At 40.7% G+C, this 286,742-nt stretch overlaps 4 protein-coding genes across 10 annotated transcripts; 3 read left to right on the forward strand and 1 right to left on the reverse strand.

Annotated features, from left to right (window-relative positions):
* The first annotated feature begins 10,726 nt into the window (after nt 1-10,726).
* Nucleotides 10,727-227,682, forward strand: LOC100662395 (6-phosphogluconate dehydrogenase, decarboxylating). 6 transcript variants are annotated; one of them, XM_064281265.1, is made up of 57 exons: nt 10,860-10,904; nt 25,277-25,457; nt 54,059-54,135; nt 56,124-56,303; nt 60,672-60,737; nt 63,853-64,031; nt 64,625-64,736; nt 70,512-70,589; nt 71,347-71,412; nt 75,950-76,025; nt 76,993-77,071; nt 77,779-77,921; nt 81,754-81,887; nt 92,920-92,999; nt 94,269-94,344; nt 97,022-97,101; nt 97,593-97,699; nt 98,521-98,604; nt 98,824-99,004; nt 99,139-99,211; nt 117,718-117,811; nt 118,855-119,003; nt 121,369-121,547; nt 122,115-122,252; nt 128,860-128,978; nt 131,469-131,554; nt 131,914-132,043; nt 132,226-132,388; nt 134,876-134,966; nt 136,750-136,868; nt 137,489-137,544; nt 139,590-139,698; nt 141,319-141,385; nt 142,185-142,269; nt 158,188-158,293; nt 166,272-166,386; nt 167,488-167,621; nt 168,458-168,519; nt 170,278-170,423; nt 170,613-170,852; nt 172,108-172,179; nt 173,182-173,303; nt 175,010-175,159; nt 175,531-175,723; nt 175,918-176,036; nt 209,177-209,252; nt 210,324-210,503; nt 212,619-212,684; nt 213,298-213,416; nt 218,648-218,721; nt 221,409-221,539; nt 223,058-223,247; nt 225,557-225,687; nt 225,915-226,048; nt 226,648-226,747; nt 226,921-227,043; nt 227,141-227,682. In XM_064281265.1, exons 2-57 carry the CDS (start codon nt 25,352-25,354, stop codon nt 227,258-227,260), a joined length of 6,465 nt encoding a protein of 2,154 aa, XP_064137335.1. In that variant the 5' UTR covers nt 10,860-10,904; nt 25,277-25,351; the 3' UTR covers nt 227,261-227,682. The 6 variants fall into 6 exon arrangements, with proteins under 6 accessions (XP_064137332.1, XP_064137330.1, XP_064137333.1 ...); XM_064281262.1 differs by lacking the exons at nt 10,860-10,904; nt 209,177-209,252; nt 210,324-210,503; ... (8 more) ...; nt 226,921-227,043; nt 227,141-227,682 and adding exons at nt 10,727-10,808; nt 176,536-181,007; XM_064281260.1 differs by lacking the exons at nt 209,177-209,252; nt 210,324-210,503; nt 212,619-212,684; ... (7 more) ...; nt 226,921-227,043; nt 227,141-227,682 and adding an exon at nt 176,536-181,007 and having other exon boundaries at nt 10,843-10,904.
* Nucleotides 227,683-240,766: 13,084 nt separating this feature from the next.
* Nucleotides 240,767-251,348, forward strand: CENPS (centromere protein S). Its single transcript, XM_003413474.4, has 5 exons — nt 240,767-240,936; nt 243,884-244,007; nt 244,942-244,975; nt 248,075-248,141; nt 250,905-251,348. The coding sequence occupies exons 1-5, from the start codon at nt 240,889-240,891 to the stop codon at nt 251,043-251,045; spliced, it is 414 nt and encodes a 137-aa protein (XP_003413522.1). The 5' UTR covers nt 240,767-240,888; the 3' UTR covers nt 251,046-251,348.
* A 117-nt stretch (nt 251,349-251,465) lies between these two features.
* On the forward strand, nt 251,466-260,426 carry CORT (cortistatin). The gene is made up of 3 exons (XM_003413476.3): nt 251,466-253,942; nt 257,264-257,457; nt 258,452-260,426. Exons 2-3 carry the CDS (start codon nt 257,362-257,364, stop codon nt 258,668-258,670), a joined length of 315 nt encoding a protein of 104 aa, XP_003413524.1. The 5' UTR covers nt 251,466-253,942; nt 257,264-257,361; the 3' UTR covers nt 258,671-260,426.
* An 8,940-nt stretch (nt 260,427-269,366) lies between these two features.
* DFFA (DNA fragmentation factor subunit alpha) lies at nt 269,367-283,088 on the reverse strand. Of its 2 annotated transcripts, XM_064281267.1 has the most exons (6): nt 282,827-283,065; nt 280,885-281,046; nt 277,503-277,645; nt 271,756-271,945; nt 271,385-271,536; nt 269,367-270,612 (listed from the first exon to the last, which is right to left on the reverse strand). In XM_064281267.1, exons 1-6 carry the CDS (start codon nt 282,960-282,962, stop codon nt 270,400-270,402), a joined length of 996 nt encoding a protein of 331 aa, XP_064137337.1. In that variant the 5' UTR covers nt 282,963-283,065; the 3' UTR covers nt 269,367-270,399. The 2 variants fall into 2 exon arrangements, with proteins under 2 accessions (XP_064137337.1, XP_064137336.1); XM_064281266.1 differs by lacking the exon at nt 280,885-281,046 and having other exon boundaries at nt 282,827-283,088.
* Between the last annotated feature and the right edge of the window lie 3,654 nt (nt 283,089-286,742).

Genomic DNA, 286,742 nt, shown 5'->3' on the forward strand with positions numbered 1-286,742 from the left:
GTCCATCATAACATTTGAGATACTGTGACTCTGCAATCTGTAGATAGGGAAACCCAAAGAAAGGCATAATGTGGGATCCTGAGAGAGAGATAGACACAAAGAGACAAAGAATAAAATTCAGTGAGCTCCAGCCTCTTGCCTTGAAAGAGCCCATGGTTTCATTATTATAATGACAGGTGCACCAGACTTTGTGCTAAGCATTTTACTTTCATGTCTCCATTTAATTCTCACAATGTGAGGAGTGAGGTAAGTATTATCTTCGGTACCCACTTTAGAGATGAGGAAACTGAGGCTTCTGGAGGTTATGCAACCTGCTCAGAACCCAAATCAGAATCTGGACAGTCCGACTGTAAAGACCAGGTGCTCTTAACTCTCTGTATGCCCCCCCCATCCAGCAGATACTTTCTCTGAGCATGAATTATATATTCATCTCAAATAGCTGTGCTCTAAGCAAAAAGGACATAAAGTGCAATTCCCGTGAGAAAATGTCTGAGAGCTGGAGCTTCAGGGCAAGTGATGTCTTCAGGATCGTGTCCTCAGACCAGGGATTTGGGAAGTGGTCGAGATGATGGGGTCACCTGTGATTTCACAACTCTACTGTTCACCTAGCCTCCAACCAGCCTACAATATTCCATTCTTGTGTCCCAGCCTGGTAGAAGGGATCCCTCCTGGCAGCCGACTCTTTCAGGAACTGTAAGGAGCCTCCATCGGCACCGTCTGCTGCCCATGTGTTCCAGGGCCATCTGTCACTGGCACAGCAATGCCCATAAACAACAATTTGGTTTCTTTAATCATGGCTTTAAGACCAAAGTTAATTGATACAAGGTTGTTCCTAATTATCACAAATGCCTGTTACAGAAAAAGGATTCACAAACTGCAATTCAGAAGAGGGGAAACCACGCAGAGTATTCTTATCTGGACGAAATGATAGATCCCCAGTGGTGATCAAGGGAAATGATTACACACTGATTACAGGGCTGACTATGCTGGCCAAGAGCCAATGGCTGACTACAGCAAAATCTTGTATTAATTATTGGGAATTAGGAGGACACTCCAAATTAAAATTCCCCGTTCTTTTAGTCCTTACAAAAACACTGGTGTTCGGTTTTCCATTCATGATTTCTGCTGGGATTATTGGTATTTACTCTGTTGTCATCAGGACCTGAGGAGCTCACTGGTTGTGCTAACTTGCAGTGTGATGCGTATATTACTTGTTATGCTGACGTTCGTTTCAGTATAATTGAACATTCGGTGAAAAGGAAAAAATGACATGAATTTATTTTGCTAATTACTGCCTTTTGGGACTTTAGAAAATTTGTCCAGGCAGAAATTTTTTTTTTTTTTTTTAATTTTCAAGGCTATCCATTTGAAAGACTAGAAACTTCTTTTCAAAGGCTTCACCTTTGCCCTTTGCTCAAGATGCTTTTGAATTATTTTTCTATAATTGTGTTCATATCCTGCAGCGCCATTTTGACTACTGTTTTAGTCATTATCAGACATTTATTTCATGAATTAATTCGATTTTTGAAAACAATCAAAAGTCATTTGGATTTAAATGTTCTCAGAGAGCTATGTTTTTCGAGATATTACATACGCTTTTTGGTTTGTTTGTTTCAATCTTTGTTAGAATAGCCTTACCTTCTTCTAGCATTGCACTGCCCCATTTCCAATTTGTTCCGGCCAATCTTGTTTGCTAAGAATTCAGACAATGGAGCTTGTTAGAATTCATGGTAAAAATATAACTAAAGAAACGTTGAATGCAGCCTGAAGAGCTTTCCAGTGAGTAAGGTGCGTGAGTGTGGGAACATCTATTTTGGCTGATTTTCTTTTCCTTCCTTCTGCATTCTGCGTAGTCAAAGCCACCAAATAAAAGTCAGTTCTCGGCAAGGTACAGACTTGCTGTGTTCATCAGTTTCTTGATGGCTTGGATGAAACAGTTCTAAAATATCTTCCAATTTTGATTCTCTGATTCCAAATAGCCTCAGTTTAAGTGGAGTCACTATTAATTAATATTAATGAGTTAAACCAAATTGCATCCTGTTTGTTAAACCAGAGCATTTATTGATTTGTCTCAAGCTTTGTATTGTCATCACTTCATATGCTGTTATAATTTCTACACGCATACTTACATAAAATAGACATTAATTAATTCATATTTACAAGAACGTCATATAGAAAAAAACAAATATTTTCTCGCCTTAACAGCGTAGCCTCCTAGGTCCAAAAATACAAGCAGTTCCCATTTTTAATGTGCAACATGATCTAAGGCTTTGAGCACATGTGTTATCTGACCTTGGTTAAAATGACCAAAAAAATAATTCTCTTTGTGGGCATGGAAAGTTCTGCAGAGGATCACAGTCTTGATTCTTCCAGAAATAAAAACGGATTCCTCCTAAAGGGAATGGATGACTAATTGCCTCCATGAACAACTGTCTCCTTTGCCATGAGACCAGAAGAACAAAATGTTGTCTGGCTACCATTACTGAATGTTTTGATCAAATATTCTATAAAAGAATCTTGATCAACAGGGGTAAAATGCAGAGCAGAATTTCAAATTATCATGCAGTCCAGACTTTCTGGAGCCATAGAAGCTAAATGAACCCCCAAAACTGTTGCCCTGAGATAATCCTTAACCTTAAAATAAAAATATTCCCTGAAGCCTTCTTTAAACCATACAATAGTTTAGCTTAAAGAATGTCTGTTTTCAACTCCTGAGGGAGCAGGAGAACAATGGGATACAGACCCCAAATTCTCATAAAAAGACCATACCTAATGGTATGACTGCGACTAGAGGAATCCCAGAGACAATGCTCCCCAGAACTTCTGATGGCACAGGACAGGAACCATCCCCGAAGACAACTCATCAGGCATGAAAAGGACTGGTAAGTGGGGGGGAGAGAGATGCTGATGAAGAGTGAGCTGATTAAATCAGGTGGACACTGGAGAGTGTGTTGGCAACTCTTGACTGGAGGGGGGATGGGAAGATAGAGAGAGAGGGAAGATGGCAAAATCGGCACGAAAAGAGAGACTGAAAGGGCTGACTCAATACGGGGAGAGCAAGTGGGAGGAGGGAGTAAGATGTATGTAAACCTACATGTGACAGACTGATTGGAATGGTAAATGTTCACTTGAAGCTAAATAAAAATTAATTAAAAAAAAAAAAAGAATGTCTGTTTTGAGCATAGTGCTCTTTTTTTTTTTATTTTTATTGTGCTTTAAGTGAAAGTTTATAAACCAAGTCAGTCTCTCATACAAAAACTTACACACACCTTGCCATATACTCCTAGTTGCTCTCCCTCTAATGAGACAGCACACTTCTTCCCTCCACTCTCTATTTTCGTGTCCATTCAGCCAGCTTCTGCCCTCGTCTGCCCTCTTATCTCTTCTCCAGACAGGAGCTACCCGCATAGTCTCATGTGTCTACTTCCTCCAAGGACCTCACTCTTCACCAGTATCACTTTCTATCCCATAATCCAGTCCAATACCTGTCTGAAAAGTTGGCTTTGGGAATGGTTCCTGTCTTGGGCTAACATAAGGTCTGGGGACCATGACCTCTGGGGTCCTTCTAGTCTCAGTCAGGCCATTAAGTCTGGTCTTTTTACACAAATTTGGGGTGTGCATCCCACTGCTCTCCTGCTTCCTCAAGGGTTCTCTGTTGTGTTCCCTGTCAGGGCAGTCGTCAGTTGTACCTGAGCACCATCTGGTTCTTCTGGTCTCAGGCTGATACAGTCTCTGCTTTATGTGGCCCTTTCTGTCTCTTGGACTCATAATTACCATGTGTCTCTGGTGTTCTTCATTCTCCTTTGCTCCAGGTGGGTTGAAACCAATTGATGGATCTTAGGTGGCCGCTTACTAGCATTTTAGACCCCGGACGCCACTCTCCAAGGTGGGATGCAGAATGTTTTCTTAATAGATTTTATTATGCCAATTGACTTAGATGTCCCCTGAAACCATGGTCCCCAAACCGCTGCCCCTGCTACCCTGGCCTTTGAAGCATTTATTTTATTCAGGAAACTTACTTTTGGTTTAGTCCAGTTATGCTGACCTCTCCTGTATTGTGTGTTGTCTTTCCCTTCGCCGAAAATAGTTCTTATCTACTATCTAATTAGTGAAAACCCCTCTTCCTCCCTCCCTCCCCACTCTCGTAAACATCAAAGAATATTTTATTCTCTGTTTAAACTATTTCTTGAGTTCTTATAATAGTGGTCTCATACAATATTTGTCCTTTTGCAACTAATTTCACTCAGCATAATGCCTTCCAGATTCCTCCATGTTATAAAATGTTTCACAGCTTCGTCATTGTTGTTTATCAATGTATACTATTCCATCGTGTGAATATACCATAATTTATTTATCCATTCATCCATCGATGGGCACCTTGGTTACTTCCATCTTTTTGCTATTGTAAACACTGCTGCAATGAGCATGAGTGTGCATATATCTGTTTGTGTAAAGGCTCTTATCTCTCTAGGATGTATTCCAAGGAGTTGGATTGCTGGATCATATGGTAGTTCTATTTCTAGCTTTTTAAGGGAGGGCCAAATCGATTTCCAAAGTGGTTGTACCACTTCACATTCCCACCAGCAGTGTGTAAGTGTTCCAGTCTCTCCACAACCTCTCCAACATTTATTATTTTGTGTTTTTTGGATTAATACCAGCCTCGTTGGGGTGAGATGGAATCTCATTGTAGCTTTGATTAGCATTTCTCTAAGGACTAATGATTTTGAGCACTTCCTCATGTATCTGTTAGCTACCTGAATGTCTTCTGTAGTGAAGTGCCTGTTCATATCTTTTGCCCATTTTTTAATTGGGTTATTTGTCTTTTTGCTGTTGAGTTTTTGCAGTATCATGTAGATTTTAGAGATCAGACACTGATCAGAAATGCCATAGCTAAAAACTTTTTCCCAGTATGTAGGTAATCTTTTTACTCTTTTGCTGAAGTCTTTAGATGAAGATAAGTGTCTGATTTTTAGGAGCTCCCAGTTATCTAGTTTCTCTTCTGGTGTTTGTGCATTGTTATTGATGTTTTATATTCTGTTTATGCTATATTTTACGGCTCATAGCATTGTTCCTATTTTTTTCTTCCGTGATCTTTATCGTTTTAGGTTTTATATTTAGGTCTTTGATCCATTTTGAGTTGGTTTTTTTGCATGGAGTGAGGTATGGGTCTTGTTTCATTTTTTTGCAGATGGATATCCAGTTATGCCAGCACCATTTGTTAAAAAAACTGTCTTTTCCCCATTTAACTGTTTTGGGGCCTTTGTCAAATATCAACTGCTCATATGTGGATGGATTTATGTCTGGATTCTCAGTTCTGTTCCATTGGTCTATGTATCTGTTGTCGTACCAGAACCAGGCTGTTTTGACTACTGTGGCGGTATGACAGGTTCTAAAATCAGGTAGAGTGAGGCCTCCCACTTTATCCTTCTTTTTCAGTAATGCTTTACTTATCCAGGGCTTCTTTCCCTTCCATATGAAGTTGGTGATTTTTTTCTCCATTTCATTAAAAAATGTTGTTGGAATTTGGGTCAGAATTGCATTGTATCTATAGATGGCTTTTGGTAGAACAGATATTTTTACAATGTTGAGTCTTTCTATCCATGTGCAAGGTATGTTTTTCCACTTACGTATGTCTCTTTTGGTTTCTTGCAGTGGTGTCTTGTACTTTTCTTTGTTCAGGTGTTTTACATTTCTGGTAAGATTTATTCCTAAGTATTTTATCTTTTGGGGGGCTACTGTAAATGGTATTGCATTGTGCTCTTTTAAAGAACTGTCTGTGTGGGATCAAACTGATAATAGCACCTTGAAAGGTTAGATAGGAAGTTTAGGGGCCAGTGAGTTTATGTTAATGGAGAAGGCACAATTCAGAAAAAGAGAGTGAGAATGGTTGCACAACTTGAAGAATGTAATCCATCTCACTGAATTGTAGGTGTAGAAGTTGTTGAATTGCGGTATGTTCTGCTGTGCTGCTGTGTCTATTTTCAACAACAAAATAAAATAAATTATCTTTTTAAAAAACACTCTCCTGTCAGCACAAGTGGCAGCATGTGGCAGATTAAAGTGGATGTGGATTCAGGGTCAGGAAGGGATTCCTGTCACTCATTTACCAAATGTTTCGTGAAGACATGGTAGCCTTTTACAGTGCAGGCTGTGAGACTAGGACATCTAAAAGCCAGGCCAGAGAGGGGATTATGGTTTACTGCCCCTGCCCCCGCAGCCTCTCATGCTTGACCAAGCTTTCCAAATCTGCCCCCTCCCTCTGATCCAGCTGCTGACCCAGTCTGTACAGGATTACTGGGGGATAAAAGCTGGGATGCCTTTGGAGAAATACTGCTTTTAATGATAAGATAATTTGTAATAGACAATAAATGATTAGAGAGGAGGCAGTGGCGTTTCAGTGGCAGATTACTTCCAGCCAGTATACCTCATTGCGCAGCCACCACCCATCTGTCAATGGAGGCTTGCGTGTTGCTGTGATGCTGAACAGGTTTCAGCAGAGCTTCCAGACTAAGACGGGCTTGGGAGAAAAGCGTGGCGATCTACTTTTGAAAATTAGTTAATGAAAATCCTATGGATCACAAGGGTCCAATCAGCAGCTGGTGATGGGGATGATGCAGGACCAGGCAACGTTCTGCTGTACATGGGGTTGCCATGAGCTGGGGGTGACTGGACAGCAGACGACAACAACAACAACAAAGTATATGGAATAACATAATGGTATCCATCCATGTACCCACCACTCAGTTCTATCAACAATACTATCCTTGTGTCATATTTTTTCAAGAAATAAAATACATATTTATAAATTCTGAATATTTTCCTGGCTAAGTGTGCTGTGAATATATTCATTTAGTCTGTGACTTGTTTGCTTTGTTTATTATATCTTTTGTTGTATGGAAGCATTTTTCTTTTTAATTTATTTAATCAAACTCATCACTCTTCCTTGGGTAGTTAGCGCTTTCTGTCCCTTGCTTAAGATTTCTTTACCCCAATGTCATGAGGATATTTTATATTTTCTACTAATTTTTTTAAAATTTCATTTTTTTTTTTTAGTTGAACTTTAGATGAGGGTTTACAGAACAAACTAACTTCTCTTAAACAGTACACATCTTGCTTTATTCTACTAAAAGTTTTAAAGCTTTGCTTTTCCTATTTAGGTTTTTAATCCACATGAAATTTATTTATTCATTTTTGCAAGGTGTGAGGGAAGGACCAAATTTTTTACCATATAGTTAACCAATTTTTTTCCAGCCCCATTTATTGTTTATCATTTTCCTCTGATTTGTAATGCCAGTGCTGTCATATGTTATATTTCCATGCATGTGCGGGTCTGTTTCTGGGCTCTATTCTGTTCCTTTTATATATTTGTATATTCTTGTGCCAACACAGTCAAATTCTAATTAGTAGTACGAACAAGTCCCCACAACTCATTTTTCAAGGTTGCCTTGGGGATTCGTGGCTCTACTGTATCATATGAATTTTTTAAATGCAGATAGCATAGAATTATCATATGAATTTTTACACTCATCTTCTCATATTCCATGCAAAACTCTCTTGAAATTTTGATTGGAATTTCATTGCTTATAGATTAATTTAGGAAGAACTGAAATCTTTTTATTTTCTTCTTATCCAAAAATAAAAAACACCTCTCCATTTATTTTGGTCTTCTTTAGTGTGTTTCAATACAGTTTATAATTTTTTCCATACTTGTATTGTGTATCTTTTGTTCAATTTATCCTTAAATATTTTAGTTTTTATTGATTTTTGTACTTTTTTCTAAATTTTATTTTTGTTGTGGTTGAGACTATATACAGCAAAACATATACCAATTCAACAATTTCTACATGTACAATTTAGTGACATTGATTACATTTTTCAAGTTTTCTGAGTTGTTCCTCCCTGATTAATATAAACTCACTAAAAAAAAAAAATTTTTTTTTCTCACTGCCCCCCCCAAATCAAAACCAAATCTGTTACCATCAAGTCAATTCTGACTCATATCGACCCTATAGGGCAGAATAGAACTGCCCCATAGGGTTTCCAAGGAGCAGCTGGTGGATTCAAACTGCCAATCTTTTGGTTAGCGGCCAAACTCTTAACCACCACACCACCGGGGCTCCACCAAGCTTTCTGTCTTTTGAGTTGCTGTTACCACTTTGATGCCATATAGGTAGTTCTTAGAAGAGCACAATGTTCAAGACAGGCCTTTTTATACTAGTTAAGCTAAACTATTGTTTGGTTTTAAGAAGATTTCACGGAATGTTTTGGTTTAAGTAGTTTAAGGATTATCTCAGGGCAATAGTTTCAGAAAGTCTGGAGTCCATGAAAATTTCAACTTCTGTTCTGCACTTTCCCCCTTTTGAATAGAATTCTTCTATGACATCTTTGGTCAAAATGTTCAGTAATGGTAGCTGGGCGCCATCTAGTTCTTCTGGTTTCATGGCAAAAGAGGCAGTTGTTCATGGAGGCAATTAGCCACGCATCCCATATCCTCCTTCTGTTCCTGACTCTCCTACTTCCTCTGTCGCTCCAGGTGAAAAGAGACTAATTGTTGTGTTTACTGCTATTCTTAATGGCAACTTTTTAAAAATCACATTTTCTAGTTGGTTATTCCTAACAAAATAGAACACTTTGGATTTTTGTATATTGATCTTATATCCAGAAACCTTATTAGCTCTAGTAGTGTGGCTGTATGGGTCACATTAACAGATCTTCTGATGTTCTCTCCTTGTATTCCAGGGATACATGGCTGAATTCAATTTTCTAGGACTTTATTTAGAATTCTTAAGAGGTGTCTTTGTACAAAATCTGTAATCTGAGGAAATGAAGGGCTGTGCAGTGAATTCATTTGTCAGAGGGGCAAAAGCCTCATGTAGAATAGGCTATTTTGCCCTTGAAACCTAGCCTTATCTGCCTCTATTAACCCACATCCTTTTCTATGTGCTTTTGCTTAATATGTCTAGTGCTGATTGGGTATTACACCACACTCCCTACACTGCTGTCAGATTCTTTTTAGATTGAGCTCCATTGAGACTTCAAACTATTAACTACCATCCAGCTTTTTCTAACTCTCCAAGGTGCTTATCATAGTACTACTTTTGCAAAGAGCTCCAAGCTAGAGAAAAGTTGGTGTCTGCTTATGAATCGAAGACCTTCTGTTTATTAATCCATTGCAGTTTCATCTTTACTTTGTCCTTTAGAATGCTAAAAGTTGAGTTTTGCACTCAGCAGTAGCATATTCCTTTGACTCTAGTTTTTAAAATATTATTAATAATATTAAACTCCCCCTGTTCATACAACCTTTTTTATACAGCCATTTATTGCTTTCTTTTTTTTAAAAAATCATTATCAGTTTTCCTCCTATTTTAATGCTATAAAATGTTATTGCTTGTACATTTTATCATAAACTATGTCACATCATTTTGCAGGTAGGTGGAGTTTAAAATCTAAATAAAATGAGAAATGTTCAACGAAATGTTGACTGGAAGAAGAGTATGAAGACTTTAGTGTGGGTGGAGATTTTCCGGTATCATTAGCTTAGAAAATTAATTTAGATGTTTTAGTGCCTATTTTTATAATAAGGCCTTTTACACCCAACATCACAATATTGAGTTCACAGGGGAAAAATCTGATTTTACTTTCAATTGCTGCTAGTAAATCAACAAGCATTTCACAATCGTATAAAATAATGGTGCTTGGCATGATAATTGCACATATTTTCGTTAAATATTGCTTTATTAAGTACTAAAGTGAACTCTCATTCAACGGTTGTAGGCTTTTCTTTTGAGCTGAACCTAGACCCGATTTTTAAAAAATCGCTTGTGTTTCTCAGGTTTCTGCGTTTGAGTAACCCTCCTTCATGGGCATCTCCCAGAGAGGAGCTCGGGTCGTTACTCGGGCTCTACAAAGCATTTTGTCCCTTATTCAGCCCCTACGTGGTACCCAAAGGAGACAAGCTGAATGCCCACTAAGTCATGCTTTTCTATTACTCATTCCGCCTTTTTTTCCCAAGGTGGCGTGTGGGAGGCGTTGTGATGGGTTCGATAAGAATAGACCAGGAAGCTTCAGCGGGATACACTCATCCCTTTGCGTGTTTCAGTTCCGACTGTGCCCGTTCGGATGGTTGAACCTGAGATGTTTTCCAAACAATGACTCCACACTCAGCCGCCTCCCAAATTAAATCTCGACTCCTCCGCTGGCGTCGGGGACCCTCCACAGTCCCGCCCGCCCTACTTAGCCAATCTTTTGTCACCTTACAAGGCGGATTATCGGCTTGCCCGGGCGCGGCTGTAGTCGGCTAACGCCCTTCGGGGTCACCCAGGAGGGAACTCTGGGCGCCGGTTTCGCGCACTCCGCACCCCTGCGCCAGCTTCTGTGCCACCAGGGGGCGCTCGGGTGTCTCCGCAGCTCCTCGCAGCATCGCCCCTCCCTGGGTCCCCTGCGATTGGTCAGCCGCCCCGAGCTCTGCGTCTCGATTGGCTGCCATCTTTGTCAGTCGCGGGCGCCGGGGCGGGCCGAGGTGACGCGCGGCCGCCGGGCTCGGGGCGGTGTCCGGCACCGGGGGCTGCGGGCGGAGTTACGTGAGGACAGACGCGGGGCAATCAGACGGCGGCGGTCCTGGGAGGCGTCAGCGCGCGGCCGAGCCGCTGCCCGCCCGCCGCGCCGCTACTGCCGGCCGGTCTCCGCGCCCCAACTCCCGCGCTCCCGCCTTTCCCCCCGCCGAGGCCCTCGATGCCGGGCCGGGCCGCTGCGTGATGGGGCTGCGGAGTGGCGCCCTGCGGCTCTCGGTGGCCGCTCCTCGCGCAGAGGTGCGTCGGTGCCGGGCCCCGCGCGCCCCCGCGCGCCGCGGCGCCTACTGACCCGGCCGCCCGCCCACCCGCCCGTCGGTCGGCAGCGCGGCTGAGGTAAGGCGGCGGGGCGGACGGCGGTTGGCGCTGTGGCCGCCAGGTGGGGAGGGGGCCCTTCTGCGAGAGGGAGGGGTGCCCGGGCGGGGTCCAGGGGGGAGTCCCGGGCCGTGACGGGAGCCGTGAGCACTGAGGGCGCCGCCCGCTGGGGCACTGGGTGGGGTGCGGTGGGGTGGGGTGGAGGGGGGAAGGCTCTCGGGGGGGAGGGGGTGCAGGGCGCCTCCCCGGCCGGCAGTGCGCTCTGGGCTTGGGTCCAGCGGCCTGCTGGGTCCCCCGCACCAGCCCTCGGTTTCCCCTGAGTGCCAGGCTTCGGCTCTGCCCAGCGGTCAGCCGATCCGCCTGTCTGCCCGTCCCTTGGGCTTTCTGCGCAGTTTGCAGCTTGATGGGGACAGCGCGGCTCCGTTTGAAGCCGTTCTTTCTTATTTCCCCTCTCCCCTCTCCCCCATTATCTTGCTTGGCATTCGGGGCCGAGGTTGGGAATGTGGTTATGCCCTTTTGCCAGATACAGGTAGGAAAGAGCATCGCCTGGCAGGGGAGAGGCCGATGGCACAAGGACTGCAAAAAGGAGCGCTCTGGGAAGGGAGGGGGCTTGCTGGAGGCTGGCCAGCCGTGGGGAGGGGTGGTGTGGTCTCGGCGTTGAGCAGAGCAGGCTTACTCGGGCAGCCATATTGGGAGGATGATCTGACAATTCCTTTAGGAGCCAAGTCCCGTTGCTGGAAGGCACCGAGTGACAGCCCTGGCAGCTTTAAGGGTGACTGCCCGCACAGAAGCCAAACCGTGGAGGTTGGGAGGCAGCTCGAGCAAGCTAGTCATTGTTCATGAAACACAAAACATTTCTGGCCCTAAAACCAGGATGGAGCTCCCAAATCACTTTTTCTCCTTGGCGAATTGCTCAGTTAGCTTCCAAGGTAAACTGCCTTCAAGATTCCATTCTTGTCGGTGTGAAATGTTGGGTTTCTGAATTCATCTCCTGTGTCCTGTGTACGTAGAAGGCCTGGTGATGCCTTACATGTACATAGGCCTGAGGACTGCTAAGGCCAATTTACCAGTATGGAGGCCTTGAGTCAGTAGGTTGCATTGGATGGATAGATTTTCAGAGTAGCTCAAGATGCAGAGAGTAAGTAAACCAGAATGTTCTGATAGTGACGGAGGCTTGCAGCAATATTTCTTAGGGCAGAGACTGTAATCTTTGTGGAATCTCGAGGTAGCTGAAATTAGATTGTCAACAGATCTCTTGCTCACATATCTCTTATTGCTCTAGGCAGCTGTTATGCCAACACTGAGCATGCTGCTTTGTGTCATAGCTGTGCCTGAGCCCAATGGGAGTGCAGTGATTCCATTTGAATCGGTCTGAAGAAGTGATATCATGGTGGATATTTTATTTAAAGGCTGACATTTTGTCATCTTAGCTTAGTCATAATAAAATCTTAGCTTGTGTGAAGCGGTGCTTTCTAATTAAGCTGGTATGGTTGTTGGATTACAAAGCCAGTAGAGTTATTAATGTACTGATGAAGTATGGGATATGAAGATGGCACACATGTTGGCATTGTCAAGCAGATCTTGAAATGATCAGTAACTGAGTTCAGCTTGAGCCTGTAAAGCTGCCTTTTCTTACATACTAAGCCTGGACAGGACCTGGAGGGATGGAATGCCTGCCACCTTCTTTGTGTCCTTTCTTTTCGTTCATACTGCATTTCTTATTGATTAAATTCCTGTGGTTTTCAAAACTGAACTACTTAAACAATTTCAAGTAGGGGTTTCTAAGGAAAATCTTCACACATTTCATTTATTAAAATTAATTTATCATTAAGCTTTCCTTTTAAAACTTGGTTGAATCAAATATGTCTTTGACAGAAACTAATGTTTTTTGAAATTACATTAATGTGAGAGAAACACAAAATGTCTTTTAAAATTCCATGCCCCAGTTAAGAAATATTTCTATTATTTTACTTTTAAAGTTACTTTATTAGTAAAAAGATCTGAAGAATTGTGATTAAATATAATTTTAACATTTGATAAAATCAGATCTGATCGTACAGCTCTGCTGTGATTTGTACAGCTCTGCTGTGATGGTTTTTCCAAAATTTATCCAATTAAGTACAGCTTCTAAGGCTTAGAGCAGACTGTTTTTCCCTTTCAGGACCAGATATGAATGCAGTTTTCCTTTTTCTCTTGTTACTCCTTCCCACTTTTAAGTTGTGTAGGGAGTAAATGCCCAAGAAGAGTCTGTCAACAGAGTCTCTCCAAGGCTAAAGCATTCTCACCCATTTCTCTGCTATGGTCTTTTCCTGCATACAAAGTAAAGAACAACAATGAGCTGCCTTCTTGTCTGTAAACTCCTTCCCAGGCTGCTAATCCCAACAGGTTTTCTCCGGGAATAAGCCTATCCCTTTGGTCTTGTAAACTGACATGGTTTAATTTCACAAGGCTCTGAAGTTAAATGTGTATCATGTCTACATCATGTAGTTCTCTTTGAAAGATGACCTTGTTTGAACAGATACCGGTGAATTTCTGGAGTCCGTAAAGGAATTGAATAAATATATATAATTTTAGGACTTTTGTTTTGTTTTTGCGCCTCGTAAGGATGGAAGAGAAGTTATACGAATGTGACTTGTGATAGGGAAGACTTCCAGAAGATGCCTTGGATTTGTCTGTGAGTTGGACTTTCTGGCAAGTGGCCCCATGATTCATTGGGGTTCACTTTTGCTATAGTCATTACTAGTTATTTGAGAGTGCACGTAGAACTCTTGTTCTTTACCCTCAAGGAACTTACAGTTTGCCACTTATTAATAGATACGGTGAGATAAGGTTAACCCCAGCTCCTTTCCATTTTGTACAGTTTAGTGGACTACTGCCATGCCATGGTGGTTTTCTAGATTTCCCTGCGAGAGCCTTTTTCCTCTTTGTAATGCCTTATAATACTCATTATCTGATATGCAGTTGGTACTTTTATGGTTTGGTTTGAGGCTGTTTGTGTATGTGTTATAAGTCACAAGACTTAACGGTTGTGTCTGATGGATTTTAAAATGTTCTTATATTTAATATTACATTGTATAGGCCAAAGCATATCATTCAGCTATATTATTCTCTACCCTTCTCTTTTTCCTTGAAGACTTTAATACTTGGCTTAATTTTCTCTTCCATCCATATTTCTGACATCATCCTATATGTCTGTGACTGTGTAGGTAAGCAACAACAAAAACAATAATGATAATAATAACTTTTTCATATTGAGCATTTTATATGTGCCAGGCCTATTTCTAAGCACTTAACTTATATTTACTAATTTAATCCTTGTAACAACCGTATAAAATAGATACTGTTAATATTCCCACTGTACAAATAAAGAAACTGAGACAGAAGCTGTGGGGTAAAGGAGCTAGTTTTACCCTCAGTGAGGTGGCCTTTGTTCTTGGTTCCTGAGAAATAACCCTTGGAGTAATTGGGGTGCTTTGGTCTGGAATTTCCAGGCCACAGTGGAGAATCTGTGCTTGTGAGTAGGAGCTGGCCAGACCAGAAAAGACTCACCTGGGAGGCGGGTATCAACTAGCACCAAGAGGCATGAGTTAGCTTATCGTGCAGACCTGGCCAGGAAAAAAAAAAGCCTGGAACTCTAAGGCTTAGAGAGCTTCCTTCTGTGCAGTTCTTCCTTATGATCACCCTGATTTATATCCTTTTACCATAATGAAACCCATAGTTGTAAGTATAATCTTTTCTGTAAATTCTGTTCCAGGGAAGTAACCCAAAAACAGTGTCCTTTTAGCTTGTGAACTCTGACCTAGCTCTAGGTGGCTAGGGGCTGAGAAACGGGGCCTCTGGTATCAGAAATGATAGAGAAATGGGAAAGCAGAGATACACTTGATCTCTACCTTAGGGGAATCACCGTTATGCTGAGTCTCACCTACAAAGTTATCATTTTAGAGGCTAAGCAACTTTCCCAAGGTCACTAAGAACTAGTAAGTAACCACTATGCTGAACCTCATTTCTAACTACCCTTAACCTTAAGATTCCTTGACTTCATCTCAAGCAGACCTTGGCTTCATTCTGTTCTAGCAGCTCCGATTTGTGGCCACATCTTCCAACGTGTTAATCGCCTTCAGATCTCAAGTTTGCCTCTGGATCTTAAACTGATAATTTACAGCTCTCACTTTCATAGTCTCTTTCCCTGTGTTCTCCCACCTCAAGTCTCTTGAACCTTTCCTTTTCTCCTAATCTATCAGACTTGACTTGTTTTCATTCTTTTTCTATACTGTCTCACCCCTGGAGTACGTTGCTTCAGCTCTTTTCTTGCTAGCACTTGCAGTTTTTGTTCTTCCGTATCTGCAGACCCACTGTGCAGATGGCAGCCTTGCATCACTCCTGCCATCCGTACCCTCCATGCTCTGTCACGGAGAAACATCACATAGTGCTGGGATTTGTGCCACAATTAATGTGCACTCTTAGGTCTCTTCCGAGTTTGTCTTTGGTGTCTGTTGAAGCATTTCTGCTCAGTTCTGTCCCCCATTCTTCACATTCTAAAATCTTTACCACTTGTCCTGGATTGAGTTATGTCCTGCCAAAATATGTGTCAACTTGGTTAGGCCGTGATTCACAGTATTGTGTGGTTGTCCTCCATTTTGTGATTGTAATTTTATGCTAAAGAGGATTTGGGTGGGATTTTAACACCCTTACTGAGGTCCCATCCCTGATCCAGTATAAAGGGAGTTTCTCTGGGGTGTGGCCTGCACCACCTTTTGTCTTACAAGAGATAAAAGGAAAGGGAAGCAAGCAGAGAGTGGGGACCTCATGCCACCAAGAAAGAAGCACTGGGAGCAGAGTGAGTCCTTTGAACCTGGGGGCCCTCTTACTTACTGTCCTTCCTCCTGTCTCAGAGAAAGAGGTTATATTCCCCCACTTCAGCTAATCCGCTGGCCTGACTTCTGGATATCACTGCCTTCTATATCTTTAGAAACTTGCTGTATTGATTACTCCTCTTTTCTTGCCTATATTTTTACCTTTTACCCCTTCACTGACTGTTTCCCACTGTTCTTGAAAACGCCAGACACAGTCCCGCCTTAGAGCTTTTGCCCTGATTCTTTCTTCCACTTGCAACACTCTTCCCCTGAAATCTGCTTGGCTAATTCCTTAGCCTCCTTCAAGTCTGGTTAAATCTCACCACCTCAACAGGCCTCCTCTATCTACCTGTACCTGCCCAGTATACCTCCCCACCACACTCCTGATCTCCCGACCTTGCCCTGATTTATCCCCCTGATAATGCTTCTTATCACCTAACATTTTCTATACCTTATTAATTTTAATGTCTCACCTCTCCCACTAGAATATAAGCTCCTCCATGCCAAGGATGTTTATCTGTTTTGCTCATTGATTTATCCCAGGCACCTGGAACACTACCTCTCATGTAGTGGATACCTAATAAATAACTATCGAATAACTAAAGCATAGGAACCTGCGAATCTCTCCCATTAAAAAAAAGGAGTGGGGGAGGGAAAAAAACCCTGCTGCTTCCCATTCCCTCCTAGCTATCTCTCTCCTGCCCGTACAGCCACGCTCTGGAAGTAGTGTGGATGCCTGCATTTCCACTTCTTCCCTGTCTCCTAATCACTCCCCACCCCATTGCAGGCTGGCTTCAGCTTCCCCTCTCTCCAATCACTGACACTGTTCTCCCTCTTGTTTCCAGACGTTTATTGCTGAGACCAGGGTGTATGGTTCACGCCTTTTGCTGCTTCCTGACTTTGCAGCACTGAAAGTACTGCTTACTTCACTCTCTCCTTCACTGAGCTTTTATCTGCATCTGTGTTGGTGGGGCTGGTTTCAGTCTCGGGTTTATTTTTCTGGCCACCCATGTAGCTATGAAATTCATTGAACACAAATTTTTGAGTACTTGTATCCATTTTAATATTTCTCTTTTGCATAACTTTCAAAGGCTTGCTGAGTTATTTGATTTTAGTTGAAAGGAACTAGAGCTTTTTTTTTTTTTTTGGTGGTAAACATGTATAACAAATCATTTGCCATTTCAACAAGGAACTAGAACTTTGACCACATAAAATTTCTAATCTTAAAATAAGCAGCAGAATAGTTCATTACAGGGAAATTTTATTTATTTATAAATTATACCACTTACTGCTTCTAAAAGGATTTGAGTAGCTTACCACAAATACCACATATATAGTAAGGCTGTTAAAATATAAACAAACAAAAATCGATGTAAGAAGAGGAAAAATAAATACAAATCGCCAAGGCTAATGTGGTTACTGTAATTTAGTTTTGAACCTTTTGGAAGTCAAGGCAAAAAGGGAAAAATAAGTTACACAGTTTTCATTTTGGCAAAAGAAAACCTAATGGTTTGTTGAGAGAAACTTTTCTTTATCATAATAAATTCTAAAAGAAAGGTGTTATAGGCATCCTGCTACAAGGGCTCACATTGTACGCACTGTCATCAACAAGTCTTTAAATAAAACGAAGAAATGTTCTTGAAGAACCTTTTTTTAAAAAAGTAATCTACCTGGTTTCTAAACTGAGACTATAACATTAAAATACAGCTCAATTGTCAAAGGGTGTATTTTCTTCTGTGGAGGATGTAACTAACGTGGCTCAGGTATATAACGTGATATGAAGATGAATCTGAGTATCCTAGCCGAAAACTTAATATTTTACTGTGGTGAGAGCCTGAAATACTTGTATTCTGGGTTGTCATCTAAAAGAAAACATGCATTTTAAACATTGAATACCTGTTTATCATGTGGCAAGATTGACACATTGTTGACAAACTGAAAAGTCTGACCTGCATTCTTACTCAGAGAGTAAGCTACCTCCCAGGAACATCACTGCAAAGGTGTGGTTAGGAGTGAACTTCAGAAGAGCCTCTGGTTGAAGCTTAGTATTTCCACACCATGGCTGAGCTGGGTTCATTTTAGTGCGGGTGACAGTTTCAGGAGCAGCTGTCACTTGTCATTCACTATGACAATAGAAGAGCTTCAGTGGACTGTTGAGATTTGAGTGGCAGAGTTCCTCTGGGTTGGCCAGAGTCTGTAGGATGTACCTTCAGATACTGGAACTAATTGACTTACTGGATAGAATTTAGTACTGACTATTCAAACTTCAGGGAGTCAGCCTCATCCCAAAAGCGGAGGGGCAATGAAAAAAAAAATCACTTTCATTGAGAATAGTTTAAGACATGAGTTGTAGGATCTGTTGTTTCTTGATGCATCTTTTGGTTTCGAGAGTAAAATCATGTCATTAGTGAAAAGGAGGATACTTGATTTCTTAAATTTCAAGTGGACATGTGTCTAATAAATTTAAAAGTTTAATCAGGTTCTTTTAGAGAGAAGTTAAAAGCAAACGGTTGGGGGAGCCTGACCAAGCTTCCTGGTTAGCCACATTTGAGATTGGAAATCTGATCTGTCAGGAGATTCTTCTTGTGCAGTCCCATTCTTGGCATTGGGTTAGAATGCAGAAAGAAACTTCCCTAACATGATCTACGTTGAGCTTGCCCATGGTTGATTTTTGTCCATAGAGTCAAAGGCCAAGAATAGGTTGGTAATTCACATATGTAGAAAAAGAAATTCTTACATTGTTTTTGGGCGTTGTATCACTAAAGCGATGGTCAGTCACACAGTGTTGGATCCTAAAACCTGTTTGGTTCTCACAGGCAGTGTGAGACTAAAAGATACAGAACTGTTATATAAGAAGGAAATTTCCATAGCATCTGAAAATGGGCTCTCTAGCTACATGGATTTACTTGTGGTTGCCTATTCATTCTTTAAAATATAACTCAGTAGAAAAGATTATCTTTTAAAGAGGCTACTTGATATTATAAGTTTGCTGTTACATAGCAGAATGTTGAATTTAAAAGGATGGTATTTCTTGGTTAAAATCTGTTTTTAATTTTAGCAGATGTACTGAATAAAGTGTCAGTGTGTGGAAGCTTTAAGTGAACAACTAACTGCAACATCAGCCAGAGTGAAATAAGTAGAAAAATGAGGAGTCAACAGAGCAATTTAAAGGGGCAAAGAAAAAGAAGATTTAGGAGGATATCAGAGAAGCTGTGACTTAATGCTTCCTGCCACATGGCGATGCTTGACCTTGTCCTTGATAAAGATACGGGCTTGTAATAGGCCAAGAAGGGAAATTAGGCTTCCAGGAATGTGCATGTACTATGTAGTAGGAGGGTGCTGGTGGAGAAGAAGACGTACAGTTGGGCAGTGAAAACTGAGACTGGGAAGTAGGTTGGATTGTGAAGGCTCTTGACGTTTTAGATTATGTTCTGAGGCACTGGGAACCAATGGAAGGTTTTTAAACAGAGGGAATGAATGACATAATATGATCTCTATTTTAGGAATATAATTCTGGCTGTTTTATATAGAAAATGGGATATTGGAAAAACGAACCACAAAACTGGTATTATTTTGCTCTTGTTTTTGTTCACTTTGCTAAAAGATCAGTTTGAGAATTAGTCTTCTTACCAGTAACTAGTTGCTGTTGAGTTGGTTCCAACTCATGTCAACCCCATGTGTGTCAGAGTAGGACTCTGCTCCATAGGGTTTTCAGTGGCTGATTTTTGCTAAGTAAATTGTCAGGCTTTTCTTCTGAGAGTCCTTTCCTTAGACTGCTAATAATCCTGGGTACCTTTGAGAGCACATAAGAATTCCACAAGATCAAAATTAAGCAGTGGGGCAAAAATTAATTATGGAGAAAAACTCAAATGAATTAGACTAAATGTCTTATTATCCTTAAACATTTTATTAAACATTAAAGTGTCAGGGAATGGTTCTAGAATTTTCACTCCATTCTGCTTTTCTAATGCTTCTAATTCTATGTCATAAGAAAGAAAAACTGGCCAGAGGAACAGTCTAGAACTGAGGCTGTGTGAGTGATTTAAGAGTATTTATGGTTGCCTTTCCTAGCTGTCTTTTTCCTCTTGTCTCTTCAAAACTTGGAAAATGTATTTTTATGCCGATTACTAAGAAATATTTCCCTATAACTTCTTAAAAATGCTTTCGGTTGTCTTGTTGAAATTTAAATTTGATTTCAGATTTATATAATCAGTAATTCTTTAATGAAACAGTTTCGAAGTTGTAATTCTTTGCTGGACAGCTGCTATAAGAGAGATACTGTTTATACCAAAAAAAAAAAAAAAAGACCAAACTCATTGCTGTCATTTCCTACTACTGTACTATTCTCGTGATATTCCTACTACTGTATAACATTTTAACTCTTTTGTGGAGATGATTGCAGTTTTAACACAGGACAGAAAAATGTTTAGGTTCAGGATATTTTAAAAAAGTGATTTTAGAATGTATATATCACTTCCAAAAAGAATAGCTTTTTTATTTAGGAAGGAATTTGAGATTAATTTCTATCCTTTTTCCTTTTGACCAAATGATTCATCTCTTTTCTGGAACAATTTATGTTTTTTATTAATACGATTCAAATATTAGTCTTTTGGTACAGCAAACCAAAGAACCCGTTGCTGTCAAGTTGACCCTGACTCATAGTGACCTTATAGGACAGAGTAGATCTGCCCCATATGGTTTCCAAGGAGCAGCTGGTAAATTTGAACTGCTGACCTTTTGGCTAGCAGCTGAGCTGTTAACCACTGCTCTACCAGGGCTCCTGTTGACACACAGTAACTAGGAATTCAACCAAAAAATGTTAACTGTCTACTATATTCAATAACCCTGTGATGTATGGGATTAGAAACATGACTGAGATCCTGCTTCTCTCCTCAGAGAACTTAAAATCTGTAGCAGGACTAAGAAAAGCGGGTAACTTATTCTACCCTGGTAAGGTCAGTAATATAAGAAGTAGTCAATGGAGAAGCAGTTATGTTTGGTTTGGGAAGTTACGAGAATCTGTGACGGGTTTAGAAATAGGCAGCCTATGAGATGGCCCAGCAGAATAAATTTGATTTTGGGAAGAATAGGGGAGGAGAAAGGGCACAGTGGGCAGAGAGAACAGTGGAACCAGAGGCACAGAGACAGAAAAACATGAGATCCATTCAGGAAGCCCTTTAGTGGGTGGTTTAGGAATGGGTGGAAAGTAGGTAGTTTATGTTGCAGTACACCTTGAATGCCAGTGTGGGGAGGTTAGTCATTGCTTGGTAGCCAGTAGAGAAACTTTAAAGATTTTTAAGTGGGGCAGTGATATGAATAGAGTTGTACTCCAGGAGGAGCCCTGGTTGGCACAGTGGTTAAAAGATCTACTGCTAACCAAAAGGTCGGCAGTTTGGATCCACCAGCCACTCCTTGGAAACCCTGTGGAGCAGTTCTAGTCCTATAGGGTCACTGTGAGTTGGAATCAACTCAATGACAACGGGTTTGGTTTTTGTTTTGGTACTTCAGGAAGATGAATCTGGCTTTACTGTGTAGTATGGATGGAGTAGAAACCCTGGTGGCGTAGTGATTAAGTGCTGAGGCTGCTAACCAAAAGGTCCGAAGTTCCAACCCACCAGGCGCTCCTTGGAAACTCTGTGGGGCAGTTCTACTCTGTTCTGTAGGCTGGCTGTGGGCCGGAATCGACTCGATGGCAACAAGTATGGATAGAGTAGGAGGAAGAAAAAGAAAACTGGGTTAGGAAGGTTAGCAGTCTTGGATGAGAAGTGTTGAAGGCGGGATGGTAGTGGTAGAAATGAAAAGAGAGAGATTTTGTAGGTAGAAGCCATGTAATTTGACAAGTGATTAGATGGATATAGGAAGCAAACTTTTGTCTGTGTGGGAACAGGAGAACGGTGGAAACATTAGAAGAAATAGAAGAGAGGCGGAAGTGCTGGCGTTACAGGAGGTGGAGAGAGATTTTGGTTTTGGTTGTGTAGGTCGAAGGAAATGCTGCCAGGAGAGTGGGTAGAGGAGTCAAGCAGTCTATTGAAAAATGTATGTATGGGAGCACTAGGTTTGATGTTAGTGTTTTGGTCCATAATTGCAGATACATAGTACTTTATATCTAAAATCCAGCAAGGAGCTTTCAGCCTTTGTTGTCTTGTTTGTCAGTCAGTATCCAGCTTTCAACACTTTGTTAGGCTCTGGGGAGAACGCAAAAGAAAAAAAATGAATTTAAACACAAACAATATTTAATAATTGTCAGCATTTTGGCAGTCTTGTTTCTTTTATCTTTCTGTAACAAGTGCCTGGATATCTAATACTCAGGCTATGTTAAAATCTGATTATCTAAAAAAAAAAAAAATCTTTGATTAAAAAATCATTGCATTTGGTCGATAAGTACTATGCCTCTTTTATCCCTCCTCAAACCCTCATTATGCCATTATTTAAAGAAACTGTAGATTTTTTCATATTCTGGTTTTGGCTGCCTGTTTCTTTGAGGTGTCATTTAAATAGTTTCCTTGTTCCCTATATGTTCAGTCAACTGATAGTTGATCTAAGGCTTGATTCATTTCATTTTTTTTTTTTAAGGGGAAATACTTATAGGTGGTGCTGTATGTCTCTTATTGAAGGACATCAGGAGGCATATCCCACTTAACGTCCCACTTTTTAGTAATGTTAAAATTGGTCATTTGGTTCAGTTGTCAGCGTAATCCATACACCTTAATGTTCCCCATCTACCTTTCATCTAATGCTTTTTAGCAGCCAGTGGTGATTGTTGTTGAGAGCCTTTATATCAGTAGTCCCACCCACTGCCATCGAGTCGATTCCAGCTCATAGTGACCGTATAGGACAGAGTAGAACTGCCCAGTAGAGTTTCCAAGGAGCGCCTGGCGGATTCAAACTGCCGACCTCTTGGGTAGCAGCCGTTATATCGGTAGGGTTGTGAAATTATGACATTCTACCATTTTTTCTGTATTTATTAGCTGAAATTCTTCTATAAAGAAGAGCCTACCCTCATCGACTATTTGGCTGTTCTGAAATGTAGTTTATACAGGATATTTAGACTGAATGAATGCTCAGTTCTTTTGCTGTATGTTCCAGTTTTCAGAATAATGAGTTTTTTACAAGTATTATGAACTCATGAATTTTTATGTAATGGATGCTTTTCAGTCTGTTTGCAGCCATTAATGTTTTTGATGCTCCAATTATTCCATCTTAGTCAGTGGGAGCCCCTTCAAGTTGGCACTTGTGTCTTTTTACATGATCACATTCCTCTTTAATAGATTTCTTGCTTTTGGACACGCTAAAATGTCCTCGATCATCTTGAAATTTCTTGTCCCAACTTGGAATTAGCTACTCTTTCAAGAGGTCCTAGTTCAAAGATATTTTTGAGAGAACAGAATTGTCATTTTAGAAAGTATTAAAGAACAATACAAGATAGAATGCAGTCATGTAAAATGATAGCAGTGTTCAGGTAACGTGTTTCAGACTGTAAGTACTGTAGGAAATACCACTGATTCCTGGAATGGCTGGGTAAGGGATTTTGGGAAAGGTAAAGCTGGAGCTGGGCCATCAAAAAGAGGAGAAAAGTTAAAATTCATACACCCATTGTAGTCTAGACTCATCTCCTTTTCAAAAGACCCCTGTGTGATTCTGTTTTGTGCAGCCTGTTTAAGGACTATTGAATCAGTGATAAAAAACTCAAAGAACAGCTTGACTCTTGGAAATATTTTAGGTGTGGGGTAGTAGTGATATGGATTAGAGTAGTGGCAAGGGGAAAGAACGGAGAGGTAGGATAATACAAATTCGTGTTTTAAAAGTTTCCATATAGTATTTCATTAATAACGTTAACATGGATAACAAGGATTCAAAGAGAAGGAAACAGCCAAAGATGACGCCAAGATTTATGGCATGGGGTCTGGGAGAAGGATGTTGATAGAGATGGAGAGGTTGGCCAGGATTGCTGGGTTGGAAGAGAAGATACAGGTTTTTCAACATGATGAGTATTGAGATGATGGCCATGTATCAGAGTGAACTCTGGGGAGTTGAGGTGTGTTTTATGTCTTGATTTATTCTGAATTCTTCATTCACTGTCTTTTGGTAGTGAAAAGTACTCAACTAGTGAATATAAGTCATGCAATATGGATTGGGAGAGTTGATAACTGTAAACTTTCATTCGATGAATGTAATTGCAAGAAATGTTTGCTATGTTAAAAAAATAACCATCTGTTCAATGTAAAGTACAATGGAAAAACAGACTGGAAAAACTGCAGCAAATATAAAAATATTAATATTAATAAATATTTTAATCATTTGATACAAAAAAAAAATCAGTCAACAACCAGGCAATGGACTTGAACAGATAATTCTCATAACTGGGAAGCATAATTCAGTAATTCATTCAGCAAACATTTTCTGAGCGCTTACAACAGATGCCGTTCTAAGTGCTAGCAAATGAGAGAGATCTCTGAGCATTCTGGTGGTGGTGAGAGAGATGGACATTGTTCAAATAGTGATAATGCTGTTAAAAAAATAAGAGAATGGTGATATAGAGAGTGACTTTTGGGTTTTTATTTTGTTTTATTCTCATTTATTTTTTGCTCTTTCCCAAGGAAGGCATTGGTAGTTGTTCAGCTGGTGGTTGGCATTTCTTAATCCCTACCTAATTCTGTGGAAAAATGTTGGTCAGATATAAGTTCTCTTGGAACTCCCTAGTGGTTGGAATCGTAAGTACTTTTTTTTTTTTGTAGAATACAGATTTCTTCCCCTGACTAGAGAGATCTCTTGTTTCTTGTGGAAATTACTTATGTGAGCTCTTTTCACAGAATAATATTGGTTTTGTTCTGTTAGGAGGGAGACTATTTCTCTGAAAAATTTCACATTTTTTTCTGGGACTTCATTCAGAAGTGAAATATAGTGATTTGATTCTACCAGGAGTAAGTGGCCCATCTGAGGATAGAACCTGGGTCTCTTGGATCCTTCTTTGCTTATTTCAGGGCAGTTCTGAGGGTCAAATGGATACATGGGCGAGGTTGTTGGCAGTTAAAGGAAATGGTGTGTAGTTAAAAACTGAAGGAACTCTCTGGAACTTATCCTTGTCCTTTATTGTTTAATTAAATATCGTGTACACTGAGTGTTTTAAAAACTTTATAAAAAGATCAGTGCATTTCTTTAAAGAGTCATGAGTGACTTTGCAGGTGGAAAGTTAACTTGTTTAAGGAATTCTCTTTAAATAAGTGTTTTGTGCTACTCATGTATTTTTGAAGATTGAAGCAGGAACATAAAGCAAGATGGCTGTTACTTTGCTGTTGTGTTTTTTATTATTGCATTGTGGGGCTTTTAGGTATGGAAAAGAGATAATGGAGTAGGAAAACAAATTTCAGCCTTAAATTTTCTATTTGAATAATTTTCTGTTGAGAATATAAGATTTGCAGGGGAGAAAAGGGATGAGGTTTTAAGAAATGGAAACAAATAGTATTAAGATAGTAGCTCTGATGTTCAGGTTAGCTTAAAATTCTGACTACTTTGTATGGATTTTTTTTTTTTCTTTTAAAGGAAACTTGAACATAACTTCAGAAGAAGATTTGCTTCTTTATTTCTGGTCTGCATATATATACCAAGGCCATCAGAATGTCGGGAGCCTCAGTGAAGGTGGCTGTTCGGGTGCGGCCCTTCAACTCTCGAGAGACCAGCAAGGAGTCCAAATGCATCATCCAGATGCAAGGCAACTCGACCAGTGAGTGCATGTTGTTTTCTGCTCATTATTCCTCACCTTCCATCTGCCCTCCTGTCCCTTCTTGCTGTGATCATAGAAAATTCACGCTTGGGTATTAACACTTTGAACTTTTCTGTTCTGAATGATCCATTGAATGTTTCCCCCCTGTGATATTTGCAGTAGTGTATTTAAATATGGGCTGTTTATTTTACTCTTTATAATTGAGAAATTCCTGGATAATGAAACTAATTTAAGCTAGTATTAATGTTTTTCCCTCAATTTTGATTCTGTGTGTGTGTGAGAGAGACTAGGTAGGTCATTTACTTACATGGTATAAAATTCAAAAGGTATAAAGAGTGGGCAATACAAAGACTTCCTCACACCCTGTCACACAGTCAACCAGTTCCTCTCCCTAGAGGCAACTTGTGTTAGGCTTCCTTCTAGAGATAGCTTAAGCAGCAGTTGGGGTTATCTTATTCTAACATAGTGTTTTGGTTTTTTTTTTTTTCCCCTTTTTCGTTAGTGATAGGGTGTAATAGCTTACTTTTCAATCTTCATTTTATTTCTATGTTTTAACTAACTGAATAATACAATTCATGTTTATAACTTACAAAAGTTGGGTCCTTTGAGATTTTAGCATGAAAAATATCCATATAAGTTAATAGGGCTTTTTTTTCTAACAAATGTATAGGGGTCTGCTTGACTTTCCAACTTTGCAATTTTTTGATCATCTGGATCAACTTACTAAGAGGTTATTGATGGTTAAGAAAGAAGGCATTTGGTATCATTGTTTCTAAGCTGTACATTTCTCTCTTTGACCATGTTATTTTAATTAAATGGAAAATAATAGAAGTTTAGGAGAAAAAGTAAAATTTTCCAGATACTGTACTCAGTCTGGATGAAGGATTTCAGACAGATGTTATCACTTGTGGAAGAAAGTAAGATTCCTAGTTGAACATCTTTTGAGGATTAAAACACAGATGTCGTGGAGTCGATTCTGACTCCTAGCGACCCGGTAGGACAGAGTAGAACTGCCCCATAGGGTTTCAAGGCTATAATCTTTATGGAAGCAGACTGCCACATCTTTCTCCCACAGAGTGGCTGGTGGGTTTGAACTGCTGACCTTTTGGTTAGCAGCTGAGCGCTTACCCACCGCGCCATCAGGGCTCCTTTCTTGGGCATAAAAACCTGTTGTTATCTAATTGATTCCAACTCATAGAGACCCTATAGGACAGAGTAGAACTGCCCCATACGGTTTCCAAGGAGCAGCTGGTAGATTCAAACTGCCGGCCTTTTGGTTAGCAGCCATAGCTCTTAACCATTGTGCCACCAGGGCTCCTCTCTTGAGGATAGAACCCTATATTTTAGAGTTTGCACGAGCATACGTTCTATATTTACCCATTCTTGCTATCTACCACAGAAATCTCTCCGGAATTATTGAAAGTATTGGTATGTCTTTTGATGAAATATTAAAGAAGAGATCCCTGATTTTTATTAAAAGTCATTAATAATTTGGCTAGAATAGATATAGTTACATTGTACCAGTACCATCAAAACCAATCTGTGAACTACCTTAAGAGCAGTACTGAACAATCAATGGCTTTTCCAACATGTGTTGTCCAAAACTTTTCTAGAGAACAGACTTAGTGGCTCTGCCCTGCCTTGCTATTCCTTTCTTTTCCTTCCTCCCTTTTCAGAGTCTGCTATAATGTGAGTCTGTAGGAATCAGAGTTGTATGTACCATTGTACCCTGCCCTTAAGGAGGTTTTAAAGTCTGTGATAGGAGAGATGAGACATACTGAAATAATATGAGGTAAAAATGATCAAAATGATAATTGTCATAAAAACAGGTTTTAAAAAAGTGCAAGAGTGAATTTGGCAAAGGGCAGACATAAGGCTTCATAGATGATACGGCATTTAAGCTGGATCTTGAGGGGTGAATAAGACAAACTAAACATCCAGGTTAGTGTTTGGGAAAAACTTTGGAATTGTAGCTTATTAGAGCTGAAAGAAACTTTAGACATCATCTAATGCCCCAATTAATGAAGCAGAACCAAAAAGTCCCAAATCTTTTGGGACTTTTTTGCTTTTTTACAGTGGCAATGTTAGGACTCGACATCAGGACTCCTGACCCTCAACTGGAATTCCTTTTCTCCTGCAATACACCACCTTCCTACCGATTAAAACTGTGAGGAGACATTTGTGAATTTTAACTTAATACTGGTCTACCGAAACAAAATCTCATGAGATAAATCAGTCTTGGAAAAATTAGGATTGGTTTCTAGGTAAATACTTTCAAAGTTGATGGCTGCTTTGCCCATGACTCATTGGCTCCCTTGAAAAGTTGTCTATTCTTGGAAAGCTAATTATCTAATCTTAAGAGAAGCTTTTCTTTAGAATTTTTGGCATTTTCTGTTTTTTTACTTCTGCTTTCTGTTTTCAATTTTGTATGACGATTTCTTAGTAATTTTGACTTACATTTAGTGCAAGTAATCTTTTTAACTTTTTTTTGTGGTGTAGGTGGAAGTTTACAGAGCAAATTAGTTTTTCATTAAGCAGTTAACGCACAAATTGTTTTGTGGCACTGGCTGTCAACCCCGCGATGTGTCAACACTCTCCCCTTCTCCACCCCAGGTTCCCTATTTCCATTGGTCCAGAATGCAAATCATTTTTAAGTGCTTGGAGAGGCATTTGGATGAAAGATGCTATGTTTAGAAGGTATTAATGGCTTATTTAAAAAAAAAAAAAAGGGCTTAAGATTGAGAGTGCATGCTTTTTGAACCTAGAATTGGTGCAAAAAAATGAAATGAATTTGCTATAGCCACATGTGTTAGCTGCGTTAGAAGGTTGCTATGTTGGCAGCAGGCCTGGACTGCTGCTCCCAGGGATTACAGCTGATTGCAGATGGAATGCAACAGAATGTTCCTACCATAAGGTCTCTTATGAAAAAGCAGGAGAGGGTGAAGAGTGCTTTAGGGAAAATCTGAGAACTGAGTCGTCACAGTTTTATTTAAGCACTTTCAGGTCTCGGAGCAGGTATTTTCCATGGTGCAGATAAATGTTACTGCCTTGACATTTTGGGATCCCAAGCATATATAAATGGCTTTGTTTAATAATATGCCGTTGTATTCCAAGTTTCTCCCACTTCGGAAACATTTTTATTGTTTAATTACTTTTTAAAAAGGAAATTGGGACAAAGTTAATTATCTAACTGCTCACATTTGTGGAGACATTGAAACTGTAAATTCCTCCAGAAAAGCAGGAGGTGAATAATAAAGCTGCTTCTCCCTCATAATGTGAGATACACTCCTTCTCGTGATTGAGCTGTGACATTTTGCTTTGTCTTTAACCACAGGATTCTGTCTCTTGCCCTGTGGTAAACCTCTTCCATATATTTCTCAATCTTTCTTTGCCCTGAGGTTCTTTTTTTTTTTTTCCAGTGCCCAAGTCTTAGTGGAATAGAAGTAACCCTATATTTTCTTGTTTATGGCCTACATTGTACATTTTTTTAAGGCTTTTTCATTCACATGTATACATTTCTAAACCTAATGTTTCACATCAAAACTGGTAAAAAGAATGACTTCATGTCCAGTGATGAAAATTTGAGATGGAGGAAGGGCAGGGACAGAGTGGAGGTTTAGAAAGGAAGATTTTTGACAGGAATGCTTCTAAATTTCTTTTTTTTTTTTTTTTTCCTAGCATAAGTTAATATAACTATATGAAAAGAGGAGCCCTGGTGGCACAGTGGTTAAGAGCTTAGCTGCTGACCAAAAGGTCGGCAGTTTGAATCCACCAGCCACCCCTTGAAAACCCTGTGGGGCAGTTCTACTCTGTTCTCTAGGGTTGCTCTGAGTTGGAATTGACTCGATGGCAACGGGTTTGGTTTTGGTTTGGTAGGAAAAGAAATGTAAATGTATATAATTTATCTTTAGAAACATCTTGGAAAGTAGAGAAGGGAGGAAAGAAAAATAACCTCTCCTCTTACCTCCTTATCACAGTCTGCTGACAGCATTTAGATGGGCTTTTTTTGTTGTTGTTGTTCCAGTTTGGTTAAATGGTTAAAGTTAGGGTCTTAATGCAATTGTGTATTCTAGTCTTTCCTAGTTAGTCTTTAGTTTTTTCTCTCATTGTTGTCATTCTTCATTGTTGTCTAGATAACTTACGGCGACCGCGTGTGTAACAGAGTAGAACTGCTCTGTAGAGTTTTCTTGACTGTAATCTTAATGGAAGCAGATTGCCAGGGCTTTTCTTCCATGGTGCTGCTAGTGGATGGGTTTGAACCGCCAACCTCTAAGTTAGCAGTTGGATGCAAACCATTTGTGCCACATAGGGATATCTTCTCTCGTTAGGATCAGCTAATTCTCACTTGCATTTTAGTCAGAGTTTCTTATCTTGGGGTCTTTGGATAGACTTCTGAGTTTCTGAGAACCCCTTGAAATTATATGCAAAATGTATGTTGTGTATTTTCCTCAGGAGAGGAACCACTTTCAATACATTTTTAGAGGGATTTGTGTCTCCCAAAAAAAAAAAAAAAAGGTTAAGAGTCACTAGTTTTCCAAAATCTTTTCCAGGATAAGCTAGGATATAATGAGTTAAATCAGAATAAAGTATAAACTCCATAACAGTGTCTTAGTTTCTGAGTGCTGCTGTAACAGAATACCAAAAGTGGTAGCTTTAACAGAGATTTATTTTCTCACAGTTAAGGAGGCCACAAGTCTGAATTCAGGGTGCTGGCTCTAGGACGAGGCTCTCTCTCTGTCCACTGTGAGGGAAAATCCTTGTCTCAGCTTCTCTAGTGTTCTTTTCAGCATTCCTGGTTCCTTGGCAATCTACAAGTGATACCTATCTTTCCAAGGTTTGTGCTTGCTTGTCTGTGTGTCTGATCTGCTCTTTTTGTATTTCAAAAGTGATTAGATTTAAACCACACCCTACACTGACATGGCCTCATTAACATAACAAAGAAGACCCTATTCCCAAATAGGGCCACATCCACAGGTATGGGGGTTAGGATTTCCACACGTATTTCAGGGGACACAATTCAATACATAATGTTCCTCTTTGGCCCCCCAAAATTCTTGTCCTTCACACATGCAGAATCTGTCACATCATCCCAAAAGTCTTAAATCAACTCTTAAGTCCAAAATCTCATCTTCTGAATCATCTAATCAAGTATAGGTGAGACTTTGGGGCATAATTCCTCTCCATCGATGGACCTATGAAACCTAGAAAACAAGTTACATCTTTCTGAAGTACAGTGGTGGATCAAACCCAGGGTAGATACTACAAATGGAAGAAATGAAGTAAAGACTACCATGTGCTTGCTACCATGCAGGCACAGATGGGAGAAAGAATCTGCCATGTGGAGATTCAAGGAACAGAGGAATGCTGAGAAGAATGCTAGAGAAGCAAAGACAAGAATTCCCCCCAGCAGACGGAGAGAACCTTTCACTAGAGCCAGTGCCCTGAGTTTGGAATTCTAGCCACCTAAATTGTGAGAAGGTATATTTCTGTGCATTAAAACCACCGACTGTGGTATTTCTGTAGACACAGGTATTGAGAGTACTTCACGATATTGCTGGAAAAGCAGGATAGGCTCTTTAGCTATTTCTCCACTTCTGTACCCTATGCTGTAACCTTAGAGTTGGATGGAATTTTCACATTTTTTTTTAAGCCCGTTCTTTGTTAGTATTCATTCTGTGACTGCAAATCTCACTCTTGCCCAATCATGTCTCTCTGTAACCTCTACCAATTTATTACATTTCATTGAGAGTCACTAAAACTGCTGAAGATTTGGGCATTTAAACTCCTAATAGCACTATTTTTTCTTATACCAAAAAAAAAAAAAACCCCGGAAATACACCCAGTGTCCATCAGCCACATACCAAACCCGTTGCTGCTGAGTCGATTCCGACTCACAGCGATGCTGTAGGACAGAGTAGGACTGCCGGGGTAGAACTGCACCATAGGGTTTCCAAGGAGCTCCTGGTGGATTCAAACTGCCGACCTTTTGGTTAGCAGCTGTAGCTCTTAACCACTACGGCACCAGGGTTTCCTGTCCATCAGCAGGGGAATGGAAAAATAGATCGTGGTACATTTGCCAATAGAACACGGCAAAGAGGAGAAGGATTACTACACATGCATACAACACAAATCATAAATGAAGTGCAGCTACACACAGATGTTTAGTTAAAAAAAAAAGCAAGTTTCAAAAGAAACTGAATGTATTTTATTTACATAAATTTCAAAAGATGCAAAGCTATTCTCTATATTCTTTATTCCATACAAGCACATGGGCTAAAACTATAAAGTAAGGGCAATAATAAAAAAAAATTGAGGGTAATAGTGCCTCAAAGAGGGGGGATGGTGGGGAAAGAGATGTGGGAGGGTCATGCAGTGGTCCTGCAAAGGTGAGAAAATGTTCTGTTTCATAACTGGTCGGTGGGTACCTGGGTTTTTGTCTTACTGTTATTGCTTTCTCTTTCTATATATTTTGTGTAGCCATGCCTGTCCATATCAGTAAATGGCATATCCTGTCATAGGCACAGGTCCACAAAATTTGCCTCCTGTCCCCAGCCTGCTGTTTCTGAAGGCTTCTAGTCACTTTTTTGCTCCTTTTCCCCCCCAAATTTACCTGTCTGTGTAGATTAAATGACTGTCATTTTAGTCACTCCGAGTGTAAGAAGTTAAGCAACAAGAAGACAAAGTGGCTTATACAGCATAGGGAGTAGGGTTCAGTAAAACAGATTGAAATCAGTGTGGGTGCCAGTGGCATTAAACTTTTTTTTTTTTAATTTTGAAATAAAACACAATCTTGTCTAGTATTTCATGACTTTTTGTGGTAACTTACTAAACTGACATTGTGGAATGTGTTCCCGTATTTCTTATGGTGTTTTTCTTCTACTGGGATAAAGTTTATCGTCATAAAGAAGGTCATTGGATTATACCCTTTTCTAGATGAGAAATCAAGTGTATTTTCTTTTGTTTTCCACTATTTTAAACTTTCATTGCATTGTTTACTTTGAAGTGTCATAGCAAGACTTTTTTATGTGAAAAAAATTGTTTTTGGCAAACTGTAAGCATATCTTTTAAACTTCTCCGCTCTGCCTGTCTGCTTGATTCCAGAACTGAAGATGACTTCCACTATTTTTTAACAGAGGGTTGGCTGGTTATAGGAGCAAAAATTAATGGCCTGTTGGTGTTGAAAACATGATTGTTTGCATATCTTAAAATTTTCCACAAGTGCCAGCTGTGGAGCTTGTATTTATAGTTCTGGGTCTGAGAGCAGCTGAGGATGATGCATCTCCTGGTTGCTGTGATGGACAAAAGAGGATTCTTTACTCTGGACTGTCATTTTGCAGCAGTAGTTGATCCCCGTGTCCTGTCATGGTTTTCTTTATATTAGGAAAATACTGAGGTTGATGTACAGAGAAATTATCTTGGGCTGTTGATATGCATTTTCTAAGCAAATTAGAATAAATAGCATCTTTGTTTCCCCTTTAATCAGTTCTCCTTCCATCTGGCTCTAGGAGTCCTTCATACTGCCTTGTTTTAGGCATGAGCTTGGACAAAACAGGTTTACATAAGACTGATAAGCAGTTTTTCACCTCGTAGGGAAAGTAGTAGTTCCAAGATTGTTTCACATTCCTTGTACCTAACCTAAAGCTGTTCTTGGCACATAATAGGTGTTCAGTCAATTGAATTTTCTTTACCTTTCTCCTGTCATGTGCTGTATATAATTGTTCCTTTGAATTAGTAATTATTTCTTTCAGATATCTTACAGAACAATCATATTTGTCTAAATATGTTTTGAAATATATCAGAGCAAAACGAGGCTTGGAGTTTTGGGAAGCTTTTACTTGTTTGAGAAATCCCAATTATTTGTAGCAAACAGTAACATATTATGATCCTTCCCAGATACTGATAACTTTTCTGACTCTTGAGGATTGATGATTCTGTGGTGTTTTCCCTGGTAGCAGTTTTACTCCATGAATCTTTGTAGTTTAATACTTTTAGTTAGTAAAACATACAAAAGGAAGGTGGTTTGTTAACTGTCACGGATAGCTCAATTTCTACCTACCCTTACCCCAGTTTCAGAATAATTTATTGAACATATTTATTCAGTATATCCGCAAATGATGTGAAGCACTCAGTTCTAATTTAAGGCTAATGTGTAATGCCTTTCATTCTGAAAACAAAAGCAACTGGAAAATACAGAAAGCACAAAGCAGAAAGAAAAATCACTTGTAATCCGGTCACTCGAAAGAACTACCGTTAACATTTTTTCCTTTTTTTTAAATAATATTTTGTTGTGTTTTTGGTGTAATGTGAACATTTGATGCATATTCATCTAATTTTTTCCTTGCACTCTCACACATATTAAATGTGTTATATAATTGGGTTATAATATATGTACCATTTTGTAATTTTGTTTTTGATCTTCTAATCTAATATTTTAAATGTAATTAAGTACACTTACTCCTCACTTATTGAGTATCTCATTATCCAATGTCTTGCATTTATGACAACAGTAAAAAAAAAATCTGCTCTCCAGCTATTTTGCACGTTAATAACATATGTCTGGCAGTAACAAACGCCAAGGTGCAAGGCGAGAATAATGCTGGTTGTGATGGTTAGGGTTATGTGTCAATTTGGCTGGGCCATCATTGTCAGTGGTCTGGCAGTTATGTAACAATGTAATTTGGCAGTTAAGTAATGATGTAGTCACCCTCTATTTTTGCATAATGCCAATTTCACAGAACACCCTGGTCTTCAGAGCGATTTTTAGTGAGTATATGAAATTCTACAATGTGGATATATAGTTACTTAGTTTTTTTATGAGCACTCCAATAACCATCCTCGAAAAGGAATACTTGTGTAAATTTCCTGAGCAAAAATTTTTAGAATAGGAGTTACTTGATCAAAGGTATCTATGTTTTTCAAACTATTTTTTCTAGATAATTTAAGGGGAAAAATATATCTAATAGACTTTTTCATGTTATGGAGAGTATTTTTAGTATAATTACAGATTTTAGTTTTCAGAACAGACATCAGGAAACCTATGTTGTTGTTTGCCATCAAGTCGATTCCATCTCATAGTGACTCTATGGTGACCCTATAGCACAGAGTAGAACTGCTCCATAGGGTTTCCAGGGTGCGGCTGGTGGATTCAAACTGCTGACTTTTTGGTTTTGCATTTTAAACCACACAGTTCTTAACTACGGTGCCACCAGGGCTCCTTCTAAATACTGAACCATTTTTAATACCGTAGTGATCTAGATGCACCATCTCACATGGCACCCAAAGTGCAGGACGGGATTGCATAGAGTTAGATGGCTAGAAAAAGTTATGAGAATTGCCTTAAATATTGTTTTCTTCTTGTGATATATCCATTACTTTTAATAACATATGGTAAATCAGTATAAAAATGGATTGAATGGATTTTGATTTAAGAATTCGTGTGTAGTTCATTCTTACATAGACTATATCATCATGATTGTTAATCCAAAAGCTGACCCTGGTTAAGTCCACTGCTTATTGAGGGACAAATTGAGGTTTAAATTTTTTTTTTTTTTTTTTTTTTAAGAATAGTGTGTTATTCTTTATATTGTCCTTTAACAATAGGAATGATAAATCAAATGAGTGCTTACTTCAGTAATAAATATTCCTTATCATTTTGTTCTAAGTATTCATTGTCTCAATGCATATAACATTTAGAGCTATAGCACGCTTAATTATAATTTCTTGTTTGTCTCTTCCTAATTCATTGTTGTTAGGTGCCACTGAGTTGGTTCCAAATCATAGTGACCCTTCGTGCAACCGAGTGAAACACTGCCTAGTCTTGTGCCATCTTCACAGTCGTTGCTATGTTTGAGCTCATTGTTGCATCCACTGTGTCAGTCTGTCCAATTGAGGGTTTTCCTCTTTTTCGCTGACCCTCTACTTTACCAAGCATAATGTCCTCCAGGGACTCGTTCCTCCTGATAACATATCCGAAGTATGTAGGATGAAGTCTCACTATCCTCACTTAAGGAGCATTCTGGCTATGCTTCTTCCAAGACAGATTTGTTCATTCTTCTGACAGTCCATAGTATATTCAATATTCTTTGTCGACACCACAATTCAAAGACATCAATTCTTGTTTGGTCTTCCTTGTTCGTTGTCCAGCTTTCGCATGCATATGAGGTGATTGAAATTACCATGGCTTGAATCAGGCTCACCTTAGTCCTCAAAGTGACATCTTAACTTTTTAACACTTTAAAGAGGTCTTTTGCAGGCGATTTGCCCAATGCTGTGTGTCATTTGATTTTTTGACTACTGCTTCCGTGGGCGTTGATTGTGGATCCAAGTAAAATGAAATCCTTGACAACTTCAATCTTTTCATTTATCATGATGTTGCTTATTGGTCCAGTTTTGAGGATTTTTTTTTTTTTTTTTATGTTGAGGTGTAATCCATACTGAAAGCTGTGGTCTTTGATTTTCATCAGTAAGTGCTCAAGTCCTCTTCACTTTCAGCAAGCAAGGTTGTGCCATCTGCATATTACAGGTTGTTAATGAGTCTTCCTCCAACCCTGATGCTGCATTCTTTTTCATATAGTACAGCTTCTCGGATTATTTGCTCAGCATACTGTTTGAATGAGTATGATGAAAGGATACAACTTTGATGCATTTTAAACCACACAGTATCTGCTTGTTCTGTTCAGATGACTGCCTTGGTCTGTGTACATGTTTCACATGAGCACAATTAAGTGTTCTGGAATTCCTGTACTTCACAATGTTATCCATAGTTTGTTATGATCCACACAGTTGTGCTTTTGCATAGCCAATAAAACACAGGTAAACATCTTTCTGGTATCCTCTGCTTTCAGCCAAGATCTCTCTTCCTAATAAAACTAATAGAAAAGGTTAATTAACTCTGAGGTAGGACCATATATATCTTATTCTGAGTACCTATCATAGGCCTGTTATTTAATAGGCACTCAGTGAATAAACGGATGAATCAATGAACATAGAGTAAGATCTGAACAAATGAAGGGGAAAAATTATTTTTTTCTGTATCTTTTCCCCTTCATTTGAACACAGTGTTTAGAAATTAAATAAAAAAACCATAATCTTTTGAGCACATACCTAAGTATTCTTACTTCAAGAATATAATTTTAATGGTTGCATAGTATTCTGTTGTATTACAATCATACTTTATTTAGCTAATCACCTATTGCTAGACAACTTGAACCTTAAAACCACAGGACTGCTGTGAAGAAGAATGTAAGCTACATACCGGCAGGAAAAAAGGAAGTGTTTATAGAAGGCAGTTTATGCAGCTATCTCCTTGACATCTTGACCTTTCAGTAGGTACTTCAAACTCAGCGTGTTCGAAACTGAGTTCCTGATATATCCTATTCCAGCCCTGCTCCCCTGTATTCCCCTCAACTCAATTAATGGCAGCTCTTACCTTTGTAATTGCTGAGGGCAAAAACTATGGCATCATCCTTGACTTCTCTCTCTCACCCTCCAATTCATCAGATGTCTTGTGGGCTCTGCCTCAGAATGTATTCGGAATCTGACCACTTTTCATGACCACCTGCTGTAACCTCCTAACTTGTCCCCCAGCAGTCAGGTCTCAACAGAGCAACTAGAGTGATCCTTTTAGAACGGAAGTCACATTATGTCATGTTTTCCATCAAAACCTGGAAATGGTTCCCTTTTCACTCACAGTAAAAGCTGAAGTCTGAGCAGTGACCTCCTCTCTCTTGCTGTCAAACCATTGCAGCTTCTTGTTCTTTTACCTAATAGTATATTGGGTTCATTTCCCCATGTCTTAAGTGCTTGTCATGATCCAAATTTTATTGACTATGTAATATTCTGTTCTCTTAATTGAAGTAAAATTCATACAAAATTAACCATTTAAAATGCGAAATTCAGTGACAGTTTATTCACAATGTTGTACAATCACCACCTCTATCTAGTGTCAAGCTTTTCATCACCCCAAAGGAATACCCCATATCCATAAAGTAATCACTCATCATGCCCCCATTCCATCCCCTGGCAACCACTAATCTGTTTCCGTCTCTGTGGATTTGCCTGTTCTGGATATTTCATATAAAAGGAATCATACAATATGTGACCTTTTGTGTCTGACTTTCTTCACTTAGCATAATGTTTATCCAAATTGTAGCACGTACCAGTACTTCATCACTTTTTATGACTGAATAGTATCCTATCATATGTATATTCCACAGTATGTTTATCTGTTCGTCCACTGAGAGACATTTGAGTTGTTTCCTTTTTTGGCTTTTGAGAATAATGCTCTAAGCATTCATCTACAAGTTTGTGTGGACGTTTGTTTTCATTTCTCTTGGCTGTATCCCTAGGAGTGGAATTGCTAGGTCACATGGTAATTCTAAGGCGCCCTGGTGGCATAATGGTTTTAAGTTTTCAGCTACTAAGAGTCAGGGATTCAGACCCACCAGTGGTTCAGCGGGAGAAAAGACCTGGCGATCTGCTCCTGTGAAATTTACAGCTTAGGCAACCCCATGAGGCAGTTCTGTTGTGTCCAGTAGGGTTGCTATGAATAGGAATCAATTTGACGGCACACAATAACAACAACATGGTAATTCTATGTTGAACTTTTTGAGGAACCATCAAACTGTTTTCCTCAGTGGCCGCAGCATTTTACATTCCTGCCAGCAATGCATGAGGCTTCCTGTTTCTTCACATCCTTGCCAGCACTTATTTATTTATTTATAGCTATCATATACGTATTCTGTGGTACTTAATGAGCTGTACATTTTTTAGCTAATTCTCCATTATCAAGACACTTGAGCCTTAGGTTCTTCAATTATTAAATGGAGATGTTGCTGATGCCTACTCAGCCTAATATCTCAGGGTCATTGTGAGGATCGAATGAAATCTCGGGTTGTCTAAAACTAGAGAGCACCATTCCATATAGGATGGTATATTAAAAATTATTTCTTAAATTTCTTTTTGTGGTTGGTTTTGGTACCTTAATTATTTTCAGTGATAATGTAAGTTTAAAGGCAGAAATAATTGAACCAATTACCAAGTTAGTTGGAGGAGTTCCTTGCAGTTGTATATTTGGAGCAGCTTTTTATTATATTATTATATTTATAACATAATTTGAACTAGTTTATTACTGAAATAAATGATTCTCATGTCTAGATTCCAAAACAACGAAGTGAGATGACTAGAGAAAATCTTTCTGTAGAAAACCTAGTTATCTTTTCTTGCTATTTTGCATTTTATTGTCCTAGTCTTTTTGACGTTGCCTTAATTAAAAACTAAACTGTATTTCATGCAGCCTTTGTGAGTGCATTCATTGGTTTCTCATAGGAGAAAGCGACCATACCCAGTTTTGTTTTAATGCCTTTTTTCAGTTCTCAAGAGCTGTTTTGGGTTCATTTTAAAAGTCTGTGTCAATAACGTGATGCTGGTTGTTTTTGGTAGTTGCCCAGTGGAGTGTGAAGTGCTGTAATGGGAGCTAGCAGACTCTGGAATCCAGTTAGACCGTGAAAGGGGCCATAATTCCCATCAGACACTACGCCAAGTAGGCATTCCTAGGTTTACTTTTCTGTAGTGTATCAAGAAATGTGATTATTTTATACATAGAAAAGTTTTTTTAGTGGGCTAAAGTTAATATTAGATTGTTTAGGGATGAATGTGGTAGGAATAAGAAGTATGAAATGAAGTTGTTGAGAGTGTCTATAGGAAATTAGGTTTTTGTTATTCAGCAAGCATAAGCCCGGAAGCCACCAAGCTCTCAGGGCTTTTTGTCTTGTCTTAGATGGAGATAAATAATGAAAGCAGTGTGGTGACTGTTACGAAAGCACTGAGGAGGAGGGCCATCTACATAGTTGAGAGTTAGGATGGAGAAAGGTAGGGAATGTCTGGGAAGCCCTTTCTGTTTTGGCAGAACAGAAAACTCTACCACTAGAATTAGCAGAAGCAGCACAAATGAGGAAATGATTTAACAACACGTATTGTTTCCCCGTGACATTGTTCTGGCCTGATACCAGAGAGTTCCTTTTGTAATTGTGAATAAACTTGAAGAGGCAAAATGGGTGAAGGGAAAACAAAACACAGGCTTTCCTTTTTTTAGTGTTTTATTGTGTTTTGGGTAAAAGCTTACACAGCGAATTAGGTTCCCATTGAACGATTTTTATGCACATTGTTCCGTAACATTGGCTATAGTTTTCACGGTGTGTTGGCATCCTCATTATTTCCATTCTGTGTGTTCTGTTTCCGTTGATCTCGCTTCCCTTCTCCTCCTTGCCTTCTCATCTTTGCTTTGGGGTAAATGTCGACTGTTTGGTCTCATATAATTGATTGTTTAAAGGAACACATGACTCATGGTTAAAGGTGATCTCCGGAAATAGCTTCAGTCCCAAGTTCAAATGGTATCTTAGGGCGATAGACTTGGGGGTTCCTCTGGTCTCTATATTCATGGGTGTAATAAACCAGTCTATTGTTTGGCTGAAGGGTGACCTCCGGAAATAGCTTCAGTCCCAAGTTCAAAGGATATCTTAGGGCAATAGACTTGAGGGTTCCTCTAGTCTCTATCTGTCTGGTCGGCCTGGCCTTTTTTAGGAATTTGAATTTTGTTCTACATTTTTCTCCCATTCTATCTGAGACCTTCTTCTATTGTGTCCCTAGTCTGAATGGTCAGTAGTGGCAGAGTTTACTTTTTAAATTGCCTGTTAGTGGTGGTGGGGAGGAAACTATGATTAATTATTGACAAAAAAAGCAGCAGCAACAACAGTCATCACAGATTGAGCACCTAAGATGTGCCAGGCACAATTAGGCACTCACAGATTTTAATTCATTTAACCTTTGCAATAATCAGATACTCTTATTTTCCCTGTTTCACAGATGAGTAGACTGAGGCAAAGAATTATTAGCTAACTTGCCTAGGGCACGTATTTAGGAATTGGGAGAACTAGAAAATGAACGTGGGTTGTCTGGCTCTTGAGAGCCCTGACTCTTAACCGCTGTACTATGTGCATCGCCTTTCAAAATATTTATTGTTTTACTATTCTGTGCAGTAATATTAAATGTCTGTGTCTAATTTGAACTTAACTGTTAGGTTAAATTTTATTTGCCTCTTGATGCAGGAAAGCTTGGAAAAAAGGGGGGCATTATTAGCAGTTAAGACATCTCTGGGTCACTTAAATTGAATGAGATCTAGGCCTTTCAAATCATTGCTCTTCAGAATCATTCAGACTTTGTTTACGAAGAGCAGAATTGTTCACTGAGATTCAGTTTAATGTTTGTTATAGCTAGTTTGTTTGTTTTTTATCAGATGGGTGACACTGTGACACTACAGAGTTTTAGTTTTGTTTTGTTTCCCTATCGTGTATTTATTTTTTAATACTCCGGGATGTTTATATAGTGAATACATATAGTGTGCTTATACCTGTTTTATAAAAGATTTGGAGTTTATTTTAAATGATTATGGAACTTTATCATTGTAGGCCTTTTGCTCAAATCTTCTTTCTGGCAATATGTTTTATACCATCTTCTAGAAATATATGATGCGGGGAAGGGGCTGCCTATAGGTTTTGGTTTTGGACTATGTATGGTGTACAAAATACTTTGTGTGCCATTTTTCTTAATTTTGGATATTGGAACCTCTTGGAAGAAGAAGGTTGTGCTGACGATGTCACTAGATTTTTAACAAACCCAAAACATTCTTTGTTAGAAAAGTTAATATAAAGTTACTGTGTTGCCACGATGATGTGTTAATTACAGTTGCAGGCAAAATCTTTAGTAGTTTGCCAACAACAGTATAATTGCAGCACAGAGACTTTGAGATATTAGGTAAACAAATTTATTCTGAAGAATAAGAAGGCTTTTAAGTACAAATCTTGTTTTGACTGCTTATTTTCTAGGGCTCAGTAATTAAAACATTATTTCTGCATCATAGTTGGAAAGAAGGCATAGGAAAAAGGGAGGTAAAATTGAGGGATTTAACAGACTTTGTAAGGCCAGTTTTGACTTGAAGGTGCTCCAAGAGAGAAAAGGTCGATTGTGATTCATCAGTGAACCTTTAAAACATTTTGTGATAGTCATTTTGAAGGTATTTATCTATTTATCTTAGATATGGTTCTTTAGGAAGCCTTTACATAAAAGATACTGTCTTGCTCTTCTGTATCTCTCCTAAATAATCAATGTCAGCTACAACCCAAAGAATAAAAAGTTTGACGACAGAAGGGAAAAGGTGTGAAAGTTGTATGTTCTTGTTGTCGTTAGGTGTCATTGAGTTGCTTCCAACTCATAGCGACCTTATGTACAACAAAACAAAACACTGCCCCATCCTGCGCCATCCTCACAATCATCACCATGCTTAAGCCCATTGTTGCAGCCACTGTGTCAATCCATCTCGTTGAGGGTCTTCCTCTTTTTTTGCTGACCCTCTGCTTTACCAAGCATGATGTCCTTCTTCAGGAACTGATCCCTCCCGATCACATGTCCAAAGTATGTGAGATGCACTTTTCCCTGTGCTTGCTTCTGAGGAGCATTCTGGTCATACTTCTTCCAAGACAGATTTGTTCATTCTTTCAGCAGTCCATGGGCTATTCAATATTCTTCTCCAGCACAGTAATTCAAAAGTGTCAATTCTTCTTCAGTCTTCCTTATTCATTGTCCAGCTTTTGCATGCATATGAGGCTTCTGAAAACATCATGGCTTGGGTCAGGTGCACCTTAGTTTTCAAGGAGACATCTTTGCTTTTTAACACTTTAAAGAGGCTTTTTGTAGCAGATTTGCCAAATGCAATGCGCTTTTTGATTTCTTGACTGCTGCTTGCGTGCGTGTTGATTGTGGATCCAAGTAAAATGAAATCCTCGACAACATCGATCTTTTCTCCATTTATCATGATGTTGCTTATTGGTCCAGTTGTGAGGATTTTTGTTTTCTTTATGTTGAAGTATAATCCATACTGAAGGCTGTGGTCTTTGATCTTCATCAGTAGGTGCTTCAAGTCCTCTTCACTTTCAGCAAGCAAGGTTGTATCATCTGCATTACACAGGTTGTTAATGAGTCTTACTACAATCCTGATGCCCTGTTCTACTTCATCTAGTGCAGCTGCTCGGATTATTTGCTCAGCATACAGATTTAATGGTGTTGTTGTTAGGTGCCATTGAGTCGCTTCTGACTCATAGCGACCCTCTGCACAACAGAATGAAACACTGCCCGGTCCTGCAGCATCCTTACAATCGTTGTTATGCTTGAGCTCATAGTTGCAGCCACTGTGTAAGTCCACCTTGTTGAGGATCTTCCTCTTTTCTGCTGACCCTGTACTCTGCCAAGCATGATGTCCTTCTCCAGGGACTGATCCCTCCTGACAACATGTCCAAAGTATGTAAGACGCAGTCTTGCCATCCTTGCCTCTAAGGGGCATTCTGGCCACACTTCTTCCAAGACAGATTTGTTCGTTCTTTTGGTGGTCCATGGTATATTCAATATTCTTCGCCGGCACCACAATTCAAAGGCGTCAACTCTTCTTCGGTCTTCCTTATTCGTTGTCCAGCTTTCACATGTAACAGATTTAATAGGTATGGTAAAAGGATACAACCCTGACGCACACCTTTCCTGACTTTAAACCACACAGTATGCAATTGTTCTGTTCGAATGACCGCCTTTTGATCTGTGTACAGGTTCCTCATGATCACAATTAAGTGTTCTGGAATTCCCGTTCTTCACAATGTTATCCATAATTTTTTATGATTCACACAGTCAAGTGCCTTTGCATAGTTCAGTAAAATACAGGTAAACATCTTTCTGGTATTCTTTGCTTTCAGCCAGGATCCATCTGACATCAGCTGTGCTATCCCTGGTTCTGCGTCCTCTTCTGTATCTGGCTTGAATTTCTGGCAGCTCCCTGTGGATACACTGCTGCAGCCTCTTTTGAATGATCTTCAGCAAAATTTCGTTAGTGTGTGATATTAATGATATTGTTCAGTAATTTCCGCATTCATTCAGGTCACCTTTCTTGGTAATAGGCATAAATATGAATCTCTTCCAGTCGGTTAGCCAGGTAGCTGTCTTCCAAATTTCTTGACACAGACGAGTGAGCACTTCAGCACTGCATCTGTTTGTTGAAACATCTCAATTGGTATTTCATCAATTTCTGTAGCCTTGTTTTTCCCCTAATGCCTGCAGTGCAGCTTGGACTTCTTCCTTCAGTACTTTTTCAGTGCTTTTGAACATCAACCAGTTCTTTTGATATCATGACTCTGTGTATTCCTTTCATCTTCTTTTGATGCTTCCTGCATTGTTTAGTATTTTCCCTGTAGAATCCTTCAATATTGCAACTCGAGGCTTGACTTTTTTTCTTCAATTCTGTTGGCTTGAGAAATTCCCAGTGTGTTCTTGCCTTTCGGTTTTCGTCTCCATGTCTTTGCACATGTCATTATAATACTTTGTCTCATTGAGCTACCTTTTGAAATCTTCTGTTCAGCTCTTTTATGTTATCATTTCTTCCGTTCAGTTTAGCTACTTGATGTACAAGAGCAAGTTTCAGAGTCTCTTCTGACATTCATTTTGGTCTTTTCTTTCTTTCCTGTCTTTTTAATGACCTCTTGAGTTCTTTATGTATGATGTCCTTGCTGTCATTCCATGACTCGTCAGGTCTTCAGTCATTAGTGACCAAGGCATCAGATCTGTTCTTGAGATGGTCTCTCAATCCAGGTGGTATGGTGAGGATAAATTCAGGATCATCTACATGTTGCACTTGGGAAAAGATACAGCCAGGTCTTAGTTTCTGCTGCTGCTGTCAGGAAATCAGCCTTGAAACCAGGAGGGATTTGGATGTGATGGTGAGCCAAGCGCCAGAGGTGAGGGTGAGCAAAGGGATTTATTTGAGCTGTCAGAAGATAGCCTAAACAAAGACTCTAGGGGAGTCCAGAATATGGTTATGATAACAGCCATTGTAATAATAGTAGCTTAGTTTGACTTCCTCCTTGAAACATTTTCCTTTCAGCTCTCAGAACCCATGCTGTTCCCATTGCCTTTTTCCCCTTGGCCATTCTCAGTTCTTCCTTACCTTCTTATGTTAAAAGTACAGCAGGGCTTTGTCTACAGATCTCGTCTCCACCTGTCTACAGAGAACACAGACTCCCTAGGTGATTTCATCCTCTTCTAAGGCTTTCAATGTCGCCGAGATGATGGTGACTCCCAAATTTATTTCTCCAGCCTGGACTACTCTCTAGAACTCTAAACTGACACATTCAACTGTAACTTAACTCTGCTCTTAAGTCAAGGTCTTAAACTTAACATGTCCTGAACAGAACTGTTGTTTTTTCCACCCAAAGTGGCTCCTCCTCAATCTTACTCATTATTCTAGTTGCTGTGACCAAAAATATTAGAGTCATTCTTGCCACATGCAGTCCAACAGTAAGTCTGTTATCTCTGCCTTCACAGTCTACCCTGAATCCAATTACTTTTTACCATTTCTACTCTAATCAAATATTCCAATAGCCTCCTGTTTCTCTGCTTCCCCTCTTGCTCCCATGCAGTAACCAGAGTCATATTTTTAAAATGTAAATCAGATCATGTCACCCCTTTTGCTTAAACTCCTTCATTGGTTTCCTGTCACTTTTAGAATAAAATTTAAAATCCTCACCTTGGCCACAAGGCCCTACAGAATCTGGCCTCTGGCTAGCTATCTGATTCCACATCTTATAATTTTTTACTCTGCTGTGGCTACACTGGTGGTCTTGCTGTTCCTTAAACTTTGCTCAGGTACTTGCTCAAATATCACCTCCTTAGAGGTGGCATCCTGCTCACTGTCATCTAAAATAGACATCCCTACCGCCTCTACCTTTTATCACTGAACCCTGCTTTATTTTTCTTTGGAACATAATATTATCTCTATTTGTTAATTATCTACTCACCCTTTAGAATGTAAGCTCCCTGAGGATAGAGGCTTGTTTTCACAGATATCCTCAGGCCTGGGGCATGGTGCCAGTACCAGTTGCTGTTGAGTTGATTCCAACTCATGGCAGCCCCACCTGTTACTGGGTAGAACTGTACCCCATAGAGTTTTCAATGGGAAGTAGATTGCCAGACTTTTCTTCCAAGGTGTTTTTGGCTGGATTCGAACCACCCATCTTTTGGTTGGTAGCCAAATTCTTAACGATTTGTGCCACCCAGGGATTCCATACCCAGTTGCCGTCAGCTCTATTCCAACTTATAGCATGGTAAAAAACAAACCAAGCCTATTGCCATCAAGTTGACTCCAACTCATAGTGACCCTATAGCACAGAGTAGAACTGCCCCATGGCATTTTCAAGGAGCGCCTGGTAGATTCAAACTGCTGACCTTTTGGTTAGCAGCCATAGCACTTAACCACTATACCACCAGGGTTTCCCATGGCATGGTAGACATGCAAATATTTGTTAAAGGAAAGAATTTTTTTAACATTTCCTTCGTACTAGTCCCTGAGCTAAACTCTTGACATGGATTAGTCATAATTCCTCACTACAGTTCTATGAAGGAAGGCATTATTATTGTACCCATTTTATAAATAAGAAAATTGAGGCTTACAGAGTTTGTTTCTTGCCCAAGTTATAGATGGAGCTGGCATAATATGAGATAACTTAGGGTGGGGTCAGATTAAAGCCTCTACCGTATTCTACTTTTTTCACTGGTAAAATCCTTGAAAATGTATTCTAGAAATATTTTCTAGGACAGCTCACCTTTTGATTATTGAATGTTGGGCCAAATTATAAGACAAAACTTAGTTTTGGATCAAGAAACAATGCTTTTGATGTAGGAATGGATCCCTTCTCTCAGCCTACCCCCACAAACACAACATCTTGAAACTCATGGGTTTCTCATGCCAAATATGGTTCTCATGGGAGTCATTGGGAGTCATGGCTGCCATACTTTCACTCATGCCTCCTGCCAATCCATTTTCCACATTGTAGCCTGTAAATGTAATCATTCCCATGGCTTCTCATGGCTCAGGGTTCACTGATCCCTTGAGGTCCATGCATGGTTCATCCTTGAGATTTTAGTGCATTTCTCTCCTTTGCTGCTCACTGCACTGGAACCACACTAGCCTTCTACCAGTACCTGGATGGCACATACTTTTCTTTGCCCTGGGGCTTCCTAATGCAGTTGCCTCAACCTGGAATACATGTTGCCTTGTGGTCCAGAGCTCTGGAGCCAGATGGCCCGTGTTTGAATCTAGGCTCTGGCATTGGGCAGGCTCCTTTCTCTCTTTGTCTCAGGTGCTCCATCTGTAAAATGAAGATACTAATAGTGAGGATTAAACTGCTGGTTACACGTGCCTGGTACATGGTAAGCCTTCAGTAAGTGTTAGCTATTATTATTATTACTCCCCCACTTTGCCTAGTTAATTCCTACTTAACCTTTACCCAAAGGAGCCCTGGTGGCATAGTATTTAAATGCTCAGCTGCTAACTGAAAGGCCGGTGATTCAAACCCACCAGCTGTTCTGTGGGAGAAAGTTGTGGCATTCAGCTCCCATAATTACAGCCTTGGAAACCCTATGGGGCCGTTCCACTCTGTCTTGTAAGGTCACTGTGAGTCGGAATCAACTCAGTGGCAATAGGTTTGGTCTTTGGATCTTTTAGCCCAGCCTTCTCTGTCTTCCCAGACCAGAGTTTACTTGCTCAGAAATCCCCTATTTTGTATGTTTTCTTTAATACAGCCCTCTTCATGTGCCTTAGTGTGCCTTTTATAATTTCAAAGTATGTATTTATTTGGTGTGATTATGTATCTGTCTCCTCCATTGGCTATAAAAACTTTAGAAGGGTAGAAATAACTCTTGCTTTCCATCTCATCCCCAGCGCAGTATATATAGTACATAGTTTGTGCTCGATAAATGAAAGTGCTGTTTAACTTTTCCTTTCTTAAAATAGAATTTTAGGATCTACCTTTCCTTTGAGAAAGTTTAAGTTAGCATGGAAGTTAGCATTATATCAGACTTGGGAGATTGGAGAGCTGAGTCCATTGGGTAAAAGTGCACAGGAACTACTGGAAGGCAGGGCAGAAAGATCAGGAAAATGAACTTGGGGCCAGATGGATGCAGTGGCAGTGAAATATTTTTATTGAAGATCTTTGAGTGGATACACCATCTTGGATGTAGTTATGAGATTCAACAATGACTCAGCCAATGCTTATTGAGACCCTGCTATGTGTTGGACATTGAGCTAGGCTTTGAGCACCTCATCCTCCTAAATGAATGTATATCTCAGAGAAACAACTTGGGAAGTTGAGTACCGAGAACATCAGCATTTTTTTATGTCGTTTGATGTACCTTTTGGTACCTTTTGGGTGTGTGTATTGTGGGTGAGGTCAAGAATCTGTTTCACACCTACACAAGAATTCTCATGCAAGGCAAGCTTGTTTTTATCTAGAACACCGAAGAAAATTTTGGAGCAACAAATTCTAATGGTAAGATAGCTCTATCTGCCATGAGATTCCATATTTTCTGTGAAACATAAGCTTAAGAGACAATTCTAAAGATCTAGAGAAGAAGAGGGATTTTCAATACTTATTCCACTTTCCTGCCTCCACTTTTTATATCCTTACCCTGCCTGGTGGTCTACCAGCACGTAGTCTTCTGTATACAGTATTTAAAATCAGGTCATCTTTCCTCCTGCCTCTTGTTTACCTGTTATAGCTCTTTCCTAAAAGTTGCATCTTTACTCTAGACTGGAATTTAGAGTCTCTGTCCCTCTAGAAGGAAACACTGGTGGCGTAGCGGTTAAGCGCTACAGCTGCTAACCAAAGGTTCGGCAGTTCGAATCTCCCAGGCGCTCCTTGGAAACTCTATGGGGCAGTTCTACTCTGCCCTATAGAGTCGCTATGAGTCGGAATCGACTTGATGGCACTGGGTTTGGTTTTTGGTTTTGGTCCGTCTAGAAATTAGTGTTTCTTGCCAGACGCTGAATAAGTTGGCTACTCAGGAGAAAAGACTCAAGAAGCAAAGTCGTGTCCAGGAAGCTACATTCCAATTCACAAATAAGAGTTGCCTGCTTCTGAAGCCAGCACTGCGGGTGTGTTATAGGTTAAGTTGTGCACCCCCCCCCCCCCCCAATATGTGTCAATTTGGTTAGGCTAAGATTCCCAGTATTATGTGGTTGTCCTCCGTTTTGTGATTTTCCTGTGTGGTATAAATCATAATCTCTGCCTGTGGTTAAAGAGGATTAGTGTGGGACATAACACCCTTGCTCAGATCACATCCCTGATCCAACGTAAAGGGAGTTTCCCTGGAGTGTGGCTTGTACCACCTTTTATCTTACAAGAGATAAAAGGAAAGGGAAGCAAGCAGAGAGTTGGGGACCTCATACTACCAAGAAAGCAGTGTTGGAAGCAGAACATGTCTTTTGGACCTGGGGTTTCTGTGCAGAGAAGCTCCTGGTCCAGGGGAAGATTTATGACAAGGACCTTCCTCCAGAGCTGACAGAGAGGAAGCCTTCCCCTGGAGCTCACACCTTAAATTTGGACTTCTAGCCTACTAGACTGTGAGAAAATAAATTTTTCTTTGTTAAAGTCATCCACTTGTGGTATTTATGTTACAGCAGTACTAGATGACTAAGACACAGGGTAATATAGGAAGAGAGGGGTCATGGTTTGTATCCTCAAACAAGTGACAATCTGTGAGGAAAGCTAACACTAACATAGTCATTTATTCTTCAGGTATTTATTGGGTATCCGGTGTGTGCCCAGGCACTGTTCTGAGAGCTGGGGGCATAGCAGTGAATGCAGCAGAAGTTACTGGTGTCGTGGAGCCTACATTCTAGTGACCCATGTGATAAACCAGGGAGTCAGAAGTGCTGTGAAGGAAAATAAATCAGGGTAAGAAGATGGAGAATAACAGTGGGTGCAGGTTTTAAACAGGATGGTCAGGAAGGGGCCTTCTGAAAAGATGATGATTGAACAGAACCAGAATTAAGTTTGGGAATGGGCTGTTCAGTTTTCCAGGAGAAGAGCATTCCTGGTACCGTAGCAACTTTAAAGGCCCTGAAATGAGAGTGTGTATTTAATAAGAAGGCCAGTAGGGCTGTGGTGGAGAGAGGGTGAGTCTTTGGGGATGAAGTCAGAGAGGGAGCGAGGGATGGGACAGATTATAAAACCTCATGGGATTTTGTTCAGCATGTAATGGGAAGCCATTGGAAGATTTTCAAAAGAGGCATGACATGGACATGATATGGCTTACATTTCAAAAGGATCACTGCCTGTGGTGCAGAGAGTAGACTCTTCAGGAGCCAAGTTGGGGGAGGGGGAGAAGCAGGGAGACCAGTTCAGACGTATTGCAGTAATCTCGGTAAGAGAGATGGTAGCTTGAACTAGGGTGGTAATGAACGCTTAAAATAGAGTGATGTTCTGACCTCAGTACTCAAAAAAAATGCCCGAGTCCATTTCTTATAGAAAAAGTGGCGATTTGTCATAGACAAAACTAGCACGCTGATGACATGTGACCCTGGTGTTTTATGTTGGTGAAAATATGGCTTATGTATTGAATATATTTATTAATTACTTTAATTCCACTCAGCCTGTGTGCATGCTGCCTGAGAAACAAATCAAAAGTCATACATACTGTGTTTTAACTCAGTTGACCGTGACATAAAAACCATTGTGTTAAATATTTATTGCCCAATTTTTCAGTAATACAATTCTTTCTATATTCTTTCTGTGAAAGCTGATAAAATCTGACATTTTATGTATATATTGTACATGCATGCCTTGTTTTGGTTTTCTTTTCATGCTGCTTAAAATTGTATAGGATTTAATAAAATTAAAATTGTATATGATGTGTGTGGAAGACGTTCATCTGAGTGCCTATTTGGTGTAGGGCAGCACAGAGGATCCATGAGACATGGTCCATGTACATAAGTCATTCATAGTATTGTAGGGGCACTAGAGGTTTGATAGCACAGCATTGTAACACTTTCACTCTTGCCAAGAAATAAAATTTAGATTTAACTTTAGCTTACGTTAGCAATTAGTGACCTTTTCTTGCTTTGGCTTAAAGACTATGGAATACCTATTTTTAAAAATTTAACATCTGTGTAGTAGCTTACTATTTTATGCTGTGAACTAGGTATTACCTTAGTTTTAGAGAAGCCACCAAACCAAAAACCCAAACCCGTTGCTGGCGAGTCGATTCCGACTCAGAGCGACCCTATAGGACATAGAACTGCCCCATAGGGCCTCCAAGGCTATGATGTTTATGGAAGCAGACAGCCACATCTTTCTCCCATGAAGTAGCGAGTGGGTTGGAACAGCCAACTTTTCAGTTAGCAGCCTAGTGCTTAACCACTGTATCACCAGTGCTCCAGAGAGGCCACAAAAGCTCAGGAATACGCAAAGTCACAGAAGAAATCTAAATATAGTATTTCTTAATTGTTCTTCATATGTTTTGAATATTAAAAGGTGTAGGTGCTGATGCAGGTCCTTTGATTCTGAATCCTATACCCTTTCTCTTACATGTTCTGGGCTTCTCCCCCTCTTTTTTTTTAGTAGTTTGACGCATCCTGTTTCCTAGTTGGGTGAAAGGATATGAGTTAGATTTCAACCATTAATTCAGAAAGAAAAATCTTTTGGTGCATTTGAAAACACTATATTTATTGTCCATAGATGAATAGTGGAGTTCATGGGCTTTAGAGGGTTCTGATGAGCGCAAATGGTGTCATTAATATTTTATCTTTATAAAAATCTTTTTATTTGCAGAGTTCAAGCAGTTTAAAGTTTTTGATTATGAAATATTTCATATCTTCTAGATACTCCATATATATGTAAATATAAAGAATAAAATTAAACAAGCTACCCTATAACTACTACCTAACAATATAATGAATTTTGCATTGTTCTGAGTTGTCTTTTATCTACACACACACACAACACACATACACACGCACGTATACACGCATGTACACACACACGCACACATACACGCACACACACCTCTCATTTGGAAATTGAAATCTTTTTAATATTGTGCATAAATTTAATCTTGTTTGGCTAAACTAATATATAAATAGCTTTTTAAAATTGTATTTTTATTTACTTTTTATATTAAAAAGGTTTTTGTTGTTGACTAGAGGCAGTTATTTAAAAAAGAACTTGGTTTTTAAGCTGGAAGTTAGGAAAGCTTAATAGTTTCATAAGCTTGAAAGATCTGGAAGAGGGGAGTATTGAGGAAGAGGAAAAGGGTTCCATGTGAATCAAAGAAGTTACTAGTGTAGTTTTTACTTCTTTTTCTTTCCTAGGGAAGAGAGAACAAAGGGATAGGATCTGAGAACTGGCCCTTTCTTAAGTTCTTAGCAGAATTGGTGCCACCAGTCAGTATCTAAAAGGGTGAATGAAAACTGGTTTAAAGGATTTATGACAGCACATTTTCTAGCAGTTGAAAGTGTTCATTTTAACCATGTTTTTGAGTGGTGAAGACTACTTTTAGAGGTTACACCCTGCATCTCATCATTGTTCTTATTGTTGATCAGCTAAAACCTAGAACCTGGCTCACACAGTATGACTTTAATTTCCATTTTCTTGGTAGAGGTTGTGTGTGTGTGTTTTATGTGGTCTTTCATCTTTTAGCAACTATAATCTTCATAGTTCCCAGTTTTAAATGGTAAAGAGAGTTTTAAACAGTGTTGGTGGTATAATCGCAGGGGAGTGATAATACATATCAAATCAAACCAAACCCATTGCCATCAAGAAGCAGCTGGTGGATTTCAACTGCCAGCCTTTTTGTTAGTGACCAAACGCTTAATCACTGCGCCACCAGGGCTCCTGATAGTACGTATACATATAAAAAGCCTCACTTGTTTGCTTTGGGAATTACTGCATGTAGGGAATAAGCATTTAAACGATGGGTGTCTTGACTAAGAGTCAGGGCTCTGGGGCCAAACTCTCCAAATTCATATCCTGGCTCTGCCACTAGCTCTATAGCCTTGGGTAAGTTATTTAATTTCTCTGTGATGGTTTCTTTTATCTGTAAGAGGGGATAATAAAACATCTGCCTTATTACGTAGTTGGGAGTATTAAATAAGTTAGTACACAGAAAGCGCCTATAGCTCTAAGTTAGTGCTTCCTCCATGTTGGCTGTTATTTAAATCTTGTGTGTAGTGTCTTTGGTTAGAAGCACATTTTGTTGCTTAGATTACCATTTGTGTTTGGAAAGATGTTCTTTCAAGAACATGTCTCTGTGTCACATGATTATGTGCAATGTGAGCCTTATTAATACTCTGTCAGCATTTGAGGTTGGAACATCAGTGTGTGGCCATACCCAGCTATCCAGCAAGAGAACTAAGCACAATAGCAACTGTTGCTGTTTGTGTCCTGAGCAGCAGCTGTCACAGACAGATTTATTTTTTAATCTTGATCTCACTGATAGCCTGGGACGTGGCCCTGCCTTAGAGAAGTAGATTGGTTGCGATGTCCAGTCTTTGAGATTTCCTGACCACATGTTATAAAGGGTGCTGTTCCATGTGAAGTATAAAGAGCTCGAGTTTTGTATGTATGGGAAGAGAAGAGAAGTTAAGCCTCAGCATTCTAAGTCAGTCCTTGAAATGTAGTGTGACTGGGTTACTTACGTGAGAAATCACTTTTAATGTGGGCACTGAGAGTTCATGCTTTTTAGGCAAAACTTAATTTTCCTGTTTATAATACTCTACAGATGAATTAGTAGTCTGTGATCCCATATATATTCACACACACACGCACACATATATATATAATAATTCTGTAATAGTTATTATCAGCTGTGGATTTCAGAAATAGGACTATCTTTCCAGTGCCTGCTTCATTCATTACAAAATGCTTTTCTGAAGTAGATAAAATCTTTGAAAAGAGTTCGTTTCACAACTTTTAAGCCTTGAACTAAAACTATCCCATGAATGCATCTTTAAAAACTAAACAACAATTTGGCTCATTTAATAAAAAATGTTCGCCCTGAGCAGTTGCACTCTTTTAAAGAATTATCTATATGAGATTAAACGGACAACAGTAACTCTGAAACACAGAACTTTAAGGGGCAAAGAATCTAACAGCAGTGAAACAGTGTGGGTAGATATATAGGAAGAATGGTGACACAATGTGAAGCATGTAACCATTGTCAATGAACTGTACAGGTAAAAAATTATTGAATGGGTGTATATTTTGTTGTATATATTTTCACTAAAAGAGTTTGTTTTAAAGAGTGGAGTAATTCAGTAATTTTCTAGTTTTTTATTTCTGATGTGCTGAAATTATTTCGAAGCCTTATAAGGGACCTTGAAACAGTAACCTGCCCCATCTCCAAATTTTGACCACCTACTTAAAAAAAAAATTATTATTTTTTATTTACCTAGGGAGGATGAAACATTCAGTTGCAAAATATTTATGGAGCACCTACTATGCACCAGGCTCTGTTCTGAGTCCTGGTGATGCCCAGTAAATGTTGTTGGTCTGATTTTTTTCTAAGCTCCAAATAAAGATCATTTCTTAAGAATGTGATTACTTTTGTTTTTTGTTTGCCCTTTATCAGATTCAATATATGAATTTACTGATTGGGATGTTTTGAACATATAACATCCAGGTTGAAGTAAAGAATATGTACCTGAATGACATAAAATTAAACATTTTATCCTCTAGGTATTATTAACCCAAAGAACCCGAAGGAAGCTCCAAAGTCCTTCAGCTTTGACTACTCCTACTGGTCTCATACCTCGGTAAGTATACTCATGGTGCAGCCTCCCGTCAGCAGTCTCCAGTGTCAGACCTCCTGCCTCCTCTTTGCTTTTTGTCTGTTCTGTTACCAGAGCAGATCCGATTCTTGTTTTGTAAATGTGGTCTGTTGTGGTTCATTTTTTAATAACGGTGAATGCTTTCTGAAGTATTTTCCTTAATAGAGTATTTTGGTTGCTGGAAAGTTACATATACATAAACATACATATGTACGTATATGTAAAACTGATTCAACATAGAAATTATTGTACTGGTGAATGTTTTGGTATGTATATTTTTACCAAAATTTTTTTAAAACTGACTTAGTTTATACTGAATTTTTACTGGACCTAATTTAGTCTGTGACTTAGATATCCCTTCAGGATTTATTTATCAATATTTCAGGATTCTTGTTATGAACATTATTATACTTATAAAAAAATAGATCTTAAAAAAATAAATAAATAAAAGATCTTAGGAATTGCCAAATTAAAGATTGCTTAGTATATATTGTTAATTGTAAGTTAAATTTTGAGGGAATAGAGAGTACAAGTATAGAGAATATGGCTGGCAAGATTGGGGTGACCGTAGTGAAATGATTTGTTCATTTAAATGGTGGTAGAATGGCACGGTTTTCAAAGATTTTGAAAGGCCCTGCAGGTTCTCGAGGAAGACAAAAGTTAACAAAAGTTGGGAGAATGGAGAGTAAGGCCCTTCATGATTCCTTTACTCAACATAGAACCCCAAATCTTACTGGCTTCCAGAGATTGTTCTAAACTAGAGTTTAGTTGCACTCTCCCTAATGAGACAGCACACTCCTTCTCTCCACTCTATTTTCGTGTCCATTCGGCCAGCCTCTGTCGCCCTCTGCCCTCTCATCTCTTCTCCAGACAGGAGCTGCCCACATAGTCTTATGTGTCTACTTGATCCAAAAAGCTCACTCCTCACCAGTATCATTTTCTATCCCGTAGTCCAGTCCAATCCCTGTCTGAAGAGTTGGCTTTGGGAATGGTTCCTGTCTTGGGCTAACAAAAGGTCTGGGGACCATGACCTCCTGGGTCCTTCGAGTCTCAGTCAGACTATTAAGTCTGGTCTTTTTATGAGAATTTGAGGTCTGCATCCCACTGCTCTCCTGCTCTCTCAGGGGTTCTCGGTTGTGTTCCCTGTCAGGGCAGTCATCAGTTGTACCTGAGCACCATCTAGTTCTTCTGGTCTCAGGCTGATGCAGTCTCTGGTTTATGTGGCCCTTTCTGTCTCTTGGGCTCATAATTACCTTGTGTCTTTGGTGTTCTTCATTCTCCTTTGATCTAGGTGGATTGAGACCAATTGATGCATCTTAGATGGCCGCTTGCTAGCGTTTAAGACCCCAGATGCCACTCTCCAAAGTGGGATGCAGAGTGTTTTCTTAATAGATTTTATTATGCTAGTTGACATAGATGGGAGAGGAGATGTTTTAAACTAGCAACAAAACCTAATTGCCAAGGGAAGGGCCTGTGTAAGGGATTGGAAACATCCCTTACTGAGAACTGAGTTTACTGAGAAGTAGTCACACTACCTGGAGCAAGTTCAAAGAGGTATTGTTACATGTAGACTTGACTTTTGATCTTTTTAAGTAGAAAGACTCTTGACTTTCCACGTAAGAAAATCTTCTTGGAGCTCCCAAGAAGAGTGAATGGAAGAGTGATACTTTTAAAGTTATAGAAAATAAAGTGTAATCTTGCCAGATAATTTCATGTGGATATTTTCATGTATGTATGGCTGCCGTGGATGGCTTTAACAGTGCTTGTGCGTGTGTGTGTGCGTGCACGTGAGAGAGAGAATTTGTGTTTAATGAGAAAAATAAACTATGTAGAAGGGATTTAAAAATTTTCTAGTATGTTTTAAGTGAAATACTCTAGTTCCAAATGCTGTTGGTTTATTATGTAGGCTACCAGCTAAGTACAGGGAAGGATTTGAATTAAAACGTGATTTACTTGTCCCTTTAACCTTACAGCCCGAAGATCCCTGTTTTGCATCTCAAAACCGTGTGTACAATGACATTGGGAAGGAAATGCTCTTGCACGCCTTTGAGGGATACAACGTCTGTATTTTTGCCTATGGACAGACTGGTGCTGGAAAATCTTATACAATGATGGGTAAACAAGAAGAAAGCCAAGCTGGCATCATTCCACAGGTAAAAAAGACAAAACAGCAGAAAAACTCTTCTGTTCATCATTACTCTTAATCTTAAATTACTTTAACAGTTATTTTTTATAGCAAACGTTTATTCAGGGACTATTAGTATGCAAGACACAAAGCTGAATAATGTCTCCCTTTCTCTCAGAGGAGCTTAGAGTCTAGTGGGAGAGAAGGACATGTGTACAGCTGTCTGTAAAGGCAGGAAAATTAACGCTTTGTAAAGATGGTGCGGTATACCCAGTGTCACATTATTTTATTTTTTTTAAAGTGTTACCAGCTTCTGAGTCTATGAAACATGTCTGTGATAGTCACTAAATAGTAAAAGTTTAATCTCCTGAAACATTTATAAAAAAGTTAACTTATTAAAGAGAGTTAAACATTTGAGACATGTAATATGCATATGTCTTTCAGTGATACTTTTCTGTTATCTTATTAGCTTAATATTAACTTTTACTAACTTAATACTATGACTTTAAACTTTATACAGCCTGAGAGTTCTTTTTTTAAGAGCAGTTGGTATTATTTCTTCTGTTCTTGTATTCTTTCTGAATGAAGAAGAGTTCTGACATGAGTATTTAGGAGGAACTTCTTTTGTTAAAAACAGGAATATAGTTTACTCATATTAACTATATTTACAGTGAATGTTAAAGTGTTTTCTTTTTACATAGGCATAATGCCACTATCTCTGTATTCTGAGAATAAAATGCATAAGGGGACAATACCAGCTTTTTCTAATGGGCTATTGGATTATAATCTTAAATTCAGCTATATAATTTAAATGCTTAATTATTAATAAACACTAGGAAATTTTCAGAAAAACATTTGCATAAACTTTTGTTGTTGTTAGGTGCCATTGAGTTGGTTCTGACTCAGAGCGACCCTATGTACAACAGCACCAAATACTGCCTGATCCTGCACCATCCCCACAATCATTGTTATGCTTGAGCTCATTCTTAACAGCCACTGTGTCAGTCCATCTCATTAAGGGTCTCCCACTTTTTCATTGTCCCTCTACTTTACAAACCATGATGTCTTCCTTCAGGGCCTGATCCCTCTTGATAACATGTCCAAAGTATGTGAGACAGCGTCTCGCCATCCTTGCTTCCAAGGAGCATTCTGGTTGTACTTCTTCCCGGGTAGGTTTGTTTGTTCTCCAGCACCACAATTCAAAGGCATTAATTCTTCTTCAGTCTTCCTTATTCATCATTCAGCTTTCACATGCATAGGAGGCGATTGAAAACACCATGGCTTGGGTCAGGTGCACCTGAGTCCTCAAGGTGACATCTTTCTTTTCAACCATTTAAAGAGGTCTTTTGCAGCAGATTTGCCCAATGCAACGCATCTTTTGACTTCCTGACTGCTGCTGCCATGGGTGCTGATTGTGGATCCAAGTAAAATGAAATCCTTGACAACTTCAATCTTTTCCTCATCTATCGTAATGTTGCTTATTGGTCCAGTTGTGAGGGTTTTTGTTTTCTTTATGTTGAAGTATAGGCCATACTGATGGCTGTGGTCTTTGATGTTCATCAGTAAGTGCTTCAAGTCCTCTTTACCTTCAGCAAGCAAGGTTGTATCATCTGTATAACGCAGGTTGTTAACGAATCTCCCTCCAATCCAGATGCCCCGTTCTTCATCTAGTCCAGCATCTCGGATTATTTGCTCAGCATACAGACTACATAGGTATGGTGAAAGGATACAGCCCTGACGCACACCTTTCTGGAGTTTAAACCACACAGTATCCCCTTGTTCTGTTTGAACGACTGTCTCTTGATCTATTTACAGGTTCCTCAGGAGCACAACTAAGTGTTCTGGAATTTCCATTCTTTGCAATGTTATCCATAATTTGTTACGATCCACACAGTCGAATGCCTTTGCATAGTCAGTAAAACACAGGTAAACGTCTTTCTGGTATTCTCTGCTTTCAGCCAGGATCCACCTGACATCAGCAGTGATATCCCTGGTTCCACATCCTCTTCTGAATCCTACTTGAATTTCTGGAGGTTCCCTGTCAATATACTGCTGCAGCCACTTTTAAATGATCTTTAGCAAAATTTTACTTGTGTGTGATACTAGTGATATTGTTCGATAATTTCCACATTCAGTGGGATCACCTTTCTTGGAAATAGGCATAAATATCGATCTCTTCCAGTTGATTGGCCAGGTAGCTGTCTTCCAGATTTTTTGGCATAGGTGAGTGAGTACTTCCAGCACTGCATCTGTTTGTTGAAACATCTCGATTGATATTTTGTCAATTCCTGGAGCCTTGTTTTTCGCCTGTGCCTTCAGTACAGCTTGGACTTCTTCAGTACCATTGGTTCCTGTTCATATGGTACCTCCTGAAGTGGTAGAATGTTGTCAACCAGCTCTTTTTGGTACTGTGTATTCCTTCCATCTTCTTTTGATGCTTCCTGAGTTGTTTAGTATTTTTCCCCATAGAATCCTTCAGTATTGCAACTCAAGGCTTGAATTTTTTCTTTAGTTCTTTCAGCTTGAGAAATGCTGAGCGTGTTCTTCCCTTTTGATTTTCTATCTCCAGTTCTTTGCATATGTCATTTTAATACTTTGTCTTCTCGAGCTGCTCTTTGAAATCTTCTGTTCAGTTCCTTTACTTCATCATTTCTTCCATTTGCTTTAGCTACTTGATATTCAAGAGCAAGTTTCAGAGTCTCTTCTGACATCCATTTTGGTCTTTTCTTTCTTTCCTGTCTTTTTCGTGACCTCTTGCTTTCTTCGTGTATGATGTCCTTGATATCATTCCACAGCTCGTCTGATCTTCGGTCATTAGTGTTCAGCGCATCAAATCTATTCTTGAGATGGTCTCTAAATTCAGGTGGGATATACTCAAGGTCGTACTTTGGCTCTCGTGGACTTGCTGCTCTGATTTTAATTTTCTTCAGTTTCAGCTTGAACTTGCGTATGAGCAATTGATGATCTGTTCTGCAGTTGGGCCCTGGCCTTGCTCTGACTGATGATATTGCACATACTAGTATACATTTTTTCCTGTAATTGAATTGTTCAAGACATTTTGGCAATTGTCCTTTGTATATAGTAATAAGAGCTATAATACTATTCAGAGAAAACATTATGTAGCACTCACTATGTGCCAAGCACAGGTTTAAGTGCTTTGCAAATATTAGTTCATCTAATCCCCTAAGAGGTAGGTGCTATGTTTACCCCTGTTTTACAGATGAAAAAACTGAGGCACAGGTTGTGTCACTTACCCAAGTAGGCGCAGAGCCAGAATCCAAACGTAGATAAGGTCATTCTGGAGTCTTTACTCTCTGCTACTATGCAGCAGTTCGTCAGCAATAAAACAATTAATTTTAGCAGATTATACTAAGTTACCTTATTTGTTTTATCCTGTTACCACACTTAGTCTCTCCTTCCTTTCCCCTTAATTTTGTTTTGTTATTGGAGTTCTTGAGGATTACATATACATCTCTTTTCAAGTAGAACTTTGTAGTACTTTATTTTAGTGCAAGAGCATGGTTTCTCAAAAAGATGATTATTATTCAGAAAATTTATTTGTAACAAATTTTAAATTCTATTTTTCTAGAGAATCATGAACATATAGTTCATTTTCAAAATGTATATTGATTGCCTTAATCCTATAGGTGTAGCAAATGAAAACTCAGGAGATTTTTATTTAAATATTACATACTTTAAATAAGTTCAGGGGATAGGGAGCATGCCATGTCATAATTTTTCTGATCTAGAACAATTAATGTTTTGTGTTAGAAATGTCACTGTGTAGTGGTGTAGCATCTCATATAGAGGCTGGAATCTAAAGATAGTGGTAAAAGCAGTATTTTATAGAGTCAAAATTATTCTTGAAAAATTCCTTCCGTTCTTCTGCCCAAATTTATAATGTATATAGTAACTGACAGTGTATAATAATAGATCTTATATAGCATGATAAATATATGTTTGTGTGCAAAGCATGGTTTAATAGTAGTTTTACTGTACAATTATAATACTGATAGCCGAGTCACAGTTACCCTAGTATAGTATGAAAGATTGAATCCACATACATTTTTTAGTATGAATGATTGAATCCACATACATTTAAATGTGCCAATGTCATAACTCTCCTATTAAGAGACATCATTCCCCCTCTTTCCTCAAATGTGTCTTTCCTTCTCTGAGGAAACAATATTGAGAAGTACTGTTGCTGAGGGAGAATAAAGATTAGATGAGAGGAATGTATTCACAGTTTTCCTTTTATTTTGTTTGAAGCATACCTTGGTGTTGATGCTATTAATATTTTGAGACGGGGGCTCTTGCTAAGTTACTTAGCACTCATGGGTAACTTAGTACTTCTCTGATTTGTGATATTCACGCCTCTCTCATTCTGCTTCTGTAGTTATGTGAAGAACTATTTGAGAAAATCAATGACAACTGTAATGAAGAAATGTCTTACTCTGTCGAGGTGAGTACAACTCAGGGTTGAAATCAGAGGTTTTTGCACTCCATTCCCTTAAGCATTACTTGTAAATGGTGTCAGATTCGACTGCTACAGATCACTTAACCATTCCCCCAATTTTGTGCATTTAGGCTATTTCTAAATTATGGTTTTAATGAATCATATTGCAATTAAATCCTTGTTCATAAGTCTTTGCCTTTATTTTCGGTTATTTCCTTTGCCTGTATCCTGGTTGTCAAACAATACGTTTGGATTGCCAAGTCGCCTTTTAGAAAGAAAGGCTGTACTGATTTTCAGTCCCACCAGGAGGGTGTAAGCACCCATTGTACTCTTGCCAACATGTAGTATTATCATTTTTTAATCTTTACCAATTTGAAAATTTCTCACTCTTAAATTTTCATTTCTTGGATTATTAGTGTGATTGAACATCTTTTAAATTACACGTATGCATTTTCATGTTTTCAGTGCTCAATGTTTTTATTCGTTTGTCTGAACTCTTTCCCTTTAATATTGTTAATAATTTTTCTGACAGGCCTAGGTTCTTAAAAATTTATGTAATCAATCCCTTCTCCCCCCTTATAATTGCTTAGAAACTTGAGAAGTTATTTTCCATCCAGTGTGTTTACCTTGTCTTTTTCAATAAGATGTCTATAGAATTGCTTATATATGTTAGTTTGTTTCATAAACATTTTATCTTTTTGTGTGTGTGTTTTATGAAGCTGTCATCTCAGCCCCCCCTTCTTGTATTCAATTGCATAGTAACTAAAATTATTAGTAACTGAAATTCTGTCAGCACAAGCCTCTTCTGAGAAATTCAGCTGTCTTTTAAGCAAGCTCTAGATTATTTATTTTGGAGTGTATGTATGGTGAATTGTTAATAGAACTTGCACAGTTCCTTAGCTGCTTTGGGGCTTTTTCTTTCCCTATAAAAAATATTACATAAGTTTATAAGTTTTAAAGAATTCTGCCTTGCCGCGTCATGTATCAAGGGGAGAACGTGCTGCTCTAAGGATATTTTGTGTTAAAACGAATTCTCTAAATAGCTTGTCTTATCCTGTCACAGTTTTTTAAAAATCCCATGAGTTCTTATGGGTAGTAAAAGAAGATGCCGTTTTCTTTCATGTTAGACTTCACAGGCTTGTTTGAATTTCAGCGCAGATCCCTTGTGGGGCCTCCCTCACCTGCTTTTCTCCCCTTATTTACTCTGCTCCAGCCACAGTGGCTTTCTTTCTCAAATACACCACGAACATCCCTGCCTCAGGCTTTTGCAATTACTGTTTCCTCTGCCTGAAACTTTCTTCCCCTGGAGAGCTACTTTACTAAGTTTCTAACCTCTGTCAAGTCCTTGCCCATATTCTCACTCTGTCAGTGAGGCTTACCTTGACCACCTTGTTTAATACTGCAACTTGCCCTCCATCCCAGCGCTCCTGATCTCTCTTGTCTTGTTCTATTTTTCTTTTTTCCATAGCACTCATCACATTGTAATATAATATATGGTTTAATTTTTTTTTATGTTTATCGTTTATTGTCAGTCTCACTTGCTAGAATCGTAAGGTCCCTAGGGAAGGGAGCTGTGTCTGTTTTCTATGTTGGTGTATGCCAAGTGCCTGGAAGATATCAGTGGTCAGTGAACTGATTTGGCCAAAGAGGAGCTATAACGATTGGTTCAGAGGTAAAAGAAATAGTGATCGCTCTGGTTGGTTAATGGAGCATATCAGCCTTTAGCCTCTTTAGTCTTGCAACTTATGTGAAAAGGGGCACGTTTTCTAAGAAGATACAGTATCTTTCTGGGATTTAGGAATGTAAGTTTAAGTTTAAATGCATAAGAATGATTGAAGTAAAACCTCACCTAGGATGACCTGTTGTTGGAAAGAACATTTAAGAATATTTGTTGTCCTGTTGTTTTACTCTTGTAGTGATTCTTCCAGGGTTCACAAAAAAAATTTTTTTTTTTTTTACTGATTTTAAAGTATAGTATAAAAATATATTTCATCAAATAGATCAGAGACTGAGTGAAAAGGCAAAAAAAAAAAAAAATGGAGATAGGATTCCATCTCTGATCCTCTGAAAACGTGTCTATAGAAATTTAAAATTGAAAAATGTAGAAATTACACAGTGTGCTTGAATAGCTCCGTGATACAGAAGGGTATAACTGCTGTGGTCAGTTTACCTCAGTTCACAGCCTTGCTTGCTTAAGGTCTGATTTTATAGCTACACTGCGAACAGAACCACCCTTCAAAGTCAGTCTCTTGAGGGAAGCTCATTTGACTGATGTGATGACACCAGAGTGCTGGTTTGTTAACTTTTCACAAGGCACAGACCAGAGCACTCACATTAGTAAATGAGTGTAGTCTCTTCCTGTGGGCAGGCCTATGTAAGAACCCTGTTGGCTGTTGGGTACGCATGGAATTAGAGGGAGGGGAGCTGATTAGGGGAATTAAATGTTTAATTACCTCAGGTTAGAAATGATAGCCTAGTGTATTCATCCTTATGATAGGAATGGTCCTCCTGATAGGAGAAGAATTCCTGAAGTATATTACCTGAGACTTCCTCTCCTCCCCAAGGCTTGGATAGGTCTTGCCAAAATCACCTTCCATGCTGATCAACCCTCATCCCTTCTAGTGGAGACATTGTCCACATTCAGTCACATTGTGGTCATTCTGAAAGTATCAGTCACTGGTTTCTTTTGTCTTTCCTGCTTTGGAATATTGATCTTGTTCTTCAGTTTTAATTTTGATAAAAGTCTTATTTCTAAGCTCTTCGGGAAATCTCACTGTAATCCCCAGGTACTGAAAACAGTGTGCAGTTTTACAAACATACTGATGGTTGATAAGTTGCTATGAAAAATGATATTTTTCTGCCTAAGACAGTAACCACTATGTGTCAGAGATAGCCTGTTTACCTCCTTTTCCTCCCTGAGAAAATCAGAGGATTGGCTCTAGCCTACACAGTGTGGTATCTGTGCTTATATAATAAAAGGAGCTAGGACTAGGACCTTTCTCTTGGTAAAGGTTGCCACTCTCTAATTGTACAAATTTTTAAAAAAGCTTTTAAAAATCTTTTTAATGTATGGGATTTCTTTTTCTAAGTCCTCTAATTCACTTTTTTAATTTCTTCCTAGGTGAGCTACATGGAAATTTACTGTGAGAGAGTACGAGATTTGCTGAATCCAAAAAACAAGGGTAATTTGCGTGTGCGTGAACATCCACTTCTCGGACCGTATGTGGAGGATCTGTCAAAGCTGGCGGTCACTTCCTACACAGACATCGCTGACCTCATGGATGCTGGGAACAAAGCCAGGTGTGGTAGGAAATAGACTAAAGACTAAGGTCCTCGGCACCATTTGAGGCCCTTTGTTCCCTGTTAGGGGTTTGAGACCACATGTATAGCTATGAAGGTTCCTTTAATTATGGGGTCCTCTGATCCTTTGGCTATGCTAGAGGGGTGAAGCCTTCATTATATTAAATATCTTTCTTCTCATCAAAACAGTGTGTTACTGAAACCCATTAGAACTTTGGTTAAGTTTCATTCTTAGGTTCTGATCAATTCACAGTAAGACGTTAGTTGTCATGTCTGTATGTGACTATTGCAGTAATCGATGCTAGAATAAATGAGCAGCTAATAAAGAATCAAAATTAAAGGCTTCGGTGGTTCCTAAAGGGACAGCTTAAGTGTGAAGTGGGATTCAGAGGGGGCGCCTTTGGAATCCAAGAGGAGCTTCACCAGCTCACAGACAAGGCAGTATTAAGAGAAGTAGTGTGACGATCTTGCGATCTGTGAATAAGTTTAAAGCTGTTGCTGCGATCGTCATGCTTATAATGTGGAGCGCACTATCCATTTTAACCTTCATCAAAGAATTCCATTGTCACATGGCCACCTTTATGTTTATTTAGGACAGTGGCAGCTACCAACATGAATGAAACAAGTAGCCGCTCACATGCTGTGTTTACCATTGTTTTCACCCAGAAGAAACAGGACAGTGAGACCAACCTTTCCACCGAGAAGGTAGGAGAATTTCAGTCCTTGGGCTTGAGTTGTAAGGGATGGGAATTTTCAGAAGTCCCTCTTGCTGCCCTCTGCATTTTGTGGAAGGGAGGAAGGTTGCTGTTCTACTTAATGGAGGGTGTTCTATAGCCTCTGCTTATCGCTTTTTTTTTTTTTTAACCTTAAACCAATTTTGAATAGGAGTCCTGATGTGAAATTACAAGATAGAAAATAGACTTAAGAAAAAACAATCCAAGATCTTGGGTCTCAAAACTACTCTGTGCAAGAGGTTGATGAGCAGTTCTTTAGCAATAACTTCCTGTCCTTCTTCTTGACTGGAGCCTCTTAATTATTACCTTATTAACCTTGTTAAAAAGACAGGAAAGAAAAGATCAAAATGGATGTCAGAAGAGACTCAGAAACTTGCTCTTGAACATCAAGTAGCTAAAGCAAATGGAAGAAATGATAAAGTAAAAGAGCTGAACAGAAGATTTCAAAGGGCAGCTCAACAAGACACAAGTATTATAATGACATGTGCAAAGACATGGAGTTAGACAACCAAAAGGGAAGAACACACTTGGCATTTCTCAAGCTGAAAGAACTGAAGAAAAAATTCAAGCCTCGAGCTGCAATACTGAAGAATTCTATGGGCAAAGTACTGAACGAGACGCAGGAAACATCAAAAAAGGATGGAAGGAATACACAGAGTCATTGTACCAAAAAGAATTGGCAGATGTTCATTCATTTCAGGAGGTGACATATGATGAAAAACTGATGGTACTGAAGGAAGAAGTCCAAGCTGCACAGGAGGCACTGGTGAAAAACAAGTCTCCAGGAATTGATGGAATACCAATTGAGATATTTTAACAAACAGATGCGGTGCTGGAAGTACTCACTTGTGTGTGCCAAGAAATTTGGAAGACAGCCACTTGGCCAACCGACTGGAAGAGATCTATATTTATGCCTATTACGAAGAAAGGTGATCTAACCGAATGGGGAAATTATCAAACAATATCATTAACGTCACAGGCAAGTAAAATTTTGCTGAAGATCATTCAAAAGTGGTTGCAGCAGTACATCCACAGGAAACTACCAGAAATTCAAGCTGAACTCAGAAGAGGACATCGAAGGAGGGATATCATTGCTGATGTCAGGTAGATCCTGGCTGAAAGCAGAGAATACCAGAGAGATGTTTACCTGTGTTTTATTGACTATGCAAAGGCATTCGACTGTGTGGATCGTAACAAATTATGGATAACATTGCAAAGAATGGAAATCCGGAACACTTAACTGTGCCCCTGAGGAACCTGTACATAGATCAAGAGGCAGTTGTTTGAACAGAACAAGGGGATACTGTGTGGTTTAAAGTCAGGAAAGGTGTGCGTCAGGGTTGTATCCTTTCACCACACTTAGTCTGTATGCTGAGCGAATAATCCGAGAAGCTGGACTATAAAGAAGAATGCAACATCAGGATTGGAGGAAGACTTCGTTAACAACCTGCGATATGCAGATGATACAACCTTGCTTGCTGAAAGTGAAGAGGACTTGAAGCACTTACTGATGAAGATCAAAGACCACAGCCTTCGGTATGGATTATACCTCAGCATAAAGAAAAGAAAAATCCTCGCAACTGGACCAATAAACAGCATCACAGTAAATGGAGGAAGGATTGAAGTTGTCATGGATTTCATTTTACATGGATCCACAATCAACTCCTTTGGAAGCAGCAGTCAAAAAAATCAGACGATGTATTGCATTGGGCAAATCTATTGCAGAAGACATCTTTAAAGTGTTAAAAAGCAAAGATATCACTTTACGGACTAAGGTGCACCTGACCCAGGCCATGGTATTTTCGGTCTCCTCATATGCATCAGAAAGCTGGACAATAAGTAAGGAAGACCGAAGAAGAACTGATGCCTTTGAATTACGGTTTGGTGAAGAATACTGAATATACCAAGGACTGCCAAAAAAACGAACAGATCTGTCTTGGAAGAAGTACAGCCAGAATGCTCCTTAGAAGTGAGGATGGCAAGACTTTGTCTCACATACTTTGGACATGTTATCAGGAGGGATCAGTCCCTGGAGGACATCATGCTTGGTAAAGTAGAGAGTGAGTGAAAAAGAGGAAGACCCTCAATGAGATGGATTGACACAGTGACTGCAATAGTTGACTCAAGCATAAGAAGGATTGTGAGGATGGTGCAGGGCCAGGCAGTGTTTAGTTCTGTTGTACACAGAGTTGCTATGAGTTAAAATCCACTCAACAGCACCTAACAACAAGCCTTGTTTGCTGTGTGTAACTTATTTTTTTGAGGTATGATAATGTAACTGTGGGATTAAGCAGGCATATGATGTGTTTTATTCCTGGAAAATAAATAAGTGCACAGTATTTCTGGTGCTCTTCAAATTTGCTTCTTGATTTCTCATTTTCTGGTTAAATATTGTTGACTTTGGAATTAGACTACTTGCTTTAAATCCCAGCTCTGCTACTTTTTGGTGATCTTACCTTGGGCAAGTTACTTAACATCTTTGTACTTTCTTTTCCCCACCTGTAACAACCTCAAAACCAGAAAATTAAACCAGTTGCCCTCGAGTCAGCTCTAACTCATGGCGATCCCATGTGTGTCAGAGTAGAACTGTGCTCTATACGGTTTTCAGTGACTGATTTTTTGGAAGTTGATCTCCATGCCTTTTTTCCAAGGCATCTCTGTGTGCACTTGAACTTCCAACTTCTTAAGATTGTTAAAAGGATCAAATATTATTATAAATTAAGTGCATATAATAGTGCTGCCACAGAGTAACCACTCAGTAAATGTCAGTTTTACTGTTATTGTTTATAATAAATTTATGTTGAGTTCTACTCTGCCTACTTTACTAATTAGCATGCAGCTAGATTTTTAAATCTGAAGATAGATTTCTTATACTGGTAGTTACAGAAGACCCTTTGAGTACTTTATGACACTGATGTCACAAAGAACTAGAATCACCTCTTTCTTGATGACTTTTTTGTTTGTCTTTAATTGAAAATTATTTTAAAAATATGTGTTTCACGGGATGTAGAGCAACAGGAGCTCCCATTCACTGTTAGTAGGAATGCAAAATGGTGGAGCCGCTTTGGAAAACAGTCTGACAGTTTCTTACAAAGCTAAACATAGGCTTACCATATAATCCAGCATTTGTCCTGGATAAAAATGTATGTCTCCATAAATACTTACACAAGAACATTTAGAGCTACTTTATTCATAACCGCCCAAACTTGGAAGTACGAAGATATCCTCCAAAAGGTGAATGGATAAACGAACTGTGGTACATCCATACAACGGAGTATTATACAGAGATAAAAAATAAATGAGCCATCAAGCCACGAAAAGACACAGAGAAACCTTAAGTGCATATTGCTAAGTGAAAGAAGCCAGTCTGAAAAAGCTACATACTGTATGATTCCAGATATATGACATTCTAGAAAAGGCAAAACTATAGAGGTGGTAAAAAGATAAGTGGTTACTAGGGGCTCAGGAGGAATGATGAATAGATGGAGCACAGGGCATTTTTAGGGCAGTGAAGCTATTCTGTATGACACTGTAATGGTGGATACATGACATACATTTGTCAAAACCCATAGGACTGTACAACACAGAGCAAACCCTAATGTAAACTATGGACTTGAGTTAAAAATAATGCATCAGTATTTGTTCATAAGGAGCCCTGGCAGCACAGTGGTTAAGCACTGAACTGGTAACAAAAGGTTGATGGTTCAAACCCACCAGCTAGCTGCTCCTAGGGAGAAAGATGTGACAGTGTGCTTCCGTAAAGATTACAGCCTTGGAAACCCTATGGGACAGTTCTGCTCTGTCTTATAGGGTCAGTATAAGTTGAAGTCAACTCCAGGGCGACAGGTGTTGGTTCATCAGTTGTAACAAATGTACCATATGAATCCGGGATGTTAATGATAGGACCGTGTGCAGGGGGAGAAGGGTATACGGGAACTGTCTGCACTTTCTGCCCAGTTTTTCTGTAAAAGCTAAAACTGCTCTAAAAAACAAAGTTATTAAAATTGGGGAAAAATATACTCCTTATTAGGTGGTCAGATAACTTGGCACTGCTTAGTTAGAGGTTACAATATGAATGCTGTTTAGTAGTCAGCATTCTTTGTGTGAGGGCCATCAAGGAACAGTCTTTGTGAGAGCATTTTTGCTTCTCTCCCATAATGTTAAACCTGGAAAATTAAAGATGTTAATCCTGTAGCCCTAGTTTCCTTGATAACCCATTATGGATAATTTTGTTGATATTTTTCTAAAGTTTTATTTTTTAATAACTTTATTGAGATATTATTGAAATACAATAATCTACACATACTAGAAGTGCAAAATTCGGTCAGTTTGACATCTGTATGCACCTGCGAAACCAGTATCACAATCAAGATAATGAGTATTTCCAGAACCCTGAAAAATTGCCTCATGCCAGTTTGCAATCTACCTATCCGTCCTCCCACCCCAACCCCCAGGCTGTGACTGATCTGCTTTTTGTCATTATAGATTATTTTACATGTCCTAGAATTTTATATAAATGGAATCATATAGTATCCAGTATTAACCTGGCATCTTTCACTCAGCATAATGATTTCGAGATTCATATGTGGTGGTGTGTGTATCAATAGTTCCTTCCTTTTATGAAATACTTGCTGACTAGTATTCCGTTGTATAGATATACCACAGTTTATCAGTTCACCTTTTGATGGACACTTGAATTGTTTCCAGTTTTTGATTATTGGAAATGAAGCTTCATTGAAAATTTGTATACAAGTCTTTATGTGGATAAATGTTTTCGTATTCTCTTGGTGTAAACCTTGGAGTAGGATGGTTAGTCATATGGTAGGTGTATGTTATGTTTACCTTCTTAAGAACTGCCAGACTAGTTATCCAGAGTGGTTGTGTACCATTTTACAATCCTACCAGCAGTCTTTGGGAGTTCAGTTACTTGAAGCTTAAGTTTTAATCTATCATTTAATGGGTTGATGAGTTTTATATATTTTTATAACATACTGTAAGGAGCCTTGGTGGTGCAAACATTTAAGCACTTGGCCGCTAACCTAAAGGTTGGCAGTTCAAACCTACCCAGCAGCTCCACAGGAGAAAGGCCTGTTGATCTGCTTCCAAAAAGATTACAGCCAAGAAAACCCTATGAGGCAGTTCTGTTCTGTCACATGGGATCGTTATAGGTAGAAGGATGACTCAACAGCGTGCTGCAACAACATAATGTACTGTAGTAAAGTACATCATGTTTATCCTAAAATTAGTTTGGCTTCTAACCAAAAAGTCAGCAGCTTGAATCCACCAACCACTCCTTGGAAGCCCTTTGGGACAGTTCTGTCTGTCCTGTAGGTTCACTGTGAGGCAGAATTGACTCAATGGCAGTGGGTTTGGTTTGATTTTTGAACCAAGATATTGGTGTGTACTTTGTGCATACTCTTTAAACTGACGAGAGTATATCTTGCTTTTGTCTTCCTATGCCATATTGGGAGCCCTGGTGGTGCAGTGATTAAGCATTCGGTTGATAACCAAAAGGTTGGTAGTTCAGATCCACCAGCCGCTCCCTGGAAACCCTGTAGAGCAGTTCTTCTCTGTCCTGTAGGGCTGCTGTGATTTGGAATTGACTCGACGGCAATGGGTTTATGCCATATTTAAAAGCTCTAACTTTTTTTAGTCCTCTCAATAGCTTAATCTTTTAATTTCCTGCCTTTTCTACTTCTACCTTGCTTATTTTCTAATTGTCCCAAATGTTACTGTTCCTTACCAGGTCAGTAAAGTCAGCTTGGTGGATCTAGCGGGAAGTGAACGGGCTGATTCAACTGGTGCGAAAGGGACTCGATTAAAGGTATTAATTTTACCAAGTAAATGGCCTAGTCAATAAATGTTCTGTAACAGGGGTCAGCAAACTACAGCCTGTGGGCCAAGTCTAGCCTCCCACCTGTTTTTGTAAATAAAATGTTACTGGGACACAGCTACACCCGTTAGTTTTTGTATTGTCTGTGGCTGCTTTTATGCTAAAATGGCAGAGTTCAGTAGTTACAGCAGAAACCGTATGGCCTGCAAAACCTAAAATATTTGCTTTCTGGCCCTCTATGGAAAAAATTTTGCTGATTTCTGGTCTGTAACTTCAGTGAAAGGGTAAGTTATATAACAGAATAGTTAGAGAGGCCTTCATGGAAAAGGTGAGAATTGAATTGGATTTGCAGAAGAGGCAGAAGTTGGCTAGATGGAAGTTAGAGACAGTAATGGAAACAGGATACAAAAGATCCAGATGTGAGGACAAGCACAGGCTTTTCTAGAGATAATTGCTTAACAAAAGCAGAAATTGTATGTTGCTGAGTTGTGAGAGAAGGTTGCATCTGTAAGTTTTTGGAGCACAAACATCTTGAAGATACTCTAGGACTGTGAGTTAGGTATGTGGTCCTTGCATGTCATCAAGTGGAGGGGAAAGATGGAGTATTCAAGGAGTTTCTTAGGAACTTGTGGTCATAATTAACAAATAATGCTAGCCTATGACTAATTGTGTTTTATGTATTATATATGATGTGGAAATAGTAGAATTTCTTCATCATAATACTTTCATGTTTGGTTTTTGTTTTTAGGAAGGAGCAAATATTAATAAGTCTCTTACGACTTTGGGCAAAGTCATTTCAGCCTTGGCAGAGGTGGTAAGTTTTATAGCACATTATGAGAGAAATTGTGTCTGTTCAGCAAATATACTTGATATTTTAGGTTAGTTTATGGAGGCTGTCCTTTTTCAACCCTTTTTATATAATCTTGCCTTTCTCCTTTTAGAACTTCTCAGATAAGATACTAGACATAACATACTTTGACTTTGTACTAAAAGTAAAAGAGATTAAAGAGAGTGAAAGTAAATATAGATCTGAAAAGGAGAGAGCCAAGACCTAAGATCTGACTACTTTTTTTGAGCCTTTTTTCATATCTCTACAAAAACCTAACAACAGCAACACAAAGACCAAGTGTATTCATTGTATGAGTCCCTGGGTGGCACACACAGCTAAGCGCTTGACTACTAGCAGAAAAGCTGGTGGTTCAGACTCACCCAGAAGTGCCTCAGAAGACAGACGGGATGATCTGCTTCTGGAAGGTCACAGCCTTGAAAACCTTACGGAACAGTTCTCCTTTGCATACATGGAGTTGCTGTGAGTCAGAATCAACTCAACAACAAAATTCATTGCATATTCTTTTCCTGTAGTGGTCTTTTCTAAGCAGGATGCATACCTTTGGAGTATTTGAGCAATTTGACTTGGGTGAATGCTGTTAATTTTGGGGGCCAAAATTTTAGAAATAATAAAAAAACTAGTCTGTTGTTTCCTTCTGTTCCTTAATGGTGGGACAGTAAAGCTGAAACAATTTTTGTATAAAGAGCTTCATTATTAGTTTAGAAACTGAGGAAGTTTCAGTCGTTGTGTGCTCTGATTTAGTTAAATACCTCATTTGAGTCCCTAAAAAGAATTGAATGCTCTCTTGGTTATCTCTGAAAAGTCATACTCAACTATGACTTAAATCTAAGCAAAATATTATTTTCTGTTTGGAGGCTTATTCTGTTTTCTTGTTCTCTCCTGTAAATGCTTTCATCTGTAGGATAACTGCACCAGCAAGGTATGGTGGAGATTAGTAGAAATGGACTAGCTATAGGATGAACTGTTACGGTTATAAATCCTCACCAGGATGTATGGAGGCATGGAACCTTCAAAAAAAAACCTTTTGTTTTTTGACTCTGGAATTTAGAATGGCTGTTTAAGGGTGACCATGAATCATGAGACTCCACACCAAAGTCATTTTAGGAAACATGATATGCTTTGGAGAAGGAATTCAGAATAAAGGAACAAAAATTCGAGGAACTTCTATGTTGTGTTATGATATTTCCCCTAGTGATCCAGGAGATCTCCTAGATCTTGAAGAAGTTCCTTATAAAGCATTCCAAAGAGCAATTAAAGAGATCACTTAAGAGTACCATTCTAGAACAGATCTGGCTTCTTGAAATTATTACTAGTTTTTTTTTTTTTTTAACTTCTTTGTATTGTCTGTGTTTCCTACCATGAAAAGTAATGGATAATTTAAAATATTTTTTAAAAATTTCTACTCTTTGATTATATATATTGTAGATAATCTGAAAGCTGTAGAGTCAAGTTAAAATTCCAACTGTATCTAGGAAACATGTTACCTGTATCCTTTTTTAACCCGAATTCTACTGATTTTTTCTCTTCCAAGTATTTTCCTATACAAATACTCTAAAATTTATTAATACTTAACAAATAATATTTTGAGTGCCTAACAGTTTATTCTGAATCACATGAGTAAAATAGAGGATATAGGCAGTAATTTGTATTGAAATATTTTATAGTCATGTTTTCAGATAACAGAGTTTGTCTATGTTGTCTGCTTCTACAAAAATAGCAAGTAATGGCCTTTTTCTGTTTTTCTCAGCTTGTTGGAGAGAGCTGCCTTAGATTCAGAAATCTTTCTGCTATTTGGTGTTATACATGTGTAAACATTCTTTAAATATCTAATCCGGGTCCCAGAACCCTCACGAAGACTGACTTGCCCTGTCACACTTGTTCTTCTTTTAACACTCATTTCAACCACAGGAAAAGTTTACAGAGTATTTATATATTTCTCATATTGCTCTATGCCATAATAATTCACAACTGATTTTTTATAATTAGTTTCGTAAAATGTAGTTTAGTACTTTGCATTTATGTCATAACTCTAACCAATCAGAAATAAATTTTAGTTTTTGGTAACAAGCATGGGCATAATTTTGGTGAATTAAGATATATTGTTATTTCCATTGGGGAGAGAAACTGGATTATTACCATCCACACTTAACAGTCTTTCTTTTTAGAGAGGTAAATGATCTAAGTAAAGCTTTTTATGTAACTGCTGAAGTTTTTATTTTCAAAAAATGTATGGATGTGAGAACAGATGAAACTGAGTCCATAGGAGAGCAAATGGGAAAGAAATGGCTGTTACCCTGGAGTATTTTCAGATGGAAAGTGTTGAAGTTCTATTTATGTTCCTTCACTTAGCTACTCCTTCATAGTTTAGTCTAATTGACAGAAATGATAACAACATTTTGGCAAACCCACATTGCTTATTTTTATAGTACTATTTGCAGTCGGAAATCCTGGTGGTATAGTAGTTAAGTGCTGTGGCTGCTAACCAAAGAGTCAGCAGTTCAAATCCACCAGGTGCTCCTTGGAAACTCTGTGGGACAGTTCTACCTTGTCCTGTAGGGTCGCTATGAGTCGGACTCGACTCGATGGCAACGGGTTTGGGTTGGTGTTTGCAGTCATTGTAACTGCCACGCTTTAATTCTTTCCGTATCTTCAGTGCTAACAAAGGGCAAACTGAGGTCCCAGGCCTCAAGGATTTTGTAGTGGAATGAAAGTTAGTCCCACTAAGATGTGAATGACTGATACGCTTAATTCTCCCTAGAGGTCTGTGCAATTTAAAAATAGAACCCGCTATTGGAAATGACTTTCTAATTGGTGGTACTTGTGTGTTGGATGGGGGGAACGTGTAATGGGATGGAGGGGATATTTTTCATGAAAGATGGAATTAAAGTGCCACTTGCCCACTCCGTCACTATCTCCTCCTCAATAAACCAGACATCAATCACTTATCACTCCTTTTTGGAATGCCTGTATTTTTCTAAGAAGTAGGTCATCTTTAGTTTAGCCTTAGATTTTGCCAGGAATGTGTTATAAAACTGCTGAATGCTGAGGAGCTGTTTATCAGTGAGCCCTGGCTTTCCCTTAGTGATTTCTTTTTTTCCATTATTGTGAAAATACATACACTAAAATGTTTGCCAATACAACGGTTTCTACATTGACAATGCAATGACATTGATTACATTCTTTATGTTGTACGGCCGTATCGCTATCCTTTTCCAACTTAGTGGCTTCTTAAAGCATCACAACACAGCAGTCAGCAAACAGGTTTTTCAGCATGGCGTAGTGGTTAAGAGCTACAGCTGCTAACCAAGAGGTCAGCAGTTCGAATCCCCCAGGTGCTCCTTGGAAACCATATGGGGCAGTTCTACTCTGTCCTATAGGGTCACTATGAGTCAGAATCAACTTGACAGCAGTGGGTTTGGCTTTTTTTTTTTTTTTTTTCTTTGATCTGCAAAGCATTTGCAGTTTTACTTTTAGAGAATATTATTTTATCCATCCCAGCACTGACTTTGCATTAAGTGCTTTTTGCTTGATACTCTGGTAATGAGAAAGGTTACGGAGAAAACAGTACAAATAGACCCTTGATGTATACAGAAAATTTGTCTTGGAATCTTTACAAATCTCCAGATTAGCAAATCATATCACTTTCTTAGACCTTCTCACTTTTAGCCCTAATTCTAATGGTTGGATTTATTTTGGGCATAATTTATTTTCAAAGAAAACTAGCGCATTACTGAACAAGAGTTACTAAATGCGCAACAACCCACTTGCTGATTTGGGGATTTGGCCAAGTAAATTTATTAGCTGACTTGCTCCTATGTACCTAATGTGGAATCCACAGGAAATTTGTCCCTCTGCAAAAATGAAAATTATTGTTTGAAGGACTGGATATTAGATGATATTAAGGAATTAGTGTTAATTTTGTTAAGTATATAAGGTCTTGTGATTTTGGTTTTTTTTTTTTTTAAGTCCTCCTCCGTTAGAAAAATATTTATAGGCGAAATGTTGGATTTGCTTTAAATCACTAACAGTTATAAAAGACATTATAAGGACAGGATAATATTGTACTGATAAAAATTTCCTGAATTTGGTCATTGCACTGTGACTCTGTAAGAGAAAGCCCTATCTGTTGAAATGTTTAGGAGTAATAGAACATTATGTTTACATTTTATTTCAAAATGGTTCAGGAAGAAAAAAGTATAAAAAAGTGGGGGATAATGGAAAGATAATTGGCAAAACATAATGGTTAAGGCTACGTGATGAGTGTGTGATAGCTCATTATACCACTCTCAGCTGTTATAGATGTTATAAATTTTTCAAAATAAAATGTTAAAAAATTTATTTCATGAGCTTTGGGTATTGTGAAGAATTGAAACTGTGAATGTTAAATTGAACATTGACAGGGTCTACTGTAATTTGATTTGCTTGGGAATTTTAGACTTGTTTGCCTTTCATGTGAACCCCCCCCCCAAAAAAGCTAAGGCCATTTCTTTCTCTTTCATAGAGTAAGAAGAAGAAGAAAACTGATTTTATTCCATACAGGGATTCTGTACTTACTTGGCTCCTTCGGGAAAATCTAGGTATGTTTGTTTGATCTAACCACTGGTAAAAATTCACTTTGTAGTTATCTTTTAAAGCTGTTTACCATTATCTTCTGTGGTTAGTTTTGTATATCTCATTTGGAAAAGACTGATCTCTAGATCCTTGTTATTAGTTTGAGTGTTTCCTATTTTCCTTTTTACTCTTGATTTAAACTAGTCGCTCACCTTTATATCAGGGTTTTCTCCCATATCTTCTCTACTTTAGGACATGTGGTGTAGGCTAGCTATCTTCCTCATTCCCCACGCCTGCTCTTTCCTCTTTCAAAACCCCATGCTCCTTTGAAGTGCACATGATCAGACATCACTAACCCTTAACTCCTTGGAGCCTTGGCAGCACAGTAATTAAGAGCTCAGCTGCTAACCAAAAGGTTGGCAGTTCAGATCTGCCAGCCGCTTCTGGGAACCCTATGGGGCAGTTCTACTCTGCCCTACAGGGTTACTGAGTTAGAATCAACTCGACAGCAGCGGGCTTGGTTTTGTTTTGGTTTACTCCTTCTTACATGTGTTCAGACCTTCATATCACTGCCTTTCATTTATTATTCCTTGAGCCTCTTTTTCTGCTTCTCATCAAGAAGAAGGGAGGGAGCGATTAGCTGTGTCAAATAATTACCAGTCTGATCCTCACTGATGGAAGAGGCCAAGAATGGACTATAGGGCTTATTAACACCACCAGTGACTTTCTAAGAGCATTTTTGGTGGAGTGGAGGGGCTGAAATCTTGATTGGAATAGATTTAAGAGAGGGTGGGAGGTGAAGAATTGGGCACAGTAGATCTAGACACTAGGATTTGAGTAGAACAGCACTTGGCATGAGGACATTCAAGAAATTTATTGACTTTTGAATAAATCTTAGATCTGAGATTGTTTGTGCTGTCAAATTTGACACATTCAATAAGATTGTAATTTCTAAAGTGAGTGATTTGAGGTCATTGTGATTCATGTTTTCAGGTGGCAATTCCCGGACTGCAATGGTTGCTGCTCTGAGCCCAGCAGATATCAACTATGATGAAACTTTGAGCACTCTAAGGTACTCTTTGTTGATCTTGATAGGTAAATAGGACACCGTGCCATCATATATCATTTGGTTAACCATGGCTTTTCTTATGCTGTATGGATAGTTGTTTATGTAAATAATGATTGATCTCTCTCATAAGAGGGAAAATGTGAGAAAAAAGGGATTCTTATAATAGAATTTGTTTGTGGTCTTCAGTTTCATTGGGAAAGGCAGAAACTTTTTTATAGAAAATGTTAGAATTGCTCAAGTAAGATTTTTGGATAACTTTTAGAATGAAGTTTCCTGTCATAGTCATTTGTATAAAACATCTCCCCTTCTTGTACTGTTTGTCGTTATAGAAATGCTCAAGTAGTAAAAAGTAATACAATTATGACTACATGTAGCATTAAAAGAAATATTACTTGCAGAATGTTCATTAATCAAAGATTTCTATATATGAGTGGATTCCGTTACTTTAATCTGGAACTTTCTACCCTTCTCCCATTAAAGGTGCTTTTGATATAGTGGGTTTGAATGATCTTGGGCAAATGACTTAAATTCGTCTGAGCCTCTTTCCTCCTTCTTTATAAGGTACTTTACAGCTTTTGACAAATATATTGTTATCCAGGCTCATAAGACATGTAAATGCTCAGGATGTTTGATTTATAATTTAATGGTATGTTACTTAGGAATGGAGAGTATGAGGAATGGCAAAAAGGAAATTTTCTTTTTGAATCTAGATATGCTGATCGTGCAAAACAAATTAAATGCAATGCTGTTATCAACGAGGACCCCAATGCCAAACTGGTTCGTGAATTAAAGGAGGAGGTGACACGACTGAAGGACCTTCTTCGTGCTCAGGGGCTGGGAGATATTATTGATAGTAAGTGGATTAGCATCAACAGAAAATCTAATCCTTTCCTCTTCCGAGTTCTTACATTTAAAAGAAACTTGAGAAATTTTGGGACCCAATGAAGCTAGATGGTAGTGAAAAGTTCCTTTTCTTAAAAAACCCGGTGAAAATTATCTTAGAATTCCTTTATGTAGTATCTGCCAAGCTACTCATTGAAATCATGAAATGAGTTTTTAAAATATGAATATATCACTACTTGGAGCTTTGTTAGAAACCTCTTTTAGATCACCAGTGATGTTTATTTGGAATGTTAAACTTATTCTCACTGAGAAATTAATCACTTATAAAAATATCACCTGAAATTTTCGATTTTGTGTCATGGGTTTCTCTGGATTAGAATAGTAGCAGTACAATACGTGTAACAAACCCCTCATTTGATTCTACTTTCAGATAAGATTCACCTTTGAATAGCCCCTCTCCCACAAAATGATTGGATGCCCCCTCCTCTGTAAGCATATAAAGGGGAAAAAATCCAGTTCCTATCAAGTTCAAGAATTAGACTTCCAGAGAGTGTTGTTTTAGAACATTGTGTGAAAATGCATTTTTAACCTCAGTGATCTGCATGCATAATGTTTAATCAAAAGTTCTCAAGTGAGTAAAATAGATTATTCAGGCAGAATTGAATGTGGTAGAATATGGATTTATTTAATAAAGCATTTTTTTATTTTTTGAGTATAAAATTAAGATTATATTCTTTGAACTCATAAGATTTTTAAGACCCTCTTCTAGTTTAATTGTTCTTCCTTACTAGTTCCAGAGTTTATGTAAATACAATTTGTAAAAATGAAAATATGTTCAAGTGTGAATTTTTTCATCTTTCTCCCAATGCCAAATACTGCTCTGTTCCCTATCTGTATCGCTGCTGAACCTGAACTTTGACCCTTCTTGTATTTTCCCCCCTGCTTACCTTCAGTTGATCCATTGATCGATGATTACTCTGGAAGTGGAGGCAAATGTGTGTATTCCGTGTATTGGTCATCCCCAGTACTCTGACTTGCTAATCTGCCTCTGCTGGATCAGCCTTAAAATGAGCTTTGCATGCCAGCAATCCTTACAGGGAAATCCCAGACGGAGCATACAGTAGAATCAGAAATGATCCTATTTTTGCCTTTCTCCATTTAGCAAAGCAGTCTGCTGAGTTTTGGTTTGTGGCTTGAATAAAGTCAAGACACTTAAGAATTTCTTGCTCTTTCTACTCCAGTTTTCCTCCCATGTGATTAAACTAAATCCAAAGTCGCAGATGATAATGATAATGATGACGGCAGTGATGACAGTGATGATAGCAGCTAGCATTTATTGAGCATTTACAATGTACCAGGCTGTTTCTAGACACCTTAAATACATTATCTCATTTAATCCTTTCAGTGACTCTGAAAAAGTTTCTATTATGGCATTTTACCAATGAGGACATTGTGGCCAGGAGTGATTAGATTGCCTAAGATCCCAGGGTTTCTGTGTGGTTGGGTTAGGAAGTTCAACTCAGAGCCCTTGCTTTGAATCCTTTCTACACTAACACTTTTTTGGCTCGAGTTGCTCCCTTCAGGGACTAATTACTTAATAGAAAAATTCTTTTAATTTAGCCTTGGTGGGTGTATATAGTTAAAAGCAATCAATTTTAAGCCTGCCAAACTACGTATGATGTAGCTTTGTACTTGTTGGGTTGGCACCCACCTGTGCTTTGCTAAGTTGGATTCTTCCATATCTTGGACCTCAGCTTATTCAATGGTTAAATAAACATTTTTTTTCCTTTTCATAAATTATAAACCAGATTTTTAAAGTTTGTTATCCAGATGTGTGCATGAAATTGGGCATATTTTATAAAGGATCATACATTATTATTCTTTTCATCTGTATCATTAAGTTGGTGAGAAAATAATTTCTTGCCCTTTTAAAACAACTTGTTAGGTTATTATGAAGCAACTATTAGAAGAAATGAAGAATCTTGAAATTGTTGTTAATTTTTAGATTTCTGTTTATTTCTACAGTAGGGCATATAATGAGGCTTGGCAGACAATGAGGCAATGCATAGGGGAAGCCAAACATAGACCTGGGTGCTGTGATGAGGGTAAGCCCTGATGGCAGTATAATGTCCTAATACAGAAATGGCTCTTGGACTGGAACAGCTCTGTCTGAGATTTCCAAAGCTGAACAATACTGGTGTGGAAAAGATGCCATCTTATTCTTGCTTTTGTGCTCAAAGTGTTGCTACCAGCTTGTTGCCTAACTCTTTTGAGCAGCCATGGCATCTCCCAAACAACCATGCATGATTCAGTTTTAATTCTGCAGGAAAGCAGCCCTGACTAGTTCTGAATATCTGTGTCTGTCTACTACTCTTAATTCTTATTAGGGCTTGCATGTGTCCACTGGACCTTTTAATTGCCATCTATTCTATTCTTCCCCACCTTGCTGCCATCTCCTGGTGGCTTATTTTTTGCTCCAGACCCTAGCCCCTTTTAAAACACACCTCTTTGCTTGTTTTCCTATGTTCTGTATTTGCAGATGGTAGTTTTCAAACTGTCTTGAAGCAACCACTGGTTTTAAGGGGCTTCAGGAATTGGCTTTGATTAAATAGTACAGATGAGTAGACTCAGAGAGAGCTAACAATATTTTATTGCCTCCGTTTGTATCGGTTCATATTATATCCCTTAAGGAAAACGTAGTTTTGATATGAATTTTAAGCAGTGTAGGTTTTTCTCAAATTTAAAAATGAGCTAATTTTAAAATAGTAACACACCAATACCTATGGTTTTCCTCTGGTGCCAATTTGTGAAGGATGACCTGTGAAGGCAAGTATAAGCAGCAAGTTAATGAGATTTGTTTGTTTGTGGTTCTTTTACCAAAACTAATTCTAAAAGCAAAATTTACAGTTCCAGTAGAGACTTTATTCCATGCAAGTCTATCCCTAGAACTTACATTTTATAGTGGAGAGCCAGGCTTATTAATGACTCTTGGTCATACTGTTAGGCTTAAAGAATCAGCTGTAAATGTTGCTTGTTTTGATAGATGAATGTAAATTACACCAAAATTCATTAGTTTGCTTCCCTGTTGAAGAAATCAGTTGGCCCTGAGGTTTTAATCAGGACTTATACAAAAATTCTATCACGTCTACAAATATCTCTCCTTTTTATTGAAGGCGTGCTTAAAACATTCTTCTTGGCATGTTGAAATGTTGCAGTACAGTGGACACTGTACTAAGTGCTCAGAATTTTGTTTTAATACTAGTGTTTTCTTGGAAATTTTTGCTGAATACCATAAAACACCGGGCCTGGCTGATAGGGATTATTATTGATTTTAAGAAGTGATCACCTTTTTTTCCTTACTGTTACAAACCATTGGAATGTAAGACTAGTGTAAATCTGAAGACCCCATAGACGTGGAGCAATAGAAGGAATGTAGTATGGCTTTTTTTAGATGGCTGTTTAGGAAGAATGCCTAAAGACTATCCTTGGAGGCTCCAGCTATCACCATGTTAACCTACACTGGAATTTTTTAGTTTCTAAATTCAGAAGTGGTTCTTAACCTCTAGAATACAGTATTAAAGACAGACATGTTTCAGAACTGCCATCTTGAACAATTATACCTTGTCTTTGTGTTATAACATGTCTTTGTCTTAGCGCTTTAATGCTATTCTTTCTTACACTGGTGTTCCTTCCTGTCTTTTTTTATCCCTCTGCTCCTTTCCCCCTTTTCCACTTCTTCTGCCTTCCCTTCTTCTATCTCCCAGATCTGAAAGATTTTCAGAACAATAAACATAGGTATTTGCTAGCCTCTGAGAATCAACGCCCTGGCAATTTTTCCACAGCATCCATCGGGTCGCTTACTTCATCTCCATCTTCCTGCTCACTCAATAGTCAGGTGGGCTTAACATCTGTGACCAGTATTCAGGAGAGGATCATGTCTACACCTGGAGGAGAGGAAGCCATCGAGCGCTTAAAGGTAAGTGATCGCTCAGATTGGATGCAAGGTGTTCTATTAGCTCCAGAAGGCAGAACTAGGATTGAAAATCACTGAGATTTGGCTCAGCATATGGAAGAATTTTCTGACTCTTAGAATTGTCCTGAAAATGGAATTTGCCACCCTGTAAGATAATTTTTTTTTTTTTTTTTAGTTAAGATAATTACTTTTTTCTAAGATAATTAATTTCTTTTCACAAGAATGCTTAACATCTGACGTGCCCAGGCAGCGATGGGGGAGTTGCATGAACAAGTTATAGGTTAGTTATGCAAAGTAACTGATGAGTAGATAAACCCCTTAGTTCTGGAGTAGTTTATAGGTCACAGCGAAATTGTTTAGTTGGAGATTTAGTTGGAAGCTAAATAATTAGTTGGAAACATTTAGTTTTATTTGAAGATGGAATTCTTTATAGACCCATGCTTCTGTTATTAAAATAAATACACCTCCTCACTTACCGACTATCTCATTTTCTGACATTTTGCATTTACGACAATAGTTAAAAACCTGCTATCTGACTGTTTTGCACATGAACGCTGAAGTGCAAGGCTAGAGTAATGCTGGCTGTGATGGTTAAGGTTATGTGTGAACTTCGCTGGGCCATGATTCTCAGTGGTTTGGCAGTTATGTAATAATGTAATTTGGCCATTATATGTTACAGTAATCCTCCATTTTGTGATCTGATGTGATCACCCTCCATTTTCACATAACGCCAGTTTCACATAAAAACCTGGTCTTTGGAACCTAACCTAACAATAAGTGAGGACAGGGTGTAGTTAAAAGAAAGCTTGAACATTTGACAGGCTGTATCAGGTTTATTCAGATACACCTGCAATTTTATCTCTGGAAGTTCATAGGAAGCCTTGAAGCCCTACGATTCTTGCAGTGAAAGGACTGTCTCCTCTGCCGATGCTAATGGGGCCACTGGGTCATTGTGCTGTGCTGTGAGTGTGACGCTTGCTCATGTGCAGGTCACCTGCTCAGGGCACTTGGCTTTGCTGCTTGAGGTTTTTTCCATCCGGTTCCTGGCTCTGTCAGGTACTACCTTGTCTCTTCTCCATGAATATGAAATTTAGGTGGAGCAAAGCTTTCAGACCCATAGGCTCTTCCTTCCCCCTCAATACTGCAAAGAGAGCAAACACTTTTCACCTGCGGTGCAGAGACAAGCTGCACTGGAATCCTGCCATTCATCAGATGACTGTGACAGCATCAGCTGCTTTGAAGCAAATAATTTTTTCTTTGCCTACTTGGCACTTCCAGGAAGATACTTTGATTCATACCTTTGGCTTTTGTGTCCAAGAGTGCTACAGTAGGGGAAGCAGGAGACAAAGATACTTTGCAAGGAGCTGAGAAGTTATAGTCATGGTCTCAGCTATTGGTCTTCTTCACACTGCAATCAGCATTCCCCACTCAAGGATGATGGAGAACAGTGACACACTTTGACAAATTAATAATTGAAAAGGCACGCTGAGCCTTTTCACCACTGAAAGTGAATTAAACTTGATAATTGAAGATGTCAGATGCTTTCATTTTAGTTTTCAAGTGAAGCCAAAAAAGATTTTATATGAAAAATGGGCCTCTGCTTTTTCTGTCTTAACTTTTACCTTCCCTTCCATCAGCCTACCTTTTTCTTTGACATTTTGTTCACTTCTAAAATGATATGCTTTGTTGTTGTTGTTAGGTGCCATCAAGTTGGTTCCGACTCATAACGACCCTGTGTACAGCAGAATGAAACACTGCCTGGTCTTGGGCCATCCTCACAATCATTGTTATGCTTGAGCACATCGTTGCAGCCACTGTATCAGTCCATCTCATTGAAGGTCTTCCTGTTTTTCACTGACCCTCTCCTTTACCAAGTATGTTGTCCTTCTCCGGGGACTGGTCCCTCCTGATAACATGTCCAAAGTACGTGAGATGAAGTCTTGCCATCCTCACTTCTGCTTGTACTTCTCCTGAGACATAATTGTTCATTCTTCTGGCAGTCCATAGTATATTCAGTATTCTTTGCCAACACTGTAATTCAAAGGCATCAGTTCTTCAGTCTCCTTTATTCACTGTCCAGCTTTTGCATGCACATGAGGCAACTGAAAATTCCATGGCTTGGGTCAGCTTCTCCTTAGTCCTCAAAGTAACATTGTTGCTTTTTAACACTTTAAAGAGGTCTTTTTTTTTTTTTGGTTTTTTTTTTAGCAGATTTGCACAATGCAGTAAGTCTGATTTCTTGACTGCTGCGTCCATGGGTGTTGATGGTGGATCCAAATAAAATGAAATTCTTGACAACTTCAGTCTTTTCTCTATTTATCATGATGTTGCTTATTGGTCCAGTTGGGAGGATTTTTGTTTTATGTTGAGGTATACTCCCTACTGTAGGCTGTAGTCTTTGATCTTCATCAGTAAGTACTTCAAGTCCTCTTCACTTTCAGCAAGCAAGGTTGTGTGCTTATAATTTTATTTCCTCCTTCAGACCACATTAGTGGGAAGTGGATGAAGTTCTTAGAAGGGAAAGGGAGAGGGAGTGAAATATATTTTCATTAAAAGCTGCAAACTGAAATGTAATTTCTGCTGTTGGTAAAGTTGACCTTGAAATTTTATTTCTTAGTGAAGCCCTATGCTATAGGGCTTTATTTTTATTTATATTATGATTTGCATCAATGATAAAGTTGCCATGCAGGTTTGTATTCAGAGTCAGTATAGGGATATTGGGGCTCTGTGGAAGAAAAAGTAAGGTCTTCCACTTACTGAGAATTTAGTATAAAATGTTCTTTTTGTTTGGGGATTTTGAATCTTACTATTTGATTCTTCTTCTTATTATTATTATTTTTTACTGTACAGATAAGATTAAACTTCCCTTTGACGTACATCTTGGTGTAAAGGAGAAAATTCTTCCTAACTGCCAAATGAGACCAGCTGAAAATAATATGGAGTGCTAGGAGTCAAGACATTAAGCAGACTTTCTTAAGAATTAGGTCGCTCAGTGTCTTCCAAATAGTTTCCAGGGAATAACTCTCTCATTATTCAGGGAACCCTCCCCCTGGTTCCCTTTAATCTTCCTACTACCCACCCCCCCCCAAAAAACTGTATCGTTTTAATTAGAAAATAAATTCCTCTGTTTTAATTCCCCTTTAAGCAACATAAATTAAATCTTCCATTTTCCGTAGTTTTGTTATAGAGAGAAAACAGCTTCTTCATATTTTGTACTGCATCTTGAGTTCTTAATGCAGCACAGTGGTTCACTGAGGCGTAAGTGCCTTAGTTCTATGCTTATTTTGTGAATGGTGAGAATTCCATTCGGGCAGACCTCCTCCATTTTAATGCTGCTGGCAGATAACGACTTGCTGCCACAGTGCAAGGCAGTGGTTGTCCAATAGAAGTGTTTGAGAATTTCTAATCTTTGGACTGTTTTTTCATTGCTGAGAGTGAAGGAGTTGCATTCCTGAGACCTCATTGCAAGAGAAAAATGTAATGGAAAACAGCAATAGAGGAGGTTAATTAATTTTCCTGACCTTTTAGTTCCCTTTGCTTCTCTATTTTTGACTTAAAAAAAAAAGACTATCAGTAGGTAGAAGACTACTTTTTTACACAGGGTATTGCTGCTAAATAGACTATTTCCATACGTAAGAGACCCATGTTACCACGTCATAAATATTTTAAGCCCCCTACAGACCTCTCGGTTTTTAGCCACAGCTCAAACTGAGATGAAATAAATGTCTAATCCCTTGATTTTGTATTCCTGTCTGATAAGGTGTTAAATTTGCAGCTACAGCTGCTGTGTAGTGGCTCTGGGGTTTGTTTATTAGTCTGGCATCAAAGTCAGTACTGTGAGTGCCACTGCTTAGGCTTAGACTATAAATACCCCCACATCTCCATTACAGAAGCAGGCAAGGGCAAGTGCTGTACTAGGCAGCCCAAGTGTACCACACTTGGAACTCACTTACGAAGCGTGCTGTGTTCAGTACAGTAAAACCTTGGCTATCCTGATGGCTTCAGGAATGTTCTATGTAGTAAGCACCTAACCTTTTAAGTATCATAACTTAAACTGTATTTGTTTCCATGAAAATATTTCTGACTTGTGGATTTCTCTGCCTCCTTGACTGAATAATCGAGAAGAGATTTACTAGTTAGAGCAGCAAGATGAGAAAAGGAAGTAAAGTGCACCCAGATTGGTAAGGAAGAAGTAAAACTATCACTATCCGCAGATGATATGATACTATACATAGAGAATCCACAAGAAAGCTACTGGAACTAATAGATTAAGCAATGTGGCGGGGTACAATGTCAACATACAAAAATCAGTTGGATTCCTCTGCGCTAACAAAGAGAACTCTGAAAAGGAAATAGGAAAACATTACCATTTATAGTAGCTCCCCAAAAGATAAAATATTTAGAAATGAACCTAACTAGGGACGTAAAAGACTTACTCAAAGAAGACAATAAAACACTATTGCAAGAAACCAAAAAAGATCTTCATAAATGGAAAAACATACCGTGCTCATGGATAGAAAGACTTAACATTGCGAAAATGTCAATACTACCGAAAGCAATCTATAGATACAATGCAATCTCGATCCAAGTTCCAACAACATCTTTTAATGAGACTGAGAAACCAATCACCAACTTTATATGGAAAGGAAAGAACCCCTGGATAAGTAAAACATTACTGAAAAGGAAGAACAAAGTGGGAGGCCTCATACTACCGGAACAGCCTGGTACTGGTACAACGACAGGCACACAAACAAATGGACACCTTATCTTCAATAAAGTGTCAAAGTCCATTAAATGGGGAAGAGATAGTCTCTTCGGCAAATGGTGCTGGCAAAACTGGATATATCCATTTGCAGAAAAATGAAACAGGAAAAATGAAACCTTACCCCATACACACAGATTTAAACCTAGCTGGATCAAAGACCTAAGTATAACGCTTAAAACTATGAAGTTCATGAAAGAAAACAGAGGGACAATGCTAGGGGCCATAGTTTATGGCATAAATAGAGTACCAAGCATAGCTGAAAATGCACAAACTCCAGAAGATAAACTAGATAACTGGAACCCCCTAAAAATTAAATATAGGCTCATCAAAAGACTTTTCCAAGAGAGTAAAAAGAGAACCTACAGACTGGGAAAAAATCTTTGGTGAAGACATACCTGATAAAGGTTTAATCTTTAAGATACACAGAAAACTTCAACAACTCAACAATAAAAAGACAAGGAACCCAGTCACAAAGCGGGCAAAGGACATGAACAGATTCTTCACCAAAGAGGACATTCAGGCAGCCAACAAATACATGAAAAGATACTCGCGATAATTAGCCATTAAACAAAAAGAAAAACCAAACCCATTGCCATCGAGTATTCTAAATCATAGGGACCCTATAGGATGGAGTAGAACTGCCCCATAGGTAAGGTTTCCAAGGAGCAGCTGGTGGATTTGAACTGCCGACCTCTTGGTTAGCAGCTGAAAGCTTATCCACTGTGCTACTGGGGCTCCCATTAGCCATTAGAGAGATGGCAAATCAAAATCACAATGAGATACCATCTCACCCCGGCAAGAATGGCACTGAGCCAAAATTCAGAAAACAAATGCTGACGAGGTTGTGGGGAGATTGGAACTCTTGTAACACTGCTTGTGGGAATGTAAAATGGTATAACCACTATGGAAAACGATAACGGTGTTTCTTTAAAAAGCCACAAATAGAAATACTGTATGATCCAGCAATCCACTCCTAGGAATATATCCTAGAGAAATAAGAGGCATCACACAGACAGACATACATACTCATGTTCATTGCAGCATTATTCACAGTAGCAAAAAGATGGAAACAACCTAAGTGCCCATCAGGAAATGAATGGATAAACAAATTATGGTACTTACATACAACGGATTACGATGCAACGATAAAGAACAGTGCAAATCCTTGAAACATCTCACAACATGGATGAACCTGAAGGGCATCATGCTGAGTAAAATAAGTCAATCACAAAAGAACAAATATTGTATGAGACCACTATTATAGAAACCCCAAGAAAAGATTTACACACAGAAAGAAGCAATCTTCGATGGTTGCAAGGAAGGTGAGGGGAAATCACTACTAACTAGACAGTAGACAAGTGTTAACTTTGGTGAAGGGAAAGACAATACACAGTATAGGGGAAGTCAGCATGAATTGACCAAGGCAAAGGAAAACACTTAGAGGAACATAAGGAAAAAAAAAAGAGGCAGCCACAGTAAATACTGTAGCATATACAACCTTATAACAACAGTAAAAACAAAAAATAACTTAGAAGCAGATACATATGCTGGACAAGGGAAGGAGGGTATATAGAAGTATACCCAGGTACGTATACAGGTCAGACTATGAACATTTTTAACACACATACTATGTACAGCGTGTACATAATACATTCAAATATATAATAGAGTGCAAAGTGGGCACAGTCTTAGAAGCTTCTTAGACACATCCAAACACCTTGAGGGCCTGAGTTACTGGGGCGGGGGGCTGGGGACCATGGTTCTTGAGGAGCATCTAGGTCAACTGACAACGTAGTTCATAAAAGGAAATTTCTACATCCTATGTTAATGAGTAGTGTCTGGGATTTTAAAAGCTTACGAACAACCATCTAAGATACTTCCGTTGGTCCCGTATAGCCTGGAGCAAAGAAGAATGAAGGAAGCCAAAGACACAAGGAGAATATTAGTCCGAAGGGCTAATGGACCACAGGAACCACAGCCTCTACCAGTCTGAGCCCAGAAGAACTAGATGTTGCCTGGCTACCACCACTGACTTGCTCTGATAGGGATCACAATAGAGGGTCCCAGACAGAGTACGAGAAAAATGTAGAACAAAATTCAAATTTGCAAAAAAAACCAGACTTAATAGGCTGACAGAGACTGGAGGAACCCCCAAGACTGTGGTCCCCAGGATACCCTGCTAACCCAGAACTGAAGCCACTCCCAAAGTCAGCCTTTCAGCCAAAGATTAGGCCTATAAAACAATAACACATGTAAGGAATGTGCTTCTTAATTCAGTCAAGCATACGAGATCAAATGGGCAACACCTGCCCAAAAACAAAGACAAGAAGGCAAGAAGGGACAGGAAAAATGGACACAGGGAACCTGGGGAGAAAAGGGAGAGGGCTGATACATTGTGGGGATTGAAACCAATGTAATGAAACAATTTGTGTATAAATTTTGGGGAGTGAGAAACTAATTTGTTCTATAAACTTTCACCTTAAAGCACAGTTTAAAAAAATATTTAATTGTGTTTAATCACGTGAACATAATTAATTAACCAGAGCTGTACATACAGCTAGAGATGGAGACATACATGATATGAGACCAAAGGGTGAATGATGACTGACGCAGCATTTCGTGGAGCTTAAAAAAAAATTCTCAATATCACTCTTTTTTGGATTTTTTTTTTTTTAAGTGTAGTTTTTTGTTGTTGTTTTTATGTGTAGATGCTTGAATCCCCATTTCAGTATAATCTTATGTTGTTAGGCTTCTAGAGTGGGTTGGGTGCAGTGTTATAACCTTGGGACATCAGCATGCCACACCTGCCTGCACCTCTGTTTTATTTCTACTAAATTTGTTATTCCTGCTTGAAGAAAGAATATCCTTCACATTTTCGTTATTTATGGTGAGCTGTGGCCTGTTAGATTCTTCCTTATTTGAAGAAAGAACACTGCACTAAGAGTCAGGAAACCCAGTTCTAGAACTGGCTTAGGGAGTAGTGTGGCCTCAGGTTAATTGGTTAGCTTCTCTAGTCCTCAGTTTCCTTATCTCTAGAATGATTCTGGAATAAGTAGTCTTCTAGGTTTCTGCTAGCACTGAAATTTTACTGTGACATTCAATTATCATTTTCTCTGGATTTTCCTCAGGGTTTTCTTAAATAGCTTTCTAGACAACATAAAAATTGCACCTTGAAGCTCTAATGAATAGTAAAAGTCTGCTGTAGTACGTTAGTCAACTTACTCAGTAAATCTCTTTTCCCCAGAGTTCATATTCTGATTTACCCTCTAGGTTGTCAGTAAAATTAGACAGGTCACATTAGAGTTGGCAGCAGAATGGTAAGAGGATTCCTCTAGTTACTGTCTACAGTAACTTCGCTTCCTTAGAGCAAGTTTTGCAGATGCCCCATGTGGCCAGATAAGCCTTTGCTCCTAAATGAACTTTTCTTTGCTCCTAAATGAGCTTTTTCTGAAGGTAGCCAGGAAAAAAAAGTATTTTAAGTGTCTCAGGTTGGTTTGTACTCCGTAAGTAACGGGTTTGTGGGCCACACTGAATCAGCACTAGTCCAGGAGATCATGCTTGGTCCGGTGCATCCTATTGTCCTGTTCCTTTGCATTGACAGCAGAGCTTCGAACTGGTTCATTTAGTTCAAACCCCTGCTGAAAATTTACATTTCTAGCAAGTTCCCAGGCGATGCTAATGCTGCTGGTTAGAGGCCAATTCTGAGAACCACTAGTGGAGCAGTGGTTCTCAAAATGTGTTATACATAAGAATTGCCTGGGAGTCTTGTTAAAATGTAGATTCTGATTCAAAATATCTGGGGTGGAAATGCCACCAGTTCAAAGCCCTGTTTCAACATCATCAGTCTGAGATTGTAAAGGGTGCTACCTAGCTGTTTTTAATGAGTCTTCAACCATGTAGGTTATGCTGTCAGCTTTGTCTTACAGTTACTCTTTTAAGGTCACATGCAGGAGCATGTAATACTGCTGAGTTACCGTTGGTACATGACTGCTGTGGTACTTTATAGATACACTGTTGCACACCACTTGGCACCAGGAGCACTTACTTTCCCAGCCTTCAAACTCCTTGCCAAAGTTGTTTGGATTATCGTGGTTGCTGCCCTTTAACATGGCAGTTAGCTTTGGAATGGCATGTACAGTTGCATACTAATCACTTCTCTCTGAGGATTCCTACTGTGCAGAGGTACCAGTCAGGTAGCTGTTTCAGCCTGTGTGTGCTGAGGACCAATTTAAGTGTTTTTTGTCCTCCTTCCCATGCCCACGGTGGACTTGTTCTAGCTCTTCCCACTTTGTAACTGGCTCTTTTCTTTTATGAGAGTGTCTTGTATGTGGCCACCTTGACATCTCTACCCACCTTACCAGTGTCCATGCCATTCCTAACTTTTATCAGTTTTGCTGTTTGTGTGACTTTGCTAGTTCTTCTTTTTTTTCCTTTTCTTTTTCTATCTTACTTTACTCTTTTTCTCCTGCCCTGCACTCCTTTGCTTTTATAGCTGCTGCCTTTTGAGTCTTTATTCTTGGCTTTTTAAAATGCTCTCTTGCCTCTGGTGTGTTTTTTTGAATTTTGTTTTTAGGTGATATCCAATTATAGAATTGTTCTGAAACCCCAAGAGTTCCAGAAAACTAAATGCCAGACACCTTAGGCTTTATTGTATTACATTATTCACATTTTTTTCCATGTCTATAATTGTTTTGGAATCACAGAGGCTTTTTATAGTAGTAGCCTCTTGAATGAAACATACATGAAAATATTTTGTGAATGTAAGACTTTTCATCGTTAATCACTACTAATACCACCACCACTATCATCTTCATCATCATCACCATCATCTGACTTTCTAATTTTGTCTCCATGACTAGCATTTTCTCCTGCCTTGGCCTTTGCTCATCCCCTTTGTGGTACTCCCTTCTCCTCCGGTCTGTACCTATTCAGCTCCTACTTGCCCTTCATTCATTTCTGTGGACATCACTTACTCTGGGTAGCCCTCCCTGGCTCACCCATCTTCTAGCCACCTGTGACTGTGTTGCTTCAGGCACTTAGCACATTGTTCCGTTGTCATCTCCTGCCACACTCATTCATGATCCTCCAACACACTGTGCTGGTCACTCTGGTGTTCCTGGAAACTGCCAGGCACTTTCCTGCCTGTTTTCCCCATACCCTCATGGCAGCTCTCACTCTTCCTTTGTCTCTGCTCGCATATAACCTTGCCATTGAGGTCAGTCCTAACAATCCCTCTTCAGTCTGTTCCCTCACCTCCCCCTCCACCTGTACTGTATCTCCCCCTCCTTGCTTTGTTTTCTCCAGAGTACTTAATCACTGTCTGACATTCTGTGTACTTGACTTACTGACTGAAATGGACTATCTTGGTCTCTTTCCTAAAATACAAGTTTTATGAAAGCAAGAATTTTGTTCCCTGACACACCTGTAGTTGCCTAGAATAAGGCTTGTCATGTAATGGGGTCATATATAATTATTGAACAAGTGAGTCATCAGTTACTTCTCTCTATCCCAAATACAGAGAAGCATGTTTGCATTCTTAAATTTCTGACATATGCATTCAGCAAGTGATTTGTAATTTGTCACTTCAGTGACTGCCTTTGGATGAGATCTAATACTAAACCTTTCAACGTTGGGTATTGGGCTGTGTTTAGGAGGATGTAGTGTTATGGTGAAATTATAGTGAAACAAAAGCAATGAATACCTTTGGGGATTTTATTCTGTTGTAGAAGTGATTTGCATGGCGCAGTGGTTAAGTGCTACAGCTGCTAACCCAAGGGTCGGCAGTTCAAATCTGCCAGGCGCTCCTTGGAAACTCTACGGGGCAGTTATACTCTGCCCTATAGGGTCGCTGTGAGTCGGAATCGACTCGATGGCACTGGGTTTAGAAGTGATTTGCAGAAGAAGTACCTTGCATGGGATGTTGATATATTATCCTTCCCCCTACACATACATATTACCCTTTCCCCTACGCATACCCTATGCACACACATATACACACACACTTGGTAGTGCACACAGTCACTATTAAGGTATTTTGATTAGTATTTAAAGGATTTATATGTACCAGTAGTCTGGGGCTGATTTAGTTTTGGGCCTAGTCATTTGTGATTCTTACTTTATATATTGAAAAGGGAAAAAAAAGCTTCTTCCCGTTAGATTCTGCCTCATATCCTCAAAGGGCAAAACTGGCTTCCTTGCTGTCCTTTCTAGGCATGGTATGTTAAATTGTAAGACTCTTTGCCACTCTGACTGTGGATTTTCCTTCCTTAGGAATCAGAGAAGATCATTGCTGAGTTGAATGAAACTTGGGAAGAGAAGCTGCGTAAAACAGAGGCCATCAGAATGGAGAGGTCAGAAGTTTAAAATCTGGGAATGTTCCTAAGCTTTCTAAGGAATATAAAAATATAGATGACTTTTATTCTAAGAAAAGATGCAACAAAAGTTAAAAACAACTTCCCCTCCCAAAAACAAAAAATAAACCTGGCTGGGGACATACAGCCAGCAGAATTTGCACTTTAAAATGAAATTCACCAGTTTAAATCTTCTCTAGGGAGTCATATACTTAAACAGTTAACCCTAGTACATATTGCTAGGGGTTCATGTAAAAATGGAAGATACTGAGGAATAGGGTTTTCATCTGCAAAAAGTAGCCACTGCCTTTGAATAATGGCCCAAATCCAAAGGGCTGATCTGATTATCGCCTTTCAGAGTTAGTTACCTTCCCTAGAACCTCTTTGGTAAGAGGTGTAGTAGTTTGGGTTGCAAACCTCTACCAGTTCTCTACTCTGAAGGTGGGCATCACCCAAAATAATACGTTCACTGTTACAATAAATCTACATTTAAAAAGCGTCAGTTCCTGCCTTCTGCTTTCTTGGAAGATGCGGCAGATGTGAGGTCTTATGTATTGATACAATAAATGTATCTAACAATTTTCTTATTATATATATTTTAAGCTAGAACTATTGAAGCAGAATGCTGGTGGGCATGGGAACATTTGAGAAAATCATATTTGTAGACCACAGTCCATAAACCAAAGCTGCTTTCTTAGATTCTGAAGAAATAGTTCTTTGATTTGAATGTATAGCCTTGAGGAATCTCCCCTTATGTTAATAGACATAATATTGTTTATGAATTGTCTACTTCCAGAGTCAAATTAGACAGAGTCCTTATTTGAGTGAGTGAATATAACTTTACCTAATGCAGGAGCATAACTTAATTAATTTTGAAAGTGATATTTCTCTAGAAAATAATTTCTCATTAATGATGGAGTAAGTGGATTATTCTATATTTGCATTACTGGCTTTAAATTGTTTTTCCTTTGCATGTTTTGTTTTCAATTCATATTAGACGACTTAATTGAAATTTTGGTAATAGTATGCTGATGGAGTCTCTGGGTGGTACAAGTAGTTAAGTGCTGGACTAGCTAACCAAAAAGTTGGTGGTTCAGACTCACCCAGAGGTACCTTATAAGTAAAGCCTAGCAATCTGCTTCCAAAATGTTACAGCCTTCAAAACGCTGTGGAGCATAGTTGTACTTTCCCACATGGGGTTGCCATGAGTCAGAATTGAATCAAAGGCAACTAACAACAACATGCTGATGTACTTGTCATTTTTTCTAGGGAGGCCTTGTTGGCTGAGATGGGAGTTGCCATTCGGGAAGATGGAGGAACCCTGGGGGTCTTCTCACCTAAAAAGGTAGGAGACAGTGTTGTTGTGAAATTCAGCCAAATGGAAACACTTTTTGTTTGTCTTAGTGACAGAGGTGCTTTGTATGTTTCAGGGCTGCAGGTCCCACCACCTCTCCCCCCTTTTTTTATCTTGAGATTTATCTTAATTTCTGATTTCATCTTAGAATATGACCTTATATTACAAGGGCAGCCTATTTTGAAAATGTCTGTCATGTTTAGTCTTTACAAAATAAAAACTCGGGGCAGTCAACCTGTTAGCTTTGGGCCATGTTCAGTGTGTTTCATCATCTTCATTGTTGGTTTGCCGTAAGTTCCCAACCTAGCCTAGCATACCTTGCTTCAGCTTTGGCTACTCTTTCTGTGTCGCTTTTCCCACAGAGGCTATCAACCCAGTTTAATAAGTCTTTGGAAGTAATTTCAGCTATTCAGGTTTGTGTAGAAAAATATTACTTTAGTTTGTACTTGTTTTGTAGACAACCAGTGTACAGAGTAAAGCAATTCTTTTCTCCTCCTTCTAGCCTCCCTGCTCCTTTCTCAGTTTTATCTTTTAATGATTCCAGTAGATACCTTCCCACTTACATAATCCTAGTTATAAAGTAGTAGCTACCCATTAGCTAATTAGAATAGTATTTTTTACTAAGTTGTTAGTTAATTATTGTTGGACATTGGCAACTGTTATAAAATGATTATTGTGTCTGTATATTTACATGACAATAATAGAATCGGTATAACTAATAAATGGTTTTTAGTTCAGATAATCTTGAATTGACCATTGGACATTTAAACATCTTCATGTATAGGGTCTAGTGACGACCTCTTTAGATTAGCATAGAAGGGGTAGGGAGTTTTGAACTGGTATTTTTGTTTTATGTGGTATAAAATATCCCTATGGTTTTTGCCTAGGATTCTTTTGGTTAGGTGTTTCTATCAAGGTCTCGTAACTTTTTTACAAATTCCAGTGTGTTATTTTCAACAGAGAAGGTACATTTAAAGACATTTTAGACAGATATTGTGTCTAAGTATTTTAGTAAGTATTTTATGCATTTATATTGCCAAAAGTCAGTAGTTTTCCACAGTTTAATAGTTTTTCCTACCCTAAGAGAGCTATAGTACCTGTGATGGTAGAGATATTAGCAGTTATAGGTTTGATAGAATTTCTGTTCTGTCTTTGCATATATCTAAAAGTATTTTATGACATCTTTGAGTATTAAAAACTGTGGGAAAAATTGTTCTAGCAACTTATGAGAACATTATGACAGTTAATGTCTGTCTAAATACTTGAACAAGGAGCCCTGGAGACTCAGTGATTAAGCGCTCAGCTGTTAAGCGAAAGGTCAGGAATTTGAACTCACCAGTCACTCCATGGAAACCCTGGCAGCATAGTGGTTAAGAGCTATGGCTGCTAACCAAAAGGTTGGCAGTTCGAATCCACCAGGTGCTCCTTGGAAACCTTATGGGGCAGTTCTACTCTGTCCTATAGGGTCACTATGAGTCGAAATCGACTTGATGGCAACGGGTTTGGTTTTTCAGTCACCCCGTGGGAGAAAGATGTGGCAGTCTGCTTCCATAAAGATTACAACCTTGGAAACCCTATGAGGCAGTTCTGCCCTGTCCTATAGGATCGCTATGAGTTGGAATCAACTTGACAGCAGTGGGTAAACACTTGAACAAGTGTTTAGATGATACAGACAGCATAGAATACCAAATTGCGATCCATGTTTCCTAAGCTTCATCTTGCTTTGATTTTACCCATCTGGCCTTAACTTTCTGGACTTGCTAGGAAGGGAGGGGGTATTCCACTGGCTATATCCAAACGCAATTTTAGAACCTATTTTTGGGATTCCTCTCTTTTTTGGCCAGTGTCATGATAGGTTTTAAAGAATGCTGCCCACAGAGTACTTTGGCTTTCTGAAACCAGAAAGCTCTGAAACTACAGACGTATATATTTTTTGAGGAGATGTAGAGGTTTTTCTAATTTTCTTTTTAATCATCTTTTACAGTCCTTTTTCTTAACCCCCTGATCTGACTCTTCTTTCATTTTTCCACATTTGCTGGCATTATCTTGAGTAGATTTTGACCCCAAGACCAAGTGACTTATTTATGGATTCCCATGGGGTGTTTTCACCAAAGAAGGTTGGTTTTTAAAAGATTTTAGAAGTATTGGAATTAGATAAAGAAGATTTTTAGAAGATGTTTATATTATTGGATATCAGTAATTTAAATTTCTTCTTAAGGTAAAGACTGGTAAACTAAAAGACAATAACTGGGACCATGAATGTAGAAGATGAAAATTACAGAGGGAAATTGGCAGGGTTGGGAGGATGCTTTTATAAATAAAAAACTAAATATTTCTTGAGATTTTTGCCCAGGTGTTTGATTAACCCAAAGAGAATTGGTCTGCCTTGATTTTCTTTTGTACTCTCTATGCTCTTTTTTATGCTCTGTCCCTATCGAGAACTTGGTCTTGTTCTGTATCCCAGAACTCATGTTTTTAAATAGAATTCATTAGTGCAACTTGAGAAGAGGAGCATTTTCTCTTTATTATGGGATTGCAAGCAGCAATAAAACAGAAGCCCTCTTCTAGGGATCGAAGAAGCTGTCAGCCTCCTGCAGGCCTGTGTTGTTATTGTCACAGCCCTGTCATGACACCCTGCTCCCAGTTGATAATCTGTAACGTGTTTCAGACCCCACATCTTGTTAACCTCAATGAAGACCCACTGATGTCCGAATGCCTGCTTTATTACATCAAAGATGGAATTACAAGGTATATTTGTTTCTTGTTTTGGTCAGTCAGTGTTTTCTTTTCTCTTAGATGATTGAATAACTAAAGGGAAGTTATTTGTTGAAAAATGTAATGATTTCCTGTTTTCCCTGTATGAAGTCGTTATAAGCTATCTTCTCTTCCCTTACCAAATTATGTTAAGTGTTTTAGCCAGCCCAGCTGATTAGCATGTTTTTCTTGGAGACCCTAAAAAAATTTTTCTGTCTAACATCTTCTACAAATTCTTTAGGGGTTTAGTGTCTTTTTGTAATGCTGTGTGAGTTAAATTGTTGTATCCTTGCTCCTTAGTTTCTTATTCTGATGTAGGGAGGTTGGTCATATATAAGAATAGAATTTGCAATTGAAAGCTTCTGATACAAAAAGGCAATACCTTTTTTGTATCTATTAAAGCATATTCTTTGGAAGAAAGAGGTTCATTGTTCATAATGCTTTTTGTGTCTCAACTTCCCTGGGAAACTTTCTGTCGTGTTCAGGGTTGGCCAAGCAGATGCTGAGCGGCGCCAGGACATAGTGCTGAGTGGGGCGCACATTAAAGAAGAGCATTGTATCTTCCGGAGTGAGAGAAACAACAGTGGTGAAGGTGAGAGTCCTTGGCTTGAGCATCTCCGGCAATTTTTCCTTCTGTCGTATGAGAAATCCACAAGACTTGGTATTCTCTGTGTCTTTCAGTGGAACTTTCTTGGAGGTCTAATATTGAAATTGGAGAAACCTGGGCTGCGTATAAATGCAAGGACACACACAGCTACTTTCCATGAAAAAGGCCTCTACAAAAGGAGCCCTTTTGTTACTGCCAAAGAACCAAGCAGGACGTAGGCAATTAGGCTTGGTCTTGAATGTTAATTACTTAATAGAAAAGTAAGACAGGAACAAATATCCAGGGCAATAGGGGATTTGCAGGACCTCCATTCCTCATCCAGTAGAATTTATTTTTATGTCATCTAAAAGGGAAGACAAAGTCTATCCTCAGATTATTAATAAAACAACAATCCAGTGATTTTTCAGTGCTATATAATTCACTCTCTCCTAATCAGAATGTTAGTTTTTAATCATAAGTTTTTGGTCATTAGCTGCATCTCGTACTTAAGACTCCTTTTGGTTTTAAATTTTATCGACTGCACTACCCTCAGATATCAGCGAAACTGATATTTTCTGTCTTATTCTGAGGTTCGTCAAGATCCTTAATTCCAACTCAGTTAAATGATCCTATGTTAGCCACAGCCCCAAATAGCCTCTTAAACTAGACTGACTCTGGTTCCCTGAAATGAACCGATACATAGGTGCTTCAACCACTTGGTTGGTTGCAGGAGTCTATTCTGGTTACCATGAATCCTGATAGTCACTGCTTTCCATTATTTGCTTCCAGTGGTTTGTGATCCTAACATTAATTTGTGTTCCTCTTAGTTATTGTGACACTAGAGCCCTGCGAACGCTCAGAAACCTATGTAAATGGCAAGAGGGTGGCTCAGCCTGTCCAGCTGCGCTCAGGTGAGACTTGGGAGAGTGTGAGGTCTTCAGCAATGCACACATGACTGGTGTGAGCAACTGTGTTTGACTTTTTGTTTAAAGGCTGAAGTGATAGCACTAAGACGTCTGCTCCCCTAGAGCCCCAAAAGCTGCCTTTTTGCACTAGGGAGAGCAAGGTTGTTAACCTAGATGCTATACATTTAAAGATGATTTCTTAACCCTGTTTTTGCTTTGTACTAGGAAACCGTATCATCATGGGTAAAAACCATGTTTTTCGCTTTAACCACCCGGAGCAAGCACGGGCTGAGCGGGAGAAGACTCCTTCTGCCGAGACCCCCTCCGAGCCTGTGGACTGGACGTTTGCCCAGAGAGAGCTTCTGGAAAAGCAAGGCATTGATATGAAACAGGAGATGGAGAAAAGGTAATGCACAGATATTATGCCACCCATATGACTGTCACGTTCTTAAAATATGTAATACTATTCACTAAACAGCTCAGTGATTTCAGAATTTATTCTTTCCTGTCTTTTTTTTCTTTCTTTCTTTCTTCTTCTAGGCTACAGGAAATGGAGATCCTGTACAAAAAGGAGAAAGAAGAAGCAGATCTTCTCTTGGAGCAGCAGAGACTGGTAGGAGTCCATCCTGAATCTGCTAACTTTTAGGAAAAGGGCAGCTTGCTTTCATACTTTCCCTCTTCCACAGATAAGCGCTTGCCCAGTGCTTATCTGGGCTCTCATTGATCCCACACACTATTCTTTAATTTCCTAAATGGAGGATGAACTCACATCCCCTGGTACCCTTAACCTGAAAAACTGCCCATAAAGGTACTGTTTTGTGCCTTTTAAGTCTCAAAGTAAAGTCTTTACTTCTAGCAAAACCAAGTGCTTTTTGAGGAAATAGTGGGAGCTTCTCTGATAGCCTTTGCCTCATGATAGTGGTTTTTGAATTTGCATCAGTGGTGGTTCTTTTAATGATAAAACCCCATTGCCTTGGAGTCAATTCTGACTCCTAGTGACCCTATTTTGGAGTGACCCTATAGGACAGAGTAGAACTGCCCCATAGGGTTTCCAAGGCTGTAATCTTTATGGAAGCAGACTGCCATATCTTTCTCCTTTGGAGCAGCTGGTGGGTTCAAACCACCAACCTTCCAGTTAGTAGCCAAGTGCTTAACCACTGCGCCACCAGGGCTCCTTCTTTTAATGAGAATTATTCTGAATATTGAATTTGGTGGGTGTTTGCCTTGGTTTTGTTTCTGATCACCTGATAGTACTAATTCTCTGCTCTTGGGCTGACTTGGGGATTGTTCTTGTGCTAGGTGGGTTTTTTTTCGTTTTAGTTTTTCTTTTTGTTTTTTAAGTTAAACTGTGTCTGAAAGTGTTGCTGCACAGTTGCATGTGTTAACCCTTTTCTATCCCCCTGCATGGAGTCTGAATTCTCAATAAGGTTCTTAGTGGCATGTATGGTGACTGGGGGAGCTTGGGCCAGATAACCAGTTCAGATATGAGAGGGAGTTCTGGTTTCTCTGAGTTGAGAAGGAATTTGGATGAGCAGTTAAAAAGTCAGTTTAAGGTCACAGCTATGATATCAATGGCTTTAGCATTTTATGATGTTTAACTGATTTTTCAGGTTTGATAGAAACTAAATCTCATGAATAAATACGTTGATCCATTAGTTAGATTTTTAAAGCCAACCAATTTTGGCTAACTAAGACCTAAGACCTGGTTATAAGAAGCTTTTTAGTGTTCATTTGATGTGTAAGAAAAGTTTAACCTTTGATACAGTGGGTACAGTTTTTTAAGATTCGTGGTCTTCTTTTTAGATAGGGGGTATTAAGGAGGAAGCTGGGGCACTGTCTTCTGCCCTTAGCATAAAATATAGCATGTGAACTACAGCCTTACAGCCATACTGTATGCTTTGGAGAAGAGGGGCTATTGCTAAACGGGCCAGAAAAGCAAAAGACTGAGAAAAGCAGCCTTTTTGAGGGCAACTTGGTTCTCAGATTTGACAGTTAAACCAGTGGTTTGTTATCTTGGCAATTATAGTAAAGCCAAAAAAGGAATGAATTGTAAGAATAAATCAAGTATTTGGGGCAAGATAATGTCAGTGTTGTTGATACCTTAGGAGGCCCAGTTTTGCATTTAGTTTGTAATGAAAACAGAAAGATGATTTGGCTACAATGTGATTAGAGGTTTGAAAGGTTTGTGAGCCCTGATGTAGCCTTTTATCTTAATAATACAGCATAATAGCATGCCTCTCATGGTCTGTGAGAGATCAAACAAGGACAGGGGTAATGAAGCTGTTTTTATTATTAACAGCAGTGCCTTGTATTTGTGCAGTGCTTTTGTAAGTTACAAAGAGCTTTAACATCCATCACTGTTTTTGATCCCTGAAACAACTGTCTTTTGTGGGTAGGTATATAAGTAAAATGAGGAATATTACCTCCAGTTTTTAACTGACAAAACTAAGGCTAAAAATGTTGTCTTACCTACCCTTAAACACCTGATAAGTCATGGATCTGAGGCGTAAACTTGGATTTTCTGACTTGCTTTGGTGTTCCGCCTGTGAGAGTAGTGCTTTTCAATCACCTGGGAATCTTTTTTAAAATGCAGATTTGGATTCAGCAGGTCTTGGGTGGGGCCTGAGCTTCTGCATTTCTAACAAGCTCTCAGGTGATGCCAATGCTGCTCGTCCTGGACCACACTTTGGGTAATGATGTGAAAAAAGAGTGATGCCTAATGCTCTCCATAACCAAGAGCTAGTGACCATTCTCTGCCCTTAAATAAATAGAGACAGTAAAGACTCTAAGACATACTTAAGTTTCTAGGGAACATACTTAGTCTACAAATAATTAGGTTCTTGCTGTCATTTGCTCCGAGTATCTGAAAGCAAGTTAGGATTTCAAGAGCAACTCCTTGAAGCAAAGAAGTTGCTTTCCTCCCGTAAGTTTAGCTGTCTGTCATGCTTAAATGCCTTGTCCTCAGGAGGAACTGATACTTCTAATACTGTAGCCTGAATGGAAAATGTATTTAATGACCTTATAATGGTCAACCAACAAATATGCTTCCAAATATACCTTGTGAGTAAACATTAAAAGGATACAAAGAAATTATTATTAAGTAAATGTATACTTAATGTTTATTACTTGTAATCATTTTTGGCTAATGAACACCATTAATAAAATGGAATTCAGGCCCGTAAGTTTTGTATTATGATAGTTCCCCAAATGTGTCACATTGTGAGGTTGCTGAATATTCCCTTGTACTTAATACTCTGTTATACACCTGGTCCTTCCTGGGCTTGCTTTTTTTACACAGGTGTTTTGGGTGTCTTGTCTTTTATTTGCATGAGCTCCTTGTAGAGTCTCTTCAGGAGGCCCACTTTGCTTTTGGTATTTAATGAAAACAGAAGGATCATTTAGTAGTATTTGAATTGGCCAGACCTGTGATAAATAATCTATCTTAAAATCTTTTTTTTTTTTTAAATATGAGATAAGATTTGCATCTTGGCATGTAAAATTTGCATACAGAATTTTTAGTATCTTGGTCAGTATGGATAGGGCGAAGTGCTTGACTTGTAAGAACAGTCAATATAGGCAGTATTTTTAAAAAGAGAGAAAAGCATAGCTACTTTATTTACTTTGAGTTCTTCTCTCATTTATACATGTTTTGTTTTAGAGTTTAAATGTGTAACTTGTGTCCCTCAAGCATGATAGTAAAGCAATAATTAGAATATTTTTCATTTCTTAAATTAATGTTCTTTTCATCCTTGAGCAATTTTAAGAACAACAGAAAAGAAGCTAGGAAAAAGAAGTCATAGCTGCCAGTTGTGTGGGGAGAATCAGAGAGAGTTTGTGTTCTATAAAACTAAGTTTATAAGTATTTGCAAGAAAACCTTTTCAGGAGCTGTACATACTTCTTTCTCTAATGTAATTTTTTAATCACTTAATATTAAACATGATATTTTTAACTAAAAATGAAAAGAAAAAAATAGTGTAGTCTATAAGCTTTTTTTTTTTTTTTTAATAAGCTTAGCTTTATCTACTTTTTATTGTTAAGTTTTCAAATAGATAGGTTATGGGATTAGCACCCATTTATAGGCCACTATGAGAGAGAAATCTGTCACCCTGCTAGAAACATCGTCAAATTCAGAGGCCAAATTATCATCATCATTGCTAAAGGTTATTTTTTTGTTCCCTAGAAAGTAACTGTACATACAGATCTTTGGTCTAGAAACCAAGATATGATTTATCAGTTTCAATTCCTTTTTTTTTTTTTTAAATCCTAGAGGTACTAGAAATACTTTTGATAATGATAACCAAGTAAAAGAGACTATTGAGTAGCGGTATTTCCACTTACTAGACTATCTTGAACTACTCATCTAGTGAGTAGTTTCTTTTCCCAAGAACATTTATTTCCTGAATAGAAATTCTTCCATAATCACATCTATTATATGGAATTCTAAATCAGACATTGCTTTCATTTAGATCCATGTTATCAAGATTTGCTTGTGTTAATTAAGAACAATTGGTTATTATCAATAGCCCTTACTTCTTCTGAAGTCAGGCTGCTGTTTTAGGCCTTAAGTAAAGTTAATTGAAAAGTGGGTAATTGTGCAGACATAGGTAGTTGGTAAGACAGAGTTAAAGATGCATTTTGAGATGGATCCATTTTACATAAGCAAAATATCATCTTTGAATTTCATATGTTGATTGCAAGGTTGTCGCTTCAAGTGATATTCCTCAAAAAGCTAGAAATGCTATGGATTTCCATAAATAGAAAGCATCTCTAAGTTGTATTTAGTAAAATATTACTTGGGGAATTTCAAACAATCTTGTATGAAAGTATATTTGCCTAGTTTAAGTTTTGTTTTGGTAATTTATTTGTTAAAACTTTGTGGGTGAGGTATTTATTGGTTTAAGTGTGTGGAAAACAAAAACCAGACCCACTATAAGGATCCTTTTTTATGCTTCCTTGTTCTCTGGATAACAAACTTCAATTGTACAAATAAAAAGGATCCGTTTGACATGACACAAGAAAATAGGGAATTCAATACATGTCCTGGAAAGACTAGTTTCAAACCCCTTTTGTCTTGTAGAAAAAGATATATTGGTTGATAAGAGCCTCATGTGGTCTCTCAGTAGGGATTCTTAGCACTTTTAACATCATACTTGTTGACTGCTTCTTTTTCTACTTTCTCATCTCTTAACTTTTTTCTAGGGCTGCTCTTTTTAGTAAAGCTAAACAAAACCTTGGCGTCCTACAGCCTTACTAACCTTTGTTAATCTGCCTGCTCGTCACATTTTTGTATGGCATCTGTGCTCACTCATGGGGAAAGAGTTTCTGGAAGAAGCAACAGCAATAACCAAGGCAAATATGGGAAAGTGGCTGCATGGGTTTTTTAGCATGTCTGGGTCATAGGTTTTATCAAATCTCCCAAAATATTTGATTGGAGATTTTATCACATCAATAAAACTTTCCAGAAAGTGGAAATTTGGGTTAGGGATACTAAACAAATAACCAAACAAGTCTGTATATAAATAGTAATCTACATATGCATATGTCTTAATAGACTTCCACATCTTTTAGGGTTTTGGTTTTTGTTTTGGGGTTTGTTTTGTTTTTAGGTTTTTTGTTTTGTTTTTAAATTTGGTTAAGCTTTTTTGCTTGCTTTTTCTTCAATTTGATTTTCCTTTTTTACATTTTAATTTTGGTTATTTTGGGGCCATTTTTTGATTTTGTTTTTCCAAAGGACGCGGATTCTGATAGCGGGGACGATTCTGACAAGAGGTCGTGTGAAGAGAGCTGGAAACTGATTACTTCCCTGAGAGAAAAGCTACCTCCCAGCAAGTTGCAAACCATTGTTAAAAAATGTGGCCTCCCCAGCAGTGGGAAGAAGCGAGAACCAATTAAAATGTATCAGATCCCCCAAAGAAGGCGCCTGAGTAAAGATTCCAAGTGGGTCACCATCTCAGATCTTAAGATTCAGGCTGTAAAAGAGATTTGCTATGAGGTTGCCCTCAACGATTTTAGGCACAGTCGGCAGGAGATTGAAGCCTTGGCCATTGTTAAGATGAAGGAGCTTTGTGCCATGTATGGGAAGAAGGATCCCAATGAGCGGGACTCCTGGCGGGCAGTGGCCAGGGATGTCTGGGACACTGTTGGTGTTGGGGATGAGAAAATTGAAGACGTGATGGCCAGTGGTAAAGGCGGAACTGATGTAGATGACCTCAAAGTTCACATAGACAAGCTGGAAGATATTTTGCAAGAAGTCAAAAAGCAAAATAACATGAAAGATGAGGAGATAAAAGTCTTAAGAAATAAAATGCTAAAAATGGAGAAAGTCCTGCCACTAATTGGATCTCAGGAACAGAAAACCCAAGGAAACCACAAAGCAAAGGAACCTGCCTGTGCTGCTGTCAGTAACAAGTCTGAGAATGACAGAATCAAAGGAGAACTTGAGAAAGAAGAACGTGTTTCCCAGCTGATGAATGGGGACCCAGCTTTTAGACGTGGACGGCTGCGCTGGATGAGACAAGAGCAAATCCGGTTTAAGAACCTCCAACAGCAGGAGATAACTAAGCAGCTTCGTCGGCAGAATGTACCCCATAGGTTCATCCCTCCTGAAAACCGGAAGCCCCGATTCCCGTTTAAGAGCAACCCCAAACACAGAAATTCTTGGAGTCCTGGGACGCATATCATCATAACAGAAGATGAGGTTATAGAACTTAGAATTCCAAAAGATGAAGAAGGCAGGAAAGGAAATAAAGAGGAGAACCAAGAAAAAGGGGTCAGAGCAACTTCTAAGGATCCCCAATTACCATCAGGGTCCCAGGTCATAAGAAGTCAAGATCACATCCATGTTAGCAAGCAGCATGTTAATAATCAACAACAGCCACCTCAGCTACGCTGGAGAAGCAATTCTCTCAATAATGGCCAACCGAAGAGTACGCGCTGTCAGGCAGCTGCCTCATCAGAATCATTAAACTCCCACAGTGGCCACCCTACCGCTGATCTGCAAACTTTCCAGGCAAAGCGCCATATTCATCAGCACCGTCAGCCTTACTGTAATTATAACACTGGAGGTCAGTTAGAGGGCAATGTAGCCAATTCCTTTCAGAAACAGACTGATAGACCCAACCACTGTAACCAGTTTGTGACACCTCCCCGGATGAGGCGACAGTTCTCAGCACCCAATCTCAAAACTGGTCGAGAAACCACAGTATAAATTACTGGACAAGCTTGAAATCTTGATGGAGGAAATGGGCAATGTTAGCTTACAATTTGAGTTGGTTCTACCCTTGGCCTTGAGTTGCTACTATTTACGTTATGATTTTAATGTTGTGTTCCTCCCAGTGTTAACTGGTCTTAATACTGTTAAAACATAAAACATTGGTAAACGTTTCAACACGTCCCTTTTGCTTGTTATAAGGTAAATGGGTAGTTTTTGGAATTAGGGATAAAAAAATTGAGACCTCATTTTTCTGAGACTTTTTTCTTGGTGCCTAGATAATTAATATCCTTACTTACACAGACTTGTCTTGTTTTTGTGTAAGCCGTTTTTTAAATGCCTATAAATTGATCTGTTATCCAGAAAGACCTACATCTTAGTTCATGCAGACATTCAAAAGGGGGATGTGATATGTGGAATAAATGTCTGCTTTTTCCCCATAACTGTTAAACATTGGTTTAAGAAATAGTAACATGCAGCTGTTTGGACGCAGGTTTGGATTTCTCATCCATGTCTGTTCCTGTCTTTAAATATCATTGGAATTTTCATAAGCCAAAACTAAATGTCTGCAGACATATCTTATAGTACACAGCTTTGAATCTTCCACAAAACTTCTACATTATCTTATCCTTCTGTATTTTACATAGAACCGATTCAGTAGTTTTTGTTTTCGTTTTTTTAATGTATCAGTATATGTATGAAATTTGTGGTAGTACCAAAATCTTAAATTGGCATTGTGTCTGAGTCTCTGTGGATTTCATTTTGAAGTTCAGCATATTATCTCACACACCCTCACACACACATACACCATGAACTAGTCACCAAAATCATGCCAAAAGAAATACCAACAAGATATTTGTGTGTTTTAGGCAGTATATATAAGTTTGTAGGGAGGTTATTTGCTGAAGAGAGGGTAGAGGTGGGGCATGGAAGAAGACTACAGCCAATGGCTGTGTGCTGCTTTCTTTCAGTAAATGATGAAATAACTGGTTGGGTTTGGAATAAAGGAGAAGATGTATACTAAACTATTCTTTGGATTAACAGTAGTATGCTCACAGATACGCAAGCAAGGAAAGAGATGCCCTGATGAACATTTACTGTATCAATACCTCATTTTACTGTGTCATGGTCTCAGTTTGCCTCACTGAAGAACCTACTAAAAAAGTTGGACTTTAATGGAAAGAGAAGAGTAGTTTTCTACATCCGTCCCCATCTCTTGAACTTGTCAGAAACTTTTTAAAGAGGCAATATGAAGAGTGCAAATGTCTGAGATTGCCTGACTTCACACTGTGGAAGATTCCTAAGTCACACTAAATCATCTATAAAACACATGTCTTCCAGATGGTGTGAAAAATTGCAGCCAGCGTAGCAATTAGCATTCAAGGAAGCCTTAAAGATTGTGATTATGTGGTTATGTTTTTTCCTTTGAGTGTGGGCACTATGCTTTATTAGGACACATTATTTTTAATTATAGTATTTGTTTCCTTGCTTCTAAGTAAATGCTTTCTTAATGCACAGAAAATTGCTTCCAATTAACTTTTTTTTTTTCCTTAAAAAAGAGAAGCATTGGGGGGATACTTTTGCTTTCATAGCTAGAACAGTCCTAGTCTTCAACTGAGGTTTTATGGCCGATTAGACATGAGTGAGTGATATTTGTATGGGTTGAGATGACAATCTCCTGTGCCATGTGGTTTGAATGTACAGTAAGTCCCCAGGTTAAGAACGTCTGACTTATAGACAACTTGTACGTAAGAATGGATTGCCATAAAGCCTATTATATTAAAAATTCGACTTGAATACAATGGTTCGTAATAACGAATGCACACACTACTTTGTGATGCTCATGAAAATATTGCACGATTTGCAAGTGTTTCATAAGTGTTTTATGTGCATAGAAAGGTAAAATATATACTATGTACTAGACAAACATTTGACTAACTGGCGCTAAATAAGAACCGTATGTACCTATTCCGACTTAACCTACAAGTTCGACTTAAAGACAGACTTAGGAACGGATCTTGTTCATAACCCCGGGGACTGCCTGTATGTGGTAGGCTACTTCACATCAGTCACTTCAGTGTGTTCTTGTGTAAACCCCAGTTGTTGTCCTTTATTCCTCTTTAGACATAGATACGCTAACTATTCCTTTCCTGCAAAAAAAAAAAAAAAAAAAATTCATTTTCTGATATTACTAATAATAATAACTCAGCCTTCCACTCCGTAGTAGAAGTGATCTCTCATTTCCCTAACATGGGATAATAAAAAAAAACCAAACCCACTGCCGTTGAGTCGACTCCAACTCATAGCGACCCTATAGGACAGAGTAGAACTGCCCCATAGAGTTTCCAAGGAGCACCTGGCGGATTTGAACTGCCGACCTCTTGGTTAGCAGCTGTAGCACTTAACCACGCGCCACCAGGGTTTCCAAACATGGAATAATAGGATGCAAAAGCCAAACCCGTTACCATTGAGTCAGTTCCAACGGAATGATAGAATAGGCCCATATATTTTCATTTTTATGGTGGCCTTTTAATTTTGTGATAAACAGGTGCCTACCTTTCCCACTAAACAATGGAGTGAGTTACTTTCTACTAGCGATCAGGTAGGATGAAGTTATAATATTTTCATTTACAAATGTGGGGTGTCATAACAACTGCATCCACAGTGATATTCCAAAGATTTAGGTATGTACTCGTGCTTCTGCTGATCCAGGTGCCCTCATATTGCTGAAGTGTTTAGATAGAAAAAGGAGCCCTGTATTTCTTAGATAACCAGGAAGAAATGAACCAAGATTTGATTGATTGCCACATACGTTCCTTCATAGCAGATGTTTATCTTAGCAAATAACTTCGTGTGAATAAAATGGTCTAATTGTCGCTGATAGTGAATAAGCAGTGCGATGCTTTTTTTGAGCTTAGGTAATAGCCTATATTGGCTTTCTTTGTTTTATTTTGAAGGTATCTCTCCCTAAACCTAAATTCTACAAGACCTAAGAGAAATGGGCATTATTAAACCATTATTAGGTTATTGAAGTATTCCTAGCTATTATCATAGAAAAATGGAAAAAAAATGTGAAATTATATACTGATCTAATAATAATGGGAGTGTAGAGGAGTCCTAGCTCATTGGCACAGCTTTACAAACCAAAATGGTATTCCTTGGAGAATTAAAGACATTCAGTTTATCTAATAAGTCTAAACCAAAGGGCTTCCTTTATCCTTGCTTCTAATCCTTACTAGCACTATGGATTGTTTCTCCTTTCACTAGTTAATGCAATGAATGGGAATTGTTTATTACATTGAAGTGACTTGAAGTGACCTTGCATGCTTTAGGTGCAGGTTGGTGCTGAAAAAACAAAACACTGAATTTGTCACTCTGCTGTCTGCATTAAAGGCTGTCAGACTACAAGAAGTTGCATAGACTTCCTCTGGTCAGCTGCTGTACCCCTGTGCCTTACTGGTCATTTGTAGACTTGCCTTAATGATTTGTACAAAAGACTGGGCGGAGGGGCAGCTGCCTGTGTCCTAGTGTGCCTTAATGAAGAAGCCTTAGGAACAATGCGAACCAAGAATTTGTTCTATAATGTGAGAGCCAGATTCTTCATTATGAGCAGTTTCCATAAATGTCCGTTTTATGTCATCTTTCCAGATTTTAAAATCTGCTCTAGATACTTAATTTAAACCACTTTAGATTGTGAAATGTATTTGGTTTTCCTCCCGTTATTACTGTAAAAAGAACTTGTGAATCTTCTTGTTAACAAACTGTGGGTTTTTCCATTTTCCCCCCCAATTTCTTTAAAAAAAAGAAAAAAAAAATGCTTGAAGATTGCCCTTGAGTGTAAAATCTGCCTTTTCAGAAAGGGGAGAGTTAGTTTGTAATGTTCGAAAATAAAGTCCTTCAATAAAAGCTGGAGTCATATTTGAAGAGTGTGGTTTCTCTCTGATGTGGGAGGAGGGAGAAGTGAGGTGGTGATGCTGACTAAACCCGGTCTTGGACTTTTATTTATTGCTTTTTTCATCAAAAGATGGTTACAAACCAAATCTTTTTTACCCGAAGTTGATTAGTTAAAGCTTTTGCCTTTCCTACCCTTTTCTATTTAATAAAATCGCCTTAAAATGGGCTCTTTAAGCCCTACTTTATACTACATTTCATTCAAATAAAAACTTTGTAGTACAAGATGAAGTTTTCATTTTCTGATACCTTTGAGTTTACCTTCAACTGTGTTTTCAACATTTTTGTTACAGTCTTGATTTGAAGCTCTTTTACATAAAATTATATACTTCCCTTCAATATGAATAGAAACTAAATTTCTAAAAATCTTTGAATAGGTCTATATAGCTTATCTTTTCTCCTTTGACCTCTGTTTTTCTCTACCCAGAGTATTGGTAGTGTGCTAGGGCGGAAACAAGATAAAGTAGAATATTTTTCTGGAGTAGACCATCAGCCTTATTTTAAATTGGGACATAACATTTTTTTATATTGAAAAACAACACAATCATGCATTGTGAGCAAAATGTAAAATCTGCATAGTTTTTAATCTGAAACATGAAATTTCACAGAAATTTTATGCTTGGATTCATCTGCATCAAACTTCATACCCTTTCCCTTCAGGCACTTCTTTGTGTTTCTCTGCTGTTGGAGAAACTGGTAGAAAAGTTGCCAAGAGATCATGTTTATCGAGTGACACAGACAATCACAATATAGTGCTAATCATACAGTGATAGTTGTAAGCACAGGAGGAGAGTCATTCATATCCTAAATGGAGTGTGGGAGGGGTTTTTGAAGGAGGAAGCCCTGAGCCAAGAGCAGAGTCCTAAAGTATAACTGAGAATTTATCCAAGTGAAAAATGACAAGGGGAGGGAGGAAGCATGTCAGTAAAAGGGAAATAGCAGGTAATTAGCCTCGAGGTAGAAGGTAGCAAGCATGAAACATTGGCCAGGGAACAGTGAGTAATCTGAGGTGGTCAGAACACCAGTTGAGTGTGCAGATAGGGTGAGAAACCAGAGGGATCAAGAGGCAGGACATGATCATAGCATGCTAACGGGTTGCGATTTTTATCTTGAGCGTGATGGGATGCTACTAAAAATAATTTTAAACAGGGAGATTGCATTATTAGAAAGTTCATTCTATCAGAGAATAGAGGATGGACACAAGGGAGGCAAGTTCAGAACCAAGTGCAGCAGTTGGGAAGTTGCTGTACTGGCCAAATGAGAAACGATGCTTTTCCAAACTGAGGCAGGGAGAAAGAGGAGAGAGGCAATGACCAGGATACATTATTCATAGGTAGAACCAACAGATCCGTTTGTAGGGGGACAAACCCTGTGTATATATGACCTACAGGCTGATGAAGGTGATTGCTTGGATCAGGCTTGGAAAGTAAACGAAACCAAGAGAGGACTGAGAGACTGGGAGAAAGTGGGAGCTGTTAGGGTCTAAGAATAGGTGGTGTGGGACCCCTGAAGGGATAAGATTGAAGGCTGTGGCCACACAGTGGTGAGGAGCAAGTTCAGGTGTTGACAAAAACTGGGTTGTTGTTTGGGTGTGGATATCTCCCTTCTGGCTATTGCTTGCTATAATTATAATCTGTAATTAAAAGAGGAAGAGCAATATTAGCCAAAGGAGCCAAGCCTTTAATGTCAAAAACAGCCTAACCAGAAAACCCAGAATGGTGACCCTAATTTTACCTGAAATACCACCTCCTCAGAGATGCCCTGTCAAGTTGTGCCACCATCACCTCTCACCTAGAGCACTGCAGCAGCGTCCTAACTTGTCTCTTCACTTTTGTCCTTGAGCACTGTAATCCACTGTCCACACAGCAACCAGCAGCATCTTTTAAAAACATCAGATCCTATCAGTGGCCTCCAGCGCCTTCCCAGTGCACTTAAAAATCCAAACTTCTCACCATGGCCCATGAGGCTTTATGTGTCTGGCACCTCACTTGCCTCTCTGACTTCGTCTCTTAGGTACTCCCATGCTGCAAGCACGCTGGCCTTTGGTTCCATGAGTGTGCCAAGTTTGCTCCCACCTCAGGGCTTTTGTACTTTCCTTAAGATTGGAATCCTTTTCTATCATGCTTAGCTTCTTCAGATTATGAGCTCACAGGCTACTTTTCCTGCCCGGTCTGCCTTCTCAAGGACTTAGTGTGCATTTACCCCTTCTTTTTTACGACATCACTTTCTCTGTTTCTGGATTACTCGTGTCAGCACACAAGCATGGCTTCATTTTACCAATTTCAAAAAAGTCTTTGCTGGGCCCCATGTGCCCTGCCAGATACTAACCTGTTTCTCTCTCCTCTTTGTTATAGAAATACTCGATAGACTTTTCTGTACTTAATTGTTTTCCACTTTGCCCACCTGCCAGTCTTTTTAATTTGTCCTCACCCCATTCTTCTTTGAACTCACTCTAGTCAGACTTTTGCTATCACCTCACCACTGAAGTCTCTCTGATCAGGGTCATCAAAGATCTCCATGGTGAAAAATCCAGTGGTGTTTTCTCAGTTCCATCTGACTAAATCTCCCAGAAGCATCTGACACAGTTGCCTACTCTTTACTTTTTGAAACACTTAATTCTCCTGGCTGCCATGACTCTGTACTTTTCTGACTTTCCTCCTGCCTCACTGGCTGCTCCTTCATGGTCTCCTGTGGCTCTAGACCTTGGACTACTTCTATACCTGTAACCATTCCCCTGAGGAATTTCATATTTATCCATCTTTACCTTAAATTTTTACAGTGATAGGGATGAAGACTGATAACTCATGTATACTGAGCATTAACTGTGTACCAATAAACCTTTTACACGTAACTCATTGAATTCTCACAACACCCCTTTTGTGAGGCAGGTATTATTATTCCCATTTTACGTATGAGGGTGGTGAGGTACAAAGAAGTTAATAACTTTCACAGAGTCACCCAGCTAGTAAGTGGGGGAGCCAGGTCTAGTCTTAGGTCATCTATCTGTAAACAACTGCCTGGCCTGGGCCTCTGCCCTGAGTGCTAGCCATAGACATACAACTATGACCTGACATCCAAGTAGGCATCTCATATTTAAACTGCCTGAACTGGAATTCTTAATTCTGCCTCCCCCCAACATTTTTTCCTTGTTATTACATGACACCACTATCTATCTGGTTGCTCAAGCCAAAAATCCAGGAATCACCCTCAGTTTCTCCCTCATACCCTACAATCAGATCATGTATAGATCCCATTTCCTCTGCCTGCAAAACATATCCCAACTCTATCTTTTTTATCTGTCTTTGCTGTGACACTTGATCTAGGCTACCCTCTCCCTTCCATATTGCTGCAGCAGCCTATAACTATGCTCCTTGCTGCTTCCACAGTTCTCCCAAACCCTCCAGCTATTCTCCAGAAAGAGTGGTATTTTTAAATCTTATACTAGACTATATTACTCCCCACCTCTAAACCCTCCAGTGTCTTCCCATAGAATAAAACCCACAGTCCTTACCATATCCATCCCCTGCCTTGTTATCTCTCAGTGCATCTCCTACCATTCTTCTCCACTCCACTACACGGGGTTCCTGCTTTTCCTTAAACACCAGGCTTCCTTTCATCTCAGAACCATTGCATTTGCCATTTGCTTTAGTTGTACTTTGTTAGGATTACCCCTCTCCCCCAAATAGTGTGTTTTGCTCCGATTTATGATTAAATGTTACTTCTCCAGAGAGGCTTTCCCTGACCATTTTATCTAAAAGTCTTCCTCTCGTGCCCCTCTTTTCTCCATTAGCCTTCAATGCCTATGTCTCTTTATCTTTCTTTACAGTACATCTCTGTTGGCCATAGTGTATACCATGTTTATTTGTTTACTGTTTATCTTCTCTCTTTTCCTCACCGTTGGGAACTTTGTCTTATTGACTGTCCGGCGCAGAGTAAGAGGCAAAAGGGTGTTTGTTGAATGAATGAATGGAAAATGGTTAAAAAATATGCTCTGGAGTTCGACTGCCTAAGTTCAAATCCCATTTCTACCATTTGTTGGCTCTGTGGCCTTTGGAAACTTACTTAATTTCTTTAAGCCTGTTCCTTCCTTTTTAACATGAGGATAACAATAGTACCATCATCATAGGGTTTTTGGAAAAATTGGGATAATCCATGTTAAACATTAAGCATAGTTCCTGGCACCAGGTAAGCTTAAAAACAAGGGTAAGTGAGTGAGAGAGAGCATTCTAGAAAAGGGAACAGCCCATGCTGTGCCTTGTAAGTATGGGGTATACTTTGAACTAATGGAGACTTTTTAGAAACACAAAAGGCTGCTGATGAATATATTCTTTTTGCTGTGCTTTCCATAATTATCCTAGTTTCACAGAAAACTGCATTTCACTAGGAAATAAATAGAATAATAGTAATAATTTCTGGACCTCTATATCCATTTATTGTAGGAAAATCCAATACTTGGAACTTTCCTGGTGACATACAAGTTATCCTTGTCGGAAGCTCATAAGCAGGCTGTTTTGGGGGAGGGGAGCCAGTGGAAGAAACGGTGTTGATATTTGAGCTAGTCATGCTGACAGACGTTTGTCCCTGTTCAAGATGCAGCTAAAAGTTTCTAGGTAACACAGGGTTTCAGGAAATCTTTTTATGTCAGTTTTACTGCCTCTAAAGCACACCAAAACCTTTGGGATTTTATTTTCATTATTAGTTTCACCAGCCTCTATACCTGTTCTTGAGGGAACCCTCAAGATCAAATATGATGTTTTCTCCCACCTAATGCTCACAGTCTTTCTCTTTTTGCTAAAATTATTTCATACAGTATGTAGCTTTTTAGAAAAATTAAGATTTCTCTCAACTTTTTATTTTAAAACTTTTCAAAACTGCAAAGAAGCTGAAAAAAATAGTGAATCCCTGTACACCCATATTTATGCATTTCTGAATCATTTGAAAGGAGGTTGCAGACATGATAGTTTACTCCTAAATACTTCCATGGTACTGCCTAAGATCTAGGATATTAATACCATTATCTCATTCAAGAAATTTAATACTGATTCAGTATTATGTAATATACAGTTAATTTTCAAATCTCTCTAATTGCCTCAAAAATATAAATGTTAGAGCAGTGGGTCTGTGTGTGAATACAATCAAGGTTTATCTATTGCGTTCAATTTTGCTGTTTCTTGTATCATTCATCATTCATGACATTGATATTTTTGCAGCCTAGGCCACATTCTGAATCTGTCTGATTGTTTCCTCAAGATTAGATTTAGGTTAAACATTTTTTGACAAGAGTACAGTAAAGGTGGTATTGTATACTCCCCATTGCATTACATCAGTAGGCACAAAATGTTAATTTGTTATCAGTAATGTTATATTTAATAATTTGGTTAATGTGATATTTCCCAGCTCTCTCCATTGTAGAGATACTATTTCCCCTTCTTATTAAGAGGTAATTTGGGGGTTAGTACTTTGAGATTGTGTGTTTCCCATCCATCTCTCAGTTGTTTCAGCACTTCTTCGTAACCCTTGCCTGATTCCATTACAACTTCAGGGTTACGAGGTTTTCTAATTTCCATGCCTTTTGCATTTACTAGCGCCTTTTTTTTTTTTTTTTTCCTGTAAAGAAGCACTTTCCCTTTTTCTCTCAGTATCACTGTGGACTCATGGATTATTTTTATATTCAGCGTTATATTCTTTTTCTGTTATTATTCTTACTTATTGGCCAACAGGATCCTGTGTCCATTTGAAATAACCCCATCTGTCTTTAAGCACTTCCTTACTTCCTGGCACAAGATATTCCAGGCTTACATTGTGCTCTTGCGCTCCAAACCCAGAGCCATTTTCCCAAAGAGCCCTGATTCTTTTTAGTGGGGAATGGCACTTAGAAACCACAATCTGAATTCTAGATATACTTTAAAAATAGACCTTTTTAAGTATTTGTATGTGTTCTTAAATGGCTAATCAGTTGATCTTTCCAGCAGTCCCATGTCGTAGGCAGATAAAATACTAAAAACTTCATTTTAAATATGACAGAAGTGAGATTTAGAGACATTAAACTTTCCCAGGGTTATAAGGCTAGTAAGAGCAGGTGCCAGGGCCAAACCCCACGTCTTTTACCTACTAGTTTAATTTTCTTCTTTTTGCCACAGTACATAGTCTCCTAAAAAGCGTGTTTAGATTTTTAACAAAGCTGTGTGGTAGGCTCTTGGTCACTGCCAGCCCCACTACAGAGAGAAAGCTTCCTTTGTGAGATTAAAGGACCAGAGCCTCAGAGAATATTTGCATCCTTCTCACCACTGCTTTTGGGAGCTCCTTTTGTGATGGAGTTTGCTACGGAGGCTTTCAATGGTGCTTGTTAACGCATAAAATATTTGATTTGTGACTTGGAGGGCTCTGCTTGAAAATAGAATACATGGTCATACCTCAACCCTCTGTTTCATGACAGCCCGTAATTGGGTCACTCCTTAGGAACCAAAGAAAGCAGAAAATCCAGGCAGTATATTTTAAAATGCTGTGTTTATGCTGTGATTTGGTATTCATTATGTGAAGTTCTCTTTTCTTACTCCTACTTGTTTTATTTTCATTAAAATTCATTAAATGATTCTTCCCTCAGAACATGTTGACATTTATTCTAAGAAAAAGATTAATGTAAATCTGGTTCAACGTTCATTTTCTTACATACATTATCAAGTTGAATAAATTAAGCAACTATTCCCAGCCTCTCTCCAGACTTGTGTCTATTAAGATGTATTCATTTCTACATTATTTTAGGTTATGTATGTTGTTTTTTTCTTATATGTAAATCATACATATTTAAATAGAAATATAAATACAGTTAACATGCTTATATTTAGACCATTCACTATGGAAAATGACCTAATTTTCTTTTTTTTTTTAAAGGAGATAGTTGCGCTTTGGACAATTTTTTAAATTCTTCCTTCATTTCCCCTCTATTCTAAGAAAGCTCTTTAAGAGTTTTCTGATTACTTTCTTTTTTTACTCAACTTCTCAAAATTGAATACATGACAGTGCAGTGTCTTAAATTCCACTAGAGTAGATCAGCGTTTCTCAACTTTCTTATCAACCCACCATACCCAGGAATCCTTTCAGACATATTTTCCTAATCTTCCCGCACCATGAAATTTTAATACCACAGCTATACTATGTATCTGTTTACATACCATATGTATATCTGTGTTTTATACATAAAAAGAGTAAGATTTTTTTTTCATCCTCCAAAAACCATTTTTTGGCCCCCTTGGGGGGTGATAATGCCTTCAAGGAGAATGTATGGAGTAGATTGAAAAGTGAAGGATAAATCTGATTCGTATTATTATTTTATATTTTGTATTATAATAGCATGTTTTAAAATAAGGTATCTTTATTGAATAACTAGATGTAATCTATAAATTATTTTAATGCTAATACTATTGTGAGCTTTCAGTTACCTGAAGGCTAAAGTCTTGTAGCTGCAAAAATAGTGCTTTTTCACCCATAGAAAGTTTTAATATTTAAAATCCTGATTTTTTCCATCAAGACAGTTAGATAATTGGGACTGTTGGCGATACTGGTGAACTTCATCTTTTCCAGTATTATTTTTCTGTTGAATACCCTGATGTGTAAGCTATTTGCCTAAGTATGTTTTAGCATTTAAGGGGCACATGTGTTTTTCACCTCAAAATTCCCCCTTTCTTCTACCCCAGTTCCAAATAAAGAACTTTTTTGTGTTTTTAAGGAAGTAGAAGGAGAGAAACTGCAGTTAGATTTTTAGTGTTTCCCTTTATAGACTATCTTGTGTGCTTTGTGGTTTTTTTCCAAAGCATTTCTCTACATTTCTGTGCCTTTATTACTGTTTCCCACCCCTGTCTCTCCTCTTTCCTTTGCTTTTTTTACTTCTCCCAATATTCTTTTTCTTCCCTCTCACTTCCTGTCTCTCCTACATGTTGTCTCCTTTCTTTTCATCCAGGATTATGAGAGTAAATTGCAGGCCTTGCAGAAGCAAGTTGAGACTCGATCCCTCACTGCAGAAACAACTGAAGAGGAAGAAGAGGAGGAGGAAGGTGAACTCTAGAGACTAAAACTTTGCTGTGTATACCTTTAGAATCTGCATTATTAAATTAGTCCTTTGTGATCAAACCTGGATTCCTCATAGTTGGCTCTACCATTTATTGATATTTTACCAAGTCAATTTAAAGATTATTTGAAAGATGCTCAATGCTGAGAACACAGGCTCTGTTCTATGAGGTGGGGGTGGTGTTGATAGTATTTCAACTCCAAGGATGAGCACAAGCTCCATCCTTATAAACATCACTATAAATCTCTTGGACAGTTTACTTATACTGCCACAGATTACCATATGTATGAATTTCACATATCTGTTACAGATAAACGTAGAGTTTAATCTTTGTTAAGACCTTCTTCTTTCTGGGTTATGGTCTATGTCAGGGATTTCCCAACTAGGACTTTGGGGTATTTCAGTGTACTTTGAAGCCATCTCTAGCAGATTTCTAATCACATTGTTGTTCAGTCATGCCTGCATGCCTTAAGTTTTCCAGAATTTCTCAGCTGAATAAGGGTTTTCATTGTTAGTTACTGATGCATAATAGAGTATTGAACATTCGTCCTACCTCCACTCATACTCTTAGTCACTTCAAGGTTTTGTGTTAACTTTGAAAGACCTCTTAATTTAGTAAATTCTTTATTTTTAAATACCTAAGTGAAATATGACTCCTTTTCCGTTAGCCTCTTTTCCCCCTTTAGTAGAAAGAAAAAAGTATGAAGTTATACAACATACCAGGAATATTTTCTTTATTATAAGCCACATTAGAAATATATCTTTAAAAAAAAAAGGGAAGCGAAATCTATTTCCTTGATGTATTGTTTTAAATAGTTTTTTTTTTTTTTTTTAGTTTTCCTGAAATGTGTAAACTGCTTTCATAATATCAAAAGAATTTAGTAAGCTTTTAAAAAGAAAACAACAGCAAAAGCAGCTGAATGGAAAAAAATCGGAAAATAATTTGATAGGAGAGAGAAGGTAGAGGAAGAGTGTAGTTTCTGCATAGTTGTGAGATCACCATTAAATGTGCTTCCTTTGCTCTTTCAGTTCCTTGGACACAGCATGAATTTGAGTTGGCCCAGTGGGCCTTCCGGAAATGGAAGTCTCACCAGTTCACTTCATTAAGGGACTTACTCTGGGGCAATGCTGTTTATCTGAAGGAGGCCAGTGCCATCAGTGTGGAATTGAAGAAGAAGGTATGGAGGGTAGTGAGAACACAGACAATCTAGAGGCGAAGCTGAGCCCAATGTGGGTTCATCTTGGACTAACTTGTCCCTTGGGTGAACACAGCTGCGTTACGCTGTGAAACAGATTTATATGTGCCTTTACTTAAAACATGTGCCTGAAACATGTTGTTAGATGCTGTTGAATCGATTCTGACTCATAGTGACCCCATGTGACAGAGTACAACTGCCTCATAGGGTTTTCTAGGCTATAATCTTTACAGGAGCAGATCGGCAGGTCTTTTCCCATGAAGCTGCTAAGTGGGTTCGAAGCACCAACCTTTCAGTTAGCAGCCGAGTGCTGAACTGTTGCACCATCAGGGCTCCTTGCCTGGAACATACCAGAAACTAAACCCATTGCCAATGGGTTGATTCTGACTCATAGTGGCCCTACAGGGCAGAGTAGAACTGCCCTGTAGGGTTTCCAAGGAGCAGCTGGTAGATTCGAACTGCTAACCATTTGGTTAGCAGCTGAGCTCTTAACCACTGCACCACCAGCGCCACACCTGGAACATGGTAGGTACTAATTAAATTTTTTCTTGAATGAAATAAAAAATAGCAGATGTTTTCTTATTTTATAAATGAGGAGACTATTACTGACAAGTGCTAGAGAAACATATCAGTAGAAAAATGCTTGGCTTGGGTTTCTGAAAAACCTCGATTTTCTTTTAGTTTTCTACCTTAAGTTTGTATCTCTAAGCCCTGTGTGCCCTTCTCCCATGAGTCTTACTCCTCTTCTAGATGCTGAGAGACAGTATCGTTTAGTGCACAGGCACATAAGCTCTGCCCCCAAACTGACCAAGTTCCAATCCCGGCTTTATTAGACATGCTGGCCCCAAAACCCCTAAGCCTCTGTTCCTTGATCTACAAAATGGGGGTGATGGCAGCACCTACTACCCTGGGGTTTGATGAACAGTAAAAGAGTTGATACATGTCAGGCACTTAAGATAGTGCCTGCTGGTGGTAGTATGTGCAATCAAGTCAATTCTGACTCTTAGCGACCCTATAGGACAGAGTAGAACTGTCCCATAGGGTTACCCAGGCTGTGATCTTTATGGAAACAGATTGCCTGGTCTTTTCTCCTGCGGAGCCACTTGTGGGTTCGAACCACTGACCTTTCACTTAGTAGTTAAGTGTTTAACCATTGCACCACCAGAGCTCCTTAAAATAGTGCCTAGACATGGTAAAAGGCAATAAATGTTATCTTTCTGTGTAATTATTATCAAGATTTCACACAGAATTTTAGATTCTTCTGGAACAGTCTCTTGAATACTGAGATTGTAGCAGGAGGCAATATTATGTACTAGGTAAGAGCACAGAAAATTCATTATCTTCTCTAGTGCTGTGTATTCCATTTCTTTAAAATGACGATGTCTTCTTTATTGGTAGCTTCTCTACTCTAAATAGATCTCCCCAAGTCATTGTTATTGTTGTTAGTTGCCATTGAGTTGATTCTGACTCACGGTGAGCCCATGTGAGCAGCATTGAACTGCTCCATAGGGTTTTCAAAGCTTTGACTTTTCTGAAGCAGACCACCAGGACTGTCTTCCAAGGCACCACTGGGTGGGTTCGAACCACCAACTTCTCGGTTATTCTCTCGGATTCGAACTGCGGACCCTTTGGTTAGCAGCTGTAGCACTTAACCATTATGCCACCAGGGTTTCCAGTTATTCCCTAGGAAGCTCTATATTCATAACTTTGGTAGCCCTTCTCATTTTGTAATTATTTATTAGCTGCACCCATCCTTGTGTAGACTAAATGAAGGCAGAGAGTATGTCTTTTTTTTTTTTTTTCTTCCTAACTGCTGTACCCATCCTTTAATTATTATTTGTTGGTGAAAATTTAGGGTATAGCAAGAAATAAATGACATGATTTATGCAAGGCGCTTACCATAAAGTAAACAGCCTTAAGGGTAGTTGTTGTAGTCCTCTGAATTTAGAATTGAAAATCTTGACACTTTTCCATCCTCTCTTGTTAGTGAGGAACTAGAGATGCACTCTTGAGTCCATCTTCTGGTTTCTTGGATACGTTCTGTGAAAGTCCTCATTCAGCAAACCAAAATATAATGGTTGAAATTTTAGTCTATGCCATAACATTGTGTTGGGCTGGGAATAAAAGGCTGTAAGTAGCATGGTTTAAAATTAGAATTATTCCCTGTGATTAATATGCAAGTGGCCCTTTTTTTTTTTCTTCACTTAGTCGTATACTATTTGTTGAGTACATACTTTGTGTTTTACTTCTTCCTCACTGAGCACGATTATATCGCCTTATCTCTGAGGCCTTTTTGCTGTAAACAAAAAGACCATTTTTTGATTGGTGGTTTATTTTTTCCATTTAGGTACAGTTTCAGTTTGTTCTGTTGACCGACACACTGTACTCCCCGTTGCCTCCTGAGTTACTTCCCACTGAGGTGGAGAAAACTCTTGAAGATAGACCTTTCCCTCGTACGGTGGTAGCAGTAGAGGTCCAGGATCTGAAGAACGGAGCAACACATTATTGGTCTCTGGAGAAACTCAAGTATGAGAATGTTATTCATGCTTACTAATGAATCGCTCAAATGACTTCCCTCAAACTCTCCTCTTTGAAGACACCGTTGCTTTTCTTTGCTTTCTAAATGTTTGTTTCTGGCCAATGATATTACTATCCATCTATTTTCTTTTAATGTTCCTATTTCATGATACCCATTTCTAAGATCTAGTAATTAGTCATCTTTTCTGACCAGGATCTCGTGATGACCAGTAATAAACAGGAAAGTTACGCTCCAGCTTCCTTTGCATTTAGCGTGATGAGATTTTTTTTTCTGCTATTTCAGTATATTCGAGAGGTCATACACGATTGAACTGCATTTCTCTTTCTATTCAAAAGAGGTTAGGTGGCTATTCTTGACTTTTGGTGACTTGTTTCTACACTCAGACACTTTGAATACTGAGTGTTTTGGTCTCTGCACTTTCTGCCTTCATTCTTCTTTAATAACATTAAATGGTAGGAGCAAGTTTTTTGTTTTTTTAATCTTGCATGGAAGATGCTTCCAAAGCATAATTTTAATGCAGTCTCATATTAATCCATTGCTTTATGTTTATACAGGCAGAGGCTGGATTTGATGCGAGAGATGTATGACAGGGCAGGGGAGATGGCCTCCAATGCCCAAGATGAGAGTGAAACCCCTATGACTGGCAATGATCCATTTTATGATCGGTTCCATTGGTTCAAACTTGTAGGAAGGTATGTGATGATTTTCTCTCTGTTTTCTTTTTAAAATAATGACTAGTGTAATTTTAATTGTTTAAAACCCCAGCAGACATTATAGAAAAAATTTGTTTTAAAAAAAGAGTGTAAAAAACCCCCTCTGTCATCTTAACCACTCGTATACAACCACTGTGTTGTTCAGTTTATTTCCCTTCAGTTCTGTTCAACATGCATATTTGTTTTGAGTATCAAACTTTCAACCAAAGTACTTGACAGTCTTCCTGCCTCTCAGCTCATACATGAAATGTCTTGCAGTTGAACAAGATACATTTACAAAGAAAAAGAAAAGCTGGGTCTGTATTCTGTGCCGTTTAAAACCATAGTATGACTTACCAGACTGCGGTCTGCCTGTGATCTGATTTGTCCTCACTTTTTTTTTAAGCAATTGATCTCACTTTAGTCTTTGCCACAGATGAATTAACTGTACACCTTGGTAGTCCGTTTGAACCTCTTTTGTGTATACATTATTTTCAGTATTTAATGAAGACAAATAGTGCCTATGTGAGTCTTTATTGAATCAAGTTCTTAGAGATTTAGAATTATAAAAGCAGGGAAATATAAAGTTTAGAGCTTAATGATTTCAGAATTTGAATTGTTTTTCAATCACAAAAGCTCTCTGAGAGTTTTTAAATGAATTAGGTAAAAAGGAGGAGCTGAAGTTATATACTTCATTTCTTAGAAATGAAGTATCTCCTCCTTCCTTCTCCCCCTGGTAGTAGAGTAGCTTTTAAAGAAGTGAATTGGCCAAACTTGTCTTACCCAAGCAAGGGGTGTACCTGCTTTGGGATATCATTTCATCCATTTGGTTTTCTGCTCCAGGATGATTTGAGAATTTAAGAAAAGATTTTAAATCCTTGTCGTTTCTCCTTTGTGTCGAGTGGCTCCTTTGAGGCCTGGATGCTGATCTTTTGTGTGGTCTGGAGAATATAAACATTTTGCAGCACAATATTTACTTGAAATATTCTACTTACGTGTTTCCTTTGCTTTTCTTATTCTAAGGATCAGTCCTTGCATAACTTGATCAGCCTGCCCTTGTTTCTTTTCACCTGATCCAGATGATTTATGCTGATTTTATCCTTTTGCTTTTCCACTTGCTTTTATTGTGTTGATTCCTCAGTGGGTTCTGTCCTGTTGGCACCCATAGCTTCTGTTTAACCAACTATTCCTCTCTCCCTGGCTGTGTGACTCGTCATCGTGTTACCTGGTGTCTAGCTCCCCCATTTTCCACGGCTGTGTGAATGAGCGCCTTGCCGACCGCACACCCTCCCCCACTTTTTCCACGGCCGATTCCGACATCACTGAGCTGGCTGACGAGCAGCAAGATGAGGTGGAGGACTTTGACGATGAGGCATTCGTGGATGACACCGGCTCTGACGCAGGGACGGAGGAGGGATCAGACCTCTTCAGTGACGGGCACGACCCGTTTTACGACCGATCCCCCTGGTTCATTTTAGTGGGAAGGTTGGTGAGGTTATTGTGAGAAAGGCGAAAAGGGACCAGCTCTTGCTGTAAAGGCCTCTTTGTGCAATTTTGGGTAATCTTGGTTTAGCCAATTCAGTTTGTGAACACTCAGTCCAATGAGTCACGCTCTATAAATGCTGCTCTGGCTGGAGAGAGACCTCAGTCTACTCAGTACAGCTTGCAGCAACATAGCACAACTTCACTACAGTGGAGGACCCCTTGTGTTAAGTTGTCCAGTAATTTTGTTCTGAGGGAAGAACCTCAAAGGAGAAATTAATTAAATCTTAGAGTAAAGCGTAATGGGTCCAAAGAATGGCATTGTGATCTAGGTGTTTTCTCTTTAGAGGAGTGTGAGTAAGGAAGCATACGGGGTGAAAAAGAGCAGAGCAAGGCTAGGGCTGGGATGAGGATTCATGGCATTAGTAGGAATCAAGAGGACAGAAGTGGAATCAGGATTAGGGTTGGGTTTATTTTTTTGCTTAGTCTACTGATTCCTAAAAAAAATCAGGAAGGTCAGGTTTCACCTTTGACTAAATGGATTCCTTTCTTTGGCCAGTTTCACTGAACCTATCTACAGGTCTTTGGCTTCTGTGAACATACTACCTACAGGCTTTAGAATGATGAATCACAGAAAAGTATCTATTGACACTTTGAACAATGGATATTTGTTTAGCACTACATGAAACTGCTTTGTGTTGAGTTTAGCTCACCAAACTGAAGCATTGTCTCTGGCTCTCAGTTTGTGCATCCATCTGTCAGTGAGCCAGAACTCTCTATGCACATGTTCCTAATGCTGGTGTCTTTGTCTACATCCAGTCTTCATGCCGAAGTAGTTTTAGTTACAAGTTCAACAGTACAGCACTCACTGCGTTAACTGAAAAGTTTGTCCGGGTTCTAAGGTATTACCCTTAATTTTAATGGTATATTAGAACACATGTGGTTGAACTCTTTAAAAATAAGGGAATATGTCAGTGTTAAATGGACAAGCACCAGTTGTCTAAAAATAAAGTGCAGTGAGACTTCTGACCTGGCCGAGGTTTAAGGTTTAAAATTTAGCTCCTAGTGTGGTGTTGGTCACCTGGTTGGAACTTAATAATGTAGGAGATGATCACTTAAATGGAAAGGGAAAGAAGAAAAGCTTCTTGATAGAAAAACAAGCCTCAATTACAATTATGGGTCATAGTATTAGACAGTCTCTGGATTTTACAGTGGCAAAGGGGCTTTTATAATTCAGTTTTTCCCTGAATAAGCATAAAGGGATTATATAGCCATGAGTATTTTTTCTGTTGGCGTATCACCAGGAGTAGATGCTTAGAATCAATTTGCTTGTGGATTTTTTTTAATATTAATTGAGGAAAGTAGTTCTCTGCACACATGTATGGGACAATAATACCTTCTTTATTTTATGACCTCAGCACATTTCCATCCTATTCTTCTGGCCATAATCTGCTTTGTCATGGTGCCAGTTACACAGCTTCTAAAGCTTCTTATTTGTGTCCTACACCGTCACACACTGAGGAGCTGGTAGCTTCATCTTACATAGTATGATGCAGAGAACGTTGACCTCATTGTCAGGAGGAGCCTCGATTCCTAGGCTTTGTTGTAGCATGTCAGAATGTTGTTACTGACTTAGGACAAGCAACTTAAACTGGGGCCTCTTGGCTTCTTAAGTGTAAAATGCAGAGTTACATAGAGGAAAAAAAAGAGCCTTAAAGATTTCTTTCATCTTTCAGATTCTGTTGTCTATACTGGCAAAAAGAACACCCTGGTTTAGGCTTCTATTCAGAAGCGTTTATATTGAGTCAGTTGTACGGAAAACTTAAAATCTCACTTACTGAGGAAATTCACTGGCTCTTAAGATCTATGTACTGTTTTTCTTCTAGTTTAAATTTTCTGGCTGTATTCATTTTGATCATATTAGAGCTAAGTAAGTTTAGGTGTAATGCAATAACTTTGATTTTTAGATAAAATACTTTTGGAGCTCTGGCTCATGAATTGACCTTTTCCATTAGTTCAGGTTCCCAGATTCTGGAACTAACTCTGCCTTGCAAGAAAGAGCTTGGGGGAAGAAGTGAAGTCACAGCACTCAGTAAAGTGAAGGACAGCTCTCCCTTCCGCATTTTTGCCCTTGATACATTTCTCGTGTACAAACAAAATTCCTAATAACAGTGCAACATCACCCGGTTGTGTGGTAGTCATAATGTGTGTAAAAGGAGTAAATTTTTTCCTGCCTTTTTGATTCACAGGATTGGATTTCCCCTATTGGCACATAACTGCGAATCTAATTCACTTGTAAAATTTCCCAGTTTCTTGTGAAATTCGATTTGTACGTTCTGGTTTTGGGCCTTGGCTGCCTCTGGTGAATCTTTTTATGAAAAATAAAAGAGCTTGTCCCTTTAGCTATTCTCTTATGGCATGCTGGGATGTTCTGAACCATCCATCATAATTTGGGAAGAAATGTTAACTTTAATCTACTCTTATGGGTTAAAACGGGCAAAAAAAAAGGTTATTTTGTGACCTCTATAAGCACCTGATGAACTGACACTTTCTGTAACTATCACCATAATTATGCTGATTTTTCTTCTCTTTATGTTGATAAAATTTGTTTCCCTTTTTGATGTAACTTCACAGACTTAGGCCTTTCTGCTAATACATCTTTTGCATTTTCTCTTCTCATCCCTGTTCTCCTTCAGTCTGCTAGGCCAAGACATGAGGACTCTCAGGAGTCTTCCAGTTTAAAAAGCTTTGGAAGGATATCTTTATACAGCATGGGTTGGGGCTACGGACTATATTCTGATAATAAGACTAGCAACTGCCTCGTGATTGTGCAATTGTGTAGTCACAGTGCTAGTCAGTGGGCCCTGCTGCTACCATAGGATTGCAGAATTCTCTTTTCTAAAAAGAGAAATCTACAAGAATACACTGTGTCAGATTCTGTACTTTCACATTTGGATTTGCCATTGCCATCAGCAGAAAGGAGATTCTCGTCTATAATGTGTGCTTAAACAGCACTTTATTATAATGTGTATGTGTGAATCATGATGCTCAGTACCTTTAAGTAGCAAACATTCTTAAAAAAACAATGGTTACTGTTTTTGAAGAGCTATTTTTAAGGTAACATATTAAGTGTACTTAGGAATCGAAGCAAGTTCCATATAGTTAATATTCATCACAAGTGTCGTTTTGAAAAATGTAGTGCAAGGTTGGATGGCTTTGATTCTGGGCCTCTGGTGTAACCCGTTTTTCTGGAAAATCTTCCTTGTCTTCCTAAAGACAGAGGACAAATCATTTTCCTGTTTCCTTATGGATGTGTGTGTTCAGTCACTCACCAGATACCTTCTGAGTATATCTACCATACGCCAAGCCTTCTGTAGACAGTGGCAAGCAAAACCAGACACTGTTTCTCTCCTTAAACTTACATACAGATATAAATTAAATAATCGCACAAGTAAATGTAAATTATAGCAATGATGAGAGAGTCACGTGTATTGCTGGGAACATACAACACTGGTATTTGAAATGAGAGCTGAAGATGTGGGCAGTAGAGTGCAAGAAGAACTCTAGGCTGGGACAAGCATGTGCGGTGGCTTTGTAGTCACCAAGGTACTGAAAATGGCAAGTCTGGCTGGAGTGTCCTAAGAGATGTGGGAGTCTTTGTGTGTATCAACTTTGGAAGTGAAATTATCTGTTTGGTACCTTATGCCAAATTCTTAGTCTTTTAACCTCTGTGACAGAAATCGACGTTTGATATTTGATAGTCTTCTTTGTAATCCTTTTTAGAAGGTGCTTTATTTCCTTATTTTTGTACCACAAAGTTTTAACCCTCCGTTTCTTAGCATTGCCCACCCTTTGGAGCAGACTGAAAGGGAAGTAGACATCATTTTTTCTGCTTTAATGTTCACTTGCTGTTTTTTTTTTTTGTACTTTTCATTCATATTTCATTTATGCTTTTAAAGTTTTATTAACATCTGTTTTTTTCTGCGATGTGTTTTGCCTATTTTCAGAATTGTTTTCATTACTTGGAGTTAAAATCCCAAATACAGATTTCAGAGCAGGAAAAGCAACAGACAGGCATGTGTGTCACGTTAAGTTACGTGTGAGTTCTTGATGCCAGTGTTTGTTCTTTGTCTTTTGTCTTGTGTTCAAAGATCAGCATATACCAAGTGGGGAGACAGGAGTAACAGTGGGAACTAGATCCCATTTCCCATCTACTGATTATAATGAACAGTCTTAAGCTTTGCAGTCACCAGTTTTTATTGTTTTTTTTTTTTTAAATCAATAGCTACAAAATAGAGAAGGAAAAACGTGCAAATGTGATAGGAAGGACACTGATAGTTCATTTGAAATATAAAATGTTAGATCTGTAACTTATGTTTTAGTTTTGTATTTCTGAACTAGGTTTGGGCCTCTAGGGGCAAAAGCAAACCCTTTAGAGAACAGCTCTCTTTTCCCTTAGCATTTATCTGCATGCTGTTTCAGTCTCCTCTAAACTCGCTACTCGGCAATTTCTGGCTGCTTAGCCCCTCTGCCCATATGTGTCTGTTTTCCTTACCATGTCAGTCACCCTGCCTGAAGCTAATAGTCATTTCTTAGAGTAAAAATAAAGACTCATAATGCTGTGGCATGTAATCTGTTTTAGAGTTGTTAACTGTATTCCAGTTATAGTTCCCTGTATTTTTTGTCTCGTGACTTCTGTTTTATCTGTTGGGGAAAAAACAAAACAAATCAGAACCTCTTTATAATTCCTTACCTTAAATGGTTAAGTTCTTTAGTAGATTCCCTTTCTCCCTTCCCTCCCCTCCACCAGCAGTCTTTTTAAAGCAGTATCTTGAAAGTCTACTTCCAATTGTTACTCTTCTACCTAAAGTAGTAATTTTTATAGAGAGTAATTTGGTGTAAGTTGGTCTTTGTCAACTGCTTTGTCAGGCATTGGCATTTGTTTACGTATTATCTGTCCTGAAGAAGTAAGTTGAGGCAACCTGAGAGTGCAGAACAGAGAGGATATCTTAAGACAAAGCCCAGGAGCCAGCCCACAGTTTCATGAAGATATTCTCAGTGAACCTGAAAGCCAGCTTCTCTATGTAGGATGCTCTGATGTTTGTCTCCCGGATTCTATCTCCAGGGCATTTGTTTACCTGAGCAATCTGCTGTATCCAGTGCCCCTGATCCACAGGGTGGCCATTGTCAGTGAGAAGGGTGAAGTGCGGGGATTTCTGCGTGTGGCTGTACAGGCCATTGCAGGTAGGTGACCCTCTTCAGAAACCAGAGCTGTGGATCCTTTGCCTAGAGACAAAGCAGGCCAGTTCTGAATGAGCTTCACTCATTACAGGTACAAACTGTGGGGGGTTTTGTATCTTGGAAAAAGCTTTTATTGCGTCCTTTCCAGCTGTTATTCCCAGGTATCATAAATAGACTGTAGTCCAGGCTACTGCTCTTTTGGAATACTAGGATAGAGGGATTTTCTTTAACACAAAGCAAGAACAACCCCTGTATCAATTTTGTAAAAGTCACTTGCATTTTGTGTAATGACTCTTAACAGCTTTAGAAGTAACAAAGGATTTTCAGGGCGTTTTCTTGCCTAATTTCTGACAAGGTACTTCGAGTAGACATTTTTATTCTTCGACTGCTATTTTGTAACACGTGATCAAGGTACTGATATTTGGTAAGGGTCTAACCTCTAAAATCTACAAGATACTGTAACACCTCGACAACAAAAAAGACAAATAATCCAGTTAAAAAATGGGCAAAGGATATGAACAGACACTTCACCAAAGAAGACATCGAGGTGGCTAACAGACATCTGAGGAAATGCTCACGATCATTAGCTGTTAGAGAAATGCACATCAAAATTACAGTGAGATACCATCTCATCCCAACACGGCTGGCACTAATCCAAAAAACACAAAATAACAAATGTTGGAGAGGTTGTGGGGAGATTGGAACTCTTATGCACTGCTGGTGGGAATGTAAAATGGTACAACCACTTTGGAAAACGATTTGTTGCTTCCTGAAAAACCAGAAATAGAACTACCGTAAGATCCAGCAACCCCACTCCTAGGAACATACCTGAGAGAAATAAGAGCCATCACACGAATAGACATATACACACCTGTGTTCATTGCAGCATTATTCACAATAGCAAAAAGATGGAAACAACCCAAATGCCCATCAACAGATGAACGGAAAAAAAATTGTTACGTACACACAATGGAATACTAGGCAAAGATAAAGAACAATGATGAACCCTCGAAACATCTCACAACATAGATGAATCCGGAGGGCATTGTGCTGAGTGCAATTAGTTACAAAAAGGACAAATATTATATGAGACCACTATTGTAAGAACTCAAGAAAAGGGTTAAACACAGAAAAAAACATTCTTTGATGGTTATGAGGGTGGGGAGGGGAGGGAAGGGAAAGGGAAATCACTAGAGAGAAGTAGGGATCAGCTTTAGTGAAAGGAAGGACAGCACGTAATACGGAGGAAGTCAGCACAGCTGAACTAAAGCAAAAGCCAAGACGTTTCCTGGATACATCCAAATACTTTGAAGGGCACAGTAGCTGGGGCTGGGGTCTGGGGACCATAGTTTCGAGAGATATCTAAGTCAATTAGCATAACAAAGTTTATTAAGAGAATGTTCTACATCCCACTTTGGTGAGTGGAGTCTGGGGTCCTAAAAGCTTCTAAGTGGCCATCTAAGATACATCAGTTAGTCCCATCCTACTTGGAGCAAAGGAGAACGAAGAGAACAAAGACACAAGGAAAATATTAGCCCAAAGGACTAACCAAAACTAAATCCGTTGCCGGCGAGTCGATTCCAACTTACAGCAACCCTACAGGACAGAGTAGAACTGCACCATAGGGTTCAGAGAACTAAAGGACCACATAAACCAGCCTGAGACCAGAAGAACTAGATGGTGCCCGGTTACCAATGACCACCCTGACAGGGAACACAACAGAGTGTCCCAGTCAGAGCAGGAGAAAAATGTAGAACAGAGTTCAAATTCAGGTAAAAAGATCAGATTTAGCAGTCTGACAAAGACTGGAGAAAACTCCGAAACTATGTCCCTTGGACACAGTGTTCACGCAGAACTGAAACCATTCCCAAAGCCTGGTCTTCAAAGATTAGACAGGACTATATATGTGAGGGACACGCTTCTTAGTTGAGTCAGATATACAAGACCAAATGGGCAGCTCACGTTCAAAAGCAGGGTGAGAAGGTGGGAAGGGACAGTAACCGGTCGAATGGATGCAGGGAACCTGGGGTGGAAAGGGGGAGTGTGGGATTGCAGCCAATGTCACAAAACAATACGTGTATAAGTTTTTGTATGAGAAATTAACTTGAGCTGTAAACTGTCACCTAAGGCACAATTAAAGGCAGAACGTTCTTAGTACTGTGGAAGAAGTGAAGACCTGCACGCTAAATTTAGCAATGGTTTGAGATTGGGACAACCTCAGAAACAAAACTGATTCTTTACTAACCAGTCTTATTTGAGCAAAGGAGGTTGGTAAATGTAAATGAGCTGGAAGCAGCATCATGTAATTTTACTACATAGGTCCATTCTTTCTTTCTTATGCAGAAGATCTTGTTCTCTAGTGTCTCATCTCATTTTTAAAGTTCTCAAACAGTACAGTTCCAACATTTTGCTGTTTATTTTATAATACAGTAACAGTTATTCCCGTTCTCCCCGTATATAGTCTCATTCAGTCCTTATATTTTTTCTATTTAGCGGATGAAGAAGCTCCTGATTATGGCTCTGGAATTCGACAGTCAGGAACAGCTAAGATATCTTTTGATAACGAGTACTTTAATCAGGTGAGACACCTTCCAGGAAAAAGAAGAACCTTGTGGAAGAATAAAGTAGGTGGGCTTATTAGGAGAATTGTCACTATTGGAGACCAATTCCTGTACTTAGAACTAAGAAATAATGTGGTGGTAAACCACAGTCAGAGTTGTGTATTAGAATATGGGACATCGTTAACAATTACAAAGATAAAGACTTGTCATTATAAAAGATGAAGACCAACATTTGTGTTTTATTGTATCACTTTTTCTCAGACAACTTTTAATCCACATGATCTTCCAGTCACTATTATTTGTTGGGCAAATAAACAGAAGTGGGGAAAATGTTGTTACACTACTTTATCATATGTCTGCCCCTGCCTTGTTTTCAGAGTGATTTTTCTTCAGTTGCAATGACTCGTTCTGGTCTTTCCTTGGAGGAGCTGAGAATTGTGGAAGGACAAGGTCAGAGTTCTGACGTCATCACTCCCCCAGAAGAAATCAATCGAATGAATGACTTGGGTACGTAGACAGAATGTACCTTGAGTGTGGACATTTTCACAGAGGGGAAAACATGGACCCTTGCGAAAGGAAAAGTAGTCACTTTCATCAGCTAGTCATGGAAAGAATGCCCAACTTCCTTCTCTTTGCAAGGTAGTATGTACATTATCGAACCATATGTGTGTTCATTTGACCCTCTTTAGATTTGAAGTCAAGCACTTTGCTGGATGGTAAGATGGTCATGGAAGGGTTTTCTGAAGAGATTGGCAATCACCTGAAACTGGGCAGTGCCTTCACTTTCCGTGTAACGGTGTTGCAGGCCAGTGGAATCCTCCCAGAGTATGCAGACATCTTTTGCCAGTTCAAGTAAGCCGTCCCTTTGCTCTGTCTACCTACCTGTTAACCTAGATGACGTACGTTCAGGTCCTTTGTGTGGTATATGGTGCTTGACAGTTGTGAGATATTAGCACTCCCGAGAGGTAAAAGCCTACCAGCTTCTGAAGTAAAATACTTTTTTCATTCAAGTTTGGAACAAGAAGAGGAAGCCTATGACAGAATGAAACAGGGCTTATTTAATGTGGGAGAGGAGCGCGTCCCACATTCTGCCAGAGGGGTTCCCGTGTGGACTGTCCTCCTATGTCAGAATGGGACCTGATCCCAAGAAGGCTATTAATCTATTCAGAGCTCTTCATGCTGAAATGTCTTATTCGTGGCACCTTTGGAATGCTAGTGTTTTAAGTGGCTGTGAAGTCAGTTGCTACTTACAGCGACCCCATGTGTGTCAGAGTAGAACCACTCTCCATAGGGTTTTTAAGACTGTGACCTTTTGGAAGCACATCACCAGGCCTGTCTTCTGAGACACCTCGGGAAAATACTTTTTTGAGAATCTTTAATTTTATTGCCTCTAAAGATCAATATATTCTTTCATTACCTGGAAAGGAAGGCAGTACAAGAGAATGAAGTCTGACCTATCCCATACCTAAAGCCCAGTTTGCCACTTGTGCCACCAAAATGTACCCTGGACTCCCTAGGGGTCCTAATGCAGTTTATAAAGCATTGTTTTTATTTAAAGGTTTTAACCAAGTCCTGAATTAAATGTGATTACTATACAATAAGTCACTAATTTTCTGTAACTTGTAAGTATTGTTGAAATATTACCCATCCAGTATTGATTTCAACCATTTAAGGTGTTTTGACTATCAGCTCCAAAGTAAGGGTAGGGTGGAATTGGCTAGATGAGTCATTTTTTTAGAATACTCTTTTTCTAATCTGGCAACTGATATATTTTATGGGAAAGACCTGTTCGGTAACTGATATCAGAAGTGATAATAATGGTATGTCGGCCTTTCTCCTAAAATCTAAAAAAGAGGGCAGCACCTCCAGCTGGAGGAAGGGTCAAGATGTGTGAGACCTAAAGCCTTGGGTTTTTATAAACTATAAACTCTGTACAGGGAAGATACAGCTGTAGAGCAGTGTGACTGATTTTACATGTCCCCCGTGAAATCACTATATTTGTACCTCCTACTTTTTTTTTTTTTTTTTTTACAGTGGCAGAGTTTAGTAGAGTGTAGATCAGAGGTCGACAAATGCCCATGGGTGCCTCTGGCAGGTAGAGTGTATTGTTGGGGGGTGGGTAAGATGAGGGGAAGGAGAGAGAGAAGGAGGAGAAAGAAGCTAGGGAAGGGACACGTGGTACAGAGCGCCAGAGGGCCTGCCGAGTGGCATCAGTGGTGCGCAGTGCCTGGGAAGAGTACACCCCCTGTGCTTCCATTCAGTGAGTTCGTTTGGAAGGCAAGGAGGCCATAACCTTGATTCCTTACCTCCCTCTCCAGAGTTTCTTTTTCCTTTTTCCTTTGGTGGTGGGGAGGGGGGTGTCCTTCTGATGAATATTTCTATCTGGGGGTAAATCTTTGTGTTGGGTATTCTTTAATTTCCTACTTATTTTTATCTAAAACTAACAAAATCTCACTATCCGTGAGAATAAATAAACATAGCTCATTGACACAAAAAACATTTCTATAGTATCTTCTGTGTGTCAAGCCCTGTGCCAGAGGACAGGCATGTAACGATAATAGTACAAATAATAAACTCATTGCTGTTGGAGAAATGCGTTCTTAGTGCTGTAGGAACACCACTCATTTTAGAAACAAAACCTAAAATGTGGAGTGATACACAAAATGTTCTTGACCAAAAAAAAAGCAAACCCACTGCCGTTGAGTCGAAGCTGACTCATAGTGACCCTACAGGACAGAGTAGAACTGCCCCATAGGGTTTCCAAGGCTGTAAATCTTTATGGAAGCAGACTGCCACATCTTTCATCCACAGAGTGGCTGGTAGGTTTGAGCTGCCAACGTCTTGGTTGGTAACCAAGCACTTTAACCACTGCATCACCAGTGCTGGATATATAAAAACACTTAGCTCAATTAAAGAATCTGCGTAAGTAGGATGCTTCTGTCCATAGGATCCATATTGGACTCTTAAAACAGAGACCTTGTAAAGATCAGCCAAAGATTAGAAAGGCCCGTAAAACAAACCCAGTACCCAGTGCCGTCAGTCGATTCCGACTCATAGCGACCCATAAAACAACATGAATCTAAGTGGGCACACCAGCCAAGGGGCAAGGATGAGAAGGCAAGAGGGGACAGGGAAGCTGGTAGTGGGGAACCCCAGATCGAGAAGGGGAGAGTGTTGATATGTTGTGGGGTCGGCAACCAGTGTCACAAAACAATATGTGTATTAACTGTTTAATGAGAAATTAATTTGCTCTGTAAGCCTTCATTTAAAGTATAATAAAAAGAAAGATCATGATGAAACTGTTTAATGCATAATTCACATGTTTTTTTTTTTATTAAGCTTTTTACATCGTCATGACGAAGCGTTTTCCACCGAACCCCTCAAAAACAATGGCAGAGGAAGTCCTCTGGGGTTTTATCATGTGCAGAATGTAAGTGACACACACATTTTCTGCCAAATGCATTGAGGGTTTTACGAGGCCTTGTGGTACCGTGAAGTGGCTGGTGTGAGGAAGCGCAGGCTTGTGTGGACTCCTTTCAGAAGATAATCTGAGGGGTGCAGCTCTGCTCAGGGGCTGAGTGGAGAGAATAGACAATAGAGGGCGTGGCCAGAGCAGTGAGGTAATCCCCAGTGGACAGCAGCCGGCTGCCTTTATCTGAACTACAATGGGCCCAGTGAGTAGTGTGGGGTTGGTCAGCCTGTAGAATCTTCCATCAGTTTGAATGTAGTGAGTTGTTTTTAATGTTTCCACCCTAGAAAAATTAGCATGTTTAATATAAGAGTTTTGTTAAAGTTAACATGTTGCCCTTTAAACCCTAAAATACTAACATTGTTCAACTGCAAATAATGTAGGAAAAACGTAGAAAATACTTTTTGTAGTTAAATTAAAATTCAGAATTCTGTTTTCCTTGCAGCTTGTACTATAATCTGTTAATACCCTTTTCAATTCTCTCATACATGGAGTAAGAAAACAGAACTCCCATCTCTCACTGGGAATTTCACTCCAAGACTATTCAAAAGTCATCATCATCACAATAGCTAGCATTCACTCAAAGATTACTTTCCCAGTCACTGTTCTGTGTGCTTTTGCTGTGTCTTAACTCATTTAATCCTCACTATTACATCATCTACTATAATAATCCCCATTTTACAGCTGAGATAACTTAGGCACCAGGCAGTCTAAAGTAACTCACCAAGGTTACAAAGCTAAGGAGTGACAGAGATGGGATTTGAACCCAGTGAAATCTCTAGTGTCCAGGATCTTCTCCACTACATGAACCTATCTTTCATTTTCTTGTCAACCATATCCAGTCTATAAAGAGAGAAAAGGACAACTCCAACAATGGGACAAGCAGACACAAAATGCAGTATTTTCTTATTTATGTTTATAAATATGTGCATGTGTATATCTGATAAATATTGATTGACAAGGACTGTATATCTCATAAATATTGATTGACAGGGACTGTATATCTCATAAATATTGATTGACAAGGGAACGCACAGCTGAATCACAGGTAGTTATGCCCTGAGGAGCTTAGAATTCTGAGAGGGGAAACAAAATGCATACATAAATACCGGATTTAAAGGCATTAGAAAGGTATTGATAAAATGGAGCGAGAATAGACAGAAGGGAAAGTTATGCCTTTAATGGAAAGATACTTTACTTTTTTTATTGGGGAGGAATGGTTGGTTGGAGAAAGGATGGGGGGAAACTTCTTAAAGGATGTAGTCGGACTTGGCAGTGTACCTGGCACATTGTCCGCAGGTAATAGGTGCTTTTCTTCCTACTTGTAGCTGTTTGAGCTGGGCCTTGAAGTATAGTAATGACTTGGATGTGTAGCGGTTGGGGAAGGGCCCTCCAGGCAGGCTGCGGCCCGGGCCAGTCCTCAGGCACACCAGAGAGAGAGCAGGTGCGCACCCAGACAAGAGCTGGTGGAAGGGGCAGAGGTGCATGCAGTTGAACCCAGTTAGTGTGTGACCTGAGGTCATCGGGGAAAGTTGTAGAGGGTTTTGAATGTTGAAACTTGGTAAAGTTCCTTTAGGATGAAAACCAGAGAGGAGCCCCCAACTTTTGGCGTGGGAGGCCTGTGTAGTAAACACTGAGCACATACTGGGCACTCAAAAGTGCCAAAGTTTCCGAATGCAACAGAATATGTATTTCCTTATAATAAATGTTTCCCCTAATCTTGCTTGGCTTTATTCCTTAATAGATTGCAGTGGAGGTCACAGAATCGTTTGTTGAGTACATCAAAAGCAAGCCCATCGTCTTTGAGGTCTTTGGGCATTATCAGCAGCATCCCCTTCACCTGCAGGGACAGGAGCTTAACAGGTTTGGACCAAATGAGCAAAGATTTCTGTTGTTGTGATGTTTTTGTTTTTTTAGTTCTTCATTTTCTGGAAAGGAAGAACTCTTTTGAGGGATTAAGATAACTAATAATTTTATACATTATGTTTCAGCTTTAGAAACTTCACCACCTTTTTTCTAGCTACCTAATCACCGATTTTAGGTAGAGCAAATTGACTTTTGCCCAGGTGACCTTGAATACCATCTTTTTGTAGGAGACTTTGAATCAGGTAGAAAGTTGAGATAATAGGGAGCTTTCATGAAAATTGTGTGCACTTGTTCCTAATGACTCAGAACCTGATGAAGCGTAAGCTCTAAGTAGCGTCATCCAAATCAGTGAGGAGGTCAGTGGCTGGGACTGTGATGATGGCAGAGTGTCAGTGTTCACAGAAAAATTTTCTATTAGTTAGCTAAGATTTAGAAGAAGATTTAGATTAAAATGTCCTAGCCTTTTAAGGCTAAGGGGGGTTATGTGGGATTATGTCTGGTGCCTGGAATTATGCCACAGTTGAACATGCAAAAGATTTGTTTCTAAAGGGACGTTAATATGCCATTAATGTCAACACCAGGCTATCGTTTCCGTCTCTGTCTTCCTTTCTTTGCAGTCCACCTCAGCCATCTCGAAGGTTCTTCCCTCCACCCATGCCACTCTCCAAACCAGGTGAGCAGGAGCTGTACTAATTGTCTGCATCATGTTCTCTGTGTGACTGTATCTCTTATTCTGAATAACTTTGCAGGTGAAAGTCAGGTTCAAATTCCTGCTCCTCTTCTGCATATTCTTAGCAGCTCTGACTAGAATTCTTGGTACCTGATTTAGGCTTAGAAGAAATGATAGGGTCCTATCGCTGCCAACCCTCTGGTCTTTATTTGCTTCTTTAACCTGTGGCAGATTTTGGTATCTCCCTGTACTTGAATCTTTCTGTAACTCCCCCGTAACTCGGGAGACTGAGCATTTCTTTGCATTTAATATTTACTCTGCATGTTCAGTTATCTTGTGTTGATTTTTCTTTCTGTTTATTTTCATCCTTTTTCCTCATTGCCCACGTGCCTAATTCCCACCCACCTTGTGCTCATCCTCCATCCTTTTTACTCCTATTCGCCATCCTGTCTTCAGACCATGAGAGAAAGATTGAGCTGATTCGGTTTCTCATGTCTGGCTATGTGACTGTGCATGTGCTGGACACGTTTTCTGAGCACGCCAACAAGCTTGCATCCTCCGCTGTTGCCACCTTCCGGGATGGGGCTGACCCGTTGCCGCCTTTTCTCTTTCTGCCAATTCCCAGCTGCCAGAGCGAGAGGGTACCCAGACGAGATGGTTAGTAGCTAAATCAGCTCTGCCTTAGATGTAGACATCCTCAGGTGCTTGTCCTAAAGCCTGGCTCTCGGGGTGTGAGACCTCCTGGAGTTCAGCACATCAAGATCATATCACATTTCCTTCAGAGAGATCTTAGGAAGCACCTTCTCTACTTGTGCATCTTTTCACATCACCTAGGGGGCAGGGGCATTATTCTTTTGGATTCTTTGTGATAGTATTTGTAATTTTAGAGATTTTTACTAATAGATTTTTTTCTAATACTTCTTGCGTTTGCGTTTTGGCTCTTAGATGATTGCCAGAATCAGCAACCCAATTTTCTCCTTGATTAGCATCACCAACTGATGTGGCATCCACCTGGGGTGAACGGTAGTGATAGGCTACACACTTGAACATTACCATATGATTCATAAACCCCATTATACGTATTGTGTATGTGTATCTTTGCAATACCTTTTTGAAATAGAAGCCTAAATACTATCATCCATATTTTATAGATGAGGAGATAGACTCACAGAGGTTTAGCAACTTATCTTAAGATACACATGGCCAGTGAATGGTTGAGCAATAATTACATCCCAAGTCATTGGACGCTCACTCCAGTGCTCACAGATTCTGGGCAGAAAACCCTGTTTGTATTGCAAGGCTTTAGGATTCTCATATAGTCTTTCAGGAATCTGAAATTCTTGGAAATACCAGAGTTTTGGCTAATTTATTTCATCACTACAGTTAAGAATATGGAATTTAAATCTGAAGAAAATGTGTAGCTAAAGATCACTTATAGAATCCTGTGTTTACAAACAGATTCGACCAGTGGTTCCCAAACTTGGCTGCACACTGGAATCACCTGGGGAGCATCACCAATCACTTGTACCCAAGTCCCACCCCAGCGATTGTGATTTAGTCGGTTTGGTGTGGCCCAGGCTTTGCAACCTTTAAGATCCCCAGGTGATTGCCATGTGTAGGCAGGTTGGAGGATGGTCTGTACTCTGCCACACTAGCTGTCATTGAGCCCCTGTGAAGCAGGAGGCACTACCCCAGTGCTTTCCAAGCATCATCATCATTTCTCATTATCTGCATGCCACAAAATGTGAGATTCTAGAGTGGGAAGGTTTTTAATGGTTTTGTGAGCACGTTTATTCTCCACTAAACCTGTCTTCTCATCTTTGGAGACAGTTTGTTGAGGGGGAGGAAGCTGTTGACTCTCCATTTTCCATGTTCTTTGAATTTAGAGGTACTAACGTAGTTGACGTTGAAGTTTCTCTGAGCTCTCTGCATTTAAATTTATCTCTTGACTCTTGCCGCCTTTCCCATGTGTGCGCTTGAAGACTGACATGCTTTTGCTGAGTACTCTTGAACCAGATTTTGACATTTTCTAAAAAATTTTTTTGAAGTTCCAGCCACCAAGTTAAACACCATGAGCAAAACCAGCCTTGGCCAGAGCATGAGCAAATATGACCTTCTGGTTTGGTTTGAGATCAGTGAACTGGAGCCTACAGGAGAGTAAGTCCGACTCCCTAAATTTTTAAGTAAGGCAAAGTGTTTCAAAATTAGGAAATGTGATTTTGAGCTTCCTTGTATTCAGGTTCTTGAGTCACTGTCACTGTCAAATTCCAGTTTTGAATTGAATTTTGGTGGTCTTGATATTGTCCTTTGAAACAAATCTTTGTTAGACAACTGAGTATCCAGTCTAATAATTAGCCTTGTTAGAAGCAGCAGCAACATCACAGCAGTGGAACTTAGCAGTAATCATGGAGACATACACTGTTAATGTAGGGAAGACAATATACACAGTGGGTTTTATCAGCAGCAAAGCTGTTAAAAATGGAGGCAGGAGCATATTTCACATAATATGATCAAGATTTATATTAATAATCTCAGCGAGGGGCCAGGGGAGACAGGGTGTTTCCCTAGGTCAGGGCTTCCCAGCCTCGGCACTATTTTGTGGGGGACTATTTGTGGGGGACTTTTTTTTATTTGTGGGGGACTATCTTGTACACAAACCCTGGTGGCGTAGTGGCTAAGTGCTATGACTGCTAACCAAAGGGTCAGCAGTTCGAATCCACCAGGCGCTCCTTGGAAACTATGAGGAAGTTCTACTCTGTCCTATAGGGTCGCTATGCATCGGAATCGACTCAGCGGCACTGGGTTTGGGGTTTTTTTTTGTTATCTTGTACACTTTTTTTTTTTGTACACTGTAAGATGTTTAGCAGCGTCCCTGGTCTCCATCCATGAGATGCCGGTAGCACCTCCCCCTAGTGGTGACAACGAAGAATGTCTGCAAATAATGCCAGATGTCCCCTAGAGAGCAAAATCGCCCCTGGTTGAGAACCACTTTCCTAGATCAAAATGATCAACATCAGCTTATTTTATATAAGCTGTTTTAGGGTAAGTGGTGAATCTAATTATGGTTTTTAGTTGTCTCTAAAATATCTTTGGGAAAAAAAAAAAAAAGAGGGATCCTATTCCTGAAACAGAGGGGCTATATGAATGAGTTAATGTAAAGGATGATGAAGGGATAAATGTTATTGTAATGTTCCTCACCAGGATACATTTATTGGGTTCTCACTATTTGTAGGACACTGTGTTAGGTATGGCTGTATCAGTCCTGTAACTAGTTGTCAGTACTGACATCGCATTGAGGAATTGGGCTTTCCAGAGACAAACCTATAATGTTATTACAACTCGCGTTATGAGTGAGAAATCGTTACAGTAATAGTTGCTACTGAGGTAATTGCTTTCTGGATTTTTAAAAAGTGTCTAGAATCCGAAATTATCTCTCTTTTCTATCTCCTGTCCGTTGTCCTTGTATTTATACATTATTTATTGAATACCTATGATGCAAGCAGCTGGGATGAAGCCAAAAGATGTTACTGTCTTCGATCACTTCAGTCTCATAAGGATGTTGAGTCATAGATACGTGAAAAGGTTTAATTGATGCAAATCATCATTTAATTAAATGCCAAAATGGGTGGGAAAAGAAAAAAGACACAGAATCAGATTTTAGAAAAGAAAAGACCACCAGGGGCTATAGCAACCAGGGAAGACCTTGTAAATGAAGTAGAACTTGATTAGCAATAATCATTCTGTCTAATAACTTCTCGTGCATTTTTGCTTTTATAGGTATATCCCAGCTGTGGTTGACCATACCGCAGGCCTGCCCTGCCAGGGGACGTTTTTGCTTCACCAGGTATTAATCAGGCAGCAAAAGAGGGCCTAGGAGGGAACACCAGAGAGTTTAGAATAAGAACTGTGCTCTTTCTGTTTCTCTTTCAGTTCTCCCTGCTCTCTGGGGTTTGTCACTGTTAGACATTGCTCCGACTGCATCCTGTCCTTTCATGCTTCTCCTCTCCTTGCTGCAGAGGTGGGGGAGTGGGAGGGGCCTTGTCCTGTTGGCCTGTCTTTTTTTTCTTTTTTTGTGTGTTTGTGTTTTGATGTTTCTTCCTCAGCCCATGCCCATATGTATTGTATATAAATGTTCTAGAAGAGCTGTTTGGAAAACGTTTGTTGGATTCAGCGGCTGTGACTTGTCCAGCGTCTACGCCGTTTCGTACAGTTTTTATGTCATGATGTTTAGAGGTTCTGTGCTTTCACAGCCAGAAGTTCTTAATGGGGACAGAAGGTGAAGATTTCAGTGGGCTGAAACTGTGGCTCTGAAATGTAGATCCCCTGCTGGTATATCAAAGTAGATTCAGTCAGTGCCTAAAAAAGGCTTACGGTCCAGGTAGACATGGGAGTTGGGGCCCCATACCCGGGAACATACAGCCTGGGCATCTGGTCTCAAAGCCACTTCAGAACTTGGCTGTTCCTCAGTCCCTGCCTTACTTCCCTTTGTTCAGAATAACAATGTGGACAGTATTTCCCATCTCTCTCCATACTTTTCTTTCTTGCCCATTCCACAATCTCCACACCAGAAAATTCCAAACACAACAAACGAGAGGAAGTAACAGATAGCCACAACTAAATTGCAACCCTGCTCCATTACCTAGGGCATCCAGCGAAGGATCACAGTGACCATCATCCATGAGAAGGGGAGTGAGCTCCACTGGAAAGATGTTCGTGAGCTGGTGGTCGGTGAGTACCTTCTGTTGGCTTGTGTAGGAGCATAGAGATGTCATTGTTCTGTCTTTGGGGCACTGGAAGTGTGTGGAAGACTGCACTGGAAAACATGGACTGTGGAGAATATGGGGGCTTTGGGTTTGAAAATGCCTTTTTTTTTTTTTTTTTCAGCTCCCACTACTGTAGTTATGTTATTCAACCAACCACTGCTTTATTCAGCTAGGTTGATCTGACTCTCTGTAAGAGGTTGTGAGAGGGCATAAAAGAAGTCCCTCCCCATTGTGTATTTACCACGTAGCTGGGGAGATAGCTTATATGTGCAAAACGATTTGATGATGTTACACTGAACGATTAAGTACTGTCTTAGTTTGGATTCTCTTGTCATTGTTAGGTACCATCGAGTCAGTTCAAACTCATATCAACGCTGTGTACAACAGCAGGAAACACTCCTGCGCCATTCTCACAGTAATTGTTATGCTTAAGCCCATGGTTGCAGCCACTGTGTCAATCCATCTCACTGAGGGTCTTCCTCTTCTTTGCTGACCCTCTGTTTTACCGAGCATGATGGTCCTCCACGGACTGATCCCTCCTGACAACATGTCCAAAGTATGTGAGATATAGTCTCGCCATCCTTGCTTCTAAGGAGCATTCTGGTTGTACTTCTTCCAAGACAGATTTGTTCGCTCTTTTGGCAGTCCATGGTATAGTCAGTATTTTTCAGCACCACCACAATTCAAAGGTGTCAGTTCTTCAGTTTTCCTTATTCATCGTCCAGCTTTCACATGCATAGGAGGCGATTGAAATGCCATGGCTTGGGTCAGGCGCACCTTAGTCTCCAAGGTGACATCTTTGCTTTTCAACACTTCAGAGAGGTCTGTTGCAGCATATTTGCCCGGTGCAACGCATCTTTTGATTTCTTGACTGCTGCTTCCATGGCTGTTGGTTGTGGATGCAAGCAAAGTGGAATCCTTGACAACTTCAATCTTTTCCCATTTATCATGATGTTGCTCATTGGTCCAGTTGTGAGGATTTTTATTTTCTTTATCTTGAGGCGTAATCCATACTGAAGGCTGTGGTCTTTGATCCTCATTAGTAAGTGCTTCAAGTCCTCTTCACTTTCAGCAAGCAAGTTTGTGTCATCTGCATAACACAGGTTGTTAATGAGTCTTCCTCCAATCCTGATACTCCGTTCTTCATATAGTCCAGCTTCTTGGATTATTTGCTCAGCATACAGATTGAATAGGTATGGTGAAAGGATACAACCCTGACGCACACCTTTTCTGACTTTAAACCACACAGTATCCCCTTGGGCTGTTTCAATGACTGCCTCTTGATCTATATCCAGGTTCCTCAGGAGCACAATTAAGCGTTCTGAAATTCCCGTTCTTTGCAACCTTATCCATAATTTGCTATGATCCACACAGTCGAATGCCTTTGCATAGTCAGTAAAACACAGGTAAACATCCTTCTGGTATTCTCTGCTTTCAGCCAGGATCCATCCAACATCAGCAATGATATCCCTAGTTCCGTGTCCTCCTGTGAATCCAGCTTGAATTTCCGGCAGTTCCCTGTCAACGTACTGCTGCAGCTGCTTTTGAATGATCTTCAGCAAAATTTTACTTGTGTGTGATACTAATGATATTGTTCAATAATTTCCACTTTCAGTGAGATCACCTTTCTCGGGAACAGGCATAAATATAGATCTCTTCTGGTCGGTTGGCCAGGTAGCTGTCTTCCACATTTCTTGGCATGGACAAGTGAGTACTTCCAGTGCTGCATCCGTTTGTTGAAACATCTCAGTTGGTGTTCCATCAGTTCTTAGAGCCTGGTTTTGCACCAGTGCCTTCAGAGCAGCTTGGACTTCTTCCTTCAGTACCATTGGTTCCTGCTTATATGGTACCTCCTGAAATGGTTGAACATCGACCATTTCTTTTCATTATAGTGACTCTGTGAATTCCTTCCATCATCTGGATTCTCTAGAAGAATAAAAAGCCAGTGAGATACACGTATAGAGAGAGAGAGAAAAATTTACTTCAAGGGATTGGCTCCTGCAATTGTGGCACTGGCAGGTCCAAAATCTGTACGTTAGGCAGCCAGCCAGCAACTTCTGCAAGTTTACATCCCAAGACCCACAAGTCAGGCAATGAGAAAGCGTACAGGGTCGAGAGAGAGAGAGCTCTGCCAGAATATCCACTTATATTCTGGAGGCAAGCCACAACCCTGAGGAAACTCCCCTTTAAACTGATTAGTAGATCACATCATGGAAAGTCATTACACTACACTACACTACACTACGCTGACGCCACAATACACTACACTACACTATATTACATCACACTGCGCTACATTATACTACACTACACGACATAACAGCAACCAGTCCAGTAAACCACTGAGAATCATAGCCTAGCCAAGCTGACACACAAAATTAACTATCACAAGTACCAAAATGAGGACAAGTGAAAAAGAGTTCTGCTAAGAGAATAACAAAGAAGGTGACCAGGAAGGACTGGATTAGCTTTGTGGAAAGGATTTTAATAGATTCAGGAGAAATTAGAGGGTTTTTGTTGGTTTTGTTTAGTTTTGTTGCTTTGTAGATGTGAAATCATTTTGAGCAAAAGAATCAGGACTGTGTCTAAGATGTAAATGGCTAAGAACCCTTGGACAGAGTGGGGAAATCAAGGCAGAGCGAGAGCAACAGTTGGCTAAACATTACAAGTTTTAGAATGATAGTCTAAGGCAGGATTCCTGACCTGTCTTGTGCCATGGACCCCACTGACAGTGGTGAACCCTGTATACCCTTTCTCTGAATCAGGCTTTTCAATGTAGAAAATATTTAGTACTACAGTAGTAAGGAAATTATGATATTGAAATGTAACTTTTAAAACATTAAACTTGTAATATAAGCACTTCTTTATTGGGTCATAAATAACAAGATATAGCAGCGGGTATAATTACTGTAATTTCAAAGTGGTGATGAATGTAAAGATATTTTATACTAATGTTATATGAATATACCTGTGATTTCTACTGGAGACAGAATCAAGTGTCTGTCAGTTTGTCGTACTGTGGGGGCTTGTGTGTTGCTGTGATGCTGGAAGCTATGCCACCGGGTCACCCATGGAGGACAGATTTCAGCTGAGCTTCCAGACTAAGACTAGGAATAAGAACCCGGCAGTCTACTTCTGAAAAGCATTAGCCAGTGAAAACCTTATGAATAGCAGCGGAACATTGTCTGATATAGTGCTGGAAGATAAGCCCCCCAGGTTGGAAAGCACTCAGAAGGTGACTGGGGAAGAGCTGCCTCTTCAAAGCAGAGTCGACCTTAATGATGTGGATGGACTAAAGCTTTCGGGACCTTCATTTGCTGATGTGGCACGACTCAAAAAGAGAAGAAACAGCTGCAAACATCCATTGATAATCAGAACCTGGAATGTACGAAGTATGAATCTAGGAAAATTGGAAATCGTCAAAAATGGAACGCATAAACATCGATATCCTAGGCATTAGTGAGGTGAAATGGACTGGTATTGGCCATTTTGAATCAGACAATCATATAGTTTACTATGCTGGGAATGACAACTCGAAGAGGAATGGCGTTGCATTCATTGTCAAAAAGAATGTTTCAAGATCTATCCTAAAGTACAACGCTGTCAGTGATAGGATAATATCCATACGCCTACAAGGAAGACCAGTTAATAAGACTATTATTCAAATTTAATGCACCAACCACTAGGGCCAAAGATGAAGAAATAGAAGATCTTTATCAGCTGCTCCAATCTGAAATTGATTGAACATGCAATCAAGATGCATTGATTACTGGCGATTAGAATACAAAAGTTGGAAAGAAAGAAGAAGGATCAGTAGCTGGAAAATATGGCCTTGGTGATAGAAACAATGCCAGAGATTGAATGATAGAATTTTGCAAGATCAATGACTTCATTGCAAATACCTTCTTTCACCAACATAAATGGCGATGATACACATGGACCTCACCAGATGGAACACACAGAAATCAAATTGACTACATCTGTGGAAAGAGATGATGGAAAAGCTCAATATCATCAGTCAGAACAAGGCCAGGGGCCGACTGTGGAACAGACCATCAACTGCTCACATGCAAGTTCAAGCTGAAACTGAAGAAAATCAGAGCAAGTCCACAAGAGCCAAAGTATATTCCACCTGAATTTAGAAACCGTCTCAAGAACAGATTTGACGCATTGAACACTAATGACTGAAGACCAGACGAGTTGTGGAATGACATCAAGGACATCATCCATGAAGAAAGCAAGAGGTCACTGAAAAGTCAGGAAAGAAAGAAAAGACCAAGATGGATGTCAGAGGAGACTCTAAACTTGCTATTGAGCATCGAGCAGCTAAAGCAAAAGGAAGAATTGATAAAGTAAAAGAACTGAACAGAAAATTTCAAAGGGCTTCTTAAGAAGACAAAGTAAAGTATTATAACGACACGTGCAAAGAGCTGGAGATGGAAAACCAAAAGGGAAGAACACACTTGGCATTTCTCAAGCGGAAAGAACTGAAGAAAAAATTCAAGCCCTGAGTTGCAATAGTGAAGGATTCCATGGGGAAAATATTAAACGATGCAGGGAGCATCAAAAGAAGATGGAAGGACATGAAAGGGACTGGTCAGCGGGTGGGAGAGAGACACTGATGAAGAGTGAGCTAATTATATCAGGTGGACACTTGAGATTGTGTTGGCAACTCTTGTCTGGAGGGGGGGTGGGAGGATAGAGAGGGAGGGAAGCTGGCAAAATTGTCACGAAAGGAGAGACTGAAAGGGCTGACTCAAGAGGGGGAGAGCAAGTGGGAGTAGGGAGTGAGATGTATGTAAACTTACATGTGACAGACTGATTGGATTTGTAAATATTCACTTGAAGCTTAATAAAAGTTAATAAAAAAAAAAAAAACAGATGGAAGGAATACACAGAGTCATTATACCAAAAAGAATTAGTTAATGTTCAACCATTTCAAGAGGTGGAATACGATCAGGAACTGACGGTACTGAAGGAAGAAGTCCAAGCTGCTCTGAAGGCATTGGCGAAAAACAAGGCTCCAAGAATTGATGGAATATCAATTGAGATGTTTCAAAAAACAGACGCAGAGCTGGAGGTGCTCACTCATCTGTGCCCAGAAATATGGAAGACAGCTTCCTGGCCAACTGACTGGAAGAGATCCATATTTATGCCTATTCCCAAGAAAGGTGATCCAACCGAATGTGGAAATTATGGAACAATATCATTAATATCACACACAAGCAAAATTTTCCTGAAGATTATTCAAAAACGGCTGCAGCAGTATATTGACAGGGAACTGCCGAAAATTCAGGCCGGTTTCAGAAGAGGACGTGGAACCAGGGATATCATTGCTGATGTCAGATGGATCCTGGCTGAAAGCAGAGAATACCAGAAGGATGTATACCTGTGTTTTATTGACTATGCAAAAGACATTCGACTGTGTGGATCATAACAAACTATGGATAACATTGGGAAGTATGGGAATTCCAGAACACTTAATTGTGCTCATGAGGAACCTTTACATAGATCAAGAGGCAGTTTGGACAGAACAAGGGGATACTGTGTGGTTTAAAGTCAGGAAAGGTGTACGTCAGGGTTGTATCCTTTCACCATACCTATTTAATCTGTTTGCTGAACAGATAATCTGAGAAGCTGGACTATATGAAGAAGAACGGAGTATCAGGATTGGAGGAAGACTCGTTAACAACCTGTGTTACGCAGATGGCACAACCTTGCTTGCTGAAAGTGAAGAGGACTTGAAGCACTTACTAATGAAGGTCAAAGACCACAGCCTTCAGTATGGATTGCACCTCAACATAAAGAAAGCAAAATCCTCACAACTGGACCAATGAGCAACATCATGATAAACGGAGAAAAGATTGAAGTTGTCAAGGATTCCACTTTACTTGGATCCACAATCAACAGCCATGGAAGCAGCAGTCAAGAAATCAAAAGATGCATTGCACTGGGCAAATCTGCTGCGAAGGACCTCTTCAAAGTGTTGAAGAGCAAAGATGTCACCCTGAAGACTAAGGTGTGCCTGACCCAAGCCATGGTATTTTCAATCACATCATATGCATGTGAAAGCTGGACAATGAATAAGGAAGACCGAAGAAGAGCTGACGCCTTTGAATTGTGGTGTTGGCAAAGAATATTGAATATACCATGGACTGGCAAAAGAACCCTGTATGAGTCGGAATCGACATGATGGCACTGGGTTTGGTTTTTTTTGGGGGGAGGGGGGCGCAAAAGAATGAACAAATCTGTCTTGGAAGAAGTGGGGCCAGAATGCTCCTCAGAGGCAAATACGGCGAGACTGCGTCTTACATACTTTGGACACATTGTCAGGAGGGATCAGTCCCTGGAGAAGGACATCATGCTTGGCAGAGTACAGGGTCAGCGGAAAAGAGGAAGACCCTCAATGAGGTGGATTGACACAGTGGCTGCAACAATGAGCTCAAGCATAACAATTGTAAGGATGGTGCAGGACCGGGCAATGTTTCGTTCTGTTGTGCATAGGGTCGCTATGAGTCGGAACCGACTCGATAGCACCTAACGACAACAAAAACTGTGGTTTGTTGCTTCCCTTCATAATGAAGGCAATGCCGAATTTCAGTTAGAGGTTCATGAAAATAAAGATGTAATTACTCTTCTTTCCCATCCAAATTCACAGACCCCCTGGATTCTATCCACAGACCCTTTAGGGATCTGTGGAACAGATTAAGAATCCCTGGAAGGGACAATATACTCTCTCTGGGGTAGTGGTTTTCAGGGTTTTTTTTATTCAAGTTGTAGGGATAATTCTTTGATTTTGGTCCTTTCTTTTTGTATATGTGCATTTATTGATATAAATTGACCTCTGAGCACTGCTTTCGCTGTGTCCCAAAGGTTCTGATAGAAAGTGTTTTCATTCTCATTGGATTCTATCAATTTCTTTATTCCATCCTTAATGTCTTCTAAAACCCAGTCTTTTTTGAGCAGGGTATTGTTCAGTTTCCAGGTATTTGATTTCTTTTCCCTGGTTTTTCTGTTATTGATTTCTACTTTTATGGCATTATGGTCAGAGAAAATGCTTTGTAATATTTCAATGTTTTGTATTCTGCAAAGGCTTGCTTTATGACCTAATATGTGGTCTATTCTAGAGAATGTTCGACATGCACTAGAAAAGAAGGTATACTTGGCTGCTGTTGGGTGGAGTGTTCTGTATATGTCTGTGAGGTCAAGTTGGTTGATTGTGGCATTTAGATCTTCTGTGTCTTTATTGAGCTTCTTACTGGATGTCCTATCCTTCACCGAAAGTGGCATGTTGAAGCCTCCTACTATACTTGTGAAGCTGTCTCACTTTTCAGTGCTGTTAGAGTTTGTTCCATGTATCTTGCAGCCCTGTCATTGGGTGCATAAATATTTAGTATGGCTATATCTTCCCGGTAAATTGTCCCTTTGATCATTATATAGAGTCCTTCCTTATCCTTTGTGGTGGATTTAACTTTAAAGTCTATTTTGTCAGAAGTTAATATTGCCGCTCCTGCTCATTTTTGATTGTTTGCTTGATACTTTTTTTTCCCTCCTTTGAGTTTTAGTTTGTGTCTCTAAGTCTAAGGTGTGTCTCTTGTAGGCAGCATATAGCCGGATTATGTTTTTTCTATCCCATCTGTAACTCTCTGTCTCTTTATTAGTGCATTTAGTCCCTTTACGTTCAGTGTAATTATAGATAGGTATGAGTTTAGTGCTGTCATTTTGATGCCTTTTTTTGTGTGTTGTTGACAGTTTCATTTTTCCACTTACTTTTTTGTGCTGAGAAGTTTTTCTTTGTAAATTGTGTGTTCCTCTTTTTCATTGTAGTTGAATTTGTTTTTGCTGAGTCTTTATGGTTGTTTTCTTTTAATTTTTATTGTGTTTTAAGTGAAGCTTTACAAATCAAGTCAGCCTGTCATATGAAAATTTGTATACACTTGCTATATACTCCTGATTACTCTCCCCTTAATGAGACACCCCACTCCTTCCCTCCACTCTCTCTTTTCGTGTCCATTCTGCCAGCTTCTGACCCCCTCTGCCCTTTCATATCCCCTCCAGATAGGAGTTGCCAACATAGTCTCAAGTGTCTACTTCATCCAAGAAGCTTACTCTTCACCAGCGTCTTTTTCTATCCCATTGTCCAATCTATCCCTGTCTGAAGAGTTGGCTTTGGGAGTGGTTCCTGTCTTGGGCTAACAGAAGGTCTGGGGGCCATGACCACCGGGGTCCCTCTAGTCTCAGTCGGACCGTTAAGTCAGGTCTTTTTACACTGCTCTCCTGCTTCCTCAGGGGTTCTCTGTTGTGTTCCCTCTCAGGGCACTCATCGGTTGTAGCTGTGCACCATCTAGTTATTCTGGTCTCAGGCTGATGTAGTCTCTGGTTTCTGTGGCCCTTTCTGCCTCTTGGGCTCATAAGTACCTTGTATCCTTGGTGTTTTCATTCTCCTTTGCTCCAGGTGGGTTGAGACCAATTGATGCATCTTAGATGGCCACTTGCTAGCATTTAAGGCCCAAGACGCCACTCTTCAAAGTGTGATGCAGAATGTTTTCTTAATAGATTTTATTATGCCAATTGATTTAGATGTCCCCTGAAACCATGGTCTGCAAACCCCCGCCTCTGCTACTGGAGAAATAGCTTACACAGAGAGGAAAAGAGTCTCTGTTTTTTTAAACTATTTCTCCAGTTCTTATAATAGTGGTCTTATACAATATTTGTCCTTTTGCAGCTGACTTATTTCAGTCAGCATAATGCCTTCCAGGCTCCTCCATGTTATGAAATGTTTCACAGGTTCATCACTGTTCTTTATCGATGCATAGTATTCCATTTAGTGAATCTAAGGTAATTTATTTATCCATTCATCCGTTGATGGGCACCTTGGTTGCCTCCATCTTTTTGCTATTGTAAACAGTGCTGCAGTGAACACGGGTGTGCCTGTATCTGTTCGTGTAAAAGGTCTTATTCCAAGGAGTGAGATTGCTGGATTCTATGGTAGTTCTATTTCTAGCTTTGTAAGGAAGTGCCAAATTGATTTCCAAAGTGGTTGTACCTTTTTACATTCCCACCAGCAGTATATAAGTGTTCTAGTCTCTCCACAACCTCTCCAACATTTATTAGTTTGTGTTTTTTGGATTAATGCCAGCCTTGTTGGAGTGAGATGGAATCTCATTGTAGTTTTGATTTGCATTTCTCTAATGGCTGATGACTGTGAGCATTTCCTCATGTATCTGTTAGCTACCTGAATGTCTTCTTTAGTGAAGTGTCTGTTCATATTTTCTGCCCATTTTTTAATTGGGTTATTTGTCTTTTTGTAGTTGAGTTTTTGCAGTATCATGTAGATTTTAGAGATGAGGCGCTTACCAGAAAGGTCATGGCTAAGAATTTTTTCCCAGTCTGTAGGTAACCTTTTTGCTCTTTTGGTGAAGTCTTTGGATGAGCATAGGTGTTTGATTTTTAGGAGCTCCCAGTTGTCTAGTTTTTCTTCTGCATTGTTAGGAAAGTTTTTTGTACTGTTTATGCCATGTATTAGGGTTCCTAACATTGTCTGTATTTTTTTTTCCATGATCTTTATCATTTTAGATTTTATATCTAGGTCTTTGATCCATTTTGAGTTAGTTTTTGTGCATGGTGTGAGGTATGGGTCTTGTTTCATTTTTTTTACAGATGGATATGCCAGCACCATTTGTTAAAAAGACTGTCTTTTCCCCATTTAACTGATTTGGTGCCTTTATCAAATATCAACTGCTCATATGGTTGGATTTATGTCTGGATTCTCAGTTTTGTTCCATTGGTCTATGTATCTGTTGTTGTACCAGTACCAGGCTGTTTTGACTACTGTGGCTATGTAATAGGTTCTAAAATCAGTAGAGTGAGGCCTCCCACTTTGTTCTTTTTCAGTAATGCTTTACTTATCTGGGGCCTCTTCCTCTTCTGTGTAAAGTTGGTGATTTGTTTCTCCATCTCATTAAAGAATGTCGTTGGAATTTGGATCGGAATTGCTTTAAATCTATAGATTGCTTTTGGTAGAGTAGACATTTTTACAATGTTAAGTTTTCCTATCCATGAGCAAGGTATGTTTTTCCACTTAATGTAGGTCTCTTTTGGTTTCTTGCAGAAGTGTACTGTAGTTTTCTTTGTGTAAGTCTTTTACAGCTCTGATAAGATTTATTCCTAAGTATTTTATCTTCTTGGGGTCTACTGTAAATGGTATTGATTTGGTGATTTCCTCTTTGATGTTCTTTTTGTTGGTGTAGAGGGATCCAACTGACTTTTGTATGTTCATCTTGTAGTCTCATACTCTGCTGAACTCTTCTATTAGTTTCAGTAGTTTTCTTGAGGATTCCTTAGTGTTTTCTGTGTATAAGATCATGTCATCTGCAAATAGAGATACTTTTACTTCTTCCTTACCAATCTGGATGCCCTTTATATCTTTATCTAGCCTAATTGCTCTGGCTAGGACCTCCAGCACAGTGTTGAGTAAGAGTGGTGATAAAGGGCGTCCTTGCCTGGTCCCAATATCAAGGGGAATGCTTTCATGGTTTTTATTGTGAAGTATGGGATTGTTAGTCTCTGTGGTTACCTTAATATTTACCCGTTTTTCTAGGTATAAACCTAACTTGTATCTCCCTGTATCGCCTTGATTTCCTATCCATACAGAATATCTGTGCCTACTTTACTTAGTCTCTCTTTATTGATTACTGTCATCTTTTACATAATGATATCAGTGATTCCCTGTTTTGAATATATTTTTTTTTAATCTTATTTTTGTGAGTTCTCTCTCTGAGTTGATATCAGGATGCCCTGTTCTGTGTCCTAGTGTTGTGTTGATATCTGATATTATTGATTTTCTAACCAGAGAATTCCCTTTAGTGTTTCTTGTAGTTTTGGTTTGGCTTTTGCAAATTCCTTAAGCTTGTGTTTATCTGTAAATGACTTAATTTCACTTTCATATTTGAGAGACAGTTTTATTGGATATATGATTCTTGGCTGGCAGTTTTTCTCCTTCAGTGCTGTATATATATGTCATCCCATTGCCTTCTTGCCTGTATGTTCTGCCGAGTAGTCCGAATTTATTGATTCTCCTTTGTAGGTGACTTTTTGCTTATCCTTGGCTGCTCTTAGAATTTTCTCTTTATTTTTGATTTTGGCAAATTTGATGATAATATGTCTTGGTGACTTTCTTTTGGGATCTACCTTGTATGGGGTTCAGTGAGCATCTGGGATAGATATCTTTTCATCTTTCACGATGTCAGGGAAGTTTTCTGCCAACAGTTCTCTCTGTATTTTCTGTTATCCCTCCCTGTTCTGGTATTCCAGTCACTTGCAAGTTTTTTTTCTTGATAGAGTCCCACATGATTCTTAGGGTTTCTTCATTTTTTTTTAGTTCTTTTATCTGATTTTTCTTCAAATGTATTGGTGCCAAATACCTTATCCTCCACCCCCCCAATTCTGCATTCCAGTTCCTCAGTTCTGCCCCTCTTACTTGCTATTGAGTTGTCTAATTCTGTAATCTTAGTGTTAAAATCTTTTGACTTTCTGAATGTTGTCTCTCTATGGATTCTTGCAGCTTATTAAATTTTTCGTTATGTTCTTGAATAATCTTTTTAATCTTCAACTGCTTTATCTGTGTGTTCCTTGGCTTTTTCTGTACATTGCCTGATTTCGTTCTGATGTCATTCCTGATGTCTTGAAGCGTTCTGTATATTAGTCTTTTGTATTCTACATCTGGCAATTCCAGGAATAAATCTTCATCTGGGAGAGTCCTTGATTCTCTGTTCTGGGAGTTTGTAGAAGCAGTCATGGTCTGCTTCTTTATGTGATTTGATATTGACTGCTGTCTCCAAGCCATCTATAAGTTATTGTAATAATTTATTTTATGTTTGCTCACTGTGTCCTATCTTATTGCTTTATTTTGTTTCGGTATACCCAGATAGGCTACTAGAGTGTGCTAACTTGATTATTGGTGCCTTTGAAGCACTAATGCCCTGTTATCAGATGGCTAGAGCTGTTACCAGGTATATGAGCCTATGAGTCCATTCACTAATCTTAAATAGAATTAGCTCAGGTGTCCTTATAGTCAGCCACCTAGTGTGTGGTGTAGGCTCTCACCCACTCTCTTAGAGAAGTAGTGGTGATGGTTGTATGCACTGGTTTCTGGTAGCAGCAGGGGGTCACACTCTGAGGAGGGCAGGGTGCTGACAGCCTTCCCCCAAGTGTCAGTGAGGAAGGAGCATCTCTGTTCTGTAGAGCGCTCTGGCAGGTGGGCTCTGCAGCTGTACCTTAGGCACCCAATGCTTATACCTGTAAAGACCGGTAGGCACCACTATCCTCGGACCCTTTTCATGGGTGGCTAGGTGGCGTGGATGGAGCCTCACCCCTCAGGTCGCTGCTGTGGGTAGGTGAGGGCTCTGTTTAATAGGTTGAGCAGTATCAGACCTCCAAAACCTGCATCTCCACCACACAGCTGAAACAACTACAGTAAGACCTCTAACAGATTTGCCTTTGCATTATAATAGCCACCTGGTTCCATGTGAGGGTGAAAGCAAAAGTCTGTGGATCATTTATGCCTGGACTGGAGCCGCTTCTGCTCTGAGCTACCAGTTTACGGGAGTCGGGAAAGTATTTTTCCCGTTTGTTAATTTGTTCCTTCTCCCAGGCCAGGAGAATGGGTCAGAGAGAACGCAACACTTTCTGTCTCAGGCCCAGGGAATTCAAATGTTAATGAAGCCAGCTGGGGCAGAGTGGGGAGGGATCAGATAGACAGGAGAGAGTGCTTTCGGAAGAAGGAGCTATTAGATCCACGCGGTAAATTAGACAAAATCACTTACCTTGTGTCGAGAGTGCTGTCTCATTCCCGAGGTGTATGTAGCCTGTGTGTGCTGGCTGGGTCCCTGCTGAGGTTGCCCCAGGAGGTTAGGGCTGCGGCCTGCACTTGCTTTCTTTCAGTGAAGCAGCTTTGTCCTAAACCCCACAGCCAGACCCAGAGCTGTCACACCAGGGGGCTGGGGTGCCGGCACTTCGTTTGCCTTTTTTCACTGAAGCAGCCACTTCCTAAACTCCACGGGCAGCCCCAGTGAAGACACGCCACAGGATCAGGGGTGCGCCACTTAGCTTTCCTTCTTTCGGTCAGTCTGCCGTGACTCAGGAAGCTACCTTCAGCTCTGGCGCATTCGTGCCAAAGAACAGCACCAAGGAATCGGAGCTGAGGCGCAGCGTGGGCTCGGGAACTCGGTGGTGCTTCTGCATGGTCTCTCGCTCCCGTCACACAGCTCGATTCCTGAGTTCTGTGTTGATGCTCAGGGTTTGTAGATTGTCATGTATGTAATTGATTCACTTGTTTTTTTGGGTCTTTGTTGGAAGAGGGTTCAGCAGAAGCTTCTGACTAGTTAGCCATCTTACCCCGCTCTGAGTTTTTTTTTTTTTAAGTCAATATTCATATGGATCCAAAGGCCACCAAAGTCACTGCCATCAAATCAGTTCTAACTGATAGCAACCCTATAGGACAGAACAGAACTGTCGCCATGGGGTTTCCAAGGCTATAATCTTTACAGAAGCAGACTGCCACATCTTTGTCCCACACAGTCGCTGGCGGATTAGAACTGCCATCCTTCCGGTTTGCAGCAGAGTGCTTAACCACTGCACCACTAGGGTTCCTTCATATGGAACACTGATATGTGAAACAGAAGAGATGCTTTCTGAACAGAAAGGATAGCATAAGATGTGAAGGCAGCAGTTACCAGGGCTTCTCTGAAAAAACTCTTTGATTTATTTACTTACTTAACAAACACTTCTTTGGTGCTTGCTGTGTGCCAGGTGCTTTTCTAAATGCTCTAAAAGTATTATTTAATCTTCCTAGCAGTCATATAAAAGAAGAATTGTTATTCCCACTTCACATATGAAGAAACTGAGGCTCAAAGAGGTTGAGCATTTTGCCCAAGGTCTTCCAGCTAGTAAATGTTGGAGCTGAGATTTGAACCCAGGCAGTTTAGCTGTAGAGACTGTGCTCGTAACCTCTATGCAATGCTGCATCCCCTAGTATTAATTTGAAAACAGAGCTGAGGGATTTTGAGCAAGAAAGTGGTATAATGAAATCCGTGGATACGCTGCTGGTGGGAATGTAAAACGGTACAACCACTTTGGAAATCTGTCTGGTGTTTCCTTAAAAAGTTAGAAATAGAACTACCATACAACCCAGAAATCCCACTCCTCGGAATATACCCTAGAGAAATAAGAGCCTTCACACAAACAGATATATGCACACCCATGTTTATTGCAGCACTGTTTACAATAGCAAAAAGCTGGAAGCAACCAAGGTGTCCATCAACGGATGAATGGATAAATAAATGATGGTATATTCACACAATGGAATACTACGCATCGATAAAGAACAGTGATGAATCTGTGAAACATTTCATAATATGGAGGAACCTGGAAGGCATTATGCTGAGTGAAATTAGTCAGCTGCAAAAGGACAAATATTGTATAAGACCACTATTATAAGAACTTGAGAAATAGTATAAACTGAGAAGAACACATTGTTTTGTGGTGATGAGAAGGGGGGAGGGAGGGAGTGTGGGAGAGGACTATTTACTGATTAGATAGTAGATAAGAACACTTTAGGTGAAGGGAAGGACAATACTCAATACAGGGAAGGTAAGCTCAACTGGACCAAAAGCAAAGAAGTTTCCAGGATAAACTGAATGCCTCGAAGGTCAGCGGAGCAAGGGCGGGGGTTTGGGGACTATGGCTTCGGGGGACATCTAAGTCAGTTGTCAAAATAAATTCTATTAAGAAAACATTCTGCATCCCACTTTGAAGTGTGGCGTCTGGGGTCTTAAATGTTAACAAGTGGCCATCTAAGATGCATCAATTGGTCTCAACCCACCTGGATCAAAGGAGAATGAAGAACACCAAGGTCACAAGATAATTATGAGTCCAAGGGACAGAAAGGGCCACATGAAGTAGAGACTTACATCATCCTGAGACCAGAAGAACTAGATGGTGCCTGGCCACAACCGATGACTGCCCTGACAGGGAGCACAACAGAGAACCCCTGAGGAAGCAGGAGATCAGTGGGATGCAGACCCCAAATTCTCATAAAAAGACCAGACTTAATGGCCTGACTGAGACTAGAAGAATCCCGGCTGTCATGGTCCCCAAACCTTCTGTTGGCCCAGGATAGGAACCATTCCTGAAGACAACTCATCAGACATGGAAGGGACTGGACAATGGGTTGGAGAGAGATGCGGATGAGGAGTGAGCTACTTGTATCAGGTGGACACTTGAGACTGTGTTGGCATCTCCTGTCTGGAGGGGAGATGGGAGGGTAGAGAGGGTTAGAAACTGGCAAACTGGTCACGAAAGGAGAGACTGGAAGGAGGGAGCAGGCTGAGTCATTAGGGGGAGAGTAAATACGAGTATGTAGTAAGGTGTATATAAGTGTATGTGTGAGAGACTGACTTGATTTGTAAACTTTCACTTAAAGCACAATAAAAACCATTTAAATTAAAAAAAAAAGTGAGCACAGGATGGTTTGGAAAGAGGGAGATGCGAACAGCAGAAAGAACAGTTAAATGATGATTGCCATGTTCCAAATTGGAGGTCGTGATGCTTTTGTTAGCAGGGCAGTGATATTGGAAATAAAAGTTGGGATGAATACGAGGAACTCTTTGAACAAAGAATCAATAGAGTTTTACAGTTGACTAAATATGAGAAGTAAAGGGGGAACAGAATATGGAGAAGAATGGGGGACCCTGTAGTCAACCAAATGACCCTTCCAGTACTTGGGGTTACACCCAGATTTAAAAGTCTATTTTTTGGCTTTATAAATTTATGTTTTGTTTTTAAACCTGCCTGTATTCTGATTTTTTTTAATCCATTCTTTTAGGCCGGATTAGGAATAAGCCTGAGGTGGATGAAGCTGCAGTTGATGCCATCCTCTCCCTAAATATTATCTCTGCCAAGTCCCTGAAGTCATCCCACAACTCTAGCAGGTGAGGCCCCCTAAGCAGTGTGATGAGTCAGCCGCCATGTGGTTGACTGGTATACCATTAGATTCCCTATTCACTAGTGACTCCTGGTTTGGATGAAGAAACTAATTCCCTTCTCACTTCAGAATGCCCTATTTCCTCCCTTGCCCACCCTGCTCTCCAGAAATAAATAAATGATTGGACTAGGTTTATAATTGTGACCAGTTACCCTTATTGGATGGAAATGTTTGTCCTATATAGAGTTTGAGTAGCTGTGAACAGGGCTTCAAACCAGTTCTTCCCAGTTCAGCCATGGCCGAGGAAGTGACGACAGAACAGACCCGAATTGTTACAGTTTGGGTGACCCAAAATGATAACCAGAATGGGAAAAATTACAGGTTGAAGCTTTGCTAGAAATTTAATCTCCCTCTTAGAAAACAAGAGCAGTATACGTGTTGCACAGCAACCAAATCTCTTTCTTATCAGATTTTGAGCAGAGTCAAAACAGCGGTGCCACGCTCAAAGAGGATGGCCAATCACACTGCTTTGAATGTATGTCGCTTTCCACAGTCCTGCCACCAATCTGGTTTCAAGCATCAGGCTCCTAAAAGTGCTCAGTATGCCTCTTCCAAGTCTCCCATTCCAGGGGTTTGACCCTTAATTTTTCCCATTCCAGTTATCATCCCAGATCACCCAAATTGTAACAATTTGGTTCTGTTTGGGTTTCGAGCCATCGGTCATGACTGAATTGGTTCAAAGCAGTTTGAAGCCCTGGCTGTAACACAGTGATAAGGAGAAAGCGGATAAAGAAAACTAAGCATAATGCTACCCAAAGGTTTAAAAGTACAAATAAGTTATTACTGAAACTAAATGTTTTCCTGTGACATGGTTGCTGTGGAGAAAGGCTATCACACACTTGAGTATCCTAGAAACGTGCCCTCCGAGGTATAATGAAACCTCTTGTGTCTAGTCATTACTGCTGCTAGTATAGGCTCACTTATCCTCAGTATTGGCTTTTTATTTTCATTTATGCATAAAGATGATAGATTAAACTCTTCTAAGACTGGCTGCTCTAAATAACTAATTTTATTTTTAATTTTAAAGTAGTTTGCCTTAAAACTTCCTTTTATAATCAGGTTGATGAGAGACAATGCATAAAGTAACATTCTACTTTCCCATGTTAGACTGGGGCCCTTGACCAGAAAAGGAGTTGAGTTAGGTGTGCATGCAGACTCAATTCCTTTACATGATACGGGCTGGGAAACAGGAACGGCTGTGCATTCTCATGGGGGCTTAGAATACTACCTTCATCTAACAGCATCTTCCTGTGCTCCTGTCTGCTCCTGAAAAACTGGCTCACAATGGGAAGAGGCAGAGGAAAAATAAGACAATGGACAGAAGCAATTAAAGGAAAGTTTTGGACCAGGATTAATTTCTTTCCTTGTGTCACAATTTTGCCTTCTGTTTGCTTTTTTCATGCAAGAAGAGCTGACAGGGACTATGGGGAGAGATGGAAGAAGTGTGAGAGGGTATGTGTGTATGGGAAGCAGGAGGAGTGGCAGAGATAAAGAAGAGGGCTTTGACCCTCCCTGAACTATACTTGGGGAGAATCTTGAACAGTGCCATTTCTCTGAGGTCATCAGTAACTCCATCCAACTCTTCCCTCTCTGCCAGACATTTTCTAGCAATGTTCTGCTGGCATTCACCACTGCATTTTCTTTGCAACTATGAGAAATGTATCTTAAGTTTCCCTAGGGTCCTTAGCAAAACACACAGGCAAAGATGGTGTTTGGTTGAAGTGCTAATTTTGCTACCTTTGCCTATGTTAGTGTAACCTTGAAAAGTCCTTTAACAAACGTTTTTGTTTTAATTTGGGCTGTATAAATGTACATTGATTTGTCAAGCTCTTGTGTAAAGCCAAGGCCTTTTCTTTATTATAGGCTCATTTATTGGACTTTTCACTGTTTTACTTGCAAAACTACACGCGTAGTTTCTCATGTATGATTTTCAGTTTGGTGGAGCAAGATCTAGAAACCTATGAAGAAAATCTAAGTGCAGAAATCTTTAAGCTTTTTACAGTCTTTCCCTTTCTTTCACATTTATCTCACCCAATCTTAATTTAACAGCTGTTTTTTAAACAATTCACGATTATTAAATCTTTTGGAAACATTTAATTTCCACAAAAACAAGGATTCTTTTTGCCCTCATATTTCATCAATTTTCCTAATTTTTAATTAGATAATTATAAATAACAAGTATAACTGGCATAAACAGGTCTGGGACCAAATACAGCTGACACAGGATGTGCACGCAACTCGACTGTTTATAGAGTGAACAGTCTGGGCATCCAAGAAAATAGTCCAGCAGTCCTCTTGTTTAGCATGCCTAATGAGAAACAGACGTCAGTCATTATCTTTCAGGGGTGTGGAGAGCATAGGTCAGTGTGGTAAGTTGCTAAATGGAGTTTGGTTAAAAGAGCTTCTGTTCTGCTTGTGTGAGGTTTAACGGTAAAAGTTGAACTCACAGAACTCCAGTTTGGGTGCATTATATTTGTATATTCCCAAAGGCCTTGTGGCGAAGTGGATAAGAGCTCAGGCTGCTAACCAAGAAGGTCAGCAGTTCGAATCCACCTGCCATTCCTTGGAAACCCTATGGGGCAGTTCTGTCTATCCTATAGTGTCACTATGAATTGGAATTGACTCGAAGGCACACAACAACAATGTATGTATATTAGAGGTTTTTTCTGATAGACTGTTATTGTTAGGTGCTATATTAATGTTAACAACTGACTTCGTTTCCCCTTAACTCCACAGCAACATCCTACCATTCCCAATACTATGTCACTTCTGAAAAGGGATGTTATGGGTAGTCTCCGCAGTCCCCTCTATGCCCAGCATTTTCCTTAATTGAACGTCTTGAGAGAGGGACCAGTGCCATCGTCTGCCCTGTATCAGACTGCCCATGGTATTCTCTGTCTGTTAATTGTCCATTTGAATTCACTTTGCTTATGAGCTAATTTGTCTTTTTTATTATGTTTTCTCCTCAGCTTTTCTTTCTTCCTTTTTTTTTTTTTTTTTTTGCTGCACTAACAAAAGCCGTTTCTGTTTTTGCAGACTCTTTCTTGATAAGGATATTGCTAGGTATTTACTGTTTGCTTTTTTGCACCTAGAGATTCTAGTTTATCACACTGCTTTATGTCTTATGTTGCTTTGAGTGCCATTTTAACTTAGTGCTTTTTCCCCATGCAAACCTAAGCTTACCTAGGATAGAGCAATACCTTATGTCACCATAAGACACTTCTCCTTTGTGCCCTGGGTCTTTCTGATTATGTACAGTTTAACATTTAGCTTCTTAAATTATTTATACAGTCCTGAATTATTTTCTCATTCCATTTAATAAACTTGCCCATTTTATTCTTATGCCCTCCCACCCCCCTGCCCCCTGTTTTCCTTATCTACTTTACAAAGTAGAGTGTTTCTCCCTTCATTTCATATCATATTTCAGGCTTTGTTTTCTGTCCTTTCTCTGCCAAAAGCTTCAAAGATTTGTTGTCCTGTAGCTTTGCATAATTGTTTACTTTTTACTTTCTTTTGTCCTGCCAGGTAGTAGAGATCAGTTTAGTTATTTGGGTACCTGAGTCAGTGAGAAACATTTTGTTTATTTTTGAAAGATTTCTCTTTGTGTTTTGCTTACTCTCTTCTTCTGGAATAGAAAAAAAGAAGTCTGCTTATGAATGAAGGAACTTGTTTCCTACCTCTCATCTTCTGATTTAGGAAAGAAAACTGAAGAAAGTCATACATGACATATAGTTTAAAATGTTAAAAAATGCATATGGTTAGTAAAACTGACTTGACTTTTGACTGATATCATTGATATAATGAGTTTATATTTTATCTGGACTCCATTCCAACTACATTTCAGAGGTTCCCCTAATGAACTCTCTTTAGAAGGTCCATCAGGTATGACTGTTAATGTAAGAAGTTGTTTTTAAAATTTTTCAGCATTAACAAATTCAAGGGAGTATATCCTACAAGGTTAGCCTCGAAAGCTGTTTCTCTACTGATGCTGCTGCTGTTCAGAACGTCTTAGATATCCATTCGGAATCACCTCCTGACCACCTAAGGAGCCATAGAGGACTCAGCCCTATTTTTAACCCTAAATTCTATTGCCAAACTTGATTCAGTCAACATTTATCACCAGTTTTAGTTCTGTTTCTTAAAACCACCTCTCAAGAGTTGCTGTCTTTTGAGAGATTCTAAAAGAATGTGCTGCACCAACTAAAAAAATTTTTTCCAGTGTAGGAACATTTTAGTGGAGTCAAAAATTCACGTCATCTTCCTTTATGTTGGCAAAGTTTTTATCAGTGCACTTTTCTTTTTGACATCAGTGTGAAAATTTAACCTGAAAACAGAAATGTGAAGGGGTACTCATGTACAACTTCAGAACATTTGCTTCAGATCAAAGAACCAGAATCATGTAACCTAAGTAGTGGCACGAGGAGGTGCTAAGTGATGGTTTGGAACTTAGTGAATCACAAATTACAGGCAGCTGTGATAAGAATGTGTACCAAGCATCTTCGAAGTAAAAAATGTCCACCCTCCTGGAAGCGGGGTTCCCAGGACAGACTTCCATTGTCCTTCATTATAGCTGCTCTTTGGGCCTCTTGAGTGCTCTTTGTCTTCTCAGTTGTCTCTCTTCCTTTGGTGTCTTTATAGGTTTCTTTACCCACACTTGCTGCCTCAAAAGCCAGACTTATGCAAAAAAAAAAATGAAACAAGACCCATACCTCACCCCATCCACGGAAACTAACTCAAAATGGATCAAAGACCTAAATATAAAATCTAAAACGATAAAGATCATGGAAGAAAAATAGGGACAATGCTAGGAGCCGTCATACATGCAATAAACAGTATACAGAACATTACTAACAATGCAAAAGAGAAACCAGATAACTGGGAGCTCCTAAAAACCAAACACCTATACTCATCCATAGGGTTGCTATGAGTTGGAATTAACTCGACGGCAGTGGGTTTGGTTTTTGGTTTATGCTCATCCAAAGACTTCACCAAAAGAGTAAAAAGGTTACCTACAGACTGGGAAAAAGTTTTTAGCTATGACATTTCCCATCAGCACCTGATCTCTAAAATCTATATGATACTGCAAAAACTCAACTACAAAAAGAAAAATAACCCAATTAAAAAATGGGCAAAAAATATGAACAGACACTTTACTAAAGAAGACATCCAGGTAGCTAACAGATAAATGAGGAAATGCTTACGATCATTAGCCATTAGAGAAATGCAAATCAAAACTACAATGAGATTCCATCTCCAACAAGGCTGGCATTAATCCAAAAAACACAAAATAATAAATGTTGGAGGGGTTGTGGAGAGACTGGAACACTTATATACTGCTGGTGGGAATGTAAAATGGTACAACCACTTTGGAAATCGATTTGGCACTTCTTAAAAAACTAGAAATAGAGCTACCAACCGATCTTGCAGTCCCATTCCTTGAAATATATCCTAGAGAAATAAGAGCCTTTACACGAACAGATATATGCACACCCATGTTCATTGCAGCACTGTTTACAATAGCAAAAAGATGGAAGCAACCAAGGTGCCCGTCAATGGATGAATGGATAAATAAATTATGATATATTCACACAATGGAATATTACGCATCGATAAAGAACAGTGATGAATCTGTGAAACGTTTCATAACATGGAGTAATCTGGAAGGCATTATGATGAGTGAAATAAGTCAGCTGCAAAAGGACAAATATTGTATAAGACCACTATTATAAGACCTGGAGAAATAGTTTAAACAGAGAAGAAAATATTCTTTGATGGTTGCGAGAGGGGGAGGAACGGAGAGGGGTTTTCACTAATTAGATAGTAGATAAGAACTATTTTAGGTGAAGGAAAGACAACACACAGGACAGGAGAGGTCAGCAAACTGGACTAAACCAAAAGCAAAGAAGTTTCCTGAATAAACTGAACACTTAGAAGGCCAGCATAGCAGGGGCGGGGGTTTGGGGACCATGGTTTCAGGGGACAGCTAAGTCAATTGGCATAACAAAATCTATTAAGAAAACGTTCTGCATCCCACTTTGGAGAGTGGTGTCTGGAGTTTTAAATGCTAGCAAGCAGCCGTCTAAGATGCATCAATTCGTCTCAACCTACCTGGAGCAAAGGAGAATGAAGAACACCAAAGACACAAGGTAATTATGAGCCCAAGAGGCAGAAAGGACCACGTAAAGCAGAGACTACATTAGCCTGAGACCAGAAGAACTAGATGGTGCCCGGCCACAACTGATGACTGCCCTGACAGGGAACACAACAGAGAACCCCTGAGGGAGCAGGAGAGTAATGGGATGCAGACCCCAAATTCTCGTAAAAAGACCAGACTTAATGGTCTGAAACTGGAAGGACCCCGGAGGCCATGGTCCCCAGACCTTCTGTTGGCCCAAGACAGGAACCATTCCCAAAGCCAACTCTTCAGACAAGGATTGGACTGGAGTATGGGATAGACAATGATACTGGTGAAGAATGAGCTTCTTGAATCAAGTAGACACATGAGACTATGTTGGCATCTCCTGTCTGGAGGGGAGATGAGAGGGTAGAGGGGGTCAGAAGCTGGCTAAGTGGACACGAAAAGAGAGAATGGAGGGAAGGGTGTGCTGTCTCATTAGGGTGAGAGCAATTAGGAGTATATAACAAGGTGTTTATAAATTTTTGTGTGAGAGTCTGACTTGATTTATAAACTTTCACTTAAAACACTACAAAAATTAAAAAAAAAAAAAAAGGCCAGACTTAGCTCCTGAAGCAGCTACAAAATGAAATGACCAGGCTTCACACACTGGTACTTGGAAAATGAAATGTGATCAAGGAGTTCACTTTTAAAAATTGATAAATTTTTTCTGTGGTAGCGTCTGGTGGAAGATAATGGAAATGTTTTGAGAGAAAGGATATGCCAGCCATTTGTTGTAGGAAATCTAGAAAAGGCAGCATAGTGAGGTTACCATTTTAGAAGAGTAAGGAGGAACGTATTGAGCAGGGAACCAAGTGTGCAAAAACTCAAGTTGAATCAGGTGAGCTGTATAACATCTGCAGGGAGCTAGTTGTGATGGAAAATCCACCCTGCTGGGGTGTCCATGGTGTTGTCCCAACACTGAGAAGGGATCTGAGAGGGAGAATGTTGGGCAGAGTTGGAGCTGATCTGTATAATGCTGCTTTTGAACTCAGTTCAGTAATTCAGATGCGACTTCAGGAACTGGAAGTTATAATGTCAACTAGGGGTTGTGGTTTTTTACCAGCAGGAAAAACAGGTATCAAAACAACTTTAAAAAAGAGTTTATGGGTGTCTATTAAATTAAGCATCTGGTTGTTATTTAAATGTAAAGATTTATTTTCAGATGGAATTTTGGAAAACTAACAAACGGTAGGATTGTCTGGCTTTGGTGTTAAAAATCGTTCACTTTTACTGGAACATCCACTAGGGATAACCCTTTGTTCTATTTAAAATAAGGCTCTCCCAGATATGTTTGTGACTTTCCTGAGGCTCAACAGAAATAGATTTTATGCAGTTTAGATCTCTTTTAATGTGAAGACTGAAGCTTACAAATTACTACGCGTTTGCTTCCTGCTCCCATCATTGACTGACAGGACAGCTTACTTAGTCTTTCTTTTTTCTTTCAGTTTCTATCCATACTCATTTATCCCTTTCATCTTAAACCGTTTGATTGATCTCACTATTTTTATAGGCTGAGGCAGTATTGTCAAAAGCTAGCACAGCTGAGTGCTCTTTGGTGATGGTGGGGGCAGAAGAAAGGAGGGACCTACCTTTTCTTCCTGGGAGATGAGTTCTCTGTCATTAGAATTTGATAAATTTAAAGTGTTGGTTTATGTAAGAGCCTGTGTCATTACTGACAATGACAATACCTGGACCAAGGTAACTTTAGCTTCTTTTGAACGATTCCCTCTTATCTTTCCAACCTTAGGACCTTTTACCGTTTTGAGGCCGTGTGGGACAGCTCCCTACATAACTCCCTCCTCCTCAACCGAGTGACACCTTATGGAGAAAAGATCTACATGACTTTGTCGGCCTACCTAGAGGTGAGGAGCCTCAGGGCTTCAGTTGCTGCAAAATGGTCAGCCTTGATCAGAGGGCAAGTTACAGCAGAAAATGGTCAGGAGGATTTGACTTTGTTGTCCTCTTTTCTTCCTCCACATCCTTAAATCACTTACTTTTATTACACTTTGCTGACTGTTCTGATTCTGGTAGATCTGTTCCTATTCTCTATTTTGAGTCACAAGACTTTTATTAAAGCTTCAGCTTTTGAAGCCTAGTCACTATTCTTCAAAGAATGTATGATTTTTAAAGACATTGTCACCTCTTGTTTTCATAAGTTGTGGACAGAGGTTGGTAGTGATTAACAGCACAGACCATGCAACTAGCCTGTCTGAGTTCAAATCTGTGTCTGCCAGTTACTGCCAGTGTATCCTTGGACAAGGTATGTCATCTCTCTGTGTCTCAGTTTCCTCATCTATTAAACGGGGTGGTTAATAGCATTTATCTTAGAAAGCTGTTGAGAGGTCATATAAGAGTTTAGAACAGTGCTTGGCATATAATAAATAACCCGCTCCTCACTGATCGACTGTCTCTTTATCTAACATTTCACATTATGACAGTAGTAAAAAAATCCACTGACCATTTTTCACATTAATGACATAAGTCTGGCAGTAATGAACACTGAGGTGCAAGATGACAGTAACGCTGGCTGTAATGGTTATGTGTCTACTTGGCTGGGCCATGATTTTCAGTGGTTAGGCAGTTATGTAATGATGAGATTTGGCAGTTATGCAATGACATAATCATCCTCCATTTTTGTGATCTGATGTGGTCATCCTCCATTTTCACGTGCCAATTATCACATAACAGCCTGGTCTTTGGAACCTAACCATGTTGTCAAGTGAGGAGTGGGTGTTCTCAATAAGTATTAGCTATTATTACTACAGAAAAATAAATGCATCTGCAAGGGATACCACCTAGCCTTGCACATAGTTATCCATGGAGTTGCTGTTTAACTGATGAGTAGATCTGAAGTCCTCCAGCCCCCACATCTCAGACCAGCTTTCCAGATATGGCAGTGCAAGGGCTGATCATATGTGCACTACCTGCCTGTTCATCGGGGCACATTTCCTATCTGCTTTCAGCTGGATCACTGCATTCAGCCAGCTGTCATTACCAAGGATGTCTGCATGGTCTTCTACTCCCGAGACGCCAAGATCTCACCACCACGCTCTCTGCGCAGCCTCTTTGGCAGTGGCTACTCGAAGTCCCCTGACTCGTAAGTGTTTGAGACAAGTTTAGTTTCCAGTTTGCTCTTCCAGTATAGAGTCAGCACCCCTCCAGGTACCCTGGCTTGCTATTTCATGGTTAGTTTACTATCTATAAACCATTTTGGTAACTGACACCTAGAGTGCAGTGACTTGTATGTTGGGATTTAATAAAATGTTGATGGGTGGATGAATTAATGAATAAAGGAAGGAATGTTACATTGTGAACATTGCCAAAGCAATTTTGTAGGAACTAAATGTTCTTTTACATGTCATTATTGTTATCTCTAACAGATTATAACTGATATTGTCTTCTTTTTAAGATTTGTTATTCATATTTAAAATATATAAAAGTATATCAAGAATAATACAGTGAATACCTGTGCACTGCCGCCTACCTTAAAAAAATAAAATATATATTAGTGTACAATCAGAGATTCTTAAGTACCCCTTCCTGTAACTTACACCTCCCCAGAATTTGATGTTTGTCATTTCATTATAGTCTAGACTTTCTTTCCCTCAGACCTTCTCTCTTATAGTAAGAAAAGGCAAATGTTTAGTTTTCACATTTGTGTTACAAAGTTCCTAGCTTGTCATTCTATTTTATTCATCCTGTTGAAATAGAAGTGTTCAAAAGATTGAGATGAAACCTGGCTCCTTCTAGAAGCTACACTTATTAATTCAGAATAGGAAAAGAACAGTGACTTTTAAGAAATGTCTGTAGTTATATTGAAGGTAGATTATAGACCCTACAGAGGACACAGTGTTTTAGGTAGAGAGAATTGAGATTTTTCAGTTTTTGTGCTGTAAGAAATTATACAATTGTTCTATTTTTTTCTTCAAATAGCAATCGAGTCACTGGAATTTATGAACTCAGTTTATGCAAGATGGCAGACACGGGTAGTCCAGGTAAGCTCTTATGGATCCAAGAGGTGAGAGTTACCATTGCATATGTTCAGGGTATATTGTGTTGAAAAATTGGAGGGTCTGTCCATTTAGGATAGATACAAAATCTTTTAGAAATCATGTACATTTTATGAGCTAGTTTGTTAGTGGTATTGATGGTGGGAGCTACCTTTTTTAGAGGTGCAGTATGGTTTAGTTTATGACGTGCAATACAGGTATAAAAACTAAATTGAACAAGTATTGCTGGGCTATGGAATATTATTAAAAATTTGAGTGAATTAGAATTGTCTTAGAAAATTTCATAAACATTTCTCTCCCCATCTTTGCCCCAAAGATAACTTGGCATGTAACTTCACAGGTGCTGTGAAACTAGAATTTGAACCTCCAGTGCTGCAGAAGGACAAATTATTGAGTCGGAGTGGTTTTGTGACCTTTTTAATCTCTATTTGGACTGCTTTTGTTCCTCTAGCTCTGTGGATTGTAGCAGCATTTTGTATTTCTCTGCTTGTAGAACATGAGTAAGAATCTGGAGTTTAGTTTTAAACATTTGATTAGTGTGAGTTTGAGTCATTTTAGGAAATACATAGGGAAAAGAGGTCAGGTTCCCACAAGTAAGATTTAAATAAAAAAGAAGACTTTGAGTATGCATCCAAGTCCCAATAGCAGCTAATTATAGTGTCAAGATAGTTCCTTGTGGAATTCTTAAATTAACATAAATTCGTATGTTTTATGTGTAACCACTGTAATATTTAAAAAACACATGGGAAATGAAGGGGCAAAGGGCATCTGTGATCTGCTGTCCCAACCGAACTACTGCGTGTGTGTGTGTTCCTTTCCCACTGTTTTTGTATGGGTGTATTTTTATCTATTTCGAATCATAGTGTACCGAGTATTTAATTTATGTATATTTTCACCTAACATAATACCATAAGCATTTTCTCAAGTTGCATTGAAGTCTTTGTAATTATTAAAGTTCAGAGAATTGCTTTTGAGGAAAAGGGATGAACTTTTTTTTTTTTAATTGGAACAGTATCAATAAGTATTAGATTGTCATAATTTTTTTTTGTTGTGCTTTAGGTGAAAGTTTACAGAGCAAATGGTTTCTCATTAAACAGTTAATACACAAACTGTTCTGTGACATTGGTTGCCAACCCCACAATGTGTCAACACTCTCCCCTTCTCCACCCCAGGTTTCTTATTTCCGTTTGTCCAGGTTTCCTGTCCCTTCCTGCCTTCTCATCTTTGCTTTTGGGCTGATGTACCTGTAACTACGAAACATGTTCCTCATGTGTGTTATTGTTTGCCCTATAAACCCAGTCAATTCCGACTCATAGCGACCCTATAGGACAGTAGAACTGCCCCACAGAGTTTCCAAGGAGCGCCTGGCAGATTCGAACTGCTGACCCTTTGGTTAGCAGCTGTAACACTTAACCACTACACCACCAGGGTTTCCACTGTTTGTCCTGTAGACCCCTCTAATCTTTGGTTGAAGGGTGAGCCTTGGAAGTGACTTTAGTACTGAGTTAAAAGGCATCCAGGGGCCATAACTCTTGAGGTTTCTCCAGTCTCTGTCAGACCAGCAAATCTGTTCTGTTTTTTTTTTTTAAAAAAGGGGTGAAGTTTTAATTAATAAACAAAATCCCATGTATTTTGAGACCAGATTGTCTTAGCTTGCCACGTATATGACTTATTAATACATCTTGAGCTAAAATTTGAATTAGATTTTTCTCTGGAAAAAGAAATTACTTCCTCTTGTTTTAGGCATGCAAAGGAGGAGGAGGAAAATCTTGGATACATCAGTGGCATACGTGCGGGGAGAAGAGAACCTAGCGGGGTGGCGGCCCCGCGGAGACAGCCTCATCCTTGAGCATCAGTGGGAGTTAGAAAAGCTGGAGCTCCTCCATGAGGTATCCCAGGGCAGGAATGCTCAAATGCAAGCACGTTCAGGCAGGAGTCCCAAATTATCAGGCTTAAATCCCTCTTCTCCACATGATCCTGGCTTTTTAGTTTTCAGTCACAATGGGGGCATGATATTTTGTTTCTTAAGGCCTTACCGAGGTTTTTGTTTGCTGAAGAATTAGTGTTAATCTTCTCAGGTGGAGAAAACTCGGCACTTCCTTCTACTGCGTGAGCGACTTGGTGACAGCATCCCCAAATCCCTGAGTGATTCGCTCTCTCCCAGCCTCAGCAGTGGGACCCTCAGCACCTCCACCAGCATCTCCTCTCAGATCTCAACCACCACCTTTGAAAGTGCCATCACACCCAGTGAGAGCAGTGGCTATGACTCAGCAGACATTGAAAGCCTAGTGGACCGAGAGAAAGAGCTGGCAACCAAGGTGAGAATCTGTTCCTCCTTGTTGAGTGTTTTCCTGTCGTCAGGCTCTGTGAGCGAGACTTTCAGTTTTTTCATTCTCAACACCTTTCTTTGAGGGTCTCTGTTTCAAAGCATCTGTTCACACCCTGGACATAGAATTAAATAAGACACATTTCTTACCTTTAGTAAGTGCATAGACTAGTGGGACAAAGCTTAGACTGGTGGGTGACAAGAATGCGATAGGGGGTGGATAGAACGCACTGGGGGCCCGAGGAGAGACCTCCCACAGGATGCAATAGAGGGGTGGATAGAATGCAGTGGGGGCCCGAGGAGAGACCTCCCACAGAAGGTGATAGAGGGGTGGATAGAACACGCTGGGGGCCGGGCCTGAGGAGAGACCTCCCACAGAGTGCAACTTGAAACCTGACCTTTGGGGGGGGGGTGGGCAGCCAGTGGTCTCCTGTCTGACCGTGTTAGGGAGCTCATGGGGGGAGGGCCATGCGATGGAGTGGACAGATAGGCAAGGGCCAGATCATGAGGGGCCTGTGTACTGTACTGCAGAGGTTAGATTGCATCCTGGGAGTGATGTGAAACTACTGAATACTTGAAACAGGTGTTGTAGTTTAGAGATCTTGCTAATCTGTCTGAAAATCTGAAGCAGCAATCCACAGGGTGGGTTAGTGTTAAAGAAATAGACCAAAGGCAGGGAGAACTCTTTATTGCAGTAATCCAGATGAGAAATAATAAAGGTTTTTTAGCCTAAGGCAGTGATATGTGGGGTGAAGAGCAAGGGGGATCACATAGGAGACATTCAGAAGGTAGAATCCACACTCTTTGAGTAGATATAGCAGGAGTCGGCAGAGGTGCGTTGAGGGCGACTCCCAGGTGTATGATTTCTGGGCTTCTGACTGAAAAGCAACTAGAGACGTGAGAGGGTTTTCTGTGTTTTTGTTTTGCTTTCTTTTAGTAATTGAAGGGCTTCTAGTTTATTTAGGAAGTGGTGTCATACAGAACTCACAGAGATCAACGTCCTTTTTAGTACCAGGGTGAATGGAGAATTAAAGGGATGCTCCTGCATTCTTAAGCACTTTCCTAAACTATGGTTTTTATTAAGCATATGCCAGACTTCCTTGCTATATGCTTAGTGAACGGTTGTTTAGGCAACGCACAACCTCTGTCGTGGATCTCAGTGCTGTTCTCTTCCCCCTTCCCTGCCACACATTCGTTTAGCCATTGAAAGTGTATGTTCAGTTTGCACTTTTCTTTCTCTTCCCTAGTGCCTGCAACTTCTCACCCACACTTTCAACCGAGAATTCAACCAGGTGCACGGCAGCATCAGTGATGGCAAGGTGAGTGCGTTGACTCTGGTTTTCAGCCAGCATGTTGGTGACTGGTTTCTTCAGAGCCGCTCTGATCTCCTTTCCCCAGATGGTGTGGCTTTTAGGTGGCTGAAGGTGGGCAGATCATCGTATTGGAGAATTTATGACATGTCTACCGTTGTACTTATTCTAATTTTTCAGAGTCAGGACACTGGCTTCCAGAGATAAAAGTACTCATATGAATCTCTCAGGGTGATTGTCAAGTGGAAACATTTTAGCATTCCCCTGAATCCCTTGGAGAAGAATATCTTAGGAGGTAGGAAGGTGATATGTCATTGTATGACAGGTCCAAGGACTGTCTCAGGTTCTTGGTGGCATAAAATTTTGTTGCCTTCAACAAAGTCAGGTGAACAGTTTTAAGAACTTCCGAGTCATTCACTATATTCTAGTCACCTTGACCTTTTTTGCTGTTCTTCAGTCTCTGCAAGTTTATTCCTACCTCTCTGCGCAGTTGTGCCTTTGCCGGGAATGGTCTTTTTCCAGATATTCCCATGATTGATGCTCAAATATGACTGCTTTAGAGCAGCTTTCCTTAACTACCGTATGTAAATCCAGTAACTCTCTGACATTCTAATCCCATCCTGGCTTTATTTTTTTCATAGCATTTACCATTGTCTGACGTGTTTTAAAGCGCTTGTCTACCATCCCCACTAAAATACAAGCTCTGGGGGGCAAGTTCTCTGCCGTATTGTTAGGACAGAGCCTGGCACCTAGTAGGTGCTCAGCATGTTGAGGATCATTTCACTGATGCACAAAGCCAGTAGCAATATAAAAAGCCAGCCTTCACTCTTTTGTAAATGTCTTGATTCCTAATGTGGCACTCAGGCCATAAATTATTTTAAGCTTATTTTCTTGAATGACCTTCTGAAGCATATTTATAAATAAAGCAAGGTCATTTGTTGTTAAAGCCCCTTATTGCAAAGGCAGCTTGCTTCACCTGAATCTCGCATGCTGTATTCCTTTTGTTTCCAGTTGTCTGATATCTCTCCAATTGGACGGGATCCCTCTGAGTCTAGTTTCAGCAGTGCTACCCTCACTCCCTCATCCACCTGCCCCTCTCTGGTTGACTTGAGGAGCAACTCCTCAGATCAGAAGTAAGTACCCAGATTTCACTGCGAGAAGCTGATCTAAGAATCAAGGAAGATGTCAGCCTTCCTCCAACTCAGTGGTTCTCGTCGGGGGAGACAAAGCACCCTCCTCCTAGGCAGCATTGAGAAATGCGAGGGAGCCGTTTTTTTGATGTGACAGTGACTGGGTAGAGGGTGGGACCAGGGCTGCTAAAAGTTTTGCAATTCAAGGGAAGGCCCCACACAGAAGACTTACCCACCCAAAATGCCACCAGCACTGCCTTGAGAAACCAGAGGGACACAGTAGCTGGGATTCATGTCTGCCTCTTAAGCCATACCTTATTCTCTTTTGGTGTCAAGTCATTGATGACTCCTCTTCTTACCCCTTTCCACTCATTTGTCCTTCCACACCCACGCCTGCTTGTCCCCGAATCATATTATCAGACATTTCCCATCTTAGGAAAAATATTTTGATGATAACCACACACAAAAAATCTATAGAAAGAAAATTAAAGATAACAAAGCACATGGTTCATCATTATAGTCACTACCCAATTCATCATGCCCCTGTCTCCATTCGTTACGTTTACCTGGCAAAACCCACCTGGTTATCACCCAACTCTCTTACTACACCAACACTGACAGTCAGATTTGGCTGGAAAGAAATACACAGCCAGGTAATTTCATTAAATTTAAGATGCCATTGCCCATAAGACATTATTTTATGTGCCACTAAGAAAGAAGAGGAGCCCTGGTGGCACAGTGGTTAAGGGCTGCGGCTGCTAACTAGAAGGTCAGCAATTTGAATCCACCAGCCGATCCTTGGAAACCCTATGGGGTAGTTCTGCTCTGTCCTACAGGGTCACAATGAGTCGGAATCAACTTGACAGCAACAGATTTGGTTTGGCTTTTTTGGGCAAGAAAGAAAAAAAACATTGCCAACTAAAATGTGATATGCCATCGCTTGTAAGATGCATCCCAATCCCAGAGAATCAGGGAAATACAATTCCTTAGGCTAAGCTGCTCTACAAAGATACCTAATAGCACAGAGTATAGGGATTGATTTCTCACCCACAGAGCAGTCCTCATCATCTCGCAGGTCGTGGTGCAGCTCTGCTTTACATGGTCATTCAGGAGCCAGGCCTTCCGCCTTGTCTGCTCTGCCCACCATTCCCTAGGCCCATTGGTCCTCACATTTTCGCAGCATCATAATCACCTGGAAGGTGTGTGAAAGCACATACGGCTGGGCCCCACCCAGGGTTTCTGATTCACCAGATCTGAGTTGGGGCTTGAGAATTTTAGTATCTGGCTAGTTCCCAGGTGGATCTGATGCTGCTGGACCAGCGACCATACTTTGAGAACCATGGCCCTAGGTGTGGCCACATGACTAATGAGAAACAGAAAGAAATAGGGCGTTCATGATCAGGCACTTTTCTTCAGAGAGCTTCAGAACAGAATGAGAGACTGCGAGACTGTGACTTCGTGGTCATCAGTTGTCAGTTTCCTTTTTTAGCTTTGAAAGGATGACACCAGTTGAATGTGGAATTAACTTCGTGAAACCAGCTTGTATCCTGTGCTGAGCTCTCTGAAACCAGTGTTTGCAAGGCCCGTGGTGTTCAGGGTGAGGCATTGTGTGCCTCCTGGTGGGATGGCTCAATACATTATGCATTGACCTTAACTGAGCCGCCTCTTATTATTACCCCTTGCTTCCTCCTAACCTCTCTCTTTTAAAGGACACTAGAAGCCAATTCCCGAGCCTCTAGTCCCTGCCTGGAATTTGAACAGTTTCAGATTGTCCCAACTGTGGAAACACCCTATTTGGCCCGAGCGGGAAAAAATGAATTTCTCAATCTTGTTCCAGATATTGAAGAAATTAGACCTGGGTGAGTACTGTGGTGACCAAGGATGTGAGGTATAAAAAAGATAAATCGGCAAGAAGAATTTACTTTCAGCTTTTCTACAAGAGGTCATTATTATAGTCTAACGCCAATTGAATTTGAGGCAAAAGAGCTGGGGGGCTTTCTGCTCCAGTTGTAACAGAATGCCTTCTGCACCCTGGCATAGCATGTTGCTGGGGCACTTTGTGGTCCTTTGCAGCATTACTTTGGCAGGGAAGATTATAGGCCTAATAGATCATTCACCTGTTTTGTTGACTCCAGGGGCTTAGCCTAGGCCAGACATAGTTTGATGGTCATTAGCTCATGACCATTTTGTTTTGTGAGAAACTAACTTCTTTTGTTCCTGTCCTTCTCAGCTCAGTGGTCTCTAAGAAAGGATACCTGAATTTCAAGGAGCCACATTCCAGCAACTGGGCTAAACATTTTGTTGTGGTCCGTCGCCCATACGTCTTCATCTATAACAGTGACAAAGACCCAGTGGAGCGTGGAATCATTAACCTGTCCACAGCACAGGTGGAATACAGCGAGGACCAGCAGGCCATGGTGAAGGTCAGTCCTGGCTGTCCCTTGCCACGTGCGCCCTCCCCTTTTGAGAGAACCCTGTTGAGTAATGCAGAATCGATCCTTCATAATCTGGTCTCTGAGCCTTCAGTTCGAAGGGCTGAATGCCCCATGAATATGGCAGGTAGTCCACATTGCTCAGTATCTGTAGTAATTTTCTCATCTACCTGTGTCTCTTTCAGACACCTAACACTTTTGCCGTGTGCACAAAGCACCGTGGGGTCCTCCTGCAGGCTCTCAATGACAAGGACATGAACGACTGGTTATATGCCTTTAACCCACTCCTTGCTGGCACGATACGGTAAGAGCTGTTGCAGTGTTTCTCTCTTTGGCTTTTGGTTTCAGGGACATCAGCATAAATAGGAAAGGAATTATTCCTCTAAACAGGTTTAAAATAGAGGAAGGACAGGAGTGTAAGTGTGGTTGTAGGGTGGTAATGGGGCCTCTGCTTCTCCTAAGGTGTCATCTTGTGTCCCGAACCATTAAGGAGACTGGGCACACTTACACCTTTTCATTCTTAAGGGGCAGTAGCTGGGTCTGGGGGTCTAAGTGGAGGGAAGATCATGAATACCCTAATGATTTCCTAATATCCAACTGCAAGAGATCCTCCGAGGGCCTTGTGTCACAGAGTCCCCAGGGTGGAGGAGACCACAGCCTATCAGCACACCCAGAGGCCTGGGGCTGCAGGGTGGACTAGGAAGAAGCAGTTAAAGGATGGAGCCACAGTGGAAAAAGACCCGTGAGGAGAATAATACCTGAGTCCAGTTTTCTGATCCTGCCATCTCATTTATCTCCCACAGGTCAAAACTCTCCCGCAGACGCACGAGCCAGCTGAAATACTGACTCTGCTGCGGCCCTCAGTCGCCTTCCGAGACATAAAGAAAGTGTTACCTCTCATTGTTTTTGTGATTCGTGACAGTTGCTCTTGTATGTAACCCTGTGGCTGAACTACTCTCCCTCCTCGTCCAGCACTTTTTCTAGCTCTCCTGTCCCCCATCTCCATTGCTCTGTACTCCTTTCTTTTTTCCTGTGGTGAGAATCTTGTTAGTAGCATGTGGCCTAACCAAAAAAAAAAAAAAAAACAGAAGGGGATCCAGTGAATCTTCAAATTACTTTGGTGTATTTTGACTTCCTTTTGTATGATAGGTCCCCATTATAACCACCTCTGGTGTCTGTACTGCTGTCTTGGGATATCTTTGTCTGTCTTTTAAAGACAACTACATAATAATCTTTTTCTTTTCTCTTGTTTGTGATGGTGATTTCATTTTAATTTTCCTTGGGTGGCTTAGAGACGAAAGGAGGAGACATCTGACCTTTTTAGAAACTGAGAGGAAAAAAAACCCTCTGTCCCTTTTTGTCCTGGCTAATCCCTGCATTTCCTTTCAGGGAAAAGCTGTGCTGAGCTTAGAAATGGGACAGTTATCTTCTCTGAGCTGAAATTCGGGCTCATTTAGAACGTGGTTATGGAATTTTCATTTAGTGCAAGTGAGAGGCGAAGACCTCTTAGTGCCTGGGAACAGTGGCTGTTCTTGACCCTGTAAGATGGGAAGAGCCAAGAGCATTGCTGGTTATTTCAAAAGGACCACAGAATTTGGCACTGAGGCATGAGGGCAGGCAGTTAGTAGGATGCTTACAGTTCATCACAGATTCCTCTAAACTGTGTCTCTCTCGTCTCTGTATTCAGAGGGAGGCTCTTTTAACGGAGTTTCTAAATTCTGCCCTCAGCATTCGGGATGGTGGTCGTGGTTTGAAATTGGTGCAGTGTCATACACGAATATCCCACAAGAGGGCAGTGTTTCACTTGCTGGTGATGAACTTAATGGTCATTGTCTTAATTATATAATGCTGAGTAGGGACTTTGTGATTGTTGGAGCTCACTAAGATCAAAGAAGCATAGCTTTCAAGTATAAACTTGGAAGTCTCACTCGGAATCCAGTGGTCAGTGATGCTTGTCAAAGGACAATAAGCAGTCTCCCTGTACTCATAAATAAACATGGTAGGCAGGCTCTGCTTTATGGATCTCAGAAATAAAGCCAACCCCCTACAACCACTTTAAAAAAAAAGGAAAGCATCTGGAGGCACAGAAGAGGCCCACCTGAGCCCTGGCCCTGGTATCAGGTGTTTAGTTTCTGCTTGCACCCCTCCTGTCTCTCCTGCGTTACCCTTCTCCTCTCCATGAGTGTGGAAGTATTGCCAGAAGAGAAAGGAAGAAGCTCACTGCTGACAGTGTCTTCTTCTCTGACAGGCCAGGTCATCTGGCTTCCAGAGGCCACTGGGGAAGATACTTTTTCTCTCAGCTGCCAGTAAATTCTACAGGAAGGACATAGAGGAGAGGCCTTCAGGTTCTTCAGTTACTTTGCCAGCCTTTACCTCCCTTGTTTATACCATCCTTTACCTTCCTTAACTGGGTTTGGTTTACCTTCCTTGCTCGAACCTCTCTGTTTCACCATCCTTTAGACATTTAGGAAAGTACCCATGTGCCCACTTAGTGGAGGACCAGGGCTTCTCAGCCTTGAGGCTACTGACTCTCAGGTGATGGGAAACGGGATGATTTTCCACTCAGGCAGCAGAGGCCATGGGCGTGTGCCCTGCAGAGTAGCTGCTAGGGAAGCTCCTCACCACCCAGACCCTAGCTTCTAACCTCCTGGTGGGCTAGTCTCTGCAGAACAGGTCTCCCAGCTTCACTCCTTATGACCGCCTTGCAAAGAAGAGAAAAAGTGAATCACGGAGAGCTTAGCAACAGAAAGGGTAGATGCCACATGCTGACCTGATGGGAAAGTAATGAGTAAAAACTCTGTGGGGAATTTTTTTTTAACTTTCTTCCTTTCTTTAAATTATAGGTCACTAATTTTTTTTTTTTTAACTGTAATATTATTTGTTTTCCAAGCAGTGTGAGATTTTTAATGTAGTTAGAGGGTTCTTCATTGTCTAATGGACACAATATGCTCTTCTGGTGTATATCAAACCAGGATCTGTCGGTGCTTAGAGACAGCTTCCTGGGCTGAATTAAATCTAATTTCAGGGAAATGAAGATGAAATTGGAAGGTTACTTTTCAAATGAAATGACAGATGCTGCTGCTGTTATGAAGTCTAGTAGAAGGATACGTGTCTGTGGCAAGGGGAGCTGGAGAAGGCTGAGAGAGTAAAACCATGTGATACACTGAAATGATTTTGGGTTTGTCTTCTAACTCAATACTGGCTTAGAAAGTCTTTGCTTTGAAGGTGTCGGATATTAGAACGAGCCAGACTGAACTGTCTGTAATGTGCCCGGAGAAGGCTTGTTACAAAGCAGAGGTGGCGGCAGGACATGAGTGTCCCACAGGGGCACTGGGACAGGTATGAGCAATCTCTGTGCAGCAGACAGGTACAAACAGCCCCTGTTGGCGCCCCTCGTCCTTTAGGGGCCCGTTTTTAGACTGAAGTTGAAACAGTTTCAGAATTGATGTGGCGTCTCTATGCCAGGCCATTCCCACTTTGAAGCTGTCAGAGAGGGTCTGTGGCAGGAAGTTTAGCTGTGGCCATAGACTAGGCAGGAAAGTTAAATTTCCTTTAAAGGTGGTTTCATATTTATTTGTGCCTAAAACGGGGAAAATATTAAAAAGCAGGAAAGAAAACTCTCACATAAATTAAGAGGAAAGAGTGTTAGCTATAAAACTTCATCCCTTTCTCCCTTGAATTCCCCCAGCCCTCCTTTCTCCTGCCCAAGAACAGCAGGGCTTTATACCACAGCCTCCTGTCTCTGTGCACCAGCCTGGGAGTCAGTCAGCCCTCAGGCCAGGACTGTGCGTGGGGCCAGCCAGCCCACACACACAGTCAGGCACACAGTCAGGCACGGGGACGCCCGCTCTGGCAGCTGGCCGGGCCCCAGATGTCAATGCTCTTTTACGAGTGGTTTCCCAACCAAGAAATCAGTGTCATTTTTGGGTTTTTTTTGCTTGTTTTTTGTTTTTTCCTTTAGCTACATAGAACTTACATAACTACTCATGTTTTACATGGATTCTTCAGCTCTTTTTAGATTACAGAATAAATTAAATCATTACGAAAAGTCTTGTTGGTTTTAAAAGTATGATGACTTTTCCTGGCACATATTTCAAAGCAAAGACTTTGTCGAGTGCTGCTTGTCACCTAACTTACAGGGATATTTAATTTTGTAAGGTGTATGTATATTTATACAGCTATAATTAATTGCACATTGGACTGGAAAAGACAGGATTCTTTTGTGTGTAACCCCTGTCGGTACTCTGCATTTCCCTCAGGCTGTATTCCACTCAGGCTCTCCTGTACGGTATCAGGGGCCATTTGTCTGTCTGTCTGATTTGGGTCCTTCATTTTTCTTTTCAGTTCCATTTTAAAAAAGTGATCGTTAACCTGCTCCTTAAAAAGAAAAGACTAATTCTGCTGCTGCTCTCAGCAGGTTTGCTGAATGTCTGTTAAATAGAACTCTAACATGTGTGCACTGCAGCTGTCCACTGTGGCTGATGGGATCCACCGGAGGATGTGGCCAGCCCGTGACTATATGTAGCAGGAACGTCTTCCTTAGTGCTTCCTTAGTAAATTGAAATATCAGCCGAGAGATTATTTGTTGTTCAAAAGGCCATTTATGAATTAGTACTTGAGCCCTATGAAATTGGAGGAAAGCTTTCAATCATGTAAAGAGGAGATTATAATTGGTGTAAAATTCATGTTAAAAACCCACAGCCACGTGGCTGTGCTCAGATGGAAAGTCCGAGCTGAGGTTGGTCTCTTGCCAAACTCTGGCTGTCGTGTGTTGTTTTTCATGTCTCAGAGATCTTTTTTTTTTCTTTTTTTCATGCTGTGTATTCTGGCATCATTGACTGAGGAACCCACAGCCTTCTCACATTTAGGGTGTTGTCTTAGACTCTGTGGCTCTAAAGTACTTGTTCGTTGAGTCACGTCTCTTGTTGCCATCCTCATACACTACAACAAAACCCATGACGCATAAGTGGCCTTTTTGAACCAAGACTTTGCAAACTGATCTCTCCCCCAGTGAAGGAGGTGAGCACATTAGCAACAATGTACACTATTAATTTTGGATTTTCATTTTCATGTTTTATTTTGTAAATATCTGATGTTTGGAGCTTGAGTATACAGAATGTAAATATAGTTCTTGTATTTGTACTAATTCTGGTTCTTTTGCTGTATAGCCTTAGGTGTGCAATGCAGACATTATCTAACTGTGTATGGTAACCTAGCATCACAGAACTGTTAGTGAACGAGGTAAAAACAATAAAGGTACAGCCAGTGCATCCAAGGGCTCTCAGTGTACATTTATTCTTGCACCCTTTGAAAGGTATTTACACAAGGAATTTTTTTTCTTGCAAAGATATTAAATTCCAAGCAGAAGTCATGGTGCCATGTTCCTTTCTGATGTGCAAAACAGTGGTTATTGTATAATCAGGAAAGCTGATATGGTGCCATTTCTTTGGGGATGAAAGTGCCTCCCTCCCAAATCTGGAAGTGACTGTTTTAATTGGGAGATTTGTCTTCTTTCTCCTGAAGCCTCTCTTTACGTACCTACCAACGATTCTGGAGTATTCTTTGGGGGGTTGAAAATTCACCGTTTCAGCTTAATAAGTACCTGTTGTGGCAGAGCGGCAGCAAGGACTACTGGCCTGGGTACCTGGGGGGAAACAGAAGGTGGGAGGGAGAAGCAGCATTCAGGCAGAAAGCAACAATTTGCTTAACAACCTTTGAGTGTCCACCACTGACAAGACCTCCCATTCTAGTGGAGGAGGACATTCATGAAACACAGTTACAATATTACATGGTAAGTCTTGCAGAGAAAAGTAAAGCTGGAGAAAAGATTACAGAGGGATGAGAAGGGAGCTCCTTTTCAGACTGAGGTTAGGGAAGGCCTGTCCTAGAAGATGACAGCTGGGCAAACTCCTGAATCAGAGGACGTAGGACAAGTGAGACAGAGCCCTGGACAAAGAGTGCTCCAGGCAAAGAAATTAAGCCCTGAAGGCAGGAGTGTCCTCCGTAGATTCCAGAAATAGCAAGGCAAGGCCAGTGTGGAGTGAGGGGGGAGGGGCAATAGAAGACATCAAAAATAGGGGGACCAAGTGTTTAGAGCTTAGGTAAGGACTTCGGGCTTTATTAGAGTGAAGTGGGCACCCAGTGAAGGTTTTTGAGAAGTAACATGATCCTTTTGTGTTTTTAAGAGACCACTTTGGCAATCAGTGGGATGGGGAACCAGAGTAGACAAAGGGAGAAGAAATAGGTTATTACCCATTAATCCAAGGGAGAGGTGGTGGTAGCTTGGACTAAGGCAGGAGCAGCAGAGGTGATAAGAAATGGGCAGGTTCAGGACACCTTTTGAAGTTAAGAGCTACCACAGTTTGCTGAGAGAATGTAGAGTTGGAGAGAAAGGAAATGAGGGTGATTCAGAGGATTTGGGCTTGAGCAAAAAGAAAAGGGTTGCAGTTTCCGAAGATGAAGTAGATTGGTAAAATAGCACTTAAGGGATGGTACTGAATTGATTTTGGTCATGTTCAGTTTGAGATATCCGTGTTTCCACCTGACTGTGTAGTCGATGGGGCAGTTGGATGTACTGGTTGGCTTCAGGGGAGAGGTTGTGGCCGGAGACATACATTCGGGAATTATCAGCACGAAGATGACATGTAAAGCCATGAGTCTGGATGAGGACGCCTGGGCAGTGAGTGTAGCTGGAGAGCATGAAGGGCTATGTCTTGGAGCACCCCAACACTCAGAGGTCAGGAAGAGAGGAAGGTCCAGCCAAGAGGAGTAGTGACCCATGGGAGTGATTCATGACAACCAAGTGAGGGAAGTATTTGAAGACAGAGGAAGTGATTACTGTGTCCAGTGCAGTTAGTAGGTTAAAATAAGGACTGAGCAATGACAACAAGGAGGTCTAGGGAGTTTGAGGAAGCCAGTGAGTACCAACACTTTTTCCCAATTTCAGAACCAATTGAGAAATAAAAGAGTAAGGCAGATGGGAAACCAGAATGTCACCTTTATTACTGATAAAGCTGGTATAGGCATCCCCCACTTTTTGAAAGTTCACTTTACGCCACTTGACTTACGAAAGACCTACTTTGAGTACCTGTTTTCGTTAACTGAAAGAAATCCGAAAATTTTCACTTTTACAAAAAAAAAAAAGGTGAAAAGCGGAAATGGCGTTCAGCATTTGTCTTGCAGCAGGCCACTAAAGAGGCAGCAGGCACCCTGAGGAGTGATTGGCATCACCAGGCTTCTTCCCCAGGAGCTACACTCAGCATCTCAGCATTAGGCCACCATGGCTTTGTTAGTGTTGCTTTAGGTGTTATGTGTTATTTGGTATGATTTGGTAGATATTTTTTTTGTGTCTGGGAATGCTCAAAAAGATTTCTCATATAAATCAAATTAGTGGTAATTGCCTCCCTTTACACCATTTCAGCTTACAAAAAGTTTCATAGAACGCTGCATTTTCAGATAGCAGGGGAAACCTGTAATGGAGAATGACGCTTACATCTGTGGGCACAAGCAGATTCTCTGATACTGAACCTCCAAGTTTGAGGGTTTGGGGCAGGGCTTCTTGAGCTTTAATGTGCACCAGAATCACCTGGGGATCTTACGGGTTCTGACTGAGTCGGTCTGGGGTGGGGACTGAGGTTCTGCATTTCTAATAAGCTTCCAAGTAATGTAGTTACTGCTGTTGCAGGAACCACACTTTGAGTAGGAAAAGTATAGAGAAACAGCAATGTTCCCTGAAGGCAGCCTGGGTTCTTCTAAAAGAGGGGAAAGAAGCAGCTGGCTATCCATGCCTAGGGGCTCCTTCCAAACTCACAAGATTGTCACTCCTCAGAAGCCAGGAATGTTCCAGCAGTGGAGCTCATGTCACATGAAGGAGCCTTCGGGAGCAGTTGTACCCTAGAAGGCCTTTGGTGGCGGGAGCATTGTCATGGAACAGTACAGAAGAAAGCCTCACTGGAGCAGGTTCAAAGGAAAATGGGAGGAGAGGAGGTTGAGACAGAATAAAATTGTCGGTCAGTGGGGTCTAGGAGAGGCTTGTTCTTTAAAACAAAGAGCATGCATGCATGTTTGTCTGCTGACTGAAATGAATGAACTGGAAGGGAAGGTCGATGATGCAGAAGAGAATGGCTGCAGTGATACCCTTGAATATGCCCAAGAGTGAGAGCCAGAGCTGTCTCTGACGGGAGGGTACACAGGTGGTTTATATCCCTAACACTGGGAGGCAAGGCCATACAGAGAGAGGGTAGGTGGAGTTGGTGATAGGCTCCTAGCGTGTACAAGAGCTCCTCCAGTTGCTTCTGTTTTCTCAGTGGGACTTGTCAGTCTTAAAAGGTAGGTTTATTCTCAGTTTACCCTAGGCCACGTCTTCCTTCAACGCCACTGGATTTTCGGTTTAGCCTGAATGATCATCTCTGAGTTTTTTATGAAGCTGGTTTTTCCCTATAACCAGACCTCGCCCAGGTTTAGCCCCCTATGAGATCGCTCTCTGTGGGCTGCCACATCTCACAAACCTGAGGGCACAGAAAACAGGATAGCCCCCATGAACACTGTTCATGTTGAACGTGTTGCTTTTCTCTGTTGTATGTGTGTGTGTATATTTTCCATTCCCCTTTCAGTCGGGTAAGGAGATTTTTCTATTTTCCCTTAGGAAAATTTGGACTCTAGCTACTCTAAGTACATCGCACTCTTAATCCTCTGGCTTTTGAGTATCACTCTCGTTTGTTTCAAAATTGTACTTTCTACTTAGCATATGTTGAAGCCATTTGTGTTCAGTTACTAGAATTATACAGCAAGTGAGTGACAGAGCGGGGATTTTCAGATCTGTCCCAGCTAGTATGTTGCTTACACACCCTCTTATGTAAGTCAAAGGGGTCCGTGCCCTGGGAATTTGGCACAGAAGGGCTCTTTTTGTAGAATTCATGCCCATGCTTTGATTTGGGAGTTGTGGAGTTAGGGCAAGTCAGAAAGTTACTAAGGTGAAGAGTAACATGGGTTGACTTTCTGAAGCATTATAAGCCAAGCACTTGAGGATTTCCTAGAAACTGAAGGTCAGCGTGATGCTGTAGCTCTAGCAAGTCCTGGCTTTAATCTCCAAGGGGACACCAGCCTTTGTCCCACCTCTGCTGTCCTGAGCCAGTTTGCTGTGGTTCTCCAGCAGTGTTCGGAAGCAGTACTTTTCGCTTCTGTAAAAGGGTAAATCCACCACCACCAGTTGACAAGTCAGCTCCAACTCATGGAGACCTCGTGGGTATCAAAGTAGAACTATGCTCCAGAGGGTTTTTAATGGCTGATTTTGGGGAAGTAGAGCACCAGGCCTTTCTTCTATGGTGCCTCCGAGTGAACTCGAACCTCCAACCTTTTGGGTAGCAGCCAAGGACATTAACCATGTGTACCACCCAGGGACTCCAGAAGGCTAATAAAAATCTAAAAGAAGAAAAAATATCCATTCTCCCTGATGCAGGAGGGGAAGGAGACTCTCCCTCTTCCCTCATAATTGTACCTTTTTTTTTTTTTGCCCATTTTGAGGATGCCTCTTGAAAGGCTACATAAGCCTCTTGCCAGTTTTACAACTGAGGGATGTTTCCTCAAGGACCTGGAAACCATCTCTTTAAAACACAGTCAGTAAGGAAGACAGCTCCCCTGTCTCTCAGCTTCTGTGGGAGGATAAAAGCCTAACTTCAGTGGGCTCCAAGCTGTAAAGCTACCTCGCTTGTGATAAAGGTGTGAGAAGTTAATTCTTCCTTTGAATAAAAGCATTTAACAAACACTGGTGGCTATCCCAATAGCCAGGTGAGTATAGGATAAACAGTGTGACAAATGTCCTCTTATTTGAGGACAAGTGATCTATTGGAAATTCTGGTGGCATAGTGGTTAAGTGCTACCGCTGCTAACCAAAAGATCAGCAGTTCGAATCCACAAGGTGCTCCTTGGAAACTGGGGCAGTTCTCTGTCCTATACGGTCACTATGAGTCAGAATCGACTCGAGGGCAATGGGTTTAGAAGTGATCTATTACCCTGAGAACATGTATTAAATGGGTTGCATCCACTTGGCTATGTAAAGGGGAGATTTCTTTCTGTCTTTGCAGTCTCTCTAGCAGATTGCCAGTGATGCGCCATATTGTGTTTTAATTCTTATTCAATAATAAAATTGTTTCGTTCTCTTCTACCTTGTGGAAAGGTTTTCTGGGTTAGGAGCAGATTTTGATGTTAATTATATTTCCCCAACACTACCTCTAGCACCTTAGCATAAAAATGACAAGTCTTTGTAGCATGTAACATTAGTAAAAGAAGAAAGGGTGGACTTTTTGATTAAGTATTTAAACATCTTTGCATAAAATGATGGTTGTTCAGTAGTAACTTGAGTGAGTCCAGATGTTTAGTCACATTGACTCAGCATAATTTCTCCCTTGCCAAATCTCAGACCAGAGCAATCAATTTGTCCCTGCAACAAGACCTGGTGGCAGTCTTTCCTTGTAAGGGAGCGCCACAGAAAGAGGAAGTAGTTGCAACAAAGTTGAAAGGTATGTATGTGGCCAAGGTTCTCTTAAAGAGAGCCATTGTGTAAACTTGTAAGATTTCTGCAAGTGGTGTTTGTTCTCCAAACTAGTCATTCATTGCAAGTTCCTTTCAACTCAGCTTTCCATTTAAAGTAAATGCAACAACTCTAATGTGCAGATATACCCAATTTCACTGGGAAAATATGTCTGTGAGTGTGCTAATCCTATTACAAAAGAGTACTGGTTTTGGCACTAGTAGACTTGGTAAAAGTTCATTCAGTTCTGCCAATAACTAGCTGGGAGAATCAGCTTCCCTGAGCCAAGTTTATTTGTAGAACTAGATAATATTAATAATGTCATCTTGAAATTATAGAGCAACTCAAAGTTGACATGGAGCATTCCTAGCCATTCGTTAATACAACACCCACCCTGGGGACAGGAGGTGGGATCCCTGAAGTCAGGTAAGAACTGTCGTGAGCCTCCAGAGAATGGCAGGAGTTTGGAGAGGTGCCCAATCCTTCTGTCCTCCTTTGTGAAGCTGCTTATGGCTTCTGATTTTGCATGTCTGTCCTTATTTGCTATGAGGCTGAAGTACTGAACTGAAGCAGAGAGAGAGGAAGGCCAGAGGAGGCAGCACCCAGGACAGGATCTCCTTCAGTTGTGCCATTATCACTGCCTTCGTTAGAGACCCCCAGACCCTGACACTCCCCTCTGGGTGCAAGATGAAGGCCTTAGCTGCAGACAAAAGGACAGTGTCATGGAGGGACTGCTGGCTACGGCCAGGAGGATGGTGCATGCCCTTCGCAAAAAAACATAAAATTGAACAAAATTGTAAAAAAAAAAAAATTTCACAGCTCAGGAAGTTGACCAGAGATAGACAAATTAAGAAGCACTTATTCTTAGGAAAAAATCTCTAGAGCTTTGGGTAAGAGCAACAGGAGGCTACAGCCTTCTTGCCTGGGACTCTTCCACCTATTGCCGCCCCTCCTTCAAGCTCCCTGGGTAAGGATAGTAGTTCTACCTGTACAGAGGATTGCTCCGAAGCCTGAAGCGGCAAACTTGACCGAGTGGGGTGGGGGCTACAGCTTTTTTATCAGCTAAAAGTGGTGAACTTGGTAGGAAATGACTAGGAAAACCGCAGCTTGCCAGCCTGAGGCTGTGGTCTCAGTTGGGTAAGCAGTGAACCAGCCAACAACTTCAACAGGGAGACCCTGGAAATAGGAGCTACGGGAGGGCTAGGTAAGTGTTCCACAGTCCCTGGCTGACTGGGAAACAACTAGCAGCACAAGGGAAACTCCGGAAGCCCTGGACAAAATAAAAGCCAAGGGAGACTTGAGAATGAGGAGAGCTGTGAATGAACTCTCCAGCCCACACACAGAATGACAGGGAGTGGAAGCCTTATAGGCTTGGGTGTCTGAGGACAACCTCTGCCTAAATCATCAGCCACTAAGCTGTGGAGACACAGGGTAAGCTTCAGGAACCAAAACTAAAAAACAAGAATTTCAACAATGAACACAGTGTACCAACATGTGAAATGGGGTTCTAGAAGGAGAAGAGAGAAAGGAGTAGAAAAAAACTTTTGAAGAATTAATATCTGAAAACTTCCTGAATCCATTGAAAAACATAGATTTACCAATCTAAGAAGCTCAATGAACCCAAGTAGGAGAACCACAAAGATAGCCACACTTAGACACATCTTAGTTAAACTACTGAAAGCCAATTAAAGAAAAAAAAAATTTTTTAATAGCAGGAGAAAAACAACCCATCGTGTCCAGGGGAATGACAATACATCAGGAGGATATAACTATTAAAAGTGTATATGCATCTAACATCAGAGTCTCAAAATACATGAAGCAAAAACTGACAGAATCGAAAGAAGAAATAGACAATTGAACATCTGTAGTTGGAGATTTCCATCCTTCTCTCCCAGTAACTGAAATAACTAGATAGAATGTATCCGTGAGGATATAAAGGACCTAAGCAGCACTATCAACCAAGGTGACCTGACACCTATTAGAACACTCAGCCAAAATTCACATTCTTTTCAAGTGCACATGGAACATTCTTGAGGATAGACAGACCCATATGGTAGGGCATAAAACAAATCTCAACATATTTAAAAGAATCATCATACAAAGTATGTTCTCTAATCACATCAGAATCAAATTAGAAAACAACAGAGGGAAATTTGGGAAATGCCCAACTCTTTGGAACTTAATAAACTTGTAAATAAGCCATGGGTTAAAGAAGAAATCAGGAGAATTTAGAAAATATCCTGAACTGGACAAAAATGAAAACACAATATATCAGAACATACAAGATAAAATAAAGCAGTGCTTAGAGGGAAATTTGTACCTGTAATGCTCGTATCAGAAAAGAAGTAAGATCTAAAATCAATCTAAATCTCTACCTTAAGAAACTAGTGTAAAAAGAGGAGCAAATCAAACCTAAAGGAAGGAAATAAGAAAGATCAGAGCAAAAAATTAATGAAATAGAGAACAGAAAAACAATAGAGATAAATTAATGAAACCAAAAGTAGGTTCTTTGGGAAGGTCAACAAAACCGATAAGCCTTTAGCTAGACTGACAAAAAAAGAAGACACAAATTACCAGAATTAAGAATGAAAGAACATCAATACAGATCCTCCAGAAATGAAAAGGATTATAAGGGAATATTAATGAGCAATGTTGTTAGGTGCCATCAAGTCGGTTCTGACTCATAGTGACCCTGTATACAACAGAACAAAATACTGCCTGGTGCTGCGCCATCCTCAATTTTTATGCTTGAGCACATTGTTGCAACCACTGTGCCAATCCATCTCCTGGAGGGTCTTCCTCTTTTTCACTGACCCTCTACCAAGCATGATGTCCTTCTCCAGGGAATGATCCCTCCTGGTGACATGTCCAGAGAATGTGAGACATGGTCTCACCATCCTTGCTTCTCAGGCGCATTCTGGCTGTACAATGTTATGCCAACAAATCAGACAACTTTGATGAAGTAGACAAATTCCTAGAAAGACACACACTGTAAAACTGCCTCAGAAAGAAATAGAAAATCCAAATAGGCCTATATTAAGTAAATAGCATGTGGATAAATCTCAAATATAATCCCATGTCCACTTTTCACTTCTCTGTTCAGGTGCACAGGCAGCACTTCTTTCTCTGCCCCTCGCTGCCCAGAGCTCGGTCAGATCTCACAGGTTAAAGGACACCATCCTTCCAACTGCCAAGTCAGTCCAAGACTTCACATGCTGGCCATGAATTTGGGAGTTCACACAACACCTTCACTTCTGACCTGCTAGCTACAAATTTAGAGTTTTCCGATACCCCTTCAAGATGCCAGCCACAAGCTTGGGCTCCCCGCGGCCCCAACATTCTCCCTCACTTCTGACCTGCTGGCTACAAATTCAGAGGTTCCCTCTTACCCCCCCTCCCCCAGGCTACTAGCCATAAGCTCAGGGGTTCCCAGGACCCCTCAATTCAGACCTGCTGGCTCCCACTACTCCTTTGGATTCAGTAATTTGCTGGAACAACTTACAGAACTCACAGCGCTATGCTTAACTATTACAGTTTTATTGTAGGAAAAAACGAAGAGACACACAGGGTGAGTTCTGAGAGACTTCCCATTGTGGAGCTTTCATGTCCCAAAAAGGGATGCACCACTGCCCCACGTGCATGGCTTCACCAACCAGGAAGTCCATGGAGCTTCAGTGTCCACAGCTTTTATTGCGGCGGGGGTGGGGGGTCTCATAATGCGAACACCAGCCCCCTCCCTGAGGTCGGTTGGTATCAGGAGATGATTAACAAGGTATTATATGGTGAGTATTTCTGGCCTGGCCAACCCCCACCCCGAGTGGCCTCCTTACCTTACCTAACCTGTTAATTAGTTGTGATTTGGAGTCCTTATCAAAGACACTCAAATTCCAAGGTTTTTTTTTTTTTTTTAAAGGAGGTTATCTCTCATGACCCAAGGGCAAAGACCAAATTCTTTGGGTAAAGTTAATGTAAACCCCACAATTCGTAATTAAAAATATCTCCACAAAGGAAGTTCAGGTCCAAGTGGCTTCACTGGTGAATTCTATCAAACACTGAAGGAATAAATAATACCAATCCTATACAGATTCTTTGAAAAAAGAGAGGAGGAGAAAACACTTTCCAACTCATGAGGCAGGGATATCACAAGAAAAGAAAAATACAGACCTCTATCTCTCATAAGCACAGATGCAAAAGTCCATAACAAGGTATTAACAAATGGAATCTGGCAACATATAAAAAGGATTACACACCATGGAAGTTTGGTTTATCATCCCCAAATCAATTAATACTCCATATAATAAATGGAAACCCTGGTGGCGTAGTAGTTAAGTGCTATGGCTGCTAACCAAAGGGTCGGCAGTTTGAATCCACTAGGTGGTCCTTGGAAACTCTGTGGGGCAGTTCTACTCTGTCCTATAGGGTCACTATGAGTCGGAATTGACTCAACAGCACTGAGTTTAGTTTTTTTTTTTTATAATGAAGGACAAAAACCACACGATAATCTGAATACACACATAAATAGCGTTTAACAAACCCAATTCCAACTCATGATTTTTTTTAAAAAAAACTCTTAAAAAATTAGGAATAAAAGAAAAAACCCTCAGCTTTATTAGACATCTAAAAAAAAAAAAATTAGACATCTGAAAAGCCTAAAACTAACATCATACTTCATGGTGAAAAATTGCTTTCCCCTTAAGATCAGGAAGAAAGTATGTCTCCTTTCACCACCTTAACACTGTACTGGAAATTGTAGCGACTGCAATGGGCAAGGGAAAAAAAAAGGCATACAGATTAGAAATGAAGAAGTAAAACTGTTTATTTGCAGGTGACAGGATCGCAGACGACAAGGTCTCAGGATACAAATCGATCAATAGCCAAAATTGTATTTCTTTGTACCAATAATGAACAATCTGAAAATGAAATAAAGAAAATTCTAATCACAATAGCACCAAACGGAATAAGATATTTAGAAATTTAACAGAAGTGCAAAGCCTGTGCACTGAAAACTACAAAACATTGCTGAAGCAAATTAAAGAAGATCTAAATAAATGGAGAGATTGTAACATGTCTATGGATTGGAAGACATTATCATTAAGATCACAGTTCTCTCCCAAATCAATCTATAGATTCACATACTCCCTATTTTTTGTAGAAATAGACAAACTGATCCTAAAATTTACATAGAAATGGCAAAGCAACTAGAATAGCCAAAGCAGTTCTGAAAAAGAACAAAGTTGCAGAAATTACATTCCATGATATTAAAACCTACTCTTACCAGTGATGAAGTCAGTACAGTATTGGTATAAGGTGAGTGATATAAAATAGAGAACCCAGAAATAAGCACATTTGTTGTCATCTGATTTTTGACAAAGGTGTCAAGGCAATTCAATGGAGTCTTTTCAACAAGTGTTGCTTGAACAACTGGATATTCATGTGCACAAATATGAACTTACATGTTACACAAAAACTAACTCAAAATGGATCATAGACCTAAATGTAAGAGCTAAAACAAAAAAACTTCTAGAAGAAAGTATAAGAGAAAATCCTTGTGACCTTGGCTTGGGCAAAAATTTTTTAGATATGTTGCCAAAAACGTGATAAACTTGACTTCATCAAAATTAAAAACTTTTGCTCTTCAAAAGACACCATGAAGAAAATGAAAAACAAGGCACAAACTGGGAGGAAAAAATGAAGTACTTGTATTTAGAATGTATAAAGAACACACACAACTCAATAAGAAAAGAAGCAAACCTATTTAAACAATCAAAAGTAGCTGTGCTTAGTAAATGGCTTCTGAAGAATAAAGTATGGAAAGGAGGGAAATGTTACTTCACAGTGGAGAAAACTGACAAACACTACTTTGGCCAGGTGACCAAGGTTAACATCGTCATTGTTGATAGTGTGTACCTCTGTTATGATGTGATGAGAATGGCACTTCACCTGTGTGGTCTTTTTCCCAAAACCCCATAACCCTAGTCTATAACCATGAGAAAAAAAAAAAAAAAACGAAACCAAATTGAAGACATTGTACAAAATACCCAACCAGTGCTCCTCAAACTGTTAAGGTTATGAAAAATAAGGAAAGATCACAGACCAGAGGAACTAAGACATGACAACCACATAGTATGTACTATCCTGGACTGAACTGGAACAGAAAAAGTACATTGGTGGAGAAAACTGGTCAAGTTCTAATAAAGTCTGGATTTTAAGAGTATTATACCAATGTTGGTTTCTTAGCTGCGACAAATGTACTATGGTAGTATAAGATGTTAACAATAGGTGAAAAAGGCCGGAAAATGTGGAACAGAATTTCAGATTCTCATGTAACTCAGACTTTCTGGAGCCACTGAGGCTGGATGAACCCCTGAAATTATTGCCCTGAGATAATCTTTAAATCTTAAAATTTAACCCAAAATATCTCCTGAATTCTTCTTTAAACAAAAACCCATTGTTTTAGGTGCCATTGAGTTGGTTCTGACTCATAATGACCATATGTACAACAGAACAAAGCACTGCCCAGTCCTGTGCCATCCCCACATTCCTTGCTGTACTTGAGCCCATCATTGCAGTCACTATGTCAGTCCATCTCATTGTGGATCTTCCTCTTTGTTGCTGACCCTCTGCTTGAACAAACATGATGTTTTTCTCCAGGGACTGGTCCCTCCTGATAACATGTTCAAAGTACGTGAGACGAAGTCTCACCATCCTTGCTTCTAAGGAACATTCTGGCTGTACTTCTTCCAAGACAGATTTGTTCATTCTTCTGGCAGTCCACGGTATATTCAATATTCTTCTCAAACACCATAATTCAAAGACATCAATTCTTCTCCTGTCTTCCTTATTCGTTGTCCAGTTTCTGCATGCATATGAGGCAACTGAAAATACCATGGCTTGTGTCAGGTGCATCTTAGTCCTTAAAGTGACATCTTTTTAACACGTTAAAGAGGTCTTTTGCAGCAGATTTTCCCAATGCAATTTGTCATTTGACTTCTTGACTGCTGCTTCCATAGGAGTTGATTGTGGATCCAAGTAAAATGAAATCCTTAACAACTTCAATCTTTTCTCCGTTTATCATGATGTTGCTTATTGGTCCAGTTGTGAGGATTTCTGTTTTCTGTATATTGAGGAGTAATCCATACTGAAAGCTGTGGTCTTTGATCTTCATCAGTAAGTACTTCAAGTCCTCTTCCCTTTCAGCAAGCAAGGTAGTGTCATCTGCATATCGCAGGTTGTTAATGTGTCTTCCTCCAATCCTGATGCCACAGTCTTCTTCATATAGTCCAGCTTCTGGGATTATTTGCTCAGCATATAGATTGAACAAGTGTGATGAAAGGATACAACCTTGACACATACTTTTCCTAATTTTAAACCCTGCAGTATCCCCTTGTTCTGTTCAAATGACTGCCTCTTGGTCTAAGTACAGGTTCCTCATGAGCACAATTAGTGTTCTCGAATTCCCGTTCTTTGCAATGTTATCCATAATTTGTTATGATCCACACAGTCAAATGCCTTTGCATAATCAATAAAATACAGGTAAACATCTTTCTGGTATTCTCTGCTTTCAATCAAGATCCATCTGACATAGTAATGATATCCCTCCTTCCAAGTCCTCTTCTGAATCCAGCTTGAATTTCTGGCAGTTCCCTGTTGATGTACTGCTGCAACTGCTTTTGAATATCTTCAACAAAATTTTACTTGTGTGTGATATTAATGATAAAAAAATGATATTGTCCAATAACTTCCACATTCGGTTGGATCATGTTTCTTGGAAATAGGCATAAATATGGATCTCTTCCAATTGGTTGGCCAGGTAGCTGTCTTCCAAATCTCCTGGCATAGATGAATGAGCACCTCCAGCGCTGCATCCGTTTGTTGAAACATCTCAAGTGGTATTCTATCAATTTCTGGAGCCTTGTTTTTCACCAGTGCCTTCGGTGCAGCTTGGATGTCCTCCTTCAATACCATTGGTTCTTGATCATATATATGCTACCTCCTGAAATAGTTGAACATTGACCAATTCTTTTTGGTATGGTGACTCTGTGTATGCATTCGTTCCATTTTTTTTTTTTTTTGATGCTTCCTGCATTGTTCAATATTTTGAATATTGAACTTCAATATTGCAACTCGAGACTTCAATTTTTTCTTCAGTTCTTTCAGTTTTAAGAGTGCCAAATGTGTCCTTCCCTTTTGATTTTCTAACTCCAGGTATTTTCACATGTCATTATAATGCTTTGTTTTCTTCAGCCGCCCTTTGAAATCTTCTACTGGGCTCTTTCACTACATCATTTTTCCCATTCGCTTTAGCTGCTCTACATTCAAAGTAGGGTGCCAATATAATTTGTCATCCAAGCCAAAACAATTTTTAGAGTGAAAAGGGTTGTTATCAATAACTACAAAAGAAGACAGGTGTGAACTAGGACTCTTCTGGACCACCTCAAATGAGCAGCGTCCCCCACTTTTTAAGACATGTATAAACCAATTATTTGACAGCAATGGTTATTGGCCACTTGCTATGTGCCAGGCATATAGAGCGTGATAGAAATGTACTTATGAACAAGATGGGACATTGATAATGTTGAGTTTTACCTGAGCCCTCTAATACTGGGAAACAGCAATGATTAAAGAAGTCCCCCTACCTTTTGTGTTAAGGAAAACAGCTCAGTGCAAATAACCACCCTTCCCATATGACTTAGGAGCTCTGGTGATGCAATGGTTAAGCACTCGGCTGCTAACCAAAAGGTTGGTGGTTCGAACCCAATAGTTGCTCTACAGGAGAAAGATATGTCAGTCTACTTCTGTAAAGATTACTGCCTGGAAAACCCTGTAAGGCACTTCTACCCTGTCCTAGGGGGTCGCTATGAATCAGATTCGACTTGACGGCAACGATATGGGTCCCATATGACTTAGATAAGACTCACAGATGCTCCCTTGTTTACCTAGGACGAGGCCAAAGACCATTCTTTGCCTCATAAATGACTAACTAAATTGCTTGTCCCCACTGATCAATCAGAAACAAAGTACTTGTTAACCAAACTTTGGTTAAGCTTCTCTCCTTACCCTGAACTCTGGCTCAACCTCAGCCCGAGCCAATGTACTACCTCTCTGTAAAGGCCCGTCCAAGAGAATAGGCTGGCTTCAGTGGAAAACATTCGGATATACTATCTGATGATACCATCCTTTTATCCTACTTCACACCTGGGTTTTTTCTAGCCTCGTTTAATCTCCAAAAAAAACCTAAATCAAACCCATTGCCATCAAGTTGATTCTGACTCATAGTGACCCTATAGGATAGACTAGAACTGCTCCATAGGGTTTCTTAGGCTGCGATCTTTACAGGAGCAGATTGCCAGGTCTTTTCTCTCGTGGAGCTGCTGATGGGTTCAAACTGCCAACTTTTTGGTTAGCATCCAAGCACTTAACCACTGTGCCACCAGTCTCAATAAAATAAAATATTTTTTCCGTAACTTTTTGAGACACTTGCAGATCTTAAAGCCCTTTCAAGACCCTATTATTTTCTGCTTTGATTTTTTTTTTTTTTGATACTATGTGTTTTCATTAACAGAAACATGCTGAGTCATGGAGTGTTTAAATTGTGGTTGGTAAAATGGATTTTGAGAAATATTATTTGGGAATACATGGGTCCCATAAACCTCGGTGGGTTCTCAGGCACCAGGATTGGTAGGTGCCTGTCTCTCCCACCAGTTAGGGGAGACAGGGTTTATTGCAACACACACACACAAAAAACCCAAACCCGCCATCTAAAAAAACCCCCATTGCCATTGAGTCGATTTTTACTTATAGCAACACCATAGGACAGCGTAGAACTCCTCCATAGGGTTTCCAAGGAGCAGGTGGTGGATTCAAACTGCTGACCTTTTGGTTAACAGCCGTAGCACTTAACCACTGTGCCACCAGGGCTCCACAGGGCTCTGTAACTATCACAAAAAGAAACCATAAATATGACTACAAGGCTTAGCTAGCTGTACAAAACCCAAAAAAGACAAAATTTTGGGAGGGCGGAGCCAAGATGACGGACTAGGCAGACGCTACCTCGGATCCCTCTTACAACAAAGACACGGAAAAACAAGTGAATCGATTACATACATAACAATCTACGAACCCTGAACAACAAACACAGATTTAGAGACGGAGAACGAACTAATACGGGGAAGCAGCGATTGTTTCCAGAGCCTGGAGCCAGCGTACCAGTCAGGTACGGCACAAGCACAGAGAGCTGCTCCACCCCCCTGAACTAACCCCGGGAGGGGGACCAGCCGGTTCCACGGGCGGCGTGGGACGCAGCCGGTAGGAGAAGTCCCCGGGAGGCAGTGACTGGTCTTGGAGCAGAAAGAGCAGCGTCCGAGCCGGGGAACCGTCCCGCAGGGATTTGGACTGGACACAGGTACGGCATAAACACGGAGAGTTGCTCCACCCCCCTGAACTAACCCCGGGAAGGAGACCAGCCGGGTCGCGCGGGTGGCGTGGGACGCAGCTGGTAGGAGAAGTCCCCGGGAGGCAGCGACTGATATTGGAGCGGGGAGAACAGCGTCCCAGCCGGGACACTCGGTCACGGCACAAGCACGGGGAGCTGCTCCACCCATCTGAACTAACCCCGGGAGGAGGCCCAACTGGCTCTCGGGTGTGGCACGGCCACGCGGCTGAAGGGAGGAGAAGTCCCCGGGAGGCAGTGACTGATTTTGGAGTCGAGAGTGCACCGTCCCAGTAGGGGAGCCTTGATGCTGGGCGTGGGGCTGGAAGCGGAGGATCTGACCGTGACTCCAGCGGGCCAGACCCCCCGGGGGCAATCTCCACACAGCCAGCACACATAGGCGACGCGCCCCGCGGGAATCTCAGATGTAATAGTCATTCCAAGCAAGACAAGCAACTCTGGCTATATTCTGAGGTGCTACTCTCCTATCTCTCTGTTCCCTCCCCCACCCTCCCCAGGCGGCTTCATTAACATCTGAATAGCCTGAGCCAGAGGGAGAACTCTGATAGGGATCTGACTGCATTTTTTTTTTAGCGGATTTTCTGGAAAAACTAGTTTCCCAGTGATGGCTCGGAGACAACAATCCATATCAAACCACCTAAAGAAGCAGACCATGACAGCTTCTCCAACCCCCCAAACAAAAGAATCAAAATCTTTCCCAAATGAAGATACAATCTTGGAATTATCAGATACAGAATATAAAAAACTAATTTACAGAATGCTTAATGATATCACAAATGAAATTAGGATAACTGCAGAAAAAGCCAAGGAACACACTGATAAAACTGTTGAAGAACTCAAAAAGATTATTCAAGAACATACTGGAAAAATTAATAAGTTGCAAGAATCCATAGAGAGACAACATGTAGAAATCCAAAAGATTAACAATAAAATAACAGAATTAGACAACGCACTAGGAAGTCAGAGGAGCAGACTCGAGCAATTAGAATGCAGACTGGGACATCTGGAGGACCAGGGAATCAACACCAACATAGCTGAAAAAAAATCAGAGAAAAGAATTTAAAAAAATGAAGAAACCCTAAGAATTATGTGGGACTCTATCAAGAAGGATAACCTGCGGGTGATTGGAGTCCCAGAACAGAGAGGGGGGACAGAAAACACAGAGAAAATAGTTGAAGAACTCCTGACAGAACACTTCCCTGACATCATGAAAGACGAAAGGATATCTATCCAAGATGCTCATCGAACCCCGTTTAAGATTGATACAAAAAGAAAAACACCAAGACACATTATCATCAAACTCACCAAAACCAAAGATAAACAGAAAATTTTAAAAGCAGCCAGGGAGAAAAGAAAGGTTTCCTTCAAGGGAGAATCAATAAGAATAAGTTCAGACTACTCAGCAGAAACCATGCAGGCAAGAAGGGAATGGGATGACATATACAGAACACTGAAGGAGAAAAACTGCCAGCCAAGGATCATATATCCAGCAAAACTCTCTCTGAAATATGAAGGCGAAATTAAGATATTTACAAACACAAGTTTAGAGAATTTGCAAAAACCAAACCAAAGCTACAAGAAATACTAAAGGATATTGTTTGGTCAGAGAACCAATAATATCAGATATCAGCACAACACAAGGTCACAAAACAGAACGTCCTGATATCAACTCAAATAGGGAAATCACAAAAACAAACAAATTAAGATTAATTAAAAAAAAATAATAAATACACATAACAGGGAATCATGGAAGTCAATAGGTAAAAGATCACAAGAATCAAAAAGAGGGACTAAATACAGGAGGCATTGAACTGCCATATGGAGAGTGATACAAGGCGATATAGAAGGATACAAGTTAGGTTTTTACTTAGAAAAATAGGGGTAAATAAGGTAACCACAAAAAGGTATAACAACTCTATAACTCAAGATAAAAACCAAGAAAAACATAACGACTCAACTAACATAAAGTCAAACACTATGAAAATGAGGATATCACAATTTACTAAGAAAAACGCCTCAGCACAAAAAAGTATGTGGAAAAATGAAGTTGTCAACAACACACATAAAAAGGCATCAAAATGACAGCACTAAAAACTTATTTATCTATAATTACCCTGAATGTAAATGGACTAAATGCACCAATAAAGAGACAGAGAGTCACAGACTGGATAAAGAAACACGATCCATCTATATGCTGCCTACAAGAGACACACCTTAGACTTAGAGACACAAACAAACTAAAACTCAAAGGATGGAAAAAAGTATATCAAGCAAACAATAAGCAAAAAAGAAGAGGAGTAGCGATATTAATTTCTGACAAAATAGACTTTAGACTTAAATCCACCACAAAGGATAAAGAAGGACACTATATAATGATAAAAGGGACAATTGATCAGGAAGACATAACCATATTAAATATTTATGCACCCAATGACAGGGCTGCAAGATACATAAATCAAATTTTAACAGAATTGAAAAGCGAGATAGATACCTCCACGATTATAGTAGGAGACTTCAACACACCACTTTCGGAGAAGGACAGGACATCCAGTAAGAAGCTCAACAGAGACACGGAAGATCTAATTACAACAATCAACCAACTTGACCTCATTGACTTATACAGAACTCTCCACCCAACTGCTGCAAAGTATACTTTTTTTTCTAGCGCACATGGAACATTCTCTAGAATAGACCACATATTAGGTCATAAAACAAACCTTTGCAGAGTCCAAAACATCGAAATATTACAAAGCATCTTCTCAGACCACAAGGCAATAAAACTAGAGATCAATAACAGAAAAACTAGGGAAAAGAAATCAAATACTTGGAAAATGAACAACACCCTCCCGAAAAAAGACTGGGTTATAGAAGACATCAAGGAGGGAATAAGGAAATTCATAGAAAGCAACGAGAATGAAAATACTTCCTATCAAAACCTCTGGGACACAGCAAAAGCAGTGCTCAGAGGCCAATTTATATCAATAAATGCACACATACAAAAAGAAGAAAGAGCCAAAATCAGAGAACTGTCCCGACAACTTGAACAAATAGAAACTGAGCAACAAAAGAATCCATCAGGCACCAGAAGAAAACAAATAATAAAAATTAGAGCTGAACTAAATGAATTAGAGAACAGAAAAACAATGGAAAGAATTAACAAAGCCAAAAGCTGGTTCTTTGAAAAAATTAACAAAATTGATAAACCATTGGCTAGACTGACTAAAGAAATACAGGAAAGAAAACAAATAACCCGAATAGGAAATGAGAAGGACCACATCACAACAGAACCAAATGAAATTAAAAGAATCATTTCAGATTATTATGAAAAATTGTACTCTAACAAATTTGAAACCTAGAAGAAATGGATGAATTCCTGGAAAAACACTACCTACCTAAACTAACACATTCAGAAGTAGAACAACTAAATAGACCCATAACGAAAAAAGAGATTGAAACGGTAATCAAAAAACTCCCAACAAAAAAAAGCCCTGGCCCGGACAGCTTCACTGCAGAGTTCTAACAAACTTTCAGAGAAGAGTTAACACCACTACTACTAAAGGTATTCCAAAGCATAGAAAATGACGGAATACTACCCAACTCATTCTATGAAGCCACCATCTCCCTGATACCAAAACCAGGTAAAGACATTACAAAAAAAAGAAAATTATAGACCTATATCCCTCATGAACATTGATGCAAAAATCCTCAAGAAAATTCTAGCCAATAGAATCCAACAACACATCAAAAAAATAATTCACCATGATCAAGTGGGATTTATACCAGGTATGCAAGGCTGGTTTAATATCAGAAAAACCATTAATGTAATCCACCACATAAATAAAACAAAAGACAAAAACCACATGATCTTATCGATTGATGCAGAAAAGGCATTTGACAAAGTCCAACACCCATTCATGATAAAAACTCTTACCAAAATAGGAATTGAAGGAAAATTCCTCAACATAATAAAGGGCATCTATGCAAAGCCAACAGCCAATATCACTCTAAATGGAGAGAACCTGAAAGCATTTCCCTTGAGAATGGGAACCAGACAAGGATGCCCTTTATCACCGCTCTTATTCAACATCGTGTTGGAAGTCTTAGCCAGGGCAATTAGGCTAGACAAAGAAATAAAAGGTATCCGGATTGGCAAGGAAGAAGTAAAGTTATCACTATTTGCAGATGACATGATTATATACACAGAAAACCCTAAGGAATCCTCCAGAAAACTACTGAAACTAATAGAAGAGTTTGGCAGAGTCTCAGGTTATAAAATAAACATACAAAAATCACTTGGATTCCTCTACATCAACAAAAAGAACACCGAAGAGTAAATAACCAAACCAATACCATTCACAGTAGCCCCCAAGAAGATAAGATACTTAGGAATAAATCTTACCAAGGATGTAAAAGACCTATACAAAGAAAACTACAAAGCTCTACTACAAGAAATTCAAAAGGACATACTTAAGTGGAAAAACATACCCTGCTCATGGATAGGAAGACTTAACATAGTAAAAATGTCTATTCTACCAAAAGCCATCTATACATTTAACGCACTTCCGATCCAAATTCCAATGTCATATTTTAAGGGGATAGAGAAACAAATCACCAATTTCATATGGAAGGGAAAGAACCCCCGGATAAGCAAAGCACTACTGAAAAATAAGAAGGAAGTGGGAGGCCTCACCTTACCTGACTTCAGAACCTATTATACAGCCACAGTAGTCAAAACAGCCTGGTATTGGTACAACAACAGACACATAGACCAATGGAACAGAATTGAGAACCCAGACATAGATCCATCCATGTATGAGCAGCTGATATTTGACAAAGGACCAGTGTCAATTAACTGGGGAAAAGATAGCCTTTTTAACAAATGGTGCTGGCATAACTGGATATCCCTTTGCAAAAAAATGAAACAGGACCCATACCTCACACCATGCACAAAAACTAACTCCAAGTGGATCAAAGACCTAAACATAAAGACTAAAACGATAAAGATCATGGAAGAAAAAATTGGGACAACGTTAGGAGCCCTAATACAAGGCATAAACAGAATACAAAACATTACCAAAAATGACAAAGAGAAACCAGATAACTGGGAGCTCCTAAAAATCAAACACCTATGCTCATCTAGAGACTTCTCCAAAAGAGTAAAAAGACCACCTACAGACTGGGAAAGAATTTTCAGCTATGACATCTCAGACCAGCGCCTGATCTCTAAAATCTACATGATTCTGTCAAAACTCAACCACAAAAAGACAAACAACCCAATCAAGAAGTGGGCAAAGGATATGAACACACATTTCACTAAAGAAGATATTCAGGCAGCCAACAGATACATGAGAAAATGCTCTCGATCATTAGCCATTAGAGAAATGCAAATTAAAACTACGATGAGATTCCATCTCACACCAGAAAGGCTGGCATTAATCCAAAAAACACAAAATAATAAATGTTGGAGAGGCTGCGGAGAGATTGGAACTCTCATACACTGCTGGTGGGAATGTAAAATGGTACAACCACTTTGGAAATCTATCTGGCATTATCTTAAACAGTTATAAATAGAACTACCATAGAACCCAGAAATCCCACTCCTAGGAATATACCCTAGACATACAAGAGCCTTCATACAAACAGATATATGCACACCCATGTTTATTGCAGCTCTGTTTACAATAGCAAAAAGCTGGAAGCAACCAAGGTGTCCATCAATGGATGAATGGGTAAATAAATTGTGGTATATTCACACAATGGAATACTACGCTTCGATAAAGAACAGTGACGAATCTCTGAAACATTTCATAACATGGAGGAACCTGGAAGGCATTATGCTGAGCGAAATTAGTCAGAGGCAAAAGGACAAATATTGTATAAGACCACTATTATAAGATCTTGAGAAATAGTAAACCTGAGAAGAACACATACTTTTGTGGTTACGAGGGGGGGAGGGAGGGAGGGAGGGAGAGGGTTTTTTATTGATTAATCAGTAGATAAGAACTGCTTTAGGTGAAGGGAAAGACAACACTCAATACATGGAAGGTCAGCTCAATTGGACTGGACCAAAAGCAAAGAAGTTTCCGGGATAAAATGAATGCTTCAAAGGTCAGCGGAGCAAGTGCGGGGGTCTGGGGAACATGGTTTGCGGGGACTTCTAAGTCAATTGGCAAAATAATTCTATTATGAAATCATTCTGCATCCCACTTTGAAATGTGGCGTCTGGGGTCTTAAATGCTAACAAGCGGCCATCTAAGATGCATCAATTGGTCTCAACCCACCTGGAGCAAAGGAAAATGAAGAACACCAAGGCCACACGACAACTAAGAGCCCAAGAGACAGAAAGGGCCACATGAACCAGAGACCTACATCATCCTGAGACCAGAAGAACTAGTTGGTGCCCGGCCACAATCGATGACTGCCCTGACAGGGAGCACAGCAGAGGACCCCTGAGGGAGCAGGAGATCAGTGGGATACAGACCCCAAATTCTCATAAAAAGACCAAACTTAATGGTCTGACTGAGACTGGAGGAATCCCAGTGGCCATGCTCCCCAGACCTTCAGTTGACACAGGACAGGAACCATCCCCGAAGACAACTCATCAGAAATGAAAGGGACTGGTCAGCGGGTGGGAGAGAGACGCTGATGAAGAGTGAGCTAATTATATTAGGTGGACACTTGAGATTGTGTTGGCAACTCTTGTCTGGAGGGGGGATGGGAAGATAGAGAGAGAGGGAAGCCGGCAAAATTGTCAAGAAAGGAGAGACTGAAAGGGCTGACTCAAGAGGGGGAGAGCAAGTGGGAGTAGGGAGTGAGATGTATGTAAACTTATATGTGACAGACTGATTGTATTTGTAAACGTTCAGTTGAAGCTTAATAAAAGTTATTAAAAAAAAAAAAAAAAAGACAAAATTTTTACCCAACCACACATCCTGGATATACTACCTCACATTTAAGGCTGATACCCCAGCTATTTTTCTTCAATGAACATTTCTTTCACCTTTCACCATTACATAAGTACCCATAGTTTTAGTGGGAAAAGTACAGTCCCAAGAAACCTGAGAGCCAGAAAAAGTGGGTACCCTGTATGTCCACAGTGGGAGTATTCTCTCTATTGTAGCAGTCTCCCTCCCCCATTATTACAATAGTCACTTTCACTCTTTTCTTTTGGAATAAAGCCTCTCCCTATCAAAGCTACAGTTTTTTTTTTTTTTGGACAACGTGGTCCCTATCCTCTCAGACTTAATAGTCTAATAAGGGAGGTAAGAACAAGAGCAGGCAGTGACCAGCTTAGTGCTCAGGACACATTGGGAGGGACCTAAACCAGCCTGGGAAAATAGGGGAAGCTTCTTGGAGGAAGTGACTAAGCCAAGACTGCAAGATGGTAGGATTTAGCTGGGTGAGGAGCAGGCAAAATAGCATCACCTGCCTTAATCTAGAACCACAAAATAATTCAGTGTCTCAGAACACAGTGTGCTGGTGTTGTGGGGACTGGAGGGATGAGAGGTAAGAGACTGCAGTGCTTGTCTTTCAAAGTAAATGGTATCAGCTGGGCTGGGCACCTAGCAGAGGAAGTGCTGTTTCTCTACCTCTAAGTCTAATTGGTCAGCCCCTTGGACCCAAGCTCAGGCCACAAGGCCTGTGTTCCTAGACACTGTACAGGTAGTCCTCAACTTACAGTGGAGTTCCATTCCAATGACTCTGTCCTAAGTATGTTCTGATGTAAGTCAGATACCTCTGTTTTGTTTTTTAGTTTTCATCATTGCCTGCTATATGGCATTGTTTTGAACAGTAAATCAAACATCAAACATCTGTAAGTGAACATTTGAGAATAATATCAGCAAATTATGCGCTGCAACATTGTATGTAGTATACACTAATGATAAGATGTACAAAAAAAAAGAGTTATAAGTGCAGTTTGGGATGCTCTGGCAAAAAAAGAACATTACTAATAGGATGTGCTGGAGCACCGTATTCCCAAAGGCATATAGGACAGAGGTAACAACTTTGGGGAAGAGGATAAGACATTGGGATAAGGAGCCTGTGTGTGTGTGTGTGTGCGTTTAGGTTCCTGTGTGTGCAAACATTTTGTGCTTGGCTGCAAATGGTTAGCTGTTTCTTTTAAGGCAGAATTTAAGATTTGCATAACTGTCAATACTGCTGTCTCAGTGAATTTATTTTTGTTTTGAGAAATCATTTTAAAATATGTTTCAATTTTTAAAATGGTAAATATCGATACAGATAACTCACATAAACAAAAGCTTTCTGGGGTCCTCAATAATTTTGAAGATTATAAAGGAGTCTGTTCGAACTCACTCAGAGGTTGGGTTGGCTGTTCAAAAGGCTGGCTGTTCGAACCCACCCAGAGGCACCTGAAAGGACACAGCCTGGCAATCTGCTTCCTAAAAACCCTATGGAGCAGTTCTACTCTGCCCACATGGGGTTGCCATGAGTCAGAATCAACTCAACAACAACTAACTGACAGGTTGGCAGTTCGAATCCACCCAGCAGTGCCACAGAAGAAAGGCCTGGCAGTTTACTTTCAAAAGGTCACTGCCATGGAAAATCCTATGAAGTACAGTTCTACTCTGACACACATGGTGTTGCCATGAGTCAGAATTGTCTCAATAGCAGTGGGTTTTGTGTGTGTGTGTGGATCAGGAAGGTATTGCCAAATCCAGAGACCACCTGCAATGACATAGGTATGTCATTGCCTGGTGGGAATTTTTTCTATAGCAAACAATTTAAGTTTTGGACCAGTATATCACCACTGAGTTTGAAACAAAAGAACTGAAACTTGAGGAACCACTTGGGAACGTTTCAGGAAGCTGCAAAGTTGCTTTTCTACCACTCTATCCAGAAGGTTTCACAAAGAAGCCTTAGAGGGAAATTTTTGATTCAGTCCATTATTTCCATTGCAGTTTATGTCCCTTCTTTCTGTGTTCTTTCCATGAAAAAAAAAAGAAAAAACTATAGACCGATACCAAGTGTCAGACACAAATACCCATTTTTTCGTTTAACCCTATAGCTACCCTGTGGGATTTTGTCATCCCTGTTTTACAGATGAGGAAACTATGTGAGATCCAATAACTTGCCCCAAATTCGCACAGTTAGAAAGAAATGGAAGCAGAGTGAGCACTGAAACCTATTCTTCCCCCCCCCATGAGGCAGCAGCCAAGAAGGAGGTTCCAGAACATTCCAGAAGCCCTCTGATCTGACCTCTGCAATAATGTGTACTGTCCCACCACTAATGGATCTCAGATTTTATGGAAGGAGACCTCGGAGAGCATATGGTTGGTCCCCTGGGGGCAGTTCTAGTGTTGGCGCTATCACTGTGTGACTCAGCAAGTCTCCCTGGCTCACGGAGCCCCGATTTCCTCATCTCTAAACTAGGGGTTGGGCTCAGTCAGCAGTGGTGTCAGGGCTCCTTTACGCTCTTTGAAATTATTGAGGACCACAAGCTTTTGTTTACGTGAGTTATCGCTATACATATTTACCATTTAAAAATTGAAACAGACATTTTAAAATAATTTTCCAAAACAAAAAAAAAAATTCAGTGAGACAATAGAATCGTTTGACAATTTAGCAAATCTTTTGAATTCTGCCTTACTAGAAGACAGCTAAATTCTCAGACCGGCCTCTGCATTTCATCTGTTCCGTATCACACATCATACCCTCTGGAAAATTCCACTCTTCAATCATGAGAGCATGAGAGTGAAACAGGCAAGTAATGCCTTACTGTTATGGTGAAAAGAGTTTTGTCCTGGCAGATCTCCTGAGAGGGCCTCAGGGAGCCCCGGGGGTCCTGGACCACACTTTCAGAACTGCAGGTTCTCAAAAAACAAAAACAAAACAGTTGCCTCAATTCCAATCCAACTCATAGGAAGAAAAGCCTAGTGATCTACCACTGAAAACCCTGCAGAGCACAGTTCTACTCTTGACACACATGGGATCATCAAAGGGTGGTCCGTAAACCACCTGCAATCAGAATAGCCTGTAGGTCCTGGTAAAATATGTATTTCCTGGCCTATCCCAGACCCTTGGAGTCAGAATTCACATTTAACAAGCTTCCCACAGGATTCCTTGCACTTATGAGTTTGGGAACACTGGGTTGGGAGAGCTCCAAGATTCCCCCCAGCCTAGTTCATGAAAAGTTACAAAGTCACCTGCTTCAGCAGAGCTGGGATTAGAACCCTGGTCTCAGTCAAGGGCTTTTGCCAGCGCAGTCACCGGATCGGCCTCACTCTCTCCAACTTTCCTGGCTATATCATTGCCATCTCCCCATTCCCTCTTTCTCCCATCCAGGGCAGAGCTGAGGGATATGGGGAACATGCAGGCCCCTTGCTCTGCTGCTAACCAGAGCAGAAAGATGTGGCAGTCTGCTTCCAAAAAGATTACAGCCTTGGGAACCCTATGGGGCAGTTCTACCCCGACCTGTAGAGTCCCTATGAGTTGGAATAGACTCCATGGCAATGGGCTTTTCTTTTGGTTTGAGAGTTCTATATATGTTTAATGTATACACAACTTCCAATTGGGAAATATTGCTATAGTAGGACATTAACTAACAGAAAATATTATAACAAAAAAAATTATAACAGTATCTGTTAAAGTCTATACTGTAAACTGTGCAAACGGTGTGATGGAGACAGTGCTGGCCTGAGTTATGTGACCTAGGGTTTAATCAGTCCGTCATAGCTGGGCCACTGAGTAGCTGTGTGACTCTTGTAATTAAACAAAATTTTCACGAGAAAGACACTGTGTTGGATGATACGAAGCATTCTCAGAAAACAAAAAAATCTTAAAACGTAGAATTTAAGCCGTGTTCACAAGCAACCGTTGACCGGTGGCAGACAGCGTTCAGCTCTTCAAGTGTCAAGATACCTCGGGAAAACCTAGAGGAATTTTGAGAGCTGCGTGTATTGAATGGCCCCATCACACTTCAACAAATACACTTACTGCTCGCTCGCTCTCTGCGCCACACAGGGTCGTTGTGAGGGTCAGCGTTTCCTGGCACCCATTACATGTGCCTACATACCAGAATGAGTTAACTTGGTCCCTGCCCCGGAATCAAAGGACGCGGACACATGAACCCATAGAGCTTGGGAGGGATGGAAGGAAGGAGTGATGGAGACAGACGGGCAAAAGCCTGAACGTGCGTGGTACACTGTAAACGGTGACACAACGTGAGTTCCCATCATTATGGCTGCGCCAACGCGGGGGTCCCGCGAGTCAAGGCGCACTTGTGGACCAGACGCAACAGGTAGCCAAGTCCACACGCTCCCGTGGCCCCTCGGCGCCCCGGAGCAGAGCCCTGTGCGCGGGCAGGGAGCCCAGGAGTCACGCACGTCCTCTGTTCGCTGCAGGGCCACGCCGAGCCCGCCTCGGTGTGCCGGACTGCCGCGCCCCAAGTCCGCGCTGGGCGAGGTCCTCGATGCGCTCGGCGCTCTACTGATCCGGCCCCGGGGGTGGGCGGGCCCGCTTGCCCTCAGGTGGTCTAACAGGCGCTGGAGACGACCAATGTCTTGGCTGCAGCCCTCCTGCCTTTCCTCCTGATTGGCCGGCAGAGAAAAGCCGGGCGGGGGGCGGCCACAGCCTCCTGGTGCGAGCAGGAGCTGCTCTCAGAGCTTCCGTCGCCCGCGAGCTGCAAGCCGTCGGCCCTTAGGTTGCGCTCTGTCTGCCGCCGCCGCCGCCATGGCCGAGTGAGTGACGCGCCCGCGAGGGCCGGGGCGGGGAGCTGGCGCGGGCGGACTCTCGGCCCGCGGGAACTTTCTGAGGCTGGGCTCTGGCACGTTTTCTGCGGCCCCGAGGACGGACCCGCTCTCCGGCGTCCTTTCCGTCCCTCGGGGTCCCTGAGGCCGGCCTGGTGGCCCCGAAGCCCGCACCTCCAGGGCTCAGCTTTCTCGGCCCCAGTCCACGGAAGCCCCGGTCCCGAGCCCAGCCCCTGCCCCTGTCGGCGAGGCCCTGGGCGGGTCCCCCTGCCTGGGAAGGGCTAGGCGAGGGAAGCGGGGAGGCGCTGCCGAGGAAACCCAGACGGAGCCGGCCTCCACCCTCTCACCCCTCCGAGGAGGAGCTGGGGCCGGCCTCTCCGTCTGCAGGACAAGCCCGGCGGCCGGAGCGGAGTCGCCAACAATAACGCTGCCCCGCCATGGGGGAGACGGGGACATCTGCCGTAAAAAATAATGACCAGATAGACCACAAGAAGAGACGACACACTATGAGTGGCTTTCTAAGTGCAGGTTCAGTTCCTTGCAGTAGCGCTTCGAGTTCCTGGAAGTGGCAGAGTGTGGGGTTGTTCATAGTTTCATGGAAGGGTGCATTACCTGGGTTCTAAGTTGTATCAGGGAGTAGGGGCGCAGAAGAAAACTTAAGAAAAATGATTCCAGGTATCGAGCTAGCACGTTCTGAGTTCCTGAGTTGGACTGGCCAAGTGGTACTGACACATTTCCTTTTTCTCCCCGTCCTTCAGAGCTGATATTGCACTGATTGGGTTGGCTGTCATGGGCCAGAATCTAATTTTGAACATGAATGACCACGGCTTTGTGGTAAGTCCTGGGGACAGTGTCTCCTCTTATGGGTTCTCGGTGTGCAGTAGCTGGAGCGTGGGTGGTTCAGCTGGCTTCAGAGATCCCATGTCACACGGAACGGCTTCTCTTTGCATGTGCCCTGTTACTGCTTAGCGGGGTTTTGTAAAGGAAGGAGAAACACTTTCCATGTGGGAGGGCCAGCTCTGCAATTCTGAGGAAGAAGCGGCCTGCTGAATGTGTCTGTCACTTCTGGAAGGTTTGCAGCCTATATAAAGCGAGTGTGTCTTAAGTAGAGGAAGGAGCACTAGTGGCTCTGTGGTTAAGTGCTCAGCTGCTAACCACAGGGTTGGTGGTTTGAACCCACCAGCTGCTCCACGGAAGAAGGATGTGGCAGTCCGCTTCCATAAAGATTGCAACCTTGGAAACCCTATGGGGCAGTCCTACTCTGTCCTATAGGGTTGCATGAGTCAGAATTGACTCGGGCAGTGGGTTTGATTTTTCTGGTCTTGCTGTTGTTAGGTGCCGTCGAGTCAGTTCTGACTCATAGCGACCCTATGCACAACAGAACGAAACACTGCCCGGTCCTGCATCATCCTTACAGTCGTTGTTATGCTTGAGCTCTGGTTTTAAGTAGAGATAAATGGTGAAGGAGAAGAGATCCTGCTGGGTCTGCAAAACTTTGAACTTTATAGTCTAGAGAGATAAGAGGAATGTGAAATCGTTTTGTGTAAATACTAGATTAGTTTAGATACCAGCCTATCAGTGACGAGTGAAAGAAGACAGAGCTCCTTGTGGAACTGGCTGGCTTCTAGGTCAGATTCTGAATCCCAGTTAGTAAGGGACTCTAGTCTGATATGCCAAGGGCAGTTAACCTTTGCTTTATATTCCATTTCCTGCCGTTTCATCCTACTGAAGTGGCTTTATAGTGCTCATGGGAACTTAAACAGGTTTGGTAACAAGGAAGAGAGAGAAAGCAGGGTTTGACCTTCCCCAAACCTTGGGCCAAATGGAAATTTCATTTTGACTTGGTCCACAGTCTTATGGTCTTCTATGACCTAGATCCCCTAATTACGCCTCTTGTCTTTTTAGGTTTGTGCTTTTAACAGGACAGTCTCCAAAGTTGATGATTTCTTGGCCAATGAGGCAAAGGGAACCAAAGTGGTTGGCGCTCACTCCTTGAAGGAGATGGTCTTCAAGCTGAAGAAGCCTCGGAGGATCATACTTCTTGTGAAGGCTGGTCAAGCTGTTGATGATTTCATTGAAAAACTGGTGAGGCCACCTCTGCTCCCCACTACTGCTAGCATGACAGAGCTTTTCTCTTTCCTTGCTTTAGCTTTTTCCCCTCTTTTACTTCAGAGATCTTTTCCCCCACTTCTGGAACTGAGGAAACCCTGGTGGCGCAGTGTTAAGTGCTGCGGCTGCTAACCAAAGGTCAGCAGTTCAAATCCACCAGGCACTCTTTGGAAACCCTATGGGGCAGTTCTGCTCTATCCTGCAGGGTTGCTATGAGTTGGAATTGACTCAATGGCAACGGGTTTATGGGTCCTCAGAATATTATATATGAGGAATTATTACTACTTAAGAATATGGTGTTACTTAGTGCCAATCAAGTTAAGCAACATGGAGACATTTAAACAATCGTTTTGCTGAATTGAGCAGTTCACTTCCAGAAAACAAAAAAACCAAACTTGCTGTTGCTTCCGACTCATAGTGACCCTATAGGACAGAGTAGAACTGCCCCGTAGGGTTTCCAAGGAGTGCCTAATAGATTTGAACTGTCGACCTTTTGGTTAGTAGCCAAACTCTTAACCACTGATCCACCAGGGTTTCCATCATGAGGACTTCAGGAGAAATTTGCATAAGAATTCATTAAGAATAAGAACAATGGTAATCATATGAGTTCTTTACCTTTGTTATTCGAAAGATCTTACAGCTTTGATCGTATATTCATTTATGAATGTTTAGTGATACCCACTAACAAATCTTAGTGTCCAAGTTTGGAAATACCCAATAGATTTTGTTTTTTCTCAGTATTCCTATAAAGCAACAATTCTCAAACAGTTGTGTAACTTAAGGGACAAATCCCCTTAGAGAATCCTGGGAACTACAAACTGAGGGGTACTTCTTTTTATACCAATTTGTTTGCTTTAAGAAGTATATCTTTTTGGTGAAAAAAAAAAATGCGTACATGGACAAAGAATGACCAGTGGAGATTACTTAGATATTCAAAAAGAATTCTACGTTAGCAGCTCCAAAAAAAAAAAAAAAATCAAGGCAGTGCCAGTTTGGAAGAAATGTTTCGTGGTAAGAAATGTAGTGATAATAAACAAAGGAAAGAGTAGTGTTAACAGTGGGGTCGTTTCTTCTGGGAGAGGAATTTGTAACCAGTATTCTACCATTTTTTAAGTAAACAACCTAAAAAGGAAAGACATGGTGATAAAAGGACATACTGAGAGTTTTGGATAGTGAGATTCCAGGCTGTCCCTGATTGGCGTCAGACAAAATGGACTGAAAAACGGTAGATTATTTTTCAGTGTAGGAGAATATTAAGCAATGTCAACTGGTAATGGAACTGATAATGTAGAAATTTTTTTGAATATATAAATAAATTATTTCCACTGGTTTCCTTCTATCCATACACATATTTCTTGGAGGGGGAAAGATCAAATAATAAAGCCAGCCTGATTGGTGAGTTGAGGTATGATATTCAAGGTTCAGTCTCTTCCTGCTATTTCCGAACAGTGGTGATCAAAAGCATTCATTCATACACTTACCATTTTATATGTCTTTACAGGATCCCTACTCTGTTCCATTGTTGTTAGGTGCTGTCAAGTTGATTCTAACTCATAGCGACCCAAGATCACAGAGCAGGACTGCCCCATAGGGTTTTCTAGGCTGTAAATCTGTATGGAAGCAGATCTCCAAGTCTTTCTCCCACAAAGCCACTGGGTGGGTTTGAACTAACAACCTTTCAACTAACAGCCAACTGCTTTAACCGTTGCACCACCAGGACTCCTTACTCTGTTCTAGGTACACGTTATAGGAAGTGATGTAATCTTTTGGAGTTAGTCCTAACCCTGGTGGTACACATTCAAAATACGAAATTTTCCAAGTGTATAAAAGTAAGTTTTGTTTGTTGTAAAATCTTTAAGTAGTTAAAGGGAATTAGCCACGGAGGGTTCCAACTGGATTTGCTAGCCCTAAGCTTTTAAATAGGGAGCTAAGGATCTAGTGCTAGCCACAGAGGAGATTAGTAAAGATTAAATAATATATGCCGTTAGACTGGATTTACTTGGGATGCATTCTCATATCTGTTTTAATTAGCCAAGGTATGTTTTGTCTTTTATTTCTTTGGTCCACCTTAATGCTGGTGTTTGGTTTTAGGTACCATTGTTGGATGCTGGTGACATCATCATTGATGGGGGAAATTCTGAATACAGGGATACCACAGTAAGTGTTCTCTTCTGTGATCCAAATTCTTCCAGGTTCCAAGAACATTCTAGAAAAAATATTGGCATGGGTGGACTGTCCTGTGGTGTTGATTCTTTGGAGATTGGTACTGATGTCTAATAGCACTTGGTTGGTTTGCTACGATACACTTGGTGGATGACATACACATCAGTCACACAGACAACTCAAGAGAATGAGGCTTGGACTTTATGTGTAACTTGTCCTCTCTCTCCCACTGCATAACGTGGTTGAGAACCACTGCACTAATGGTCTCATATGCTCAGGGAAAGTCTCTGTACACTCTGAAGTGCTGAATGGCAGTAAGTCTCACATGTGTTAAATCAACTCTTAAGTAACTGAGTCTTACTATACAAGGTCTTTTCCAGTAAAATGAGAATATATGTCTGGCTTTATTAGTTCTCTTTTGGAACAGGCTAGGTATCTTGAATTTAAATAGTTTTTTTCTTAAACTCTCAAATTCCTTGAATAATCAGGTTATTCTTGGGTCATTGAGTGTCAAATGTGGGATTTCTGTACTTGTTTTTTACATTCTCACTCACTGGAAGAAACTTATTTTTTGGAAGCATAATGAAACTATTTATCTTTTACATAGAGACGATGTCAAGACCTCAAGGCCAAGGGAATCTTGTTTGTGGGGAGTGGAGTTAGTGGTGGAGAGGAAGGGGCCCGGCATGGCCCATCGCTTATGCCAGGAGGGAACAAAGAAGCTTGGTGAGTACCATCAACGCCACCTCCATTTCAGCAGGAGGGAGCTTGAACTTTGGGAATGAGTGAGCTATGGACAGTTCTGGTGGTGTGATTCTCCCCTGTGGTACGTTGAGTGTTGGGGATAGGAGATGATGGAAATATTTCCCTTTTCTTTTATCTCTGTATTTTGTTTCTTTGATGTAATATATGTGCATATTCTTCCTTCTGCCTTTTTTCTTCTTTGTTGCTCCCTCCAAGACTGATACTAGAAGTTCTGAATTGGCTTAAGGGTTTCAGAGACCTTAGGAAGCAGTTCAGATGATGCCCTGAGCACTGTCTGAGTTATGAGTAAGATCTGCCTCTTTTAGCTGGTTTATGGTCTTCAAATAACTGACTCCTTAATAACTGTGAGTAAAGGAAAAATCTGGCTGAGGCTTTTCTGTCTCTGGGAACTAGGTGGAAATGTTTTATTTGACTTAGGAGTAAACAAATTTTATACTGTTCCATATGCTAGATGTTCCCTATGCTCGATTTTCCTTTTGCTAGATACATATAAGAGGAAGAGTTAGCCATTGAAGAGGAGGAGGTGCTTGAGTGATGTGAAAAAAAGAATGTATAAGACAAGGGGGTGGGGTGACCGGGATGGAGAGTCAAAATGGAAAGATGCAAGTAATTATATAAAACTTAGTCTGAGGGGAAAGACCACTGATGAGACTGCGGAAAAAGAGAAAGCCAGATAGAGGAAGACAGAAAGACGGAAGAGAAGAGAAAGAAATAGCAAGGGAAGCATCCTTTATGAGGGAGACATGGAAAGGTAACATTCTTTTCTGAATGAGTTTGATTTCCAAATATTCTAGAATTATATTAGGCATTAAAGTACAGGAGTGATTCAGCCTGTCCCCCAAAGTGAAGGGATTATTGAGAAAAATTATTCTTTCAATTACCTTTCTAATATCTAAGTCTGGGGATTCTCTTTGGTATGTTGAAATCCAGGAGTAGAGAGATCTTCCTGCCTCTCAGAAGCTTAAAAATACCTATCTCGGACAAAATTCTAGCCAATAGAATTCAACAATATATCAAAAAAATAATCCACCATGACCAAGTGGGATTTATACCAGGTATGCAAGGCTGGTTTAATATTAGAAAAACCATTAATGTAATCCACCATATAAATAAAACAAAAGACAAAAACCACATGATCTTACCAGTTGATGCAGAAAAGGCATTTCACAAAGTCCAACACCCATTTATGATAAAAACTCTCAGCAAAATAGGTATTGAAGGAAAATTCCTCAACATAATAAAGGGCATCTATACAAAGCCAACAGCCAACATCACTCTAAATGGAGAGAGCCTGAAAGCATTCCCTTGAGAACGGGAACCAGACAAGGATGCCCTTTATCACTGCTCTTATTCAACATTGTGCTAGAGGTCCTAGCCAGAGCAGTTAGGCTAGACAAAGAAATAAAGGGCATCTGGATTGGCAAGGAGGAAGTAAAATTATCTCTATTTGCAGATGACATGATCTTATACACAGAAAACCCTAAGGAATCCTCCAGAAAACTACTGAAACTAAGGTTCTAAGATTAAACATACAAAAATCACTTGGATTCCTCTACATCAACAAAAAGAACATTGAAGAGGAAATCACCAAATCAATACCATTCACAGTAGCCCCCAAGAAGATAAAATACTTAGGAATAATTCTTACCAAAGATGTAAAAGACCTATACGAAGAAAACTACAAAGTACTACTGCAAGAAACTAAAAAGGACCTACTTAGGTGGAAAAACATACCTTGCTCATGGATGGGAAGACTTAACATAGTAAAAATGTCTATTCTACTAAAAGCCATCTATACATACAGTGCACTTCCGATCCAAATTCCAATGTCATTTTTTAATGTGATGGAGAAACAAATCACCAACTTCATATGGAAGGGAAAGAAGCCTCGGATAAGTAAAGCATTACTGAAAAAGAAGAAGAAAGTGGGAGGCCTCACTCCACCTGATTTCAGAACCTGTTATACAGCCACAGTAGTCAAAACAGCCTGGTACTGGTACAACAACAGGCACATAAACCAATGGAACAGAATTGAGAACCCACATATAAATCCATCCACATATGAGCAGCTGATATTTGACAAAGGCCCAGTGTCAGTTAATTGGGGAAAAGATAGTCTTTTTAACAAATGGTGCTGGCATAACTGGATATCCGTTTGCAAAAAAATGAAACAGGACCCATACCTCACACCATGCACAAAAACTAACTCCAAGTGGATCAAAGACCTAAACATAAAGACTAAAACGATAAAGATCATGGAAGAAAAAATTGGGACAACGTTAGGAGCCCTAATACAAGGCATAAACAGAATACAAAACATTACCAAAAATGACAAAGAGAAACCAGATAACTGGGAGCTCCTAAAAATCAAACACCTATGCTCATCTAACGACTTCACCAAAAGAGTAAAAAGACCACCTACAGACTGGGAAAGAATTTTCAGCTATGACATCTCCAACCAATGCCTGATCTCTAAAATCTATATGATTCTGTCAAAACTCAACCACAAAAAGACAAACAACCCAATCAAGAAGTGGGCAAAGGATATGAACACGCACTTCACTAAAGAAGATATTCAGGCAGCTAACATATACGTGAGAAAATGCTCTCGATCATTAGCCATTAGAGAAATGTGAATTAAAACTACGATGAGATTCCATCTCACTCCAACAAGGCTGGCATTAATCCAAAAAAACACAAAATAATAAATGCTGGAGAGGCTGCGGAGAGATTGGAACTCTTATACACTGCTGGTGGGAATGTAAAATGGTACAACCACTTTGGAAATCTATCTGGCGTTTTCTTAAATAGTTAGAAATAGAACTACCATACAACCCAGAAATCCCACTCCTCGGAATATACCCTAGAGAAATAAGAGCCTTCACACGAACAGAAATATGCACACCCATGTTTATTGCAGCTCTGTTTACAGTAGCAAAAAGCTGGAAGCAACCAAGGTGTCCATCAACGGATGAATGGGTAAATAAATTGTGGTATATTCACAAAATGGAATACTACGCTTCGATAAAGAACAGTGACGAATCTGTGAAACATTTCATAACATGGAGGAACCTGGAAGGCATTATGCTGAGCGAAATTAGTCAGAGGCAAGAGGACAAATATTGTATAAGACCACTATTATAAGATCTTGAGAAATAGTATAAACTGAGAAGAACACATACTTTTGGGGTTACGAGGGGGGGAGGGAGGGAGGGAGGGCGGGAGAGGGTTTTTTACTGATTAGTTAGTAGATGAGAACTACTTTAGGTGAAGGGAAGGACAATACTCAATACCTGGAAGGTCAGCTTAACTGGACTGGACCAAAAGCAGAGAAGTTTCCGGGATAAACTGAATGCTTCAAAGGACAGCAGAGCAAGGGCGGGGGTTTGGGGACCATGGTTTAAGGGGACTTCTAAGTCAATTGGCAAAATAATTCTATTATGAAAACATTCTGCATCCCACTCTGAAATGTGGCGTCTGGGGTCTTAAATGCTAACAAGTGGCCATCTAAGATGCATCAATTGGTCTCAACCCACCTGGATCAAAGGAAAATGAAGAACACAAAGGTCACATGATAACTGTGAGCCCAAGAGACAGAAAGGGCCATAGGAACCAGAGACTTACATCATCCTGAGACCAGAAGAACTAGTTGGTGCCCAGCCACAACCAATGACTGCCCTGAGAGGGAGCACAACAGAGAACCCCTGAGGGAACAGGAGATCAGTGGGATGCAGACCCCAAATTCTCACAAAAAGACCATACTTAATGGTCTGAGACTAGAGAAATCCCGGCGGTCATGGTCCCCAAACCTTCTGTGGGCCCAGGACAGGAACCATTCCTGAAGACAACTCATCAGACATGGAAGGGACTGGACAGTGGGTAGGAGAGAGATGATGAAGAGTGAGCTACTTGTTTCAGGTGAACACTTGAGACTGTGTTGGCATCTCCTGTCTGGAGGGGGGATGGGAGGGTAGAGAGGGTTGGAAGCTGGCAAAGTTATCACGAAAGGAGAGACTGGAAGGGCTGACTCATTAGGGGGAGAGCAAGTGGGAGTATGGAGTAAGGTGTATATAAACTTATATGTGACAGACTAACTTGATTTGTAAACGTTCACTTGAAGCTCAATAAAAATTACAAAAAAAAAAAGAATACCTATCTCGGGCCACCTGGCCAGTGGGCTATTAGGAATGCAGACAGTCACAGGAAAATATTTCACACATGTGGTGGTGCTCTGATTGCTCACGTTAGCTCACGTTTCTCACACTGGTCTAGTAGAAGTTGAAATGGCACTTTTCCTTGAAACTGTAAAAGTTCAGTCAAGTTCTGAAGCTTAAGGTGTAGCAGTCTTAACCCTCTGCTCTTAAGTGTTAACTCTGTAACTCTTATTAGATTTTGTGTTTATACCAAAAACTTTTTGTAAAGAAGCCTGTGTTGGTCAACAGTGACTATAAAGCACAGATGAGAAGATAAGGGGTCAGGGAAACTATGTATGTACTAGAAAAGGAGTAACTAGAACGCAGTTAGAGAGAGTGTTGACACATTGTGAAAATGTAGTTCATGTAGCTGAACAGTTGGTGTAGAAATTGTCAAATGGGAACATAATTTGCTGTATAAACCTTTACTGAAAACACGATATTTAAAAAAAAATAGTAGGACAATAAGGAAAAAGTCTCTGGAGTTAATATGTCTTCCTAATGGGGGTGGGAGGGATGAAGAACAGCTACTTCTCTGAATAATAATAAATGTATCTCTTGGAAATATTGCAGGGTTCTGTCTGTCCTTACCCTTGACCCAACTGTCCAGAACCGTGCCGTGCCTGATAACGTACATCCAGGCTAATGAAGAGGCTCTGTAAAGGAACTTCTGTATCGCTTGCTCTTTAGAATCACAGCTGCTTTTTTGATTCTGCAATGGAAATTTCTGGGGTCTTGATGCTGTTTCTTCCCAGCCTTTTTGTCTGTGGTCTCCAATTAGACAGTCTACAGCCGCTGCTTTGGTGCCCACCAGAATCTGGGGAGCAGGCAGGTCAGCACAGATCCAAGTTTACCTGGAGGACTTGGCCTCATTCATTATTTTTAAGTGGGTACCTCTGCTTTGCATTAGAAAGAAAAATGTGAGGGGTGGTCCTTGAGTATTTCATTGCGGTGTCAGCCCGTCTTCTCCGCAGCTGAACTATACTGTTCTCTTCACAGGCCCCACATCAAGACGATCTTCCAAGGCATTGCTGCAAAAGTAGGAACTGGAGAACCCTGCTGTGACTGGGCAAGTTCCAGGCTACTCTTAAAAGGCATTTGGCAACATGGGCGTGTCTGAGTGACTACAGGGACAGAGCACAGGACCACCTGGGTCCCAGCAGTCAGCTTTGTGACATAAGCTTCTCAATCTTTAAGTTGTTAGCATAGCTGATGCCTAAAATGCATGCCTACTGTACATGTCCTCAAGTCTTAATTGAGTTAGGGCTTGAACATCCACAGCCTTGAGCTGACAGGAAAAAGCAGCCCTCCTCAATTCATCGTTTAGGAACAGGAAGGATAAGGCAGAGTAAGATGTTTCTAACTATGTTACTGTATGGTGAAAGAAAGAATGTCAAAATCAAAAGTGGGCTTTGCTTACCTGGTTGGAAGGAAGAGGACTGAATAGACTATTGCTGTGTCAGATGTCCTGGCCATGAACATGGAAAAATCGTTTTCCTCATAGCTTGGAATTTAGATATTCTCTGCTTGAATAGAATAAGCTGTAGACTTTTGCCCTCAATCAACGTGAAGGAGACTAGGCTAATTCACAGATACCTCCTACCTGCTATTTTGTGTTGCTGTTGAAATAAATTTTATCCCTATTGCAGCCTCAATCCATATCATGGATAGAAAACTACTAGGCTTGTAAGACCTGAGTTCTAATTCTGGCTCTCCATTAACTAATTGTTTGACATTATGCAAGTTATTTCCCCGATATGGGCTTCTGTTTCCTTGTCTGTAAAATATAGGGGTTAGACTAGATGATCTCCAAGGTCCTGTTAGCTCCTGCCACCATCACCAGTTGTTAAGTCAATTCTGACTCGTGGCAAACTCGCGTGTCAGAGTAGAACTGTGCTACACGAGGTTTTCAGCAGCTGCTTTTTTGGGAGTAGATTGCCAGGCCTTTCTTCTGAGGCACCTTTGGGTAGACTTGAACCTCCCACTTTTTGGTTAGCAGCCAAGCATTTTAACTGTTTGCGCCACCCAGGAACTCCGTTTAACTCTTAACCCCCTTTAAGTTTTATCAGCAACTTCATACGCTAATTTTATTATACTTTTGTTTTACATGAGATAACAGGAAGACATGAAGCAAGGATTAAGGCATATGAGGACTGAAGGAAGCCCTCCTTCCTGGGCTGATCCTTACATTTTAACCAGTGGTCAGCCATTGAGTGCCGTGAAAATCCGCTGAGGGCAGATGGAGTCTGCTGCTGTGATTTAAAAGGTTGAGTGATTTTGTCGGAAGTATGAAGCATTAGAAAGAGAATCTTTGTTTCTTGATAATAGATTACTGTACCAGAAATGCAGTGACAGTAACTTTCTCCCTTTAGACACACTTAGGACAAAGTCACGGAGCCCTGGTGGCACAGTGGTTAAGTGCTTGCCTGCTAACTGAAAGGTTGGCTATTTGAACCCACCCAGCAGCTCCGCAGGAAAAAGATGTGGCGATCTGCTTCCATAAAGATTACAGTCTAGGAGACCCTATGTGCATTTCTACTCTGTCCCGTGGGGTCACTATGAGTCAAAATCAACTGGATGGCACCTGACAACAACAATTAGACAAAGTCATGAGGAAGAAAACAGTACATGTATTTTCATATCTTCATCAAGTCGGGTTGACTTTTTGAAGTCTCAAGGCTTATTCTCAAGTCATTAAAAAAAAAGCGGGGGAGGGGGGTATAGGTACTAAAAGCAGGTACTCCTTCATTTTTAAACCAAAGAGGAAGGATGAGGTGAAGTAAGATGTTATTAGCCATGTTAGTTCATGGCCAAAGAAAGTGTCAAAACCAGAAGGAGATAGGTCAGCAATGGAAACAGAAAAGGGAAGTATCTGATGTAACTGGTGATAGTATCAGTCTAAGCAGTGACCACCCAGGTCAGCCAGGCATCTGACCCCCTGGGCCGGTGTGTATCCCTGTCACAGAGATGGCTGCATGTGAGTGCACAGCCTGGTGCCATTAATATCTGACCCTCAGCTCTCACTTTGTTCTGATTCCTTGCCCACTAAATAATTTTCAGATAATTTGGCTTCTCAAGTAGCTTGTCAGTAGGGACAGAATATGTTCATCAGACTAATGCTTGTAACTACTAAGATCCACAGTTAAATTGCTCATCATAGATTCATCAATTGCTATTCAGATTTTATGTATTTTGCAAGCTTTTGTACTATAAATTAATACCAGCTGTAGGACCCTGGCAAGCACACATTTTTGGGCTTATACGGTTGAGGACCAGGGCTTGGATCCAAGGTCATTCGACCTCTCAGTAACCATTAAAAACAACTGCAATACATTTATATATATTTTTAAAAGTACAATGATTTAATTAGCCAATTTATTCTAATGTCCAGTTGCTAGAAAAGTGGTAACTTCAGGAAAAAGACTTCGTTTACGTATGGGTGGGGGCTGGAGAGTGGGGAGTTGCTTTTAATAATAAGGAGGAGTGGAAAATTTAGGCTAAAGAGGTACAGGTACTTACGAGTGAATTTTGGGATTCTGAAAAATCCTCAAGGGAATTAATCTGAAACTGTTTAAAATAACATACTGGACTGAGGCTTGTGGTAAATTGTTATATAACGATTCCTGTTTCAAAAATACTCTGAGTATTTGCTTCATCTTTGTTATTTTTTGTATGAGGAGGGAGTCGGGCCAAGGAATTTGACCTCAAGACTGATGTGGCTTTTCTGGTACACCATCTGCCTTATCCCCCTGGCAGGTAGGAGATGAGGGAGCAGGCCACTTTGTGAAGATGGTGCACAATGGGATCGAGTACGGCGACATGCAGCTCATCTGTGAGGCTTACCACTTGATGAAGGATGTGCTGGGCATGGAACACAACGAGATGGCAAAGGTGTGTCCCCGGCACCACCACCCCCACCTCTTAAGACCAGAAGGGATTTGTTCATGACAGTGAATCTTTCCTCATTCTTCTTCTCCTGGCCCTTCTGGTGGCCTGGATGGACTTAGCCTCATTTAAGGGAAGCAATCAGTAATAGGATTATAAAATAAGATATTAAGCAAAACATTCTCCAAGAATCCAGATGGTAACTGTTGCCGCCATTTAGTGAGCCCGGAATGTATCAGGTCTGTGCCACTTTACACCCTGACTCACTCAACCCTGTGATTGGCCCGTGTGGGAGGCGTAGCAGAAGATTCTTTCTCATCAAGTTGGGACTGGCTTTTGGAGTTAATCAGAAAAGTTAGTCAAAGTAGGGAAGCATAAAGCAGACCTTAAAACATTTCCCCCAATGTTTTATTCTGAAATTTTTCAAACGTACAGCAAAGTTGAAAGAGCTTCACAGCATGTGTGTACCCACCACCTAGAGTCTACCATTAACATTTTACTGCTCTTGCTTCCTCATATCTGTCTGTCCCTCTATCAGTTTCATCTTATTTTTTGATACATTCAGAGTAACTACAGGCATCTTTACTTTCTTTCTAAATACTTCTGCATTGTTAACTAGATAAACATGTTAATTTAAAGCACAGAAAGGTATGTTCATTCATCCCTCACTGTCTGTAAGACCAAGGTCTCTTCTTTAGGTATGGTTCTGCTGTTCAGCACTGCAGTAATTTTTCTTGTCATCCAGCATTTCCAGTTTCAGTTATTTCAAGTGAACACAATTGAAAGATGCTTGGAAGGCACTCAGTGCAGAATCCTTCCAGCCAAAAGTTTTTTCCCCTCATTTCTTATTTGTCTCATCCCCACTTATTTATGACTAGCTAGTTTCACTGACTTGCCGCTATCTTTCTTTCCAAAACATTCAGCTTAGCTTTCATAGAACTGGTGGTTTCTTTTTATGTTCGTATTTACTTGACTGATGGAATATTTAGTATATTAATGCAACAGATATATAGGAGTGCTTTACTATGTGCTGGACCTGTTACAAATGCTGGGGATATAACAGTGAAGAAAACAAAGTCCCCGTCCTCACGGAGCCAGAAGACAGAAAATAATCATGAGACATATAATATTAGATAGTAATAACTATTATAAAGAAAAGTAAACAGGGGTGAGGGGTAGATTTGAGATGGGGGAATCCAAAAAGACCTCTGAGGAGGTGACAGTGAACAGAGACCTAAAGAAGTGAGGGAGCGCTTGGCTCCAAGGAAAGAAGTTCTAAGAAAATCAGCATAACCAGATGGAGACCAGAGAGTTGACTCTTGGTTAGCAGAAACTCCACTGGTGGGAGCAGAAATGTACAACCCTACTTGAGAAGAGCCCGTTCGCCTCAAACGTTCAACAGATTGTAAGCACCGCTCAGCATTTACATAGGATGAGGATGAGTCCATTAAGTAGAGGTCAGGTAGGGGAGTCCCATGTAATCCTCGTTTCCCTCACACTGTTTTCTTTATGTTCTGCACGTAGGCATTTGAGGAATGGAATAAGACAGAGCTAGACTCCTTCCTGATTGAAATCACAGCCAATATCCTCAAGTTCCAAGATACCAACGGTAAACACCTGCTGCCAAAGATCAGGGACAGTGCGGGGCAGAAGGGCACTGGGAAGTGGACAGCCATCTCAGCCCTGGAGTATGGTGTTCCTGTCACCCTCATCGGTAAAGTTCCGCTTTTCAAATGAGCACTCTCGCCCCACCGTTCTGATCTTGATGTCCTTCTGACATACTGATAAAGACTGGCAACTATGAGCCAGGTCTTTTAGAGCTTCTGTTCAGCCCTAGTCAGCTTTCAGAGCACTTTCTGCTATTTCTGCATCTGAAATAACTGACAGTGTGAGAGGCTGGAACCGCTTTTGAATCGCTTATAATCCTTCTCTGATTTATATGAGTTTTGAGACAACAAAGTCAAAAGTTGCTTTCTTTCTTACCTGATTTTACCTTTGGAGTAGTTTTGCGTTAGTAATGTAATTGCAGTAAATGACCTAAGATCTTTATAATGGGGAACATAACTAATGAATTTTTCATGGAAAACCTTATAGAATAACAAAACATACTCATATTCTCAGAATTTGTTAATATTTTGCTGGAGTTTTTTCCCTCAGATTTTTAAAAAGATAAAACATTACCTATACATTTGAAGTCCTTTAGTAGTGTTTTCCTATGTTCCCTCCCCTTCCTCTCTCCTCAGAAGAAAACCACTATCCTGACATTTGTGTGCATTCTTCCATCCATGTTTATATATTTTACTAATGTGCTAAGCATCAAACTCCAAAAGATATAGAAAGGAAATAATAAAAAACAAAAATAAAAAAGAGATAATTAAAAAAACAAAAGCCGGTTTTTTAAAGAATAAAATAGATATACTTCTGGCAAGATCAAAAAAGAAGCCCAGCGTGTTTAATGAAAGGTTATCTTTGCTGCTGACAGTTTCTCCCTGTAATAAAACAGATTTCCTTATTTGCTGTTGCGGATATAAATTGCCTTTCCCTCCCTTCTTTTGATTTCCTGAGTAATTATGCCTCCTTCTATTTACAGTGAACTGTGGTTGTAAGGCATAGTGAGGAGGGAAGTAGGGTGTGTAGTCCAGCTCTACATAGAAGGAAGTTGGCTGCTTTCTAGCTAGTTTCAGTGATACCATGGGCAGGGGTGGAAGGGCAATAGCTGGGAACACTTTATTCATTATTCATTTAAATGTATATGAGAGTATTAGTCTTAAAAAGAACTCTTTCCACTTGTTTTAGAGACTTTGTTCCCTTTCTACAAATCAAAGTCAGGTTAGACTTAATCGCTGGGTTGGCGCCATTTTTGTTTGCTGAACTAATGGGGAAGTAAGGCTTCTAGCTAACCCTTACGTAACTCCGAAGGGTTTACCACATTTGCCTTATTGCCCCAGTTGTCTTACAGAGCTTCCTTCCACAATCTGCTAAGTCATCATGTGTGTGCACTGCAGTGGAAAAGAAAGAATTGGGCAAGGATAGAAAGACATCTGCTTTTGGTGTGGTTCAAGTTTGGTTAGTGTTCTCAAGTTTATGGCTAGTACCCTTTCCTCAAAAATAAAGTCCCCTGTTAGTGTCAAGAGGTTACACTTCTGGGAGATTTTACTTCTTTTTGTCTATAATGGGAAAAATGGTTAAAGAGTAATTTATTCTAATTATGTAGATTGACAACCGAGCAACTAGTCTTTTATGGGGAGTAATCTTTGAAGACACTGCAGTGGGTTAATGTCCTTAATATTAAAATACTTTAGTAAGAAGATTTTTATTCCGTGAATTAAAATTGTGAAACTTTAATGGTGATTATGGATATAATGGAGCCCTCGTGGCACAGTGGTTGAGTTTGGCTGGTAACTAAAAGGTTGGCAGTTCAAATCCACCTGCCACTCCTTGGAAACCCCATGGGGCAGTTCTACTGTGTCCTATAGGGTCACTATGAGTCGGAATCAACTTGACAGCAATGGGCGGGATGTAATGAAAATGATAAAATGTAAGAATTACAAAATGGAGTTTTTTTGAGGGGTGACTCTGTGTGACTTCCTCAATATACTAGTTGTTTCAGAACTGATGGGTAGTAAGTGCTTCAAAAGAGTCTTTGGTGAGCATTTAAAAATTAAAGTCCTCTAAATTGAAAGTGAGATTTTACCCATAGACCAGCACTGGGTAAACCAGTGGTTTTAACTCTTATTTCCTGGAAACTCCTTCACATTGATCTTTGTGGTTGAACACCTGTATTTATGTTGAAAGACTGACTTGGAGTTTTAGTTATCAAATTAAGTGTTTTTTATAAATGTTCTTTCTGCCCCAGGTTGTATTTTCTGGTCTAAGGTAGTTGAGACTTTCAGTTCTTCGGAAAACTAAATTTTCTGCTCCAGCTCTGTTTTTCCACATCTTCTGGCCTTTTCGGTCTCTTTCCTCTGGTTTTATGTGTGAGTTTCCTAATATATTGCTTTTTCCCCCAATGCCTCCGTGTAGGAGAAGCTGTCTTTGCTCGATGCTTATCATCACTGAAGGACGAGAGGATACAAGCTAGCAAAAAACTGAAGGGACCCCAGAAGATCCAGTTTGCAGGAGATAAGAAATCATTCCTAGAGGACATTCGGAAGGTGGGGCAGAGTCCCTGGCAATAGTTTGTCCTTTGGAAGGTGGTGGGAGGTAGGGGCTAGGGGAGAACACACTGAAGCTACAGGCGGCAAGTAGAACAGCCCAGCCTTCACCTTTGATCTGATTTATAGCTTTTCCTATTCCATTGTCTTCTCTAGGGTCTGCTCAGTAGATGTGAGGTGGTTCCTCTGCTCACTGCAATTCTAGTAAGTCTTGTGTCATTCTTTAGGCCCTCTATGCTTCCAAGATCATCTCTTATGCTCAAGGCTTCATGCTGCTACGACAGGCAGCCACTGAATTTGGCTGGACCCTCAACTATGGTGGCATTGCCCTGATGTGGAGAGGGGGTTGCATCATCAGAAGGTAAGTGGAAGGCAGCCGTGGGACTAATGGGCAGGATGCCCCAGCCCCACGCTTACTACTGGCCTCCTTGCACAGACCAGTGATCTGAGGCACTTGCTTGAACAGTTTCACTGTTACTGGTGCAGTTAGCCCTGTCACTGAAAACTGGCAACAAGGCAGATTTAGATTGTCACTTCTCACTTTTTTTCTGTACATCAATGGCTCTTAATAGATTGTCTGTACCACACCTTTTGCTCCATGTTTTCATTGACCATGCGTTGACCTTAAAGCTAGCTTTAAGGGATGAGAAATGTAACTTTATACCTCTCTAGGGTGTATTTCAAGGAAACCCTGGTGGTGTAGTGGTTAAGTGCTACAGCTGCTAACCAAAGGGTAGGCAGTTCGAATCCACCAGGCACTCTTTGGAAACTCTATGGGGAAGTTCTACTCTGTCCTATAGGGTCGCTATGAGTCAGAATCGACTCGACAGCACTGGGTGGTGGTAGTGTGGTGGTAGGGTGTATTTCAGCTTCCAACTTACTTCCTCTGTTTCCTGCCAGGTATTCATTCAGCTTGCTATAGTTAGCATTCATTGACTTCCTCCCTCTCCATTATTTCAGTGTATTCCTAGGGAAGATAAAGGATGCGTTTGATCGAAACCCAGAACTTCAGAATCTACTGCTAGATGACTTCTTTAAGTCTGCTGTCGAAAACTGCCAGGTAAGTGGCCTAGAGCTTGGCAGTATGTGAATTCTCTCTGAGTGGGTTTCATGCAGGGGGTATCTGTTTTTCATTTACCAGCACTGGTACGAATGGCAATCTGTCATTTAGAATGGAACCAGTTATGTTTTCTTTGTGGGAATCACTCATCTTGTGTTGGTTTTGTTGCCCAGGACTCCTGGCGACGGGCCATCAGTACGGGTGTCCAGACAGGCATCCCCATGCCCTGCTTCACCACTGCACTTTCCTTCTACGATGGGTACAGACACGAGATGCTGCCAGCCAACCTAATTCAGGTAAACTTCTGGAGTAGCTGGTAAGCATTAGCCTGGCTGGTACCTGACGGTCACGTGCCTACATATTATCCTAACCAACCTCATTTCTTCCTTCTAGGCTCAGCGAGATTACTTTGGGGCTCATACCTATGAACTCTTAGCCAAACCAGGACAGTTCATCCACACTAACTGGACAGGCCACGGTGGGAGTGTGTCGTCCTCTTCATACAATGCCTAACTGGACTGTTTCTGTCACCCACCACAATTCCATAAACTGGGACATTCCATTTGCCACACAATACTGCTTACATGGCCCTCTGCCCTACTCTCTGCTCAGATCTTAATAAAGTGTTGTAAGAGCCTCCTCTGAAAGAATGAAATAGAATTTATATGTAGTTTTTAAGAACTGTCATGCCCTCTCCCCTTGCCTCTTGGGGCTGTGCAGGAACTGATCATGTGCGTGACAGCTGTGAAGCAGCTCCTTGAAGCGGTCCTTTCCACGTGCCCTCTGTGGACTAGAGAGGCCTTGTAAGTCGCCCTGGTGGGGACAGCAGCTCCTACCACAGAGATTGAGTTTTGTGGAATTTGATCTAACTGGAAGCTTTGTATCATGCAGCTGAATTGTTTTCCCTCTCCTTAATAAAAGCTACATCATATTTATGCTTTTTCTCCAGACTCTTCAATATTTTCACCTCAGCGACACTAAGCCATTTTCTCCATTTAGCAGAAAGATTTGCAACCAGTTTCATTACATTTGAATCAGTTTGTTTCCTTCCAGCCTTGTTAAATTTTCCTCTGTTTAAAAAAAAAAAAAAAAGACTCAGAGAAACATCAAAATTCAGGGTAATGATTAACTCTGGGAGAAAGGTGAGGATGCAGGAGGGACCGTGATGTACTGATTGTTTTATTTCTTGAGTAATGGGTATGTGGATGCCCATCGTAACATTGTTTATGCCCTTTTTTATGTCAAATATAGAGAATCACATTTAAATGATGGGCTCAGCTTGGTGTAAATCGCTGCTTTTCCCATGCCTGTCCCTCACTTCGTCCCCAAGTCAGGCCCTCAGATTTGGTGTGGGGTTTTAGCAACCTCACCTGATTCTTGACCTGCCTGCATTTAATTGTCACATGGCCTGGGGACAGTGTTAACTGGTTTACTCAGTTTTACTCCAGGATGATTTTTGTGGAATGCTTCAGAAAGTTCCTAAAAGTAGCTTCAGAAGAGTGAGAGCAAACAGCTTCCTTGTTTTAACAGCTGGTTTCCTATAATTTGACCTCTGACCTCCATCTCAGAACATAGCAGGGGCAGAGCTGACATGGAAGAGCAAACCTTTTCATTAAATGATTGACTTTAACTCAGATGTGAGTACTTGGCTAAACCTCGCCCCACGCCTCTCTACTCGCCCCTTCCAGCCCCCTTACAAATTTAAGAAGCACTTGAGTCACTGCTCATGGGGGATTTTTTTTTTAAGGGTTGTGAACTAGCAAGTGTGGTATTTCTTGGAGGGTGATCTAGAGACCACTTGTTCTTAGGCAGATGTCTCCTTATAGAATGGAGAGTGTTTTTGTTGTTGTTATTAATAACTAAAGAGGAACAATAGAGATTTGAGGCTAAATGTCAAAAACCAAACCCACTGCCATCAAGTCCATTTCAACTCAGCAACCCTATGGGACAGAGTAGAACTGCCCCAGTGGGTTTCTAAGGCTGTAATCTTCACAGAACCAGACCGCCACATCTGTTTCCTGCAGAGCTGGTGGGTTCGAACCAGCAACCAGTCAGTTAGCAGTTGAGCACTTAAAATGAACTAGATTGCCCAAAAGAGGATTTGACGTACTAACGATACTTTTCAAGAAGCTACATGTACGGCGGTGTTTGACTTCAAATCCAGGCTCCTCTACTTACTGTATGACTTTGGGCAAATTCGTATCTCTGGTCTCAGTTTTCTTGTTTGTAAAACAGGGATGATAGTAGTACGTACCTCCTTAAGGCTATTTTGAGGATTCACTGAGTAAAAATAAAACAGCGCTTGGCATATATTAAGCGCTTTATGTTGTTGTTAGGTGCCATTAAGTCAGTTCCAACTCATAGTGACCTTAGGTATAACAGAATGAAACACTGCCTGGTCCTGCACCATCCTCACAATCATTGTTATGCTTGAGCCCACTGTTGTAGTCACTGTGTCAATCTTGCTCTGTTGAGGGTCTTCCTCTTTCTAACTATTTTATCAAGCATGATGTCCTTCTCCAGGGACTGATTCCTCCCGATAACATGTCCAGAGTATGTGAGACATAGTCTTGACATCCTTGCCTCTAAGAAGAATTCTGGTTGTATTTCTTTCAAGACACATTTGTTCATCCTTTTGACAGTCCACAGTATGTTCAATATTCTTCGCCAACACCATATTCAAAGGCATCGGTTCTTCTTCGGTCTTCCTTATTCATTGTCCAGCTTTTGCATGCATATGAGATGAATGAAAACACCATGGCTTGGGTCAGGCGCACCTTAGCCCTCAAAGTGATGACTTTGCTTTTAACTCTTTTTAGCACTTTGCAGCAAATCTGCCCGATGTAATGTGTTGTTTGATTTCTTGACTGCTGCCTCCATGGGCACTGATTGTGGATCCAACAAAATGAAATCCTTGATAACCTATTTTCTCCATTTACCATGATGTTGCTTATTGGTCCAGTTGTGAGGATTTTTGTTTTCTTCATGTTCAGGTATAATCCATATTGAAGGCTGTGGTCTTTGATCTTCATCAGTAAGTGCTTTAATGAGTCTTCCTCAGATCCTGATGGTGCACTCTTCTTCATGCAGTCCAGTGTCTCAGATTATTTGTTCAACATACAGATTGAATACGTATGGTGAAAGGATACAACCCTGACACATAGCTTTCCTAACTTTAAACCATGCAGTATGCCCTTGTTCTATTCGAACTATATAAATGGTAGTTATTATTACCAAGTCCCTGGGTGGTACAAATGATTAAGCGCCTAACTAGTAATCAAAAGGCTGGTGGTTCCATCCCACCCAGACGTGCCTCGGAAGGAAGGCCTGGAAATCTGCTTTCAAAAGGTCAACCTTAAAACCCTTTGGAGCAGTTATACTCTGACACACATGGGATCACCATGAGTAAGAATTAACTTGATGCCAACTGGTTTGGTTTATTATCACTTCGGGGTAGCCTGTTCCTGTTTCTACTGAGAGTTAAAAATCAAACGTCACTTCTCAGCACCCAGTGGTGAATTCACTTTGGACACCAATTCTTAAAGGTTACTAGTGGGACTTTATATGCAGTATTGTAGGTTTGTGGGCAAAAAAGAACAGATCTTAAAGACAGCTAATAGTGCTCATCAAACTAACGTGTATAACTGTCCTGGGGAGCTTGTTAAAATACAGATTCTGACTCAGTAAGTCTGGGGTAGGCCTGAGATTTTACATTTCTAACAAGGTCCCAGGTGATGCTGACACTGCTGGTCAGGAGGCCACACTCTGAGTAGCAGGTGCTGGAGCACATAATGGAATGAGCTTTAGAACACAGAATTTCAGAGTTAGATAGATCTGGGTTCAAATCCTAACCCTACTATCTACTAGTATTGTCATCTTGGACATGTTACTCAGGCCTTGTGAGTTCCCATTTCATCATCAGTGAAATGGAGCTAAGGACTACTTCCCTAGGTTATTGTGATGATAAATTAGGTCATGTAAGTACTGTGCAGAGCATCTGTGTAAGGCCATAATAAATAAAAACCAAACAAACAAACAAACAAACCTGCTGCCATCAAGTTGATTCCGAGTCATAGCAACCTCATAGGAAAGAGTAGAACTGCCCCATAGAGTTCCCAAGGAGGGCGGGGTGGATCTGAACTGCTGACCTTTTGGATAGCAGCCATAGTACTTTACCACTATACCACCAGGGTTTCCAGTAAATAGAAGCTATTTCTATTGTTATAAGAATAAAACAGTCCTTTGCCTATGTCATTGACAGGGAGATCTTTTATTATATATGCTTTTATGCCTTTTGAATTTTACATCCCATGACTTATTTTTGAACTATATCAATAAACAACACTGTGTTCGCTATAGCAAAGGCAGTCCAGCCTGTGGTTAGGAGCCTGGCTTTGGAGCCGCTCTGCCTGGGCTGTGATCTTGGCTCCACCACTAATTTACTATGTTATTTCATAAAATACTTAACCTCTGTATGTCTGCGTTTTCTTGTCAAAGGATGATAATAGTACCTACCTCCCAGAGCTGTTTTGAGGATTAAATGTAAAGCACTTAGAACAGTGCCTGCCACAGAGTGAGCAGTGTTGAGTGCTACCTGAACCCTATGATACTAGGAAACAGAGATGGTTAGAGAAATCCCCCCACCCTTTGTGTTCAGGAAAATGGCTCACTGCAAACCACCACCCTTCTCATATGACTCAGATGAGCCTCACTGATGCCCCCTTGTTTACCTGTGTATGTAAGGCCAGACACCAAAACCAAACCCAAGTCTATTCCTACTCAAAGTGACCCTGTAGGACAGAGTAGAACTGTCCCATAGGGTTTCCAAGACTGTATACTTTACAGGAAAAGACTGCCATTTCTTTCTCCCTCAGAGCAGCTGATGGGTTCAAACCACTGACCGTTTGGTAAGCAGCTGAGCACTTACACAGACCCTCCAAGTTCCCATTTCCTTACCTCAGAATGAGTAACTATTGTCCTCACTGATCAGTCAGAAACTGCGTATTAACCAAAACTTTGGTTAACCTCCTTTCCTCCCCCCAAGGCTCTGAACTCTGGCGCACCTTCAGCCTGAGCCCCTCCTAGAGAACAGGCTGGCCTCAGTGTAAAACATTCTGATTTACTCCCTGATGATGGCATTCTTTCACTTCCCCATACCTGGGCTTTTCTAGCCTTGTTTACTCTGTCTCAATAAAAGAAAATGCTTTTTTCCCCAACTCTTGAGTCATTGCAGAGCTTGTGATTGGAGTGTTCATTGTAGCAGTCTCCGCCCCGCCCCCACCCCGGCCCTCCCCCACTATTGTAAGAGTCCCTTTCCCCCTTTCCTTTCTGAGTAAGGCCTCTCCCTACCAAATCTGGATTTTGTTTTTCACTTGACGTCACTATCTAAGGGCTTATTGAAAACCCTGGTGGCATACTGGTTAAAAGCTACGGCTGCTAATAACAAGGTCAGCAGTTCGAATCCACCAGGCACTCCTTGCAAACTGTGGGGCAGCTCTGCTCTGCCCTATAGGGTTGCTATGAGTCAGAATTGACTCGAAGGCAATGGGGTTTGGTTTATTACCTACCTTCTGCTGAAGCTGAGGTAGTCAGCAATTCTGGGCATGAATGGAGGTGGACACAGAGGGGTCTTGCCCTCAGCCAAGTCCACCCTGCCTAGCCAGACTACTGAAGGAACAATCAGTGGCTAGTCTAGCAGAAGGCTTCCCTCCGGGAGAAATTTTGATGTCAGCCACAACTGCTGCCTTATTTGGGACACAAAAGGATTATTTATAAAGACATACATGGTATAGACAGTATGCACTTGACTACTAAGGTTGGTGGTTTGAACCCACCCAGTATTGCCACAGAAGAAAGGCCTGGAAACCTGGTTCTGAAAAGATTACAGCCTAGGAACCCTATGGAGCAGTTCTACTCTGTAACACATGGGATTGCCATAAGTCAAAATCAACTTGACAGCAATAGATTTTGTTTTGTTTTATATATCTGACAAGGAAGCAGACGGGATTTCTGAATAAAAAGACTTTTAAGAGTTGTGAACTATCAAGTGCTGTATTTCTCAAAGGGTCATCTGTAGACCGCTTGGCTTCACCACTAATTCACTGTCACATGGCCTTCTTCAAGGCAGATGTGGAGCCCATCTTTTTAAAAGGGGTCGAAAGACATTCAGCAAACTGTTTAGTAGAAGGAGCCCTGGTGGTACAACAGTTAAGCATCTATCTGGCTGCTAGCCAAAAGGCTGGCAGTTTGAACCCACCCAGTAGTCCTGCAGGAGAAAGACCTGGCAATCTACTTCCATAAAGATTACAGCCAAGAAAACCCTATGGGAGAGTTCCACTCTGTCATATGGGGTCACTACGAGTTAGAATTCACTCAATGTCATCCAATAACAACATGTTTAGTATACACAGTAAAACCTGTGAGACCTGGAACTGGAGGGACTGCCTTAATTTTCTGGGTCTAACAAGTTTTCTACCTTTGACAGGGTGCAGTCTTACCACTTTTTGATTGTTTTAGTAGAAAATGAGTTTTCCTTCTCAGGTATATTTCCACCTTACACAGTTTCTGACTTTTGCAGGTTTTCCTTTTGTATGTAATCACTTGGAAACCCTGGTGGCATAGTGGTTAAGTGCTACGGCTGCTAACCAAAAGGTATGCAGTTCGAATCTGCCAGGTGCTCCTTGGAAACCCTGTGGGGCAGTTCTACTGTTCTATAGGGTAGATGTAATCACTTAACAACCAGACGGGCAGGGTTACCTAGTGGTGACTGGAGTAGGCACAGGTGTCTGGCTGCAGTAGAGGGTTATCTGCTGAGCAAGGTACGGGGCTGATGGCTGCCCTGAGTGCCTGGGTGGGAGGCATGTCCCTATTCCCTAGAGTGTGTAGGTGGGTGGGTTTTGCAGCAGGACTTTGGGCACCCAATGCTGTTGGCTGTAAGGACTGGAGGGTACAACTATTCTTGGACTCCTGTTGCAGGCGGCTAGGTGGAGTGGGTGGTGCCCCTCAGAACTCTGGCCCCTGATGTGGGTAGATGAGGACCCTGCTTAATGGTCAGGGCAGTGTCAAATATTACAAATCTGCCACTCCCCCCTTAGCTGCTGCAGTTGAAAACAGGCTTCAGGTATATACCCTGGGGGACTGTGCTAATGGGCCCACACCAGTCTAGGCAAGGGTGAAAGGCATTCAAAGTTCGTGAACCCCTTATGCCTGTACCTAGGCAATGCCTACCCTGAGTTCCTGGTTTAGGAGAGCTGGCAGATTTTTTTTTCCCCTGTTTGTTGATTTGTTCCCTCTCTGCAGCTGGGAGAATGCCTCGGGGGCGGGGGGGGCACACAATGGGTCCCACTTCCGGCTCAAGTGGCTTGGCAATTGCCGAAGCCAGACTGGGACAGAGCAGAGCTGAGAGGGGAAGGTAAATGGGAGAGAGGTACTTCCCAGGCAGGGGAAGAATTTTATTGGTCCTGCATGGTAGGTTAGACGCACTTAACTTTAGCAGATTCAGTACCACTTCTCCCTGGTTCTGGAGGCTTGAGCAGACTCCCCACTACTTGGTTCCTCCCAGTGTGGAAAACATGTCCCAAGGGCTACTGCTTGCTTCAGCCTGTGCACACGCCAAGTGATCCAGCCTGCAAGGTGCTGGCCAGGTCGAGTCTAGCAAATCCTTGCTGCTTCTGAACTGTCTCTCCCTCCCCCTGCCACTCAGCCCAATGCCTCAACTTTGATGTTCAGGGCTCCTAGATTGTCATAATCAATTCACTTGTTTTTTTTTTTTGTCTTTGTTGTAAGAGGGACCACAGGAAGCATCTGACTACTCCGCCATCTTAGGCCCCCAACTCCATCACTTAATACTGGAAACAGCATATAAAATTAATGGTGGCCATTTACTAATCGGTGGCATAGTGGTTAAGTGCTACGGCTGCTAACCAAAGGGTCGGCAGTTCGAATCCGCCAGGCACTCCTTGGAAACTATATGGCAGTTCTACTCTGTCCTATAGGGTCGCTATGAGGCGGAATCGACTCAACGGCATTGGTTTTTTTTGGTTATTTACTAATCTTATATGCTGTTCCAGTTACTACTGATTGGTGTGTAATAAACCACCCCAAACTCAGTGGTATAAAACAACACCATTTTTTATTATTCTTTTAATTCTGTATGGCAGAAATTTGGAAAGTCCACAGTGGGAACAGTTTATTTCTGCACCATGACATCTGGGGCCTCAGTCAGGAAGACTTAAAAGTGGGGTGACTCTATGGCTGGGGGCTGGGACCACTTGGAAGTATCTTCTTATTTGTCTGGATGATGTTGGCTCTTGGCTGGGACCTCAACTGGAAAACCTACTCATAGCTTCCACGTGGCATGGACTTCCTCACAACATGGCAGCCTCAGGCTAGTCAAACTTCCTACATGGTGGCTCAGGGCTTCAAACGCAGGTGTTCCAGCTAATAAGGCAGAAGCTACATTGCTTTTTATGACCTAGCCTTGGACTTGGACATCACACAGCATTATTTCTGCCACGTTCTACTGCGTACAAGTGAGTCACAAGCCCACCAGATTCAAGGGAAGAAGGATTGGACTTTACCTCTTGATAGGGGAGTGGCAAGGTTCTAGTGGAGCATATGGGTTAGGAGATACTGTTACAGACAATTCGGAAAATACAGTATTCCACACACGCTTACCTAGAAAAGGAGAACAGTGTAGTGGGGTTGGGAACTCTGGCCCTATTTGGAGATTTTCCTAAGAGCCTTATAACAGTATAAATGGCATATAAAATAATAACAGCCAACACTTAGTGTGTGTGTCAGGCACTAAGTGCTATCTATATTAACTCATTAAATCTCACAATGCTGTGATGTAGGTACCATTATTATCCCCAATTTACAGATGAAGCACAGGGATGTTAAGTAACTTGTTCCAGGTCACATGGCTACTGAGGAAGGGCCGGAATTTGAACCCCAGCAATCTGGCGCCAGAGTCCAAGCCCTTAATCATTATGTATCTTACCTCTCAATGTGGACAATTCATTTACTCACTCATTCCATCATTCACCATATTTACTGTATACCTACTATGTGCCAAGTACTGTGCTAGGAGCCGTTTGTCCAGTGGTGAGAGAAGTTGGAAGCCCTGACCTCATGCACTTACAGAATATATGTAATGACTAGTGGAGACTGATTTTGAATGGATATTTTACAGTGCAATCTTAGGGAAAATAAACGATGACTGCTATTGAACTAAATATTTATGGTACTCTATTTTATGTACTGAAAAGGATTCAGGAAACCCGCAGACGTCCTTGTCTTATTTATGGTGAGGGCAGTAGAATAAAAATAGAGGATAAGAGCATGGACTCGGAAGCCAGCCAAATCTGGGCTCTTCTATTTCCTAGCAGTTCTTTCACCTCTGTGACTCTGTTTCCTCGTATGGAAAATGGAGAAAACAGTTCTTACCTCTGAGGGCAGCTGAGATATGAAACACGTGCATAGAACAATGCCTGGTACCAAGTAAGCACTCGATAAGTGTTAACTATTGATTGGGTGGTGCAAATGGTTAACGTGCTCAGCTGCTGAAAGGTTGGAAGTTTGGGTCTACCCACTGGTGCCTCAGAAGAAAGGCCTGGTGATTTACCTCTGAAAAAAATCAGCCATTTAAAATTCTTGGTGCAGAGTTCTACTCTGACACTCATGTGGTCACCATTAGTCCATACTGGTATTCATTACAGAAACCCTGGTGGTGTAGTGGTCAAGTGCTACAGCTGCTAACCAAGAGGTCGGCAGTTCAAATCCACCAGGCGCTCTCTGGAAACTCTATGGGGCGGTTCTACTCTGTCCTACAGGGTCACTATTAGTTGGAATCGTCTTGACGGCAGTGGGTTTGGTTGTTTTTTTTTTTTTTGGTATTCATTACAAGTGGGCAGGAACACACTTGTTTTGTTGTATGATGCAATGCTGACATCTAGTGGCCTGTTTATACAACTAGTTCTTCGAGTAAAAACAGTTTCAAATATATCCATTTTTTGTAGCATAATATCTCAGTCTTGGACTTTTTTCTTCAGGCTCTTACGTGCCTATGTATGCTATACACGTCACTAGAATAATGTTCTTTAATCCTTGGAAGCAGCTGCTTTAAAATGAGATAGCATGCCAGGTACAAAGCATACTAACTACTTGGGAAAGAGTTTCTATTTCTTAAGCACTTACATGAGGCAGGCACTCTACATCAATTACCTAATTTAAACCTCACAGCTACCCTGTGTGGTGGGTACTACTATTCCCACTTTATAAGAGGGGAACTGAGGCCTGGAGAGGGTCTGTGGTTTGCTCAGGGTCACAACGCTGTTAGAGGGGGCTGGGCTCTCTACCCTGGAAGCCTGAGCTCCTCACCACAGCTGCCTTCCTCAGTGCTGCAGGTCTGGGCTCACCACTGCCCCGGTTTGCTGTTAGATGGGAGAGGGTGGCAACAGAAGGACAGAAGGCAGCCTGCCCACAGCACAGGCTTTGGATTTGGGATGCAGGAACATCCCAGGAAACTAGCCTCCCCAGGGAGCAGTGGGGAGAAGAGGCCAGAGGTATCTGTCACCCCTAGATACCACCCACTGATCAGATTCGGTGGAAATTGACCAAAGGCCTAAATCCCCCCAAAAAGAGGTTCTCTGTGTCTCAGCCCTCTGCGTCCCTGGGGAGTAGGGGACTTGCATGGGGGGGGGGTGACAGAAAAGGTGGCTGATGTGCTTATCCTCCATCACAAGAGTAATACATGCCTGTTAAAAACATGCTAAGTACAGTTTTATAGAACAAGTGAAAATGTTAAGTGCCCTTATCTGCCTTCTTCCTGTTGTCCCCAACCCTTTCCTCAGAAGTTAACCACGTATTCTTCCAGCTCTTTTTCTAGTCGTTCAAACATGTTTAGGTACCACATATACACGCACATGGCCTTTTTCAAAAAGACAAAAATAAGGTTATTCCGTACATACTAATCTACAAGTTGTTTTCTTTCGCTTAAAATCGTGGGGGACATCATTCCATAAATTGGTACAATGATTTACATGTGTTAGAGCTTAGTGTTTTCAAGAACCCTTTGTCTGGGGAGACCACGGTAGCTAATGCCCACAGAATAAAGTACCAGAGACAAAGGAGTTATACAGAGAAAAAACCTAGGAGACCTACAGAGAGTCCCCCTTCAGTATTCTGTAGAGTACTATCCACTATGCATGTGAGGAGAGTACCCAAGACTAGAGAAAGAACAATCTGAGAGGAATGCTGGTGTGGGGTTTACATTAACTTTTCCCAAAAGATTTGGTCTTTGCCCTCAGTTCCTGAGACATAATTTCTAACAAAACAAAACCTTGGAATTAACTGTCTTCCGTAAGGAATACAGACCACACATACAGGTTAGGTGAGGTGATGAGGTAATTGTGGGGTGGGGGCTGGCCAGGCTAGAAAGACCCATCTCATGATCACCTCCTGATATCAACTGACCTCAGGGAAGAAGGGCTGGAGTTTGTATTATGTAATGAGATCTCAAATAAAAGCTCTGGACACTGAAGCTCCACGAGCTTCCTGGTTGGTGAAAGACATCCATGTATGTGGTAGGGTAATGTGCTCTTTGGGACACTGAAGCTGTGCTTTGAGAACCTTCTCAGACCTTGCCCTATATATCTCTGTAGTTTTTCTTCCTACAATAAAACTGTAATCACTGTTAGAAAAAAAAGAACTCTTCATAGATTTTGAAGAGTAAAATCCTTAGGTTATGCAAATACTCCACCCCTAACAACTTTTTACATTGAGTCTCTGCCTCCTCTGTCCCCATCACTTAGGATTCAGCTAAAAGAGTAATGATGTGGGCCAACAACCTGGTAATGAGTCAGAAGAGGAAATCTTTGTGTGATTCTTCATCCACAACTACTTACTCTTTATTCCTGAGTTTCTCCACAGAGATAGTAAGAGGGAAGTTACTTGTATGGCTTACCAACTATGCACAAATAAAAACAAACCTTGAGCACACTTCTTTTCTTAGTTTCGCATTTGTCAAAAAAGGTGGGTGATTTTAACATACAGGGAGCAGCTGTTGGAAATACAGGAAATTCAAAGTAAACGTTAACACTAAACCTTAAATGGGAGGAGGTCCAAAAATACTGTTTTCTTTCCCTTGGTAATTGCAAAGATGCTTAAAAAGATATGTATCAAATATATCAAAGTCAGCTTTCTTAAAAAAATATTTGGGGCCCTTACACTGCTGATGATCTGAGGGCCTAGTCTATCAATCATTAAGGAATCTCTGCTTTGTCACCTAGTCATTGAGATGCTAATATTTACAACTTCAACAGACGTTTGGTAAGCACTGGCGATGCATCAAGCAATCAGGCTCTTGAAAAGTCGACAGGCATACATTTATCTATCAGTAATTACAATCCCGTTAACATGCGCAGCTGCTGACCAAAAGGTTGGGGGATCAAGTCCACTCAGAGATGCCTTGGAAGAAAGGCCTGGTAATCAGCATGAAAACCCTATGGATCACAGCTCTACTCTGACACACACAGGGTGGCCATGAGTTGGAGTCAACCCGACAGCAACTGGTTTTTAAAAACAAGCCAGTGTGTTCTTTCAACTTTGAATTAATTTAATGGGCATTTCCTATGTGCCAGGCTGTGCTAGAGCCAGCTCCTACGGGCTATTGAGAACTGATTTCTAAATTTTCAGGAATTTTGAAAACCAACTGACAAACAGCCATTATTAAAAACTAAGTTATATGAACTTACACTTAAATTATATTAAAAACAAAGGCAAAAAAGACCCAAAACTCATCAACTCTTCATTATGTTACATTTTACTATTGTCTATGCTCTTGACATTATTTACATCTATTGTGTCTGTGTAGTAGATGGGTGATGGCACCTCTCTTCCCTAGTGAGTTCACTAAGCTCCTGTTGGTAGTTAGAAATCAGACAAGGTGGCAGTATTTACACCATGGAAATGGGCAAATGCTACAAACTGCTACTTGATTTATTGTTGATTGGCCTCTTAAGAAAGTGAAGAGAAAACGTTAATGCTGCAAATCAGGCTTAAAGTGTTATCATTTCAGTAGCCTTTACATTGTGAATAGCACCAAAAACCTGAGGAAGTATTCTTCCAGTATTTGAAAGCTCTTACTGTATTGATTCAGCAAAGAGCTGAATTATGTCACTGAGGTAAGAGTGAAGCTCAAAATAAGTGAAGTTGGGAAGGGGTGAAGTTACTGAAGAGAATTCAGAAGGAGATGGTAAAGCATTCAGCTGCTAACAGAAAGATGAAACCCACCAGGGGCTCTGGGGGAGAAAGATGCAGCAGTCTGCTCCATAAAGATTCCATCCTTGGAAACTCTGGGGCAGTTCTACTCTGTCCTGCAGGGTCGCTGAGTCGGAATCTTTTTTTCTTTTTTTAATTAAAGAACATTAGTCAACATTCATGTCAAAACTACGCTCCTTTGTCAATGACGATGAGATGAACGCAGCAGTGATCAAGCATTTATTCCGTCTGGTTTTGTGACAGTATCGTTGGTGATAAAAAACCAGCCAAGCCAAACCCGCTGCCGTCGAGTCGGTCCGGACTCACAGCGAACCTATAGGACACAGTAGAACCGCCCCATACCGTTTCCAAGGTGCGCCTGGTGGATCCGAACTGCCGACCTCTTGGTTAGCAGCCATAGCTCTTAACCTCTACGCCACCAGGGCTTCCTTGTTGGTGACAGGATTATAAAAGCTCACAGTGGATTTTGCAAGTCACACTCAAGTTATAAATGTATGGAATTTACAACAGGGTACTATATTTCATTAGTATTTGTAAATTGTGTGCTATGCATCCTATAACGTACTCTACCTACGCGCACACTTTTTCCCAGAGAACCTGCCGTTAACCACTGTGCCAGGCACTGAGTGAACTGGCCAGTCACGCCCGCGGCGTCACCGGCTGGGGTGGCGCAACGCAGGTGACGAGGCCGGAGCCGACCGCGAAAGAGCCTCCCTGAAGCCGCCGCCTGAGGGCGCATGCGCGCGCCGCAGAGTGCAGCTTCGCGCTCGGTTTTCTCGCGCGGCCACGCGCCGCGGCGGGAAAAATCAGACGGGGCCATCGCAACCTCCACCTCTTTCGGCCCAGGCCGGCCCGCTGTGATGGAGGACGAGGAGGCTGAGGAGCAGCAGCGATTCTCTTACCAACAGGTACAGGAAAACGGGGTTCCGGTTGGGCTGGGAAAGGACGACGTCGAGTTTCTGGAGAGGAAAAGGCCGGAAGTCTCGGCCTGGCTTATCCTAGGTGCCTCTCGGGGTGGTGGGCGCGCACTTTACCAAGGCTGGGCCGCCTCGTGCGCCTGCGCAAGCAGCCCCTGGGGTGCCGCGGGTGGTACTGGGAGGTGGTTTCCACGGCAACGCGGGCCGGAGCTGGGCGTGCTGCTGGGCAGGGAGCGCGCCGGGCCGTTTTAGGGTCCAACTATAGGACGTACGGCGCGGGGTGCCTCCCTAAGCCGAGGAGATACCGCTAGTGGAGCGATTGAGCTTTTGGCTAGTGGTGCCCGGGCACTTGCCACACGCCTGGAGGGTGCTAAGAGTGGGGCACGCCTTGTCCTCCCCTACAACAGCCCGAGGAGGATTCCAGGGACCCTGCGGAGCCGCTTTCTAACGTTGTGACGACTACTCAGTCTCCGCTTCTGTGAAGTGGGGATAGCGACATTACCTATTTCATACAGGGTTGTTGTGAAAGTGGCGTGTGAGCTTTGAGGGAATCCATGTAAAGCACTGAGCACGGTGCTTAGTACGTGAAAGGAGCCGAAATACTGGCTGAGGTGCCTTTTATATTGTCCGTTTTCAGATGGGGAGACTGAGCCTCAGAGAGGATGTTTGGGAGCCTGGATTCAAACCCATCATTCCGTTTCCAGAGCCCATACTTAAGATCTGGGTTCAAACATCGGCTACACCAGCTTACTGGTTGTGTTGACTGGCCAAAACTCAATTTTCTTATACGTAAAATTGGCATAATAATAGCCACTTCTCAGGGTATTTGTGGGTTTTCGGTCATTCCTTAATCAGCACCAGGAATACAGTGTGGCAGAGTCCTAAGTACAAATGACAACAGTGCTGTAAAGAGGTTTAACGCAAAAACCTTTGGAGGCACCCTCAAAAGGGTTAACTGAAGACACACATGAATGAGCTCAATGCATGCGAATTTTCTTCCTATGAAGTGTTCAGGTGTCTCTCTCCTTTTTATTTTGAAATATTCCAACCTTGAGAATAGTTGGAAGAATAGTGAACTGAGCATGAATATGCCCTTCACCTTGTTTCAGCAGTTGTTAACATTTTGCTATATTGCTCCTTTGCTTTTTTTCTTGAATCATTTGAGAATTACAGATACCTTAATACTTTGCCTTTAAACTTTTAATACTTTAGTATGCATCTCTAAAAACAAGGGTACTGTACATAAAATCAATAAATTATAACATTTAGAAATTGTAATATTGATAAAATCCTGTTATCTAGTGTATAGTCCATATTGAAATTTCTCCAGTTGTCCCAAAGATGTTTCTTCTAGTCGTCTTTTTCTTCATCCAGGATCCAATCAAGGATCATGCATTGCTTTTAGTAATACTGTCTCTTTGGTCTTCTCTGGAACAGTTTTCCACCTTCTCTTTGTCTTTCATTATTGATGGTTTTGAAGTGTTAAACAGTGTAGTTGGAGATAAACTTGAGAGCAGGAGCTGTCTTTTTCTTTTTTTGTATTCTTAGCCTCTAGTGCAGAGTCTGGCTCTCAATAGACACTGAATAAGTGCTTCCTGATTAAATAACTAAGGGTGCGGAGATGTTCAATTTTACAGGATTAAGTTCAGGCAGAGAAATTTGAACCTCATTCTCTATTCAGTGGTAAGCCAGTAGAGGACCTCCCCATTCATTCAGCCAACTGTTCTGGGCACTAGGTAAACGGTGATGAGCAAAACTCACAGGTCTTGCCTTTGAGGAGTTTACAGTCTAGTGATTTAGCCACTAAGCACAGTGATGTGAGCAGCATCAAAGAAGGCACCTAGCCCAGGCCAGAGTGGGGAGGAAGGAGGGACAGAGAAAGCTTCCTGGAGCCCGTGAGCACTCAGAAGGATCCATATCCTGTACTCCTTCTCCACACATATCTGAAAAAAATGACCTTAAAAAGTGTTCATCTCTCCCAGATTGATGGTCCATCTGGCCCCTGCTACCAAAGGTCTCAACTTACTTAGACTCCTGATCTCCAAACTAAGGAAGGTCTCCTTGGCCTCTACCCCAGGGTCCTGGGCTGGGGTTTTTGCAGCTCCTCCGCCTCTTGCCTGTACTGTGAGCACTTGCTGGTAGATTGCATGCTATTGTGGGTTCGCTTGTCACCATGTCCAGCTTAGCTGTGTCTCTGCCACAGAGACGGAACACACACAGACAGGGCCTCAACAAAAGTTTGTTGACACAAGACCTTTGCTGAGCTTGTGTAGCATCTATCTTGAGGTTCATCCTCTTCTCTCTCTTGGTACTTTATACCTCTGCGTAGGGAAGAGAGATATTTTCCAGTATCTAAAAATGTTGCTAAGGAGAAGGGAGGGCCCTGCTGATGCTGGCTAACAAACGTCCAAATCAAGAGGGGTGAGATGCACCCTCATGAGCCTTTCCCGGTGTTGTCCTGGTCTTTTTTGAGTCATGCAGGCTTGGGGCTGGCATGAACTTACAGCAGAGAAGTGGAATCCTTGTGGGTTTATTTGATGAACTGCTTTGAGGACAAAATCCCAGACTAGTTTCTCATTGTGTTCTTCCAAACACCTAGCATGTGCCTTTTACTCATAGCAATTCAGCAAATATTTGTGCCATAACTTGAGTAAAGGGAAGCAGATACTTTGCAGGTACCAGTCTGTCTTCTGTCACTACTGGCCTGCCACCTTAATTCCTTATCTTTACCTGACCTAAATCATAACTGTGAAGTAATGTTTCTACAGGGCACTCCAGAGGGTCTCAATTAGTTTATTAGTGCATTTGAAAAGTCACTTGGCCATTATGGGAAATGCTGAAGGAATTAGGCTAAGCAGACCGCTCTCCTTGGTCTTAATTTTTTAAGATGTGGAAAGCTCTTATTTGCAACTTTATCCATGAAACTTTTCCCCCCCAGAGGCTAAAGGCAGCAGTTCACTACACAGTTGGTTGTCTTTGTGAGGAAGTTGCATCAGATAAAGAGATGCAGTTCAGCAAACAGACCATTGCAGCGATTTCGGAGGTGACTTTTCGACAGTGCGGTATGTAGCCATGGTCCCCGTAGATGTGTGTGTGTGTGTATGTATGTATGTGTGTAAGTATGTATGTATGTGTGTAAGTATATAAGTTCTGAGTGAAGTCCTGAAGGTGGATTTTCCCTGGGAGAAATGGGTAAGTGGGTGCTGTGGCATGTATTCCCAAGAGGCAAAGAAGATTCTCATCATGAGCTATTCAATCAATGTATTTGTTTTCCTGGAGGTAAGATTTGGATATTTTATGAAAACAACTATATTTTTTTTTCTATTAAATTAACACTACAGGAGTCCCTGGGTACACAATCAGTTAAATGCCTGACTACTAGCTGAGAGGTTGGCAGTTCGAACCCACTCAGAGGGACCTCAGAAGACAGCCCTGGCAACTGGTTCTACTCCACATGGAGTCACCATGAGCCGGAATCAACTTGACGGCAACTAACAACAGCACGTTAACACTGGGACATCAGCACCTTTATTTTATTGTGTTTTAATAAACTGCTCTGATGCCTGGAACATTAGACATTACATTTTTTATTTCAATGCTTTGTAACATTTTTATACTACCCATAGTTTATTTGGTAGCTGAACTTGTGGCATCGGTATTTGCTTGACTTCAGAGAAAATTAATGCCCTCACAAGCCCTAACTTGTAGCAAAAATTAAAGTTAAAGCATAGTTTCTAGGAACGAAAGGTGTAGCCACAATGAACAGAAGGCTTATAATAAAGGGTAGAAGGTGCAGGGAAGGACAAGGCGTTCGTAATGAATAAAGTGGCTAACGGCGGTTATAAAATGCTTGGGCTGCCTGAAATGGTACTTCCTCACCTTTAAAAGGTTTGTTGTATTAGTCACCGTACTTACTGTAGAACAGACATTTCACTTTTCATCTGTGTGGAACAAGATTGAGGCAATGGGAGCTAAAGTGCATCTCTTCTCTTTCAGAAAATTTTGCAAAAGACCTTGAAATGTTTGCCAGGTGGGTAGAGAACTGGATTATCTGATGCTGTGTTTACCTTCTATTGATATTCTCCATCTGGTGATGTGTTTCAGGAGCACTTTAGCAATTCAATTTTTGGTATTTTGTGGAGGCTCGTGTCTAATTGTGATGCTGCAAGAATGTAATGCCTGCTATAATCACGTCAATTCAAACTTGATTTGCCATTTTTTAAAGTTTTCCAAGTATTTTCTGTTAAAGAACAGAAGTTATTCAGTTCTAGATTAAAAAGATATGAATAATGTCTCCTGGACTCTGAATGTGTGTGGTGTGTATTTTAAAAATGTTTTCTGTGGGGTGGTTTGAAGCTTTGTAGGAGGGAAAAGAGGATGGGACAAAAGGCAATTGCCCCGGGCCTGAGAACGCTCCTTTTGGGGTCTTTCTGCCTCTTTGGTGTTGGGGCGACATTGTGTTGGCAGATATAATTGCTCACAGGTGTACAGATAATGACAGCACCGTCTACAGCCAGAGGCTTTCATTTGCCACGTTTGTCACGACTAAGACATACTCCTTGAAAAGTGGGCGACTTGCTTTCAGTGGGTGAAGCTTTAGCTTTTACAGGTGATTTACGCTCGTCTCTTCAATTAGTACCTTAGGTAATTGAAAACAATTGCAACAAATTGCTTTTATGAAGCAATTTGAATGACTAAGGCCTGAAAGGGCTAAGGCTTTCTAATTTGCTACCATTTCTGACTTGGTGCCAGCTTCTCCCACACTCCGTACTTTTCACCTTGCTCCTATTAGCTCTTTGTTTCTCGGATGAATATTCTGAATGAATTAAAGCAGTAGGTTCTCAGAGGGCAAGCTTTAAATCTTTCCTATTCCTGTATATATTAGTCCCTAAAAACCCCTTAGTATCTTCAACTTGGCCAAAAGGGATGAGATAGTATTATGGGATATTGATAGCTCACATGGCTTATTCATTGTTAACTTATGTGTGGCCCATCGTCTCCCCCATGTCTCCTGAGAAATACATTTATTACCCACACTTGCCATTTCTGTGTTAGCTGTGGAAAAAGACAATGAAATTTTAAAAACAGTTTTCTAAAAATTCTAAAAATGAAGGTGAAATTAGAAATGTTTAGCATTGTGACACTAAGCTTTCACATACTCTGTTTTATAATTACATTAGAGGGTTGATTTTCTTTTGTCGTATATTGTGGGGGAAGTGTGTATGTCTTACGTAGATGGTAAGTGCCATGAGGAAGGAAATTGTCTTTTAAGTGAAAGAGTTTGGATAAAAGCTGTTGAGGGGAGCAAGGTAGTTCAGTAGTAGAATTCTCCTCTTCCGTGAGGGAGACCCAGGTTTGGGTCCGGCCACTATACCTCAAGCACAGCCATCACCCATCTTTCAGTGGAGGTTTTTGTGTTGCGGTGATGCTGAATAGCTTTCAGTGGCGCTTCCAGACTGAGACGGACTAGAAGAAAGGCCTGGTGAAAAGCAGCCCATGAAAACCCTATGGATCACAATGGTCTGATCTGCAACCAATCATGCGGGTGATGCAGGATCGGGCACTGTTTTGTTTCGTTGTGCGTGGGGTTGCCATGAGGCAGAGGCTGAGTCGGCAGCAGCTAACAGCAATAAGAAAAATGTAAATCCAGACATAAATACCGGCAGACAGAGCATCCTGGTTGTGATTGAGACCAGGGCTCTCTCTCTGTGTCCATGGGCGCTTACTAGTCTCCACCCCAGAACATCGGCGGGCTCTCTGTGGCAGCTACTGTATTAGCTTTTGACCTTCTGAGGTGGCTATTGTCATGACAGGCAGATACTATCAGTCATGATGAGATGATATTTGCACACTTAACAGGATGTGTAGGATTAGTTTGGCTGAATTGTGGAGTATAATTTCAGTGTGATTTTATCTTTAACTCAACAGGTATTTAGTGAGGATTTACAACATTCTGGGCGCTTAGTTATTGAGGATACAAAGATGAACCATTCCTACTTATTTTTTGGGAAGTTGGAAATGGAAAGAGAGGCTGTAGTTCAGAATAAACTTATTGAAAAGAGCCTATTATCTCAAATTACCTTTTTTTTGCAGTTTTTTTATCGTTGAGAATATGTACAGCAAAACATACACCAATTCAGTAGTTTTCCGTGTGTACAATTTAGTGACACTGATTACATTCTTCAAGTTGTGCAACCATTCTCACCCTCCTTTTCCTCCCCCGTTAACATAAACTTATTGTCCCCTAAGGTTCCTATCTAATCTTTTGAGTTGCTGTTGTCAATTTGATCCCTTATAGATAGTTCTTAAAAGAGCATAATGCTCAAGGCAGAACTTTCTTACTATTTAAGCGAAACTACTGTTTGGTTTTAAGAAGATTTCAGGGGATATTTTTGGTCCAGTGTTCAAAGATTATTACAGAGCAATAGTTTCAGGGGTTCATCCACCCTCCATGGCTCCATTTGTCAAATTACCTTTTAAAGCAAAGATAGAGGACTGGAATGAGAATTTGGGTCCCAGTTGTGAACAAGAAACAGACTCCAGTTTAAATGACGTTCTTTGCTCTACCTAGGATATGGGTGAGGAAATGCATTAACTCCTTGTTGCGGAATGATGTAGTAGCCTTTTCCTGCGTAAGCCATTTCCTGTAATTTAGTCCTTGGAGAAGAGCTTCAGGATCTTGGTATAAGTGAAACCATGCTTCTTGGAAATTCTTTGTTCTCTATTTCACATCTGCTTAAACAGAGGCATTCTTTGTATTGTGGGACTCTCTCCATTTTTTCTCTCCACTGAAGTTTTACATTGCTCTTCTTGGTTTTTTTGTGACCAAGCAAGTCACTTTTGGAAGAGTTTTAACTGTGCAGACTCTTTTCTTGTATTCCTACTCTTCAGGCACCATTGGCCCTTGGACAGAGGTAGACAGATGGGTTCTGCTTTCTCTTTACTTAATTGGTATCTTGGCTGGTAACTTCACTCATTTTTGTGCCACTGTTGCTTAATGACCTTAATCTAGGAAGATGGGCTCTTAGAAAGCCTTGCTCTTTTGAAGTTTGACCATAGACTTTTGTGTTTCATCAAAACTTGAAATAATACCAAACATTTTAGTGAATTGTTTCTGCCCTTTCTACAGACATGCAAAAAGAAGCACAATTAACACGGAGGATGTGAAGCTCTTAGCCAGGAGGAGCAATTCACTGGTGAGAGATGAATTTCTTTCCTCACTCCCCTTTCCCATCAGAATGCATTATTTCCAATTAATCACTGCAAGCCATGAAGTTATCCCCCAGGGCACTTTGCATTAAAAACTAGAGGTGGTTGACCCATTCAGACCTGCCTATAATTTATGGTCATTCTTTCATTATGATGGACCTTACTAAGCCAATTTCAAGTTTTCTAATCAGCACCCTCTGGATTTTGTAATATCTCAAAACTTTGGTCCCACGTTTCATTTACAGCATGATGTCAGAGACAGGTCACAGACCAGAGTCTGTGGGAATAGTTTCGTTCTGGTGCCCACAATTCTCCTGATGGGCCAAGCGTGGGAGGAGTATGTGTCCGGCCAGGCTGTGCAGGAAAAGGAGCACATTTTCTATCTTTTCAAAGAAGTCTAGAGTTGGAAAGGAACTTAGAAATCATTCTGACCGAGTCCTCATTTTACAGGTGAGGACATTGGCACCAGGGACATCTGATAGTTTCAGGCTGGTCGCTGGGGCCCCTGGTGGATCCAGGACACTTGTGAGGACACCTGACTTGGTCTAATGCTGATAGTTAAACTAGTTTATGCTCCTTCCTGTAATACGAGCTCCACGAGGGCAGGGGTTTCTATCTCTCTGCTCTCCGTTCCATCTGCAATGCTTAGAACAGTGCCTGGTGCGGAGTACTTAGGTGCTTCATAAATGCTTGTTGTGTGACTTTGGATAGCACTTGACAGTTTACGCGGAACTTTTATAGATACTATTTCATGTATGTTATTTAATCTTCACAATCACCCTGTGAGGGTGTATTCGTTTCCTAGGGCTGCCTAGGAAAAATAACCATAAACTGGGTAGCCTAAAAAAACATGAATTTATTTTCTCACAGTTCTGGAGGCAGGACGTCCAAAATCAAGGTGTTAGCAGCACCATGCTCCCTCTGCAGTCTCTAGGGGAAGGATCTTTCCTTGCCTCTTTCAGCTTCTGGTAGCCCCAAGGCGTTCCTTGGTTTGTGGCTGCATGACTCCAATTTCTGGTGCTTCTCTCCAGTCTTCTGTCTCCACATGGCATCTTCCCTGTGTGTCTGTCTCCTCTTCATGTAAGGACACCAGTCATTGGATTTAGGGCCCACCCGACTCCAGTATAACCTCATCTTAACTAATTACATCTGCAAAGATCCCGTTTCTAAAGTAGGTCACATTCTGATGTTATGAGTGGACATGAATTGGGGTGTGGGGGTGGGCATGATCCAACCCTGTAGAACAGAGGGTTAGGATAACACAACTTATTAGCCTCATTTTACAAACTAGGCAACTGAAGTTCAGTAACCTTCTAAAGTTAAATATGAAGCTCTCTGAGTGGGTTGATAGTTGGACCTTTGTCTTCAAACCCTGACTCTAATGCTGTTTCCATTGTGCTGTCTTCTTTCCCTCTGCTTGTCTAATATCCTTTCTCCGAAGTTTAAAGTCAAGGTTAAGGATAATGTGATTCCTAGGTAACATAGCTAAGGTGCTTGGTGGTTCTGTGTATTAGTGGAAAGACATTTCTCTCTCTTCATAAATTCTCTACAGTGTCATAACTTGGTCTGCTTCAGAGACCAGTTTCTAAGAACATTCAAAGGAATGTTCAAGGCAAGTCATCTTACAATATTAATTGGAAAGTCATCTGCTGATTGCATATTTGTTTACCTTAGAATGTTGTTTTTATTTTGTACTCTTAATGTTTTTTTATCTGTCACAACCTTATGACCAAAGAGTTGTAGTGAAATTTACACATTTGACTAAGTCATCTGTGAGGGCAGAGGCCTTGTCTTATTTACCTTGTATCCCCAGTACTTGGTACATCGTAGTTGCTCTGTAAATTTTAGCTGAATAAGTTTAGGGGGATGGTGATTGTTATTTGTGCTTTGTAGAGCATATCTGTGATTGACATGCCTTATACAAGCTCCAAGTTTTAATTCTTTTGATTGTCAAGGAACTTCTACATTGGAGTATGTCTTAGTTATCTAGCGCTGCTATAATAGAAATACCACAAGTGGATGGCTGTAACAAAGAGAAATTTATTTCCTCACAGTAAAGTAGGCTGAAAGTACAAATTCAAGGCGTCAGCTCCAGGGGAAGGCTTTCTCTCTCTCTCAGCTCTGGAAGAACGTCCTTGTCCTCAATCTTCTCATGGTCAAGGAGCTTCTCAGGCGCAGGGACCCTGGGTCCAAAGGATGCACTCTGTTCCTGGTGCTGCTTTCTTGGTGGTATGAGGTCCCAAACTCTCTGCTTGCTTCCTTTTCCTTTTATCTCTTGAGAGATAAAACGTGGTGCAGGCCACACCCCAGGGAAAATCCCTTTACGCTGGATCAGGAATGTGGCCTGAGCAAGGGTGTTACATCCTACCCTAATCTTCTTTAACTACGGGCAGAGATTATGATCTATAATACATAGAAAAATCACAAAATGGAGGACAACTACACATGGCCTAACCATGTTGACACACATTTTTGGGGGACGCAATTCAATCCATTACAGAGTATACTGCTTAGAAGATATACGAGTAGCAGTGAATTAATTTTTGCATTGATTCCTTTTTCTAGGAAAAAAATGAAGTTGTATTAAGCCTAAGAAATGTAATCCAAGTTTTTCCACCCAAATTCTTTGAGTGGGAATGGTAGGGGAAGATGTAGGTTTTATTTTTTAGATTAATAAAAATGGTTTTACAATCAGGTACAAATACAATTCTTTCACTTATTATTAATTTTTTTTTTTTTTTTTTTTGTAGCTAAAATATATCACAGAGAAAAATGAAGAGATTGCTCAGTTTAACCTGGAACAAAAGGCAAAGAAGAAAAAGAAGTTCGAGAATGGAAACAAAGATTCAAGGGAGCTGGCAGAGGCTGGAGTAGTGGAAAGTGAGAATTAGACTTAACGCCACTTGGAAAAGCAGTCTTCAGCAGTTAGAGCCACCCAGAGATGCGTATTGTCACAAAGGGGATTCTAAGTGGAGATTAGGAAAAAAAGGCCAGGAGGCTTTTTGTCCTATATTCTCTAAGTCATTGACTTCAAAAGCTACTTGAAAAGAGAACTAGAAACTCTTAAGATATTCCCATGTTTTACTTAAGCACGTAAAAAAGGTATTATCTTTGAATGGTATGTTAGAAATGGTATCTGTTGAAATTAGAATGGTGTTAGAAATTAAACACGGTCAGCTTTTTAGAGCAAAAAATCTTCGTTGTTGTTGTTATTTTTTTTTAATTCTCTTACGTAATTTTCCAGGCTAAATGACAGTCTCTGAAAGATAAATGAGCAAAGCTGTATTCATTTAGCTCTTCTGATGAGCAATGTTAGGATATTGTTTTAAGCCCATGTCACCTGTGATCACAGGTAAAAAGGTGGATGTTAGGAAATGGTCCTTTTTACTTTTTGGAGGTGATTTCCTCCAGTAACACACTTTGTGTAACATTTCTCTGGCTATTTTGTTATTAAACTGTGGTTCTTCTGGGCAGAAGTACAATCCAGGACTGCTCCTCCAAGACGCTTCAGTGTTTTGTCCTCTCTTTTTTGTGAGATGCTTCCAAGAGCCCAGTTCTGTCTTCACTTCACTCGGGGATTTCTTTGAGGTCCAGGGTATGCCTCTTCCTTTAGGGGCAGTCAGGGCAAAGAGAGGGTACTGGCCTTGACAGAGCCCTTCCTGTGTGCCAGGCACTGCACTGGGGGCTCCCTTGAATCTTCACAGCTCTATCAGGGTAGATCTGATTATCCCCATTTTTTGACAAGCAGACAAACTTGATGAGAGTAACCAGCTGCCCAAGGTCACCAGACTATTGATTAGTAGAGATGGTATTCACGTTCAGGGGTGCTGACTCTAGTGGGCATGAGAGAAAGGGGCAGGCATCTTGGATAGAATTTTTACCACCCATGTCCAAATATGATGAGCAAAAGACACCTTAAAGTCTGACTCTCAAAGGCAGATGCTAAGCCATGGCTGTAGGAAAGCAGTGACTTCAAATTTCATGACTTCGGGTTCTGCAACTAACCATTTCAATCTTAGGTAATAATTGTAACATCTGTGTGTCACACCAGTGAAAGAAAAGCCGATCATAAAGTCTTCCAGCATTATTTCAGCCAGAAAGCTGTAAGCAGCTTCATCTTTGGATAAGCTCGCTTTAAACCCCTCATCAAGAAGAGTTTATAGAATAGGTACCAGTGGACTTTTCAAAGGCCAAATGGGTCTAGATTTGCATCCTGGTTCTGCAACTCTAGTAACTGACTTTCTGAAACTTTGTGTTCTTATCAGTGAAATAGGGTTAAAAATACTTCCCAGCAAGGTTGTACATGACAAAGGAAATGGGTAGAAACTATCATAACGCATCTTACGTTTATAGATTTCTATAGCTCCTGAAACTCAGTATCTACACGGCTAGAAATGGTGAAGCCATGTGCATGGGTGTCCTCACTCCTGGTTGGCACAAGTATGTTAACATGAGGTTTTCTAACCAAATGAGAGTATAGGCTTGACTTTCATATAATCTTCTGGTTTGTTTGGCATATTTATGCATGTCCCGTTTGTATTTTGGAAACCCTGGTGGCGAAGTGGTTAAGTGCTATGGCTGCTAACGAAGAGGTCGGCAGTTCGAATCCACCAGGTGCTCCTTGGAAACTCTATGGTGCAGTTCTGTGCTGTCCTATAGGGTCTCTATGAGTCAGAATCGACTTGACCGCAGTGAGTCTGTGTGTGTGTGTGTGTGTGTGTGTCTGTATTTTAGACAGTGGTCTTAGAACACATTTTTCAGGGATTAAAACAGGAATGACCAGACTGTAAGGAATCGCTGACTCTGCTCCCCATGTTCTCACAAGCCTCCTCATTCCCACTACGCATTCCAATGAGGGATTAGTTACTCTGGAAGTTCCAAGGTGATGTTGGTCACCCTTTACCACTCCATCTCCGGCAGAAAGGAGCTCTAGAGGGCCCTTCTCAGTGAGCTTGCTTCCTCAGAGGCCTGGAAGCTCATCTGAACTTTCACAAGACCTACAGATGACTAACCATATAAAGAAGCAGATGTCTTTGAAATACATTGAAACTCTATCCTAACGTGTAGTTTGGTGCAATTTGCATTTAAAACATTTGTTGTCTTCTTGATTACACCAGTTCCTCAAAAAGCTGGAAACAAGATTCTATGTTAATTTTTTATTACTGACATCAGCTAGAGCCAAGGCAGTTTCAAAATGTTCCCTTCTGTACCCAGCAGCAGCTGGAATGCACTGCAAGAGGTACGCTGGCTTGTCTGCACCTAATACCTTAAAACCCAAATGTCTAATAAAGGTTAATCAGGCCATGCTTCTTCTCTTTCCTAAATTTATAGAATCTAGAAAGAATCTGTAGAGATCACTTAGTCCAACCTCCAACATAGGAACCAACCTAGGAACCCATTCACCAACGTTCCTGACATATGGTTCCCCAGGCTCTGTTGAACTCCTCCAAGTACAGAGAGCTCATTACTACACCAGGGATAGAGTGCTCTTTCCATTATTGGATACTCTAATTGTTACAAGATTCTTACATATACAGAGAAAAATCTTCCACCTTCTAATTTCTATCTAGGTACTAGTTCTGCCCTCGAGAGGAAGCAATCTTTGTCTTCCTGGATGATGCAAACAGTTAATGCTCTCAGCTGCTAATTGAAAGGTTGGAGGTTTGAGTACACCCACAGTTACCTTGGAAGAAAGGCCTGGTGATCTACTTCCGAAAAATCAGCCACTGAAAACCCTATGGAGCACCGATGGGGTCGCCATGAGTCGGAGTTGATTCAGTGGCAACTGGTATGTTGGTGGTGTGTGTTTTTCAAAAGAATTCAGTACTGAGTTCCCTTTAATCAAAGCTCCCATTGTATATCTTTTCAGAAATATACATTATTGCATAAAACATTAAATTATCAGCTCCATGAGGGCAGACTTTGGGGTGCTGCACAGTGATCACTCATCACCTTCTCTAGTGTCTGGCATGTGAAAGGCACCCCATGAGTACTTGTCCCCTGTAATCTAACTAAGATGTGCTCCTGGGATTTGGAGCAGCCCTTGCTCACATTACGTGGCTGTAATCAGGGATTCCTAGCGTTTGGCAGTAGGCGCCCTTTGTACTGATGGGAGAGTAAGTGATTGGGGCTGTCTTTTTAACAATTCCTTACATGCACTGGCTGTCTGCTGTGTGTTCTGCTTGTGTTAAGTGCTTTAATGATCCCCTTCGGTCCTCAAAACAACTCTACGAAGTAGGTAGTAGGTACTGTTTCCCCATTTTATAGGTGAGGAAACTGGGAGCACCAAGAGGTTGATTAAATGGTAATGCCAGGGATCTAGTCTAGATCCCTCACCTTTAAATGCTAAAGTATGTTGCCATCTTGAAAACAGTAGTAAAATAGTATGCGGCCTTCCCCAACCTGCAGCACACAACCTTCCTCAGCACACTTACTATTCCGCTGGAAATTTACATCTTTTCTTTCATTTGTAGAGTATGTATCCTATCCCCCTAGCTAGAATATAACGGCTCTGTGAGGGTGTGGGTAAGGACCAGCTGCTCAGAAAGTTGGAGTCCATTGACTAAAATCTGCAAAAATAGGGATATGAATTTTTCATCTGCAAGAACACCTCAAAATTTTAATGCCATTTGTGGAAATTGTTGTTAGGTGCTGTCAAGTCAGTTCTGACTCATAGCAACCCTATGTACAACAGAATGAAACGGTGCCCGGTCGTGTGCCATCCTCCCAGTCGTTATGCTTGAGCCCATCGTTGCAGCCACTGTGTCAGTTCATCTCGTTGAGGGTCTTCCTCTTTTTCCCTGACCCTCTACTTTACCAAGCATGATGTCCTTCTCCAGGGACTGATCCCTCCTGACAACATGTCCAAAGGGTGTGAGACGCAGTCTCGCCATCCTTGCTTCTAAGGAGGGTTCTGGGTGTACTTCTTCCAAGACAGATTTGTTCATTCTTTTGGCAGTCCATGGTATATTCAGTATTCTTCGCCAGCACCACAACAAAGGCATCAGTTCATTTTTGGTCTTCCTTACTCCTTGTCCAGCTTTCACATGCATAGGAGGTGGTTGAAAACACCATGGCTTGGGTTAGGCGCATCTTAGTCTTCAAGGTGACATCTTTGCTTTTCAGTACTTTAAAGAGGCCTTTTGCAGCAGACTTGCCCAATGGAATACGTCTTTTGATTTCTTGACTGGTGCGTCCATGGATGTTGATTGCGGATCCAAGGAAAATGAAATTCATGAGAACTTCAGTCTTCTCTCTCTTTATCTTCATGTTGCTTATTGGTCCAGTTGTGAGAATTTTTATTTTCCTTATGTTGAGGCATAATTCCTACTGAAGGCTGTGGTCTTTGATCTTCATCAGTGCTTCAAGTCCTCGTTCAGCAAGCAAGGTTGTTTCATCTGCATAACGCAGGTTGTAAATGTGGGAATTACCTTAGTCAAAAAAATTATACTGGTATAGAAAAAAAAGGACTAAGCAACAAATGGTCATCAGGTCATGCTAATTTTACCTAGAATCCTAAAATAATCTAACAGACAGCCTGTGGCAAAGTGAAATTTAAGGTCTAGATTTCCCTTTGTGAAGGGGTGTGAACCAGGACTTTGGAAAACTGAAAACGGCATTGCTCACTTCTGGAGAGCTGTCACTTCTCTGTTTGCTGCACTTCAGTTTTTCAGTTTAGAGCTTTGTCTCGGATATTCATGTTCCCTAAGTATGTTTGAGGGGCAGTGGTGGTTCAGTGGTAGAATTCTTGCCTTCCATACTGAAGACCTGGATTCAGTTCCTGGCCAGTGCACCTAAAGCACAGCCACCACCTGTCAGTGGGTTTGTGTGTTGTTATGATGCTGAACAGGTTTCAGCAGAGCTTCCAGACTAAGACAGACTCGGAAGAAAGGCCTGGCGATCTATGTGAGAAAATCAGCCAGTGAAAACCCTAATGGTCTGATCTGCAACCAGTCATGGGGATGGCTCAGGACAGGGCAGCAAAGGGTTGCCATAAGTCGGGGGCAGCCTGACAGCAGCTAACAACCAGCATGTTGAGATAGATGTCTCAAATCTGACAAGCTGTCTTCAGTTGGGTGAAGGGGGTTTATGCATTTGTTGGTGAGATGCTGAAACTCGGACCTGTGAGGAAATGCCAGGAGGCGGCAGTCAAGGACCTAAGGTTCTGCATTTCCCAGCCATGGCAATGGCTTCCGGAGGAGAGTGAGCCCCTGGGAGCTGGGCAGGTGCAGGGCACGCCAGAGTTTCTGTGTTTGTGGGGACTAGGATCAGAGTAAGAAGACGTTACACCTGATACACACATACAATGTGAAACAGTATTTATGTTACTACACGTGGCATACTGTTATCTTTTCTGTTCATTTCATTAAAACAAAGTGCTGGCTTATGACCCACTAGTGAGTGGTTACCTGCAGCTTGAAAATCACTAGGTTAGAGTCTTGTATACCACACTCAGCATCACCTGGGAGCTTGTTAGAAATGCAGACTATCAGCCCCCACCACCACTCACCTACTGCATCAAAATCCGTATTTAAGGTGATTTCACGTACACTTTACAATTTGAGCAGGCCTGGGCTAGCGCACAGTGTGTCTGGCCTGCTGGGCTGAGAGGGAGCGCTGGGTAGTGTCCGTCAGGGGCGTCCTTGCCTGCAACTGGCTGACACTAGTGGATGCTGTCAAAACGTTGCTGTGAGACCTCATCAGCTCTTTGTTTCTTCTGCCTGTGACAGATTCAGTCATACTTTATGTGGGCAACGTTTCAGATGTTAAGCTCCTTATCCAAGGCTAATTTTATATTATGTTAAATCACTTGGTTTTGTTCTCATGACTTCCTGCTTGCCATAGGCATAATTACGAGGAAGTAGTACTTCTTTAGAAGCAAGTGCACATGCATTCCAAATTAAGAGCAAATTCACTCTAAACGCAGGAAAAGACCTGAGGCTTTAATTAAGGGGTTAAATCCAATCCAAAAGCGCTTTGGGGGGCACTGATTGCTGGGGCGAAATGCGTCACTGCTTGAGAGTGAGGAAAGGGGGGTATGGCTTTAGATATGTATATATATCAAAAAACAGGGCTGGAGGTTGAGCTTAAACCCCCACTCTACCCACAGTCCCCAAAGAAGAGACCCAAATCCACAAAACGGCGATTTCAGAGTTACCAAGAAGGTGAGCAGCAGCAGGGCTGGAGAGCCGTGCCCGTGGCCTCAGAATGCCGCTGACCCTCTGCCTCCTGCTGATGCTTCCAGGGGCCACGGCCATCGCCACCCTGCCCCTGGGGGACAGCCTCCCTGGCACAGACAGTGGGGTGAGTACAGGTCCAGGCACAGGCCAGCCCACTTTTCTGTATGTCTGTCTGTCTGCTGTATGTTTGGCCACATCTGTGGATTCTCCAGCACCTCACGTCTTAGAGCCTGTGGGTCCGTGTGCTGAGTTCGTGAATAGGAGAGAAGGCAGGGCTGAGCTCTGTCATGTCCCCACGGTACTAGGATACCCCCTTTTGGACCTTTGAAGTTGGCTAGAAACCTGCCGGTCTTTGCAGTGTGATTATGCCAGCCTACTGCAGCGGTCAAGGTGCTGTCTGTGCAGCCACGCCTGCTTCTGGAGCCTGAATTTAGACATACAGCGTGTGTCTTCACTGGCCCAGATTAATTGACATCATTACATTTCCATTGTGAGAATTTGTAACTTCATGAGGTGATTTACTGCTCTCTTTTTTCCATTTTGAAAAAGTTCCAAGAAAGAGTACATAAACTTGACCATTAAAAATGGATTTTTCTCTAAAATTACCAGACGAGTTTCAGACAGGTCATTTATCACCAGGTTACTCCTAGACTCTTTCTAAGGAATTTGAAAGGCTAGGCTCTATAGCCTCCCAAGTTATAGTCTCAAAAACTACTGCCTCAAAGAGAAATTCGTGGACAGCCAGGAATATGACCAAAGATGGAAAAAACAAGCAAAATAAGCCTGATCTGACTCAGGGGGCTTCTTGGTGGCTAGTCGCTTGACAGGGGAAGATGATATATTTCCTTAGCTGTCTAATGAGGACCTCAACAGAAGTTCTTTAAGGGCAAAACAAGCTTTTTTTTTTTTTCTCCTTGACTGAGAACTGTCACCTTTCTTTTCTCAGGCATTTTCTTCCAGGCCTTCTCTTCACTTTCCCACCCCTTAGATGGAATGTGCTTTATTGTTTAGAACATCTTTCTTCCTGTTAAAATCAGAAAAATGTTCTGTATCTTTCAATGCTGGCTGAACCCGATAGCTGATTTTTCTTTCCTTTGCCATTTGCTTCTTTTTAAAAGCATCTACAGGAAGTGGTGGAAATAAAGAAAAATGGCCTCTTGACTTTCCTAGCCTGGTGGAACGAGTGGACCTCCCAGGCCGGGACAGTGCCCTTCCTGGGTGGGGAGGCGAGAAAGGTGGCCAAGCGGCAGGATGGCCTGCCCCCTCCGCAGGCCACACGCCGAGAGAAAGCTCCCTGCAAGAATTTCTTCTGGAAGACCTTCTCCTCCTGCAAGTAAAACTCGGCTCGTGATCACTCCTGCAGGGAAGTGTAATGATGGACTGAAATAAAATGAGTTAAGCAGCAGTGACGTTTCTTCTTCTTTTTTTAATTGTATTGTTGTGAAAGTATACCTAACAAAACACAATCCATCTCAGCAATTTCTGCATGTACAACATGTCCAGTTCAGTGACATCGGTCATATTCTTCAAGTTGTGCACTCCTGGTAACCACTACTAATCTTTGGTTCTATATATTTGCTTATTTCATATAAGTGAGACTGACTTATTTCACTCAGCATAAAGTTTTCAAGGTTTATCCATGTTGCGGCATATGCGTGAGGACTTCGTTTATTGATAGCTGAGTAATATTCCATTGTGTGTATGAACCACACTTTATTCATTCATCTGTTGATGGACATTTTGGTTGTTCCCTCCCACCTTTTGGCTATTGTTAAAGTGCTGCAGTGGATGTTGGTGTACAGGCTTCTGTTTGTGTTGCTTCCTTCACTTTTTCTGGGTTCTTATAGAATTGGGATTCCTGGGTCCATTCCTTCACACATGCTATCTTTTCTTTCCCATGTAATTTGAAACATACTTTTAATTTAAACTTGAGTAACACTCCAAAATGACAGTGTCTAGAGTAATTTGGAGCCCAAAGTGAACATTTTTTATTAAAATTTTCATAGCTTTTAAATTTTTAATGATGTCTTTTCTACACAGTGCTATCTCTTTCTTACCTTCTTTAGTTCGGTTAATAAAGCATTTTGCTTGTACCTGGTGGAAAAAAAAATTTTTTTGTAGCTTTACTACTTCCATCCTCAGTGCAGCCATTGGGAAGCTTTTATCTCCATCCTCCTTTCTTCGATGTAAAATAGCTAAAGGCTACATGTTTCAGAGTTCAGTATAACATCTTAGTTTATTTTGATGTACAGTGTCTAATTTAAAAAATATTTTCCTCACATTAAAAGCAAATTTTCTTTCACATTGTGCTCAAAGAGCAGAATGATTATTCCCCGTGTTTTAACTAAAATGAATTTTAAATAAATGTTATGCTATTGAACAGATACCAGCCTCATGCTGATGTGCTTAAAGAGGAACATTCAAACCTGCCGTTAGGAAATGCCCATTTTGATTAGAGTCCTTATGTTAATTTCTTATAATTATTTTCATGGAGCTTCAAACTTGCTCTGTGAGGACTGAAGTCTACTTCTAAGAGTTTTTTGTTGTTAGTTGCAGTTGAGTCTGTTCTGACTCATGGCAACCCCACGTGTGCAGAATAGAACTGCTCTGTAGGGTTTTGAAGGCTGTGACCTTTTGGAAGCAGATTGCCAGGTCTGTCTTCTGAAGCACCTTTGGGTGGGTTCAAACTGCCAACCTTTTGGCTAGTACGCAAGTACTTAAATGTTTGTGCCACCCAAACCCAAACCAAACCCACCGCTGTTGAGTCAATTCTAACTCACAGCGACCCTATAGGGAAGACAACTGCCCCATAGGGTTTTCAAGGCTGTAATCTTTACTGGAGCAGACTGCCACATCTTTCTCCCACGGAACAGCTGGTAGGTTCGAACCATTGATCATTTGGTTAGCAGCTGAGGGCTTTAACCACTGCACCACCCAGGGACTCCTTATAAAAGTATTATCCCAAACCAAACACAATGATCAGTGCTGTTGCCCTCCCTGTAGCCTGCCTACATCAAAGTGCAGTCTGTCCCAAGTATCCAGACTTCGTTCAGTGATAAGTAGATACGTGTTGTGTATATAATTGTCATATTAATTTCCCCTTTCCTCAACAATTTTCACAGAGGTGACAGTGAATGAGGGTTGAAAGAAGGGAAAATGTTTCCACTGACTGCAATGTAATGCAGAGCAGCTGCCAAACTGCACAGTGACCCGGACTTGGGTCTGCTCAGATGAAGTTGGGACTGAACAGGTCCCTCAGTTTCAGAACCCTTATCCAACCTTTAATTCTCTCCCATAGCACTGAAATCTTGCTTGAAAACACAATGTTTTTTAAGACTCTGAATTGTAGACTCTAAAGGAAACTTCCAGTGTGAAGGTTTTCAGATGTGAAACTTTAGAACTTAGTTTAAAATTCAGAGAACTTTTAAACTAAAATTGATAAAATTCACACCTGGGGTTACGGAAATTTTCTGAAGGTAGAGGCCGAACATGGGAAAAAAGGGCAGAAGCTGGCGGAATGCACTGTACTATCCTCTTCTCTGGACTCCAGGGGAGCAGGCTCACAGAGTAGGACTGCTGACCATTCTATTCTGTTTTCCACAGAGCTGAGCTCATATTCATAATTACTGGCTGAGTAAAGTATAATGTGAGGGAAGAGCCGTAATAGCATCCACGTTTCCAAACACAGCAGCTTTCAGAGACCAGTAACTGGGTCAGTGCACTGGTGGAAGATGCCTGCCTGAAAGGCCAGCCAACCTTCAGAACTTTGTCTTCTAAGATTTTTCTAGGTGAAAAAACTGCACATTGTTTTGCAGCCTAAATTGGGGCTATACATGTACAGTCCTTAAGATTGGAAATTTTAACTTTTAATTAAGTAATATATGAAGGATAATGAGGCTAGTAATGTAGCAAAAACTGCCAGTTGCTGTTGAGTTGATTCTGACTCATGTTGGTCTTGTGTATGTCAGAGTAGAACCGTCCTCTAAAGGGTGTTCAATAGCTGATTTTTCGGAATTAGTTTGTCAAGGCTTTCTTTTGAGGTGCCTCTGGGTGGACTTGAACTGCCAACCTTTATGTCAGTACTACACCACCCAGGGACTCCACAGTAATAATACTGTCTGCCTTAGTTGAGGGGACTTGACAGCACTGGCTGCATGTTAATTTGCTCATGATTAATAAGTTAGCATAAAATGGTAAATTCCTACCATCAGGTTTTTGGCAGACTTAAAGTATAGCTTTAGGTAGTTTAATATAGCCAAGTTTGTAGACCTGGGCCATCAGGACCTTCGCAACTTCGAGTTTATTCTCTTGCTATTATTTCTAGTATTTGGAACCAGAGTAGATCCTCGACCATTGTGGAAGAGTTGAGTGTAACATCAGCCTTCAACAGCAATCCATTGGTAGTCTATCTCAGGGCTGACAGCAAACTACTCCAGGCTTTAGGAAATTCAGACCAGTAAGCTCACAGGACATACTTAAAAATGTGATTTAAGCAGCATTTGCTGAAGGGATAACCCACATTTCCATAACAGTAGCTCCTTCCGTGGATTTGTCCCATTTTAAACAAATCAGAAAAGGAAAAATCATTTATGTATTAATAAGAAGAACATTCTGGGCAGCCTACTATTTCTGGTTTCTCATTAAAAAAACAAATAGTTGCTGTTGAGTTGATTCCAACTCATAGAGACGCCATGTGTGTCACAGTAGAACTGTGCTCCATAGAGTTTTCAATGGTTGATTTTTTTCTCGGAAGTAGATTACCAGCCCTTTCTTCCAAAGTGCCTCTGGCTGGACTTGGACCGGCAATCTTGTGGTTAGCAGCCAAGCACGTTAACCATCTGCACCACCGGCAACTGGTTTTACTTCTCATAAACTTAATAAAAATATATATTAACTTTCCATTCATAGTTCAATAATATATGTGCTTGCCTTATTAAAATAATTAGAAGCCCGAGAAAAAGCTAAAAAAAATTTTGGTGATAGTTCTTATAACATGATATGGGGAAATACTGAATAAAAATCTACGATCTATGATTAACTTTCCAGTTGGTTGGCCAGATAGCTGTCTTCCAAATTTCTTGGTATAGACAAGTGAGCACTTCCTGCACTGCATCTGCTTGTTGAAACATCTCAAGTGTAATTTTCAATCACCTCATATGCATGCAGAAGCTGGACGATGAATAAGGAAGACCAAAGAAAAATTGATGCCTTTGAATCATGGTGTTGGCAAAAAATACTGAATATAACATGGACTCCCAAAACAATGAACAAATCTGTCTTGGAAGAAGTAGAGCCAGAATGTTCCTTAGAAGCGAGGATGGCGAGACTTTGTCCCAGATGTTTTGAACATGTTATCGGGAGGGACTAGTCCCTGGAGAAGGACATCATGCTTAGTAGAGGGTCTGCAAAAAAAAATGGAAGACCCTCAAAGAGATGGATTGACACAGTGGCTGTAACAATTGACTCAAACAGCAAGGATTGTGAGAATGGTGCAGGACTGGGTAGTGTTTTGTTCTGTTGTACATAGGGTCAGTATGAGTCGGAACTGACTCGACACCATCTGACAACAACAACAGCAATACAGGTGGCCAGCAGAACTAGCAGAGGCTGGTGTTTGCCTATCTGGCAGCCTGAAGGACATAGTCCTTCTAACTTGTGAGCTCCAATGCAACTTTGAGGGGCTGGCTGTTTGAGAGAGAGTGTGCCACTTGGGCCGCTGGCAATAAGCACAGATGTGGGAAGGTGAGGACCGGATCTACTTCCAGGTGGAACTGGATTCATGCTGATCTTTACCACTCAGTGAACAATGAATGTGGGATTTACCCACCTTGCCCATTGTTTAGTGCACCCACATTGGAGGTTTTCCAAACAAGCTGAGGACCACATTTGTCAGAGCTGTACAGATGATTCAGATAGTAGCGAGGGGCTCAGACTAAATCATTTCCAAGGTCCTTAAAGACTTCAAGTAATATAAGATACAGCCAAAGCAATTTAAAGCAAAACTCTCCAAATAAAATGAGGAGAAAAACTCTGAAGGCAAAAAAAAAAAAGAAGAATTAGGAAATTAAACAGCTAAATAATCTGGTTAGTAAAGGCACATTAATAATTCTTGTAATTAATGCAGTTTTTTTTTTTTACAGACTACTATTATTTTATTCCTTTCTCTCTGGAAAATGAAAAATCCATTAGTTTTTTTCCTTTTGCTTTTACCCAGAAATTAAAGATTGGTAAGTGGTAATTAGCACAGCTCCTGTCAAAGCCAATTGCCTAATGGGGACCGACATTTGACTTAAGTTGAAAGAATGGAATACAGCTAATGCGGAGTTCATTAGTCCCAGCTGCTTTCCTTGGCATTTATTTTTTCCTTCCATAAGGACAGCCATGCCCTGCTCACTATTGATCTCCTATTTTTAGACATATTGCTGTGCTGCTGTTTCTATTCTAGAAAGCCTAGAGGCACAGTGGGGTTGGGAAGGTAATCGGTACCAGGGGCAACATAATGTGTTTGTGACCTCTCACTACACATTTGGTCTAGAGTTTGCAGATGAAGGTCTTTGCTCTGTGAACCCATAGACCTGGGCCCCAAGGTGCATCTCCTTCTTTGCTCCCGCCCCCATCTCTCTGCCCCTGTCTGAGTAGATGAAAAAGAACCACTCTCTGTTCTATGTGCTAGGTACTATGCTCTGCTTCATATATCGCTTCATTTAATCTTTCCAGCTGTGGGACATTCCGCTAAACTTACATTTGCTGAGACTAAGATCCGAAGAGGTTAGACTCAAGGCAGATTTGTCTCATGCCAAAACCCATAGTGGTTTTTTCCATTATCTCACACAGCCGAGATGCTTGGTGAGTTTGCTTCACCAAGTACAGAATATCAATACCAACACCCAGTCCAGTCAACTGAAGTGCTACTGTATATTTGATAGAAACAATTTAAGAAAGTATTTTTAATTCAGTAGGGCAAACAAAGATGGAGGTGTCAATAAAATTGGTGAATAGAGATACCATTCACTATTCCTAGAATCCAGGGGTTCTTTACTGATGTTCACTGAAGCTTATCGCTCCTACACCAGCAGCGCGACTGTGGTTAGGAATCTTCTGGCAATTATATTGTAGGTATATTAGCTCTCTTCCAGTTGGAGTAGACTCCAACTTATTATATTGAAGCTCGAGAAAAAGCCAAATGAGAAAGGGAGTGGCAGAAAAACTTTGAGGAAAGTTGAGATGGTTGTGTGGATAGCTGGTGAAATTTCTAAGCAGACACAAGGGAAGAAAGAGAAGGAAAAACTGGACCTTCCTGATACCACCAAAAGTAAAAAGGGACCACTGTGAGTGACTACCTGGGGTCACAGCCACAGAACTCCCCTTCCGCCCACTGCCTCCTCTCCTGCTTTGGCCTCATTTTTTCCTCCCACTCCCACCCCAACATACAGTAGTATTTGCTTTTTAGTCCATTTTGTTTCAATACAATTTAATATCAGAGTTAATTCTTTTGTACATTGAAATGAGGGGCTCGGTTAAAAAACAAAACAAAATCTGGCCCCACCCCCTGCCCCAAGAGCAACCAGGATTAGAAGGTACAGCCATCAGTGCGCCTTCCGTTCCCACAGAACTGTGACTTAATGTTTTGAATGTCACTGAATTGCGAAGGTTAGATACGTCGTGTATATAGCTTATGGAAATCATCCAATTAAACATGTCACTTAAAAACACACACACAACAAAAAAAAAACAGTAATCTGGATGTAGAACAGAATGGGTGGTGTGTGGAACTAAAAGAAAATACGGAGCAGTAAAGAGCACTGGAATTAGAAGCCAAAGACCTGACTTTGGATCTTCTAAATAGACCTGTGACATGAGGCAAGTCACTGAACCTCGCTGAGTCCAGCTCTCCTCATTGGCTCGAACGAGAGCTCACAAGCCCTGCCTTGCCTCGCTCAGTGTTTTGTGAGGCTCCAATGTGACAAGTGTAGTATAGCCTGCAAACTGCTGTAATAACCCTCGGCGAGGAATTTTGAAAATGTGTGGGAATGCTTTTAGTTGTCTCAAAAACTGGAGGGTCTACTAGTGTTGAGTAGGTGGGGTCGGGACCATTGTTTTCTTGGAATGCATGGGACAGAATCTCATAACGAAGAATTGTCCCAAATCTATGTGACTTTTGAGTGTCATGCTGGCCATTCATGTAGATGTTCAAAATTATTTTAGCCTGAAACCTAATTTTATATATAAACAAAATATTTTTTGCAGGTTTTTTTTTTTTATTGTGGTAAATATATATACATATATATGTGTGTTATACATATATATTTATATATATTTTTAAATTTTTATTGTGCTTTAGGTGAAAGTTTACAATCAAGTCAGTCTTTCATACAAAAATTTAGTATACCTTGCTATATACTCCTAGGTGCTCTCCTCCTAATGAGACAGTACACTCCTTTCCACCCTCTATTTTTGTGTCCATTTGGCCAGCTTCTGACCCCCTCTGCCTTCTCATCTCCCATCCAGACAGGAGCTGCCCACATAGTTTCATGTGTCTACTTGATCCAAGAAGCTCACTCCTCACCAGTATCATTTTCTATCCCATAGTCCAGTCCAATCCCTGTCTGAAGAGTTGGCTTTGGAAATGGTTCCTGTCTTGGGCTAACAAAACGTCTGGGGACCATGACCTCTGGGGTCCTTCTAGTCTCAGTCAGACCATTAAGTCTGGTCTTTTTATGAGAATTTGAGATCTGAATCCCACTGCTGTCCTGCTCCCTCGGGGGTCCTCTGTGTTGTTCCCTGTCAGGGCAGTCATTGGTTGTAGCCGGGCACCACCTAGTTCTGGTCTCAGGCTAATGTAGTCTCCGGTTATGTGGCCCTTTCTGTCTCTTGGGCTCATAATTACCTGATATCTTTGGTGTTCTTCATTCTCCTTTGCTCCAGGTGGATTGAGACCAATTGATGCATCTCAGAAGGCTGCTTGCTAGCGTTAAGACCCAGATGCCACTCTCCAAAGTGGGATGTAGAATGTTTTAATAGATTTTATTATGCCAATTGACCTAGAAGTTCCCTGAAACCATGGTCCCCAAGCCGCCGTCCCTGCTATGCTGGCCTCCGAAGCACTCAGTTTATTCAGGGAACTTCTTTGCTTTTGGTTTAGTCCAGTTTCCTGACCTCTCCTGTATTGTGTGTTGTCTTACCCTTCACTAAAATAGTTCTTGTCTACTAATTAGTGAATACCCCTAACCCTCCCCACTCTCGTAACCATCAAATATTTTCTTCTCTAAACTATTTCTCCAGTTCTTATAATTGTCGTCTCATACAATATTTTGTGACTAACTTCATTCAGCATAATACCTTCCAGATTCCTCCATGTTATGAAATGTTCCACGGATTCATCGTTGTTCTTTACCAATGTGTAGTATTCCATTGTATGAATATACCATGATTTATTTATCCATTCTTCTGTTGATGGGCAACTTGGTTGCTTCCATCTTTTTGCTATTTTAAGCAGCACTGCAATGAACATGGGTGTGCATATATCTGTTTGTGTAAAGGCTCTTATTTCTCTAGGATATATTCCAAGGAGTGGGGTTGCTGGATCATATGGTCGTTCTATTTCTAGCTTTTTAGGCAAGTGCCAAATCGATTTCCAAAGTGGTTATACCACTTTACATTCCCACCAGCAGTGTATAAATGTTCCAGTCTCTCCACGACCTCTCCAACATTTATTGTTTTGTGTTTTTTGGATTAATGCCAGCCTTGTTGGAGATGGAATCTCATTGTAGTTTTAATTTACATTTCTCTAATGGCTAATGATCGTGAGCATTTCCTCACGTATCTGTTAGCTACCTGAATGTCTTTAGTGAAGTACCTGTTCATGTCCTTAGCCCATTTTTTTTGAGTTGTCTTTCTGTAGTTGAGTTTTTGCAGTAGCATGTAGATTTTACAGTGTATATACATATTTATATATTAGATATGTATATATATTTATATAGATAAAACATCTGCCATTTCAACATTTTCTACATGTACAGTTCAATGACATTAATTACATTCATCATGTTGTACAACCATCTATTGTTGTACAACAAACTATTGGTTTTCAAATTTTTCCATCACCCTCAACAGGAACTCAGTGTCTCCACCCTCCCGCCCCTGGTAACCACTAATGTATACTCTATATACATTTGCCTAACCTAGATATTTCATATAAGCAGGATCATATACTATTTGTCCTTTTGTGACTGACTTATTTCAGCATGTTTTCAAGGTTCATCCATGTTGTAGTATATATTAGGACTTCATTTCTCTCTATGGTTGTCAAACTTTACTGAATGGATACACCACTTTTTATTTATCCATTCATCTGCTGATGGGCATTTAGGCTGTTTCTACCTTTTGGCTGTTGTGAATAATGCCACAATGAACATTGGTGTACGAGCATCTGTTTACATTCCCACTTTAAATTATTTTGGGTATATACCTAGGAGTGGAATTGCTGGATTATATGGTAATTCTATGTTTAACTTGAGAATCCCTCAAACTGTTTTCCACAGTGGCTGTATCATTTACAATCCCACCAGTAGTGGATGAGGGTTCCAATTTCTCCATGTCCTTACCAACACCTGTTGTTTCCCATTTTTTTGCTCACAGCCATCTTAGTGGAGGTGAAATGGTATCTCATTGTGGTTTTGATTTGCATTTCTCTAATGACTAATGGCTTCAAGCATCTTTTCATGTGTTTGTTCGTACTTTTTGCAGTTTCCACATACCCTGGATTTTCTAGGAATGCAGCTACCTTGTAAATGAAGGGAGGTATGTTATTCTTTATCCAGAATTTTGCCATTTTAGAAAATCCTATTACCAAGGGCAGTACTGCTTGTGGTATTTGAGTTGGCAATCACTATACACCTATGCTAGTATGCACCTGTCAAATTCATGATTTCCAACAAGCACCTGACAGCTTCATTGTGCCTTCTGGTATAGTCATGCTCAGACAGTGACATACTGAGATCCGTGTCATTTTATTAGATATTATCTTCCTTTGCTTCTTTTGTACTACTACATCTTGGGTCTTACATCGGTGCTTTTGAAAGTATATATGTAGGTTGTTGTCATGGATTGAATTGTGCCCCCCAAAATATGTGTCAACTTGGTTAGGCCATGATTCTCAGTATTGTGTGGTTGTCCTCCAGTTTGTGATTACAATTTTATGTTAAAGAGGATTAGGGTGAGATTATAACACCCTTACTAAGGTCACATCCCTGATCCAACGTAAAGGGAGTTTCCCTGGGGTGTGGCCTGCACCACCTTTTATCTTACAAGAGATAAAAGGAAAGGGAAGTGAGCAGAGAGGAGGGGACCTCATATCAGAGCATGTTCTTTGGACCCAGGGTTCCTGTGCAGAGAAGCTCCTAGTCCAGGGGAAGATTGATAACAAGGACCTTCCTCCAGAGCCTACAGAGAAAGCCTTCTCCTGGAGCTGACGCCCTGAATTTGGGCTTCTAGCCTACTAGACTGTGAGAGAATAAATTTCTCTTTGTTAAAGCCATCTACTTGTAGTATTTCTGTAATAGCAGCACTAGATGACTAAGATAGTAGGTTATCAACTATGGCTTTCATTTTAGGATAATTAAGGAATTACAAAATATGCTACTAAAATAGGAAATGTGAGGGCTAATAGGGTAAGAACCAATGGTGTAAGGCATTAGTAGGGATGCCAAACAGATCTCAGCCCTCGTTTTTTAAGATCACAGAGAAGCAAACAGTCCTTTTTGTTCTGTTTGTTTCTTAACCAACTCTCTCACTTGACCCTAGGACTTAAACTGTTTTATTTCTTTACTTAATAACCAGCTATATATCTCTATCCGGCTACATATTTCTTAAAAATAGAAAAATTCTATTTTTCTCTAAGCCTGCTTAAAAGAAGTCAATGACAAATAAACCATCTTTTCCCTGCAAGGGGATTGTACCATGGATTGCAAAACCCAAAAAACAAGTTTGTACAGAACTAGGAGGTATATTCCACCCGGAGAGACTGGAGCCATATCACTTGGAAATGGAATTTAATGACCTTTATACCCCCCGCTGATAAAACATATTAGAATACTGAAAAGAGTTTCACAGTGGTAACAGATCTAATTTCACAATACTGAGTTAGATATTAGAAATGGTGAATTACACTATCTGTATGTCCCTATGGTCTGCAAACTTAATATATGCCTTTAAACAAACGAAAATATTCATTAACTTGGGAAACAAGTTTTCAGCCATAATCAACACTCTATTCTATCACCTTCTCTATAAACCATTATTTGTTTATAATTTTGCAGTTCTATCTTTAGAACAAGGACAACCTCTGTCTTTAAAAGTACAACTAATAACCAACTGCTGTCCAGTGCATTCCGATTCATGGCAACCCCATTTGTGCCAGAGTAGTGTGAGCCACAGGAGTTTCAATGGCTGATTTTTCAGAAGTAGATTGCCAGGCCTTTCTTCCAAGGTGCCTCTGGGAGACTCAAGCCTCCAGCCTTTTGGTTAACAGCTAAGCATGATAACCATTTGTGCCACCCAGGTACTCCTTTAGAACAAAGACCAAAAAACCCCCAAACCTGTTGCTGCTGAGTCGATTTCGACTCATAGCGACCCTACAGGACAGAGTAGAACTGCCCCACAGGGTTTCCAAGGAGTGGTTGGTAGATTCGAACACTGACCTTTTGGTCAGCAGCCATAACTCTTAACCACTGCACCATCAGGGCTTCAGAACAAGGACAATGAATCCAAAATATGACAATTCCTTTTTACTGTCCTTCAGTGACTTTTAAACATGGAGCATAAGAACATGTAATCAGAGGAAATGGGATATGGCTATTGCAGCTATGGTGTATCATTCAAAATAGGTGGAAGGGCATATGTTGAGATGTGTAAAGGCTTTTCTGGAGGGCTATAAAGCCAGCCTTCCAGCCTGTTCCAGAACATGCGCTAAGGCAGGGTATGGAGTAGTCTGTAGGTGTCAATGAATCTGGCTAAAGGTATTTACTGATAACAAAAACCAGGCCACAGAGTTTCCTTGTAGCTGTAGCTAGGTGGGGTCTTGCTTAGCTCGTTTCGGACTCTGCAGCTGTCCAGGCCGTGAAGTCTTCCTTGCTGATACGCTCCTGAGAGACCGCAAACTCTGTATCTGCTGTAGACGCAGGCTGAGCTCCTGCTCACAGGCTTGTTGAACAGTTTCAGTTCTCTTTTTGTCCCAGTTCAAAGCAACAGCCAATGCTTTGGGGTCTTCCTTGGTAACCAACTGCAGCAAGAACAGGAATCATTGATAACCACTCCTTCTGCTACCCTGTGTGCTGCTTTACTGCCTTTCCTTAGGAGAGGAGCATTTGGCAACACCGATTTATGCTATGTCTTTATGCTGAAATGCCATCACCGGGTTTGTTTCATATTAAATTGTCACACGCCTTTTCTTACCATACAATAGGAAAGGGTCTCCAGAAAAAAAACTACTTGGAGCAACTCTAAAGTCACCCACCTACAGGAAATTTAGCCAAGTTCAAATCAGTTTCCTTCCTTTTTAACAGGAAGGTATGTGGCGACAGACAGGGAAGAGGATGAACAATAAGAAATACGGTAACACCCATCCTGATAGCTTCCCTTCATCAAGTTTCTAGTTCCCCTGTCTCAGCCAGCACAAGGTGACCCCCTCAAAGGGTGTTTCCTTATGTGCCTCAGGATTTACTATGTATCTTCTTCAACCACTGACAGAACTGGAAGCCATCTCAGAAGCCTGAGTCCAGCTACGCCTCCTTGTCAGGTTCAGTCACTCCACTACTGACCCTGGACCAGAGGATAATGCTAGATGAGCTGAGGAAGTGCGTATTTTAAATAGCTATTTGGAATTAGGTTAAATGAGATGTCTATAAATGCTATGACATACAATAGGTGAATTGGCAGCTAAGATTCAGGATCTGCAGAGGTGAAAAAACAATCCCCTACCAGCCTCTGCACTGTAATACTCCACCTCTACAGCAAGACATTCCTGCAGCTCAGGGTCCCTGGTTCTCGCCCACCTCCAAATCCTGACTGGATAAGCTCAGTTCTGGAGCAGGCTTCTCCTTCAGCACGGTAAGGACCTGGCTTGTGAGTGTAACTCCAGAGAACGTCTCTCTGCTTGTACCCATGTCGACTGCATCCACCTCTTCAACAAACCCAGTTTTGGACTCTACAAAGCAAGCATGAGATCGAGATCAGCACACTGTGTAATTAGTCAGCTACACAAAGAACCACCCAGAGTAACGTCAGGCAAGGGATAAACATGTCAAGATCCTGGCAGCTGGGGCTTCAGAGTGTTTGACTGCATTATCAAATTTTGTTCTTTTTCCAGGAAATGCTCTATAAGTACTTGGCTCTCACTGTAACACCCCCAACGAAAGAGTCCTACCTTCCTGCTTTGACAAGATGCTGCCCTCCTTCTCCAAAGCCCGTATATAAAGCTCCAGGAGTTGCTTGGATTGGCGGGCTTCCTCTCTCTGGTCAAGCACCTGCTGGAGGGTGTTCTGGAGCCCCTGGACTGCAGCACAGCTTTGGCCGAGTTCCTGAGCCAGGTCTGAACATGGGACATCGATGAGCACCTAATAAAGAGACAGGGACTCTAAGAAATCTAAAAGTACATCCTGAGCATGGCACTGTATCTCTCAAATACATCAATCTCAGAGGCTCATTTCATCTATTTCCCAAAGCTACCTGATATGACTGACTGAGAGTCAGCAGAGAGGCATGTATGTTTTCTCGTGAAAAAATTAGTAAAACAACACCTTAGTGTCCCATTAAAAAAAAACAAAACTATGATATCAAGAAATTCAATTCTGTAGGATAGAATGGAGAAGCTATATGATACAATGTATCAATACAAGGTTGTTTTAAGCAAAAGTTCCTTTAACAATTTTAACCTTAAACATTTTTTATTGTACATGATCATATAGAAAAATCAAACCCTAAAGCTCTAAACTGTAACTTATACCTAGTTTTTAAAAAATAATATTGTGTTTCGGTGAAGGTTTTAAACAGCAGTTTAGGTTCCCATTCGACAATTTCTACACAAACTGTTCAGTGACACTGGTTACATTTCTTTACAATGCACGAACATTGTCATTATTTCTGTTCTGGTTGTTCGGTTTCCATTAGTTTCCCTGCCTGCTTATATTCTCATCTTTCTTTTAAAGTAATTATTGGCCGTTTGGTCTCATAGATTTTTTAAAGGAGCAAAGTACTCAGTGGTATTCTTTGTTGTGTGAGTCAATCCGTTATCAAAGTTTAAAGAGTATCTCGGGGCAACAGTCTTGGGAAGTCCTCGAGTCTCAACCAGTCTAGTAAGTCTGGTTTTTTTTTTAAGGAATTTGAGGTTCTATTCCATACATCCAGTTTCTAAATAACATGTTTGGTCTGTGAAGTGCGGGAGAGCTGACTTGTTAACATCCTAAATCTGCTAGGATAATAATTTTTAAAAAGGCTCAATGTTTTTGCATATACAGTAATTAGATTAAAAATAGTCTTTAGAAGAGAAAGATCAAACTGCTGAAGCTGTTGAGCATGGTTCTAAACTCACAACATTGTGTAACTGTCACCTCTGTCTAGTTCCAAAACATTTTCCTCACCCCAAAAGGAGACCCTGGACCCATTAAGCGGTTACTCCCCCATTCTCCCCTCCCCCAACCCCTCGCAAACACTAACCTACCTTCTGTCTCAATGGATTTACCTATTCTAGACACTTCACATAAGTGTAATTATACAATGTATGGCCTTCTGTGACTGGCTTCTTTCACATAGCATAATGTTTTCAAGGTTCATTCACGTTGTAGCATATATTAATTAGTGGTTTATTTCTTTTTACGGCTGCATAACATTCCGTTGTATGGATACCCCAATTTTATTCATCTATTCATCAAATAATGAATACTTGGGTGGTTTCCACTTCTTGGCTACTTATATCTCCTTTTGCACCTCTTGGATTTTGAACCACATAAAGGCATCCCTGGTGGCACAGTAGTTAAGTGTTTGGCTGCTAACCGAAAGTTTGGCAGTTTGAATCCATCAGCTGCTTCTTGGAAACCTCATGGGACAGTTCTACTCTGTCCAATAGGGTCACTATGAGTTGGAATTGACTGGATGACAATGGTTTTTTTTTTTTTTTTTTGCATTTTGTCATTTGCTTTATTTTATGGTTTTGTGTCAGATCTTTTTTTTTTTAATTGAACATTAGATGAAGGTTTACAGAACAAACTAGTTTCTCATCAAACAGTACACACATTATTGTATGACACTGGTTAACAACCCCATGATATGTCAACACTCTCCCTTCTCAACCCTTGGTTCCCTATTACCAGCTGTCTTATTCCCACCTATTTTCCAGTCCCTGCCCCAGGGCTGGTGCACCCCTTTAGTCTTGTTTTGTTCGACGGGACTGTTCAATCTTTGGCTGAAGGGTAAACCTCAGGAGTGACCTCATTACTGAGCGAAATGGTGTCTGGGAGCCATACCCTCGGGGTTCCTCCAGTCTCTGTCAGGCCAGCAAATCTGGTCTTTCTTTTTTTTTTTTTTAATTTTTATTGAGCTTCAAGTGAACGTTTACAAATCAAGTCAGTCTGTCACATATAAGTTTTTTTTTTATTAACTTTTATTGCGCTTCAACTGAACGTTTACAAATCAAGTCAGACTGTCACATATAAGTTTATATACACCTTACTCCGTACTCCCACTTGCTCTCCCCCTAATGAGTCAGCCCTTCCAGTCTCTCCTTTCGTGATAATTTTGCCAGCTTCCAACCCTCTCTACCCTCCCATCCCCCCTCCAGACAGGAGATGCCAACACAGTCTCAAGTGTCCACCCAATCCAAGTAGCTCACTCTTCATCAGCATCTCTCTCCTACCCACTGTCCAGTCCCTTCCATGTCTGATGAGTTGTCTTCTGGAATGGTTCCTGTCCTGGGCCAACAGAAGGTTTGGGGACCATGACTGCCAGGATTCCTCTAGTCTCAGTCAGACCATTAAGTATGGTCTTTTTGTGAGAATTTGGGGTCTGCATACCACTGATCTCCTGCTCCCTCAGGGGTTCTCTGTTGTGCTCCCTGTCAGGGCAGTCATTGGTTGTGGCTGGGCACCAACTAGTTCTTCTGGTCTCAGGATGATGTAAGTCTCTGGTTCCTATGGCCCTTTCTGTCTCTTGGGCTCATAGTTATCATGTGATGTTGTTCTTCATTCTCCTTTGATCCAGGTGGGTTGAGACCAATTGATGCATCTTAGATGGCCGCTTGTTAGCATTTAAGACCCCAGACACCACATTTCAAAGTGGGATGCAGAATGTTTTCATAATAGAATTATTTTGCCAATTGACTTAGAAGTCCCCTTAAACCATGGTCCCCAAACTCCTACCCTTGCTCCGCTGACCTTTGAAGCATTCAGTTTATCCCGGAAACTTCTTTGCTTTTGGCCCAGTCCAGTTGAGCTGACCTTCCATGTATTGAGTATTGTCCTTCCCTTCACCTAAAGTAGTTCTTATCTACTAACTAATCAGTAAAAAACCCTCTCCCACCCTCCCTCCCGCCCCTCCTCGTAACCACAAAAGTATGTGTTCTTCTCAGTTTATACTATTTCTCAAGATCTTATAATAGTGGTCTTATACAATATTTGTCCTCTTGCCTCTGACTAATTTCGCTCAGCATAATGCTTTCCAGGTTCCTCCATGTTATGAAATGTTTCACAGATTCGTCACTGTTCTTTATCGAAGCGTAGTATTCCATTGTGTGAATATATCACAATTTATTTAACCATTCATCCGCTGATGGACACCTTGGTTGCTTCCAGCTTTTTGCTACTGTAAACAGAGCTGCAATAAACATGGGTGTGCATATATCTGTTTGTGTGAAGGCTCTTATTTCTCTAGGGTATATTCTGAGGAATGGGATTTCTGGGTTGTATGGTAGTTCTATTTATAACTGTTTAAGATAATGCCAGATAGATTTCCAAAGTGGTTGTACCATTTTACATTTCCACCAGCAGTGTATAAGAGTTCCAATCTCTCCCCAATCTCTCCCACATTTATTATTTTGTGTTTTTTGGATTAATGCCAGCCTTGTTGGAGTGAGATAGAATCTCATTGTAGTTTTAATTTTCATTTCTCTAATGGCTAATGATCGAGAGCATTTTCTCATGTATCTGTTAGCTGCCTGAATATCTTCTTTAGTGAAGTGCGTGTTCATATCCTTTGCCCACTTCTTGATTGGGTTGTTCGTCTTTTTGTGGTTGAGTTTTGACAGAATCATATAGATTTTAGAGATCAGGCGCTGGTCGGAGATGTCATAGCTGAAAATTCTTTCTCAGTCTGTAGGTGGTCTTTCTACTCTTTTGGTGAAGTCTTTAGATGAGCATAGGTGTTTGATTTTTAGGAGTTCCCAGTTATCGGGTTTCTCTTCGTCATTTTTGGTAATGTTTTGTATTCTGTTTATGCCTTGTATTAGGGCTCCTAACGTTGTCCCTATTTTTTCTTCCATGATCTTTATCGTTTTAGTCTTTATGTTTAGGTCTTTGATCCACTTGGAGTTAGTTTTTGTGCATGGTGTGAGGTATGGGTCCTGGTTTCATTTTTTTGCAAATGGATATCCAGTTATGCCAGCACCATTTGTTAAAAAGACTATCTTTTCCCCAATTAACTGTGGGTTTTTAATTAAAAAAATAAATACTAAAACTATTTTGTATGATACTCTGATGGTGGACATATGATGTTATGCATTTGTCAAAACCCATAGGACTATACGACACAAATTGAACTGTAATATGAACTGTGATCTTTAGTTAATAATCATGTAACAAGATTGGTTCAGCTGTAACAAATGGACCACAGGAATGTAAGATGTTAATAACAGGAGAACCGTGTGGAGGGGCATAGGGCATATACGGGAACTCTGCACGATTTTTCTGTAAACCTACACCTGCTCTAAAAAAAAGTCTATTAAAAGAAATCTATAAATTAAAAAAATAATCCCGCCCTCTTAGAGGCCTTCCTTGATCTCCCAATCTACAGCAGCCCCCTCGTTGCTCTCTGCACACCTCCCTGTCTGAAACGCTTGCTTGCTTGTTGTTAGCCTCCCATCAGAACACGAGTTCTGTTAGAGCAAGTTCCCTTGTGTGGCTTGTTCGCCACCGTAACCCCAAAGCACAGAACCATGCCAGGCTCAGGGCAGGGGCTCAATGCATATTTTCTGAATTAATACCCCAATTTTTTACAGAAGAGGAAATGCAAGCAGAGAAGTTAGGTTACTGGCTCAAAGTCATATGGATGGAGCTGAGATCTGAACCCAGCTACTCCAACTCTGCAGCCCACTCCATATCCCTAAACAGTACACTCTCAGCCCCCAGAGTTCACCTGATTAAGGCTAGTCATCAGTATTTTTAAAAACATGATTCTGACACAGGGTGAGGGTTAAAAAAATTACTACTCTACGTGAAAGCAAGAACTATAAAAGGAAGACTCTTAACTGTGATTTGAGAATTATACAACAATTAAGAATTAAGGGAAATGAACACAACAGAGAACCCCTAAGGGAGCTGGAGAGCAGTGGGATGCAGACCTCAAATTCTCGTAAAAAGGCCAGACTTAATGGTCTGACTGAGACTAGAAGGACCCCAGAGGTCATGGTCCCCAAGACAGGAACCATTCCCAAAGCCAACTCTTCAGACAGGGATTGGACTGGACAATGGGATAGAAAATGATACTAGTGAGGAGTGAGCTTCTTGGGTCAAGCAGACACATGAGACTATGTGGGCAGCTCCTGTCTGGAGGGGAGATGACAGGGCAAAGCGGGTCAGAAGCTGGCTGAATGGACAAGAAAAGAGACAGTGGAGGGAAGGAGTATGCTGTCTCATTAGGGGGAGTGCAATTAGGAGTGTATTTTCTTAGCAAGGTGTATGTAAATTTTTGTATGAGAGACTGACTTGATTTGTAAACTTTCACTTAACGTACAATAAAAATTAAAAAAAAAACAAACAGGAGAAATGAAATTACCGTGGCCAGATGCGTGGACGCTAAGAAGGTGCTGGCACTGCAGAGGCGGATGAGTGCTGCTGTAGCTGGAAGAGGTAGCTTACCTGGAGGTCCTCCTCTGACAGGAGGATGATGCTAGAAAGGGTGGCTTACCTGGAGGTCCTCCTCTGACAGGAGGATGATGCTAGAAAGATCTTCTTTGAGCTGCCTGGCCACATTCTTCCACTTCAATCCTACCCCGCTGTCTGTTTCATCTACATCAAAGGACTCTTGGGAAATCCAAGCTGTGCCTCCGTCTGATAAATGGGAGAAAACACCAGTCACAGTCATAGTACCCAGAAGTACCACTTTCACTGCTGCCCCCAACAGACACACAGAGCATCTTCAGGATGTCTGCCCATCCCCCTGCTTGGCCACGTAGAGTGATTTCAGTGGTGGAAGAAATACTTTTTCTCAAAGATTCCTAGGAAAGCCAATCCCTGTCTAGAACCTTAATTTTCCCTCTTCTTCCATCTTCTATTTAGTTCCATGTGAAACCACCCTGCGTTCTCCTGTGGGAAGAAGCCATTAAACCCAAAGTACAGTCCTGCATACCCAGGATCCCACATTTCCCTTTTAGTTAGTTTTGTGTGTCTAGGTGTTACCATTTTTGTCTACAAAAGTATTCATTCTCACCAGTGCTTCTTCTGTGCTTGGGGATTGATCCTATCCGTAACTGGGGGAGCTGCACCCATTGTTTGCTGTCCCTAGGGTTCAAGTACAAAGGTGGCTGGTAGGGCCACTGCTAAAGGGCAATTTCCTCAATTTAGTGGTAGAGGCATTTCCCTCAGGATACTTCTCTAGCCTTTCATCCTTCAGTTTGATAGATATAGTGATGGTGATGATATAACATTTATTCCTTACTATGTGCCAGGTAACATGTAAATGGTTTATATCAGTTTATATATGGTTCTCAACTAGAAGCCATTCTGCCCCCCAGGGGACACTTGGCAAAGTCTGGATACACTTGGTTGTCACAACTAGGGAAGAGGGTTTTCATGGACTGAATTATGTTGCCCCAAAAATGTATATATCGACTTGGTTAGGCCATGATTCCCAGGATTATGTAGTTGTCCTCCACTTTGTGATTGTAATTTTATGTCAAAGAGGATTAGAGTGGGATTGTAACACCCTTAGCAGGTCACATCCCTGATCCAAGGTAAAGGGAGTTTCCCTGGGGTGTGGCCTGTACCACCTTTTATCTCTCAAGAGATAAAAGGAAAGGGAAGCAAGCAGAGTTGAGGACCTCATGCCATCAAGAAAGCAGCACCAGGAGTGGAGCGCATCCTTTGGACCTGGGGTCCCTGAGTCTGAGAAGCTCCTCGACCAGGGGAAGATTGAGAACAAGGATCTCCCTCCAGAGCTGATAGAGACAGAAAGCTTTCCCCTGGAGCCAACACCCTGAATTCGGATTTGTAACCTACTAGACTGTGAGAAAATAAATTTCTCTTTGTTAAAGCCATCCACTTGTGTTATTTCTGTTATAGCAGCACTGATGACTAGGACAGAATTTGGTACCAAGAGAGTAAGGTGCTGCTATAACATGGAAGCGGTTTTGAAACTGTGAATAGATACAGGAGCAGCAGCAACAGAGGGCCAGCAGCAGCAGAGAAACCGCAGCGGCAGAGAATCAGCGAAGAGCAGAACCGGGAGACCAGGGCCAGACAGTGCTGGAGCTGACCCACGGGGCAAAACAGCTGAGTGCCTGTGCACAGGAGGCTTCCTGGTGGAGTGTGGTGCCTCCAGGCACTTACTGGTGGAGCTACAGAGCTTTCAAACACTTGTCCCAGCAGGCCAGATGTGGGCATGAGGCCAGAGGGCCAAGAGGCAAGAAACCAGGACTCGGAAGCTGAAGAGACAAGAAACACAGGAAGCTGAGCTGCCTCAGTTTCAAGAGGTATGGCCTTGACCTCTGGGGTTTCAAAGGGTGGAGCCATGGCCTCTGGTGTTTCTAAGGGTGGAGTTGCCACTCAGATGGACTAGGAGAATTGTGCACCTAAAGCCAAGGGAGCAGAGTTGCTGTCCCAGTGGGCCTGGAAGGTGGAGCTGAAGCCCAGGGCCGAGGGGCTTCCACTCAGAATCTAAAGAGTATGGCCAATACCTAGAGTCTGGAGGGCAGAGCTATTGTGTGAATAGTCTCAGAGAACAGAGGGTTATTTCCAAAGTCTTGAGGACTAATGCAATGTTTTCTACTGACTTGCTTGGTGCTTCTTATGCCTTCTTTCCCTCCAATTTCTCCCATTTGTAATGGAAATGTCTAGCTTGTTCCTGTTCTGCCATTGTACCTTTGGAAGCAGGTAACTCGTATTCTAGATTTCACAGAAGAGGAGGAATTTTTGGATTTTGGACTTGGAGTTAAGACTTTTGGTATGATATGATAGAATGAATATATTCTGCATGTTGCAAGGATTGATTTTTGGGGGACCAAAGGGTGGAATGTCATGGATTGAATTACGTCCCCCAAAAATGTGTACATCAATTTGGCTGGGCCATGATTTCCAGCATTGTGTGGTTGTCCTCCATTTTGTGATTGTTATTTTAAGTTAAAAAGGATTAGGGTGGGATTGTAAAACCACCCTTAACCAGGTCACATCCCTGATCCAGTGTAAAGGGCGTTTCCCTGGGGTATGGCCTGTACCACCTTTTTTCTCTCAAGAGATAAAAGGGAAGCTAGCAGAGAGTTGGGGACCTCATATACCAAGAAAGCAGCACCAGGAGCAGAGTGCGTCCTTTGGACATGGGGCCTCTGCACCTGAGAATCTCCTTGACCAGGGGAAGATTGAGGACAAGGACCTTTGTCCAGAGCCAATAGAGACAGAAAGCCTTCCCCTGGAGCCAACACCCTGAATTTGGACTTGTAACCTCCTAGACTGTGAGGAAATAAATTTCTCTTTGTTAAAGCCGTCCACTTCTGGTATTTCTGTTGTAGCAGCACTAGAAGACTAAGACAAGGATGCTGCTGGCATCTAATAGGTAGAGGCCAGGGATGCTGCTTAACATCCTATAGTGTACAGGATAGCTCTCCACAACAAAGAATTATCCGGTCAAAACTGTTAACAGGATTAAGGTTGAGGAACCCTGGTTAATACATATTATGTTATATTATCCTTACAACAATCTGAGGAAATAGGTACTATAATTATTATCTCAGTTAGGCACTGAAAGGCTATGTAATTTGCCCACAGTCACATGGCTAATAAACAGCAGAGCCAGGATTCAGACCCAGGCAGCCTGACTTCGGCTTGCAGTACTGATCTCTCTGCCACGCTGCATTTTAACTGGTCTGTGAATTAGTCGAGAATGGGGCCTCCATCTCACTCACTTTTACCTCTAGGACTTAACACCATGTGTGGCACACAGAAGGAGTTCAGAAAATGTTTGCTGCATACATGCTTAAACAGCCCGACAAACAGCAACCAGCTGGCTGTGCAATGAAGTTAATGGTGATGGATGTTGTGTCACACAGGTCATTTTAGATATGGCTAGTGTTTCTTACCTGAATTGTTGTATGTCCACTTCTCATTACTGGCCAATGCCACAAACTTAGTGTTGGAAGGCAGACACAGGAAGTAATCGTCATCATCTACTATGGTGCCATCCTCTGCCAGGACCAGGGTGACTGGTGCCAAGGACTTATCAATGGCCAGAATGTCACAAGCTGAGAGAGATAAAATATTTGGCAACTAAAAAATTCTGCTCTTCAGAGAACTCAAGATCCAAAGAGCAAATTCACATCCGTAAGGAAATTATAACCTCAACTACTGGCAACCACAACTACTGATACTGACATAGAAATAGCACTTAACACATGCCTGGTACTGTTCTAAGTGCTTTTCATCTACAATATTTAATCCTTATAACAATTCTAGAGGGTAGGTGCTATTATTATTCCCATTTTACTGATGAGAAAAAACCAAGGCTCGGAGAGGTTAAGTAACTTGCCCAAGCTAGTTAAGTGAGAGAATCAGGATTTAAATCCAGTCTTGCTCTTGGAAATGTGTTTCCTACAGGTATTCTACACTACACACAAGAGGCACTCAAGTCTTTCGGTATACAGCAAACTATACCAAAGTCTGGTTTGGCTCCTTGTAAATGAGTAATCTTTTTTTCATTTATTCAGTAGCCATCTTAAATTCTCTGGTGTGGTGAATGTCAAAAAAAAAAACAAACAAACTTTTTGATCTTTGTAGCATCTTTCTTTGCAGCTTTTCTAATCTATAGGAAAGCATAAGAGAAACAAGTTTGTATCAGTTTCTTTTCATCTTTATTATCACTACACAAGAGGCTTTCCCCAGGGCAGCTCTGTCCCATCCACTTTAGTGATGGTGATGAGACAAAAGTAGGCAGAAGTAGCAAAGACTATAAATATCTTTAGGGAATGTTGTCTACCACCCAAATAGCAGTAGAAAAGCAAGCAAGCCTTGCATAGGCCGAGCTCCACTGAACACAAGCATTTACACAAGCTTCTGTACCAAGTACATCCAGACCGATGCATTTTTCAGTGACAAAAAAAAAAAAAAAAGAAACCCTCACAGACTTAAGTAACCTAATGCCAGAAAATAAATACACAGCAAAAGCCATATCAGCAGAACATGTGCAATGCTTTGGCTGCTCCTAAGTCTTTGAAAGACTTCTGTATGATAAATGGTTGGAACTTAAGTGTCTCTAAAGAGGAAGCAGTGTACTGACACACACTGTGACTATATGCCTGGGGATAGCTCACTCGTTTAACCATATATGGCTTATAACATTTGGAAGTCATTTGAATATATCATCTCAATATATCAGCTCTTGTTGAGAGTCCTACCAGTCCTGGCAAGCAGCACCGGAACTATTACACCCCATTTTCCAATGAGAAAACTGAGGGTCGAGAGATGCTAGTGCAAGGTCAAGCAGCTAGTAACAACATGGGGCTAGGGCTCAGAACTTCTGTCATCTCAGTCACACACAACACTCAACACCGTTCCTCTGTCTGGACTTCTAGGACAGTCAGAAGCCGCTCCCTCTTTCCGGTACAGGTACCTGCCGGAGCTGACGGTGAAAATCCGCCCCCCGGTGGCTCAGCTGGAGGCCCCCAGTACCATTTTAACGATCCAGAGTGACAGAAATACACTGGGCTAGATATGGTCAGAAATCAGTATAATTCTAGGCAAGACAGCTAAGTCGAGCCTCTTAAATTTGCATATTTCTTCCCGTCTACTTTTTTCCACATTTAAGAGTCTCACCTGAGATAAAGTTTCAGCGCCTTGTAAACAACTATGAAACGTTTCGAAACCTGTAAAGCGCTATACCCACGCCGAGTTATTTCGGTGCCGTTTCCCAAGGCTCCACCGGCCCTTCAAGTCTCCCCAGGTCGCCCCTCGAACCCCGACCGGTCCCCGCCCGACTTCCTCTCCCGCCCGGTCCCCCCCCAGCCCCTGCCCCAGTGCAGTACTAACCCTTGCTTCTCAGCTCCTCGAGGAAGGAGACCGCCACGCCATGCAGTTCGAGGCTGTGATTGCGGCGCAGCAGACATGGCTTCAGTGCCCGGATCTCGCCGGGTTCAGGAGCCCCGGTACCCTCAGTCACCTCCATCCTTTTCAAGGTGGGACCTGAAGGACTGGGAGAAGTCAGGGAAGCTCGGTGCTGCGGTCCCCCCACCCCTGCGGCATGCCGGGGGATGTAGTTCTCTTCCCTCAAATCACCCGTGGGACCAAGGCACTCCGGGAGATGTAGTTCTAGTCGCCTCTAATCACGTGTGCGGCCCCGGGGCATGCCGGGAGTGGTAGTCTCTCCATCCAAAGCTGACTTCAAACCCAAACCCAAGCCAAACCCAGTGCCGTTGAGTCAATTCTGACTCATAGCGACCCTACAGGACAGAGTAGAACTGCCCCAAGCGGACTTCAGTTCCCCTTAAATCGCGCTATTAAGCGCAACAGGAGTTTGTTTCAACCTTGCTTAAAAAAAAAAACCCAGAGTTGCAATTGCATGTTCACAAATGAGGCCAATAGGGATTTATTTTGCAATATGAAATACAGGCATATGGAATCCCTTGGGTTTTTACCGTACTCTTATTGGTATATATGAAACAAAAGCCCATTGCCATCGAGTTGATTCCGAGTCATAGCGACCCTACGACAGAGTAGAACTGCCCCATGGGGTTTCCAAGGGGCAGATGGTGGATTCTAACTGTTGACCTTTTGATTAACAGCCAAGTTCTTAACCACTGTGCCACCATACATAAATAAGACAGTTGGTCATTGCACTGTGTAATTGATTTTCCTTTTCCAGCCTGAAAAGATCCGTAAGATGTTCCAAACCTCAGACTGACTTGAAAATTGATGAGTGTAGTTTTCAGTCTCGCTGAAACACGGAAAAAAGTAACATAAGATACCCACACATTTCCACCCATTTGATTCCCTGCTTTAGCTGTGCAAATTGGGTTTGGGCCCTCAGAACAAAATGCTTGAATAAAAAGATATAAACATTAAGGCTGCAAAGAAATCAGAGAGCAAAGGGGAAGAGCAAATCACAGCACTGTTGGGGATTCTCCAGATGCCGTTTGGCAATATGTTCATCTTTGTTCTAATACTACCACTTATGGAAACGTCTGGTTTGTTTCCCCGTTCGAGAACTAGCATTTACAATTTGAATAATTAAAAAAAAAATCAAAAAAGTTCCTCACTTAAAAGGGGGGGAGACATTTTATGTAAACAACATGCATCAGTCCCTTTCACATTTTGGTTATAAAAACTTGCATGAAGAAATATCTCATAAGAAAAGTTTAGGCATTTAAAACAGTGTTTTATAAGGGGACTGTCAATTGAGGCAACCCTTATGTTATTGTTACTAGTTGCTGCCCAGTCAGCTTCGATGCATGGTGACCTTTTATAAAACTGAACAAAATATTACCCAGTCCTGTACCCTCTTCATAAGTCACTTTTGACTCGTGGTGACCTTGTATACAACAGAACAAAACATTACCCAGTCCTGTGCCCTCTTCATGGTATGTCTGAGGCCATTGTCTCAGCCACTGTGTCAATCCATCTCACCAAGGGCCTCCCTCACCTTCATCCATCCTCCTCCACTTTATCAATCATAATGTCCTTTACTAGTGATTGGTCCCTTCTGATGACGTGTCAAAAGTAAGCAAGATGAAATCTCACCAACCTTGCTTCTAAGGAGCTTTCTGGTTGTATTTCTTCTGAGACTGATTTGTTCATTCTTCCAGCAGTCCACTGTGTATTCAATATTCACCAACACAATTTGAATGCATCAATTCTTCCATCTTCCTTTTTCACTGTCCGACTTTCACATGCATATGGGGCAGGAAAAGACCATGGCTTCGGTCAGGAGCACCTTAGTTATCAAAGTGACACCTCTGGTTTTTAAAACTTTAAAGAGATCTTTTGCAGCAGATTTGCCCAATGCAATGCATATACGTCGTTTGATTTTTTGGCTGCTACTTCCATGGGTGTTGATTGTTTATCCAAGTAGAATTAAATCATTGACAACTTCAATTTCTTCTTCATTTATTATGATGCCATTTATTGGTCTGTTGTTAGCTGTCACTGAGTCGATTCCAGCTCATGGTGACCCCATGTGTGCAGAGTAGAATTGCCCCATAGGGTTTTCAAGGCGGTGACCTTTTGGAAGCAAATTGCCAGGCCTGTTTTCCAAGGCACCTCTAAGTGGATTCGAACTGCCAACCTTTCAGTTAGTAGGGAAGTGCTTAATCATTTGTGCCACCCAGGGAACTCTTTATTGGTCTACATGAGAGGATTTTCGTTTTCTTCTTGTTCAGGCATAATCCATGCTGAAGGCTGTAGTCTTTGACCTTCATCAGTGTTTCATGTTGTCTTCATTCCTGGCAATCAAGGTATGTCATCTGCATATCGCAGCTTGTTAATGAGTCTTCCTCCAATCCTGATGCTGCTTTTATGAGTACCCTTATGTCCTTGTTGTTGTTAGGTGCCCCTAAGTTGTTTTCAACTCATAGTGACCCTATGTACAACAGAACAAAACACTGCCTGGTCCTGTTCCATCCTCACATTCCTTGCTATGCTTGAGACCATTGTTGCAGCCACTGAGTCAATCCATCTATCTGAGGTTCTTCATCTCTTTCACTGGCCCTCTACTTTACTAAGCATGATGTCCTTCTCCAAGGACTGGTTCCTCCTGATAACACGTCCAAAATACATGAGACAAAGTCTTGCCATCCTTGCTTCTAAGGAGCATCCTGGCTGTACTTCTTCCAAGACAGATTTGTTCCTTCTTCTGGCAGTCCATGGTATGTTCAGTATTCTTCGTCAGCACCATAATTCAAAGGCATCAATTCTTTTTTGGTCTTTCTAATTTATTGTCCAGCTTTTGCATGCATGGCTTGGGTGAGGTGCACCTTAGTCCTCAAAGTGGTATCTTTGCTTTTCAACACTTTAAAGAGGTCTTTTGCAGATTTGCCCAATGCAATAAGTTGTTGGATTTCTTGATTACTACTTCCATGGATGTTGATTGTGGATCCAAGTAAAATGAAATCCTTGACAACTTCAGTCTTTTCTTCGTTTATCGTGACTTTGCTTATTGGTCCTGTTGTGAGGATTTTTGTTTTCTTTATATTGAGATGTAATCCATACTGAAGGCTGTATCTTTGACCTTTATCATTTCAGTTAGTGCTTCAAGTCCTCTTCACTTTCAGCAAGCAAGGTTGTGTAATCTGGATATCAGAGGTTGTTAATGAGTCTTCCTCCAAACCTGATGCTGTGTTCTTGCATTCTTTTTCATATAGTCCCACCCAGTAACCCAGTGCTGTGGAGTCATTCGGACTCATAGTGACCCTATTGGACAGAGTAGAACTGCCCATTAGAGTTTCCAAGGAGCATATAGTCCATCTTCTCAAATTATTTGCTCGGCGTATAGATTTTTTATAGATTGAGTAAGTATGGTGAAAGGATACAACCCTGACATATGCCGTCCTTATGAGTACTCCACAATTGGTCAAAACATAACTACAATATGAGCTGAACAATAATTCTAACGTACACATCGCTTTTCAAATACGTAATGTCACATTTAGTTTTAAACCTAATAACTCGACAGCTATAAAGCAACGACGGTTAGTAGAAGCCTCTTCCCCCCTCCCCCCGCAAATGCTCCCTCTTCTGTGTTTCGCCAATAGTCCTACCCTTTTACCGAAGTTCTAGCACATCAATGCTGTAAAAAAAAAATTTTTTTTTTTTGCAGGGGGGTTGTGTGTGCCTGGGCTTGGGAACAGTGACTGGGGCTTGCATTTATTTCCGGCACATAACAAAGTTCCTGGGAAATACTAGGCGCTCAATAAACGGTACTAAAATTTAACTTTCAAGTTTCATCCCATTC

The sequence above is a fragment of the Loxodonta africana genome, chromosome 3 (assembly GCF_030014295.1).
Source record: "Loxodonta africana isolate mLoxAfr1 chromosome 3, mLoxAfr1.hap2, whole genome shotgun sequence".
NCBI lineage: Eukaryota > Metazoa > Chordata > Mammalia > Proboscidea > Elephantidae > Loxodonta > Loxodonta africana.

Excerpts from the sequence above, each read along its gene's own strand:
- LOC100662395 (XM_064281265.1), top strand. The coding sequence starts at position 25,352 with ATGTCGGGAGCCTCAGTGAAGGTGGCTGTTCGGGTGCGGCCCTTCAAC. Across the intron at positions 131,555-131,913 it reads ATAACGAGTACTTTAATCAG|AGTGATTTTTCTTCAGTTGC; the intron begins GTGAGACACCTT and ends CCTTGTTTTCAG. Across the intron at positions 210,504-212,618 it reads ATGATTTCATTGAAAAACTG|GTACCATTGTTGGATGCTGG; the intron begins GTGAGGCCACCT and ends GTTTGGTTTTAG.
- DFFA (XM_064281267.1), bottom strand. The coding sequence starts at position 282,962 with ATGGAGGTGACTGAGGGTACCGGGGCTCCTGAACCCGGCGAGATCCGG. Across the intron at positions 281,047-282,826 it reads CGAGGAGCTGAGAAGCAAGG|CTTGTGACATTCTGGCCATT; the intron begins GTTAGTACTGCA and ends TATCTCTCTCAG. Across the intron at positions 270,613-271,384 it reads TATCCAGTCAGGATTTGGAG|TTGGTTACCAAGGAAGACCC; the intron begins GTGGGCGAGAAC and ends TTCTTGCTGCAG.
- CORT (XM_003413476.3), top strand. The coding sequence starts at position 257,362 with ATGCCGCTGACCCTCTGCCTCCTGCTGATGCTTCCAGGGGCCACGGCC. Across the intron at positions 257,458-258,451 it reads TCCCTGGCACAGACAGTGGG|CATCTACAGGAAGTGGTGGA; the intron begins GTGAGTACAGGT and ends TCTTTTTAAAAG.
- CENPS (XM_003413474.4), top strand. The coding sequence starts at position 240,889 with ATGGAGGACGAGGAGGCTGAGGAGCAGCAGCGATTCTCTTACCAACAG. Across the intron at positions 244,008-244,941 it reads GGTGACTTTTCGACAGTGCG|AAAATTTTGCAAAAGACCTT; the intron begins GTATGTAGCCAT and ends CTTCTCTTTCAG. Across the intron at positions 248,142-250,904 it reads CCAGGAGGAGCAATTCACTG|CTAAAATATATCACAGAGAA; the intron begins GTGAGAGATGAA and ends TTTTTTTTGTAG.